General features: G+C 42.3%; 1 protein-coding gene and 1 pseudogene across 2 annotated transcripts; one reads left to right on the plus strand and one right to left on the minus strand.

Annotated features, from left to right (window-relative positions):
- Positions 1-3,719: 3,719 nt before the first annotated feature.
- LOC134358554 (zinc finger protein 609-like) lies at positions 3,720-231,026 on the plus strand. Of its 2 annotated transcripts, none has more exons than XM_063070914.1 (11): positions 3,720-4,111; positions 25,080-25,983; positions 118,179-118,401; positions 180,094-180,181; positions 182,372-184,853; positions 190,706-190,849; positions 195,953-196,334; positions 197,851-198,026; positions 210,261-210,420; positions 212,324-212,414; positions 225,786-231,026. In XM_063070914.1, exons 2-10 carry the CDS (start codon positions 25,204-25,206, stop codon positions 212,407-212,409), a joined length of 4,521 nt encoding a protein of 1,506 aa, XP_062926984.1. In that variant the 5' UTR covers positions 3,720-4,111; positions 25,080-25,203; the 3' UTR covers positions 212,410-212,414; positions 225,786-231,026. The 2 variants fall into 2 exon arrangements, with proteins under 2 accessions (XP_062926984.1, XP_062926983.1); XM_063070913.1 differs by having other exon boundaries at positions 212,324-212,405.
- A 36,780-nt stretch (positions 231,027-267,806) lies between these two features.
- On the minus strand, positions 267,807-273,341 carry LOC134358230 (sin3 histone deacetylase corepressor complex component SDS3-like; annotated as a pseudogene).
- Between the last annotated feature and the right edge of the window lie 15,017 nt (positions 273,342-288,358).

Below are 288,358 nucleotides of genomic sequence, written 5' to 3' on the forward strand. Positions count from 1 at the left end.
GCCATCTTCTCATTTCTACCATCAGAGAGGAACCTGAAGATGCACACTCATCATTTTAGGAATAGCTTCTTCTCTTCCATGAACCCAAGAACACTACCTCACCAAGTTGCTCTGTTTTGCACTGTTTATTATATATTTTGTTCTATTAGTATTTGTTCTAGTAATATTTTTCTGTATTGCACAGTACTGCTGCCACAAAACGACAAATGTCAGGGATAATACACTGATTCTGGTTCTTTTCCTTCCTCATCTACAATATGTTTCCACTGCTGACTGTTGGATCGAATTTTCTTTCTTAACTCCATTCCTGGTGCTCTCCGTCCTCTAGTTTGGAAGTCCCTCTCCTGCCTCTGTATCAGCTTGTCAGAGATGACTTTCTCCCTTCTTTATTCCCTTCTGGATTTTCATGTCGACTGTGCTCTCTGTTCCTTTCAGAAAGTGAAGTGAAATTCCGATAATCCGGCAGTCTCAGGACTGGCAGACTTCCCAAACTTTTGGATGTTATTCATATTAATGCCCCAACACATTCTCATTTTGCATTTTTGTTAGATGTAACATGGTCATATAATACATTTCTCAGTTAACCTGTTTAGATTCAGGAAATGTGGCCCTAGTGAGTTTAAAGGGAGAGTGGAATAAGGCAGCAGATTATCAGAATTTTACTGCACTAGTACACTCACCCTGTCTAAACTCATCTGTTCTGGAAATCTTTACTGACCAGCTGTTCCCTCCAGAGCTGACTATTCCTGATCAGCCTCCAATGCAAATGGCTCTGGGTGAGGCTCTTGCTTTGGTGGAAGGCTGCACTTCTGTGGGAGAATCACTAAGGGACAAACAAGGTGCTTGGCATTCCCAGTCTTCCAGAGGAGGTTCACAAGGATGATTCTGGGAATGAAGGGGTTAAAGTATGAGGAGCGTTTGGCAGCTTCAGGCCTGTACTCACTGGAACTTAGAAGAATGCAGGGGGATCTCACTGAAACCTACTGAATGTTGAAAGGACTAGATAGATGTGGAGAGGACGTTTCCTATGGAGGGGGTATTCAGAACTAGAGGGCACAGCCTCAGAATTGAGGGGCTTTCAGAATGGAGGTAAGGAGGATTTTTGTTGCTAGAGAGTAGTGAATCTGTGGAATGCTCTGCCACAGATTGTGGTGGAGGCCAAGTCCGTGGGTACATTTAAGGTGGAAGTTGATCGTTTCCTGATTGTTCAGGGCATCAAAAGATATGGCGAGAAGGCAGGTGTATGGGGTTGAGGAGGATCTGGGATCAGCCATTATGGAATGGCAGAGCAGACTCAATGGGCTGAATGGCCTAATTCATATGGTCTTATTTCACACAATTAACCTCAGCTCTTCCTGATCCACACCAAAAGCCATTCACTTTCAGCTGCATTGTTTTGACTACCCGCCTGCCAGTTCTTCACTATTTACAATCCACAACAAAGTGAGGTCAAGTGGAAGCTAAAGGACCAACACCTCATAATCCACCTGTGACATGGACAGTCAATTTTCCAATCTCAGGTAACCGGCACCCTGATCTTTCCCATCTTCTACTGAACTACCCAAGTCCTCTTTCACACAATCTTCCTCCACCCAGTTTCGACCCCTCTCCCACCAGGTTCCACTGCCGAGTGCACTACACTCAAGCCAGTAGGTTTCATATCCCCTCTCCCACCTGGTTCCACCCATCACCTTTCTTTATCGTCGGATTCTGTAATCTGCACCCTTTGTTGTCGTCCCCCAGCATCTGTCGATGTCTCCTCCCTGCCCCACCTGGACCCATCTGTCCATCATCCCTGCTCACTCATACCCACCTATCGCTTACAGCTTCTGCCACTTCCCTCTCCCATGCCTCTTTATACTGGCTGTCTCTGAGGAAGGGCTATGTCATGAAATGTTGACTGTCTCTCTGCCTGACCCACTCTGTTCCTCCAGCAACTTATTTACATTCTCATCATTGTTTTTAAACAATTCCATAATCTTACATGTTCCCATCAAGTGTTCGTCCATCGTCGTTGATGAGGACCTCGACACCATTATGATGCTGTTGAAACTAGCGCGTGATTTGGATTTAAATGAGGGAGGGTTGTGCAGTGTCAGCCTCACTCTCTCTTCCCAATTCCCATCTGGATCCAGTGGCAAAACAGAGTCGAGACGGCTGGAGATGGGACTAGGCACAGTGGATGACCAGGACGTCTTCCGTGTCTTGTCCTGCTCTACACATTCCATGATGCTTGCAGAGACCGCCTTCTTGACCGTTGGACCTTCCATTGGTCTCGTCCGCTCAATCCGCTGGAGTCTGTCTTCGCATGCTGGGATAGACATCTCTCTATCTCACCGAGGGATTGAGACCCGCCAGCTACCCTCACCTGGTTTAGGCGGCTTGTTGAAGCCGTTGCCTGGGGTGTGGCTGCTGTCGGATGCAAACAGCTACGGGGAGCCACAGGTGAGAGCTGAGTGCCGGGGGGGACCAAAGGTGGACTAACCGCCTTGAAAATGACGCGACACGTTCCCCCACCAGAGGTGCTACCCCTCCCTGACACCCCATACACCCCAAACTCTATTCCTATCAACAATCCCTGCAAACTCTGTATGCCAGACCTCTCGATGTAACCCTCTCCATGCCTCTGCTCGCTTTCAACACTCTTTTCAAGGTTTTGGTCACCTGCACTGATGTCTCCCCTAAAACCTTCATGTCAGATGTTCTCTGCCAGCCCTCCAGTAGTTGACCTGAAACTCTTTTCCATGCTAGAAGTACTTAGGTAATTTAACTTGTTATTGCAATTTCTCTGTAATCCGTCTTGCAAACGTAAACTGGCAAACTCCCTCAGCAGGTAGGGTAGGATTTGAGTAAAAGGAAACAGTGTTAACATTTTGAGTCTAGGACCATTGGTCTCACACTCACTCTACATCAGAGTCAAAGAGGTACACAACACAGAGACAGGCCTGTCGGCCCAACTCTTCTATTTTGGCCTGAGCTGGTCCCATTTTCCTGTATTACCAATATCCCTCTAAATCTATCCTTTCCATGTACCAATATTCTATTTCCCCCAGCCTGGTCACTCTCTCTTCTCCCTTCTCCCACTAAGCAGAAGATATACCCCACCAGAAATATACTCTGCTGTTATAAGACTCTTTAACAAACCTCTTATATGATAAAATGAATTCTTGGTCTTGGCATGTTCCTTTATTTGTCTCCCTGCACTGCACTTTCTATGTGACTGCATGTCCTGCATTCTGTTTTATTTTCCCTATTACGTATTTACATATGAAATGATCTGTCTGGATGGCACGCAAATGAAAGCTTCCGGATTCCCATATCATGCCTAAAGATGTGACAATCTCACAATCATTGTCATGACCTTGCACTTTATTACCTACCTGCACTGCACTTTCCCCGTCCTATTATTTCCTTTCTCTTTGAACTATCTGGATGTACTTTTGCTTCGAAACGATCGTGTAAGACCTTTCACTGTACATTGGTGCATGTGACAACAATAAACCAATTACCAATTTAGCACTTGAGACTCTGCCCTTGTTCTTCTTTGGATCTTGACAGCTAACAGCATCACTTCAGATCTTCCCAGCCTCTCCTACTTTCGTTCTGGGTTTAATCCGTTCCGGGTTTTCTTCCAGTCCAAATCCGAGTTTTCAGGATTCCAGTCCGGGTTTTACCAAGCCTTCGCTCCGTTCCCGACTCCGTGGCGGGGTTTGCGGCGCTTCGCAGTCTGCTCCCGGATTTGTGGCGCCGCTCCGGGTTTTGGCTGCTGCCTCGCCAGTGCATCGGCGCTTCGCCTCGGGGACTGCTCGGATCCGGGAGAGACGAAGCGAAGCCGGGATCGGGCCCAAGCGCGGCCCCGCAGCGGCGCAGTCTGATCCGGCCTGGGGCCGGCTTTCCTAGTGAGGGGCCTTCAGCCTGCATCTTCCACCCCCCGCCCCCTCCACCTCCAGCCGCTGTCGGAGGCGACCCTCGGTGCCGGGGGTGGTGAGATGGCCGCGATCCGGTGAAGGCGGGGGGAGCCGCTCCGCTCCGGGGCCTCAGCCCTGTCCCCGGGGCCTCCGCCGGGACCCGCGCCGTGTCGATGAGTCTGGAGCCTGGTTGCCTTCCCCGGGTAAGCGCTTCCCCTTCTTGCCCTGGGGCCTGGGCTCCAGCTGACGGAGGAATCCCTTTGTTTGAGGCCGGGGTGATGAGGATGGTATGGGGGGGGGGGTGGTGACGGGCCCGATCTCTCCCCCTTCCAGCCCCGGTCTCGATTAGCGGACTGTCCCGGGGGAGGGGGTTGATGGTGACGGTGACAGGTGGTTGGGAGTTCGGGGGTGTGAGGTGTTGGGCCGTGAGGCGCCGAGCCGGATCTTGGAAACCTGGAACCGGCACATGGTGTAAGGTACGAGCGGGCGGCAGCCGGAGGATGCTCGGGGTCAGGGACACCCGATGATCCCCAAATAAACCCCGGCTGCCCCGCCCGGCCACTGGACGACTCCCAGCTCCCAGGCCCGGATTGGCTTGGCAGGAAGCATTGAACACCAAGCGGAGGCATTGTTGTGGTGCCCGAGCCCCAGTACTGGCAGCTCAGCCAAGAGACAGAGTCCCTTCTGTTAAATTAAGTCTCATTTATTGTTGGTTTGCTTATCCCTCTCTCTTTCTATGTATCTTGGTGCCTTGGTACATTTGGCTTAGGTACAGCACTGACTGAGTCAGATGATTGTGATTCAAGCCTTACTCCAAGGGACCAGGGCAGACTGTCCAGTTCGGATTCTGTACAGAATGAACAAAGTGTTGAAGGTTTTTGTGTAGATCAATGTTTAAAGGTGAATCTTTTCCTCTTGCCAATGTAGTTTCCTTTTAAACTTGGTCTAGAAATTGATCTTTAAAAATGGGGTCAAGGTCCAGGTTAAAGATTTTGGAGTTTCTGGTCCTTGGAAATATTTAGGGACCTTCCTCAGTTTTAAATTATGATTCCGGGTGTCAGCGTTGGCGTGCTGTTAACACCTTCACCTCTATGTGAAGGCGTGTGTGCAAGTTCAAGTTCCACTTAAAGAGACCGCAGTGAATCTTAGCTGTTAACCTCAGTGCGTTGTTGATGTTGACTTTCAGGTATGATTTTAAACCAAGGCTTCGCCTTCCTGCTAAGTAGGTGTAAAACTGATCCTCCAGTGTTATTTTGAAGGCTCGGGGAATTCTACTTACCTTTGGGCAGTCTTTATCTCTGAAATTGTTGTAGGCACTTGTAAAAGTACTGTTGACAGCAGTTCTTGTGTCACTGATTCGGTCGTGCTCCATTTACAACCAAACATGAATATTTTCTAATTGAAGCTCTTTAACAAACACTCAAAGTTAATATTATGCATTAAATGTTTAGTATTTTGATAATCTATATGGAAACGGTGAGTCTCAATTGTCAGTTTCTAAGGAAAATATTTTGAAGGTCTTCATGCAGTTGATGTTAATGTTGTATTTATTGTTGGTGTTTTCTCAATGGTAAGCTTGCTTTGATTGTCAAAGTTATTAATCCACCATTACTGGTATCATCGTATATCAGATGCATGAAGGGTGTTGGCTGATTACCGCATGAAAACCTTGAACCAATTGAAGACAGTGCAGACTTGATTAAAGAAAATATTTGGCAAACATTTTGAACGGCCATTGAGTTGCACTGGGAGACCATGTGGCTGTGAGCACAATACTAGACCGTGCAGTGATTTCTCATGATGCCAAACTGCCATTTACTGTGCATTGTTACGGGTGATGGACATCTGTAGTATAGGATGGGAAAAAGTACTTCAGAGAGGAGTCAAAGGAATGGGGTGTGGTACAAAGCAAATCAAGAAAAATAATGGAAGGATCACTCTGTGGATTTAAATGATGACCCTGACTGCATTTTTGCTCAATTACTCAAGTTGTACTCCAGTAGAGGATGTCTTGTATCGCAGCTGCCTGAATGTGAAAATTGCATTTGGGCTCATAAGAGCCTAGTAGTGGATGTTGAGAAAGCAATAAAAAATAATTGCAGGTAGGAATGCACCTGCTTTTAAACAAAAACGTGCTACAGTATATTAGCAGCCTGGTCATTGTACTGATTGTGCTTGTGGGCTCAGTAATATCACTCGCCATTCACACTAAATGCACTCTCCAGTAAATCAAACAAATAAGTGCATTCGTTATCTTGAGTCTGTCCAAAATGTTGACTGTTCATTTCCCTCCGTATATGCTACCTGACCTGCTGAGTTCTTCCAGTGGTGTGTGCGTCACTGATTAACCTGCTGTCATTGCTGAGGGTTTCATTCGCACTGATTCACCCTCATCTTCCACCTGTCCCTGATAATGATATCCATCTTCCACCTGTCTCTGTAACCTTCAGTTTTACACCTTCGACTTCTGAATTACTCTTTATGGCAGGTTTAGCTGCACTGCACATTGGTTAAACTAACAATGCCAGAGGGAAACTTTGATATTGATCCCGAACAAAGTTGGTATTTGGAAAAATATGGGGAATAAATCTGTTAGCACAGATAAGACAGCAACATCTCCACTTCCTGATGAGCCTGAGGAGGATGAGGCTGTCCACATCCCCCATTCTATCCAGTTTTCACAAGAGCACCACAAGAGTGTCCTGACGAGCTGTATCACTGTCTGGTATGGGAATTACAAGGCGTTTGACCACTAGTCACCACAAAGGATTGGGGTCTCTCTTCCACCCATTAGAGATATTTATCAGGAGTGCTGCATACACAGGGCCCTTAGCATTGTCAATGATCCCTCCTATCAGTCCAACAATCTCTTTGAACCCCGACCATCAGGAAGGAGGTACTGTAGCATTAGGACAAGAATTGTTACGATGGGAAGCACCTTCTTCCCCCAGGCTGGTAGCATTTGACTGTTTACTTGTGTATTAAATGCACTTTATTATTTGTTAATTTACTAGTGGTGATATTACTTTGTGTGTGAGCTGTATGTAGAGAGTTGTGCAGCTTGGTCTGAAGGAACGTTGTTTTGATTGGTGGAATACATGTGCATGGTTGAATGACAATAAACTGAACTTGATTAAAAGATAGCAATATTTGCCGAAGTAGTTGAGAGAGTTGATGTGTATTTGGAGTTTGCAAAATAGTTTGAAGTCAGCCTAGGCTATAAAGGGGTATGGGCTGCTGTATCACAACTGGGTTGAAATAGTTGGTTTTCAGTTTTGAGGAAGACAGTGGTATTGCTTGGGAATTGATGCTAAAACAAGAAATGTGGAAATTCTCAGTGGGTCATGTCTCAGATCCCAAAGAAGTCTGTTGGAAATCAGGTCTCAAGTCTGGAAGTCTGATGGAAAGTCAACAGTGTGAAATATTGAGCAGCAAAATGCTAGAGGAGCTTGGTGGATCAGGCAGCATTTATGGAGGGAAATTGACAGTTGGTGTTTTAGGTTGAGATCCTCTCCACAGATGTTGTCTGGCCTGTTGAGTTCCTCCAGCATTTTGTATGTTTCTCCAGATTTCAGTTTCAGCCTGCACAGCTGCTGTCTTACCCATTGGATAGTAGTTTGTTTTAAATCCTGTCCCGCTTGGTGGCGCAATAATATCAGCGCTGGACTCCAGAGCGAAGGTTCCCGAGTTTGAATCCAAGTCGGGTTGAGCGTGGAGCTAACAACTCGGTCTCGTAAAAACAAGAATAGCTTGCTACGGAAACACTGTCATGACGGTGCCCCGATAACTCCACTGCTGAGTTAAGGGCTATTCTTCTTCTTCTTTGTTTTAAATCCATAATTCAATATTATATTTGTTGTGTAGATTTCCAAATTTGCAGCACTCAATTTAGATCTGCAACATGAAGTTCAGAATTCAAACACTTAAGGAGAGTAATAAACTCCAGGAGCTCATAGATTGCCTAACTGGATTAACATGTTTGAGGTACCATTTAATGCAGAGAATTATATGTGCACTTTTCCCATCTTGGTCTCTGTATTCCCTTCACTTTTACCATTGACGGAAATATTTTGGTGGAGCACATTCTCTAACTTTTTGTGTCAGGTTCTCGTTTGCTTATTTTGAAGGACATTAAAGTGCAAAACTAGTGTATAAGGATGGTTATTGAGAAAATAATTCCTTTTCTCTGGAAAAGCTAAGTTCAGTCATTTTTAATATTATGAAAAAAAATTAAGAGTGGACAGTGATGTTTCCATCTATGGGGAAAGCCAAAACTTGACGCTATAAATAGAAGCTACTTATGTGTAAATCCAATTGGTAAATCAGGAAAGACTTCAGTCCTTGATAATTGAGGCAACTTGCATGGATGCATTTAAGGATTAGTGATATAAACAGAGGAAGGAAAAAAGAATATATTCATGGAGTTAGCTGAAAGAAAGATGGGAGGAAATGTGTGTGGAGCAAAAACACTGGCAGTATTTGGATCAAATGGCTTGTTCATCGTTGCTATGTAATGCTTAGCTGTTGGGAATTAAGCAAACTGTCAGTTCTGTTGTTTTTCCTCCTGTTTTCCCTTCCTTACCCTGCCCTCTATTTCCCTCACCCAGAAGAAAATGCTTACCCTATCTATGAATGTCAGAAGGACCATTGTTTGTTACAGCAACCCATAAACCTCTGGACTGATAATAGCTCTGTTGTTAAAAGCCAAGCAGAATCAGTTTGTTTTGAAATAAAACTACTGAAGTGACTAACCATAACAAATATTTATTTCCTCTTTTATATATGGATTTGAGATCACCATTTAAATCGGCATAAACTGGTGGAGGATGGTATAATTGCGCTTTAATGACTGCCCACGTTACTGCTGTTCTAGAAGCTGGGAAAGCTGTGGTAATGGTCAAAACTATTTATTGAATTCATTGTGGGGAAACACCTGCTTTTTGATTTGGAAAATGTATCATCTGGGGAGCAGTGGCCTTGGAACATAAACATTGTGACTTGCATATGATAAAATTCATTTTCACACAATATAAGAAGTTCGAATCATAGAACTGTTATGTTGGATGAGATCATTAGATCCAATACGTCCTTGTGATTCAGTGTGGAAGAAACCATTCAGTCTCATTTCTCTTTCCTTATCATTTGCCATGTTTTCATCGAATATCCTTTGCCTCTCCAGAAGCCGTAATTCAGACTGTTTCGGAATAGATTCCATAAATTAACTTTGAAGTTGTCAGAACTAAGTTTTTAAGTTTTCACCTTTTATCTTATATGTTTAGTATCACCTACAGAATAAATACTAGACTTCCATCTTTTGTACTTACCAATGAGTTTAATGTCTCTGTCTAGCTGAGCTGTGAGGGTTTGATGAAATGAGTTTGGCAGCGTCCCTGCGTGCTTGAAATTTTTAGTGAGCTTTGATACAGGCTAATCCTAACAGCACTAAATGGGCTTGTTCATTGAGTTCCTAGTGTGATCTGAGTGGGATATTAATAAAATAATACTATTTGGTGTTTGGGCTGAATGGCACTTTGAAGGCAGAGGTGCTGGCCATTTACTGGGTGTTGGTTAACAGATGGAAAATGAAGAGTAGAAATAAATGAGCCCATTTTGAGTTGTGAGTCCTTACCCTTAACCTTCTGTCACTCTATAATTAGTGAATTGGTTGAGGGGGTTCAATATATCCAAGTTTGTTAATAATACAAAGATAAGTGGCAATGTGGATTGTGAGGATGATGCAGAGAAGTTTTGGGGGAATTTAAAAAGTCTAATTAATGGGTAAGGAAGTGGCAGATAGAATACACAATGGAGAAGTAGTCACCTTCTTGTTTTGAGTGACGAGAGTTTTGAAAGACATTACTGTTCACGAGATTTGGGTGGTCTTGTATGTAAACCACTGAAAATTATAGATACATCAAGGAATTAGGAAAGTAAAAGGTATGTTGGATTTTATGACAAGAGGAACAGGAAGGATGCTGGAGAAACTTGGAAGGTAAGGTAGTATTTGGGGAGGAAAATGGACAATTGATGTTTCAGGTCAAAGGTCAGATAAAGGTTCTCATGCAGAAATGTCAGTTGGCGATTTCCAGTCCAGATGAAGGGATGTGACTGGAAATATCAACTGTTCATTTCCATCGATAGATTCTGTCTGGCTTGCTGAGTGCCTCTATCATCTTGTTTGTTGCTTCACATCCAGCAGTTGCTATCTCTTTTTGTCTCCTTTATTGGAAGAGGACTTGAATATGAGTAGACTTATTCAAATTATGTAGGGACTTGGTGAGGTTACACCTGGAATATTTGTGCACTAGTTTCATTTCCCTACCTGAGGAAGTATATATATGTGGTAGAGCAATGTATGTTCATGAGATTGATTGGAAGGTTGGGTTATCTGATGAGAAAGTAAATAAACTTGAAAGCTGAGAGATGATCTTGTCGAAACCTACAGCCACAAGATATCTGTAACAAGTAGTGTTCCATGGTATTGATACTAAGGCCCTTGTTGTTTGAACATGATTAATAAACCTTGAGGACAACACAAAATTTGGGCCCTAGGTAGAGAAGGACACTGTTTAAGGGTGCATTGGGACATAGATCAGCTTCACATACATGAGGAGTAAAATCCTTATGTCACCTTTACGTCTGAATGTGCAATGTGCCATTTATAGTAATTTGTAATAAATAGTAAGTACAGTAAGATATACAACAGAACCGTCAATATCGCTTAGAAATACAATTGTGTCAGTGTGAATTAATCAGCCTGGCCTGGTGGAAGAAGCTGTCCCGGAGTCTGTTGGTCCTGGCTTTAATGCTGCAGTACCGTTTCCCAAATGGTGGCACCTGGAACAGTTTGTTGGTGGGTTGACTTGGGTCCCCAATGATCCTTCCGACCCTTTTTACACACCTGTCTTTGTAAATGTCCTGAATAGTGGGAAGTTCACATCTACAGATGCGCTGGGCTGTCCGCACCACTCTCTGCAGAGTCCTGCGATTAAGGGAAGTACAGTTCCCATACCAGGCAGTGATTCAGCCAGTCAGGATGCTCTCAATTGTGCCCCTGTAGAAAGTTCTTAGGATTTGGGGACTCATGCCAAACTTCTTCAACCGTCTGAGGTAAAAGAGGCACTCTTGTGCTTTTCTCACCACACAGCCGGTACGTACAGACCAAGTGAGGTCCTCGGTGATGTGTATGCCAGGGAACTTAAAGCTGTTTCACCCTCGCAACCCTAGATCTATTGTTGTCAGTAGGGATGAGTCTGCCTCCTTTCCTCCTGTAGTCTACAACCAGCTCCCTTGTTTTTGCGACATTGGGGCAGAGGTTGTTTCCTTGATAGCTGATTTGGCTGTGACCATTAGTGTAATTTGCTTTCAAGAACAACCTAAACACCCTCATCTTTGTTTTATTCAGAGTAAAGGTAATCCTGCATTCAGTCTCAGCTATTGGTGACCTTACTTGGAGTGATATTTTGGTAGTGAGTAAGTTTATTGTATAGTCACACTCCATAATATTAGTTGAAACCAGAGCACAAGAGACTCTTGCAGAATATGAACTGATTTAGTACAGTTGTGCTGAATAATGTGTGTCTCTAGAATCTAAACATGAGAAAATCTGCAGATGCTGGAAATTCAAGCAACACATACAAAATGCTGGTGGAACGCAGCAGACCAGGCAGCATCTATAGGAAGAAGTACAGTCAATGAAGTCCTGACGAAGGGTCTTGGCCTGAAAAGTCGACTGTACTTCTTCCTATAGATGCTGCCTGGCCTGCTGCATTCCACCAGCATTTTGTGTGTGTCTCTAGAATCTTTTTTTTAATTTCAAAATATACTTAATTCAAAAATAAAACTATGTACAATAAACCATTCAATGACTCTCAATCCTTTACAGATGTTTCCATTACAGGCTTTACATTTCCATACTTCTAGCCACCCACGTGGCGCTCTGTTGTTTCACCGATCCACACCACTGTTGAGGGGTATACTCCTCACCACCCAACCCTTCCCACTCCCGCGGGAGAAGAACCCTAAACTGTCGTCCTTCCCCACCGGGCCCTTGGGGTGGCTGCACCGAGTTTCAGTGCGTCCCTCAGCACGTACTCCTGCAGCCGAGAATGTGCTAGTCGGCAGCATTCTCCCACGGACATCTCCATGTGCTGGTAGATCATCAAGTTTCAGGCCGACCAAAGAGCATCTTTCACTGAGTTGATGATCTGCCAGCAGCACCGGATGTTAGTCTCCGTGTGCGTCCCTGGGAACAGCCCGTAGATTAGAGAGTCCTCTGTTACGCAGCTGCTGGGGATGAAGCGTGACGCTAGCCCGTCCATCCTCCTCCACACCTTCTCTGCGAACCCACAGTGTGCAAAAGAGGTGGGTCACAGACTCCCTCACTGTAGTCCTCCCATGGGCAGTGGGGTGTGGAGACAACGTTCTGTGGTAAAAGGAGGGATCTGACAGGGAGGGCCCCTCTCACCGCCAGCCAGGCGAGGTCCTGGTGCCTGTTGGTGAGATCTGGCGATGGGGCATTTTGCCAGATGAACTGGACGGTCTGTTCAGGGAACCACGCCACTGTGTCCATCACGTCCTTCTCCTGCAGTGCCTGCAGGACATTACGTGCCAACCACTGCCTGATGGCCCTGTGGTCAAAGGTGTTGTCCTGGAAGAACTCTTCTATGAAGGACAGGTATGACAGCAATGACCAGCTGACTGGGGCATTGCGCGGGAGTGGGGCCAGACCCATCCTTCGTAGCCAGGGCGACAGGTAGAACCTGGGAACATAGTGGTACTTGGTGCCCACATATCTGGGTTCTACACACAACCTGATGCAGCCACAGACAAAGCTGGCCATCAGGGTGAGGGCGACATTGGGAATGTTCTTGCCCCCATTGTCCAGGGACTTGTACATGACGGTCCGTCTGACCCGCTCCATCTTGGATTCCCAGACGAATCTGAAGACAGCTCGGGTGATTTCCAAGCTGTAGGAGTGGGGGACGGGCCAGACCTGTGCCAAGTACAGAGCCCTGAGAGCACCTCACACCTGATGACCAGGTTCTTGCCCATTTCCCCACAGTCCCAGTTTCTGTTTCACCTTGGCAGTCCGCTCCTGCCAGTTCTTGTTGCACGCCTCCGAACCAGATCCCCAACACCTTCACGTGACCAGGCCTGATGGTGAAGGGGACACTGGATCGGTCGTGCCAGTTGCCGAAGAGCATGGCTTCGCTCTTCGTGTGGTTGACCCTGGCCCCTGATGCTAGCTCAAACTGTTCGCAGATGCTAATCAGCCTGCGAACTGACCTTGGATCAGAGCGGAAGATGGTGATATCGTCCATGTACAGGGAGGTTTTCACTTGGGTCCCTCCACTGCCTGGCAGCGTCACCCCTCTTATGCCCTCATTCTTCCTGATGGCTTTGGCAAAGGGTTCAATGCAGCACACAAACAAGACGGGAGAGGAGACAGCCCTGCCTGACTCCAGATCTGGTGGGGAAGCTGTCTGTTTCCCACTCCTTGACCTGGATTGCACTGCAGATATCTGAGTAGAGCAGTTTGATCCAATTCAGGTTTCCCTCCACAAATCCCATTTTGGAGAGCACGTCCGCCATGTACGTGTGCGATATCCTGTGGAAGGCTTTCTCCTGGTCCAAGCTGACCAGGTAGGTGTTCACCCCCTGTCCTGAACGTAGGCGATGGTGCCCCTCAGCAGCGCGAGGCTGTCCGAGATCTTCCTGACCGGTACAGCACAGGTTTGGTCCGGGTGGATCACCTGTCCCGGAGCAGACTCGACCCTGTTGGTGATAGCCTTGGACAGGATCTGGGCCTCCAATTCCTAAAGTCCTCCCTTTCCCCTTCCGCTTGTAGATGGGGGTGATGATGCCCTTCCTCATGGACTCTGACATGCTGCTGGCCAGAAGCATAGCGTTGTACACTTCCAGCAGGTCAGGGCCCATCCAGTTTCACAGAGCCGAATACAACTCAGCCGGTAAGTCATCGCTTCTGGGAGTCTTACTCGACTCAAAGGAATGGATGGAGCCTGTCAGCTCGTCCAGGGTCAGTGGCTGATCCAGACTCTCCTGCTTGCCGTCGTCTAAGACCTGCGTGATAGACGACAGGAAGTTGCAGGAGGCTGTGGATTCTGTAGCCTTTTCATCGTACAGACCAGCATAGAAGGACCTGCAGATCCTCATGTCATTCTGTGTAATGGAGTTGTCATTTGGTATTCAGCATCTGTTGTATCTTTATAGACTGCCCTTGTCTTCTTCATTTCCTTTTTGGCAAATGTGACTGCTCCCGCTTTACATCTTTCCATCATATTTCATCTGCTGTTCTTCTGGCTGTTCTTGTATCTTGTCTGTAACTGCTGTCATTTTGCTTCTGATTCTCGTGCCACTCCTAGTTTTTGGTAAATGCAAATTTGTCCAATTTGCATTGGGATTTGGTATACAAATCCATGTGAGTAAATTAATAACCATAGTAATCCTATCACTGATTCTGGAAGTATCTAACTCGACCAGACACCTCTTTGAAAAAATTACCCACAATTTCCTTCTTTCATTCTTTTTTACCATGAAAGTTTGATTTTAAACTTTGTATCTGTAGTTGATTTTAAACTTGTGAGGAGCATTGATGTTCAGCACTGCCCAAGTCCATTTTTAGTGCTGTTTTACCATTTAGTGTTTTGTGAAATAATCTTCAAACGGATATTTCATGTATTCCATTATTTGCCGTGCGATGTTCTTTTATGTGCTCACCCCTGTAGTCTTGTCTCATACTCTGAGAATTTTGTAATCTCGATCATATTCTCTGCGGTTTTAATGCCAAACTTTCCTTTTTTACTCCTTTCCCCTCCTTTGAGATGCTCTAGTTATACCTCTGATGAAACATTTCATCAGTAACTTGCAATCTTTTTCTAACTCTTCTGTTAAACAAAACACTTTGTACATTATTGTACCTGCTAAGGGCTTGGGATGATGCACCCAGTGCACCAAACTAAGAACTTGAAGTTGTTTACTATGTAAGGAATGCGACTTATTCTTGAGATACTACACTTTTGCATTTCCAGCCTCTTAGGCATCTCTGCTGTCTACTCTGTGATTGGCAGGATTTAAGGTTGTTTAAATCCTTGACTCTGTAATTCTTTCCCTAAAATTCTTCCACCTCTCTTTTAGGTCACATTGTAAAATCCAGCTCTCACTTTCTCTGTTAGCTCTTTTAACAAAGTTATAAAAGTTTACTTACAACACGGATACACAGGGTACAAACATTCAGTATGTACAGGACAGTGAGTACACTCAAATTTGCTTACTACCGTCTACTGGACAATTAATACCCCGGGGGCCCACTGCTCCTGGAAGTCATTGCGACTCATTCCACATTTGCACCACACTCTGTGATGAAGCACTTACCTCTCGGGGTCCCCTTTAAATCTTTCCCCCTCATCTTAAACCTATAGTTGCAAGAAAAAGTTTGTGAACCTTTTGCAGTTACCTGGTTTTCTGTGTTAATTACTCATAAAATGTGACCTGATAATAGACAAGCACAATCCGCCTAAGGTAATAACATACAAACAATTGTATTTTTCATGTCTTTATTGAACACATTGTTTAATCATTCAGAGTCCAGGCTGGAAAAAATATGTGAACCCTTGTATTTAATAACTGGTAGAACCTCCTTTAGCAGCAATAACCTCCATCAAATGTTTGCTGTAGCTGCTGATCAGACTTGCACAATGGTGAAGAGGAATTTTAGACCATTCCTCCATATAAACCTGTTCCAGTTCATCAGTATTTCTGGGATACCTTGCATGAACAGCCCTCGTCAGGTCATGCCACAATATCTCAGTTGGGTTAAGGTCTGGACTCTACCTTTCCAAGACACAAATTTTCTTCTTTTTAAAGCATTCCGTTGTTGATTTACTCTTGTCATTGTCTTGTTGTATCATCCAACTTCTATTAAGCTTCAGGTGATTGACCGTGACCCTGACATTCTCCTGTAAAAAGTCTTGATACAATTTTGAATTCATTGTTCCCTCAACGATTGCAAGCTTTCCAAGCCCTGAAGTAGCAAAGCAGCCCCAAACCATGCTTCACAGTTGGGGTGAGGTTTGATGTTTGTGTGCAGTGTCCTTTTCCCTCCAAGTATAGCAGTGTGCATTTCTGCCAAAAAATTTCAACTTTTGTCTCGTCTGTCCGCAGAGCATTATCTTAGAAGTGTTGTGGACCATTCAGATGGTCTTTTGCAAACTTGAGATATGCAGCAATGTCTTTTTTTGGAGAGCAGTAGTTTTTCTATAGTGAGAACATGAACAGAGACTTCAGCAAGTTCTAGAGACTTCTGCAGGTCTTTTTCACCTCTTCAGCATTGCATGTTGTGCTCTTGGTTGATCTTTGCAGGATACCCACTCCTAGGGAGAGTAACAACAGTACTCTGAAATTCCTCCATTTATAGACAGTTTCTCTTACTATGGACTGATGAACCCCCAGGTCTTTAGAAATGCTTTCGTAACCTTTTTTCAGTTTCATGCATCTCTACAGTTCTTCTAAGCTCCTCTGAAAGTTGTTTTACTCGACGCACGGTGCACATACAGCACCTTGAAAAAGTATTCAGCCCCCACAACTATTTTCACTTTTTACTGTCTCAATTTATAAATTTAAAACTTATTAAAGTAGGATTTTTTTAGCTAATCTACAAAACATTGTGCATCATGTCAAATCAAAAGAAAAATTCCAAAATCTGTCAACGATTCCCTAATCTGATACTGAACGTCAGCCAGGTAATGTCGTCCCTATTGTAAAGTACGGTGGAGGTAGCATCATGCTTTGGGGATGCTTTTCTGCAGCAGGGACTAGAAATCTGGTCAGAATTCATGGGGGAGGGGGAATGAATGCTGCTAAATACAGAGAAATCCTGGATTAAAAACCTACTTGCCTCTGCCAGAAAGCTGAAGCTGGGGAGGAAGTTTGTCTTGCAGCAGGAAAATGACCCAAAGCACCCTGCCAGAGCAACCCTGGAGTGGTTTCAAATGAAGAAAATTGATGGCCTTGAGTGGCTCGGTCAGAGTCCTGACCTTAACCCGATCAGGTATCTCTGGCAAGATCTCAAGATCGCTGTCCACCACTGCTCTCCACCTAACCTGGCACAGCTTGAGCAATTTTGCGAAGAGGAATGGGCAAATCTTGCTTCATCATGTTATGCAATGCTAATAGAGACTTACCCAAAAAGACTACTGGGCGTAATAGCTGTGAGGGGTGGTTCAACTAAGTAATGAACAAAGGGAGAAGAACACTTTTCAACTGCTGAAATTTCAGTTTATGAGTTTTCAGTTTTTCATGCTTTAATATTTTCCCTGTTTTTTGAGGGGACTCTTCTCTTGAAAAAAGGAGTATGTGATTAAGTTGATCAGAATCCCTGGTTGTAATGCTCATTTATTTGTACAAAGACTTGGGGGCTGAATACTTTTACAAGGCTCTTTGTGATCTTGAAAAATCTTTCTTGACAGATCTGTCAGTAACCTGACTTTGTCTTTTTTTATATTGGGTAGAGCGCCTCTACAACCCAAACCTCCAATCTCATCTCATTGATTGGAATGCCTGACTCCAAATTGTTTTTGTAGAAGGCATTAGCCAAAGGTTCACATACAGGTTTCCCCTGCCATCCGAAGGTAGAGCGTTCCTGTGAAACGGTTCGTAAGCTGGAAAGTCGTAAAGTGAAGAAGCAATTACCATTTATTTATATGGGAAAACTTTGTGAGCGTTCGCAGACCCAAAAATAAACTACCGAATCATGCCAAATAACACATAAAACCTAAAATAACAGTAACATATAGTAAAAGCAGGAATGATATGATAAATACACAGCCTATATAAAGTAGAAATACTTCTCTACAATCATTTCCTCACTGTTCTCGGTAGCAAAAATCTCGCGGAAGCGCTCTGGGCAGAAACACTCTCTCCAGTAACCTTTAAACTATGAAGCTGCCAAATCATACCAAATAACACATAAAAATACATAGCCGATATAAAGTAGAAATAATGTATGTACAGTGTAGTATCACTTAGGGGAATCGGGAAGACAGCGTCAAGCACACTGATGATGGTGTCTTTGGCTGAGTCATCGGAGGCTGGGATGGTGCAGTGGCCCCCACCCTCCGGGCAGCGACCCGATACCGATCCGCGAAGCATGCAGGGGTCCAGCGGCAGCCGGAACGCACCCAGTACATCTTTAAGAAAAAAGCCGAAATAAACAAGCTAATTAATTAGGTGCCGCCGGGCTCGTAAATGTTGGCCCAGATCAGAGACGACGCAATCGGCAATTGCCTCTGATCTGGGCCGACATTTACATGCCGGGTGGCACCTAATTAATTAGCTTGTTTATTTCCACTTTTTTCTTAAAGATGTGCTGGGTGTGTCCCGGCTACCGCTGCATTCTCCGCGGCCCGGGGGTTGGGGTGGTGGGACACTGGAGTGTCATCTCATTGTCGATCAGGGCAGGCAGGTCATCTTCTTCTATGTCTGCCTGCCTCGATGTCGAAGGTCGAGGTTCGTCGTCTGCTGAAGGCTTGCTTGACTGCTAGCCTCGCGCATTTTTCTATCATACAGTTCTTTGTAAGCACTCAAACCATCTTGCAAATATGCCCTAAACCGACATACCCTTTCAAAATTAAAGTCGTACTTTATCACTGCAGCGAAAATCTCATGCAGTTGCTTCACGTTCAGTTAAGAATTTGTTCGCTACTGCATTCGGTTTCGATTGTCATCCTTTCCTCTTCCAATTGCATCAGCTCTTCATCTATCAGTTCTTGGTCATGAGATGTCAAAACCTCTTCAACATCATCTTCATCAACTTCCACAAGCCAAACTCACTTCGTCCTTACTTCATTCACCACAATCGAAACGCTTAATTATGTCTAGTTTTACGCTAAGTGTAACACCCTTACGAGCTCTTTCAGGCTTTTCCGATACCTCAGAACTCATCTTGCAAACGGCTGCTCACAGGCATGTGTTTAAGCAATGCTGGCGAGAATGCCGTTCCGAATCCGGGGGAGAGCGGCTGCTCGGGGCGCGTGCTGCTTTTTTTTTTCGTGCGCTGCCTTTTATTGCGTGCTGCTTTTTCCACGCGCTGCCTTTTTTCGTAACAGTGAAAACACCTTCTGTTAGTGAAAACAGGGAACTAATGTCGGTCTTTCGTAACAGTGAGGTTTCGTAAAGGGAACATTCGAAAAGCGGGGGACACCTGTACTTTCGTTCAATTGTGATTGTTTAAATGGAGTACTCAGTATTGATGTGAAGAATTATGACTGTTGTTAGTTTAGGCAGATTGTGTTTGTCTATTATTGTGACTTAGATGAAGACCACATTTTATGAGTAATTAATATAGAAAACTAAGTAATTGCAAAGGGTTCACAAATTTCTTTCAACTGTATGCCTTCTAGTTTTGACTTTCTTACCCTGGGAAAAAGATTGTGACCATCCACCTTGACAATGCTCCTCTGTAAGATCAACCTTCAGCCTCCTTTGCTGCAGGGAAAACTGTTCCAACCTGTCCAGTCTCATAAATCAAACCCTTCAGTCCGGGCAACATCCTTCTGTTTTTGCTGGGGCATTTATTTTTATTGTACAAACGTTCTGCAAAGTTGCATGAACCCACCCACGCATTCCTAACCAAATTAGTCCCTTCCTGATATGTGAACTGAGTAGGAGATTTCTGAAGTGAAATTATGTTTTTTTCTTTGCTTGACTTGTAAGGCAGGGCAGGGCTTACTAGATGAAAGAGTGTCCCCTGGAGTTTTAGTTCAGTTGTAGACAGATTTATTGCCTTTATCCTATATAGTTTCAGTTGAGTGAGAATTGTGGGAGACTCAACCCATCTTGCCCCTTATACCCAAAGACCCAAGGATGGCTTACTGCCGTGCTCTCTGCCCAATGTAAAGAGATGTAAATGTGTCAGAATTGTCTCTCTGTGATAAATGAGTTCTATTTTCCCAGAATCTTGTGGAGCTGTGTGTTCATTAACTTCTCTTGATAACAGTTGGTGCTCCACAGGTTGTCTTCCTGGCTTCCTTAAATATGCCAGGCTATAAACACAGGAGTTGGCCATTCCAGGAATGTTATCATCAAACTATCCTGATCCTGTAATGCTGATCCTTGGGGTTTTATATATATATAGGATTATTGGTTTAGTATTCATTAATGCAATGAGTAGAACCAGGGAAAAAATAAATGATTTATCAACAATTTTCCCATCTTTACAAATTTATTCTTGTTATTATCTGACAAATTTATAGCAGTGTAAAGAACAATGGTACCTGAGATATTGATTGGAATGAGCAAGTTGCTTACATCATGCTGAATACATTGAAGTATTGGACAGTTTCATCTAACTACTGCATAATAGAATATGTGCCGCATGTGAGTTTCCTTCTACCCTTCTTCAACCAACCTGATCGCTGTTACTTTTTAATCCTTACTTCCTTGTATATTATTTTATATTTAGCTTTCAAATTATTTGTCTTAATTATTCTTCATGTGTGACTTCCACATACTGAACGTTCCAAATTTCCCATTGGATTTATTGGTGACTCTTAAATACCAAAGTGGCAAAGACTGCAGATGCTAGAAGTCTGAAATTAAAAAGTGAAAATGCTAGAATTACTCAGGGAACTTGAGTGGGGAGAGAAACAGAAACCTAATTTCAGGGTGATATTCTGTTGTCCCCCTAAGTATTACCAGCATTCTTTGTTATGATTTTAAATTTATGATCCCTGGATTTTGTCTCCTAACAAGCAGGAAGATTTTTTTTTCACATTTATCCTTTTTCAGAATCTTTGGGGCTCCTTTCATGTTTTTTTGTGTAGAGCCTGTTCTTTTCTGGTATAATTTGTGTAATTCCTTGATTTTAGCCAATATGTTTCTAAATCTTTTATTACACAGAGACCAAAATATTCTTCAGTATTCTGTGTGGGCTTGCAAGATTCCATACACATTTAACAGATGCCTTTTTTTTCATTTCTCCACTAATGACCTCTGGTACTTTGATGTTATCTGTAAAGAATTTGTTGACCTGGCTCTGCTTTTAGTGATCTTGTCTTTTAAGATAAACCAGTTTACACTTAAACAATTAAATTAATTTGGTAGTTAGATGCGCAGCCAACAAGATTAATTAATCATATATTTTATTTAATTGTCCTCATTATTAACTATTGTAGCTGCTACTCTCACCTGGCCAGTGATTGTTTATATTTTGAAACTTATACCTCAATTCCCAAGTCTAACGAGAGGTTGCAGTGGGACATTGATAGGATGCAGAACTGAGCTGAGAAGTGGCAGATGGACTTCAACACAGACAATTGTGAAGTGCTTCATTTTGGTAGGTCAAATTTGAAGACAGAATATAATATAAATGGTAAGATTCTTGGCAGTGTGGAGGATCCGAGAGATCTTGGGGTCCGTGTCCACAGGACACTCAAAGCTGCTGCGCAGGTTGACAGTGTTGTTAAGAAAGCATATGGTGCGTTGGCATTCATCAACCATGGGATTACATTAAAGAGCCGTGAGGTAATGTTATGGCTATATAAGACCTTGGTCAGACCCCACTTGGAGTACTGTGTTCAGTTCTAGTCACCTCACTACAGGAAGGATGTGGATACTATAGAGAGAATGCAGAGGAAATTTACAAGGATGTTGCCTGGATTGGAGCGCGTGCCCTATGAGAATAGGCTGAATGAACTTAGCCTTTTCTCCTTGGAGCGACGGAGGATGAGTGGTGACCTGATAGACATTATTAGGTGAAGAGAGGCATTGATCATGTGGATAGTCAGAGGCTTTTTCCCAGGCTGAAATGGCTAACAGGAGGGGGCATAGTTTTAAGGCACTTGGAAGTGGGTATCGAGGGGATGTCAGGGGTAAGTTTTTCACACAGAGAGTGGTGGGTGTGTGAATGCACTGCCAGCGGCGGCAGTGGAAGTGGATACAATAGGGTCTTTTAAGAGCCTCTTAGATAGGTACATGGAGTTTAGAAAACTAGAGGGCTATGCACTAGGGAAATTCGAAGCAGTCTCTACAGTAGGTTATATGGTCGGCACAACATTGTGGGCCAAAGGGCCTGTAATGTGCTGTAAATTTCTATGTTCGAACTCATTGGTGGAAATGATGTACAGCAGTGGACCCAGCACCAATCTTTTTGGATATTTTCTCCCCAATTTTGGATACTGAAGTGTTCGTTCTGCTGGGAGCCTCTTGATTGCATGGCAATTGTTGTCATAGGTTTATTGTGAAATATGATATTGAAGTAATTGTGAAAACCCAAATATATTACATATAACTGATCATCTTTGACTATTCTTTCTACTTCAAAGAGTTTGTTGGGGTCGGCCTTAAAGAGCGACCTTTCTGTCTGAAATTTGCTTGAGTATTCATTATATTTTTGATTTCTAGGTTAAAGGTTAAGGCATACCACAGTAACAAAACTGAGACTGCATTTCAGTTTTTGTCAGAACTTAACCTGGAGATATCCCATCTTCCTGTGAGAAGGCTGGCACTCCAAGCTTCACTGTGGACACTTGGCTCTCATGTGAAAGGTGCTGTGTCAGTCTGGAGTTTGACCGATGATCCAGTTAAATTCCTTGCTGACCAAATTCTTTGTTTATCCCAAAACAAGATTGTGTGTGCAAAATGGCAGCTGCCATTGCTTACATAATAGAGACTACAATTCAAAAAATAATTCAGTGGCCATAAGGAATACACACATTACTGCTGGTGGTAAGGACACCCTCACAATACGTCTCTGTGAAGAAGGGCAAAAGTCCAGCATTTCTCGATCTGTTGCTGATCTTATTGAAACTGAAGGTAGTGGAGTATTATCCCAACCAGAAGCAATTTTCCTGCCTGAAATGTTGACAATTGCTCCCCACCCCCTCCCTCTACCAATGTTGCTTAACCTAGCAGATAGCTTGTTGCTCCACTATCCCAACCAGCTGCTGGCTAAGTGAACAGGTGACTGTTAAAGGTGAAAATGCAGAAACAAGATTATTTTCGATTAATTTATCTTTACACATGTCTTGTTTTCTCATCTCCTGTACTTGACAGATTTAGTGCAAATATTGTGAGGTTTCTCTTAACTTCTTTGCAAACGAGCTGCAAATGCTGGTCAGTTTGCACCTGAAGAGAAAGAAAGGCTAATGGCGTGGGTGTTGGTTTTGGTAAGAAGTGGTGGAGTCGTGCATAGAGTTTCACAGCATCGAAGCAGGCTTTTTGGCCTAACTCATCCACATTCTCATTTGCCTGCATTTGCTTATATCCCTCTAAACCTATCCATGTACCTGTGTCCAGATATCTTTTAAATGTTGTTGTTGTATCCATCTCAATCACTTCATTTGGCTACTCCTTCCATATGCCCACTAACTACCCTGTGTGGAAAAATGGCTTGTCAGTTCATTTTTAAATCTTTTCCCTCTCATGTTAAATGCATGCTTTTTAACTTTAGACTCCCCAACTTTGGGGAAAAATACTGTGACAATCCACCCTTATGGTTTTATCAACTTCTATAAGGTCACCCCTCAACCTTCTTTCCTCCAGGGAAAACATTCCCAGCCTATCCTTATAACTCGTGCATACCAATTCTGGAAGCATTCTTGTGAATCTTTTCTGCACTCAAGCTTAATCACATCCTTCCTATAGTACGTGAAGCAAACTGCACACATTACGTCAAGTGCAGTCTCACCAATGTCTCGTACAATTGTAATAACATCCCAAAACTTGTACTCGATGCTTATTTAATATAGTCAAGGATGTCTTATGCCATCACCACCTTGTGTACCTGTGATGCCGTGTCTGGGAGCTATTTTTAGTACTGCTAAGTCTGTCTCTGTTCTTCAACCATCACTAAGGCCCAGTCATTCAATGTGTTTGCTCTGATTTAACTTCCCAAAATGTTTCCCTTAACACTTGCTTGAATTAACTTCCATTGGTTGATCTGTTTCTCAGTTGACCTAGATCCCTTTGTAGCCTCAATTGATGTTCTTCACTGTCCACCACACCACCAGTTTTGGTATCATCTGTAAACTTGCTCATCGTGTCATCTTTTTTCTCAACCAACCTGACAAAGAACAGTGGCTTCATTACCAATCCCCATGGCACACCACTGGTCACAGGCCTCCAGTCTGAAACATATCCTTGCTCTATCTCCTTCTGTCTCCTTCCACTAAGCCAGTTTTGAATCCATTTGGCTAATGTTCTGTACCCACCTGCCATGTGGGACCCTGTCATTCACTTTGCTAAAGTGCACGTTGGCAACCCTGTCCTCATTAGTTCTTCTGGTCAGCTCTTCAAAAAACTCAAATCAAATTTTGAAGTGATTTCCTGCACACAGAGCACTATTGTTATTCAGTCCCTTTCTTTGCAAATGTAGATAGTTGTACTCACTGAAGACCATTTATTGCGTTAAGACAAGTCAGCACTTCACAAAACAACACGGAGGGTGTGGAAAACAACAGAGAAAGGGCAGAAGTTCAAATATTGTGTCTTTCAACAAAGAAGCAACAAATGACTTGAAATTGCCTCTGGGTGGATTTTAAATGTTAGAGTAAAGGTTAAAGTATTCTCTGTGGAATTAGTTGAGCAAAGAATCAAATGAGAAAGGTGAAGCCAAGACAATAATAAAGGAAGGTTTCAGAATTCCTGTGAGGTATATTCCTCCAGGATTATTAGGCAGACTCTTAACCTGTTCAGTTTGCTGTGGTGTTGTAAATGGTTTATATCCTTTTTAGGCTATAAATACAAATCCTGTCCCAAGGTCATGTATTTATGACAATGTTTTCTTGGCTGATTCTCTCACCTGGCATTACTAACTTGTTTTATTTGTTTGAGAATGCATTTCACTAAATTCTGTGGTATTGGCACCCTTCATGATAAACTTGCACTGAGTTAATTTGGATTTAGACTGACAAAACTTTTATGTTCAGCCTGTCTGCCAGCTTCTGAGGTAATTATTGCTTTGACAACATGTTTGTGTCCATCAGTGTTCCTTTTTATCTGCAACCTCCTTTCACCTGTCATTGCTTGGTATTCACCAGCAGCTGGTAAATTATGCCTTTTCTGTCTCTTGGTGTCTGGTAGATTGCAAACATGTGATTTTTCAGTGTTACTGGTGCTTGTTGGCTCACACAGTTTTTTTTTAACCTTTTCTAGGCAATGATGTACTCACACCGAAGGAGAAGTTGTGAGGACAGTACAGTAAGGACCTAACACACCGGCACTAGACCAGGCAACTGAGAAGAGAAAGGAATCTTTTCACAGGGAAGGTGAATCTAAGATGTCCTTAAGCAGCAGCAGTACAGCGGGGAAAGGTGTGGATTCGAATGCTGTTGATGCCTACGACAGTGGGGATGAGTGGGATATCGGAGTTGGGAATTTAATCATTGACTTGGACGCAGACTTGGAAAAAGACCAGCAGAAAATGGAGATGTCTGGATCAAAAGATGGGAGCATCCCAGTGCCAAGTGCTGTGGCAGCTCTCCCAGAGAATATCAAGTTTGTCACTCCAGTTCAAGCACCTCAGACCAAGGAGAGCAAATCTAAGGCAAAAAGGAGCAAAAATGCAAAGGAAGGGAGTAAATCTGTGTCTGCTGCTTCTCTTTACACTGTGGGAGAATCAGGAAATGGGAAGAAAGAAATGCAGGCGAGATCTGCTGATATAGCAAATCCCAGTGGACTGGGGTCATCCAACAGCACGTCCAAAGGATCAGAAAAGGGCTCAAAGACTGTTCGGAATGGAGCTGGATCGAAAAAGGAGAAAGAGGGTGGATCCAGCAAAAGTAAAAAAGATAAAGGCGAGAGCAGCGGAGGTGTGCATCCGCCTCCTGGGAGCGATCCCAGTGGTGCACAGCAACTCGGGTTGGGGTCAGGGACAAAGGGCAGCTCATTTGAATGTGCTCAGAGCACAAGCTGCCCAGATGGGGCTACCGTTCAAGTGCTGGATTTGGGAAACACACCACTAGATAGCAACAGTATTTCCAACCTTCTGGGAATTAAAACAGAAACAGAAGAGGTTGAGAGTGAGTGTCGACCGCTGAAGAAGATCAAAACGGAGAAGGTAAGGACAGTGGCAGTTTTGTGTTCCCTTGTAAATCCAGATCCAGTAATTAGATTAGTGTTTGTTAATCAGACCTTGCGAGAAGAAATTTCTTGTGTCTCATGAAGTGACAAGTCGATTGATTCATTGTGTAAAGCAAACAATCAATGCCCTGAACAATCAGGCACTCTTCAGCAGAATGGCTAGAAAGAATTATCCTTTTTATATTGTCCTTTTATAAGTCCTTTTTATGTTGGTTGTATTTTGTTGAGTTAATTTGCACATGTTTTTGTTTGACTCTTTGTGCTCATGACATCATTAAGGGAACAGGCTGAGAGATAATCATTGGGGTTGTTGGTGCATGGGAGCTGAATTATTGTCAGTTGAGAGAACTCATTAACAGGGTGGTGAGTATTTAGCTTGCTTTCATTGTATGTCAGAATGCCATTTACCTGCCCGGGTGACATCTATATTAGATTATGCTCAAGGAGAAATAATTGCAAATATTTGTGTGTGCTGATAAATCTTTTAAGAAGAAGTGGTTTTGATGCTGAATGTGTAAATGTTTAAAACGTCAGCTAGTCCAGAGAGGTTGGGTCCCACTGTTCTCGACATGGTTGACTTTAAGCCCACTAGATCTCTCCAAATGAGGATAGTATACATTGTTTGTATTAAAGCCATTGGGAGCAAGGCAGCTGGAGCTTATACACACAATCCCACACTGAAGGGCTATTACACTGGGTCTTTTGCAATTGCCAATGTGATTTCTCGAAGTGGATAGTTAGCTTTGATTTATGAAGTTAGGTGGTTGTTCAGTTTTGTGCTCCAGAAGGCTGTCGTCATATGCTTATAAATGTTCCCAAACAGTGACAGATAAGTAGACACAGGAGCTGACCATCCTGAGCTGTGGTTCTAAAAAGCTGGTGTTGAAAGGAAAGGAATTGAAAGCAAACTGACTTTGTTTTCTGTGATGTGCACGTCGTGGTGTCAGTATACAGCGCTGCATGTAACGCTGAAGCCCTATGTTCCTTTCCTAAACCAAAAACAAAAATCTGCTGAAAAGCTGAAAGCAAACAGAAAATACCATGAAGGCTTAGCAGGTCAGACAATGTCTGTTGTGAAAAGCAAGAGTTAACATTTTAGGTCAAAGGTCTTTGAATTAAATTTTACTTTTGGTAATTACCTGCAGCATTTCCACTTGGGAAGTGGTATCACAGGACCAGAATCAGGTCAAGAATTTTTGGGGTAAAAACAGAAAAATGGAGTCAATAATTCAAGGTGGTATCCTTATACCACTTTATCCAATCTCCCCTCTACTTCCTGAGTAGCTCCTAAGGGAATTTCCTTAGCCATCTTGAGCTTAGTGGAAATGATCTTGCCTCTGGGTCAAGTCTTACGCCGGGATTTTACCTGCACAAGACTTCTGCTGCCACTTCAGAGCTGACCTGGAGGAATGCTGTAGTGGGAAAATGAGACTACTTCTGGCTGAGTCCATTCTGAGTGTGAAAGATCCAGTAGTGGTTCTTCCAGTGTCCTGGATATCATTTATTTTATAACCAGTATTACTTAAAGCTATTCAGTTAATCATTTCTTCAGTGGGAGTTTCTGAGATCCAGCTATGTGCATGGGTTTGTGTTTCCATTCATTACAATGAATATTGCATTTTGAAGTGCTTCAGTGCTTGAGCAGCCTAAGGCTCTGGAGATGTTAATTCTTTTACATTACAACAAATTTGACAGCTTTCCCTCTCTAACAGTACCTCTAAATTTCATATTATTATGATGTTACATTTGCCTTCTGCAGCGTTTATTGTTCCAGATTCACTGAGTGCCTATAAACAAAAACAAAGCCTCTGTCGTCGCATATATATTTGACTTGGGACCCTGGATACAAACCCCAGGAGCCTGTAGTAATCTAGCCTCTTCCTATTGGGCAACAGTTTTATAGTTGGGCTGTTTCACACTCCTCAGAGTGGATGAAACGAATTGGGTATCTGATTGGATTTTGCATTACCTTTGACTATACAGAAGGCAAAATACCTTTATTGAACAATGAAGATTTAGAAGCTCCAATCTCTTAATCCTCTACACTGCAGTTCTATTTGCTGCTCTATATATTTACTGACAGTAGTGCATATTTTCAAAGTAGTATTTGTCCATTTAGCACAGTGAGGAGTACATGAATAATGTAGACATTTCCAAATTGGAGGCATAATGAGGAGAAACCAAATAATGCAGAGCCTGTAATGAGCGCAATATAGTGAAACACGCTTGGATAAAGCCAACTCCTTAATGTGAGGAGCGTTGTGGTGAATAATAATGTCCACGCTAGTGCCTAGACATCCATATCTAAAGAACGTCATGCGGAGTATTAGTTGGATAAAGGAGAAGAAAAGCAAAACGCTGAATTTGAATTGGTGGAATTAAGCCCACATTTGCAAGTTCTAAAGTGACATGTGGATGGATTTGGAGAGTTGCTGTTGACATGAAAAATATGGTGTCTGAGTCATGACATATTTCACTGACAGCCTCCTATGGAAAGTCAGTGAGACAAGGGGAGACTTTTTCATTCTGCTTGGTTTCCAACATTTAGACAAAGCACTTATTTAAAGAGACACAAACATGTCTACAAATGATAATTAAATAGTCCTGCTGTTGGAGTGAAAATAAATCAGCCAGTTCTCATTACTACTCACTTGACTACCCTTGTTGGATTTGAGTATTTGAAAACTGGAAGACTAGTCAGAATGAAGCTGGCTTGTTGCTGCACAATGGTGAATGCATTAAAACAAACACTCAAAGCAAGGGTTTTGCTGTTGGCAAACAATGCTAAACAAAATGATGCAGAATCAAGTCTTTTGGATCTAGCATGTTTATTACTGCCAAAAATGTTTTCATTTTCGGATAGCCAATTTTTTTGCGTATCATTCGGCTCCCCGTCTATTCAGCGTTGGTGCCAGTAAGGAATGGAGAGATTGGTCTGAAGTCAAACTAGATTCCGAAACCAGCATTGAACTGTAAACTATTTTAAAGGGCAAAGCTCTTCAGTGATTTGTAAACTTGTATTCTTCACTGAAAATGTTAGAGCAGGAATATTTGAAAAGGGTGTACAATTGCTGTGGCTGACAAGGGCAGCATTTATTACCCATTGCTAATTATCAGCATGGACGTGATGGGCTGAAAGGCTGGTTTCAGTGCTGAACAGTTCTCTGAATTTGACATACAAAAGTCACCACCTTGGAATGCTGTAATTCTTCTTGTAAAGATTAAAAATAGATAAGCAGCTTAGACCTGCTGTTGGAGTGGTATATTTGTTTGGGTCTGCTTTTGGGAGTGGTGTCATGTGCATGTCTCATTCTACTGTAGGGTGGTGTGTTGGCTGTTAGGGCCTGCTCTGGAAACAGTCTTGTGTCTGCATTAGCCTTGGGTTGCAGATGCTGTTTCTAATTCAATGTCAGAATTTTGAAACATGGCTATCCTGGTTAATTGAAATGGTTGTGAATTTATGGGAAGTCAGTGAACCCAATGTGTACAATATGCAAATTGGTTTCTATGGGAACATTTTATAAGTATTGTTTGGGGGGGGAAGGGCTGCTGAATGTTTCTTGCCTTCTCCATGACACTTTGCTCTCCTCATCACAAAACAACCAACCTTCCATTTTTGCCAGTCGTAAGAGAACTACAACTTTTTTAGTGTTCAGTTCAAATAAAGGGCAGCATACTGGTATCGTCGATGATGGCTATGTTTTATTGTGCCTGTGCTATACCTGTCAGGATATTGAACAGCTGTAGCACTGAGATTTTCAGACAGTTATTATGCTCTAATATGCAAGCTACATTCCTGTCCCTCCTGGTCCGTATTTAACCGTTTGAAATCTGACAGTGAGGAATGGCTTCAGATTTCGTCCCTACATTGGTGACTATTTTAAGATTTGTTAAGCGTTGGTCTAGTTCATGGCTTTCTGCGTTTCGAGTCTCCTGGTTTCAATCTGCTTGAGGTATTTGATTTCCAGATGGCAGAGCAGGGTGTGAACTTGTGCAAGTGTATTGCATTACCCTGTCCTTCAATATACAATGCAGAAACATCGCCTTCTCCTCAACAAGAGCTTAGTAAAACTCCTATTTGTTTTGCCTTGAGCACTGCAAACCTATTTAGTTGGCTCCAATTTTAAGAATTAATAATTTTTATGTAAATGGGGTTAAGATAACAATAATTGAGAAAAGTGGTCTTCTGTTTTTGTTTCTTAGCTGGCCTCTGAGAAGAAAAGGAGGTTTAAGCTAATCAAATTTTCTCGTGCTAAAAGTACTTTTAAGCTTCCCATGGGAAATGCTGGATAGTGGTCAGGAGCCTCTGTGGTAATCAGCTGACAAAATCTAGTTAGTTTCATTTTGTTCAGGAAAAAAAGCATGAGTACATGCCTGAGATATCCAGGGGAGGTCCTTGTGGCTGTGTAGGTGCTGACATTGCCTCCACAACTTAAATTTGAAACCTTTTCTGATGCAGCATGGCTGTATTTGCAGCTGCTAGCTGCAAGCACAAACCCACAAATGTCTGTCCAGACATTGATCCTCACATTAGCATGCCCTTTCCAATCTTATTATCTGGAGGCTGTTCCCCTTCGTGGCATGGTTGATCTGAGGAGAAGCTGCCCTTTGATCAATATGTAATGGCAACTGAGGGATATTTAGCTGAAGGGCTGTTCAAAGGCACTTGTCCTCCCATGGAAGAAAAGAGAAAGGAAGGTATCCGGGGACTGGAAGTTTCAGAACTCAGAAGTATTCTGTGGAGACTACCAGACGGTAAATCAGACACCATAAGGTCATGAACTCTGGCCTGTAAGCTGCAGGAGTTCTTGTTACTCTGGGCGTTGATGGATTGTTTCTGGCTCCCCATTGACTGCTGATTCCATTACCGGGGTTTATCTCTTTAAATAATGGTACCAAGGTTACAACTGCTTTATACTGAGATGAACACAAAGAAATGAGATGTTTTTGACATTGATCTGAATTATTTGCTCTGTCAGCGTTGAGATCGGCCATTCCAAGATCCTTGAAGCCTGGAACAGCCTGACAGACAGCCTGCGCATGGTCATTATGGAATGTGAGAATTATGCTTTATACCACTATGAATTGTAATTCAGTTAGCTTATTTCATCTGCACTGGGAGACTAGTGAGTGAGTGCATATAAATTAATCCGTATGAGTCTTATGTTTTCCAGCCGATCTTAGATTGTCACATGGTTCTTGCTGCTAGTTGAGGTAATTCATTCATTTAGCACTGCACATAATTGATCTGTTTACTTCTGGGACTCCTGCTTTATTAGTGTCTCTTGGGGCATGAAGTGAATTACATTGTCTGGGTGGCTTAAAATGTCTGCTTGGGATGATTTAATCTTTAATCAGTTAGTCCTGACTATAGTCCAGCACTGAAAATGTATAAGCTCACTCTAATCAGTTTAGGCATCTACCTGTGAATGTGGAATATGAAACTGACTACTAGTTTTCTAATCTTTTGGGACTACAAGAATTCGCTCCCAATTCTTGCATTGTAGTGGGTTTATTATATTCTGTAAATCTGGGTGTGTGATCTGTGTGACCGTGTACTTAGTTAGGGTGACGCTTTGTCTCCTGAGTGCCTCCTGAATGTTTTTTCCCCTGTGTGAGTCTATCCAGCTGCATTGTGCCTTGGGAGAAGTGTGTAACCTGCAGCCTCTTGCTTAGAAACATTACTTGGAATAATGTCAATGTGAAGACTGGATTGTGCTGCCCACCTGGAACATGTAACAAAAGGAACTGTCGTGAAGAATAATGAAAGTTGGCCAATCCATTTTTCTCTGAGAAGTGTTATTTCTGTATTAATTGTATCTGTAATTGTATGACTGGATTGCAGAGCCCTAAAATGTAACTGTAACATGGGACTAGAGGCATGTGTAGATTAGACCAAGTAGGGGTAAAAGGCACTTGGCCTTGCATGTACCAAGCTCACTCTACTTGTGCTGCAGTGCTTTTAAACCAGTCTAAAGTCCTGACCTTCGTGTAAAACATGGTCTCTGATCTCTTTCTCCATGCTGAGCAGCCAAAAGGTCTAGAATCTGAATAACCTACAATGCTGTATAATGAAGTACAGTACTTGTATACGTCATTTATTCATATCGCACCTTTGCAGTCATCTTTTTGCTGCTTCTTTCAGATTCACAATCCACACAAGTGATTGTTCTTGACAAACGGAATTTATCTTGGCAGTTAATTTCCTTTCTCTTGGATTGAAAATGTAATTGATTTATTTCTGTTAGGATTGAAATGGGTCTTAACACAGACTTCCAGAATAGGTCAGTTAGCACAACTCTTAACCTTTTAAAAAGTTTATTGTTTGTTTCACTTTTATCTTATTCCTAATCCATGATTTTCCATTGATACCATTGATGCTGAATCTTTAAACAAGTCTCTTGAAGACAATCTGAAACTAGCCAAACATTTGTAGATTAACGTTAGCCTGTAATATCAGTCCTTGTCCACAAGCACACTCATCAGCCACAGGCGTAGACTAGTTCCAGTTTGAGTACTGTACCAGATAACCCGTTCCTAATTTCATGCCTCTGAGTTAGATCTTAAGAACATCATATAATTAAAGGTGATGCTCTTGTACAGTGGCATGCAAAAGTTTGGGCACCCCTGGTCAAAATGTCTGTTACTGTGAATAGCTAAGCGAGTAAAAGATGAACTGATTTCCAAAAGGCAGAAAGTTAAAGATGACACATGTTTTCTTTAATATTTTGAGCAAGAAAACTTTTTTATTTCCATCTTTTACAGTTTCAAAATAACAAAAAAGGAGAAGGGCCTGAAGCAAAAGTTTGGGCACTCTGCATGGCAGTACTTAGTAACACCCCCTTTGGCAAGTATCACAGCTTGTAAACGCTTTTTGTAACCAACTCAGAGTCTTTCAATTCTTGTTTGGGGGATTTTCGCCTATTCTTTGCAAAAGGCTTCTAGTTCTGTGAGATTCTTGGGCCGTCTTGCATGCACTGCTCTTTTGAGGTCTATCCACAGATTTTCGATGATGTTTGGGTCAGGGGACTGTGAGGGCCATGGCAAAACCTTCAGCTTGTGCCTCTTGAGGTAGTCCATTGTGGATTTTGAGGTGTGTTTAGGTTCATTATCCTGTTGTAGAAGCCATCCTCTTTTCATCTTCAGCTTTTTTACAGATGGTGTGATGTTTGCTTCCAGAATTTGCTGGTATTTAATTGAATTGATTCTTTCTACCAGTAAATGTTCTCCATGCCACTGGCTGCAACACAAGCCCAAAGCGTGATCGATCCACCCCTGTGCTTAAGTTCTATTCAAAAGGTTCGAAGGAACATTTAAACAAACCTGATGCATTTTGGAAACAAGTCCTGTGGACTGATGAAGTTAAAATAGAACTTTTTGGCCGCAATGAGCAAAGGTATGTTTGGAGAAAAAAGGGTGCAGAATTTCATGAAAAGAACCCTTCTCCAACTGTTAAGCACGGGGGTGGATCGATCATGCTTTGGGCTTATGTTGTAGCCAGTGGCACGGGGAACATTTACTGGTTGAGGGAAGAATGAGTTCAATTAAATAACAGCAAATTCTGGAAGCAAACATCACACCGTCTGTAAAAAAGCTGAAGATGAAAAGAGGATGGCCTCTACAACAGGATAATGAACCTAAACACACCTCAAAATCCACAATGGACTACTTCAACACAAGCTGAAGGTTTTGCCATGGCCCTTACAGTTCCCCGACCTAAACATCATCGAAAATCTGTGGATAGACCTCAAAAGAGCAGTGCATGCAAGACGGCCCAAGAATCTCACAGAACTAGAAGCCTTTTGCAAGGAAGAATGGGCGTAAATCCCCCAAACAAGAATTGAAAGACTCTTAGCTGGCTACAAAAAGCGTTTACAAGCTGTGATACTTGTCGAAGGGGGTGTTAGGAAGTACTGCCATTCAGGGCGCCCATACTTTTGCTTTGGGCCTTTTTCCTTTTTTGTTATTTTGAAACTGTAAAAAATGGAAATAAAAAAGTTTTCTTGCTTAAAGTATTAAAGAAATGTGTCATCTTTAACTGTATGCCTTTTGGAAATCAGTTCATCTTTTACTCGCTTAGCTATTCGCAATAACAGAAATTTTGACCGGGGTGCCCAAACTTTTGCATGCCACTGTATATGTCAAGGTCTATCGCTGATCGATCTTCTCTAAGACAAAATATTTTCCTGGTTTTTCAGCCAATATTCTTTCTACAGCCACTATCACTAAAAAGAATCCATGTGAGAAGTAATATGTGGCCCATCATGGCAGGGGTCTTTTAATCCCTTGTCTCACCACCTGCTCTAGAATCTTCCCAAAGTTTTGTTCACATTTTTAATATAAAATTTGATGAATAAAGGATGAAGATCAAGAATGCATAGCGGTGGCCATCTGGATGTTGCAAAGATGATCTTGCCAAAGAATTACTGGCAAAACATTTCTGCTTTGTACATGTTAATATTCACTTATTTTAATAAGTCAGATTTTTGCCGTTTTTCTTTTTCTGTAATGTTCCTCCCCACTCTATACCGAGTTGCCAGGTTCCAGTTGTTCTTTGATAACGATGGGGTGAATTTACAAGCCAGTGCCATTGCCCAACATGCTTAAAAGGACTGTCATCAGGATCACTGGCTTGCAGATAGCAGTCAGAGCTTTGCTGCCCTTGGACTTTGTGCATATCTGTACTTCACAGTCACAGCCTCAATACTTTTGGGAAAGACTTATTACAGTTTTCCATTTCACCTGGTACTGTTTTCTGGTCACATCAGAAGAGTAGTTCATGGTGTAGGAGGGGAGGAGAAAGTTAATATTGAAGATGATTTTGTTACCATATTTACCTGATCAATCTTTATTTGAAGAAATTCATTACCCTTGTGTTACCCAGATGAAAGGGATGGTAGGCATATTTTTCTCTGTTCAATAGAATATATCCCTATTCCCAAGACTTGACCAATAATTGAAGAAGGATTTATTGACAGCGGTGCTTAAAGTTAGGGAACAGATCATGGAGGGAGGGACTTCAGGCATTCACAGATAGGTACTTTCTGCTATGTTCTGCTGGTTGGGGAGGTGTTCTGTTTGTATTGTTTTACTTTCTAAAGTTGGATCATAGACAGAGTAGACAGTAGATGTGATCAGTTTATGAAGTCCTGTGATGATCTGTGGAGCAGGTGCCAAGTGGCCTTTGTGTTGCAGCTAATCATTACTGACATGTACACTCCGACTTGTCTGACACTGGTGGGAGATTCAAACCAAGAGCATAAATATACTGTAAGAAGGTCATTAAAAGGAGTGGAAAAGAATATGCAGCTCACCTCCAGAGGTGCATTTAAGGGAAAGCTTAGTGGGCAAGATGATGGGAGGAAATGCACATGGAGTACAAACAACAAATTATTGCTCCCAGGATGAATGGCTTTTTTTTGATACACTTTCATTTCATCCATAAATACTCTTGTCACTGAGTTGTTCAGGAGCTTTGGAACTACAGGATACCTCCTGTTCATAATTTGCCAGTACTTGGTACTGCTGTCTCTGCACACTGACAACTCTGGGACTAATGCTTATGGTCACTGTTCCACATTCCCATGGCGTATTTTGCAGAGTAGTCCTTGAACTTTCCTGCTTTTGATGGGCTGAAGCATTTGGGTAATTGTTGTAGTAATTGTGGTATTTGATCACAGGAATAGTTAGGCACCTTTTGATTATTGCCATGGCTGCCAAGCTCTAACTCTGTTGTTTGCTGAGGGGCAGGATGCTGTGTGTTGTTCACTGGACACTGTGTGATCGCGACCTTGTGAGAACTCTTATTAGCAGGTGCCCCTAGGGGACTTTGCTTTGTTCTGTCACAAACACATTGGACTAATTGTTAAAAATGGTTGCTGGCGTTTCCTGCTATGTTGCTTTGCTCCTGATAGCATGCTTCATTACAGGTTAACTCTTTGGAGGCAGCACTGGCTTTGTGCCTGTAACTGTTAATAATCCCTTAGTGTTGGTGATGAAGCGGATGAGTGGGTCTGGCGCGACAGTTCTGCTAATGCTGTTGCATGGGTGACCAGTTCTGTCAGCAGTGTATCTGACCTTGAATTACCATCTGTGATCTAAATACTTCCGCCTGTCCCCAATGGGAAAATAATTTTCTATGGATGTACATAGACAAAATGAGAGCTGATGCTTGTATATTGCACCCATCAAACTCTCAGAACTACTGGGTACATCCTGTACCTAATAAAGTGGCCACTGAGTGTATGTTTGTGGTCTCTGGCTGCTGTAGGCAATCCACTTCAAGGTTTGACAAGGTCAGAGATGCTTTTCTGCATACTACAGTTGTTTTGCATGGTTATTTGAGTTACTGTCCCCTACTGTCAGCTTGAACTGGTCTGGCCATTCTCTTTTGTGACCTCTCATTAATAAGGCAATTTTGTCCACAGAACAACTGCTCCTGGATGATTTTGTTTTGTTATTTCACACCATTCTCTGTAAATTCTGGAGACTGTTGAGCATGAAAATCCCAGGAGTCAGTAGTTTCTGAAGTACTCAAATCTTCCCGTTTGGAACAACAATGATTCTGTGGTAAAAGTCACTTAGATCAGATTTCTTCCCCATTCTGACATTTGGACTTATCAACCACTGAACCTCTTGACCATGTCTGCATGCTTTTCTACATTGAATTGCTGCCACATGATTGGCTGATAAGATAATTGCATTAATGAGAAGGTTTACAGGTGTACCTGTTAAAGTAGCCACTGAGTGTATACCACCAGTTAGAATTGTCCATTTTTCCTCCTGCAGCCCACCTCTCAAGTGTCCGTTAACTCAGGTTTTCTACCACCTAATTATGTTAGGGACAATTTACAGTAGCCAGGTAACTGACAAGCACATTTGTAGTTGTGAAAAATTTTGTGACTTATTTTCTGCATTGTTTAGTGTGAGTATAATTTTGGTTCATACAGCTGGGCAAAGAGGTTGCCCACTGAGCATCTGGAAACTTTGACGATAATGGATCAACAGTAAGATTTAAAAGTTGTGAAAGGGGCCTGTAAAATGACTCGAGGGTGAACTAGAACCAATTTGGGTACAAAGGAGGTGGGAAGACTTCAACTGAGAGGAAAAATTGAGTTTTTAAAAGTTTAAAAACTTCTAAGAATTTGCCACATGCGGGTATGAAACCCATATGCTTTTCTCTGGTGCAGTGAGGTTGATGAATGTTAACCATTATGCTGTTGAAGATGTCATTAAGTGAAATTAATGGACAATTTCTGTGAAAATCCAGCAAATTTGTAAAAATATTAGTGTGAAGGCTGAAATTGGTACCACTTGACAGCTCTCACTTCGAGTGAGGAGTTGGGATGTTATTCAGAAATTGATACTTGTAATATGTATTTTCTCAATAATGCTGATCTTTGTTCATTTATAGGGATGAGGGGCTTTAGTTATATGAACTGGAGAAAAGTTTCTTCTTGATACACAGAAGCTTGGGGAGGGATCTGATGGAACATTTTAAAATCCTGAAGAGTTGACAAAACAGGAAGAAAAATACTGACAGATGGTGAAAGGATCAAGGACCAAGGTTCATGGAATAAAGCTGATAGGCAAAAGGAACCAAAGGAAACAAAAATAAAACTTTTTTCAGGCTTTGATTGGTTTGGGCCTGGAATGCACAGCTACAATTACAACACTCAAAGGGAGTTGGAGATGGTTTTGAAATGTTTTCGAGCAAGGGTGGTGGTTGAGACGAGTTGGATAGCTCTTATATAGAGCTGGAAGGGACTTAATGGGCTCAGTGGCCTCTTTCAGTGATGTAAGTAGTTCTGTGATTCTGTAATACTCTCTGAAAGTCTGACTTCCATCAACTTGTCCCGACCGGTAGGATACAGAGATAGCACTTGACAAACTCCAGATTAATAACATCTGACCTTTCTTCCATCCCCCAAATGAAATACAAATCAGAAACTTGAGTTTGGATTTGGATCGTGTTGTAATGGTTGAAGGGCCATCTGTGATAGTGTGTATTTGTGAACCATTCCATTGTTCCCCGAGTACTGTTCACATTGCCACTGGCAATATTGCAACTCTGTGTGATTTATACCACTCTATCTATGGAAACAGTGTGTGCTTGCAGTCCTGGTAAAACCACATTAAATTTACCGATTCTAGTTGCTTTTATAAATTGAAGGCAAGGAAGTTCAAGTTTATGGTTATTCAACTCTACACCAAGTGGACCAAGGTGCACAACACAGTATATATAATCATACACAACACATAAGGTAATATTACCACAAATAAATTAACAAATAATAAAATATATTCCATAAGATTGACATTAAGCATAAGGTGCATTTATGAGGCGTTAAAAAATAACACTATAAATCAATTCAGGGAATGGGACAAATGGATTTCCCGCTTCATTTGGCAAGGAAGGAAACCTAGAATTCGATATAACACTTTACAGATAGGGAGGGAAAGAGGAGGTATGGTTCTTCCTTGCCTGAGAAATTATTTTTATGCCTCACAGATAACCCCTCTGTTATATTGGTGTAATAGGGAATATAAGGCTAGATGGAAGGAAATAGAATTTGGATTAGTTGACAGTTTTCCTCTTCAGGCCTCAATAGCTGACAAAGGATTGATGGCCCAGTTGGAAAAATTTAATAATGCTTGGATAAATCTTACATTAAAAGTATGGCAGAAGGTGGTTAATTCATGTGGAATTAATAACATGTTAAAACTCTTTAGATGGTGTGCATATGATACCGAATTCCTTCCCAACAGAGGAGATAAAAGATTTGAGCTATGGATAAAGAAAGGTCTTACAACCTACCTCTCATTTATAGATAAAAGAGTATTACAAAGTTTCCAAATCCTGCAGGACAAACATGGCCTAGAACATAATGACTTTTTTAGGTACCTTCAAATACGAAACTATGTTAACCAGAGTTGTAGATATACAGACCTATCAACAGTAGAATTAGAATTTTTCAAGATTCTGAATTCGGCTTGCAGTTCAATACCTAGTAAATCAGTTTCTCGCCTATATAATGCACTCTCCCATGCTAAAAATGTAAATACACTGTATATTAAAGAGAAGTGGGAGAAAGAAGCGGGGTTGGTACTTTCAGAGGAGGCTTGGGGAAAAATCTGCAGCTTTCAATGGTCCTCGACTAATTCTTTGACTTGGAGAGAACATTGTTGGAAAAACATTATAAGATACTTCAAGACCCCATATCAGGAAAAATATAAAGATACAAATGTGATGTGTTGGAGAAGGTGCGGCTCCAAGGAGGCAAATCATTTTCATATTTTCTGGGATTGCCCTAAATTAAGTCTATTTTGGGAAGGTATTCATAGAACATTAGTTAAGGTACTTAGGTCCCAGATACCTCTGAACTTTGAGACGCTCTATTTGGGGCATGTATTGTTCCTTGAACAGAAGGAAGATATAAAATTGCTGCAGGCCCTCTTAGCGGCAAGTAAGAAATCAATCACTAGAAAATGGCTAAATCCAATACCACCTACATTAGAAGATTGGTACGAAATTATCTTGGAAATATTTAAAATGGAAAAGTTGACCTACTCCCTGAGAACTCAAAAAGAAACATTTTATCAAATCTGGAATAAATGGATTGAATATATAACCCCAATGCGAGCAGACTTTAGATGACTCTCCTAATGGTTTATATTGCTCTTCTCATCAACACAGTAATATTGCTAACGTAAGCACCCCTAGTCTAAATGTTTGTTGTTTTTTTTTGGAAAATAGAGAATTAACACAAGTAAAGGGAAAGATTTGGGAAAGGGATAAAAAAAATGAAAAAATTAAGTAAATAAGTACATAGGGATTGGATAATTATGTCTGCGGGCAGGAACACGCATGAACAAATTGGGATATAAACACCTACAATGGTTGGTATATAGGCTTGTATGCAACATTTTGGACCAGTGGAAATGGTCCAGAAGGGTTGTATGGAAACTATTATTACCATTTTTCTTAACAACTAATTTCATTACTTAGCCTAATAGGTTAGATTTACCACAGTACATAATTATCTATTTAAATGTTTATCTTCCTTTTATATCATCTCAATGTGTACTTAAGAATGTATAAATAATTGTAGTTTTATACATATAAAAAAATGGAAAAGGTTATATGTGTGAAAAAAGTACATGATAATTGTGAATTCCTTATCCAAATAAAAATAAAATTAAAAAAAAAATAACACTATAACACTACTGGTGATGAGATCTGGGTGGTAGCAGGGCGTTTAGTAGTCTCACGGCCTGGGGGAAGAAGCTGTTTCCCATCCCAATAACCCTTGTCCTCAGGAAGTAGAGATGCTGTTGTGTTTTCTTGACTGAAGTGGTAGTGTTGAGGACCCAGGTGAGATTGCTTGTTATGTGCACTCCCAGAAACCTGGTGCTTCTGGGTGCTTAGTGAGGGGGGAAGAGTGGTCAGTAATAGCAGATGTCTTGCCGAAGGGTTTTGGCCTGAAACATCGACTGTACTTTTTTCCATAGATGTTGCCTGGCCTACTGAGTTCCTCCAGCATTTTGAGTGTGTGCTCAGATTTCCAGCATCTGCAGATTTTCTCTTGTTTGTGATTTGATTACTACTCTCCGAAGTCTCTTCCAGGAAAGCCTACCCTAAAGAAATTTAAATCTTCCCTTCGAAGGGAGTTCAGTGAAACGCTCTCTTACTGCTCCCCTGCTGTGATCCTTGCTGCTCTCCAGCTCTTTGACTACTTGCTTACCCAGACCTGCTACTACATCCATGTATCCTTTTTGGGAACATGTCTTTGCCACCAACTTATACCACATGGTTTCCAGATTCGTTTTCAAGTTTCTTGATTTGGACCCTCTGAGGACCCCACGTATTTGCATTCCATTGATTGCTTCTGCTGCTTCTCCCACCGTGTTCTACTTGTCCTGCCGAAGGGTTTCGGCCCAAAACGTCGACTGTACTTTTTTCCATAGATGCTGCCTGGCCTGCTGAGTTCCTCCAGCGTTTTGTGTGTGTTAATAGCAGAATTTTGAAGGGTTTGTTATGAATGATAAAAATGTATCTGGTCCTGCGATTACGTATCAGAATGGAATTTGAGGGTTAATTTTTGGATTTAAAGGATAACTATCTGGTCTCTGTTAATTCGGAAAGAACTAATGGAGTGTCTCTGCTGGGGTTAGGTTTTGGAGATTGAAGGTGGTGTATTGCAGTCTACAGTTAATTTAGGGATTCAGGGGGGTTTACTGTCCCATTCTTCAGGACAAATAGATCAGAGGTGGAAAATCTCTGCCTAGTATTACATTTTGGATCAGAGATGGGTGGAGAGTTGGAGGAAATAATGTAATTGACCTTTTGGTTGTAGAGTAGTTAGAAAAAGTACTCTTTTGTTGGTCTCTGAAGCCTGCATGTTTAAAGAAAGGAGTTTGAAATACGCATGTTTGGGGAATGTTTATAGCCTATTTGTGCAAATGAGCTTTTTGGATGGAGTTTGGTTGGTGTGATGGGAAGAGAGGAAAAGTGGATAGTGATTTGCATTTTCTTATGTTTTTATTTAGATTAATATTTTGTGTGTGTTGCTTTGGATTTCCAGCATCTGCAGAATTTCTTGTGTTTATCGTTTTTATTTAGATGTCAGCTTTGTCTGAATGATGTCGCTCTCACCTCGTTAGAAGGTCATGGGTTCAAGTCCCACTGCAGAGATTTGAATATATAATCTGGGTTGACATTTCAATGTGCCACTGAGGTGTTGTACTGTTTATTGTAAGTGGTGTCTTTCAAACAAGATATAAAGCAGAGGCATTGTCTGCCCTTTTCAATGAGCATAAAAGAACTGTTGAATTAAAAGCGGAGGAGGAGAGTTGTTTTTTGGGCTAATCCCTCAAACAGATCAGATTATCTAATCATTGCTGTTGGTGTAGTGCTTTGCTGTGTATAAACAGGATGGATATTCAGAGAGGCAGAACACTACATCTCTGTCAAATGCAAGGCAATTCACAAGTAATGAAATACAATGGGGAAAATACTGAAAGTACTTAGTAGGCCAGACAGCATCTATAGTGAGAGAAATAGCTTATTTTTTTGGGTCAGTGACCTTTCTGTAGGACTGAGAAAAGTTAAAGACAGTTTAAGTTCAGCTGTGGTTGGAGAGAGCAGAAGGAAAGGTCTAGGATACAGGTGGGATATCAGGAGTGGTTATAGTATTGGCAGAAAGACTGGTAAAGGCAATTGAATAACAAAAGATCTGTCTATGGGAGGCATAGGTACGAGAAGATAAATAACGTGAAATTACCAGAAGGGGACATTCTGGTGCTAGAGCGGTGGTGCATATAGTTCAGCAGCCTCAAAGCTTCAGCAACCTGGTTCCGTTCTGACCTCTGGTTCTCTGATTGCAATTTGTATATTCTCTCTGACTGTGTTGATTTCCCCTAGATGCCCCACATTTCATTATGTGTGGGCTGGTGGGTTGAAGGAAACCTGTACATTAGCCGGAGTGTAGCACCTACTAGGCAATCAGGTGGATGCTGATGAGAGGGAGAAGTAACAGAGAGCCAGCATAGATTTGATGAGCTGAACAGTCTCTTGTTTCAGAAGGAAATCTCAGATGTGAGATCCACAAACAGTGAGAGAGAGGAAACATCAGGAATGTAGGTTAAAGCCATTTTAATACCCTGTCCCAGGTACTTGCTGCTTAAAGTAGGATCTGCATTTTTAGAGCATAACTAAATGCATACAGATCCAGTGGAAACAGCACCAGTATTTAGCAAATGCAGTTAGTGTAGACAGATAGAAATTAGAACAGTTCCAGGGAACTGAAATGGAATCTGTTGAACTGTAGAGAGTTAAAAAGAATTGGAAAATCATTTTTGATTTTCATTAGTGAGATTATTTCAGATAAGTGCTGTGCCAGAATATAATTATTTGGTATAAACCATGAATACACATTTAAGGTAATTTTGAAGAGCTAAAAGGATTGACAGCAAAAGTAAGATACTTAAATGAATTTGAGCTTGGATAGGTGAGCAAGATGTGTAAGTCTATTATTTTTGTGCAGACTAGTTGTGTAGGGAATGAGAAGGAAACATAGACACAGTTTTGTGCACTTGATATTACAGCCTGTTATCCTCCATAATTCACCATTCATCTAGCTCTAATGTTTGACTCATCATGTTCCTCTTTTGCTTCACCACTGCCTTTATCTGATATGTCTGCTTCACACTTTTTCCAAAACACTCAGTCATAAAGAGATGCAGCATGGAAACACACTTCTTTGAACAGTGTTGTGTCAAACTAATTCTACGTTAATCCCATTTTAAATTCTGCATTCTTATTAACACCCTCACCCACATGATTGGGGAAGTTTACCAATTAACTAAATAACTGTTACATCTTTGAGATGTGGGAGGAAACAAGGTCACCCAGGGGAAACCCATATGGGCACCGAGAAAGTGCAGACTTTACAGACAGCACTGAGATCAGAATTGAACCAGGTCGGGCACTGTGAGGCAGTGGCTCTGTGTTTGCACCATTGTGCCGCCTAAAACATCTCGCCTCTTTTGATTGATTGAGCTTTCAGCTACACTTGTATCTCCTTGGTCTGCTGTGTCAGTTTCCATTTGTTGAGACTCCTGTGAAGAGCCTTTGAATTTCCAGTGTATTTGAAAAATGCTATATGTGCTCAAATGTAGACATCCTGTCCTTTGACAGTGAATCTTGACAAACCGTTGAAGGTCAATGGTTCCAAAACCCATAGAAGGATTTTCTGCTTTGTAGCAATGAATCAGACTGATTTCTGGAGGATCACATTAGTTGCAAATTTTCTAATGCAAAGGTTATTGGATAAACTACTCAATAACTATCAGTGAAGATAAATCAAGCCAATGGCTTTGTTTTCATTATTTAAATAAATTAGATGAGGGAAATTGGTGACAAGGAGAAGGAATATAACTGGATGCAATAAAACATATTCTTTTGAGGGCTACGTAAAGAAAATACAGATTTCAAACCTTAAGAACTATGCCAGATTGAAAATAAATATAAACTTTCCCCAAGTAAAAGTTACTTTCCGGTAAATATGGTGCTGATGAAACACGGTGATGCTTTACAGGCAGCAAATAAAATTACTAACTATTCTATTATTTACACTTTTTCTGGACTACGATCACTGCAATGCACAGCCTGTAATTTTCCTTTGGGGGTTGTGCATTTGAACCGTGTGTATCACCTGGCGTTACCATGGTGGTGTCCTGAAGGATTCAGCAACTGCACTCTCAAGAATGCAGGCATGGTCACGATGGCCAGAGGTGACTTGGGGCCAGGTTGAAGCAGTGGGACCTGGCCTGAGAGCGAAAATCAAACCAATGTTTGGCTGATTTAAGCGCCGAGCTAGATTAAAAAGATCAAGGCGTCAAGGCTGAGGGCGAAGGATGAACTGGTTTTCAGCTCACTACTCCGCGAGGTTTACTCGCCTCAGCGCAGAACTAACTCTGCAGCTGTGAACTCACTTTCGCAGGTTCTGTGGTTTGTGTTCTGTGTTATTTGTTTACTTTCTATTTGCACAATTTGTTTTTTTTGCACATTGGGTGTTTGGTGGTCTTTGTTGTGTGGGTTTTTTTTAATGGGTTCCATTGTGTTTCTTTGTTTTATGACTGTCTACAAAATGGACGAATCTCAAGGTTGTATATGGTACAGATATTTTGATAATAAATACTTTGAACTTTGAAGTAATCACCAGGAAAACAAATTAGTACCAAGCCCTCAGTAACTGGTGAGAATTCAAATAGGATTGATGATTGATGTTAGGGAGATACCAATCTAGACAGAATAAAGAGGACTGAAAACAACTATGTCCCATGAGATGTATGATAACTATAAGGAATAAGTAGGGTCTTTGTTGGGACATTTATGCTGTTTGATGGAGTATGAAGGCTGGACAAGTCCTGGTTGTGGGGGGGGAAATATCTATCCATTTGTAAATTGTGACTGAACAGACCTTGGAAACTATGGAAAACTCTGTTTAATGGCTAAAACATTGGAACTACCTTACAGAAAAAGTTTAAGATGCTTGAGTGATTACTTATCTAGTTGCAGTCAGCTAAAATATATTTATCTACTTATTTAGTTACAGCGCAGAATAAGCCCTTCATGCTGTGCTGCCCAGAAACCCCCAATTTAACAATAGCCTAATCATGGGACAATTTACAATGACCAATGAACCTACCAGCTAGTGTGTCTTTGGACCGTAGGAGTAACTGGAGCACCCGGAAAAAAACCCCACACGGTCATGGGGAGAACATCCAAACTCCTTACAGACAGTGGCAGGAATTGAACCCGGGTCACTGGTACTGTAGAGCGTTGTGCTAATTACTACATTACCATGCTGCTCTAAAGGCAAGTCCCCACTGCCGAGATATCATTTGCAGGAAACAATGTCTCATACGGACAAGACATTTGTCCCCTATGGACAAGGTAATATCCTATATGGACAAGAAAACAGTGAACCAAGAGTGAATAAAATTCTGAATGAATGGGTTGATTGGTCAGTATATGCTTGGGGTAATATTGGATTTGGGAAGGGAAGTGAAGCTTTATTCAGTATTTAATGCTGCTAAAACGGGCACTGCAGTATTTCAAAATCATGTGGCGGGTTGCATGCCACGGCTATTCCACATCGATAAGTCAGGTACAAGTGTGAAGTTTGGACCTGGAACACAATCCCAGCAGTGATAGACGTGAATTCACTCAACTTTCATTGTCTGGTATCTCAGTATTTTAACTTTAAGATTGCTGCCATGAGAGAGATGCAATGTACAGGAGATGGGATGTTCAAAATAAACAAGGCAATACATATACCTCGATGGGCAAACTGAGGTGAAATATTCTCCTCGTAGGGTAGGTTTTGTATTTAAAATATAAATGAGCTTGTCTGATGTTTCTGCAGTTCCCCGTGGAATAGGTCAAGACGTCATAACCATCTGGCACACTCTAACACTGAACCAGCACACTGTGATCATCAGCACATGTGCTGCAACCCTGCAAGCAACAGATATAAAAGGCAAAATATTTTGGGCAGCATCAGTGTTGATGAAAGTTCATTGAATGGAAAAGTTAATTCTCTTTACTTCTCCACAGATTCTACCTGATCTGCTGAATAATTACAGCCATCTGCAATTGTTTTTACAAAATTAAATTTATATTGTTTTATTACTGCTAGCTAAGAGGGATTCTCTTCTGACTTTGAAGAAGCCCTTAACTATATCTCCAGTGAGATGTTTGAAGGGTTTCAGACTTTTGGCGAGGAGAGAATAGAACAAGATTGTTCTGCTGTCAAAATGTTTTGGCATAAGCATCACTTTGTTTTGCCAGAGAGATGCACAAGGTCTCTTGGAAATCTTTTGAGCTAGGCACTGATACCAGTTGGATCATAATCATCCCTTATGCTGTGGCTTTCATTCAATGTTGACTTATGGACTGACCACTGCCTAACCTGCTTTGTTATCTCCATGGGCCACAAAACGAGGGAAATTTTGCTGCAAGAAAACCTAGAGGTTTCAAGTACCTCACAGCTGTTTTCAGAATGTGCCTTACAGACAACCTGCTGAATCTCATCTATCAGGAACCCCAGTGTCCACAGTTTTCAGATTGTCCTGAAATAATCCATTCACTTTACATCGGTGAAGAGGCTCTTGGCTTAACCATCTGCAAGCATGAGGTCTGGTATGATAAGAATGAGCAGGAGACCGTGTTGGTATATAGACACTAACAGAAGTTGTTTCTGGATTAGAAGCTCCATCACATATCAAGAGAAAAGAAGGTCACATCTGGGAAGAGGAGGACCATGTCAGGAAACTTCATATGCAATATAATAATGATTAACTTCAAGAAATAAGACAGATCCGATCATGGTAAATTTAGAAAAGTTTTATTTCAGCCTGCCATGGAACCTAGGCCCTCCTTGACGGTCTCTTCCCAGTGGCAGAAGAGCAGAGATAAGGTATATAGCAAAGCTTTGTCTTACTGCTGATCTCAACTTAAGCAATGTACCCACTGGAGGAGAGATAATTCTCGGAACAAATATATTTAATGTATATTGCCTCCACTCCAAAATTGAGATGATTTTAACATAAGTTCTCAAGTTTCAAACTTATTTTTTATGTCTACATCGAAACATACAGTGAAATGCATTATTTGCATTGACAACCAACACACCTGAGGTATCACCACAAATCCCGATGCCAACATAGCATACCCACATTGCTCAGCAGAACAACATAGAATACAACAAATTGGAACACAGCAGCAGCAACAAAACAAGTCTTGTTTCTCCCACCCACCTACATGCGCACATACACTGTGCACAGAGCACTTAACAATGCACGCACATAGAGCCTGTATACTGTAATTACTGACTCATTCACTGAAGCTTAAGAGAGTGGGGTCCTCATTTTTGGAATTTGCAGAACAAGTATACTCTACCAGTCTTCCCCTGCTATACATCACCTCCCTCTGATAGCTAAGATCCACAATGATATTCCTGGAAAATGTGGACCATTTTCTGCTTTTCATAGTTAAACACTTTATGAAGACGAACCTTCATAAAGTGATGAAACTCACCATTGCTTTCAATGCACGGGTTTCCTCTGGTGCTTTGAAGAAAGGAGTGTTTGAAGATCCAAGACCTCAAATCAGTCACAAGGCCTTGTGGTCTACCAAGCGCCTGTGATCTCCGCCCTCCTCTTTGCTTTTATGTTGTGGTTTACGTGCATCAGGCATCCATAGAGTGGCACCCACCAATAAGTTGAAATGGCATTGAGAACTTTCAGTCCATTCACAAGGAGCATACTTCCTCCCAAGCCACTATATTCATGAACACATTTCACAAAGCAGCTTCTGTCCCACATGAGGTAGAGTCTGTAAGTCCCATGTTAGCCTCATCAATCACTTTGGAACCCACAGAACTGGTGGGAGCAAGTTATCCTTGATGCAATGGGATTGAAGAAGATAGAGAGCAGTTGCTGAATGAAATCCTCCAGAAAGGTTGGTGGCACTTCTGTGGTTTCATTGTTGACTGGATTTACGAAACTTTATAGGTGATTCCAAGCAACACACACAAAATGCTGGTGGAATGCAGCAGGCCGGGCAGCATCTATAGGAAGAGGTACAGTCTTCGGGCCGAGACCCTTCGTCAGGTTGTGTTTAGGTGATTCCAAGTTTGGTTAGAGGGTGGAGGGCAGATGCAATTCGGAGGGGAACTGGAAGGGAGTCTATAATATAAAATACCAAATATATTGGTTGGTGAGTATGCCAGATGAACTGCAGTAAAGTGATGTTGTTAAAATAGCTGTTGGAAAAGTAGAAATAATTCTAGTGATGGATTTGGTACTTGGTAATCTGTTGCAGTAAGACAGTAGTAGCCCAGGAAATAGTGTAACTAGTCAGTTGTAAGAGGGTACAGACTGGAAGAAGTTATGTGTACACCATCAGTTCAGTCTATTATTATACGTTTGTACGTAGGTGAGCTTTGGACTAATCTACTTTGCATGCCCCAGTCAGACTTTCAAAACAGACAACCTGTTTGAACTTCGTTATGCAAAGCGATTAGGTGGACAGAGGAAAAGATTCAAAGCCGTTTTGAAGAAATGCAGCATCCCCATCCATTTGTGTGGATTTGTGGCTTATGACTACTTAAAGTGGAGGAAGAATATTTGAGGTGGTGTTGTGAACCTGGAGGCTGTGTATTGGGAACAAGGGAAGCCTTTTGGAGGTAAGTGGTGACAGGAGTGGCCCTCCTCGCGAGTTACCCAGTCGCCCGTCCTTTTGGCTGCTACTTCCCCCAAATATGCAAGAGTCCAGGGTGCCCACTTTGGCTTCACTGCTATCATAGAACCCAGAAAGGGGAGTTGGAAGCAGGTTTTCCTCAATCCCAAAGGACACCAAAGAAATTGCTTTTGATTTCTGTCTTACTTTCTTGGTATGAATGTCATTGTTCCTTCAGTCTTTCCTCATATCTTGCTTCTGATATTCACATTTTTCACTCTGTACTATTTCAATACCATTCATCAGGTACAGAATAGCACTATTAGATGTAAAAGTGTAATCATTTGTAATCTCCAAACACCCCGAATGAAGTTTTTTCCTCTGGTACAATTACTATTCTAATGAAAGAAGTGAGCAAATTGGCACAAAGAACAATCACCATGCAATTTGTGGTGTTGGTTGAGAAGATAATTGCGAATCTGGACGCCATATTAGCTTTTTCTGAATGGCGTCACAGGATCTATTGATATCCATCTAAGAAGTCAGTAGGGATATTGGGTTAATGCTTCTCCTTTAAGACACACCTCTAACAATGTAATATCTCTCATTCTTGTACTGAAGGGAGTGACAGCCTAGATGGTATGCTTGTGAATCTGGGGTGGAACTTGAACTCAGTGTTATTAATTAATCAAGATGGACATTTTTATGCAATTCTTTGCATGTTTGCATTTTAACTTGTATCTCCCCAGATACTGCTCCTGGATAGTGTTCAGTCTAGAATCATGATCATGATGTTTATATAGGCCTGTTACTTAAGGACTTGGGAATTGGTCCCCACACTACCTCTTCAAAAGTCCTTTTCATTGTGGTCAGTGAAAAGATAGGTATAACTGGCTGTAACCTTTTGGCCCTGGATCTTAAGGGCGTTGTTACAGTTATCCTGTTATCAATCCAAGTGTGAAATGCTTAATTCGATAAAGAACTGCTTTATGACCACGTGCAGGAATGAGTGCGGTAGGTGTTGGAATTGAAGTTGTGTGCGGTAGCTCTAAGCACATTGAGAATAGTTTGATGACCATACTCCTCCTAGCAAATCTGAATTTTCAGTGGATGATAAATAATCCTGCATCTCATCAGACAAGAAAAAAATGTGCAGGTGCTGGAAATCCAAGCAACACACCCAAAATGCTGAAGTTCCTCCTGCATCGCAGAGTTTAATTTGAAAATTTAACAACGATGTTGTAAGCTGTTGCAAGACAATTATGAAGTTTGGCTGAAACCCTAATGTGCGATATTGTTTCCTGTTATTTGATATGAAGTTTATACATTAAGTAGGTCATTCACAAATTATTTACAATATCTCTGCAATGCTACAGATGGACTGGAAATTGGAAATGTGCATGTTGTTTCCTTACGGTAATCTCCAGTGGTCTCTCAGAGTAGTACAGTTTGAGGATGGACCATTTGGCCCATCCTGTCCACACTGACCACTGGGACCAATCCATAATTAATCTAATCTTCCAGCACTTGGCCCATAGTCTTGTATGCCTGAGGGATTCAAGTGCTCATCCAGACACTTAAATACTTCTTGCTTCAATTTATTACAAACAAGATATCTGATTCACAGAATGAATAACTGGCATTCTGGGACATAGCAGCATGAAAAACTTAATAGTTAAAATTAGATTACCAATGGCAATTTGTTTAATTGCAGTAGTCTCGTTGATATAACTAAGGTCAAATATGCTGCATTCTGTAATGAATCCACTTTTATCTTAAGTGCGATAATTTAAGACTGGGCTTATTTTCAGCTAAGTGGGGTGCAGTGAAGACACTAAATAAACTGTGGGCAAATGACTCCCATAATCTTCAAAGTTGTTTTGCATCTTTTACCAAAGTACAAAATCTGTTTCAAGACACTTTGTCTCGTAGATCAGAATCTCTCAGTCAGTTAAATCATTGAGATGCAATAAGGGAAGGAATGGAATGAGGAAGAGAGAGAGGCTGCGCATTTCCAGTGATCGAATCTGGAAATAAATCTGTGGAAACTCCCTGTAGACAGAAATAAGTGTTATGCCGAGGTTCCTGAGGAAAAAAACGTTCTTCTGCAGCTGAATAAATAACATTGTTACTTAAAATCTTTTGCATGTGTGTCCACAACAGAGCTGTTCCAATTGTCTTTCTACTTAATGTTCCCGTTTACTCAGGCCAAGAAATACTAGCTGAGTTTAGTCATTTCTTGTTTGTATGTATCTTGCCTTCTTCATGAACTTTCTGTCCAAGTGTAGTCCATTGAATAACATCTTTGTTTAAGAGCATAAATTTGTCCATGAACACTACCTCACTACTTTGCTCTGTTTTTGCACTATGTACTTATTTGTATATATTTCTTATTGTAACATGGTAATTTCTGTGTATTGTTTTGCAGAGCTGCTGCTATGGAACAACAAATTTCACAGCATGTGTCAGTGATAATAATCCTGATAAACCTAAACTTGAAACCTTAAAATTTAGCACAAAGTATAGGAGCTTCAATAATCAATTCAAGTATAAGATTATAATTTTGAATTTTTGGATTAATTTTGATATATGTAATATGTTTGAGATTATAAGCACATCTGACCATTTTTTCAGAAAATTCACTCCAGTTTTCAAATTGCCTCGGACTTTCTGTTTAACAATAACAAAAAAGGTATGCAGGTGACCTTCTCCATCCCTGAAGAATAATCTCATGTGGGTTTTCCTTTACAATGGGTTCCAAGGGAGGACTGAAATTTATAACCCCATAAGACATAGAACAAGAGTGATCCACTGAGCTCCTTGAGCTGGCTTTGCCGTTAATACGATCAATACTGATCCAGCTTTCCTCAACTCTACATTTCCTGATTCATATTCACAACACTTGATTCTCTTACTGATTTAAAATACTTTTAGCTCAGATTTGAATATATTCTGAGATACAGCATCCACAGTTTTCTGAATCACTGTCAGTCCTCTAAGGGAAGAAATTCTTCCTCATTTTAGGCTGAAATAGGTTCTTCCCCCCCCCCCCCACCCCCCACCTTTATTCTGAGACAATGTCCTCTTGTCCTCTATTCTGCCATGGGAGGAAATATACTCCCAGTGTTTATCTGTGAAACCCTTGACTATTAGTAAAAGTTTCAATAATATTGCCTCTCATTCTTCAGAACTCACTGAGCATAGACCCACCCTGTTCAATAATTCCTCCTAAGATCATCCCAATGAACCCACCCTGAACTACCTCCAAAAATCATGCATCATTCTTTAAATGAGGGAAACTAAAATGGTATGAAGTACTTTGGATTTGGTCTCGCTAGTCCCTTATAAAGTTAAGGTAAATGTCCCTACCTTTATACTCCAACACACTTGAAATAAAACCCAATTCCGGATCATCTGTTGTACCTGTTTGCAAGAATTATGTTTTGCACCCTCATGTGGTACCCTCATATTCATTTGTGGTGGAACATTTTTCCATATTATATTCTGGTTTCTATCTTTTTGTGCAATTGCTTCACCTACCAGTATTTCTGTGTAAACTGTTTGCATGTAAATGACAAGTCCTGTAATGCTTTGTAAATGGCCGATTTTGTTGTCATAAAAAATATTTCAATGTCAAACCATAAGAGCTGACTGGGAGCGTTCTCATGCAACGTGGTGCTTACGGTTTGTGTATAATTTAGAACAAAACCTGATTTACAGCTTTTAATAGGGTGGCAGATGGATATTGTTTGCATTTCAAATGTAGAAGTAAAGATTTGAAGATTGGCATTGTTTTTGAAAATTCTATGACACAGAAACAGTGCCTCATAACCTCCTTCATTTTTCTAATGTTTTCAGTTGGTGTTCTCTCTGACATTCCTTTTCTCTTCCAAATCCTCAAAAATATGTGCTCGATTTTCTTGGAAAAAGGAACACCTACAATCAGCTTTTTGTCCAGCCTCCATACCAATCGAGCCAATGACAGCTATAAATCATGTGTTATGTAAGTTGTAGGAAAGGCACACTTGTTCTCCTATACTTCTTGACCACATTTTCCTTGTGTGCCTGTCCACTATTGAACAGCTTGATGTTATAGCACTTACCTTGTTTAATTAAATAGAAACGAGAAAATCTGCAGATGCTGGAGATCTAAGCAACACATAGAAATGCTGGAGGAACTCAGCAGGTCAGGCAGGATCTATGGAAAATAGTACAGTCGACGTTTTGGGCCAAGACCCTTCAGCAAGACTGGAGAAAATAAGATGAGTAGAGTTAAAAGGTGGGGGAGGGGAGGGAGAAGCACAAAGTGATAGGTGAAACTGGGAGGGGAAGGGGTGAAGTAAGGAGCTGGGAAGTTGGGTGAAAGAGATTCAAGGCTGGAGAAGGGAGAATCTAACAGAGGACAGAAGGCCATGGAAGAAAGAAAAGAGGAGGAGATATTTTCAGAATTTTCCCACTTGTGCAGCTGGATCTTGGATTTCCTCACTTGTAGACCCCAGTCAGTTTGGATTGGCAAAAACATCTCCTCCACAATCTCCATCAGCACAGGAGCACCACAGGGATGTGTACTTAGCCCCCTGCTCTACTCGCTTTACATCTGTGACCGTGTGGCTAAGTACAGCTCCAACATCATATACAAGTTTGCTGATGACACCATTGTTGTGGGCTGCATCAAAGGGTGGTGATGAATCAGCATTCAAGAAGGAGATTGAAAATTTGGCTGGGTGGTGTAATAACAACAACCTCTCACTCAATGTCAATAAGACAAAGGAACTGATTGTAGACTTCAGGAGAGGGAAATCAGAGGTCCAGTAATCATCAGAGGATCAGAGATGGAAAGGATCAGTGACTTTAAATTCCTGGGTGTTATTATCTCGGAGGACCTGGCCTGGACCCATTATATAAATATAATTTCAAAGAAAGCACGACAAAACCTCTACTTTCTCAGGAGTCTGCGGAGATTTGGAATATCATCAAAAACCTTGGCAAACTTCTATAGATGTGTGGTGGAAGGTGTGCTGACTGGCTGTGTTATGGCCTGGTATGGGAATACCATTGCCTTTGAGCAGAAAATCCTACAAAGGTAGTGGGTTTGGCCCAGTACATCATGGTAAAACCCTCCCAACCATTGATCACATCTACATAAAACACTGCCATAGAAAAACAGCATCCATTATCGAAGACCTGCACCACCCAGGCCATGCTCTTTTCTCGCTGCTGCCACCAGGTACAAGTTACTAGTTCCTCAGGACTTACACCACCAGGTTCGAGAACAGTTACTACCCCTCAACCATCAGGCTCTTGAACAAAAGGGGATAACTATACTCATTTAAGAACTCCTTTATCATGTTGTTTCATGCTCGTTATTTATTCCTACTTACAGTATTTATACCTGCATTTGCACAGTGTGTTGTCCTTTGATTCTGTTTACAGTTTCTGTTCTATAAATTTGCTAAGTATGCTCGCAGGAAAAGAATATTGGGGTTGTATGTGGTGACATGTACTACTCTGATAATAAATTTTACTTTGAACTTTGATCTATCTGGCACCCCTGCTGCTCAGGAGCTGAATGTCTTATGAAGCACAACTGATTTTCCAAGGTACAATGCCAAACATTCGAGTGCCGTGGACTCCCTGCAGCAGAGTACAGTATTGCACATTATTTTGAGGTGGTAGTTATGTGTTGATGTGCTAGTCATATTTAGAGATGTTTATTATTTTGAGTACCCTGACCAATCCCTCTCCCATAGTTCCCATTACTAAACTCTATTATTCCATATTATATTAGAGGTTGCAACTGTTCTTACTGAATTGGTTTTAGGTAGGGCTTTACTGAATACATCCTCCACGAAGAGAATTTCTGCCATTGGGTCATCTAGGTAAAACACAAGCAATAAGCAACATTGCTTATTGCTCAGTTGGAACTGAGGACAGCTGGTAACAGTACTGAAGTGCAAAAAGGCAACAAAGGAACTGTTACCAGCTATACTCAGTTCCAACCTCTCGCGAGAGGTGCCATGTCGGCCAAGTCTATCTCCGAAACACTTCCATAAATCTTCCACTTCCTTTTGATTTCGTATTGCTTGCCTGATCTCCAGCTCAGTATGAAAAGAATTTCTTTCAAAGTATACTCCAAAGACCAAAGATCTTTCCTTTGTTCTTTTCCATGTACACTGTTCCCTCTTCACCTGAGGGAAAATAAAACCATTTATAATTGTATGAAATTTAAATCTAGGTGAGTTATCAGTATCACTAATACCACCAATTTCCAACCCCTGATAACGAACTCCTGCCTCATCATCTCCTCTAAGTGTCCACTCCACAACCATGCCTTGCCATCTTAAGACTTGACTATTCCAGTGCCCTCAGTTGGCCCCACCTTTTACCCTCTGTAAACTGGAACACACCTGAAACTTTGCCATCTGTGTCCAAGTTGCACCATGTCCTGTGCCTTTCACTCTTTTTGCCTTTTTATTTGTTTAGGCCTCTGTTCCCCAGGCCCCATTTTGGGTATTTTATTTCTTATCTTTTGTTCTGGAAAAACTCACTAAAAACAACATCATCACCAAAATCCAAATATTGGCCTCCTTGTGTAGGATTCACCCCGGAGCTCAGTGAACTGTAGAATCTCCCATTTTAACAGTATCTTAATATTAAAATTTTCATTCACATTTTCGGTTCCTCTGTAGCTTCCCTCCAAATCTCTGTAATGTGTTTCAGCCGTTTAACCCTAGAGTTAGTTATGCTGTTCTGTTCTTGGTCATCCTTAGTTTTGATCACCGCCTTAATGGTTGCTTTGCCTTTGGTTGCCCATTCCTTGAGCTCCAGAATTTTCTCTGTCAGCCTCACTATCCAGATGGTTCTCTTTTATTACCATACTTTTAAAACCCTACTCATTTGCCTGAACATGTCTATCTGTCTTTATTTGGCCGTGTGTTCAGTATTGTTAATGCTCCTGTGAGCTAGGAATTGAACATTGTGCTGCCTTCACCATTTAGTGTCTTTGGAGAGGGTGGAGATGAAGGCAAATCATGAAGAGGGAAAAAAAATAAAACAAAGGGAACTATCTTGCAAAACCATTTTGTTATGAATAATTTGATTACTGGAAATGCTGTTGGGATATTTTTATTATAAAAGCATTTTTTTAAGTTGCGTTGCCAGCTTTTTAAAATGCCAGTTGTTGAACGTCATGGAAAAGAAAAAGGTACTTAGAGTTTTCAATTAACATTTGAAGTGATTTAATGGTTCCACTTTATTACAACTTACTACACTGTCCATTTCATTGCTTTCATGTGTCTTTAGTAATTTTTTATTCTAAGTTTATCTGTATTTTGTTCTTGTATTTTGCTGTTTTGATACAAAATCTGAGCCAAATAAATGTGTCATAATGTAGGTGAAAAATAGTATGACACTTTTAAGTCTGTTGCCCTGTGTAATGGGCACAGGAGTATGTGATGATCAAGACTTGTTTCTATCTGAGTAATAAGCCTCCTATAGATATGATTCTTCTGTTTCTGTTTTTTTTTCAGTTCTTGATCTGCTACCTCATTTAACCACCAACTGATCTGATCTGCTTGCACTGGATTTTCTTTTTCTGTACATGGGGACTGTAACAATTTGATTTGATCCTTAATTTCAAAAACTCCTATAACATTACAAAACCTCTGTAGCACAGACATGAGCCTTTGGCCTGACATGTTCATGCAAGTAGTTATGGTCCTCATAAGCTTCCTTTACACCTTTTATTTGTGACCACTGGTGTATCCCTGTGCTTCTTATCTCACTTCCTCTTAGGTGCAATACAAGTATAACTAATGGATCTGACTGAAGTTCTACATACCTATCACATCTACTCATCCAAGGGAGGACACCCATTTGCTTGATGGTAGGATCTAACATAGGTGTACTAAAAATGAAGTGTTTGCAGCCATGTTCTGTCAAGTAGGTAATCTATCCCAGCTTCCTGCTAAGAAGTTAACCATCACAAAAGTCAGTTTGATCCAATAAAGTGAATTTCAGTGGGTAAGCTGAGAGTAGCTGCATTTGGCATTCAAGTGACATCTGGCAAGGTTTGATATCCAGGAGCCCTGAGAAAGTTGATGTTAATGAGCATTATGGGAAAATATTCTGATGACTGGAACCATCAGCACAGTGGAAGTTGGTTGTGGTTATTCCAGTCCTGGATAGCACTGCAGGAATTTCCTGCAGGGTAGTGTCCTAAGCCTAACCAGCATCAATGACCTTACATTATCAGAACTGGGGATGATTACATATTTTCAGTTCCATTCAGGGCTCTTCAGCAAATTAAGTAGCCCATGCTTGCATGCAGCAAGGCCCAGATGATATTAAGGTTAAAGTCTTTTCACCATTGGTTAAGCACAGGTGATAGGGCACTCGTCATTTGCATGGATGCATCTAACTCCAATCATCCTCAAATACCAGGACAAAGCATCTCCTTTTGGTACGATATCCAGCATTTATTTTCTCTACCACCACAAGTAGTATCTTTACCCATGTCATATGCTGTTGTTCTTAAACTAATTGCTCTGAAACATCCCCTAGTCCATATATCCATATACACCAAGAGGTGTTCACTTAATGGGAACATCAGCACCTTCACACATTCCCTCTAAGTCCTTCACCATCACAGCTTGGAAATTAATTGCCATTCCTTCATTGTGACAGAGTCTAGGTCCTGAAATACCCTCCCTATCAGGGCTGTAGGAAAACCTTCAGGAAGATGGCTCAAAGGCAGTTTGGGTGGGCACCAAGTTGATATCCAGATTCCAATGAACAAAGTCAGCAATGTCGTGATGGTGTCCACCAGTTTTGGTAAATCAATACTCTTGAGCCTGGATGATGCTGCAAAGTTAAAGCGAGGTGTGAGTGGTTGTGACTTTACCTCTTATAACTCTTGACCCAATTATATTCCTGAAGGATGCAACTCTCAAAGAATGCTAGATATCAGACTGAAGCTCAGACTTAGAAAGTAGCTTTCCCTTTTTATTAATTTGTATCAGATTAATTACCTTAAAATAGGTTACAGTGGTATAGAAAGTCAGAATTATTTTGTCTTGCAATATGTGCTTCGACATGCTATAAAATGCAATAATTTTATAGTCACATTTCAAGAGTATTTGCAGGGCACATTGCACGGAAATTGTTGATTATGTATTGAGAGTGAAAGTATATTAATGAGAAGTTTAGACAACCAACTGGGTAAACAGGAAAGATTATCTGCAGACGGCAGGGGTTTTGTGAAGGAGGAACCTTTGAGTCCAGGGCAGGTGTGGTCAAGAGTTTAAACCACAGTAATCTCATTTTAGACTTCTTGATGAGTTTGGGTTGTGGTATCAGTTAGTGTAAAGAATAATAGAGAACTACAGCTTCACTAAATCTTCGCCATAGAAAGCCCTTTGAAATGAATTTGACGAAAGGATGCATTTGTAGTGATGGCATCCTATGCTGGTATTCTTTGTAGAATATCATATGAAGACTCTGCTTGCTCCCACCCCACCTCAGCAAGATATGAACAATATAGTTACAGTAAAGAAATGCTGTTATCCCAGAATGGGGATCAGACATTGACTTCCCGTGTGTTTCATTTAAAATTTGTTCCAACAGCAGACCAGAAACAGCCCATGTGGTCTTTAAGCTTAACCAAAAAAAATCTTATGTGCCTGTTTTATTTATTGAGCTGATCTTGATGGGGATGAGAACTTGGCACTTAAGAGCAGCGCTGTGTAAACTTTGACATATTATTGGCCCTCTTAAAATAGGCTGCTTGATTCTTGCTTTTTTTTAACCGTAATTTCATACAGGTACTCCTGCTGTTTCCTCCCTGATTGAATGCAAGTATTTTTAAAAAGTAATTTTATGGATGACCACCACTTTGCAAAGCGCAAGTCATAATGTAATGATGAGATGTGCACAGTATGTAGCTGCAGTGTAGGCCTTCAGTGTGTAAGGTAATGCTGCTGTGGCTGCAGGTTTCTGGCTTTTTTAACCCTCCTACCCCTATTTCTCTATGTTATATGAAGGTAGCTGGATATTTCACCTCTAAATGACATCGTTTTGAGGGCCACACCACCAAGAAGCTGCAGAGGGTTGTAAATTTAGTCGACTCCATCTTGGGCACTGGCCTACAAAGTACCCAGGACATCTTCAAGGATCGGTGTCCATTACTAAGGACCTCCAGCACCCAGGACATGCCCTTTTCTCACTGTTACCATCAGGTAGGAGGTACAGAAGCCTAAAAGCACACACTCAGTGATTCAGGAACAGCTTCTTCCCTTCTGCCATTCGATTCCTAAATGGACATTGAACCCTTGAGCACTACCTCACTTTTTAAATTTATATTATTTTTGATTTTGCGTGTTTTTAATCTGTTCTATATACATATACTGTAATTGATTTGTTGTTATTATTTTTATTTTTTTCTTATATATAATGCATTGCATTGAACTGCTGCTGCTAAGTTAACAAATTTCACGACATATACCGGTGATAATAAACTTGATTCTGAATTCTGATTCTGACAACCTGATACTATGCAGATACCCTTATCATTTCATAGGAGGGCGTTGTCAAGCTGTGCGTTTTCAGACTGTTGTTTGAGCTATGGTATAGTGATTCTGTTTTGGATTTGTCGGGTAATTCAGGTATCATTGTGCAGGTGCATTCATGATCTCTCTTCTAGATTTGATAGCTGCCTTGTAACAGTTACTAGGAATTCTCGGTTGAACAGAGTGAATCACCCCTCCTACCTACTATTGAGAAGATATTTGTCAACAGTCGAACAATTGCACCCAGTGACTAGACTGCAGATATCCTCCAGTCTGACTGCAGTTTTCAATGAAGTTTTCAATGTTGTTATTGGCTTTCTGCTTTACAAACATATACTGGCTTGTTAGCTGAGTAAATAAACATCATTTATGGTAAAATACATTGATACCATCAGTACCACCCCGCCTTATCTCCAGTAATTTGGTGCAGGCAGTCTTGTCTGTGGAGAAAACTGACTAAATATGGCTGTAAAATCGGTTGTATTCTGTCCTTAGTCATAGGATTCATGTTCACTGGTATGCTGTTTGTATTTGTTCCTCTCCTCATGAATTTAGATTATCCAGTGGCTTTTTACTGTAGTTTTAGTTTTACTTCAATTGGCTTTCCATTCTGTGATTCTAAAGTCTTGAGTATAATTTCTTAACAGTAGCTTACTGAATAGGATAGAGGGAAGTAATTAGAAAATACATAGTTTGAATTTGACACAACTGGACCAAAGTTGTCTGTGTGATAACAAACTAGGTTTAGAGTCAAAGAGTAACAAAGCACAGAAATAGCCCCTTTGGCCCAGCTGGTCATTGTTGACCGCAGCATCCTTTCTGCAAGTCTCAGTTGCCCATGTTTGGCCAAACATCCTCCAAGCCCCTGCATTCCATGTACCAATCCAAATGCCTGTTAATTGCTGCAGTTGTACCTGCCTTGACCACTTCCTCTTTTTTAAAAAAAACGCTTATGGGTTACCATGACTTTATAGGCTTTTGCTGAATCCTGTATATTGTACCAACTTCCATCACCCCTTCCCCTCGACCTTAATTGTGTATATAGGGTAGAGCAGATCTACCAAATGCTGTGCTTTCAGTATAATGCGAAGCTTGGAAGCACTGGGGAAAATGCTAAAATATTTATGATTTAATACCAGTAAATGATTGAACTGGTTGATGTTCTTTTCCTTTAAAAGGGAGGTCACTTGATTAAGGTCTTCAAAATCATGGGGCAGTTTTGTAGACATATACTTCTATTTCTCAGACAGCTCAAAATCATGGACTATGAACTTATGGTTGTCACTAATAGATCTAAGAAAAACCAAGAGTGACCTCTTTATCAGAGTGTAGAATGTGTCACTAGATAAGTCATTACTGCCCTCTCTGTGTTGAGACGATTGACACTGGACCCATTTATAACCATATAACAATTACAGCATGGAAATAGGCCATCTCGGCCCTTCTAGTCTGTGCCAAACTCTTACTCTCACCTAGTCCCACCGACCTGCACTCAGCTCATAACCTCCATTCCTTTCTTGTCCATATATCTATCTAATTTAACTTTAAACGACAACACCGAACCTGCCTCAACCACTTCTGCTGGAAGCTCGTTCCACACAGCTCTCTGAGTAAAGAAGTTCCCCCTCATGTTACCCCTAAACTTTTGCCCTTTACCATTTGACAACTTTATATGTGAATTACTACCACCATTGTATTTGGTTGGATACAGTCTGGTACTTAACAAGGCATAAATGCCCAGTTATCTGTATCTCATCCAGTATTTGATGACCTGACAAAACACGGGTGTTCTTGGTCAACTGGAAGTTCAGGGACCACTGGGCTGAAAAGAATATGTGCAAGTTTGAAGCTCTGGTGGATGACTGACCATTCCTTTGTCTATTTATTCATTTTGGTGCTGAATTACAGTTAATTTGATCTTTTTCCTCTTCAGTTTGGTATGAATTTGAGCTTTTTGTCATGGTTTGATAAGGTGAGGTGGTGGTGATGGTAGAAAAACCTGGTGTTGCAGATGTCAGAAGTGGGAGAAGTAATGAAATGACAAATGAAAATTTCCTTTATTATTCAGTTCCTTCCTTCCCCATCTGTTCATCATGGAGGGGAATTTCTGAATTTCATAAGCATGTATTCAAGCATCATCATGCTTTTTGTAAGGAAATATTCTGAGATGTGTGATATTATTTCCTGATGGAACTAGATTACTGCTTTGCAGTTTGGTGCTCTATCTAAAACTCTGTTTTTCTACACTCATCTGCCATTCTACCTTTTGTGAGCCCTGCATTAAGTGAAATTGGAGGTCAAGGATGCAGAAACATATCAGCATCTACACATCTAACTTCAGGTTCTGTGCTTTATATTTATTGGCTAGTGGAGGTTAGATTTCTGGAAGCATTTGAAGTGCAGATGGATATTTTTTAAAAGTTAGGAATTAAGGGCAATGGGGAACTGACACAGTGTTGATGTCTGGGGCACAAATGCCATTATTGTGTTGAATGGCAGGCCAGGCCTAAAGAGGAAGGTAGCCTATTCCTGCTCAATATTTTTTGTGTGCTTTTGTGTTTGTAGTACAGTTTTTGAGAATTTTAAAATTTATTTTTACCTAAAGGTTTATGACACCCCCTTTCCTCTGGCCCCCTCCTGGTCACCCCTCCTCCCTCAAACCCCCCCCTTCAGCTCCCTCTCCCCTCTTGCGCTCCCCTCCCCCTCTCCCTCTCCCCCACTCCCTCTCCCCCACCTCCCCCTCTCCCTCTCCTCCTCTCCCTCTCCCCCCTCTCCCTCTCCCCCCCTCCCTCTCCCCCCCTCCCTCTCCCCCCAACCTCAAAGCAGTTTTATGTGCTTTTACAACATGCGTTTAAATTCCTGTTCAAGTTCATTGTTGTCATAGGCTACGTATACAGGGTGTAAATGCCATGAAAATTAGCAGCAGTACAGTACATGATGAGCACAAACATAAGTTAACATAAATTGTACATTATACAAAACTTGCATGTTATATACACTACTTAGCAATAAGATTTTCTAGTAGCTGGATTCTAAAGGTACTAAAAAAAACTCTGCTGGGAGTTAGGGGATAAACCACATTCAAACATAATTCTGCATTTTGTAAAGGTGCCACATTTTTTATTCTGTTCTACTTAACACCTTCAACTTTTGAAGAATAAAGTGTTAAGTAGAATAAGGTTTTGTTGTGAAACTGACAAGAACATAAGAAATAGAAGCAGGAATGGACCATATAGTTCCATATGTCTGTTCTGCCATTCAATAAAGTTGTACCTCTTTTTTTTGCCTTGCTGCTTCTTTCTTATACAAACCCGATATCCCTTGATCCAATTAATATCCAAAAATCTATCCACCTTTTCCTTGACTATACTTGGCACTGAACACTCTTGGGTGGAGAATTCCAGGTAAAGAAACTTTCTCCTGCTCTGTCATGCCCATAAATACACCAATGACATTATCTCTCATCTTTGAAAATGTAGAGAGACAGTTCAGTCTTTTAATCATCTTTCCCATGATAATTCTTCAGCTCCTCCTTCGCCCCACCCCATCCCAGGAATGAATCTGATTACCCTAAATTTCACTCACTCTGTCACAAGAATATGTTGCCTTTAGAAGACAATACCTGTATTCAATAGTCCACGTGTAGTCTCACCAGGCCCTTGTATGATTGCAGTATAGCATTTTTACTGTTATAATGAATTCCTTGCAATAAATTAAAATAAAAGAAGCTGCAGATAGAAATCTCAAGTAAAAACAGAAACAGAGGTTCCTCTAAATCTTACCAGTTTAAAAAAAATACTTTTATTTCCTATCAAAGTGTTTCTCCATAGGTTGGTAGATAGTGTGATCACTCAAGTTGAGTATGATGTTCTCTCAAGGGGTTATTCCTTCAATGGAGAGTGTCTGTGCATGACTTTGTTTAATGTGGAGAGACTGTTTCATGGACAGCCACATATGGTCCTTGACAGATTGTGGTCAGGGTCCAGTGGCATGATGTGCAAGATTACTGGGTCCTCTTTAGTGCTGCAGCCTTCCTTCACCTTCACTGCTGTTGTGATGTGTCATCGTCTTCTTCCAGCTCCATCATTGAGGTCCTGGTTGGATTGTTCTTTGATTGGAACCCTATGGGAAGCTAAGTTCCAGACAGCATTGCTCTAAGAACTTACAAGGTGACAATCCTCAGGGAATATTTTTTCCATAATGTACTTCCATCTGGTATACTTATGCCCATTTATTTACCTACCTATGTCCTCTTGAAGCCTCTCTGCATCCTCCTCTCAACTCTCATAACAGTTCAGTTTGTACCATGAGCAAAGATGGAGTATTGCATAGATATAAATAGTGAACTGATCCCTGCTGTACCCCACTTGCTCACAGACATCAAACCTCATCAAAGAGTGATTTATTATCACAGCCTGTCATAAATTCACTCCAGAATGTTTACCCCCTATCCCATGTGTTCCAAATATTTTTAATGATCTTTTGTGTGGCACTTCATCAAAGAACATCTGCAAATCCAGATGTACTGTATCTGCTGATTCACCTGTAACTATTCTGCTTGTTACGGCCTTAAAAGTTTTAACAGATTTGTCAAACACAATGTCCCTTTCATAAATATGTGTTGATTCTGTCCAGTCTACTTTTCTGAGGGCCCTGGTACCACTTCTTTAGTGACAAGTTCCAGCACTTTCAAGCTGATTGGTTCGGATTTCTACTTCTTCCTCCTCACAAATAACGAGATTATATTTGCTACCTTGCAGTGTGTGGGAGCCATGCTAGAAACTGGATTCAGCTTTCAGTCCATAAGACATGGGAGTAGAATTTTACAATCTGTTCTCATGAAATTACTGTCACATTCTAAATTCCCCTTTCTGAATGCTTGGAATGTTCATAAATCTCAGGCTTGCTGCTCTTTTTAGTGACATTGTAAGCCTTTCCTTTGATCTACTGTTATCTTTAATTTTTGTCCATAGCCATAGTTGGATCACTTCTTATGCTGGATTATTGTGCCTGTGGGGGAAATGTATTTGCTCTATGTTATTTTAGTTATTTAAATATAGTCCAATATTGACCACTGACTGACTAGTTACTATAGTTTTCTATTCTACAAATGCCAGACACTCCTCATAGCTTGGTGGTTGCATTGCTTAGATCAGTGATTCACAACCTTTTTCTGCTCGTGGTCCACTTGTGACTTTAATTTACCTCTGTGCCCTACACCCCCCCCCCCCATAGTCTGTTAGTTGCTGAAGTTTTTTTTGCTCAACTGTACTGATTATTCTAACATAGTCAATATTTATGTTTTAACCAGTTATAGGTATTATATGTTATTATATATTATAATGTTACAGGTGTATATGAAAAGTAAAACTATTTGAAAGCTCTGAATAGGATGCATTATTTATATATAATGTCATTCCAACCAGCAACGAAAAGCGCTTAGTTTTGTTAATTTGGTTATTTAGTGAGATCCTTGCAACTTGGTTAAAGATATTCTAAGATCACCTATTCACAATACAGTTACAAGCTTTTGATAGCAGGTGAAGAGTTTGACTAAAACCACATTCAACTAGATAAGAGGTGTGAATGCCAAATAAAAGCAGCTTTACTTTCTCCCAGAGCTGTGGAAATTTATTTTGAAAATCAAATCCAGAGATTTTACTTGCTGCATTTGAATTGTGTTTGAGCTGTTGTGTCACTGCAGCTCATTAAGATATTCTTGCGATGTAGTGTCAATATCATTCACATTCACCCCAAATTGATCCACCACCCAACCTGAAATGTGCATCTCCAGCAGGTCTTGGAACCAAAATTCCATATCAGTGTGCAGTTGTTTCAAATGATCAGGATATTAAATCAGATCATCATCTTGGAATTCTTTAAGAGTGGCCAGTGATGGAAATTGCATAAACTCACAATATTACTGCTGAAAAGTTTGAGTTTTCCAAGGAAAGTGGTAATGGCTTCTGTGCATGAAATGAGATAGAAACATAGAAACATAGAAAATAGGTGCAGGAGTAGGCCATTCGGCCCTTTGAGCCTGCACCGCCATTTATTATGATCATGGCTGATCATCCAACTCAGAACCCCGCCCCAGCCTTCCCTCCATACCCCCTGACCCCCGTAGCCACAAGGGCCATATCTAACTCCCTCTTAAATATAGCCAATGAACTGGCCTCAACTGTTTCCTGTGGCAGAGAATTCCACAGATTCACCACTCTCTGTGTGAAGAAGTTTTTCCTAATCTCGGTCCTAAAAGGCTTCCCCTCTATCCTCAAACTGTGGCCCCTCGTTCTGGACTTCCCCAACATCGGGAGCAATCTTCCTGCATCTAGCCTATCCAATCCCTTTAGGATCTTATACGTTTCAATCAGATCCCCCCTCAATCTTCTAAATTCCAACGAGTACAAGCCCAGTTCATCCAGTCTTTCTTCATATGAAAGTCCTGCCATCCCAGGAATCAATCTGGTGAACCTTCTTTGTACTCCCTCTATGGCAAGGATGTCTTTCCTCAGATTAGGGGACCAAAACTGCACACAATACTCCAGGTGTGGTCTCACCAAGGCCTTGTACAACTGCAGTACTACCTCCCTGCTCCTGTACTCGAATCATCTCGCTATAAATGCCAGCATACCATTCGCCTTTTTCACCGCCTGCTGTACCTGCATGCCCACTTTCAATGACTGGTGTATAATGACACCCAGGTCTTGTTGCACCTCCCCTTTTCCTAATTGGCCACCATTCAGATAATAATCTGTTTTCCTATTTTTGCCACCAAAGTGGATAACTTCACATTTATCCACATTAAATTGCATCTGCCATGAATTTGCCCACTCACCCAAGATTGCAGTGTTGTTTCTTGTTATCGTTTGTTTGATAAATTCAGGTTTTAAAAATGTTTTTGACAGGTTCAATATGTCAGACAGCCGTGACAATTTGTTCTTCAAGTTGCTTGGAGATATTTTAGTAATATTTAATTAAAACAGTAATCTTACCATGCATCATTCAGAAATTCTCGTGGCCCCCTAGTTCCTTGTATTTTACTTGTGGCTCCTATGAAATCCAGTATGGCCCACATTGATAACACTGGACAACAAAGATTTTGCTTCCTAAATACTTTTGGGTATATTTTATGGATTTTGGCTGCTGATCATGAAAATCACTGAAATTTCCCTACCCCACGCCATTTAAAAAAAGGTCTATGTTTGTTATTTCAATTCATAATTCAAGTCAATTAAAATGTTGCCCACAATGCAAACTGAAAAGTTTTCTATCTTGTCCAGATATGCCTGGGCATGCTTTGGCAGGGTCGACGCTGCAAGGGAGGACAGGTTTTAGAAAGGCTATAAAAGCATCATGCGCACGCTGTTCTATGCATTGTGTTTACAGATATATCAGTTTGCAATCATGTAGATGTCCATGCTCTACGTGCATAGCATATTGTGTGTACTCATTATAAAATAATTATATTTTCAGGAACATTTGTGATAGCGAAATGTCTTGGCAATGTTGCAACAGCCGTGGTACTTTGTTATATTTATGACGAGTATACGCTTAAATCTCAAAGACAGAACATGACTCCTCTCATTAAGAAAGCCTATGAGTTCTACTTTGGGTGTAAAATTGGCAACCAAGACAAAGACTGGACTCTTCACATTTGTTGTGCAACATGTGCTGTCGATCTTAGAGCTTCGCTCAGAGGTACTTGGAAGTCAATGCCGTTCGCTGTCCTGATGATATGGTGAGAGAAGGAACGTGTGACAGACTGCTACTTCTGTCTGACCAGTGTGTCTAGTTTCTTTGCTAAAAACAAGAAATCCACTGAGTATCCCAATCTCCCTTCTGCCATGAGATCTGTGCTGCATGATTCTAATCTTCCAGTACCGAAGCCACCAGAGACGAGGAGTCTAGAGGAGGCAGACGAAGATGCCATGATGCACGAGCCAGGAATGGAAAACGACACTGACACCGACATAAATTTTGAACCCATTATGTCCAGTGACCCTCATCTGATAACTCAGTCTGAGTTAAATTACCTGGTCAGAGACTTGGGGTTTATCAAACGCAACAGCAGAATTACTGGGTTCAAGACTGCAAGGATTTTGATATTTGAGACAGCTGTTTCCCAGAATAACTAATGCAAAGGTTAAGAAAGGCATTTTAATTGGCCTGCAAATAAGACAGGCCATCAGCGACAGGCAATTCGAAGGACTTCTGGTGGGACTGGAGAAAATCGCATGAATGGCATTCAAGGACATTGCTGAGAATTTTCTTGGCAACTACAGAGCACCAAGCTGTATGCAGCTGGTTGACAACGTGCTTCAAGCATACAGAACCATGAAATGCGACATGTCACTAAAGATTCATTTTCTGCATTCCCATTTGGACTTCCCTGCAAACCTGGCACTGTCAGTGACGAGCATGGTGAAAGGTTTCACCAGGACATTGCAGTCGTGGAGAAACGGTATCAGGGCAACTGACTGGCGGATTATTGTGACACTTAAGCGAAAAGCCTCAGACACTGAGTACCAGTGAAACCAGTGATGAAACTCATCAACAAAACATTTTTAGCTTAGTTGAACTATTGCAAAGCGTCAACACCGTTAGCCAATTAAACATATAATATTCTGTAAAAGTTAATTTCCTGTTTCTCCAAACTCCTATGTGATACAAGAAGTCTGATATATTTATGCCCAGCTTCAAGCAGTTTATCTTAACCACAAAAGATTTCTGAAGAAGCAACACTTTTTTTTTGGGGGGGGGGTGGAATTGCTGTTCAGTGTAATCGTTGGTTTACATTTAAGACCCTGATTTTGGATTGAATTGAATTAAATTACATTCATCATTTTTATATAAAATTCTATGATACTGTGATCATTTTTCCCAGAAAGTCCCAAAATTACTTGCTTAGTAATTAACCTATTCTCATTAGCTTGTTCCCTGACTGCTCCCTAAAGATAAAACGATTAAAAGACCATCTTTGTGTTTGCCCCACAAATTCAGTATGAAGTTGTTACTGTGAATTTTGTTTTCTCAAGTTATATGATGATTATTTTGTTATCTTTGATATTGTCAGACTAATTTACTGACTCAAACTGTGTCCAGCTTTACTACTGTTGGGCTTTGAGTGTACAGAATAGGTATACTCAAGAATCAGGTTAATATCACTGGCATACAGTACTGTGCAAAAATTGTAGGCACACTTAAAAAGATTCTGTAAAGCAAAGATGTTTTCAAAAGTAATGAAATGAGAGGTTTCTAAATATCAAAAAAATTACTATAAAGAGCGATAAACAAAAAAAATCTAAAATCAATATTTGGTGTGATCACTCTTTGCCTTTAAAACTGCATCAATTCTCTCAGGTACACTTGCGCATTTTTGTAAGAAACTTGGCTGGTAGGTTGTTCTAAACATCTTGGAGAACTTGCCAGTTTGTCTTCAGACTTTGACTATCTCACTTGCTTCTTTCTCCCCAGGCGGCCTCGATGATATTGAGATCGGGCCATACCATCAGTTGCAAAACACCTTGTTTTTCTTTTCACTGAAAGTGGTTCTTTATGACCTTGGTTGTGTATTTAGGGGTATTGTCCTGTTGCAGAATGAAGCTGGGACTGATCAGTTGCCGCACTGATGGTATTGCATGATGGCTGACAACCCGCTTGTACTTCTCAGCGTTGAGAACTCCAGTAATTCTGACCAGATCACTAACTCCATTTGCAGAAATGCTGCCCCAAACCTGCTGGAAACATCTGATGTGCTTCACTGTGGACTGTGGACACTCAACCATGTAGCACTCTCCATCTCTTCTATGGGCAAACTTTCCTGTTTGAGCCGCAAATTTCAAATTTTTACTTGTCAGTCCAGAGGACTTGTTGCCATTGTTCAGTATCCCAATCCTTGTGTTTTTATGTGCAGCTGAGACTTTGTTTCCACTTTGGAGGAATGGCTTTTTTGGCAGCAACTCTTCCATGAAGACCACTTCTGACAAGACTTCTCCAGACTGTAGAAGAATGTACTTAGGTTCCAGTGGTTTCTGTGAGTTCAGAGCTGATAGCAGTGCTGGACTTCTTCTGATTTAGAAGTAGTGTCAGTTTGATACATCTCTCATCTGCACTCAGTTTCCGTAGTTGACCACTGCTTTTCAGGTCCTCAACCTGAAGAGCTTGGACAACATAGGGGAGGACAGGGGAGCTTGAAGTAAGTGTTGAAAGAACTTCCAGTAGAAGTGGTAGAGGCAGGTTTGGTATTAGCATTTAAAGAAAAATTGCATAGGTATATGGACAGGAAAGGAATGGATGGTTATGGGCTGAGTGCAGGTCGGTAGGACTGCACTGACCTGCACTCGCTGACACGGATAACGCACGGTGAGAGTAAGCATTCGGCATGGACTAGAAGGGCCGGGATGGCCTGTTTCCATGCTGTAATGGTTATATGGTTATCTTGAAACTCCTGTCTGCTGTGAAATTTCTGCTTGGGAGAGACTTTCCTGATGCAGGATGACCACCTTGTGTCCTGTTGCTATGCTCACTCCTGCTATGGTGTAAGAATTGATGATCTGAAGGTTAAACTGCCTCACCCTCACCTTTTAGTTTGGTTATCCTTCCCTCAGTTTATTTCCTTCTGCACAAGCTTCTGTTTCAGTTAATCAGTGTAGTTCATTCAACTCATTATGTCATTGATCATTAGCACCTGTTTGTTATCTTTGTTTAATCATGCACTGGGCTATATACCTAAAAAGCAATCAAGTTTTAAATTGAAAAGTGGTCTGTTACATAAAATGTTACTTTTTTTAATGAAGTACAAAAAAAATCTCTAACATTAATTTTTTTTGGAAAATGGAGTTTGGAAATCCAAAATTTGCTCTTTTTTGCTGACACTAATCTGGAAGACAAAAAATAAACGTCTAAAACAAAAATTATATTAAAAAAATAGGGTGTCTAAGACTTTTGCACAGTACTGTATGTCGTGAAATTTGTTTTGTGGCAGCAGTACATTGAAATACAGAATGCAGAACTATAATTTACAGTAAGAAATATATATTTAAAAATTAGATAGGTAGTGCAAAAAGAGAAAAAATACTGAGGTAGTGTACATGAATTCATTGTCTGTTTGTAAATCTGAAGGTGCAGGAGAAGAGGCTGCCCCTAAAACGTTGAGTGTATGTCTTCAGGCTCCTGTACCGCCACCTTGATGGAAGTGGGCATTCAAAGTGTTCTGTGGTGTTAATTCAGAGATGCTGTTTGCACATCTCTGTTGTTGTGCATGTTTATTTGAGTTACTGTTGCCTTCCTGTCAGCTTGTACTATCCAGTCATTCTCTTCGGACTGCTCACTGGATGTTTTTGTTTTATCACAGCATTCTCTGTAAACTCTCAGGGACTGCTGTATGTGAAAATCTCAGGAGATCAGCAGTTTTTGAGATAATCAAACCACTCCGTCTCGCACCAACAATCATTCCACAGTCAAAGTCACTTGCGTCACTTTACTTTCCCATTCTGATGCTTGGCCTGAACACATGTGAACCTCTTAACCAAGTCTGCATGTTTTTGTGCATTGAGTCGCTGCCACGTGATTGGCTGGTTAGATATTTGCACTTACATGTGTACCTAATAAAGTACCCACTGAATGTATGTTCCAGTAAGAAGCAAGGACAAGGATACCAGGTAAGGGAACCTTGAATGTCGACAGAGGTGATGAATTTAGTCAAGAAGAGAAAGGAAACAAATGTGCGGTTTAGGAATCCTCTAAGGATTATAGAGTAGTCAGAAGAACTTAAAAAGGTAATTAAGAATGCCAGGAGGGGCTAATTGAAGGTCCTTGCCAAGTAGAATTAAAGGGAATCCCAAGACATTCTTTACATATGTCAAGAGCAAGAGGATAACTGGGGTGCAGGTAGGACCACTCAGGATAAATGAGGGAACATGTCCCTGGAGGTGGAGGATGTGGGTGAGGTCCAAAATGAGTGCTTTGCGTGACTATTTACCAAGGAGAAGGGTATGAAGAATAGAGAGATTAATGTTCAGCATGCTAATTTGCCACGGCACTTTCAGACAAATAAGGTGGTGTTGGGGTTCTTAAAGATCATTAAGATGGATATCCCTAGGGCCTCTAGGGATATACCCCAGGTATTTGAGAGAGGCAAGAGATGAGATTGTTTGGGCATTGACCATTATGTTTGTGTCATCTCTAGCTACAGGTGAGGTTTCAGAGGTAGGCTGCTGTCATTCTATTTTTCAAGAAAGGAAGAGAAGTTACGAGAAAGAGTTCTTACAGATAGGACTGATGAACATTTAGAAAACCATGCCCTTACTGGGAACATTCTGTGTACCTTTGTGCAGTGCAAGTCGTGTCTTACTAACTTGATTGAGTTTTTTGAAAAGGTGTCGAAGGGGGTTGATGAGGGTAGAGCTGTAGATGTTGTTCGTGAAGTTTAGTAAGGCATTTGACAGGGTTCCTTGTGGGAGGCTCATGTATAATATTAAGATGTATGGGATCCATAGTGAATTGGCCGTTTGAGTTCAGGATAGGTTTTCCCATAGAAGACAGAGTAGTGATCAATAGGTGATATTCTGGCTGGGAAGTCTGTGACTAGTGGTATTTGACAGAGATCTGTACTGGGACCTCTATTGTGTGTCATGTATAAAAATAAATAACTTGGATGTAAACATAGATGGCTGTGTTAGTAAGTTTGCAGACAATATGAAAGTTGGTGTGCTGTGGATATAGGAGACTAGCAAAAGACAGGATATTGATCATTTGCAGATATGGGCAAAAAACGGCATATGGAGTTTAACTCAATCTAATATGAAGAGTGCCCTTTGGGAGATGAAATATAAGGAGACAGTACACTGTTAGTAACAAAACTCTTAACAGTGTTGATGAGCAGAAGGCTGTGCACAGCTCCCTGAAACTGGCTATTCTGGTTGATAGTGTGGTAACAATGGTGTATGGCATGTTTGTCTATTAGTTGATGAATTATTGAGCTCAAGAGCTGGGAAGTTATAGCTTTTTAAAACTCTAGTTAGGCTACATCTGGAGTATTGCATTCAGTTCTGATCATCCCATTATAGGAAGTTTATGGAGAGTTTGGAGGTGGTGCAGAAGAGGTTTAGTAGAATGCTGCCTGAATTAGGGGGCATGTTGCTATAAGGAGAGGTCGGACAAACTTGGGTTGTTTTCTCTGGAGTTGCAGAGTCTGAGGGGTTATCTGATGGAGGTTGACAAGATTATGAGAGTCATAGAGTAGATGGCCATTATCTTTTTCCCCAGGGTTGAAACATCTCATACCAGAAGGCATGTGTTTAAGCTGAAAGGGGTAGGTTCAGAGATGATATGTAGGGCAAGTTTTTTTTTACAGTGGTGGGATTCCTGGGGTGGCATGGAAGCAAATACGACAGAGTCGTTCAAGAAGCTCTTAGATAGTCACATCAATGTGCAGAAAATGGAAGGGTATGGACATTGAGTAGGCAGAAAGGATTAGTTTAGTTGGGCATTTGATTAATGTCAGTAGTTGGGCACAACATTTTGGGCTGAAGGGCCCATCTTGTGCTGTACTGTTCTACATTCTATAAATTGTCTATAAATTCCCAGTCAGGAATGTTTTTTGTCTCTTAATGTTTCTTAGCTCTCATTCAGCTCTCTCTCTCTTTCTGTTTCTCTCTCTCTGTCTATCTCTCTCTGTTCTCTCACTCTCTCTCTCTCTCTCTCTTTGTTCCTCCCCTCCCTCTCCTCCCCTTTCCTGCCTTTGTCTCATCTTTTTTATGATTTTAAAAAGCACCTTACTCCTTTTCTGACTTGTGTACATTTTCTAAAATTTAAGAGTCATGAACCATGAAAATTTAAGAACCACATCTCTTTAATGTCTGTTTATTTTTTCAATCATTAATTTTGGTTCTTTGCAGGTAATCCTGCCAGTTGTTGGTTATCAGATTTGAGGAGGGAGAAGTGCTGATCAACATACTTATTGCTTGAGCTTTTGCTTCCTGCTTCTCCACAGTAGGTTGACTAAAAACAAGAATGACTTGGGGAACCTATAAACCCACATCCTTCCACTGCATTCAAAATCAAAAGAGTGCAGGCAATGGAAATCTGAACTAAGAACAGAAATCACTGGAAACTCGGGGAACCTATAAACCCACATCCTTCCACTGCATTCAAAATCTAAAAAGTGTAGGCTCTGGAAATCTGAACCAAGAACAGAAATCGCTGGAATACTCAACAGGTTATGCAGTGTCTGTGGTAAGAGAAACCAAGTTCATATTTCGGATTGATAAGCTTTCAACAGAATTAAGAAACCTTGAACATTTCACAGCTCGGTTGCAGAGAAGGGAAAGAGGTGGAGAGAACAAAGGGAATGTATAGTAAGGTGGGACCCAGGGAGACTGACAGAGGGATGATGAAAGTTTGTTAATCATAATGGATTCAGTTGGAGGACATAAAACAGAAGGAGCTGATTGAAGGCAGGAGGGAAGTAGCCACTGGAGTAGTACTGGCAGTCTTTTGAAAACTTGCTGTACAAATTGCGTTTCCAGTTTTATTTCTTCTATCTCTGTTACTCCATTTGGAGCATTCTTTCTGAAATGCAGATCTCATTGTCATCTGCTCAGCTGCAAATGGATTATTAGATTTATATATTCAGAAAATGATCCATTATTTCAGGAAAGTCTTTCAGAGGTGAAACACTTTCTGTCTGAGCAAAGTTTCAGGACCATTAACTATGGCCACTTGTAATAAAAGATCATTGACCTGTGATTCTGTCCCCACAGGTGTTAACTGACAGGCTGAGTATGTTTTTGTTAATCAGTTCCTTAAAATCCTGCCAGAAATAAGCTCAGGTATTCAGTTGCAAAGTGATGGCAGGTCTTTGCAGACTTTGAGGCCCTGAGGCATGTGTGTTAATGGAGGTGTTGTAGCCTTGAGCAATCTACTCCACTTATGGTGATAGATAATTTAGCACCATCTATCAACTGAAATGCTGGAAACTGTGGATGTTAAATTCTCCATTGAAATCGGTAAACAAATGCAGTGAATGTTGGAGATAAGTGCTCTTCCAAAGAATAACAGTTGATACCAGAAAATGATCAGAATAATGAAGTGATTTAGTCAGATGTATCAGTATTACAGTGGAATAACAGGAATTACAGAGGCATGAGAGAGGAATTGGCCAGAATTGATTGGAAAAGAACACTGGCAGAGATGATGGCAGAGGAGTAATGTCTAGAATATCTGGAAGCAATTTGGAAGGCACAGCATATGTACATACCAAAGAGGAAGAAGTATTATAAAGGAAAGATGAGACAGCCATGGCTAACAAGAGAAGTCAAAGCCAATTTAAAAGCCAAAGAGTGGGCATATAATAGAACAATGGTTGGTGGAAGTTAGAGGATTGGGAAGCTTTTAAAAACCAACAGAAGGCAGCGAAAAAGTCATTAAGAGGTAAAGATGGAATATGAAAATAAATTAACCAGTAATATTAAAGAGGATACCAAAAGTTTCTTTAGGTACATAAAGTGTAAAAGAGAGGTGAGAGTGGATATTGGACCACTGGAAAATGATGCTAGAGAGATAGTAATGGGGGACAACAAAATAGTGGATGAATTGAATAAGTATTTTGCATCAGTCTTCACTTTGGAAGACACTAGCAGTATGGTGGAAGTTTCAGGTGTCAGGGGGCATGAATTGTCTGAAGATGGCGTAACTGGAGAAAAAGGTTCTTGGGAAACTGAAAGGTCTGAAGGTAGATAAGTCAGCTGGACCAGGTGGTGTACACCCCAGAGTTATGAAAGTGGTGGCTGAAGAGATTGTGGTAGCATTAGTAATGATCTTTCAAGAATTGATGACCTTCATCTGGTCAGGGAAAGTGAGGAGGTGATAGAGAGGAGCTATAGGCAAGTAGTTACACCGAGACCTCGGGAGACAGATAAGTGGGTAATAGTCAGGAGAGGGAAAGGCAAGAATCAGATACTAGAGAGTACCCCTGTGGCTGTCTCCCATAAACAATAAGTACTCCTGTTTGAGTACTGTTGGGGAGGATGGCCTACCTTGGGGAAGCAACAGTGGCCGCGCCTCCGGCACAGAGTCTGGCCCTGTGGCTCAGAAGGGTAGAGAAAGGAAGAGGATGGCAGCAGTGATAGGGGACTCTATAGTTAGGGGGTCAGACAGGCGATTCTGTGGATGCAGGAAAGAAACACGGATGGTATTTTGCCTCCCAGGTGCCAGGGTCTGGGATGTTTCTGATCCTGTCCAGGAGATCATGAAGTAGGAAGGAGAGCAGCCAGGGGTTGTGGTATATATTGGTACCAACAACATAGGTAGGAAAAGGGAGGAGGTCCTGAATACAGACTACAGGGAGTTAGGAAAGAAGTTGAGAAGCAGGACCTCAAAGGTAGTAATCTCAGGATTACTGCCTGTGCCACGTGACAGTGAGTATAGGAATAGAATGAGGTGGAGGATAAATGCGTGGTTGAGGGATTGGAGCAGGGGGCAGGGATTCAGATTTCTGGATCATTGGGACCTCTCTTGGGGCAGGCATGACCTGTACAAAAAGGACGGGTTGCACTTGAATCTGAGGGGGACCAATATCCTGGTAGGGAGGTTTGCTAAGGCTATTGGGGTGAGTTTAACTAGAATTGCTGGGGGTGGGAACTGAACTGAAGAGATGGAGGAAGGGGTGGTTGGCTCACAAACAGAGAAAGCTTGTAGGCAGTGTGAGAGGGAGGATAGGCAGGTGATAGAGAAGGAATGTGCTGAGACCGATAGTTTGAGATGTGTCTATTTTAATGCAAGAAGCATCATGAGCAATGTGGATGAGCTTAGAATGTGGATCAGTACTTGGAGCTATGATGTTGTGGCCATTTCAGAGACTTGGATGGCTCAAGGGCAGGAAATGGTTACTTAGAGTTCCTAAGTTTAGATGTTTCAGAAAGGACAGGGAGGGAGGCAAAAAAGGTGGGGGCATGGCACTGCCGATCAGAGATAGTGTCACGGCTGCAGAAAAGGAGTAAGTAATGGAGGGACTGTCTATTGAATCTCTGTGGGTGGAAGTTAGGAACAGGAAGAGGTCAATAACTACTGGGTGTTTTTTTATAGACCACCCAATAGTAACAGGGACATCAAGGAGCAGATAGGGAGACAGATTCTGTTAAAGTGTAATAATAACAGGGTTTAAAAACGCAAACAACATTGGGTTGTTGTGCTGGGAGATTTTAATTTCCCCAGTATTGATTGGCACTTTCCTAGAGCAAAGGGTTTAGATGGGGTGGTGTTTGTTAGGTGTGTTCAGGAAGGTTTCCTGACATAATATGTAGATAAGCCTACAAAAGGAGAGGCTGTACTTGATCGGGTATTGGGAAATGAACCTGGTCAGGTGTCAGGTCTCTCAGTGGGAGAGCATTTTGGAGATAGTGATCCCAATTCTATCTCCTTTACCACAGCATTGGAGAGGCTTATTGAGAAAGTAAGGAGGCATGGGATCCAAGGGGACCTTGCTTTATGGATCCAGAATTGGCTTGCCTATAGAAGGCAAAGAGTGGTTGTAGACTGGTCATATTCTGTATGGAGGTTGGTGACAAGTGGTGTGCCTCAGAGGTCTGTTCTGGGACCCCTTCGTGATTTTTATAAATGATCTGGATGAGGAAGTGGAGGGATGGATTAGTAAGTTTGCTGATGACACAAAGGTTGGAGGTGTTGTGGAGGGTTGCCAGAGGTTGATGGAGGTGAATACGATAGAATCTTTTAAGAGAGACTCCTGAAAAATAGAGAGACTTAGAAAAATAGAGGGCTGTGGGTAACCTTAGGTAATTTCTAAGCTAAGTACATGTTCGGCACAGCATTGTGGGCTGAAGGGCCTGTATTGTGCTGTAGGTTTTCTATGTTTCTAATCAGTAGATTCTGGAATGGTTCCAGAACACAGGAAAAATACAAATATCACTCCACTGTTTCCTCAAGGGAAAATCTTGCCTGACAAATCTGTTGGAATTCTTTGAAGAAGTAACAAGCAGGATAGACAAAGGAGAATCGGTTGATGTTGGTAACTTGGATTTTCTGAAGGCCTTTGACAAAGTGCCATACGAGGCTGCTTAACAAGTTACAAGCCCATGGTTACTACACGAAACATTCAAGCATGGATAAAGCAGTGGCTGATTAGCAGGAGGCAAAGATTGGAAATAAAAGGAGCCTTTTCTGGCTGGCTGCCGATGATTAGTGGTGTTCCACAGGGGTCTGTGTTGGGACCATTCTTTTCACGTTATATGTCAATGATTTGGATGATGGAATCGATGGCTTTGTTGCAAAGTTTGCAGATGTTATGAAGGTAGATGGAGGGGCAGGCAGTTTTGAGGAGGTAGAGAGGCTACAGAAGGACTTAGACAGATTAGGAGAATTGACAAAGAAATGGCAGATGGAATACAGTGTCAGGAAGTGTATGGTCATGCACTTTGGTAGAAGAAATGAAGAGTTGATTATTTTCTAAATGGAGAGAAAATATGAAAAACTGAGGTGTAAAGGGATTTGGGCTCCTTCATTCCTAACCTCCTTCCTCTTTGGCTCTCGCCTCATTACCTGCTTTTGTCTGCTACTGCCTAAAGAAGCTGAAGTGCAACGTCTGAATTTGGAAGCAGAGACGACGTTTGACAAGAGTCCAACAATCTAATTTAGCAGAACTGGACCCAACTAACCTCATGACCAGCTTCTTGGATGAGCACAGGAACCTAGTTTTAACGTTCACACAGGGGGTTTTTAACCACATGATGGAAGAATTATGTTTCAAACGACTAGGATGTTGAAACATTTTCATGAATGAAAGGAAATGATACCAGCATACTCATAGTTCCTGGTAGCTATTTTAATGCCTCAAATCCTACAGTAGGTTATTTTCACAAACACCATTTTGATTAAGATTTTCAGCATAATTTGAGCCTATTCAGTCATCAATGTTTGAATTGGCATTGCTGTGTCAAATTTGTAATATTTTCTCCTTCTGGAACTCTTATTGTGAGTTATCATAATTGATATTATAAATGTTAGGCTATATTTTGTTAAATTCCCGTGAGTACTATTTGGAGGCATTTCTACACCTTGAGCAATTCTATACCGATCCCTTGAGTTCTGGAGTCTTACAGCTCACAAATAGGCTTGACATGTCTTTGCCACCCTTTTCTTTTGGATTCTAGGAGCACAATATTTGGTACCTGCTTCTGCATTAGTGATCTTTTTTGCTCACGCTGTTTTGCTTCGGAGTCTGATTTTAATCAGTGGATAAATATAAAAGTCCAGGAGCTAGCTCCCAGAATCTGCACCAGTAGCCAGAAGTTGTACTACTAATCCTGTATAAACACGGTTGTCAAACAAAAGCTGTGTTATGTATGTTGCCCTGGATAAACATTAAGTACTGTGATGACGTTTTACGGCATTTTGTGTGTGAGATTCTGCAGTTGTTGTATAATGAGATAAGACAGAGTTTTGCAGTCAGCTTGAAGCAACTTCCCTCTCTTTTATGGATCTGAGATATTGAAGAATATGTGAGAAGAGGATAAGCAATGTTCTAAGGTGATTCTCGGAGACTCAGGGCAACATGAACTGTAAACATAAGTGGATTTGGCATTTAATTTTGTCAATCCACTTTCATTCTTAGCTTAAGAGTTATATAGAAAAAAAGGTTTGTGATTTTACAATGACTCCTGAAGCAAAATTGTTTGGTGCTTTTAAGTCTATAGGTTTTGGCTTTAATTTATTTATTTAGTTTATTTTTCTCTATTGTTTGCATGTCATCACGATTTGTTCTGTCACTTATTCATGTTGTTCCACATAAACTGGAAAATATATCAGTCCGAGATGAAAGCTGCTTGTTGCTTTGTCAGTCATGCTGCAGCCTTCCTGTAAATGGTTGCAAATGTAACTTGCTAAAGGTGCCATTAAAAAACAATATAGTTGTAGTAGGTTTACATTGAAAGGTCCTGGAGTGACAGGAAGTGCTTCACTCCGGGAGACTTTCCAGCTCTATTTTCCCCTCTCTGTATCCTTTAGTAACCTCCTCTTCAAATATTTGTCCAGTTCCATCTGAAGCAATCTAGAGCCTGTACCCAAGGCTTTATTATTAAGTTACTGCAGGTTATGAAATCTTCTCTGTGTGGGACAAAAACACTCCAGACTTAAAATCAGATTTTGTCATCTGTTGTAGCTGAACAAGATTTTCAAAGCTGATTCCCTGTTTTAGCCAACTACCACGACAGTGTATGGCTGCAAAGTTCTATCTGTGCTTTTGGCCTCTAAAGCTGTGGAATATGACTGCAATATATGACCGAAAGTACAAAATGTAAGCACACGCATCATTCATTCTATTATATCTGTGCTGATGTATAGTCTTTACTAGTACTGTTCTAGTAGATTGCTATGCGATTTCTGTGAGTCCTTAACATCTGTTGAAAATTCTGGTGCAAGGACTTGAACAGGATACTCCAGCTTAACTGGTTTGTAAACATTTAGCAGAGCTTGCTTGTTTAGTTATGATTAATTATCCCTTTTGTTCATCATCACAAGGATTTCAGTTTTTCTTTGAGACAGCTTTCATAACTTGTCCTACTACCTTCTAATAGGCATGCTATTCTGAACACCATTACAGCAAGGAATTGTCATGAGAAAAGACCACCTTGAGAAAGCGTAATATCGTTGCCAACTCATTGTGACCATTCACAACTGAAAGAGTCTCAAGTCCATTTTAGGAAGAACACAGAGCTCAGTGAAAGTCCACCTCTCTATGTCTCAAATTACACTCGAGGGCCACCTCTTGCTTGGCTAAGTCTATCGGTCTTAGAATCAAATCAGATTGGCCTTATCACTTATTGCAGAATTCAGAACTGGATTGGAATTCTTGGGCACTGTTTAAGAGAAAAAGAGAAGTCATAAGTACACATCAGCAGCCACATCCATCTTTTTTTGCCTGTATGACTTTCACCACTGGTGTGCTATTCTTCCAGGTGTCCACTGATTTTAATTCTATTAGGGTCCTTTGTCAAATGCAGTTTTGATGGTAATGGCTGTTGGGATGATTGATCTTGAGTCCCAAGAGTCCCTCAAGGCATTGTCCTGGGCCCAACCATCAGTCGCTTCCAATCATTCCTGCCACTCTCTGTAAGGAGTTTGTACATTCTCACCATGACCATGTGGGTTTCTTCAGGTTCTCCGGTTTCCTCCCACAGTCCAAAGACGTACCAGTTGGTAGGTTAATTGGTCTTCGTAAACTGACCTGTGATTAGGCTAGGGTTAAACTGGGGGTCGCTGGGCAACGCGACTCCAAGGGTCTACTGTGCACTGCATCTCAATAAATAGGTAGATAGTTAATGTCAGAAGTGAGGATGTGTGATGACGATTGTAAAATGTTTAACTACATTCACAAGTCTTCAAAATATAAGACAGCTGTGATTTCATACAGCAGCATCCAATGTTCAGGAACAGGCTAATAAGAGGCAAGTGAGTTTCACATTAAAGGAATGTCAGGAAATGGACACCTCCAATAACCAAGAGCCTACGTAACTTTGATTTTAAAAGGCATATGAAATCACCAAATCTCTCACCATCCTCAAGTGGGAGAGGTTGCCATTGGGCAGAACTCAGCTGGATTAGGTACATTAATGCAGATTGACCTTTCAAGTCAAATGGTGGGTACTTGGCGGCATGACTCATCTCCTGACACCCATATCCTTTCCACCATCTCTTGAGCATGTCAAGAGAGTGATAAAATATGCAATAGATGAGTGCAGGTCAAACAACACTCAATCAACTCAACATCATCCAGAACGCAGCAAACTGAATGTTTATTTCCTAGACCGCTGAACACCATGATGGTGATATCATCCACAAAGTGCGCTGTAGTTACTTCTGCAGGTTACTCTGACAGCATCCCTCAACCCTGTGACTTCTGCTGCCCGGGCTTCCAATGCACAAGAAAACCAACACCTGCTGGTTCCACCACATTAACCCAGGTTTGGAAATGTATCAGCCCCCTTTATTGTCACTGCATTTAAATTCTCTTGTCCCACTTCAATTCTCCATGCAGGGTCCTTCACAAATATTGAACACAAGTCAAGCAATCAAAAGTCCCCACTGACTTTAAAAAGTTATTGCTTAAGCAACCAAAGGAGATTCTGTGGCAGATCTTGTCAGTACAGTGGGGACTAGAAATTCATATCTTGAATACAGTGTCCATGAACCTACAGGATTACTATAAAAGCTTTCAGATACTGTAGATCTACAAAGAAGGAAATTTGACATCTGCCTGGTTGAACGGATATGTAAATTGTACCTCCTGTATAGAAAGTCTGTGTGTGTTCCTAGAAAGCAATTGATGTTGCAATTTTCTATGATGCGAAAACAGTCATCTGCACAGGCATCAAGAAGAGTTGAAAAAATAATTGTGTTTTATTGATTTACATCTTTTGCATAAGTTACATGGGAGCAGGTCTTATTCTGTATCTTAATTTTTTGGGTAGAATATAAGGGTGAATTTGTGTAACCCAGACAGATATAATACTAAGGTTGTCTGTAGTTGTCTTTAATGCCCTCTCAAATGGACTAGTAAACCAGTCGGTAAAACAGAATAAGAAATAAATAAAACTTTTAGTTAATAAGAGCATCCAGTCTCTTAATTCCATGAAAGCTCACATCTGACCTATTTGACTGTTAAATACTTGTTGCATTCACTATGTTGAGCTGGTGTAGAAATGCAAATTATTACTTGCCCTTACCAAAATGATTAATGGTGATTTTAATCTCTCTTCTCTACCAGTGGATTGGTTCATGTATCTGATTCTATTGTTCTGCTGACAAATGGTTAAACCATTGTAGTAAGACTGCTGAGAAAACCATTTCAACAATTAATGCCATGGACTTGGAGGTGAGAGAGGAGACAGAAACGTGATATTACTTTTGCTCTCCCATGTTCTCCTGTTTATGTGCTGATTTGTGCACACAGGAGATTGAACTCTAGCTTTAATTACGTGAGGAGGTGAGGCGAGTTTTTGGGATTTGAATTTTAATCTCAAGTCACTAAACATCCAGACCCATACTCACTAAACTTTCCATGAACCCAACCAGCATTTGATAGACTGTGCTTGCTGATTTCACATTATTGATGTTGTATTTTGAACTTCATTCTGATCCTTCTGCTGAGTTCGACCCAGCCATATATTTTATAGTATGTATCTTCGACAAAGGCAAGAGAAGCAAACTGCATTTCTGCAATAATTATCACGCACTGGGGATGTCTCAAACATTTTTTGAATTTTAAGAACGGTAGTACTACAGCAGCCAGTCAATGTACAGAACTGTAGAAATTGCCTAGGCTCCTAAGTCTATTTGGCCCATGGAGTGTGTACTAACTCTTCATTGATGCAATCGTGAGTGACTTTATCCTGCCCTTTTCTCTCTTATTTTTGTATTGTTTTCTGTTGTTTCCCATCTTACTTGATCTGGCAGAGAGCTTTTTATTTCTAATTGGCAAGGGAGGGAGTGTGCCTTTTGCTTTGATACTCTACCACGTTGGTGTATTTTGTCCTTCTTGGAATTGGCCCTTGTCACCCTTTTGAAAGCAGATTCTTTTCTCCATCTTGGTAGTGAGAAGAGAAGCTAGAATATCTAAGTCAGGCAATAGTAACTCCTTCACATTTTTACTGCTGTTATCTTTAACTTTAGATTTGGTATCTATAGATACCATACTTGAAATATTGCTGGTAGATGTGACCTAATTTATGAAGGAAGATCATCTATTGTAGCAGTCGATTGATTGATAATAGAAAAATGAGAGAAGCATGGAACAGAAAGAAATGTTAGCACCCTGGGCAGCCTGTCAGGATGTTGTCACCTGCTGCCACATTGCAAAAGGAAGATTGAAAGAATTAATTGGAAAAAAAAACTACTGTCTTTCTACACCAAACTATGCCAATCTGAAACGGGGACTGAATTTGATTGTTAACCAATGATTTTTTCATTGTTTGAGATCTGTTGGGCCTAACCATGCAACAAGACACCAATACAGACCTTCTGCCGTCTTAAGTGAAGAAAGCACGGCTCACTTTCACTGTCGGCTGTCCAAGGGTGGTGGAGCTGAGGCAGCTTTGTGGGGAAGCCTAGTGAGTGCAGTGACGATAGATAGTACACATTGGTTGTACAGTGCAAGGTTTGGTTCTGTGGAAATGATTTCGCTGCTTCATTATAAGAAGTGAATTTGAAAATAAACTAAAAGATATAAAAGCAACATACATCAAAGTTGCTGGTGAACGCAGCAGGCCAAGCAGCATCTATAGGAAGAGGCGCAGTCGACGTTTCAGGCCGAGACGATATAAAAAGTGGGGAAAGGTCAGTAAAGGATAGAAACAGAGACCTTCCATTAATAGATGGTGAGAGATAAAAGAATAGGATCTAAAAGAGCGGATAATATTTCATATAACCTCCCCCCCCGCCACCCCCGAGTCTGGGGAAGCAAAAATTTAAGTGCCTAGCCCTACGACTTGGGAATCAGTCTGAAGGCTTTTGAAGTGTATTGACAGCAACTCAAATAAAATTACTCTTGACCCTGTGCATTGCACTCTGACAGAAGACTACACATCATGCCTCTATTAAACAAATCTCTGTGTCTGCATGAGCTATGATGAACAGAATGTGGTTTGACCTTGCATCACAGAGAGCAGGGAATTGAGCACACTCCCTAGAGAGGAATCTTTGTGAACTCTTAATAAATGCATTTTCTTGTTTGCTGATGATCAACAATAGAAAAATAAAAATCCAAGTCACATCTGCTGGGATAGGATTGTGAGGGGAAGCATTTGCTTTACTGTTTGCAGTACATTGAGCTACAGTTTGATTATAATCGTCAAGGCTTTGAGCCCAAAAAAGATCTGAGAGGTAAGTTTTTCTGAAGAAGTGTTAACGTAGATCTGTTCAGCAAATGGGACATTTGAAACAGCAGCAGATGAAGGGGTGAAGGGAAAGAACTTGTTGGGATCATAAAGGCGAGAGAGAGGATTTGAAGGAGAATATCAGAAGGTAAAAATTTAACAGTGTTACAGTATGCAAGCTCCTCAGTGCGATAGTGAGTTCTGAAGAGAGTTCCCACTTTTGACTTAGCTTGATGAATTTGTTGAAGTGGCAATGATAGGAAGTCACTTTAGGTCAGGGTCCCATTGTTGTCACTACAAAAGCTCTAATGATGAGTGTTATTGTCTAGACTGAGGTGTCCAACCTCTTCTCCTCAGCAGTGTGCACTTTGTCACACTAAATCTCATACAAAATATTAAATTCTTCTGCTCATTGATCTCTCTGAATAGCTTCCGAGGGTAGATACAGTCTTTTATTATTTCTGATGTCGGGTATATTCACTAATGGAACAATAGTCACAGTTTCAGCAGAGGTGAAACTAAATCAAGAAGTTTTAGGTTGGACAACTGGATCTGATGGCTTGAGAACTAAGCATGGAACTGGGAGCAGCTGTCTTATGAACTGTTCAAGGGTCTTCACTTTCAGGACGTTGTGATCCATGTCAGGCTCCACCTCAAAGAGGAAATTAAAGGGATACACATTGCTCAGTGGATATGACATTGGTTCACCCACAGCAGTTTCCAGTCACAGATCAGGACACACCATGAATAACTGAAGGTACATCTTTAGTTGTTCTGTTTCCCTAATTTAATCCAATATACTTCCAAGAATAACGGCTTACCTATAAGAAGTGCAAATAATTTGATTTTCAAAATGTTCCTTTAAATTTGTAGTAAACTTAAGTAATTTACTTGACACCAGAACTTCTGACCATTAATGCTTCCTTGACATTTGAAAAATCTTCGAGTTTTAAAGATAAGAACTGAGCTCTGGTGACTTTCCTTTGCTTTACCCTGTCCCAGAGCAGTGAATGTAACCAATAAAATGTTCTATTTTATGGTCTCTCAATAAGCTGTGATTTGTTTACTATTTCTGGTCTAGGCCAATGTGCTTGGAAGTAGATGTAAGGACTTCATGGATTGCAAACAGTGTACTCCATTGCAGCATTTAAGTTGGTTTTAATTGTGTTATTAATGAAGATTGCAGACATTTCACAGATGCGATATGTGGTTTATATCTGGCTTGACATCTTAAATTAAACCATGCTAAATATCACGAAGTGAAGATGAAATACTAAATTGTAGCCTAGCGGCTTTCACAAAGATTTCTGGTGAAGCTGCATACTTTGTTGCAGTCTTAAACAATCCTTTCTTTGTTCTATGCAAAGTATGTTTACTATACATGGAACATCGTACGGAGAGATGTCAAGGATTCACATGTGATTGATATTTGCTTCACTTAAAATTAAATATGACTGTGGTAAATCTGTTAGCAATCTGATGCCCTACATTGAACCTACACCATTGAATTGGGTGATTCAGCTGTACTGATCTATGTGAGTATTTATATACTGCGCATTTCTAAGAGCCTTTTCTCATTCTAATTACCTCCACCCACCCTGTCTTCCCTTCTCCCTCAAGTATTCATCAAATTTCACCTAAAAAAAAACAAATTATTTCTGCTTCACGTGGTAGTGGATTCCATGTTTTTGTCACATTGTACGTTCGTTAACCCTCAATTCTTTATTCAAGTTGTTTCTGACTGCGTTGTATTTACTCTCTTTGCACTGGACTTAGAAGAAGTGTATTGGCTCATTATAATTAGCCATTGTCTTCAAGTTTGTTAAAGAGTCAGAGCTGTACAATGCACAAAGCAGGCCTTTGGGCCCACCACATCCATACTGACCCTTTTGCCCATCTACACTGATTCTTTTTACCCATATTAGGTCTGCATCCTTCTATGCCTTCTATCATGATGCCTGTCTCAATATTTTTTAAATGTGTTTATTTGATTCCACCACCACCTCTGGCAGTACGTACCAGGCATCGACCACTCACATTCCTATAAAACTGCTTCCTCACACCTTAAACCTGTGTCCTCTACCATATCCCTACCATATGAAGAAGATTCTGACTATCTGTACTACCTGTTAAAATTATACTTAATCTGTTATAATATTTATAATCTCTTGTATGCTTTTGTCAGGTCACTCTCATTCTCTTTTGCTCCTGAGAAAAATAAACCGAACTTAGCCAATATCTCTAGGTAACTGAAATTGTCTCATCCATGCAACTTCCTGGTGAATCTCCTCTGCACACTTTCTGGCGCAACCCACACCCTACCTATAGTGTGGCAACCATAAATGCAACTAGTAGTGCTTTGTAAAGTTGCAATGTAACACTCCAACGTTTGTTTTTTATGCTTTTCTCTGAAAGTGAGCATACCATGAGCCCTCTTCATCATCCTATTCATCTGTGTTGCCACTTTCAGGGAACTTTTGACTTGAACCACATGGTCTCTCTGTTTACCCCACACAAATTCATGCTGCCATTTCTTGACAAGCTCTTGCTTTTCCAAATGTACATTAATCCTATTGTACAGAGTTTTCTCCGCTAATTTCTTTATTATGGATTTAAGGTTCACCAGCCTCTAGTTACCTGGCATATCTTTGCGGTTCTTCTTAAATAAAAGAATGAAATTATCTATCCTCCAGTCTCATGGTTTCTCACCAAAGGCCAACATAAATGCAAAAATCTCTATCTGGGCCCCAGCCTCCTTGTCCCTTGTTTTCAACTGCAACCGCCCATAGCTGTCATTCGGCCTGGGGATTCATCAACCCTGATGCGTCCTGTTATCTGCAACTTTCAATACAATCCTTCCAACTTCAGCACTTATTCAGGTGGAGAACAACATTTTTGCTCTCCCAACAACCCAACAACCTACCTTCACCAGCAACCTCCTCTCTTCCCCCCCCAATTATGTTGCATATATTTCATTTAATATTTTCCAAAACAAAACCTTTGATGTGATATTCTGTTTTGAATTACTTGAAGAAATCACAATATGTATGGTAGATGGGTGGTTGATGATGGGGAACAATAGAATCTGGGAGCTAGGGACTTCATTGCAGAAGTCTTCGAATATTTACTTGGTGAAATACGCTAAAAATTCTCCAAAGTTTTGGCAGAGTCCATGGGGAAAGAAACAGCTAATGTTTCTGTCGGGGGTTTTATGTCCATGTTATTTGAAGCTATATTTTACCTCAGGAGGTGCAGGTCATTTGATAGTATGGTTTATATTATTAACAAAATTCAGTCACATTTCTGATTGTGCATCTTGGATGCTACTTCTTTTGCCTCGTTGCTGAGTGGTCCTGCTGACTCTAAGATCTGCCGTGTTTATTTTGAACGTGGCTATAGAAGATTAAGGGCTCTGGCTAATGAGGTCATCACTTTTTCTTTGTGATTCTTACAGCCAACTCTCAAAGACATGTTATTCAAGGCTCTTCTATACTCTAAAACTGAGAAAACTGTTCCACTTTGCCTTCTGTATTCCTTCCTACCTTCCTCTACTCCACTTCTCACGGCAGAAATCAGAAGATGATTGGCTGTCTTGCAAATTTATCAAATAATCTGTCTGTATAGTTTGTTTTCCAACAGTCACTCAAATAGTTTCTGACACATTATCATTTAGGACAGGTAGAGTGTTCTAACATCCCATACCCAGCCGAGGTACGCAAATCCATCTATTTGGTTATCATTTTCGGTGCTCGGTGCTCAGTGGAATAAGCCTGGAAGAGCTGTGTATAAGAATAACTAGTGACTTAAATCTTGTGGCTAAGCCTGCTCCTTTACTTGGTGTGCTGCTGAGCATTCGGATAATGAAGGAGATATATGGCATTGTGAATCAAAGACAGCTGAGAATTACAATATGCCATTGAGAGTATTGGATATATGGATTTCGGAACTATTGTGGGAGAGAGAGGCAGAATGTGGCTTTAAACAAATGAATGCAGAGTTCCAGGATGCAACTGAGCCAATGATAAAAATGTCAGTGGGTAGGAAGTAGGGAGATGGTAAAGGGACTCTGTGAGCTAGGGTTATTATCTCAAATAACTCTGAATTGAGGGACATCCCTTGCTAGGTGTTATTGACTTAGGTAATCCCTTGGGTTCGAAGATGGATGGCGAGGTCAGTGAAGGACTTGCGAACTACTACAGTTGGGGTGGGAGTTGCTTGATATAGAGGGAGTACAGGTAGTATTGGAGGTGATTCTTTGTGCCTCCTGAGACCTTTACAAACAAGTCCCCAGCCTCCCACACATTAACGTCCTCCATCATCTGTTTTCACTGGACTTTAGTAAATTCCTGATGAAGGGACTCTGTGCTCTCAGTGCAAAGCTGTATTTGAGAGTTTTATGAGGCAGGCATTTTGATAAGTCACTGAAGGTATTACATATTAGGAGACTTTGAGGGCACTCTTCAGTTATTTCCTCTGTCCTGGTACTGGGCATTTTGCCTACCCAATGGAACTGGCAGAGTATAATTGGAACCTTAGTGCTAGAGTTCTTGACTTTAGAAAGGTGCTAATGTTTGTTTACTGAACTTGCCAGTGGATTTGAAGGACTTTGCAGAAACAAAATTGGTGGTACCTAATAAGACTCTTGAAGGGTCTGCTGTAGTTAGTCCGTAAGGTTGAGGTTTACAGAAGGTCTTCCCAGCAGATCTTGGTGCCAGGTTTGAGGTATTGATCTAGAGAAACATGTTTTCTCTATTGGCCAGTGGCTTTGCAGGTACACTGGAAGTAGTGGTGAATTTTATATTTTAGGTTTGTTTTTACCGACTTGTGAAATATGGGAAGGGCTCCAACTTTTGAAGGGTCTCATTGTAGATTTTTTTTGTTGGAGGGCAGTATTGTTCACTTGTGGTAAGTTGGCAGAGCTCTATTTTCCCATAGGTTTTCCCATAGGCTTTATTTTCCCATAGGTTCAATGAATGAATCTGTCATAGGACTTGGCCTCCAATCATGCACATTGTCCATATGAAAGAGTTCAGTGACTGAGCTTGGAGTTGCAGATAATTGAAATGATGTAGGTTGAAGAATTTTCTTTTTGCCTCATAGAATCAGCACAACAGGAGTTCACTGGAAGTGAAACACAATATCGGGTGAGAAAGATTGAGAGATCTTCTAATGATGGCGAAGTCTTGTTTGAGTGAACATGAATATCTGCAGGTAGTCAAACTTGAGAAGAGTCATGATTGATAATCTTCCATGCATTTTCTTTGAGTTCTTTTTTGTGGTGAAAATCGTTTTCATTCTGTCTCTATTTGGATGAAACCCATACAGTGCTTCAGAGAGCAGCTTTTTGGCTCTGGGAGGAGGTAGACAAAGAAGATCCTTGCAATGTCTTACCCCTCTGTAGTCACCATAGATATGCCCCGTTCCCAGATTTTGGCAGAGGAGCCTCTGAATGTGGTTATGGTTCTGTTATAGCTTGAGAGATTAAAGTGCAACTATAGGAAAATAAGGAATAAGGAGGGAGCAATAGGACTGGTGGGATCACTCTCCTGGGAACTGACACAGACCCAGTGGGTTGAATGGCCTTCAATGTTGTCACAAGATTAGGAAGTTTTGAACTTCAGGGTTTTTATTGGGCCGTTCAACTTTTTGTTGGTTGGGGTGGGATTGAGACTGCATTGGATCATGTGCTGAGAGATTAGATCATCGTTGACTGACTCTTGGTTGAAGAGTTCCCCAAAGTAAACCTTTCTGAACTGTGTTTATGGCCTGTCTTTCCTTGATAACCTCTGATCTTGATTGTTAGCAGACTGGGCCTTTGGCATTTGGGCTGTATATGGTGCTGAGTGCTAAAGAATTCACACATGTTGTAATTAAAAGTGAGTTGTTAGATCTCCTGTGTTCTTTTTGCCCACTGTGACCTTTCCGTGCCAGTCAAGTTGTTCTCTCCTCCCCCCCACCCACCCACCTTTTTAAGCATGGAAGAGTTTCCAAAGCAAACACACCTTGTATCTGTAGTTAATTGATTTCTGCATCTCTTTGATCCCATTAGGGAATAAGAATTAAGAACAGGAACAGGCCACCTGTGCCTTCAAGCTTTCTCTGCCATTCATCAAGACCATAGCTGGTTTCTAACTTGGGACTTTTTTTGTGCCATATCCCTTAATATCCGGAGACCCTTCAGTCTTTGTATTCAATTAACGTTAATAACTGAGCCTCCACAGCGCTCCAGCAAATTGCAAATAAAGACAGAAAACACTTAGAAGGTCAGGCAGCATCTGTGGAGAGGGAAAACCAGGCATAATGTTTCAGGCCCAGGACTCTGTCAGAACTGGGCAAGAGAGAACGCAAGTTGGTTTCAAATTCAGAGAAAGGCGGTGGTGGGGTAGGAGTGAGATGGGAGGTGGGTGGCAGAGAGGAAGGAATGAATAGGACGCGGGGAATCTGTCTGACAAGATGTTGATCAAAAGGATCAATGTGGCGGTTTGAGGCAAGTTATGCATCTTTGTTATGTTGCAAAAAGTGGAGCTGAGCTTCATGCCCAGCTGCTCAAGCTCTGAAGGAGCAAAAACTGTGTCAGATAGATGACTGACTGAAATAGCCAGTTCTGATGCAGATTTTCTTTGGGTCAGATTAGACATCTGCATTGGTTGGGGTACTGATTCTACACTACAATGAGCCAAAAGGCTCACTTGTTCTATTGGTGGTGTTGCTAAGGTGCCAGACTGGTTTATTCTTGATTGCAAAACCACCATGTTGTTCTTTGAGTTGGCTGCCTTCTGCTCATTTGTTTCTCACTCAGGGGGATGATGTCAATATCAGAGCATCCGAGTTTCCTTGCTATGAAAACAGTAACACACAGGTCTGTCTTCAGTTCCCATGTAGTGTTTGGCAAGAGACACGAGATTGCATTTTTATATCATGTTTATCACAATCACACAAATCTCTTGGCACTTTATCGCAAAGAAAGTAGTATTTGAAACAGTCGATTTTGAAGGTAGGATTGAACAGAGATAATCAAAGTGCTGCCAGCACACAGAAGTAAAGCACAGATAGCTTGCGTGCTTGGTGTCATAAACAGTACAAGGTGAAGGTTTAACACAGTCAAATCCATAATAAAGCTACATCCACTCTACCGCTCTGACAAAACTCCCAGGACATCACTGCCAAGTGGACCCCTGGGATTTGATCTGTTTCCTAAACTAGTTATTGTTTAGGAGTGGGACTCATGCTGAATTGGTAATTGTTATTTCTTCTGTCATTGTTGCCCTGTAGAGTCTGGGCTAACACTATCAGGATTCATTTTATAACCAGCTGAGAAAACTTCAGCCCAGCTGTCGATGTTGTGTTCAAATCTAGGTCGTGCAGTAAACAACAGTTGCCAATTTTTTTGTTATTAATCCCCCCCCCCCCCCCAGAGGTCATCATCTGCCTTAGGGACTTGCTCAAAAAAGGATCAGAGAAATTTGGGAGGCAAAAGTCACCCCTGCCACTTTGTTGTGTTACAGCTTTGCTTGTAGTTTTAATGTGCAGTAGTATCAGTGCTCATTTTTATGCAGACCTGCATGGTGTGAGAATAGTAATGAACCTGATTGCAAATGAAGGGATTTTTAAAAAAATTATTTTTTGAGATACAGCATGGTAACAGGTCCTTCTCGCCCATTGAGCCTGAGCCTCCAATTTACAGCCATGTGACAATTAACCTACTGACCCATACATCTTTGAAATGTGGGGGAAAATGGAGCACCTGGAGGAAGCCCATGCGGTGATGGGGAAACGTCCAAATTCCTTACAGGGAGCTGCAGAATTGAACTCAGGTTGCTGGTGTTTCCAAGCTTGGTATAAAACAACACCCTGATGCACAATGGAAGTTACGGATTGTTTGAGTAGTATGTAGGATGAAGTTAGATGTTGCCCACTTTGACCTAGATTCACTGTGATCGGAATGCAGCTTTCTGTTGATCAGAGGATTCGGGCATATCTAATTTTGGAGGATTTTGCCATACCTAATTTAAGAATGTGGATGAGGTAATGTAATGTTAATGTGCATAAATCTAAATAAGTGTTACATGATTGTTAAAACTGGTGCTTAAGGAACTGTACGGATTAAAGCTATTAGCAAGTACAGCTTGCGAGGGAGGAGCACTGTGTATCTGTAGAATGCTGACATGTTTGATTATGGTTTTGTGTATGTTGTGTGTGTACTTGTATGGATATTATATCCAGAAAACACTTTCCTGTGGCAATATGTAGCAGAATCAAGTTGGTGGGAATTAGTAGAGTGAAGTTGATTTTGTTTTATAAATGTTTCATTCTGCAGGAAGATTACAACTTGTGGGGGAGCTGGCTGGAGCAGGTGCCAGTTGGTACAATACGCAGGCTCTCCCTGTTAGCCGTGCGTGGCCCGATTTGATTTCCTAGGTGAATAACTCTGCTGTTTGCAAAAGAACATGCAGCCCAGCAAATTGGAGAGGGAGGAGTCTACCGTTTCTCATTTGTCTGTCCGAAGTGACAGCTGGCCCCCTTCTGTAACTGTCATGCAGGTCAGGCTGCTCTTCCAAATACTTGTACATAAAGGGTTCCTCTTATTTATGCAATTATGTATGTGGTTACTGAAATCCTGGTTTGCCAGTGACTTGCTCTAAGCTCCTGAGCTAATCTTGTTTAATACTTTGATCAATATGTCTTGAGTCCGTTTGGAAGTGGATTGGGTTTCACTGAAGGCTGAAGTTGCTCAGAAACATTATATTCCACCGTCTTCAGTTCTGAGAAATAGGTCTATTAAGTGAATCCCTGACAGGATTGAAGCTGTAATGTTGTTCCTCTCTTAGTATCTCAAGTCCTCCACAGACTTGAAAAGGAACTGTGTTTTTAGTATTCAGTTGAGAAACATCTTTGTGTTCAGCTCTTTCTTTTCAGTTAACAACAATGTCACTCCCAAATGATTTTTCCCTTTGAGAAGAATATTACAATGCAGGTTGACTGAAGGCTGTACATTGGCAGAAATTCAGACTAGGTATTGGTTTACAAGGTTGTACCAGTTCTATTATCTCTTTGGGGTGTGATGAACAAACACATCTCATTGTCTTGCTATTAATGTAAGCATGGGTAAGAAAGGAAATGGAGAATCAACATTGGAAGATGAGTCAGCACTGGACAGGTTGCAGCTAACAACTCAATTTGGCATAATCTTCTTATTAGTGTTCTGTCACTCCTCCCACCAGTACATTATCAAAACCAATACAAACTACATTCAGCTATACTAATAGATCATTTTGCAGAATTTGGCCACATTTCCAGTCAAGTTGCCCGAATTACCTTATTGCTAATCATCCAAGTATTGACATTGCAACTAGGTGGGGTTGGTAAGTTCTAAGCAGGATATCCTGCCAGTCTAATTAAAAGAAAACTACAATTGCATTGATCTACACAGGCTTCTCACCGTATGTCTTATAGACATACAACAAAGAGACAGGCTATTTGGCTCAACTCATTTATGCTGACCACGATGTTTATCTGTGCTAATCCCATTTACCTTCACTTTGCCCACATCCTTCTAAAGTTTAGAGCCTAAACCTTTCCTATCCATGTATCTGTTCAAATGTCTTTAAAGTGCAGTAATTTTACCAGTCTTTACTACCTCCTCTGGCAGATTGTTCCATATCGCCATGACAACTGATGTATCATTCCAAATCGTAGAACATAGAATAGTATAGCACAGTATGGACTCTTTGACCTACATGTTCTGTCAACCTCCATAATCCATCCTCTGGAAAGAAGGCAGCGTGCTTGGTTGCAGCAGCCTCTCCAAGTCCAACCAATGGTGTAATTGTTCATCTTTTGCATCTCTCTTATAATTGTAAGACACTGCTGGTTTTTAAGAAACCAAGTACTGCAAGTCTACCTCAGTAGTCAGCTGCTGAGGAGCTGTGCAGCATAGGCTTATTGTGTACTGTGTCGATGGCTGCTACAGCTGCCCAGGGAAGGAGGCGTCGGAAGTAGTGCACGGTCCAACGGTGCAAATATTTGTCTTAAACGTTGTCCTGTCATTGAAAGATACTGTTGGACGTTGGTAATGTAAAATATTGCAAATTCAGTTCATTGGCAGGGGAGCTGCGTAGCCTTGGTTGTTCCATGGGCCAGGCCCTTGTGCGGCATCACTTGTTATAGCAACCCAGCGAAGGAGGTGCTGGAGATGGTGTGGAGGAGAACAGAGTCATGGTGAGCACACTAGAATCCGTGTTGAGTTGGGGGACTGCCTTCTCCCATTGTGCTGCTGTCCAGTGCTTGCTTCCTGAGGACAAGCTGACGTGCTGGGTCAGCTGCAGACAAAAACAAGAGATGAAGAACTACTGAATACTTAGAGAAACGTAGTTCCAGGACAACATCCTATGCACCATCTCCAGTCTTCACACAGGGACTTGTGTCTGTATGTGCTGTGTCCTACGTGTGACTGGACTGTGTATTGCACCTTGGCCCTGGAGGAACATTGTTTTCATGTGTATGGTTGAATGACAGTTGAACTTGATAACCATACTCCATGAATAATCCAACCTTCCCTCCTATATAGACCGTAACCCTCCATGTTTTTACACCCATGTGCCTATCTAAGTCATTTAAAAATGTCTGTGTTGTATCAGCCTCTGGCACTACCCCTGGCAGTGCATTCCAGGCACCTACTACCCTCAGTTTAAAAAAAAGAACTACCTCTGGCATCTCCCTTGAACTTTCCTCCACTCACCTAACTGGATGTCCTCTGCTGTTGGTCATTACTGCTCTGGGAGCTAGTTGTCTATTCTATTTATGCCTCTCATAATCTTATATACTTCTATTAAGTCACATCTCATCGTCCCACTCCAAAGAGAAAAGCCCAAGCTCACTTGACCTTTCTCCATAAGACATGTTCTCTAATCCAGACGGCAGCCTGGTAAATTTTCTCTGTACCCTGTATAAAGCTTCCACATCCTTTCTGTAAAAAGATGACCGGAAATGAATACAATACTCCGTCTAACCAGAGTTTTATAGAGCTGCATTTTTTCACGGTTCTTGAATTCAATTTCCTGACCAATGAAGGCCACCACAGCATAATGTCTTCTTAGCCGCCCTATCAACTTGTGTGACAACTTTGATGGCTATATGGACTTGGACCCTCAAGATTCCCTTGTTCCTCAACACTGCTAAGAATTCTGTCATTAATCCTGTACTCTGCCTTCAGGTTCAATCTTCCAAAGTGAATCACTTCACACGTTTCCAGATTAAATTCCATGTGCCACTTATCCTCCCAGCTCTGCATCCTGTCTGTGTCCCATTGTAACCTATTGCAACCTTCTATACTATCCACAACAGTACCAACTTTTATATCATCTGAAGCTTACTCACCCACCCTTCCACTTTATCATTCAAGTCATTCATAAAAGTCACAAAGAGTAGAGGTCCCAGAACAGATTCCTGCAGAACACTTCAAGTCAGTGAACTCAAGAAAAATACTACCACCCTTTACCTTCTATGGGCAAGGCCATTCTGAATCTACGCAGTCAAGTTTCCCCCGTCATTGCTTTTTGGATGAGCCTAGCGTGGGGAACCTTGTAAAACACCTTACTAAAATCCACGTACACCACATCCACCATTCATTATCATGTGCCCCCAAGCATGCTTGTGATAGTTGAAAGTAGTTTTCATTCTTTCTCCACTTTCTGAATCGGCCCAGCGATTGGAAGAAGTGCAGTTCCCATACCAAGCAGTGATGCAGCCAGTCAGGATGCTCTCAATTGTGTCCCTATAGAAAGTTCTTAGGATTTGGGGACTCTTGCCAAACTTCTTCAACCGTTTGAGGTGAAAGAGGCACTGCTTTGCTTTTTCACCACACAGACATTATGAACAGACCACGTGAAATCCTCGGTGATGCATATGCTGAGGAACTGAAAACTGTTAACCCTTTCAACCCCAGACCCATTGATGTCGTTAGGGATTAGCCTGTCTCCATTCCTCCTGTAGTCCACAACCAGCTCCTTTATTTTTACGACATTTAGGGAGAGGTTGTTTTCTTGACACCACTGTGTCAGGGTGATGACTTATTCTCTGTAGGCTGCCTCGTTATTATTTGAGATTAGGCCAATCAATTTAGTGTCGTCAGCAAATTTAATTAGCGGATTGGAGCTGTGGGTGGTGGCACAGACATGGGTATACAGAGAGTAAAGGCGGGGGCTTAGGACACAGCCCTGAGGGGCACCTGTGCTGAGGATCAGAGGGGCAGAGGTGAGGGAGCCCACTCTTACCACCTGCTGGTGATCTGACAGGAAGTCCAGGATCCAGCAAGACACCACCCATCCAAGACATTGTTTCTTCTCACCCTCTCCCAATGGGCAGAAGGACGAAAGTGAATGCACGTAACACCAGGTTCAAGGACAGTTTCTAGCCTGCTGTTAAAAGACTATGGAATGGTTCCCTAGTACAATGAGATGGACTTTTGATCTCACAATCTACTTTGTTTTGACCTTGTGTCTTATTGTGTACAGGCGCTACATTTTCTCTGTAACTGTAACACTTTGTCCTTCACACTGTTATTGTTTTACCTTGTACTACCTTAATGCACTGTGATAATGAACTGATCTGCATGAATGCTATGCAAGACAAGTTTTTCACTTTAATCAGTGCATTTGGCAATAATAAACCAATTTACCAATCTTGGTTACCTGGAGTAATGATGGAAATAACTGTCTTAATGTTCCTCTGTATCTAGAGGCCAGCAGACGAATGAAAGTGATATAATGTGGGAGGCTGGAGAAGAACTGTCAGAGTGCTAAATAACTTCAAAGCTTAAGTTAGTGGGAGAGTGCCAGGAGAATTTTAATAAGGTGTTGATGCAGTACTGCACATAGGGGGAAAATGCACAAGACTGCAGATATTCAGGAAGGAGGATGAGGGATGGAAGTGGACATACTGTATATAAGCACCAGCATTTGATTAGAATATCAATGTGTAGAGTTAACTATGAGACAACTATCTGGTTTCAGGCACCTCCGTCCAAGGAGGAAAAAGTTCCTCCAGTCTTTGTTATCTTAATGTAATCACCACTGTTTGTCTGTTGCCCCTGAATGAATGGTTTCCATTTTTTCACTCTAATGGAAGGGCTTTCTGTAGTTCAAGTGTTAAAAACTGAGTATTCAATAAATTTCTATGGAAAGGCAGTCACTTTTCTGACATAAGGGCACCCCATTTTGGTGGTGGGTTTCCTGCAAGCAGAATCTTGATCATCTGTTTCTTCTCATGTGGCTAGTTGAGCAATGAACCTTAACCTGGCCATTACTCTTCTAAGTAGTTCTTAAAATCTTTTGCATGCAGCCTAAAGGGTAGACTGGGCCCTTGGTTTACATACAGTATCATCGAAAAGTAGTCTAGAGGTGACTTGAACCTGTGACTCTTTGACTAAACTGAGAGCAATACCACTCTTTCAAAGCTAAACATATATGTAATAATCAGTTGATAATGCCTGATTCTTGTATAAACATAATCTGGCACAAGAGAAATCCATGAACTCCATTGGGGATCTGCCAGCAATGCTGTCATTTGGGGTACGGTAGCAGAAACAACATATGTATAAAGCTTTAGATTTGCCAAACGTGCAAAATCTGTAAGAAACTGACAGAGTTACATACTGGAGAAAGAATTAGTGGCTTTCTTTTGTGATCTAAAAGATAGCTCACTAACAGATCTCTATTATTCACCTTTTGATCTTTTTTTTTGCAGAAATTATTTGCTCGCTTTGTTGCTTTTCCTCTTCATGGCTGTTCTCCAGCTGATGAATGCACAATGTTTCATATTAAAGGAAATCCAATTACTTCTGACAGTGCTCTTTGAATATGATCATTTATTAAAAAGCCATAAGCCTCTGAGAGCATTAATGATGATGAGCAAGCATTCAGCAGTGGGACTGTTATTTTTAATAACACTCAGGCAGCTGCCCAGCATTGAATTTACTGATAGAGACTGGGAAATGACTACAGCTTCAAAGACTGGCATCAGCAATGTTATCTTGGAAATAGTCTGCAGTTACTATGCTTGGATGGCTGAGTGAGCCTCCACAGAACACTGCTCAGGGTGATTGTCACTGTGATTCAGGCAATGTCATTTGTGTTTTCTCCATGTAAAGTATGCACTCAAATCTGAAACCCCAGGTTGTGTATTTTTTTTCTTTGGCAGCCATGAATGAGCCAATCTCCACAGCTGTCTCTTCACCACTTCCACTTGATGTTCTCGGTGTGATGTGAAGTGAGAGTACTGCTCTTTGATTTACCTTCCTTTTCTGGTAAACGTTGAAAAGAGAATTATTTTATGCCAGCAATTTGGGTTGAAGATTTGTTTCTAGCATTTTTTTTCACCTTGGTTAATTCCAAGACTTTTGTGGAGCCTGTTTAGTTAATATTAAATGCTAGAGCTCACCAGGCGAGGTGGCATCTGTGGAGGGAAAGGGATTGTCAATGTTTCAGGTTCAGATCCTGCATCAGGACTGAGAGTGTGGAGGGAAGATGGCTGGTATATAGAAGTGAGTGGGAGGTGAGATTAGGGGCTGGTGGGTGATAGCTGATACCAGATGAGGGAATGATGGGTGGGGTTGTAGTGCTGAAATAGAGCTGGCAGGTGATAGGTAGAAACATCAAAGGAATATGCAGATGCTATTATTTGGGGGGAGGGAAAGGGGAGAGACAGGCTGGTAGGTTATGGCTGGAGCCAGATAAGGGAGAGATGATGGGCAGATGGAGAGAGGTAGTGATCCTTTTTGGCGAGAGTGAGCACCTGTGGAGTGTTGAAATGTTGGAGTGAAGTTAGCTTTTGTTGAACTATAGACCATGGTCTCTCTATGGGGCAAGGATCATTGCTTTTTCTTGCATGGTGGATGGTGGGAATGCTGATGCATCATGCTAGAGTAAGTGGGGGAGGGTTGATGGGTTGATGCTTCTTGTGCGTGAGAGGGGGCAGGGGCTTTGGGGTTCTTTTTTTCTGTCATTCAATCTGTGGGGATTTTTCTTCTGTTTTGAGGATGTCTGCAGAGAACAAGAATTTCAGGTCATATATTGTATACACTCTCTGATATTAAACAGAACTATTGAAAGGTGAACAAAGGGAGAAGAATCTCACGTAGATACTGTAGATATACGTGTGAAGGGCAGATAGGAGAGGGTGATGATTCTAGAACACTAAGTGGTAGAACACCTGTCCCTCTACTACCTTCCTCACTACTGTCCAGGGACCTAAGCAGCCATTTCAGGTGAGGCAGAAATTTATGTGCATCCCTTCCAACTTGGTCTATTACATTTGGTGCTCGTGATATGTCTCTTTTACATCAGCAAGACCAAGCTTAGACTAGGCAACCATGTCCCCATAATCATCTTTGACCTTCCAATAGCATGTTTTTTCAGCTCCCCTTCTCATTCCCCCACTAACATGTCCATCTTTGGTTGTCCCCACTGCAACGAGGAAGCCAAGTACAAACTAAAGGGATAGCACCTTGTGTTAGGCATGGATAGCCTTCAGCCCAATTGCATGAATGTTTATATTTTCCCCTTCTGGTAATTTATTCCACCAGTCCACCCAAGGTCTCTGTTTATCTCTTTTATCTTCCTCTCCCCACTTACTTAGACCATCACCCTCCCCACACTGGTTCCAACTGTCTCTTACCCTATCGACCTAGACATACCTATCTGCCTGGGTTTCTTCTTCGTTGGTCCATGTTCCCTATACCCTCCCCCTCCAGGCCCCATCTGCCCATGTCTCCCCCTTGTCTGCTTCTACCTATCACCTTCTAGTTTCCATCCCTCCCCTCATTCTCATCTTTATGCAGTCCTGATGCAGAATCTTGACATGAAACATTGACAATACCTTTGCTTTCACTGATGCAGCCTGGACCATTATGTTCCTCCAGTAGTTTTTTGTGCTCTGAAATCCAGCATCAGATTATATTCAAGAATTTTATAATTTGATTAGTTTCATTTCTGTTCATTCAGCCACAGAAGAATGTCAATCTGTATTTTTGTCATGTTGGAGAGGAATTATTGTTCAGATGCATTTTTCAGAAAAAATGCAGTATTTGTATAATGAGGCTGTTCTTGGCATCCAGTGTTTGTGCATTGACCAAGAACTCATCTACAAAACAGAATAGGACCATATTGCACTGGTGTGCTGGAAAGACTATTTCTCTACTTTCCTAATGATTTTGATTGTAGCAATTGTATAATAATCTATCTTGAAGATGTTTTCATTTTTTAAAAATCCTGTTCATTGGTCCTGTAAAGCTTCTAATGCAGTGTAATAGGCTGTGTTATTATCCCTATACTGTGAGAGAAGGGGTCTTCGCCTGGCTTTGGAAGCCATATGGAAGCACAGACAACTCCCCTCTTATTTATATAGTGTCATGGGACATGTTATATCTAGTTGGAGATAGCACCTAAAACAGTGCAACCCTCTTTCAGATGATAACTGACTGTCCCTAAGTGATGAGCTCAAACCTACAAGTAAGATGAGCTTTATTTGTCACATGTACATTGAAACATACAGTGAAATGCTTGTTTGTGTCAGTGACCAACACATTTGAACATGTGTTGGGGGCACCCATAAGTGGCACCATGCTTTGTGCTAACAGAGCATGCCCGCAACTTATTAATTTGTACGTATTTGGATGTGGAAGAAACTGGAGCACATGGGAAACTCACACAGTCACAGGGAAAACATACAAAATCCTTACACACAGCAGCAGAAATTGAACCCCAGTCTTCCAATTGCTGGTTCTGTAAAGTGATCAACTACTGCTCTACTGCTTAGCAAATCAGCAAAGTATTAACATGGTAACCAGGAAAATAGCATATGAGCTTGCTTAACATTTCTTTCTTTGCAGATAATAAAGCAAGCTCATATGCTATTTTCCTGGTCATTATCCAGTGGATCATGTTGGAGATTGACCTTACGGGGACATAAAATAGTGCTTCCCTGAAATGTTACCCCTCTACACTTGAATTAACTACCTCAGTCCACTCACTATCTAATCTCATACTTGTTTGAGTTTCCGGGGAGTGGAATTGTCTCAATGCCTTGAGGGAAAATAATCAAAGAGACTTTTTTTCCCCCTTATTAATGGCAATTAATTCTGAAGAAAGGTGTATGAGCTATATAGTAGACCCTTGGCACCAAGATAACTTGGCTGATTAATTGTGGAAAAGGACAGTCACAAGGCTTGCTACATGGGGAATGAAGCAAGCGCTTGGCCAGCTAATTGAAGATTGTGAGCAGTAACCGGTTTCTCATTACTGTACCTAGAATTTTTCAGTTCTAGGCTGAATGTGCCTTTGAACCTGAAGCTCTATGGATAAATAGGGGGATCGATATTGGGGTGATTAGTCAAAAAGACTAGTGTAGTTGGAACTGTGCCAAACCATTGATATTGCGATCAGTTCTTAAGGGTGAAATAAGGACAAAAAGATCTACCAATGGATGTCATTAATAGTTCAATGGGGTTAATAATCTTCATCTGGTCACCTCTTAAATTTATGAGTGTCTCTGTAATACTGAGCACAGAGGCACTGAAGCTCACAACACCAACTTGCCCGGCTGCTTCTGTCGCATTCCTGTTGAAGCAATCCAAAGCCACTCGCATTATCTGTTCTCTCCTCATTGCCCTTTAACCACATGCCACTATCCATTTATCAATCTCTCTTGCTCTGTTTATCTTTTGTTCTCCAGATTATTTTCTTTACTGTATTTTAATTGACATTGCAAGGAACTCTTCTCAGACCACTCTATGCAGCAAAACATTCCAAGTTCTGTTAAACACTTTTTGTAAAAGTGTATATCACCATTGCTTTCCTCAGTAATTGACAAATTAAGTTTTATTTATTCCCTATTTTTTAAGACATCTTTTAAGATTTTAAAGTAATCCTGAGACTAAATTCTAACTGCCCTTTACTTCATAGTGTTGGTAATTTCAAATTGGTTGGTTGTATATAATCTATTGAAAGATTGAGATATCATGATGCATCATTTGCGACTGTAAGACTATAAAACATAAAAGCAGAATTAGACCTTTTTCCCCGTCGGGTCTGTCCTACCATTTCATCCTGGCTGATTTATTATCCCTCAACCCCATTCTCCTACCTTCTTGCAGGAACCTTTGATGTCTTGACTAATTAAGAACCTGTCAACCTTCACTTTAAATATACTCAATGACTTTTCTTCCACAGATTCACCAATCTCTGGCTGAAAAATTCCTTATGATGTCTGTTCTAAAGGGATATCCTTCTATTCCGAGGCTGTCCCCTCTGGAGGTGGGCTCCCCCCCCCCCACCACTGGAAATATCCTCTTCATTTGAACAATGTTCAGGTTGTCTGTTGACATCATGCAGACTGTGAAACCAAACCCTCCCTCCTTTTAATCTCTTTTATGATATGCTAGGGTAAAAAAGATGTTGATAGCAGTTATATACAGGCCTCCCAACAGTGGCTGGGAGGTGGACCACAGGTTACAATAGGAAATAAAAAAGGCGAGTCAAAAGGGCAATGCTATAGTAGTCATGGGAGATTTTAACATGCAGGTCGATTGGGAAAATCAGGTTGGTAATGGATTTCAAGAGAGTGAGTTTGTTGAATGCCTAAGAGATAGCTTTTTAGGGGAGTTTGTCATTGATCCTACTAGGGGATCAGCTATACTGGATTAGGTGTTATGCAGTGAACCCGAGGGGATTAGGGAGTTTAAGGTAAAAGAACCCTTAGGAACCAGTGATCAGAATATGATTGTGTTCAATTTGAAATTTGATCGGGAGAAAGTAAAGTCTGATATAGCAGTTTGTTAGTGGAGTAAGGGAAATTACAGTGGTATGAGAGAGGAGCTGGCCAAAGTTAACTGGAAGGAGCTGCTGGCAGGGATGTCAGCAGAACCACAATGGTGTGTGTTTCTGGGAAAAATGAGGATGGTGCAGGACATGTGTATTCCAAAAATGAAAAAAATACTCAAATGGAAAAATAGTACAACTGTGGCTGACAAGGGAAGTTAAGCGATTATAAAAGCAAAAGAAAGGGCATACAACAAAGCAAAAATTAGTGGGAAGATAGAGGATTGGGAAGTTTTTAAAAACCTACAGAGAGCAACAAAAAAATCATTAGAAGGTAAAAGATGAAATATGAAAGCAAGCTAGCAAATAATATCAAAGTGGATAGTAAAAGTTTTTTCAAGCATTTAAAAAAATAAAATAGAAATGAGAGTGGATATAGGACCACTAGAAAATGAGGCAGGAGAAATAATAACAGGGGACAAGGGGATGGCTGATGAACTAAATGAATATTTTGTGTCAGTCTTCACTGTGGAAGACACTAGCAGTATGCCTGATGTTGTAGTGTGTGAAGGAGGAGAAGTGGGTGCAGTTACTGTTACAAGAGAGAAGGTGCTCAAAAAGCTGAAAGACCTAAAGGTACATAAGTCACCCGGGCCAGAGGATCTGCACCCTAGGGTTCTGAAAGAGGTAGCGTTAGAGATTATGGTACCAGAGGACTGGAAAATTGCAAATGTTACTCCACTCTTTAAGAAAGGAGGAAACAGCAGCAGAAAGGAAATTATAGACCAGTTAGAATCAGTTGTTAAGGATGAGGTGATGGAGTACTTGGCGACACAGGAAAAGATAGTACAAAGTCAGCATACTTTCCTTCAAGGAAAATCCTGCCTGACGAACCTGTTGGAATTCTTTGAGGAGATTACAAGTTGGATAGATAAAGGGGATGTGGTGAATGTTGTATTTTTGGACTTTCAGAAGGCCTTTGACAAGGTGCCACACATGAAGCTGCTTACCAAGTTAAGAGCCCATGGTATTACAGGAAAGTTACTAACATGTTTAGAACATTGGCTGATTGGTAGGAGGCAGCGAGTGGGAATAACAGAATCTTTTTCTAGTTGGCTATCAGTGACTAGTGGTGTTCGCAGGGGTCAGTGTTGGGACCACTTCTTTTTATGCTGTATATAAATGATTTAGAAGATGGAATAGGTGGCTTTGTTGCCAAGTTTGCAGATGATACAAAGATTGCTGGATGGGCAGGTAGTCTTGAGGGAACAGGTAGGATGCAGAAGGACTTAGACAGATTAGGAGAATGGGCAAGAAAGTGGCAAATGAAATATAATGCTGGAAAATACATGGTCATGCATTGTGGTAGTAGAAATAAATATGCGGACAATTTTCTAAATGGGGAGAAAGTCCAGGAATCTGAGATGCAGAGGGACTTGGGAGTCCTTGTGCAGAACACCCTGAAAGTTAACTTGCTGGTTCGGTCAGTGGTGAGGAAGGCAAATGCCATGTTAGCATTCATTTCAAGAGCTCTAGAATACAAGAGCAAGGATGTGATGCTGAGGCTTTATAAGGCACTGGTGAGGCCTCACCTTGAGTATTATGAACAGTTTTGAGCCCTTCATCTTAGAAAAGATGTGCTGGCATTGGAGATGGTCCAGAGGAGGCTCACAAGGATGATTCCAGGAATGAAAGGATTATCATACGAGGAACGTTTGATGGCTCTGGGTCTGTACTTGTTGGAATTCAGAAGGATGAGGGGGGATCTCATTGAAACCTTTCAAATGTTGAAAGGCATAGATACAGCAGATGTGGGAAAGATGTTTCCCATGGTGGGAGAGTCTAGGCCAAGAGGGCACAGCCTCAGGATAGAGGGGCACCCTTTCAAAACGGATGCGGAGAAATTTCTTTAGCCGAAGGGTGGTGACTTTGTGGAATTTGTTGCCACATGCAGCTGTGGAGAACAGATCATTGGGTGTATTTAAGGCAGAGATTGATAGGTTCTTGATTGGACATGGCATCAAAAGTTATGGGGAGAAGGCTGGGAACTAGGGTTGAGGAGGAGATAGAAAAAAAGAATCAGCCATGATTGAATGGCAGAGCTAACTCGATGGGCCAGATGGCCTAATTCTGCTCCTATCTCTTATGTTCTTATGGTCTTGTGCTTCGAAGGGAAAGGTTGAAGATCCCAATCTGGAGTTTGATCAACATTATGTTCCTCTGACTCATCACTGTAACTGCTGGGTTTTATTTTAATGTATTTTAGGTATGTTTTGGAGGCTGGCAGCTTATGTTCAGATTAACAGTCTTTAACTTAGTGCCACTGTCAAAGAGATGTAACACAGGACTGACTATACACTGCTTGTAGTGAATGCCCAGAATATGAATATACTGCTGCAAATTGTTTGTAGCTTTGTATTTGATAGTGTGTGTTGGGCACAGCCAAGGTCCATCACAAAGGAGACAAAAATGACGTTTAGCAGTATGCTATGACTTTGATGAGAGTATGTAATTGATCACAAGTCCAAGAACTGTCTACCCTTTGCAGTAACTGCTATATATTGATTTTGAATAAAATTGGGTGATGGCCAGCAACCTTTGATTGGCTATGCTTCACAACAGGACATTGAATGGCTGTGTGGCTGGAGTATAATGAGATTTACCCTCATACCAATTCTGTCTTGGGACCATTTATTTTGAAAATATTGAGTTTCTGTCTGGTCGGGCTGGGCCAAAGGCTAAAAAGGGTTTTATTGTATAACTAACATAACTAAAGATTTAGTTATATATCTAAGTAGAACACCAATCTGCTAAGATTTTTTTAGTTAAATTTCATAATTTAAAAACCTCTTTTATTGACCTGTCCCAAATTAGGATCAGGTTTAATATCAACAGCATATGTTGTAAAATTTGTTGTTTGATAAACTAACTCCAAAAGCTCATTGTGGAATTGTGACTCCATGATTTTGGTTCTGATATAACATAAAATAGTGATTAATATGTTGTAGTAAATTGCTATGGGCCACATGTGATTGGTTCCTTCAGTTGAAAATTATTTTGTTGAACTGTAGGTAATGATGTGTTGCTCCTTTCTAAGGGTTGCAGTTACAGTTCACTTCACTAGTAGACAATGTGTGTGTGTCTGTCTCTCTGTCTGACTCTTTCTGTGTGTGTGTGTGTGTGTCTTTCTCTGTCTGTCTCTCTGTATCTCCCTGTCTGCCTCTGTCTCTCTGTGTCTCCCTGCCTGTCTCTGTCTCTCACTCTCTCTCCACCTCTCCATCTCTGACTCTGACTTTGACACTCTCTCACTCTCTCACTCTCACACTCTCTCTCTCTCTCTCTCTCTCTCTCTCTCTCACTCTCTCTCTCACTCTCTCTCAATGTCTGCATGTGCTGCAAATCTTAAAGTTTGGAATTCAATGTGAGGTCCTATTACCCTATCATGTCCATGTTAACCAGGTACTCATTTATCATCATCTCAAGTTAGATAGGAGCACTTGGTCTGTAGCCTTTCATACTTTGGCTGTTGAGCACCCATCAAGGTAATTGTGTTGTGAGGTTCCTGCTTCTTCAACCCTTCAGACTTACTGTAAACATTTCCTTCACACTCTAAAATGTGCATCTCTTTGACCAATTCTTGGTCTCCTCTCCTGAAGTTTTCCTGAAGGGTTTGATGATACATTTTGGTAAAGTTCTTTAAAGTGCATTGGATAAACATGAGATTTGTAGATGCTGATAATCCAGAACAAGATGCACAGAATGCTGGAGATACTTAGCAGGTCAGGCAGCAGCTATGGAAATGAATAAACTAAAAAAAGGTTCAAGGGTTCATTTTATTATCAAAGTATGCATGTATAATACAAGCAACTCTGATACTTGTTTACTCCAGATAGCCATAAAATACAGAAAAAACATGGGTATTGATGAAAGAAAAGGCAAAGAAACAAAACTTGCAGATCCCAAAATCACCCCCCTCCACAGCAAAAAAAAAACAGCCACAATAACAATCACTGACCCACTGCACATAACATTCCGCAACCCTTTCACTTGCAGAAGAGAACATTTGCACCAAACTCCCAACCCCGCCTCTTATACACAAAATGAACAGATTACCCACCCGCCAATCATCCACAAGAAAGAAAACACTGGAAAAAAAACTGAAGGAAACCAATAATCACACAGATCTCAGAATATAGGAAACATTTTTTGTATGCATACGAGGAGAGCAGCCACATGAACAGTCTTTCCGAGATGGATTCATTCATGACCTTGTGCCTCGACAATGTTTCAGACCGAGGCCATTCTTCAGGACTGGGAATGATGGGGGAAGATGCCAGTATAAAAAAAGTGGGGCAGGGGAAGGAGGACTAGCTGAAAGATGACAGATGAAGCCAAGTGGTTGGAAGAGGTAAAAGGCTGGAGAAGAAGGAAATGCTATTCCTTTTTCTCAGTTCCTTTGTCTCTGCTGCATTTGTTCCCAAGATTTCCAGGACATCAGAGAACTCCTTCAAAGAACGGAGTTTCCCTTCCTCCACCATTGATGCTACCCTCACCTGCACCTCTTCCAGTTCCCGAACATCTGTGCTCACCCCATCTTCCCACTGCCTTTTCAGGGATAGTGTGCCTCTTGTCCTCACCTACCACCCCTGAGCCTCTGCATCCAACACATTATTCTCTGCAAACTCTGTCATCTTCAAATCCCTACCATCGAACATATCTTTACCCCCACCCCCCCAAACCCTCAGTGCTTTCTGCAGGGATCGCGCTCTCCATGATTCCCTTGTCCATTATTCCCTCCCCAATAATCTCCCTCCTGTCACATATCCCTGCAAGCGACTGAAATGCTACACCTGTCCATTCACCTCCTCCTTTACCTCCATTGAGGGTCCCAACCAGTGCTTCCAGCTGAGACAACACTTCACCAGCGAATCGTTTGGAGTCATTAATTTTACCCGGTGCCTCAGGTGTGGCTTCCTCTATGTCGGTGAGACGTGACATAAATTGGGGGAACCACTTTGTTCAGCACCTCCAATCCATCCACCAAAAGCGTAATGTACTCGTGGTCAACCATTTAATTCCTATTTCCATTTCATTTTCGACAAGTTGGTCCATTGCTGCCTCTTTTACCACAATGAGGTCACACTCAGGATGGAGGAGCAACACCTTATGTTCCTTTTAAATAGTCTCTAACCTGAAAGCATTAACATCAGTTTCTCCTTCCGGTAATTCTTCCACCTGCCCCCCCCCCCCCCGTCTTCTATTCCCCACCCTGGTCTCTTACCTGCCTGTCATCTCCCTCCGGTGCCCCTCCTTCTTCCCTTTCTTCCATGTTGCACTCTCCACTCCCATCAGATTTCTTCTTCTTCTCCAGCACTTTACTATTCCCACTCACTTGACTTCACCTATCACTTTCTAGCTAGTTCTCCTTCCCCTCCCTCGACCTTTTTTATTTCAACGTCTTTCCTCTTCCTTTCCAGTCCTGATGTAGGGTCTTGGCCTGAAACATCGACTGTTTATTCATTTCCACAGTGGTTGCCAGTCCTGCTGAGTTCCTCCAGCATTTTGTGTTGAAGTGCATTAGTATGTTTTCATATTATGTTCAAAGTAAGTTTATTATCAAAGTACTTATATGTCACTGTATGCAACCCTGAGATTCATTTTCTGTGGGTATACTCAATAAATCCATATTAGAATAATAACCATAGTAGAGTCAATGAAGGACTGCACCAACTTGGGCGTTGAACCAGTGTGTAAAATAAGCAATAATTGTCGAGAAAATGAGATGAAGAGTCCTTGGAAGTGAGTCCACTGGTTGTGGGAACATTTCAAAGATGGGGCAAGAGAAGTTGAGTGATGTTATCCCTTTTGATTCAAGAGCCTAATGGTTGAAGGGTAATAACTATTCCTGAACCTGATGTGAGTCCTGAGGGTCCTGTGTCTTCTACGTGATGGCAGCAGTGAGAAGAGAGCATGGCCTGGGTGGTGGGGGTCCTTGATGACAGATACTGCTTTCCTATGACATTGGTACATTGGCCTTTATTAATCAAAGTATTGAGTATAAGAGCTGGAATGTTATGATGAGGTTGTATAAGGCATTGGTGAGGCCGAATCTGGAGTATTGTGTTCAGTTTTGGTCACCAAATTACAGGAAGGATATAAATAAGGTTGAAAGAGTGCAGAGAAGGTTTACAAGGATGTTGCCAGGACATGAGAAACTCAGTTACAGAGAAAGGTTGAATAGGTTAGGACTTTATTCCCTGGAGCGTAGAAGAATGAGGGGAGATTTGATAGAGGTATGTAAAATTATGATGGGTATAGATAGAGTGAATGCAAGCAGGCTTTTTCCACTGAGGCAAGGGGAGAAAAAAACCAGAGGACATGGGTTAAGGGTGAGGGGGGAAAAGTTTAAAGGGAACATTAGCGGGGGCTTCTTCACACAGAGAGTGGTGGGAGTATGGAATGAGCTGCCAGACGAGGTGGTAAATGCGGGTTCTTTTTTAACATTTAAGAATAAATTGGACAGATACATGGATGGGAGGTGTATGGAGGGATATGGTCCGTGTGCAGGTCAGTGGGACTAGGCAGAAAATAGTTTGGCACTGCCAAGAAGGACCAAAAGGCCTGTTTCTGTGCTGTAGTTTCTATGGTTTTCTGTGTTTTTTTTCTATGTTACATATCGATGTGCTCAATGTAAGGGAGGACTTTACCCATGATGGACTGAGCTGTATTGACTATTTTTGTAGAATTTTCTATTCAAGAGCATTGGTGTTTCTATACCAGGCTGTGATGCAGCCAGTCAGTATACATCTATCGAAGTTTGTCAAAGTTATAGATGTCATGCCGAATCATTGTAAACTCCTAAGGAAGTAGAGATGCTTCTGTGCTTTCTTTGTAATTGCATTTGTGTGCTGGCCCCAGGACAGGTCTTTGGAAATTATAAAATTGGGGAACTTAAAGTTGTTGACCCTCTCCACCTCTGATCTTCCATTGAGGACTGGCTCATAGACCTCTGGTTTCCTCCTCCTGAAGTCAATAGTCAGCTCCTTGGTCTTGCTGATGAGTAAAATGTTGTAAGAGGTTGTTGTGGCACTACACAGTTAAATTTTCAATCTCCCTCCTACATGCTTATCTGTCACCACCTTTGATTTGATCTATGATAGTAAGGTTGCTGGCAAACTTAAACATTTATGTACTTTTTAAAATAATATATATAATTGTTTGCATTTTTAATAAATAATAAAGTAATTTAAAAATTGTTGTGAGAGTAGGCTTGGCTATCCCACTTTATGTTGTTGGTGAAATTTGCATTTTATTGCAACTAAAATACTTTATTGTTGTACTGTATTTAGCATGAGATCTGGGTATCAGCTCCAATTTTCTGCTTGTTCTCCTGAACTTTTGACTGCTTCAAAATTTATATCTCAGCCTTCAGTATATTCAGTGTAATGGTTTAGGATTTCAAATGTCTTCTGTAAATTCAAATATGTTGATTATACTGGATCCCCATTATCCATATGCTTTGTTACATCCTTAAGATCTTCAAATTTGTCAAATACTATTTCTGTTTCAAGGTGTGATTTGCCTGCAGGATTGTATTATTTTCTAAATGTGGTCCATATTTGTTGGGGCTGTGTCTTTTTCTGTTTCTCATGGCCTGTGCAGATCTGTCTCACCTGTTAGTGTAACCACTGAATGTGTGCATTTCAAGGCATGCCCAGCCTGGCTATGACTGCTGTGTTATACTATTTCTGCATATAAATCCAGTATTGGACTGGGATTCAGCAAAGCAACCTTAGTTATAGATGCTGCCTGGCCTGCTGCGTTCACCAGCAACTTTGATGTATGTTGCTTTAATGTTTCGAGTTACACTTCCTGTAGCTACGAGGTTGGTTTGAGTGGTTTTGTGAAATATAGTTGGACGTTTAATGCTAATCTGTGGGCTGGTATATTTGTATGTTTCCGTTTCTGAGGTAATTATTGAAAAATTGCCTAAGGATAAGTTGCTCAAAAGTGAGCTGCTGTTGCTTAGAACCGATATCTTTGTTGACATTTCATCACTTTTAGCACAACTTTTTAAGTGATTGTACTTTTTTATCAGCGAGGTCAAAGGAGTTAAAGAGTTGTTTTTCAAAAGTGAGTTTGTGGATGACACCAAAATTGGTGGCATAGTGGACATTGAAGAAGGTTATCTCAGATTGCAACAGGGTCTAGATCAACTGGGAAAGTGGGCCAAGAAATAGAAGATGGAATTTAACCCCGATACTTGTGAAGTAATTTGGTAAATTAAACCAGGAGTCATAGTACTGTACAGAAGCAGGTCCTCTGCACACGATGTCTGTGCTAAACACAATGCCAATATTAAAGAAAATTCTGTTCAGCTTGTACGTGATCAATACCCCTTCATTCCCTGCGCCTCATAAACACCACCATTGTATCTGCTTCCACCATTACTTCTGGCAGCCTGTTCTAGTCACCTACCCACTGTGTGTATTGCCCCATCTTGCCCATCGCACCTTAAATGCATATCCTTTTAGTATTTGACATTTCTAACATGGGAAAAAGAATGTGACAATCAACCCTATCAATGCCTCTCATAATTTTATAAACTCCTGTCAGGTCTCCAGCCAGAGAAGAAAACCAAGTTTTCTAGCCTCTCCTTTTAGCTCATACCCTCTAATCCAGGCAGCAATTTGTAAACCTCTTCTGTACCCCTTCCTGCAATGGTGTGACCAGGATTACACATGACAATCCAAGTGTGACCTCACCAAAGATTTGTTTTGCTGCAACGTGACTTCCTTAGTCTTGCACCTGATCAGTGATGGTGAGCTTATCATATGCCTCCTTTCCACCCACAGTAAATGGCAAGGTCCTGGCGAGTGTTGTAGAACTGAGAGACCTTGGGGGACAAGTACATGTTTCCCCGAAAGTGGTCACACAGGTAGACAAGATTTAGTATATTTGCCTTTATTGGTCAGAGTGCTAAGTACAAAAGTTGGGATGTCAGGTTATAATTATACAAGATATTATTGAGACCACACTTGGAACATTGTATGCTATTCTGTTCACTTAGCTATAGGAAGGATGACATTAAGCTAGAAAGGGTGCAGAAAAGATTCACAAGGATGTTACTGGGACTTGGAGGTCTTGAGTTAGAAGGAGAGATGATAGGTTGGCGCTCCTTTTCCCCTAGAGTGAGGGATTCTGAGAGGCAACCTTTTAGAAGCTTATAAACTCATGGGAGGAGTATGGATGAGGTGGAAGGGGGAAGATTTAAAGGGGATCTGAAGGGCAACTTTTTTTTAAAGAGGATGGTGGGTACATGGAACAAATTGCCAGAGGAAGTGGTAGACATGGGTACAATTACAAAGTTTAAAAGACCTTAAGAGAAGTATGTTAATAGGAAAGTTTTATAGCAGGGGTTCCCAACCTGGAGTCCACAGACCTCTTGCTTAATGGTATTGGTCCATGGCATAAAAAAGGTTGGGAACCTCTGCTTTAGAGGGATATGGGCTAAGTTCATGTAATCATTGGGCAGAGATGTGTATTCTACACAATGAGCCTTCTTGCATAACATTCATCAGGCAAATCCCATGTACGAAATTTAAAAACTTTACTACAATGTCTCAAGCTCCAAATTTCTAACATTGCAGATGCTTCATCTTGGTTCTGGATCATATTTCATGACATAAGTCTGTGATTTAAAAAGTAATTTCATTCTGAATTGCTCTTTCCTGGAAAGTCCTATTGTTTCTGGTGTACTGTCATCAAAATTAGTTGTGGCCAGCCTACTCTTCAGCTGCCTTAACTATATTTGTGAAAGAAAAGAGGGTTGGGATTTTTGACTTGCCGTGAAAGTTGGTGAATACAAAACCTTGTCAAATGATTGTGTCAGCAAATTCAATAGAATTGGGAAATTGTGTAGAATGAGTCATGACCATGGAGAGGATATTTTTTTAGAAAGTAGGACAGTGGATGGCTAGTGGATGTCTCTTCAATTGATCACATTCCCTTTTTCTAAATTCAGTTAAGATATGTATATGGTTGGAATAGGGATGGCAGGCAAAAGATCAGGGATTGGAATTGGATTTTTATTTCTGTGGCAGATGAAAATTTCCTGAGAACGTTAATCATCTTTGTTAATTTGTTGAATGAAGTTTCCACATCATCACATCACAGGCAAATGGGGAACCAAGTGAATCTCATTTTCTAGTTTATATTTGAGATATAAACTATAGTTTATATTTGATATATTTGACAAAAACACTTAGTAGTTTAAAAACAAGAAAGTGCTATTATTGGTTATTTTGATAATTTAATGCACAAGAAGAATTGAAATGAAAAGCAACAATCCAGACTGAGCTGGCAGTCAGAATAGTAATCAGCCTCTTGGGAGCTTTATCCCTGTGTAGACAAAGTAATGAATTAGTGTTAAAGTGCTGGTAATGTGGGTGGTGTAATATCTGTGCAAAGCCTTATGGACAGCTCCAGCTCCTTACTTGTTACTAAATCTAACGTGGTATTTTTCTTTACATATAAGATATTTGTTGCAGAAATTATTCTGAACAGACTTGCTAACTTTCTTACTGTGTGTAGCTTCTCACAATTTATATGAAAGTTAAGATTCCATTGCAACTTCTCTGCTGCTGAATGCTGTCTGTTCTCTACACTTGTTGCTCTCTACAGCTGCTATAAGACAATTTATTTCTTTAAAATTGTGGCCACGATGTCTTCTATATACCTTGTTTGTTTGGTTTCTTCTCTCATCCGGTATTATTCCCATTGGCTTTCCCTGCATCATTAAAAAGGATGGATTTTCTTGGAAGTAAATTCCGAAGCAGAATGCATTTTGTGTGTCACTAACTACAGTATGATGTATTGACTTTGAGCATTTACTGATACCAGTGCTGTGGATACTTTATTGGTTTTGCGTTCATCTATATTTCCTTGCAACTTTTTATTTTATTCAGAGATACAGTGTGGAACAAGCCCTTCTGGTCCAATGAGCCTTACTGCAACCCACCTACTTAACACTAGCCTAATCACAGGACAATTTACAATGACCAATTAACCTACTGACCGGTATGCCTTTGGACTGTGGGAGGAAACTGGTACACCAAGGGGAAACTTTCGTGTTCACGGAAAGAACGTACAAACTTTCTTACAGAGTCGCCAGAATTGAACTGCGAGTTTCAACACCCCAAGTTGTAATAGTGTTGCACTAACCACTATGTAAACACCAACAACTAGTTGGTGCCACAAATTGAAATACTATTAAACTATTTCTTACTCTACATGCTGCCTGACCAAGTATTTTTTCTGTTACCATTATTCTACAAACGTACATTTCAGTACATTTTGTAGTTGATTGGTTCTGCTACTTCTCTTCAAGCAGAAGGTTCACAATGTTCTCAATGGTTTGTGCAGGCACCTGCAGTGTAGTTTAAAAAAGTACTTATAAAAGCAGTTCTTGATGCTCCTGACCTTGAAGCAAATGCCACAGTCAGGGTACACCTAATTTAACATGGAGGTGCAAATAAAATAATTCTTCTTCCGTTGTGATTTGTTTCTCTTACTGCCCTTGATCACCCACTCTTGACTGAGGTTGAGGCATCTGGATAGCATTTTTAATATTTAGAACGTGCTGAATTAATTAGCACAGGCAACTGAACTCTGAACTCTCTGCGACAGAACAGGTGTGTCACTGTGAAATAGATAATCATTTTCAAATTAAAATACTTTGTACAGAGCCTACAGCTGGTGCTGAGCTAGGGAAATCTTGCACTCCGTGCCTATTGTGCTCATATGCAATCACCCAGTTGCCCACACAACCTTTGAATGCAGTTTGGATTTGTTACAGTTTTGACTGCCCCATGGGACATGCTGGATTGAAAGGGCATGCCCTGTTCAGGCTCTGATACACCCATTCTAAAGAGTTCTTCAAAAAAATGTGCCTCCTGGTAAATGTGCCTATCTTCTACAAAATTTAAAAACAAATTATGTTTCATAAAACTTACAGATCTTAACTCAGTCAAGAGTGGGTGATCAAGTTGATTCCCAACTATTAATGAGCTGATCTCAATCTGAGTGAAGACTGGCAAAGACAGTTTCAGTTATGTGTTGCATTTTACAAGCACATAGTTGGACATTATCTACTTTAGCATAGCCAGTTAGATGAGTTTCTTTGGACTATTCCCAGTGAGAAGCTGAAGGGAATGAATCATGAAGATAATGATTGCTTTTGCTTCAAGATGTGATACTTTTTACAACCTGAATCTTTATTAGTTTTACTTTGTGAAATTTTATATCTATGAAGGTGAGTGGGTGTCAGATTAAATAGGATTAAATCTTTCTATTTCAAGTATCCAGTGTTGGCATGAGTGCAGACAAAGAGGAGAGACTTGTGTTCATATATTACCCTTCATTTTCCTCTTGAGAATGTCTCAAAGTGCTTTTCAGTCAGTAAGGTACTTTGAAAGTGTGACCCCTGTTGTAACGTAAGGACTGTTGTAGACAGTATGTGCAAAGCAAGCATCTATGAAGAGCAAACTGATAACTGAATAATATACTTTAGTGATGTTGAATGAGTGAATAAATACTGTTAGGAAATTGGAGGCAATTTTTAAAAATCAATGCCAGTGGACATTCAGAGTTGACAGGGTCTCAGCTTAAAGACTCCTTCAGAAGACATTGTAACATTCCCTCAGTACCGCACAGAAGTTGTATTTGTTAGGATTTATATTTGTCCCTCTGGAGTCAAAATCTGAGGGACAGATACAAGTCCTAACAAGCTTTATACACAAGGTAGATATCAAACTCTAACCCCTCATCCCACTGTTCCCATCTGCCCACCATCCCTCCCTTATTTGGTTTCACACTTCACCTGTCTTTCCAATCAGATTCCAAAATACACAGCCCTTTATTGCCTCCATTTGAGTATAAAATTGGCATTGAGTATATAAGTTTGGAGTTCATAGTACAGTTGTACAGGGTGCTGATGAAGCTGCACCTGGAGTAATGTGCTCAGTTTTGGTACCTCTGTTGTAGCAAGCATGTTATTGAATTGGAAAGAATTCAGAAAAGATTTACAGTACAAGGAAGCTGCCAGGATGTGAGGGACTGTGTAATCGGGAGAGGTTGGACAGGCTAGGACTTTATTCTTTAGAGTGTAGGAGATTGAGGGGTGATCTTATAGAAGTGTATAAAATCATGAGGGTCACAGATAGGGTGAATGCACTCAATCTTTTTTTCCCAGATTGAGTTACCAAGAACTAGTGTATAGATTTAGGGTGAGAGAGGAAAGATTTAAGGAACTTGGTTGTGTGATTTTGTGACTAATCACCTTGCTGTTGCCACCTCCACCCTTCCCCACATGATTGTATTTGCCTGTCAACCTCTTCTCACACAGATCCACCTATCACTAGCCAGTTTTTGCTCCAGCTCTCCTGCTTACCTCTTTATACTAGCTAGCTCTCCTCTACTCTTTCAGTCCCGACCCAAAACCTCAACTCTTTGTTTCCCTCCATAGATGCTGCCTGACACGTTGAGTTCCTCCAGCAGCTTTTTTTGGCTTTCTACCCCATCTTGCACATCAATGAGGCCTTCCTTAGAGTGGGTGAAATTGCACATATTTAGTACTCTGACCACAAACTTGGACACAGACTGACTTTTAAACAGAGTTCCTGATTGACTTCAGTCTTGACATTCATTGATATAAAATGTTGAGAGGGATTTGCTTGGAGGAAGAGGGTAGTGATTAATTGCAATCAGACCATCTAATGAACTGGCAGACATTTTGTAGAACTAGATGAAACATAAAGAACAGAAATGCATCATTTAATCTTACTGTTTTAGCTGTTCAGTCTTCCACATGAATCGTTTCCTCCTCCTTACCCAAACAAAACATGCCCTTCTCATTGCCTGTCATTTGAACAAGATTTGTGAGTAACTCTCTAGCTTCTTCTGACTGCCTGAGGTAGGAATGTAGTGTTCTTTTGCATTGTAAGCCTAGTACTTTACAGATTTGCTCTGATTGCCATTGAATTCAAAGAAGAGTGCTTTCCTAGAAAATGACAATTTTTCTATAATGTTAAATTGCATCATCTGTGCATGTATCAAGAAATGCGAGTTGAATAAATGGTGCATATTTATCTTTTTTTAAACATATGGCCTGTGAAGGTGCATCCCCCATTATTAGCAATACCGAAATGACTGTAACCCCGTATTGGTCTTCATTGATAACAAAGTATGAATAATAATAGTTGTATGAGTAGAACTAATTATTTTTGGAGCAGAGATTGTTACTTAGAGTTGTTTAAAACCATGAGTGGTTTTGTTAGAGTACAAGATATTCATAGTTGCAGACAATTTGATAGACAGAGAACTTGGATTGAAGGGATTGACAAAAGATCCAGTGTAACTGATCAGTGGTGCATCATCTGAATAACTGGAAGCAGATTTAAATAGGAATGGGCTTGAGTACTGGCAGGGAGGAAAATGACAAGCTAAGAATGAAGAGCAGGAGAGTGGGATTAATTAGTTGGCACAGACTTGGGAGATGCACTAAGGGCTGAAAGGCTTCCGTCATTGACATATTGTTGTATGATCCTGTGGTCTGGTAATCAAGTGCTCCTGCAGGTCTGTAATTGGGGTGCTTCCATATGAGTTAACTGCAGTCCTGCTGCTAATTCCTATGCATCCGGGGAACCTCCTTCTTTCACTTTCTGTTGGATTCTTCTCAGCAGTGCTTCGGAGCTGAATTCTCAATTCCCTAAGATTAAGAGATTCCTGGGTTTGTTCTAGAATCCTTGAAGTAACCAGCTGAGGATAGAATAGAGCAGCCTTCAAATGTCCTCCCCGTAGTGATTAATGAAGCTTTCCCATTAGGAAACCAAATATGAAACTAATGTTTATCAAGGTTAGAATTCAATAATCAGACTTCGTGTGTGTCTGTGTCTGTCTGTCTGTCTGTCTGCCCTAGGTTCTTCTCTTCCACCCTGGAGCTGTGATTCAGTGGCGGGTTTTTGATGGTTATTTCTTAGCTGGCAGCTCTTGGCATAAAGGAAAGTTATTTTATTTGCAGCTGTTGAAGCTTTGGAATTTAAGGTTCCAAATTTAATGGAATTGAAAGTTTTAAATCATGTTGCACTTTCCTTCTCTTACAGATGGACTCTCCTGCCTCCACGCCAGCCCCTCCACCCCTTCATCTCCTACCACCCGTGAACAGTGGGGTAGCCTCTCCTGTGGAGCAGATCATGGTCCGCACACGCTCGATTGCAGTCAATACCTGTGACGTTGGACTTGCGACTGAGCCTGAATGCTTAGGACCTTGTGAGCCAGGGACAAGTGTCAATCTTGAAGGGATTGTCTGGCAGGAAACAGAAGACGGTAAGAAAATAATATGCATTAGCTTTTTTGGCATATTGGTTTATTGAAGGCATCTGCAATGTCTGATCTATGGGGTGTGGAGGGAATCCATCAACGTCTGCTGCATATTTTTGGCACTTTGTGGAAGGAAAATGTTTCCAACACATTCATCTTCTCAGAAGCCAAGCATCCCAACATTTTTCAGGAAAAGAAAATATTGAAGGACCTGCACACGTGCAGGATGAAAAATAGCCACATCCCGAAGGCTATATTGTGAGGGAAGGTAGCCCAAGCTAAAAGACCACTAGAACTCCTGATTCTTTGCTTTAAGGGTGTTAGTGACAAGGATATGAATGCTTTCAATACACCTAAGACTAGCAGTAGACTGCTAAAAAGAGAAGTGAAAGGTAACATAGGCTATGGGTAAGATTGTAACACCCATCATGTTTGGTTGCAGCACTTCCACACTAGAGAGCATTATAAACAAGCCACAGAACAATAGATTGCTCAATACCATTAGCTAATGTTAACGCTTTCAGTTGTGGTACATGTGGCAGGCTCTGCCTTTCAAGAATCAGTATATTTTGTTATCTTGGGTGTGATATGGCTTTGCTGGAGTTTTGATAGCTGCCAATCTGTCGTCCTCTACATGTGGAAGGATGTCAATTAATCTGTGGCTTGAGCAGAGTTTGAATCTTGTTCCTTAGCTGCTGAAAACCTACTACTGAAGATAAAAAATTGGAATCTATTTCAGTTGCACTTCAACAGTGGATTAATGTAATATTTTTAACAACCTTTAATGAAGTGAGTTGAATATTTAGGGTCCAGGTTCTTCATCAGGACCTGATGCAGGATCTCAAACTGAAACGCTGACGCCTCTGCCTTTACAATGCTGCTTGGCCTGCTGAGTTTCTACAGTAGTTTGTTTTTTTTGTGTGAAAGGTTAGAACATCCACAGTCTCTTGTCACCATATGACAAAGGAAGATTAGAGTTTGCTGATCTGAAATCAGCAACTGTGAGCAAATGGATCTTGCATAACCTTTCCCATGTTTGCTTGTAAAAAGTGTGAAATTTGAAGAGAACATTCCCTCTCTTCCTGTCAAGATAGCAGCAAGGTGCGGTCTCCATTGAGATTGTACTTGTTTTTTTAAGTTTTTAGGGATAGCTTTGGTGACAGGGGAGTTAGGGATCAGATTAGCGTTCAAGCACAAGGACATGGAGAAGTTAGAAGACAGATCAGGGTTTTTGGGATAGGAATGTGGAGGAGTTACTTAGAGGTTAGATTTTGGCAGTCTAGGCCTCTCCTCGGTGCTCAAAGGCCAGAGACATGGATGTGTGATGAAGGGCATCCGTAGATGGGCTGGCAAGCATTGTGGGCAAGGATGAGAGCTGGTGGCCCACCAGATCAGCAAGTTCCCCTCAGTTCAGTGAGTCCCGGAACTGGATGGCTGTACGAGCAGGAGGCAGGAGGGCTAGTGACCCCCTAGGTATGTGAGTTGGCAAATCTGGAGTTCATTGCCCCATCATCAGCTAGTCCTATGAAATATTGAAGCCTGCAGGTCAATTGGAAGGCCAGAAGACAAACACCAGTGGCTGAAGCACTGGGTCTACGATTCTGAAGTCCACTAGGGAAGTTGGTGGTCTGGAAGGCCTGTCCCAGTGTTGTAGGACTGTCTGTGTGGGTGGGTGGGAGAGAGGAAAGGGGTTTGTTTTGCAGTTCGTTTGTTGTTGCTTGTTGTATTCTGTGTTGTTCTGCGGAGCATTTTGGGCATGCCATATTGGCGCCGGAATGTTCAGTGATGCCTGCGGACTGCCCTCAGTACATCCTTGGGTTGTGTTGCTTGTTAATGCATATGACAAATCCGCACTTTACTATATACTTCAATGTACATGTGATAAATATATTAATCTGGAATCTGAATCCCTCTGAGCTGTGGTTTCAGCAGAATACTCCCATGAGAATTTGTTACTGCGGCAGCTACAGTGTTAGAGTGTAAGAAGCCCTAACCTGAGCGGTGATATGCTTTTATTGTAATGTTTGTATACTTATTTCTACAACCATATGTTAGTTTACTTATTTTAGTTATGTATGTTGATGTTAAAAGTACAAGATGCAATTTGAGGGGAACTGGTGTGAAGAACTTTAGGCATTATGAATGATAAAAACGGACACAGCTCTGGTCCCTTTCACTGTCTTGGACCTACGTAACTTTACATTGAACCATGAAATCACAGAACCCTTCTATTAAAATGTCTAGCTGGACAATTGAATGAATATAAAACATGGGATGACTAGGAGATGGTATTAAGTGCAGATATCGTCCTCTGAAATATTCAGGGTGCAGCCTAGCGACAGGACACACATGCTCAACAAGGGAGATGCACCTTAAGGTTCAGTTGTTATTTGTTATTTGATGGAGAATATTAATTTTTGGCATACAAATGCTGATTTTAACTCGGGTTTGGTCCTACTGGAGTTGTTCTTTAGTGGACTCAAGCTCTTCTAAGGATTTAAAAGCTTAAGCGTGCTGAAGAAATGTATCAAAATACTGTAATATCAGGGCTGAGAAACTACTTTCATGCAGAGAGGTGAAGGGTGAAATTGTTTACTACAGAGCAGTGAGTGTTAACAAAAGGTTTCATATGGTGACTGATGTTGATAGATTTAGTAGTGTTCAATATTGATTGTTTTTCCCCTGTACTATTCAAAGTACGAATGTGATGAAATGATCTGGGTTGATAGCATGTAAAAATTTTCATTGTACCTTGGTACACGTGACAATAATAAAACAATTAAGTAAATAATTTTCTCAAATAAGGACAGGCTTTTTCTACTTGTGGTCCTAGGTTTAAGTTTATTGGCAAACATATCAGTGAAGAAATGGCATACCTGTTCATTGTGCCAAGTTGTGTTCCGGAATGCCAGGCCTGAACAGACTGGTGGAAGGGGATTCAAGAATAACTTTCCTAAAACCCAGCTAAGTAAAAGTGAAATATTTGCAGACTTGTGGAAAAAATGTAGGGGGATGCTAACTAGGTTGGAAAAGCCTCTACAGACAAGATGGTTTGAATTCTCATTCTGCACTGATAGCTTCTGTGAGCAGACTGCTCCCCACTTTGGAGTGGGTGGAAACCAAATGTGACTTATTTTGTATGAGGCACTTCAGAGATCTAATGAATGTTTGGAGGGGTTAGGGTCTGTCACTCTGAACAGGAATGCGGCATTGTCTTGCAAGGTATAATGCCCTGCAAGTAAATAGATGCGGAAAATGGAGCAAGCATTATATTTCATGCCTTTGATATTTTTGGCCAGTACTTGACGTTGGTGCAGTCTTTCTTGATAGATATGATTTGGCTACTGTAATGGGTCGTTTCTCTTTGAGACTGAGTAAGAATCAGTGGAGTTTCAGGAGAGAGCCAATGGAGATTAACGAGTGGGCTGAACTAGATCTGTGTTTTGGTTTTCATAATGATAATTTACATTTGTTTGCAGTATCTGGAATGTTGTTCCCTCACTGGTTGGGCTGCTCAGATTCAGACTTGTTCCAGGATTTCCTTAAAAAATGTCCTTAAATGGTAATAGGCATCAGACAGTCTCTTGATTCAGTGGCAAATAGAAGCTTTGAACCACACACAGTTTACAGAAGACAATGACCAGACAGGATGAGGTTCTTCTCACAGAATAACAACTTAAAATTACTCTGAATTAGCATGTTTTTGATTAAGTAAAATGGGGATGAGAAATCTGTCCAATAGTAGATAACAATTTTAAATCATTGAGAGAATTGTTCTTAAAAAGTCAGAAGATAGATTTTTCCAGTTAATAGAGGCCATATCTACAGTATATGTGTTTGAAGGCAAATGGATCAGGATTTCAACAGGCAGAATTTGGTAGTGTGAGGATGGGCGGGGGGATGCAACTGAAGGACAACTCGTTCAGTATGATAGACTTATTGTAAGTGTCATAAGTTACCTGCTGATGGAAAGCTGCTCCTCTGTGGGAGGTGGGGACTGGCCCGTGGAAGGAGCATTGCAGCCCCTCCCACGAGCTTGATGTCGTCAAGTTAATGACGTCATGGTGCTGGTAGGGTTTAAATCTAATGCACGGTAACCATGCGGTCTTGTTTTTGCTCTCGAGTTGCCGTGGACCAGTAGACAGGGGTGATGAAGTAACGGTAAGCAGTGAGGAGGTGTGCTGCAGTACGGAAGGTCCGTGCACACACTCTGCCTAAGTGTTTGCCACTGTGAACGTTTACTATCTGTTTTGCCACTTCCGGCACTCAGTTTAGTTAAGAATCTATCACTGAGTTCATCTTGAAGGGTTATTGAATGTTTAGTGTCGTGGTCTTGTAGTTTAGGGGGCTTAGATAAGTACTTGTTTGACTTGAATGTTTGGTTGAGTGTTTCACTATTTGTCTTGCAAATAAGTAGTTAACGCGCTTACTCATAAGTAAGTGTCTTCTCTTCCACTCACTGAACCTGCAAGTCCGCTTCCCCATAACAAGACCACATGGCCACCACGTAAGTTGTGAAGTACTAGACTATGAAAGGCTAGAAAGAGCTGTCAGACTCTTCTGATGTGGGAAGGGCTGGTGGTGGAGGGAGATCTTGTAGAGAGAAACACAAACAAAATGCTGGAGGAACTCAGCAGACTAGGCAGCATCTATGGAAAAAAGTACAGTCGACGTTTTGGGTCGAAACCCTTGTAGGATGTTCTACGAGTCTGTGGTGGCCAGTGCTATCATGTTTGCTGTTGTGTGCTGGGGCAGCAGGCTGAGGGTAGCAGACACCAACAGAATCAATAAACTCATTCATAAGGCCAGTGATGTTGTGGGGATGGAACTGGACTCTCTCATGGTGGTGTCTGAAAAGTGGATGCTGTCTAAGTTGCATGCCATCTTGGTCAATGTCTCCCATCCACTACATATTGTACTGGGTGGGCACAGGAGTACATTCAGCCAGAGACTCATTCCTCCGAGATGCAGCACAGAGCGTCATAGGAAGTCATTCCTGCCTGTGGCCATCAAACTTTACAACTCCTCCCTTGGAGGGTCAGACACCCTGAGCCAATAGGCTGGTCCTGGATTTATTTCATAATTTACTGGCATAATTTACATATTACTATTTAACTATTTATGGTTCTATTACTATTTATTATTTATGGTGCAACTGTAACAAAAACCAATTTCCCCCGGGATCAATAAAGTATGATTATGAAACTATGAGACTAGAAAGAAAGTACTTTGAAGGCATCTTATTATCACTGGCATGTGAAGTGAAATCTGTTAACTTAGCAGCAACAGTTCAATGCAATACATAATAGAGAAGAAAAAACCCAAAATATAATAATAAATAAATCAATTACATTATATGTATATTGAATAGATTAAAAATCATGCAAAAATCAGAAATATTATATATTTTTAAAAAGTGAGGTAGCGTCCAAGGGTTCAATGTCCATTTAGGAATCGGATGGCAGAAGGTAAGAAGCTGTTCCTGAGTTGCTGAGTGTGTGCCTTCCGGCTTATGTATTTTCTACCTGATGGTAACAGTGAGAAAAGGGCATGCCCTGGGTGCTGGAGGTCCTTAATAATGGATGCTGCTCCTTGAGACACCACTCCTTGAAGATGTCCTGGGTACTTTGTAGGCTAGTACCCAAGATCAAGCTGACTAAATTTATAACCCTCTGCATCTTCTTTCAGTCTTGTGCAGTAGCCCACCCCTCCCCATACCAGACAGTGATGCAGCCTGTCAGAATGCTCTCCACGGTACATCTATAGAAGTTTTTGAGTGTATTTGTTGACATACCAAATTTCTTCAAACTCCTAATGAAGTATATCCGCTGTCTTGTCTTCTTTATAACTGCATCAATATGTTGTGACCAGGTTAGATCCTTAGAGATCTTGACACCCAGGAACTTGAAACTGCTCACTCTCTCCACTTCTGATCCCTCAGTGAGGATTGGTATGTGTTCCTTCGTCTTACCCTTCCAGAAGTTCACAATCAGCTCTTTCGTCTTACTGACGCTGAGTGCCAGGTTGTTGCTGTGACATCACTCCACTAGTTGGCATATCTCACTCCTGTACGCCCTCTTGTCTCCATCTGAGATTCTACCAACAATGGTTGTATTTTCAGCAAATTTATAGATGGTATTTGAGCTATGCCTAGCCACACAGTCATGTGTATGTAGAGAGTAGAGCAGTGGGCTAAGCACATACCCCTGAGGTGCACCAGTGTTGATTGTCAGTGAGGAGGAGATGTTATCACCAATCCGCACAGATTGTGGTCTTCCAGTTATTGCAGAGGGAGGTACAGAGGCCCAGGTTCTCAATCAGGATTGTGGGAATGATGGTATTAAATGCTGAGCTGTAGTAGTCAATGAACAGCAACACATCAAAGTTGCTGGTGAACGCAGCAGGCCGGGCAGCATCTGTAGGAAGAGGTGCAGTTGACGTTTCAGGCCGAGACCCTTCGTCAGGACTAACTGAAGGAAGAGTGAGTAAGGGATTTGAAAGTTGGAGGGGGAGGGAGAGATCCAAAATGATAGGAGAAGACAGGAGGGGGAGGGATGGAGCCAAGAGCTGGACAGGTGATAGGCAAAAGGGGATACAAGAGGATCATGGGACAGGAGGTCCGGGACTGTAGGAAGAGGTGTAGTTGACGTTTCAGGCCGAGACCCTTCGTCAGGACAGATGCTGCCTGGCCTGCTGCGTTCACCAGCAACTTTGATGTGTGTTGCTTGAATTTCCAGCATCTGCAGAATTCCTATTGTTGTCAATGAACATCATCCTGACATAGGTGTTTGTGTTGTCCAGGTGGTATCAGGCCACATGAAGAGCCATTGAGATTGCATCTGCTGTTTACCTATTGTGGTGATAGGCAAATTGCGATGGGTCCAGGTCCTTGCTGAGGCAGGAGGTCATTCATCATCAAGGAAATCAAAAGATTTCTTAAAAATTAATTTATGGTTTCTGTTTTTTGTTTATAAACTATTGTTAGCCTGTCGTTTTGTTTAAGAATGTGGTAAAAAGCTTTGGTTTTGAACTGCTTGTGGAAATCGTGAGCTTTTGTGCCCATGGAAAGTATAGAATTGCACGGTCAACAATTGGAAGGAATGAGTTCCATGGCCCGTACCAAACGGGGAACATGATAAAACTTTGCATTGACAAAACAGAGCATTAGCTTTACACAGTCCTCCACTATGTAAAAGATTGTTCCCCAACCTGCATCTGGTGTCCAAGACTTGCAGCTTCACTTACTTGTAGTACAAGTATTTCCAGTTCTTTATTTATAATACAGCACAGGGTCGGCCCTTCAAGCCATACCGCCCCAGCAACCCCACAACCCTGTGATTAACCCTAACCTAATCATGGGACAATTTACAATGACCAGTTAACCTGGTCATTAACAGGAGAAAACAGGAACAGTAGGGAAAACCCATACATTCCACGGGGAGAACATAGGGTCTCCAAACAGAATGGTGCCGGAACTGATCTCTGTACTCCAGAATGCACCGAGCCTTAACACGGCATCAAAGGTTATGGGGTGAAGGCTGGGGAATAGGGTTGAGGAGGGGGGAAAAAGGAACAGCCATGATTGAATGACGGAGAAGACTCAATGGGCCAAATGGCCTAATTCTGCTTTTTTGTCTTATGCTACGTGTAGCTGCACATTGTGATGCTTGGTTGATGGGTATTTTCAGATCCATGCTAAGCGAATCAAAAGTGCTAGGGCTCAGTCTATCATTCTTGTGTAATTTATGTTTGTCTGTTGTCTGTATCTGCATGCCTGTGATGCTGCTGCAAGCATAATTTTCCATTGTTACTGTACTTCGCCGTGCTTGTTCACATACTAATTCTCAACTTGACACAGTGGCACATCAGTAGCACCACTCTCTGGAATTTATCCCGAATTCCAGTGCTGTCTGTGAGGAGCTTGCATGTCCTCCTTGTGATGGTCTGTGTTTCCATCAGGTGCTTCATTTTCCTCTCCCGTGTCAAAGATGTACATGTTGGTAGGTTATTTGGCTACTGTCGATTGTCAGTATAGCTGAGGGGCTGGCGAATTGTGTGGGAAGGAATGAGCACGATGATTGATAGAAATGCAAAAGGAAAAGTGGAATTAGAGCAGGATTTCTGGAGATGGGTCTTTGACTTTGGAGTGGACAAAGTTGTCTCATGGGTATATTTCCATATTGTATGACTCATAACACATTTCTGGAGAGGAAAGATTTATTTTACGCATTGGGTATCCTGTGCATTAAAAGTGAAAGAGCTCCAATTTGTATATTTCCTGATTTTGTTGCTTGAGTGTCGGAAATTTGGAGCAGCAGTATAATGCTGGCTGCAACGCCAGTGGGATTAAATCAGGGGATTTCCTGGGATTCAATTTCCAGGTCACATTGGACCTGAAAATCCAAACCTTGGGGGTGGGAATTGTGCGCAAGTCGTCCCCAGGTCACGGTAGGGTAACCTGAACTATTTGCAAGTCAGGAATGTGCTCGCTGACCAAGTTCCAAACCTCGCAACAGCTAGGAAATCCATCATGTTGATCTCCCAAATGCTTCTCAAATGTATGGACTGTACATAATTCGGGCTGCGTAAGTTGAAGAGGACCTGTATTAGTGGTCAGTAAATTATTGGTGTACAACCTCTTAGATTTGTGGAGTCAGTCATTTTGTCTCTTTTAAAAAGTAGTAAAGGGAAATGACATGTTTGGAAAACCCTCTAAAATCTAAATGTTTCTGAGTGAGTGATGTGGAATTGCGAGGCTGAAGTACTTATTGCATGAAAGTTGCTTATTGCATTTGTGAGCATTATTTCATTTGGGTTTTGAGGACACTATTTCCATGAGCTGGAGTGGTGGAGGATTTGACCTTCATTGCCTTGAGAGTGGAATGGAGAAAATGAAAGTTGATTCCTTGAGGCAAGCAGGTCTCTTTGTTGACCTGAAACTTGGAGCCATGATGTGTGAAAGTATCTAGAATGTGATGATGATGACTGCAGCTTTATGATCTCCCAGACATGACTTTCATCGTACACTCAACAGCCACTAGATACACCTATACACCTGCTGGTTAATGTAAATAATCAGCCAATTGTGTGGCAGCAACTCATTGCATAAAGGTATTCAGTCATGGTCAAGATGTTCAGTTGTTCAGACTAAGCACAATGGGGAAGAAATGTTGGTGCTTGACACCATGGTTCGTATCTCAGAAACTGCTCTCTGGGATTTTCACACACAACACTCTCATGGAGTTGACAGAGACTAGTATGAAAAACAAAAACATCCAATCTGTGGGCAAAAATGCTTTGTTAATGAGAGAGCTCAGAAGAGAATGGCCAGACTGATTCAAGCTGACAGGAAGATGAAGTAACTCAAGTAACCACCTGTAACAACAGGGGTACAGAAGAACATTTATGAATGCTCGTGTTAAATTTTGAGCTGCATGGGCTACAGCAGCAGAAGACCAAGAACATACACTCACTATAGCAGGTACTTGAGTGTATATTGCAATTGCAGCATTTTAAAACTAGTAACACACATCAAAGTTGCTGGTGAACGCAGCAGGCCAGGCAGCATCTGTAGGAAGAGGTGCAGTCGACGTTTCAGGCCGAGACCCTTCGTCAGGACTAACTGAAGGAAGAGTGAGTAAGGGATTTGAAAGTAGGAGGGGGAGGGGGAGATCCAAAATGATAGGAGAAGACAGGAGGGGGAGGGATAGAGCCAAGAGCTGGACAGGTGATAGGCAAAAGGGGATACGAGAGGATCATGGGTCAGGAGGTCCGGGAAGAAACACAAGGGGGGGGACCCAGAGGATGGGCAAGAGGAATATTCAGAGGGAGAAAAAGGAGAGTGAGAGGAAGAATGTGTGCATAAAAATAAGTAACAGATGGGGTACGAGGGGGAGGTGGGGCCTTAGCGCAAGTTAGAGAAGTTGATGTTCATGCCATCAGGTTGGAGGCTACCCAGACGGAATATAAGGTGTTGTTCCTCCAACCTGAGTGTGGCTTCATCTTTACAGTAGAGGAGGCCGTGGATAGACATGTCAGAATGGGAATGGGATGTGGAATTAAAATGTGTGGCCACTGGGAGATCCTGCTTTCTCTGGCGGACAGAGCGTAGATGTTCAGCAAAGCGGTCTCCCAGTCTGCGTCGGGTCTCGCCAATGTATAAAAGGCCACATCGGGAGCACCGGATGCAGTATATCACCCCAGTCGACTCACAGGTGAAGTGTTGCCTCACCTGGAAGGACTGTTTGGGGCCCTGAATGGTGGTAAGGGAGGAAGTGTAAGGGTATGTGTAGCACTTGTTCCGCTTACACGGATAAGTGCCAGGAGGGAGATCAGTGGGGAGGGATGGGGGGGACGAATGGACAAGGGAGCGATCCCTGCGGAATGCAGAGAGAGGGGGGGAGGGAAAGATGTGCTTAGTGGTGGGATCCCGTTGGAGGTGGTGGAAGTTACGGAGAATAATATGTTGGACCCGGAGGCTGGTGGGGTGGTAGGTGAGGACCTGGGGAACCCTATTCCTAGTGGGGTGGCGGGAGGATGGAGTGAGAGCAGATGTATGTGAAATGGGGGAGATGCGTTTAAGAGCAGAGTTGATAGTGGAGGAAGGGAAGCCCCTTTCTTTAAAAAAGGAAGACATCTCCCTCGTCCTAGAATGAAAAGCCTCATCCTGAGAGCAGATGCGGCGGAGACGGAGGAATTGCGAGAAGGGGATGGCGTTTTTGCAAGAGACAGGGTGAGAAGAGGAATAGTCAAGATAGCTGTGAGAGTCAGTAGGCTTATAGTAGACATCAGTGGATAAGCTGTCTCCAGAGACAGAGACAGAAAGATCTAGAAAGGGGAGGGAGGTGTTGGAAATGTACCAGGTAAACTTGAGGGCAGGGTGAAAGTTGGAGGCAAAGTTAGTAAAGTCAACGAGTTCTGCATGCGTGCAGGAAGCAGCGCCAATGCAGTCGTCGATGTAGCGAAGGAAAAGTGGGGGACAGATACCAGAATAGGCACGGAACATAGATTGTTCCACAAACCCAACAAAAAGGCAGGCATAGCTAGGACCCATACGGGTGCCCATAGCTACACCTTTAGTTTGGAGGAAGTGGGAAGAGCCAAAGGAGAAATTATTAAGAGTAAAGACTAATTCCACTGGACGGAGCAGAGTGGTGGTAGAGGGGAACCGTGTAAGTGGAACAAGTGCTACACATGCCCTTACACTTCCTCCCTTACCACCATTCAGTGCCCCAAACAGTCCTTCCAGGTGAGGCAACACTTCACCTGTGAGTCGACTGGGGTGATATACTGCGTCCGGTGCTCCCGATGTGGCCTTTTTTCTATTGGCAAGACCCGACGCAGACTGGGAGACCGCTTTGCTGAACATCTACGCTCTGTCCGCCAGAGAAAGCAGGATCTCCCAGTGGCCACACATTTTAATTCCACATCCCATTCCCATTCTGACATGTCTATCCACGGCCTCCTCTACTGTAAAGATGAAGCCACACTCAGGTTGGAGGAACAACACCTTATATTCCGTCTGGGTAGCCTCCAACCTGATGGCATGAACATCGACTTTAACTTGCGCTAAGGCCCCACCTCCCCCTCGTACCCCATCTGTTACTTATTTTTATGCACACATTCTTCCTCTCACTCTCCTTTTTCTCCCTCTGAATATACCTGTTGCCCATCCTCTGGGTCCCCCCCCACTTGTCTTTCTTCTCGGACCTCCTGTCCCATGATCCTCTCGTATCCCCTTTTGCCTATCACCTGTCCAGCTCTTAGCTCTATCCCTCCCCCTCTTGTCTTCTCCTATCATTTTGGATCTCCCCCTCCCCCTCCAACTTTCAAATCCCTTACTCATTCTTCCTTCAGTTAGTCCTGACGAAGGGTCTCGGCCTGAAACGTCGACTGCACCTCTTCCTAGAGATGCTGCCTGGCCTGCTGCGTTCACCAGCAACTTTGATGTGTGTTGCTTGAATTTCCAGCATCTGCAGAATTCCTGTTGTTTGATTTTGAAACTAGTGCCTGTTCATTGGAGTGTGGTTCTCAACTGCTTGTGACCTTTGACAGTTGAATTTTGTTCTCTGATCTCCCATAAAGGTTTGTACATAAGAGTATCTTTGTCACATTTCCCCTTTTCCCTTCTCATTGCTTAATCTCTTCCTCTTCTTTTGAAATTATTAATACTTCATTTGGAATTGATTTTTCTATGATTAGAATTCCTTTAAGTGGAGGGATAAATATTTTTTAACTGTAAAAATTATGTTAAAAAACTGTATACTGTTGGGCTTGGTGCAGCCAGAAATTGTCGCTGAACTTTCAACATATCAAGGCCACTAAGTAACAGACCACGATGTGCAGTTTGCTCACTGGGGAAGTGAAATTAATGCACAGTGCTTCAAATATCAGGGCACGCTGACAGCCAGGACGAGTGTTAGTAATTTGAGCACTTGTACGAAGATAAGATTACCACATTCACAGCAAGCTCCAACCATTGCACTCAGACTTGGAAAACCTTAGTCATCCACTTGAGCCTGTGTTTTGTTTCCAACTGTGGTGTGAGTTGTGAGTGCATGTGGTAACACTCATCTCAGAGCCCTGGAATGGCTTTCACCAATAATTGGAGAATTTTCACATGGACTTCATTTGCGTAAATTGGACTTGGGTAGATTTAAACAGCTGGGTTTGCTTATGCCTTTCTGCAGTGTTTGCTTTTCAAATCGTACAGAATGTGTCAAGATGATCTCTCCTCTCAATTCGTTCCTTCCGCTGTTTAATTACCTCACCCAGTTCAAAGACAAATATACTGAAATAGGACAAACACATTATATTTGTCACTTTATTCTTTGGCCTTGGTTTAATGCTACTGGTTGTCTGCTAAGACAAAAAAACTACAACATATCATAATACGGACACTTCCAAAGTTCAAAGTAAATTTATTATTAAAGTACATGTATGTCACCATATACCACCCCAAAATTCATTTTCTTGTGAGCATTCGCAGTAAAAACAAGAAACACAATAGAATCAATGAAACTGAACAGAACAAACAACCAATGTGCAAAAAACCCACAAACTGCGCACATATGAAAGGAAATAATACTACTAACAGTAAGTAAACAATTAAATAAATAAGCAGTAACTATAGAGGACAGAAGATGAAGAGTTGGTGAAAATTAGTCCATTGGTTGTGGGAACGGTATTGGGGCGAATGAAGTTATCCCTTCTGGTTCAAGATCCTGTTAGATGAGGGGTAATAACGGTTCCTGAGCCTAGTGGTATTGGTCTTGAGGCTCTTTTACCTCCTCTCTGATCGCAGTAGCGGAAAAAGAGCATGCCCTGGATGATGGGAGTCCTTGATAATGGATGCTTCTTTCCTGTGACAGTGGTTTTTGTAGATGTGCGCAATGGTGGGGAGGGTTTTACCTGTGATCATTGGGCCGTACCGATTACATTTTATAGGCTTTTCTGTTCAAGACCATTAGTGTTTCCACACCAGACTGTAATGCAGCCAGTCAATATGTTCTCCATCACACAGCTATAGAAGTTCGACAGAGTTTTAGCTGACAAGTCAAATCTTCACAAACATCTAAGAAAGTAGAGATGCCGCTGTGCCTTCTTCATAATGGCACTTACGTGCTGGACCCAGGATGGATCCTCTGAAATGATAACACTAAGGAATTTAAAGTTCTGATTCTCCTGCTGAGGACAGGCGCATGGACCTCCGGTTTCTTCCTCCTGAAGTCAATAATTAGCTCCTTGGTCTTGCTGACATTGAACGAGAGGTTATTGTTGTGGCTCCATTCAGTCAGATTTTCAATCTCCCTCCTATATGTGGATTCCTGATCACCTTTGATCTGGCCAACAACACTGGTGTCGTCAGCAAACTTAAGTCATAAGTATAAAGCGAGTAAAACAGGGGGCTAAGCATTCAGCCTTGTGGTGCACCTGTGCTGATGGAGATTGTGGAGATGTTGTTGCCAATCTAAACTGAATGGGTTCTGCAAGTGAGGAAATTGAGGACCATGTTGCATAAGGAGGTATTGAGGTCAGGGTCTTGAAGCTTATTAATTCGTTTTGAGGCGATGATAGTATTGAATGCCAAGCTGTAGTCAATGAAGAGCATCCTGATGTATGCATCTTCACTGTCCAGGTGTTCCAGGGTTGAGTGAAGAGCCAATAAAGTGGCATCTGCTGTTGACCTGTTGTGACGGTAGGCAAATTGGAGCAGATTCAAGATGGATCTCAGGCAGGAATTGATATGTTTCATCACCAAGCTCTCAAAGCACTTAATTACATTGGATGCAAGTGCTTCTGGATGATAGACTTTGAGGCAGGTTACCACGTTCTTCTCAGACACTGGTATAATTGAAACCCGTTTGAAGCAGATGGGTACCTCAGACTGCCAAAGCAAGAGGTTAGAGATATCGGTGAACACTCCAACCAGTTAATCAACATAGGTCTTTAGTACTCAGCTGGGTACCTGTCTAGGCCTGATGCTTTCTGTGGATTCACCCTCCTGAAGGATGCTTTCATGTTGGCCTCAAAGACTGAAATCACAGGGTAATTTGGGAGCTTGTGAAGGTTCTTCCATGTTTTGATGGTCAAAGCGAGCACTAAAGACATTGAGTTTATCTGGGAGCGAAGTTTTGTTGTAACCTATGTCACCAAGTTTCACTTTATAGGAGGTGATGGCATTCAAGCCCTGCAACAGATGTCAAGCATCCTTCAGTGATTGAAGTTTGGTCCAGAATTGCCACTAAGCACATGAGATTGCTTTTTGGAGATTGTACTTGAATGTGTTGTATTTTACTTGGTCACCAGACCTGAATGCCACTGATCTGGCCCTCAGCAGACTGTGGATCTCATGGTTAAATCAGAGCTTCTGGTTGTGGATCACTCTGATATTGTGAGGACATTCTCGTCTATGACTTTTTTTATAATGTCCATATTTGTTCAGGTACTCTTATGAGTCATTGAACACATCCTAGTACACTGACTTGAAGCAATTCCATCACGGCTCCTCTGCCTGTATGCAGGTAGGTTGAGGATCAGATTTCACAAAATGCGGCCTAGACATGGAACATTAAGCATTCCTAATTGAAGTATAGTAGTGATCAAGTGTGGTAGGATCCCTGGTGAAACAGGTAATATGTTGCTGATAATTGGGCAGAGATCTCTCCAAACAAGGCCGATTGAAGTCTCTGACAATGATTTGAGAGTTGTTGGAATAGGCTGTTTCTTGTTTGCTGATGGTGGCACTCAGTACCTCAAACGCCTGCTTAACAGCAGCCTTTGGTGGTAAGTAAACAGCAATCATCATTGCAGAGGAGAACTCTCTTGGTAAGTAAAATGGTTGGGACTTAATCATTAGATGTTCTAGGCTGGGAAAACAAGAGTGTGGAAAGACTGCTGTGTCCAAGCACCACAAAGAGTTTATCATGAAGCATAGACCCCACCTTTGCCTTCGCTGAATTAACGGTCTGGTCCATACGGTGATTTGAGAAGTCCTTGGGTTTTACCAGCATATCTGGTGTGTCCAGAGTTAGCCATGTCTCCGTAAAACAGAGAATGCAACAATTCCTCACTTCTTGCACTTAGGTCCTCAGTCTTGTTCTCCAGTGACTATTTGCTAACAAGTTTCATACCCTGGCATTTTAGCCTGGCTTGATGTCCTTTTTTGGCCATGGCGCAATACCGTTGTCTGCTTAAAGGTGCCTTACCTGCATGCATGCTTGAGAGTCTGCCGAATCCTTCAGGAGATCGTAAAATTGCTGCTTTGTTGAGATGGTTCAAAAATATGTTACTTAAAGGGAAATTGCAAGCTGCAGAATGCAATGACGGTAGTTCAGAAAAAGTATAATTAGAAGTTTTGTAAGCTGTCTGCAACACATCATCATGGTCCACCATTCACACAGAGCATCATCTAGTCTCCCTTCCTTGAGGAGGATCCACCAAGTATGTTCCTTTGCAGAACCATCCAATTCTCCCTCATTAGAGATTATTTAAAAGTTCAAGTTCAAGTTTATTGTCAATCAACTGTACACATGTATACAGCTAAGCGAAACAACATTCCTCTGAGACCAAGGTATAAAACACAGAAAACTGTGCAAAAGTCTTAGGCACCTGAATTTTGCTATTACATGTATTGTGGCTTAGATGTTTATATTTTGTTTTCAGCATTAGTGTGTCAGTAGAAAAGAACAAATTTTACATTTCTAAACATTCTTTTCCCAAAAAAATTAAATGTCTAAGAGAAATCTTTGTATTTCATTAAAGAAAGTAACATATTAAATAATCGACCACTTTTCAAACAAAAACCTGATTACTTTGTAGTGATATAGCCCAGTGCATGATTAAACAAAGATAAACAGGATGCAAATGATCAATGACATGATGAGTTGAATTAACTGAACTGATTAACTGAAACAGATGTAGAATGAATTAAACTGGATGAAGAACAACCAGACTAAAAGGTAAGGGTGTGGCAGATGTGATAGTTTAACCTTTAGATAAACAATTCTTACACCATGGCTAGAATGAGCATTGCAATGAGACACAAGGTGGTCATTCTGCATCAGCAAGGTCTCTCCCAAGCAGAAATTTCATGCAGGCAGGTTTTTCTAGATGTGTTGTCCAAGCTCTTTGAAGAAACATAAAGAAATGGGCAAGGTTGAGGACCAGAAACACAGTGGTTGGCGACAAAAACTGAGTACAGCAGATGAGAGATACATCAAACTTACACCCCTTCTATATTGGAAGAAGTCCGGCACAGCTATTCGCTCTGAATTTACAGAAACCACTGGAACCCATGAATAACCCTATACAGTTCAATAAGTCTTATCAGAAGTGGTCTTCATGGAAGAGCTGCTGCCAGAAGAAACATTCCTTCGAAATGGAAACAGAGCCAAGTGACTCACCTACGCACAAAAACACAAGGACTGGGGTGCTGAACAATGGCAGCGAGTGCTCTGGACTGACGAGTCAAAATTTGAAATTTGTGGCCCAGACAGGAGGCATTTTGTCTGTAGAAGAGCTGAAGAGCACCACATGGATGAGCACATGGTCAAGGTCAAAAAAACTACCTCAGTGAAAAAATGAACAAGCAGTTCTACAACAGTTAATATGTCCTCCACATAGCCCTGACCTCAACATCGTGAAGGCTGTCTGGGATTACCTGGAGAGACAGAAGCAAGCGAGACAGCCAAAGTCTGCAGCACATTCTCCAAGATGCTTGGAACAACCTTCAAGCCAATTTTCTTATAAAACTGCACAATTGAGATGCAGTTTTAAAGGCAAAGGGTGATTTGATTTAGTTTTTTACTGTATACTGGTCTTTATAGTGGTAAATGTTTTGATGTTTAAAGCTTTTCATTTTGTTATTTTGAACTAATTTTTTTACATGTGCCTAAGACTAAGACCTCTGCACAGTGCTGTATTACCGACAGCACATGTAATAATATTAACAGATAATAAAAATATATTCTGTAGATATAGAAGTTGATATAAAGTGTATATAGGTAAATATGCAACATTATAATGCTATTGACACTGTCATAAATAATATTTACTGGGTGGTAACAGGGCGTTCACAACTCTCTCAGCCTGGGGAGAAAAAGACAGCACTACCTGCCTTTTACAAAAAGTCTGGCACGCAAAGTCAAAAACTGCAAGTTAGTCATAGCTAACAGCTACACCTTTATTTCATTAGTACAGCCTCACCTTTTATAGATTTACATTATTGTGTTTACACAAGGTGCTCAGGCATTGTCTTGTACATGACACACACCAAATGTAAAGCGTCATTTATTCACCACAGAATGTCCTCGGAGATGTGACAACTGTTAACAATAAGTATTATTGCCATTGATGTAATTCCAGTCTGCAATCTTGAAGCTATTATTAATCTTAACAGATCTTTGTTGCTGCTTTCTTTTGATGGAATGTTACGACCTTTGCTGTAAGTGCTAAAATTAATTGCAGATTATTTCCTTGAAACTAGTTTATGGTTCTGTTTTTTATTTAATGATAATGTTGCTGGCTTTATTTCTCAGCTCACCTCTATAATTGGATCCTAATTATTCATCAGATGCTTGTCTCGTCCCAGATCTTTGTCATTGCTATTCCATTACAATCAAAGGAGGCATGCAAGCTTGGCATTATCTATCATCATCACTCCTATTTAGAAAAATAAATCTTTTCTCTCTGCTCTGAACTTAAATGGTGATTGTTCTTACTTCCCACTGACCCACAGGAACAATAGAAAGGCACGAAGACATGGGAGTAGGGCATGTTATAACTCAAAGGTTCAGGCATATGTTGTGAAATTTGTTAACATTGTGACAGTACTACAATGCGAGACATGGTAATATAGAAAAATGGATTAGTGTAAGTATATATAGTGTATGTATATTAAATAGTTAGATTAAAATATATTGTGCAAAAACAGAAAGAAAAATAGTAATGAGGTAGTGTTCATGGGTCCAATATCCATTTACAAACGTTTGTAGAAATTGGATGACTGAGGGGAAGAAGCTGTTCTTGAATCGCTGAGTGTGTGCCTTCAGGCTTCAGATCTATAATTTTTAATTAATCTACCTTTTGTGAAAGCGAGTTTTAATCTGTATTAACATTTGTATATTCAGGAATTTCCAAATATTTCTCCTGAATTACCTGGCTTCAAATTTTAGATAGCTGAACTGTTTTGGATTTTCTACACATCAGAATAGTTTCTCTCTATAATTTACTCTATAAGTAATCTATCAATAGTTTGCAAACCAGTTACTCCTTAACCCTCCAGATTCTAAGGAATATATCTCAAATTTCTGTAATCCCTTGATGTTTAATTTTGGAATTAAAGAATCATTCAGGCAAATCAATGTTCTCTACAATACAGAGACCACAACTGCTCATGGTATTCCCAGTCCACGTTATCCTAAACTTGTTATAGCTGTTCACTTGTGTTCCATTCCTATCATTATAAAGGCCAACAATCCATTAGCTTGTTTGGTATTTTCTTCGCTTGTCCATGACAGTGTAATGAATTCCAGAGGGTCTTCTCACTTTTTACCACTCTGATTATCCAGTCCCCTTGTTACTTTGTGCCAGACAGGTAAATTTTCTGGCCTATTGGTTGCTATTTGCGTACCCTTTTTTTCCCTTCACTTGTTTACGGTGAACTCAGTATGTTTAAGGATAGAAGGAAATAGAATCCATGATTTCCAGCTTGTCATAATACCTGTAAGCTGAAATATAGAAGTGCTCCTGACCCTTAGTTTGTCTGCAAACCTACCCATGTCCTGCTGTTCTCATTCTGAACCCCTACCCTGGCTCCAGCCACACGCCTGGCTCACACTGCCAAACCATCAGGATTTTCAAACGAATCAGATTGACAGTTTTACTTTTTTGTTAATATCCAAACCTCACATTTGTCAACACTGAATTTCTTTTGCCACACTTCTGTCTGCTCATTTTATCTGTTAGTAATTTATTGTGGGTACAACTGTGGAGCAGTAGTGTAGTACATTTAAATCAGTGGATTAAATAATCACACATTTTAATGAATGCTACTTTTAAATTATGGTCACTGTGAAACTACCAGATTATGGTAAAAACCTATCTAATTCACTGTTCTTCAGAGGAAATTTATTGTCCTCACTCAGCCTAGTGTCTTTATTCCAGGTCCAAAACAATAAACTAGTTTAATGGCAGATAGTGTGCAAACGACCTCCCCAGCTGACCTGTACACGTGTTCATTGCAGTATTGGTGGGGGTGACCTTTCTGTTGTCATCATAGAGACTGCATCTTGCCCTCATACTGCCAAGATCTTATGTGGTAATGTCAGCAAGCTAAATGGGATAGACTTGGAGCAGAACTGCCAGCTCCAGACAAGGACGGCAGGTCCTTGGAATAAATCATTGACTGTTCATTTCCATTCATAGATGCTGCCTGACCCACTGAGTTCCTCCAGCATTTTGTGTGTGTAGCAGCAGCAATGTATTGTTACAACATAATCTGTAACCTCATTTGCGTAGCATATTCCATTATCATTACAATCAAGCCAGGTTAACAGACCTTGTGGTCAGTGCAGCTCCAACCCCATAAATAAGTTTTCTGACAACACCACTGTTAGCCAAATCAAAGATGGTGATGTATCGGCATAAAGGAGGGAGAGAGAAAATCTGGTTGAACAACGACAACCTGTTACACAGTTTCAGCAAAACCAAAGAGCTGATTATTGACTGCAGTAAGAAGAATTAACATGAGCTAATACTCTTGAGAGAGTTGGTAGCTTTAAATTTCTTGGTGTTATCATATCAGAGGATCTGTCCAAAGACCAGCACATAAGTACCATCACAAAGAAGGCACAATAACCCTCTTCTGTCTTAGAAGTTTGCATAGTTTTGGCATGTCATTTAAAATTTTGACAAGCTTCTTATAGATGCAGGTGCAGGATATCCTGACTGGTTGCATCATGGTCTGGTATAGAAATGCTAATGGAATGGAAAAACCTCCTAAAAGTTGTAAACAGTGCATCACAGGCAAAACCCTTCCTACGTTTGAGCACAAGAAAGGGGTGTTTCCACAAGAAGGCAGCATCCATCATCAAAGATTCCAACCATCTGGGCCATGCTCCCTTCTCGCTGCTGCCGTTGGGAACTTTGAGGTATAGGAGCTTTGGGTTCCACCCTACCAGATTCAGGAATAGTTAGTACCCTTCAAGGATCAGGCTCCTGAACCAGCATGAATAACTTCATTCACTCACCTCAATTCTGAATTGATTTCACAACCTATGTACTCACTTTCGAGGATTCTACAACTCATGTTCTCTGTAATACTTAATTATTTATTTTCTTATTTGCACCGTTTGCTGTCTTTCACACATTCGTTGTTTGTCAGTCTTTGTGTGTAGTTTTTCATTGATTCTATTGTATTTCTTTGTTGTCTGTGAACGCCTGCAAGAAAACTCATCTCTGGGTAGTATATGCTGACATATATGTACTTTGATAATATACTTACTTTGAAATGTATATTTGCTTTGAAATTTCAACTTGTTCAAAGAGCAATGCAGAAGATCTTGCTGGGGCAGCACTAGAAGTATCAAAAATTCAGCTGCTTTCCTGGTAACTGGTATAAGCTGCTCTTTACAAATCCCTACTGACCTTGATTGAAAATTTTGATGTATTCAGTCCCTCCTTTGTTGACTTAAATAATTTCCCAATGATGAATTTTGGGTTGACCTCAATTTCACTAACCAGTAATGTTACATAACTTTTCTAGAATTGCCTGAATTTCATTTAAGCCCCGACGAGAGTGATTGATTACTTTGCACCAGTATTTGAATAAAGGGCAAGGACTCATCAAAATTAGTGCACAGAAAACAACAGTAAATTAAAGAAAGAAGTTTATTTTAATCCAAAGATGAAAACTATCAAACGTGCGAGTTTGTCACCCTTTAGTATCATAGACTTTTTTGTGTTTCCTCCTTTTGAAATGCTAAATGAACTTAATGATGTAATGTTTAGTATTTGGGTAAATAATTGTGCATTGTTCAGCTAGTGACTAAATTAAGATTCATTATTCATCCCAAAATTCAACATGGCCCACTCCTTTGATTGTAAGGTGCTGAAGGCTGCTCTGAACTAGCCAAAGAAATCATTGAGCTCGTCTTCTTATCCTAACGTGCATGAAAGTTAATATCCCTTATCCTGACTTGTGCTCCATGTTCCTCTGCTTATTAAATTTATATACTCTGCCCCTTCACAGCAGTTCCTCAACGATCTACATCAATTCCCATGAAAGTTTCAAGTCTTCTTTCCAATTCCTAATTTTTTGTATGTTTATTTTATCATTTGTCATGAATGTTATCCTTTTATCCATAATTATTTACCAAGTTCATTTATCATTGTTCTTGTCTTTGCTGAACGTCACTTCAGTTTTAGTTATCAGTCTTAATGTTATTCCAATTGTGTCTCAGTAATGCCTCCATATTATACTTTCCAAATTTTGGAGTTCGCTGTCTGTAATTCGTTAAATGTTTGTCCTTGTATTCCATTTGTATAAAGGGCTCATTAAATTGGGCCACGCATTCTAGCTTGTGTATTTTTCTCTTAAGTTTTTTATTGGCTACAACTGTGCATTGGTTAAAGTGTCTCTGCAAGCAATCTGAAGAACTGGAGATGTGAATTTAAGAAGTGCACCAAGTGTGGGGAACTAAAATACTGTATTTTAAGCTAGCAGTTTATCCAGTGCTGATGATGTGGTTGCTGGATTTTCATTGCATTCCATCTGGATCATTAATGTAATTTAGGGAAGAGAATGCCATCCCTACCTGGTCTGGATGCTTCTAGCTCCAAATACACAACAGTGTGGTTGAAATGGCTAGCAAACCATTAAAGGCAATTTGATTTGGGCAATTAATGTTGGTCATGCTAATAACACCCATATCATGTGAAATAAAATGTGTTTTACAATACCTTTCTTATTTCCTCCTTTGGATTTAATTTGTTCTCTTCAGTTTTCCCTTTTCCTGCCGTGCCTGAAACACAGTATTAATCTAATATCTCTGTTTTCATTTGACTTAGTTATCATCCTTGGATTTTAAATCTCTTTAAAAGCAAATTTCTCCCCAACTCTCCAGCTCTTACAGATCTCTGAGGGTGCAATACTATATTCTACGTTCTGTTTTTCTTTTCACTACATTGACATACTAGCGTATGGCACAATTTGACTGGATGGTACACAAACAAAAGCTTTTCACTGTATCTCGATACATGTGACAATAATACCACCAATGCCAACACTACACTGCTGGTTTTTGGTGTAACTGCATCTGACCATTTGACACCGGCTTATTTCCATGATATCATCTACTGTTAGATACCCAGTTATGTTTTAGCTATCTGTGTGGTTGATAGCAGTCCTTGACCTATACTTCCTCTAGTAAAGGCCTTGCAGGCAGTTGTTGAATCTGCTGCCTGATTGCATTGATGTGTCTGCTGACTGCTTTTGGGTTACTTCCTCCTTGTGGTTCTGATAGCTATCTCACTTCCAGAGAAAAGAGGCATAGGTTTGAAGATAAGCCAGTGGCTGTTAACACTATGAGAACCAAGCCTTTTCAGTTAAGAAAGGTGGGGAGGGCAGAATGTCATCAACTCATAGTTTTGTTAACTTGTTTACACATTTTCTTGTCATTTTCCTTGCTGACCATCCATCTGAATGTGATTGTGAGTGAGTGCCTTTTGTTCTTCCCATAGTCTCACAAATAGTCTTACCCTTCTCCAACAGCCTCAGGAGAATGTTATGCTGCTCCAATTCCCACTTATTTCATACCCTGATTTCCTTTGTTGTACTGTTACTGACCTTGCCACCAGCTACCTTGTCCTTCAGCTGTTCCCTGAATCTTTCTGGCCCTCTAGCTCCTCCTCTAAATCACAGCTTAAAGTAAACCTCTTTGACCAAAAGCTTAGGTGACCAGGTCTAGCATCTCCATATGTGGTGCAGTATCACATTCCATCTGAATACATTGTTAAGGGTAGCATATTCAAGGGTAGCTTGCTTGAGTCCTGATTAGTTAAGAATCAGAATCAGGTTTAATATCGCTGGCATATGTCATGAAGTTTGTTGAAATTAGTTTTGGCGTTGGTTTATTTTTGTCACATGTACCAAGACTGGTTTGACCATCAAAACGTGAAGGAACCATCATGAACTCTCAGATCCCTTGATGATGCTATGATTTCACTCTCTGAAGCCGACATGCACTCAGTAGCACTTATATCCACAGTGATGAAGTGTTTTGAGAGGTTGGTGATGAAACATCAACTCCTGCCTGAGAAGCAACTTAAATCCGCTCCAATTTGCTTACCAGAGCAACAGGTCCACAGCATATACCGTCTCACTGGCTCTTCACTCAATCCTGGATAATCTGGACAACAAAGATGCATACATTAGGATGCTTTTTATCAACTACAGCTTAGTATTCAATATAGACATCCCTTCAAAACTAATTTTTAAAAAAAGCTCCTTGGCCTCATTATCTCTGTGCAATTGAATCCTGGATTTCCCCACTTGCAGACCCCTGTCAGTTTGGATTGGCATCAACATCTCCTCCACCATCTCTGTCAGCACAGATGCACCACAAGGCTATGTGCTTAGTTTCCTGCTCTACTTGTTTTACACTTAAAACGTATAGCTAAGCACAGCTCCAATGCCGTATTCAAGTTTGCTGATGACACCACTGTCATAGGCAGAATTAAAGGCGGTGATGAATCAGCATGTTGGAAGGGGATTGAAAAATTTGGCTGAGTGGTATCACAACAACCTCTTACTCAAGGTCAGCAAGACCAAGGAGCTGATTTTGACTTCAGGAGAAGGAAAGCAGAGGTCCATGAGCCAGTCCTCATTGGAGGATCAGAAGTGGAGAGGGTTAGCAACCTTAAATACATAGGTGTTATTATTTCGGAGGCTCTGTCCTGGGCGCAGCACATTAAGTGCAATTACAAAGTGCCTCTACTTTCTTAGCAGTTTGTAGAGATTTGGCACGACATCTAAAACTTTGACAAACTTCTATAGATGTTTGGTGCATCACAGCCTGGTATGGAAACATCAATGCTCTTGAATAGAAAATCCTACAAAAAGTAGTGGATACGCACTAGTCCTTCACAGGTGAAGCCCTCCCAACCATTGAGCACATCTACATGAAACAGTGTTGCAGAAAAGCAGTATCCATCATCAGGGACCTCCAGTCATCTTGGGCATGCTTTTCTCTCGCTGCTGCCATCAGGAAGAAGGTACAGAAGCCTCAGGATTCAGGAACAGTTACTACCCCTCAACCATAAGGCTATTGACCTAAGGGGATAACTTCACTTGCCCCATCGTTGAAATGTTCCCACAGCCAATGGACTCATTGTCCATTTCCGGCTTTTGTATCTTCTGCCTGATGGGAGAGGGGTGAACAAAGAATGCCTCGGGTATGTGGATTTTTGATTATGCTGCTTGTTTTACTGAGGCAGCAATAATTGTAGACAGAGTCTTTAGCGGGGAAGCCGGTTTCCGTAATGTGCTGAGTTGTGTCCATAGCTCTGCAGTTTCCTGCAGTTGCCATACTGAGCCAATATGCATCCAGGCAGAATACTTTCTATGACGATTTGATAAACATTGGTAAGGGTCGACAGGTACATACCACATTACTTTAGCTACCTGAAGAAGTAGAGGGTTGGTGACCTTTCTTAACCATAACATCAATGTAGTTGGACCAGGGCAGGCTTTGGGTGATCTTCACACAGAAGAACTAGGGATGCAGGGTCTTGACTAAAATGTTGACAGTTCCTTCACCACCACACAACTCTCCCCTGGAAATGCCGCTTGTTCCAACTTGCTTTTGTTGTTTCTGGTACTTGTGATCATTTTTGGAAATTAAAGTGCTGAGGGAATCAATGTGACCTCACTGAATTATGGAGCTGATATGAGGCTGTATGGCAGGCAGGCTCATGTTCTTAAATTAGCAACATTTTGCGACATTATTTCAGATGTAGCCTTTGCACAGCTTTGAATTGCAGATAGCGAGTATAAAGCTGACTCTTAATCGAATAGAAAATTTGCAGTTCTCAGAGCATTCTGAATAAGTTTTAGGTCCTAAAGCAAGGGGATCAAAGCCTTTGCTCTGCTTACGGTACTACATATCTATAATTATAATTAGCATTTATCCACCAACGAGCAGACAGCTCTGAGTATCTGAATCCTCAAAATTTCAAGGACAAATCAATGTAAAAAGTAGTTCAAACTGGACTGAAATAGTTGGAGACAAGAGACTGCAAATGCTGGAAATCTGGAGTTTTGATAAAGGGTTTCAACCCCAAAATGTCGACTATCCATTTCCCTCCTCCAATGCTGCCTGATCTACTGTGTTCTGCCAAAACACTTGGATTTCCCCTGGTAGTTTTGCTTTCCCTTTTAATTATTCCCACAAGACTGGTTGAAATCACAATACATTTCCTCCAGTCCTAGTGCAGGCTTTCTGTTTGGTTGGCGAAAAGGCTCTAGCAGAAAATTCAGAAGATTTATACTCCCTAAATAAAGCAGTTTCTTCATCACTGTCTTAAAAGTTTTGTTGTGGTCCTTTGATCTGGACTGTGGCTAAGGAAAAAAGCATTGCTGCATCTATCATGTTATGCCCTCTCAGAATCTAGAATGTTACAATGAAATCATCTCTCATTCATCTATAGTGCAGTGAAATGACCTAATTTCTTATCATAGAATAGCATTCTCATCTCTGGGACTATTTAATGCAGCCTTTCTATGGCCTTCAAGGCATGTTCTTATTCCCTAAGCACACTGAAACAGCACATAGTACTCCAGGTGTTGACATGCCAAACTTCTGTACAATTGATATCAAGACTTGTACTATAAACACAAAAGATTCTGCAGTTGCTGGAAATCTAGGGTAACACACAAAAATTCCGAAGGAACTCAGCAGGTCAGGCAACATCTATGGAGAGGAATAAAGGGACGATGTTTCAGGCTGAGACCCTTCACATCAGGACTGAAAAGGGCAGAAGCCAGAATAAGAAGGTGGAGGGGAAGGAGTACAAGTTGGAAGATGATAGGTGAAACCAAGTGAGAGGGAAGGAAGGTGGGTGGGGGAGGGGAATGAAGTGAGAAGCTGGGAGGTGATAGGTAGAAAAGGTAAAGGGTTGAAGAAAAAAGTATCTAGAGAGTGGACCATGAGAGACTTGTACTATATTTAAAATAAAAGCTTATATACCATTTGCTCTATCTGTATGCTGACTTGCATTCCATGTGTGAGGATACCCAAGTTCCTGTGAACATAAGCATCTTGCAGTTTGAAAATTGTTTTTTTTTCTGTACACAATTCTTTACATTATATTCTGTTGGCCACTTTCTTCTCAGTTATTTAATCTGTCTATCTCTTCGCAGATTTCCTTCACAGCTTACACTCTCACCTAGCCGAGATATTTAGAGATACAGCACAGAATAGACCCATCCAGCCCTTTGAGCTACATAAGCAATTTAATCCTAGTCTAATCATGGGACAATTGACAATGACCAATTAACCTACTAACCAGCTTGTCTTTCAACAATAGGAGGAAACCTGAGCACCTAGAGGAAACCCATGCATTCAGTGCGAGAATGTATAAACTCCTTATAAGTTATGTTGGAATTGAACTATAAATTGTGTAAATAGCTCCAGCACCATTACGACTAGAATAAAAAGTCTAAAAACCCAAAAGTAAGCTTTTTATTCAAACAACAGGAATTCTGCAGTTGCTGGAAATTCAAGCAACATAAATCAAAGTTACTGGTGAACGCAGTCCTGACGAAGGGTCTCGGCCTGAAACGTCGACTGCGCCTCTTCCTATAGATGCTGCTTGGCCTGCTGCGTTCACCAGCAACTTTGATGTATGTTGCTTTTTATTCAAGTTCTTTTCCTTTCTATAGTAATCTACTCCTTGAACGTGTAACTCCTTGTTTTGTATTTCAATCTTTGTGTGATGCTATTTCAATAATAATCTAATTAACACTTGAAGAGAGTGTATCCATACCCCACTGAATTTATTTCTTCCCAGCTTGATTCCATGCTTTCTCCTTAGTCCAGATCCTTCTTATCTATATTTGTAATAGCTCTGCTCTGTCCTCCAATAGTCCTAGACACCCTGATCCCAACTAGTACATCGTTGCCATGAATATGCAATCTCTTTACACCTAAGTTCTCATCAAAAGGTTAATAGATCTCTTCTTGGTAATAGCTTCAAATAGTTCCCGTGCTCATTTGAACCTGAGTGAACTCATCCTTGCGTTGAATAATGATTCCTTCAGCTCTTTTCATTTTCTCTAGATCAAAGGTGTGACTATGGGAATTGCACATGATTATGCCTGACCTTTGATGGCATATGTACAACAGTCTTTGGTTCAATCCTACTTGGGATCCCTTCCCTGAACTTTCTTTACTATACTCAGTGATACTGCTTCTTGTACGCCGATAAAACTCAATAATTTCAATATTTCTGTTGCCAGTTTTCACCTGGTTCTCACTTTCACATTGTCCATTCCCAATTTGCCCTTTGCCTGTTTTGGATCTCTCTGTCTCCATCTTCAAGGGTTTGTTATGTGCCATGTCATATGACGTAGGCGATCATGGTTTTTCCATGACCACGATTGTTCTTTGCAAATTTTTCGACAGAAGTAGTTTGCCATTGCCTTCTTCTGGGCAGAGTCTTTACAGGGCGGGTGACACCAGCCAACCAATACTCTCCAGAATTGTCTGCCTGGCCTCAGTGATCGCATAACCAGGACTTGTGATGTGCACCAGCTACTCATACGACCATCCACCACCTGCTCCCATGGCTTCCTGACCCTGATCAGGGCTAAGCAGGTGCTACACCTTGCCCAGTGGTGACCTGCAGCCTAGTGGAGAGAAGAAGCACCTTATACCTCCGTTGGGTAGAGACATATCTCCAGCCTGCCACCCAGTGATAACAGCCACTAAAAGCCCATACGTAGACTCTGTCAGTTTTCTGGACCATACTACTTTGTTTCTTCTTCAACTGTGGCATCTCCTCTACCACAGCTGATAAAGCTCTTGGCCGTACCCTTTTTCATTTCCACATCTTGCTGTCACTCCCACTTCCTGGTTAGAGCCAGGATAGGGTTCCCCTGACCTTGCATTCCATCCCACCAACATTCATATTCAACAAATCTTTCATGATTTTGGCCCAGTGTAGAGTGCCCTCCTGTTTCAAAACATCCATCATTGCCCTTGTACCTAAAAAGACCAAGGTAATATGTCTGAACGACTGCCGTTCTGTCACACTCACCTCAATAATAGGCAAATGCTTTGAGAGGCTGGTCAAAGATTACATCTGCAGCTTGCTACACCCACACTGGACCCCCTACAATTTGCCTACTGACACAGCCGATTGACAGATGGCGTGATAGTCACAGCTCTACATATAGTCCTTACATATCTTATGTGAGAATGCTGTTCTTGGACTACAATTCAGCATTCAACACCATAATTCCCTCCATTTAGATGGAGACGTAACGTAAAGATTTTTACTCCTCATGTGTGTGAAGGATATAAGAAATCAAGTCAATTCTAATTCTAATTTATTTTCAGTGAGACTCCCTTACCTTCACCAGCCACCTCTCAAATCATTTCATTTTCCAGTGTAGCTGCAGGATATACAGCATCTGCCTTTATACCTCACTCATTCCATTGTCCTGGGATCCAGGTAATCATTCCTTTCGGGTGGAGCAACATTTTTCTTGCACATCTTCCCATCTACTGTCCTGATCAGTCCTCACGCTGTGTTGGAGGTAGACATTGAGCTTCCTCCTGTCTGCCACTTTAATTTTTCCATCCCATTGACTTTCTCTTACACAGTTATAGCAGGGTCCAACATAAATTTGAACAACATCTCTTCTCCCATCTGGACACAGCAGCCTCTGGAGTCAATTTTAAAATCAAAAGCTTTGCCTAACTCACTTTGGTTGTAGCAGAATTGGAGTATTGTAGGTCATCACATGTTATTTTAACTTGACATTTCATTCTTCACTAACACTGCAGGATCTTTTAGGCATTCTCTATAATTTGTAATTTTAAAGTTCCTTCATTTTTGTTTTCTCACCTTAACTGCCAGAAACCAGATTAATTTATCCACTGTTTATTGCTACAGTAATCTTGGTTCTTCTCCATCAATTAACTGTAATCTCTTTCTCCCAGTTCTGAGGAAGGCTTGTTAAATTGAAATGTTAATTTTATCTCCTTTTTCACATGTGCTGCCTGATCTTCTAAGTATTTTCAGCATTTTCTGTTTTATTTCAGATTTTCAGCATCTGTAGGTGTTTGATTTTCAAAGGTTTCAGAGGTACATTTAAAGTCAGAGAAATGTATACAATATATATCCTGAAATTATTTGTCTTCACAACCACCCACGAAAACAGAGGAGTGCCCCAAAGAATGATTGACAGTTAAATGTTAGAACCCCAAAGCACCTCTAGCTTCCCCCTCCCTCATGTAAGCAGCAGCAAAGTGACAGTTCCTCCCTCCCCCACCAGCAAAAAAACATCGGCGGCCCCCGCCAAGCACTCAAGCTTGCAGCAAAGCGTCAATAAAGACACAGACTTGCAGTACCACAAAGACTACTCGTTCACCCAGTAATTCGACATACCACGGGCTCTCTCTCTCTCTCCCTGATAAGGGAAAAAAAAGGTGTCTCCGTTTCACAACAAGAGGGGAGACATAACAAACAACTCGCTGATTTACAATGTTAAAAATCTGTTGCATCGCTTTTTCCAAGCTCTGTGCCCAAAGAACTTTGGTCTCTGGGCACACAGCCAGCAGCCAACTTGCTGCTTTCGATCTTCTGTGCACTCCCACAACACACCGATTTCCTGCAGAGGCACCGACCTCGAGTCTGCCTGCCTCCAGATCCATGAAATCCCAAAACTCCGAAGGTGAGCTAATCTTCTGGGCCACGTCCTTAGTATAGTAAGTAATGGCAAGTCGTGAGACCCCGAAAGCGGGTCCCATTCCCACAAAGAACCGAAGTCAGCGTGTAACTCCAGGTCAGGGTCTTCAAAAGAACCCTGAAAGGGAAAAATAGAGATATTAACGATAGAAATAGAGCTTTTTCCGAAGATGCAAGTGAAGGAGTGGCCGCTAGGCGCCATTCTCTCCTTAGCTCCGCCTTCATTATATAGTTAGAAGAAAAAGGTGTGAACCCTTTGCATTTACCTGGTTTTCTGCATTAATTACTCATAAAACATGGTCTGATCGTCTAAGACACAATAATAGTCAGACACAATTTGCCTAAACTAATAACACACAATCAATTGTATTTTTCATGTCTTTATTGAGCACATTTTTTAATCATTCACAGTACAGGCCTGGAAAAGTATGTGAGCCCTTGTATTTAATAACTGGTAGAACCTCCTTTAGCAGCAGTGGCCTCCACCAAAAGTTTCCTGTAGATCAGACTAGATCAGACTTGCACAATGGTGAGGAGGAATTTTAGACCTTTCCTCCATACAGGACTGTTTCAGATCATCAATATTTCTGGGATAGCTGCATGAACAGCTCTCTTCAGGTCATGCCACAGCATCTCAAACGGGTTAAGGTCTGGACTCTACCATTCCAAAACACGCATTTTCTTCTTTTTAAACCGTTCTGTTGTTGTTTTACTCATGTGTTTTGGATCATCATCTTGTTGCATCATCCACCTTCTATTAAGCTTCAGGTGACGGACCATTACCCTGACATTCTCCTGTAAAATGTCTTGATACAATTTTGAATTCATTGTTCCCTCAACAATTGCAAACTGTTCCAAAGCAGCCCCAAACCATGATGCCCCTTCCACCATGCTTCACAGTTGTAATGAGGTTTTGGTTTTGGTGCGCAGTGCCCTTTTCCTCCAAACAGCAGTGTGCATTTCTGCCAAAAAGTTCACCTTTTGTCTCATCTGTCAACAGGACTTTATCCCAGAATCATTGTGGAATATCCAGGTGGTCTTTTGCAAATTTGAGACTTCAGCAATGTTGTATTTTTGGAAAGCAGTGGTTCCCTACATGATGTCCTTCCACAAACACCATTCTTGTTCAATGTTTTCCTTATTGTGGACACATGAACAGAGACTTTAGCGAGATCTAAGAGATGTCTCCAAGTCTTTTGCTGTTACCCTTGGGTTCTTTTTCACCTTCTTCAGCTCTTGGTGTGATCTTTGCTGGATGCTCACTCCTAGGCAGAGTAACAACAGTACTAAATTTCCTTCATTTGTAGACAATTTCTCTCACTGTGGACTGAACATGCTGATCTTTAGAAATGCTTTTGTAGTCTTTTCCAGCTTCATCATCTCTATAACTGCTTCTCTTAAGGTCCTCTGAAAGTTGTTTTGATCAAGGCATGGTGCACATCAACCGATCTTTCTTGAGAAGAGCAGGCTCTGTCAGTAACCTGACTTTGTGTGTCTTTTTTAGGGCAGAGCATTTCGACAATCCAAATTTCCAATCTCATCTCATTGATTGGAACACCTGACTCCAAATAGCTTTTGTAGAAGGCATTACCTCAGAGGTTTGAACCTCGACTCTGACTTTAAATGATTTACTCCGTATTGATGAGAAGAAGTCTGTGTTTTATTAATTTAGGCAGATTGTGTTTGTCTATAATTGTGACGTACATGAAGATCAGACCACATTTTATGAGTAACTAATGCAGAAAACCAGGTAATTGCAAAGGGTTCACAAACTTTTTCTTGCAACTGTATATCTATTGATTCCAGTTTACCCTTCTAATCTATCCAACCTTCAAAAAGATTAATTGAATCTGGACTAATCATGCTTTATTTTTTTCATTAAACCACACTGTCTGTGACTCTGTTTTCCAAGAAACACGTTACCACTTCCTTATTAACAGATTCGAGCATTTTAACAGTAGCAGATTCAGGCTAATGATTACTAGTCCCTTTTTTAACACCCTTCACACCTTTCTTAATTGTGATGTACATTTTTTTCCTTCTACTCCACAGGCCTATTGCCGAATCTAGGGAATTTCAGTTAATTACAAGTATCCCTACAAGTAGGTCTTTTTGAACTTGAGGTACTTACCTCCTTTCAGTTCGAATAAACTCTTGATATTAAACCTTCCTTGGATTCCCACTGTTCCTGATGTATTATTTGCATCCTCTGCTGTAAAGAAATAAAACCTTTAACTTCACATTTTTTTCTGTTTGTAGGCTGTCAGCTTTTCAGATAAAACCAGCATTCTCTGTCTATTACTAATTGCCCTTGAGGAGATGGTAGTGGGTTTGGGCACAGCAGCCTGTGTTGTGACCGAACTTCCAGAGTGTGTTTGGGTGTTGTTTCTCTGGTGATTTGATGCAATGTTGTGGTATGCCATCTCAGAAGACCATTTAGGATCAAATCACAGTCTGAAGTCACACAGGCCAACTCAAACTCTGAGGAGGTTAATTATTGCATTTGATTATTATCACCATTTCCAATACTGTTTCTTTAAATAAATTTGTTTAATTAAATTTACCAAGCTGCGGTGAAGGGTTTAAAATTCATGTCTCCGGTACATTGGTCCCTGCTTCAGGATTACTAGTCAAATGTCTTAACTACTAAATTACTGCAGCACTGTTTATAGGTTGCCTTTTATGTTACCCACTAATCTTACGTTCATACATTCTTCTTATCCTTATTTTCTTTCTCAATCCTATCCTATATTTTTTGCATACCTATGTGCCCACTTATTCTCCACATAATTACTCCTGTCTCAGCCATTCTCCCAAGCCAACACTCTTCATTTCTATCATTGGCTTTTGTGTTTTTTTAAAAGTTTATTCATTCTATTTTCTCTCTTTGAAGTTTGGTTCACCTTTGCCAACCCTCCCAAAAGTTTTGGAAATTTGTTGGCCTCTTCTAATTTATAAACGTGAGAAAATCTGCAGATGCTGGAAATCCAAAGCGACGCACAAAATGCTGGAAGATCTCAGCAGGCCAGGCAGCATCTATGGAATGATGGTTCCATGACTGAGAAGGAAGTGGGGAAGGGGCCAGAATAAAAATGGGGGAGGGGAGGAAGGAAGACTAGCTAGAAGATGATATGATAGGTGAAGTTAGGTGTGTGGGAAAGGTAAAGGGCTGGAGAAGAAGGAAACTGATAGGAGAGGAAAGTGGACCATAGGAGAAAGGGAAGGAGGAGGGGACCCAGGGGGGAAGTAGTAGGCAGGAGAGGAGAGGTAAAAGTTCAAACTGGCGAATACAGGAAAAGGGAGTGATTTTTTTTATGAGAAAGACAAATCGATGTTCATGCCATCAGTGTGGAGGCTACCCAGACAGAATATAAGGTGTTGCTCCTCCACCCTAAGGGTGGCCCCATCTTGGCACAAGATGTTGGAACGGGAATTAGAATGCTTGGCTACCAGGAAGTTCTGCTCGTGGCAGATGGACCAGAGTTGCTCAACGAAGCAGTCCCCCAATTTACAATGGGTCTTACCAATGTAGAGGAGGCCGCATTGGGAGCGTTGGGCATAATAGACAGCCCTGGTAGGTGAAGTGTTGCCGGACCTGGAAGGATTGTTTGGGGTTCTGAATGGAGGTGTATGGGCAGGTGTAACACTTAGGCCACTTGCAAGGATAATTGTCGGGAGAAAGATTAGTGGGGAGGGATGAAGGGACAAAAGAATCACAGAGAGAGCAATCCTGAGGAAAGCTGGGGGGGGGTGGGGCGGGCAGTGGGGAAGGTCAAATATGTTCAGTGCTAGTATCCCTCTGGAGATGGCAGAAGTTGTAGAGGATGATATGTTGGATGTGGAGGCTGATGGGGTGGTAGGTAAGGACAAGAGGAACTGTCAGTATTAAGGTGGTGGGAAGATGGAGTGAGCATGGATGTACAGAAAGTAAGGTGATGTGGGTGAGGACAGCATCAATAATGGACGGAGGGAAACCCCATTCTTTGAAGGAGGAGACATCTCTGATGTCCTGGAATGGAAAGCTGTGTCCTGGGAATTTAGCCCCAAGTTGGCTACTTTCCCTCTAAACATTTTTTGGAATATTAACTTTAAAATTTAGAGTTCTGAAATATTTCTTTGAGTCTTAGATTGTTAATTTATAATAAACTTTTTAACCAACTTTAGCACACTTTGAATATGTTTGGACAGGTTCTTGGATAGGAAGGGGTTTGAGGAATATGGGTCAAATACAGGCAATTGGGACTAATTCATGAAAGCATCGTGGTCAATATGGATGAGTTAGACCAAAGGACTGCTTTCCATGGTGTGTGAGTCTGATGAATGGATTTATTTAAGTTTGATTCTAGTTTTGTACTTGAATAAATCATTCTGTGTACTCTATCATTCCATCGTATTCTGACTACTTCTACCCAGAGAGTGCCTCTTGGCAGGGATATTGAAGTTACTTTACACAAAAAGTTCTGAAATAATAATCTGTCCTGTGGTGAATTTCATAAATTAAATCATAGAAAAAACTTTTACCTATGCACTTGATGAGCTGGAATATCTACTTCATTGAATAGAAGTAAACCCCCCTTTTGATTATTGCTTTAACTTTATTTCAAATTCCTCCAGATACACATGCCATTTTCAATCACCAGGATAATAATCCTTGTGTTCCTTTCTGTCTCCTGTTTGTTGTCACTCTTGTATTCATCCCACCTTGTCCCTTTTGTCATTCATGGGATTTAGTTGTGGTAAAACAAGCACACGTTATTATAAGACAACTGCTTGCATTTACAAACAAGCCTTGAATATGGGTAAATTCCAATGTGCTTCACATTGTCAAAAATTGGGAGCGATATTAGGTTGGAATGACTGATTGTTATTGAAAAATGTGGTTAAAGAGGGCATAAAGAGATGGAGCAGCTTGTGAAGGCTGTTGGAGAATGATGAATAATTTGAGTTGCTTGTGTGAAACAAAAGCACTTTATAACAATCTGAGAGCTATCGTTGGGATAATCTAATGAGTTGATTTAAGTTTTAAGGTCTATTGTTATCTTCTGGTTAGTCACTCAACAAAGTTCCACTGTGGATGTGCTGTTTGAGCCCCATATGGCACATGACATCCTGTCTCTTGGCAGAAGGGCAGGAAATGTTGGCATGGAGTGTTCTTTCTGCAGTACAGAATGTACTGCCCTAGGAGTGCCTGTATGCTTCAGTAAGTAAATCCTGGCCTGGTCCTGACCGATGTAAACCCTGATGACGGTTAACAATGGAGCAAGGAAGCAGGAATACTGCTCGTGAATTACTTCTGTGTTTCTGTTGTTTGACTCTGAATTCCCAAGTCTTGTAAAGTGATCAGCAAAATGATTTCTGACTTAGATAAACTCAAATACTGGGAACTGTTTACATTCCTTTGAATTTTCCTCCAGGAATACTGAATGTGTTTTAACTGGAATTGCCACTTGTGTATAGAACAAGTCGGCCTGATCTGTTCAGCTTGCACTCTGAATTCTAATCAGTTCATCTGTTCCTATTTTTGATTTTTAAATCTTGCTCTTTATTGCTTTTTTTTTTGCTCAGATTATAGGGTTGAATGGAGACTGGAAGTGTACTTAAGATGAATTGCAGAGGGGGGCTGGCGTGAGTGATCTTTCAAACTGAACTGGTCCTGATTAATTTTGACATAGACGTAATGGGCCTGTTTTCAGACAGTGTTGGTGTTCTATATGGTTTACAGTGAGCATTCTAATATTTGACAGTGAGCCCTGCGACTGAACCTCAAATTGCAAACCTGCGTTTTCCCGCTACTCCCAGATGGGGTTCTGCAACAATCTGACAGCTTCCTAGTCAGTTTCCAGCTCTTGATTCCAGGTAGTTCACTCCTTTACATTCTCAAACAGACATTGTAGGAGTTAAACTGATTTTTTTCTTTGGATTATTTGATTAGTATTTTATTTCTGTCCAGAAATCTCAACAGTGCACTTGTCTCTCCTTCTTGTGATGGGCACTTGTCGAATAAGCACTAAATGTAGGAGGCAGTTTCAGAATAAGGCAGTGATTTTGTTGACTTTTTACAGCTAACCCTGTGGCTGGATCATTTTCCCACAAAAATCCATCTCTTTTCAATTTTGAAACTTGTACAGACCCACACCAGGCAAAAGTTTATTGAGTTGGTGATGAATCTTGTTGGGTATTCGCTTCTCTGTCTCTATTACATCAGGAGTGTTACAGAAATCTGTGTGGTTGTGAATAATGTACTGGGTTTCAGGGAATAGTGCTGAGTCCCTGCTGCAACCATTTTAAATTACAGTAAATCAAGGAAGTAGTGGGTGCTAGAAATCTAAAATAAAATAAAAACAGAAAATGCTGAACAGAGAAGGTCACATCTGTGGGGAGACAAATGAAGTTAATGTTCCAAGTCGAAACCGTGTCTCAGTTTGCAGACTGTTTTAGTGCATATCAAAACCAACAGAGTTTTCTACTTGAAATGCTAACTCTTTCTCTTTCTGCAGATACTGCCTGACCTACTGAATATTTGCAGCAATTTTTTTGTAAATTATAGAAACACTTTGAACATGGAACAGTATAGCACAAGAACAGCCCCCTTGGTCCTTGTTGTCTATGCTGACCAGGATGCCAAATGAAACTAATCTCGTTTGATGGCACTTGACTCTGACCACTGCTTAATCCCACATGGTCTGATTATAGTTGCAACTTGAACTGAAATCTTTCTACCAGTTTGTTAGCAACTCCTGTCGTGATGATTGCAGGAAATTTCAGCAGCTGCTGACTCCTAGAATTTCCCCTGCTGTTTCTCTTATCTTGAGGGCAGAAACTGTCAAACCACTGACCTGTAACTGTTGCTGAAATCAGTAAACTGGATTTAGTCATTTTTGGGAACTGGTTGTGTGAAGTACATATATAGACTCTGAATCTCTGAAGCTTTTGCCATTCTGAAGCTTTTGCTAGTGTGTACTCTCCTCTGCTGGTCATCAGTTCCATTGAGAACAATGATTGCTGGCAGTGCTTACTAATATTTCAAGTGCTTTGAGGCATTCTGGTTAATTGTACCACTTTTTGATCACCTCCAATGAACAAACTGGGAAATGCTGCTGCAGGGAGAATTTTTTCACCCTTTTCTTCACCTTCAATCTTTTCCCTTGATCCTACTTCCCCCCCCCCCACCCTCCATCTTCCTCTGTCTCCCCCATCCCTCCTCCCATGCACCATTATCCCTTTCCTCCCATGTACCCTCTCCTGTCCCCTCCCTTGATACCCTGTCCCCTTGGTCAACACCTATAATCCCTCACACTGTCTGATTCCTTTACTCAGGCCCAACCAGCCCCATCTTTCTGGTCACCAACACCTCCACCCAAACTTTCCATTCACCTTCCCATCATTGAATATTCCCATCTCCTAATCTGCCCCCTCTTCCACCGAACCCTTTATTGCCCCCAGTGCCCCTTTACTACCCTGAGTCTCAGAAGCCTGTCGGCTAACAACATGGAAAAGTTCCGGTCACGCACCTCTGAAAAGTTAATAAATATCTCAGTAAGGAAGGTGACTGTGTAATCTTCACAAATTAGATTCTTGACTATTCCCCCATGCCTTTAGTTCTTGGACATTGGATAAACATCTGAAGTAAACTAAGGACACAGTGCCCTTGAGGACATGACAGCAATAACCAGTCCATCCAGCTCTTCAGAGAGTAGTCTGGGGAGCTATAAGCTCACCATTTGCTAAGAGGTGTAAATCAGGTTGAAGCAAAGCTAAATTTTATTATTGAAATCATGAGACCTCATCAGGACATCCTCACTGGCAAGTTTTATGCTGCTGAGATTGGATTGCACATGATGTTAATGTGTTGAAATTAATTTAAACATTCTTACCTGCTTTGGAAAAGCACACCTTTGTTACTAACACAGGAGATTCTGCAGGTACTGGAAACCTTAAGCATCATACACAAAATGAAGAAGGAGGAACCTAATAGAGGAGATGCCTTCTTCCTTTCCAGTCCTGATGAAGGGTCTCAGTCTGAAACATTGATTGTCTGTTCCCTCCATAGATGCTGCCTGATCTGCTGAGTTGTTCCAGCATTTTGTGTATGTTGCTCACCTCTGTTATTAGATTTCAAGGAGGTTGACAGATATCACGCAGTTAAGTTCCAAATGTAATCCCAAACATCTGGCAGCTGCATCTGGAATTCAATTTGGGTTGAAATTCTGAATTAATTTCCTCTTGATACTTTTTGATGGCCTCAATGTGCAGTTCTTTGAAAATCCTCACTGAGGAAATGCTTTCCCAACACATGGCAATGTCACTCGGTAAATATTAGCAAGCAATGTCTTCAAATATTGTTTTCTTTTGCTGTTCTCCTTTGCCTTATGTATCAAGTATGTGAGCTTTCCTGTTCATAGCCACAGAGGAACAGAGAATTAATCTCGTAATTATATGAATGTTTTGGTAATTTATTTAATTGACATTTTGTGTGCGTGTTTTTACGCACTGAACAGTTCAAGAGTGAGGAGCACAGAGGTTAGTGGGAAACTATTGACAGAGGTTAAATTCTAATGTGTTTGCTTTTGGGGAAAAGCTAAATTATCTGTTGCAACTAGAGTTGGTTGCAATTATTTTTTTCTTGAGTCAGCAGCATAGTTTTGGCTGTAGCAAAATAGCGATTTAAAACTGAACAATGAGATTTATTGTCACCATTAGTAAAGTTGAATGGAAGTGAAGTTTTCCTTGAGAATTTGGCCTGGATGTATCTGTCATCTGTCACCACAGGATTTATAGATTTATATCATTAAAATCCCCAGGGCAATCTCCCCCTCGAATCACATTTTACGACCATTCTTTGGTGTCAGACCCGAAAACTGAAAATAATACTTAAAATGTTTTTCCTCCCCCACTCTCCACCCTTATCCCCCCAAAAAAAGCATTTAAGTACAACAAATACATAGAAGAGTGAGATGCTGTAAAAAAAATACAGAATATATCGCTCAGTAAAAATCTTAGATACAATGGCTGGTGTTACAGCCTTTTGAACCATGTTGTTGAGATAATGCCATTACGGTTGCTTTAAATTTGGATATTGTTTGTGTGGGATCCCAAGTGTGGAGCTGATAAATGAGCTTGGGTTGGGAAAGTTAACGTGACTGACTCAGGGCTTATTGAAGTATATGGATGATAATTGTGCTGTGGGCACTTGTTCTGTTTGTTTTCTCCATGGGATGTTCACAGTCTACAATGTAACATTATGCAAGCCTTTGAGAAGCACTTCTGTAAACTGAGAATAGAGATCTTTAATTACCAAGCTTGGGTAGATAACACAACAACAATAAAATATCCCAAGATTCTAAACAGGAGCTTTATCAAAAAAGATTTTCACACCAAGTATCCTGCATAGATGAGGTAAGTTCTAAAAAACGTTGAGGAAAGAGTAGTCGGGAATTGGTGTAGAGAAGGTTTTCTACTTGGGTATGTCTAAGTCTACGGCCAAATATAAATCTTATCATGATGATGGTGAGCCTGTGGAAGTCTCAACCACAGAAGTCAGTGGAGGCCAAGTAGATTAAATGTATTCAAGAAGGAGGTAGATATGTTTCTTAATTTCTAAAGAGATGAAGAGACATGGGAAAGTCAGGAGCACAATATTGAAGAGGATCAGACATGATAAGTTGAATGGTGGAGCAGGCTATAAAAAAGGCTGAGTGGCTTACTACTATTTTGTGTTTCTTTGAAGGAATTCCGGAGAACCTTTAGACAGAAAGTGATATAAAAATGGAAGTCATATTGCTGAGGAACATCTGAGGTATTAGACAGATTTGGGAGGCTCATAGCTAAGTAATGGAGAATGACCAGGGATAGGAGACAGTTTGGTATTTGAAGGACTTTCAAATACAGTAGATACATGAGTATGAAAGGAAAGGAGAAATATGGATGATACACAGGAGGACATATAGTAGAAACTGGCATCAAGAACGGCACAATGTCTGGGCTGAATGGTCTATTCTGTGTTTGCTATTTGATGTTTAAGAAAATAAGCATAGGTTAATGGGTATGAGAGGAGACACCGGTATGGACATATTGAGCCCAGTGATCTGTTTTCTATGCTGTAAAATTTATGCAATTACTTTGAGCTTTCTGCAATAAATGATCAAGAACAGCTAATAACAGCACCAGTGGCAAATCCTTTGTTGAGGAAACACTTTCAGTTAGCAGATGGACCCTTTGTTTGCATGCATATACACTGATTTGTGGAAGTTGTTCTGGGTTTCATCAAATGGCATCAACAGGAGCGGGAACATTTGCTGAGATTTCCCCACTAACACCCTCTCTGCACTACAGTGTGACTCACACATCCATGGCTGTGGCTAAAAGTAGTGGAGCTCAGCTTGTGACAATGCATCTATAGTGAAGGCACCTGACTGCAGAGGCAGAGAAAGCTGGCAAGAACATGCTCATGCCAGCTGTGTTTAAGCATCTCATAAGATCTAGGACAAGTTCTAAAATAGAAGTTATTGAGTCAACAAGGGAGAAAGCATTGAAGTTCGCAGTGACGAACACCCATTTACACTAATCCAACCTTAATCCCTTTATCCTATTATTTATTTTCCCTACATCCTCATCAATACATTCCCCTCCCCCACCTCCAATATCTATTGCTCACCTTCTCTCTCTCTCTCTCTCTCTCTCTCTCACTCACTCACTCACTCACTCACTCACACACACACACACACACACACACACACCCATTAACAGTGGACAATTAATCTATCAATGTGCTGGTATTTGGGATATTTACAGGGGGAATGGGCAAACTCCCCATACCTGGCTGTCTGGCACTGAGAGGCAGCGGTTCTATCAGCTGTGCCACCCAAGTCAGTCAATCAGTTGTCTAACACAATTATTTTTACAATTTGCTGGAAGCCTCAGCATAGAATTGTAAAGCAAAGAAACAGGGCCTTCAGCACACTTGGTCCATGGTAACCATCAAGAATCCATCTGTAGCAGGGCTTCCCAACCTCTTTTAGGCCTTGGAGTCCTACCATGAGCCAAGGGGTCCATAGACCCCAGGTTACGAACCCCTTATCTACCCCCCTTATCTATAGTAATCCTATTTACCTGCACAATGCCCGTGCCCTTTTATGCCTTAGCAGCTCAGGTGCTTGTCCAGATCTATATTCTGGGGATACTCTACTCCACCCATACCAGCAGTGTGGTCCAAATTCCAACCATCCTCTAGGTGACAAAATTCTTCCTCAGGTTCTTTCTGACTCTCTTGCCCTCATCCTGAAGTTATGCCCTCTAGTTTTAGGTGCTTTCCTGGGAAATTTCTTAGCATATCCATGCCCCGAATAATTTTGTATACCTCTGTGAGTACCCCTCTCAGCCTCCTGCAGTTGTGAGAAAAACAAATCCGGCCCCTCCACTATTTCCTTGTAAGTGCATTGCTCCAACCCAGACAACATCCTGATGAATCTCAAACAAGAGAAAAGCTGCAGATGCTGGAAATCCAAGCAACACATACAAAATGCTGGAGGAACTGGCCTGCTGAGTTCCTCCAGCATATTGTGTGCCCTGATGTATTTGCTTTACACTCACTCCAGGGCAATTGTGTGCCCATGTCGTATGGCCCCCGAAACTGGCAGTGACAAGCCAATGTTTTGTTGACCTGCTCTTGTATATTGTGTCCTGTTTAATGAAGGCAATTATCCCATAGGTCTTTTCCCACATCCTGTCTACCTGCACTGCTAGCTTCGTGGATCTTTGCACTTGTACACCAAGGTTTCTCTGTTCCTTTCTGCTCAGATTCCGTCTGCCATTGCTCTGCCTATCTTACTGGCCCGTAGTCTATGGATATCTTCACTAACAACATGCTGTTCAATAGACAGGATAAACCCACCAGAGGTTGCAGTGCAAGGTGTACATTGAACCGTGGAATTACAGTCAATGTTGTGACTGTTTGATTCTCAGTGTACATTCCTGGTAGAGTGACACTGCACCATTGTTCCTGTAGGAAGGGTCAGACTGATAATCCATGCCACTTGAACAAGCCACTTATAGGGCAAGTACATAACCAGATACTTGTGGTTGGTCACTTATTGCAAGACACAAATTCTTAGAAGTAATTTGCTGCCCAGATTGTGTTCATATTGCTGCTGGACAACAAACTGATAACTGTTTTATTTAAATGCAATCTCATTATGGAATTGAAAGCATAATTTGCATCATATAATTTTCAAAGGCTTTGTTAGCAGTTGATACCTAATAACAAGTCTGAGTTCTTGATCCCACTGGCACGTCTCATGGAATTTAATATGTCTGCTTTTTTAACGATTAAACAATCAGGAGTATACCAGGAAAGATTATATTGATTATTTCCGTTTTTAAACTACTTTCAGTTTTCTCCCTTTCCTCTTGTATTAAGGCACTTGCATCTAAATTTATTCTTTATAAATTCTCATCTAACTCTTTCATCTGAGCTAGGATTAACTTCCTGTTTTGGGAACTCTGTTCTGTACATTTGCATTTACAAATTTACATAATGAACAGTTAACTTGCTCTTCTATTTCTACTGTCAGAACTTGTATCCCTGTGCTGCGAACATGTGTAGAGGTACAATGTCTAATTTTCATGAAACAAAAGGTTATAAGTTAAAGTGAATCAAGTTTCAGATGTTCTGATCAGTAATTCGGAGGCTGAATTGAAATCAATGCTCTGAAAGAAGATACAGACAGTCCTCAGTGTCTGCGGCTTCCGCGTCTGCGGATTCAACCAACTGCGGATCGAAAATACTATTTAACTATCCCCTGCTATCAGAAAGTAGAGTGTTCCTATGAAACCTTTCGTAAGCTGAACCCAAAAAATAACCTACCAAATCATACCAAATAACACTAACATACAGTAAAGGCAGGAATGATATGCTACTAGCAGAACCAGTCGTAACATCGGCAGCTTTCAAGATTCTTTCTCTCTGCGTGTAAATAGGACGAATGGTGGACGCAGGCAAGTTCAACGCACGCACAATGCCTTTATTTCGTTCACCACGATCGAAATGCTTAATTACGTCCAGTTTTACGCTAAGCGTAACATGCTTACAAGCTCTCTCAGGCTTTTCTGATACCTTAGGACAACATCTTGTTAACGGATGCACAAAATAAATCGAGATAAAGCACTCTTGCTGCTCAGGGTGTGCGCTGCCTCTATAACAGCTCACTGCAAAACAAACGCTGAACACTATTTTTACTTTTCATAACACCCTTACGAGCTCTCTTAGACTTTTATATAAGGGACTTGAGCATCCGTGAATTTTGGTATCCGCGGGGGTTCCTGGAACCAATCCCCTGCAGATACGGAGGGCCGACTGTACTGCATGAAAGAGTGCTTGAACTACTAACCTTCCCCATTCCTGATGCCATTAATTTAAAACAGAGAATGTTACAGCACACATGATGTTGTGATAATCTTTTAATCTACTCTAGGATGAATCTAACCCTTCCTCCATATAGTCCTCCATTTTTCTATCATCCTTTTGCCTATCAATGAGACTCTTATATGTGCCTAATGTACAGTGGTATGCAGAAGTTTGGACACCCCGATCGAAATTTCTGTTGCTGTGAATAGTTAAGTGAGTAGAAGATGAACTGATCTCCAAAAGTTATAAAGTTAAAGATGAAACATTCTTTTCAACATTTTAAGCAAGATTAGTGTATTATTTTTGTTTTGTACAATCTTAGGGTGAAAGAAAAGGAAAGGAGCACCATGCAGGAGTTTGGGCACTCCAAGAGATTTGAGCGCTCAGATAACTTTTACCAAGGTCTCAGACCTTAATTAGCTTGTTAGGGCTACGGCTTGTTCACAGTCATCATTAGGAAAGGCCAGGTGATGCAAATTTCAAAGCTTTATAAATACCCTGACTCCTCAAACGTTGTCCCAACAATTAGTAGCCATGGGCTCCTCTAAGCAGCTGCCTAGCACTCTGAAAATTAAAATAAATGATGCCCACAAAGCAGGAGAAGGCTGTAAAAAGAAAGCAAAGCATTTTCAGGTAGCCGTTTCCTCAGTTCATAATGTAATTAAGAAATGGCAGTCAACAGGAACGGTGGCGGTCAAGTTAAGGTCTGGAAGACCAAGAAAACTTTCTGAGAGAACTGCTCGTAGGATTGCTAGAAAGACAAATCAAAACCCCCGTTTGACTGCAAAAGATCTTCAGGGAGATTTAGCAGACTCTGGAGTGGTGGTGCACTGTTCTACTGTGCAGCGACACCTGCACAAATATGACCTTCATGGAAGAATCATCAGAAGAAAACCTTTCCTGTGTCCTCACCATAAAATTCAGTGTCAGAAGTTTGCAAAGGAACATCTAAACAAGCCTGATGCATTTTGGAAATAAGTCCTGTGGACTAATGAAGTTAAAATAGAACTTTTTGGCCGCAATGAGCAAGGGTATATTTGGACAAAAAAGGGTGCAGAATTTCATGAAGAGAAAACCTATCCAACTGTTAAGCACAGGGGTGGATCAATCCTGCTTTGGGCTTGTGTTGCAGCCAGTGGCACGGGGAACATTTCACTGGTAGAGGGAAGACTGAATCCAATTAAATACCAACAAATTCTGGAAGCAAGCATCACACCGTCTGTAAAAAAGCTGAGGATGAAAAGGGGATGGCTTCTACAACAGGATAATGATCCTAAACACACCTCAAAATCCACAATGGACTACCTCAAGAGGCACAAGCTGAAGGTTTTGCCATGGCCCTCACAGTCCCCCGACCTAAACATCATCGAAAATCTGTGGATAGACCTCAAAAGAGCAGTGCATGCAAGACGGCTCAAGAATCTCACAGAACTAGAAGTCTTTTGCAAGAAAGAATGGGCGAAAATCCCCCAAACAAAAATTAAAAGACTCTTAGGTGGCTACAGAAAGCATTTACAAGCTGTGATACTTGCCAAAGGGGGTGTTACTAAGTACTGACCATGCAGGGTGCCCAAACTTTTGCTTCGGGCCTTTTTCCTTTTTTGTTATCTCGAAACTGTAAAAGATGGGGGGAAAAAGTAATCTTGCTTAAAATATTAAAGAAATGTGTCATCTTTAACTTTATGCCTTTTGGAAATCAGGTCATCTTTCACTCGCTTAGCTATTCACAGTAACAGAAATTTTGACCAGGGGTGCCCAAACTTTTGCATGCCACTGTATCTGCCTCTACCACCACCCCTCACAGTATATTTCATGCACCCACCACTCTCTGTGTTTTAAAAAAAGGATTGCTTTGACATCTCCCCCACACTTTTCTCCAATCACCTTAAAATTATGCAAACGAATATTAGCAATTGAAAAAGTCTTTGGCTGTCCATTTGATTTGACCCCTCATCCTCCTTTTCTCCAAAGAGAAAAGCTCTAGCTTGCTCAGCCTTGCCTCATAAGACATGCTCTCGAATCCAGACAGCATCCTGGTAAGCCTGCTCTGCACCCTTTCTAAAGCTTCCTATAATGAGGCAACCAGAACTGAACGTAATCCTCCCAAGGGTGATCTAATCAGAGTATTATAGAACTGCAACAATACCTCACAGCTCTTGAACTCAGCCCCCCAAACACCATTTGCTTTCTTAACAACACTTTCAACTTGCACGGCAACTTTGAAGGACCATGGATCCCAAGGTTCCTTCCTTCCTCCACACTGCTAAGAATCCTGTCGTTAACCCTGTATTCTGCCTTCAAATTTGACTTCCAAAGTGGACCACTTCACACTTTTCTGGGTTGAACTCCATCTCCATCAAAATAATTTGTTAAACTTTTTTTGGCAGTTCACTCTGATAGCAAAGGGACCGTCATCTATATGAATTTCTAATTCAGGTTGTGAAATGTCTTGTATATTGTACACACCGTCTCTCCACAAGACTTGAGCTACTGTGACACTGTATTTTCCTTTGGAAATCAATAAAGTAAATACCTATAGTTTGATATTCAATCACCAGATCAGTGTAGGATTCCCACTGGCAAATTTCACCTGTGGAGACTACTACCTACCTGTATCTTGTTACCATGTTAGAGATTACAGGGGAAATCAGAAGAAACATCTGATGGGCCAGATGTGGCTTGGTTGGCCATAATCTGAAATAGGGCCAATATCACCATCCCCATTCCAACACTCTTTCCCCACAGCTCCACAAGTTATTCTCTCTCCAGCGTTTATCCAGTTTGAAAGGATTGATTGACTTTGTTACCACCATCCCTCGGAACTCCAGATCATAATTATAACTCCCCTCTCTCACATCACCCCCATCTTCCTTGTATCTTTTGTCTAGTGTTTTAAATCTGAGCCTTCATCAGCGGAATCAGAGCTGTCTGACCTGCTGAGAATTTGCAGCATTCTCCTGTTTTATACAGTGTGGTCACTGAGCTTGATTGACAGGAATTATCCAGTCATCTTCTCTTTGCCTCACTACATCCTGGCATTATCACTGAATGCAATTTTTTGTTCGTACGTTATATGTCCCAGATCACTTTGAAAAACTGCTCTCACAGAACCTATCAAAGTGCCCCACAAGTTACCGCATGGTACTTGCCCTTCCCCAGTTTATAACAGTAGCTATATTTGTACAGTGCTTCACTGACTCTGACATGCCTTGGGATCTCCTCAAGTCCTGAAAAGCATGTCATTAAAGCAAATTTTTTTTGCTTCCTTGGGTGCTGTTTGACAGCTGTTGGACGCTGTCCCTTTATAACATTAAGCTTTAAGTGAACAATCTGTTGTTTGTTGAATCTCTGGATTGCAAACATGTTTAAATTGAGCAACATCGTCCACCTGGAATCTGCACTGGAACAAAACTGCAGCTCTAGTGGGATGGCAGTCAGGTGAGCATACTTAGTCTCAAAAAGCAGACCCTCGGTGGAACCAGCAGGGGCTACGGTGCCCCCCTTTGCCAGCTCCATGAAATGGAAGACTGCCCATTATTGGTACGTGTCTCCAATGCAACTGGCGTACTGTCAGCTGCTTCGTGCTGACAGGGGTATGGGGTCAGAGCTTTAACTGTGCTGTAAATCTCTTTGATGCCACGAGCTGCAAGTTGAGGGACCATTTTACTTGTCTGTTAGAAACCTTGAACAGTCTCACCCCGGCAGGCTGCACTGTGCTGTGCTAAACTGCTTCTGATGGTGTTATTGCAAGGGCTTGCCACCTCTGCAAGAGGAATGAGTTCATTCCTAGCATCCGTTGTAATGAAACATTTATGAGGACGTAGGGCAATTGTGCTGGGGCCATGCTGTGCAAACACAGCCTGCCAGAGCAGAGTTTTGTTAGAGCTCAGCAGATTGTGGCTGGGTTCCCATCTTTGCACAGGCATGGCTTTGTGTGGAAGGAGTCCGACTACACCCTCACATTCCACCCTTTATTCTTCTCATTCGTTCAGACATGAATCTGATTACTGGAATTGCTGGGTAGCTTCGCCTGTGTCAGGTCGTTTCAGCTGCAGAAACTCCCTGCCTTCCGTGGGAGAGTGGAACAAAGGAAGGTGTTAGTCTGGAATTTTGGGAATGTCATTCCGCTTGATTTATCTGCTTGCAGTTCTCACTGGCTATTTACATTCTTTCCTTGAACTGCACAATGTTATGATTTATAGCCAGGATGCATTCTTCCCTTCCCCTTATGTCTTTCATCTTTGTGCTTCATTTTCTTCTCTTCCTGAGGTCCCTGGGTGCTCCTACCCCTTGACCAAGCGACTAGACAGCTAAAAGCTCAGCCGTTGACCCTTCTAAGAGATTGACACTGAGATCTTTTAAATCTTTTTCTTGGCCATGCTTTGAAAAAGCACCCCTCTCACCTCTGTCACTCCATCAGGCACTGTGAAACTAGTGGCTGCCAGTCGAGACCAGTTCTCGGTTGTACATTTGGCAAATTTATTGATCAAGGGAGTTAAAACTAACTTACAGTGCTTATAAAAAGTATCCCCCCCCCCACAGGAGTTTTCATTTTTTATTGTTTTATGTCATTGAATCACAATGGATTTAATTTTGCTTTTTTGACAGTGATCAACAGAATTATTTCTTCGTGTCTAAGTGAGAACAGATTTCTACAAAGTGATCTAAATTAATTACAAATATAAAACACAAAATAAATGGTTGCTTAAGTATTCACCCCCCACCCTTATGACACACCAAATCATCACTGGTGCCATCAATTGGTTTTAGAAGTCACAGAATTAAATGGAGATCTTTTTTTGGAAACCTGTGTGCAGTCAAGGTGTTTCAATTGATTGTAGCAAAAATACAAACAACAGGAATTCTGCAGATGCTGGAAATTCAAGCAACATACATCAAAGTTGCTGGTGAACGCAGCAGGCCAAGCAGCATCTATAGGAAGAGGCGCAGTCGACGTTTCAGGCCAAGACCCTTCGTCAGGACTAACTGAAGGAAGAGAGTTAGTCCTTCCTTCAGTTAGTCCTGACGAAGGGTCTCAGCCTGAAACGTCGACTGCGCCTCTTCCTATAGATGCTGCTTGGCCTGCTGCGTTCACCAGCAACTTTGATGTATGTAGCAAAAATACACCTGTATCTGGAAGGTGCAACTGCTGGGGAGTCAGTGTCCTGGCAAAAACTACACCATGAAGACAAAAGACTCCAAGCTGCTCCACAAAAAGGTTATTGAAAAGCACAAGTCAGGAGATGGATACAAGAAAATTTCCAAGTCACTGGATACCCTCAAGAAATGGAAAGAATATGGCACGGCTGTAATCTGCCTAAAGCAGGATATTCTCAAAAACAGAAGAACTGTGCAAGAAGGGGTCTAGTGAGGGGGGTCACTAAGAGATCTAGGACACCTCTGGAGGAGTTACAAGCTTCAGTGACTGAGTGGGAGAGACTGCATACAACAACTGTTGCCTGGGTGCTTCACTGTTGAAAAAACTTGCATGAAATCATGGCTAGAGTTTGCCAGAAGGCATGTGGGAGACTCTGAAGTCAGCCAGAAGAAGGTTCTATGGACCGATGAAACCAAAATTGAGTTTTTTGGTCATCAGACTAAATGCTATGTTTGGCGTAAACCAAACATCACTAGGCATCAAAAACACACCATCCCTGCTGTGAAGCATGGTGGTGGCTGCATCATGCTGTGGGGATGCTTCACTGCCGCGTGCCCTGGAAGGCTTGTGAAGGTAAAGGGTAAAATGAATGCAGCAAAATACAGGGAAATCCTGGAGGAAAACCTGATACAGTCTGCAAGAGAACTGCAACTTGGGGGAAGATTTGTTTTCCAGCAAGTCAATGACCTCAAGCATAAAGCCAAAGCTACACAGGAATGGCTTAACAACAGTAAAGTTAATGCCCTGGAGTGGCCAAATCAGAGTCCAGACCTCAATCCAATTGAAAATTTGTGGCTGGACTTGAAAAGAGTTGTTGACTCACAATCTCCATGCAAAATGACAGAGCTTGATCAGTTTTGTAAAGAAGAATGGGGAAAAATTGCTGTGTCCAGATGCGCAAAGCTGATAGAGACCTATCCACACAGACTCAAGCTGTAATTGCTGCCAAAGGTGCATCTACTAAATACTGACTCTAAGGGGGTGAATACTTGTGGAATCAATTATTTTGTGTTTTATATTTGTAATTAATTTAGATCACTTTGAAGAGATCTTTTTTCACTTTGACACGAAAGAGTTTTTCTGTTGATCAGTGTCAAAAAGACAAATTAAATCCACTGTGATTTAATGTTGTAAAACAAAACATGAAAACTTCTTGGGGGGGGGGAGTGAATACTTTTTATAGGCACTGTATGTTCTTTCCTCTCTAATGCTCTGCAAGAGCTATTACAGCAGGATTAAACTGGTTAATATTCTTGAGACACATCTTGGTTAATCCAGGCCAATTGTAGCATCCCAATGTGACTGAAAAACCAAATTACTGCGGGTGCTGAAAATCTGGAACAAAAATATAAAGTCCTGGACGCACTCAGCAGTTCTGTCTACCTAAAACTATTCAGTAAAGTTGGTAAACTTCCCATGCAACAAAGGGCAATAAAGTCTTACGTTTTGCGGTCACTTTGTTCTAGATCTTGGTTAACTTAATGGGCTGCAGATTTGGAAGTAAAAGTACATTATTTGTCAATATTTCTCTGTGTGCTGTTAGAATAATGTAATATTGATTTAATTTGGGTGATTTAATTTTATCGGACATAAGCAAGGATAAGATGTTACACATGTACATAGCTGAATCCTAACTGTTGTTGAATGTACTGATCACCTCTACTGGGAGAATATTTTTAAAAATCTGCTACAGAGATGGTGCGTAGATTTAATCTGTGGTTCATAAGCAGTAGGAATAAGCCTTTCTGTAGATCAAGACTGATATTTTAACTCAGCACCATTTTCTTGTATTAACCTTATGCCTTGATTTCCCAGTTCAGTTTTCAGAGTTTTACACAATGTGTGAGCTTGCATCGAGCTTAATTATTGTAGTTGGATTTGTATATTTCTGAGCCTAGTTGATTTCCTTGTGTTACAGGTTTTGATTGTTGCCTGCAGGATATAAGACCACACAACACATGCCAAATAATAGATGAGCATGGCTCAGAACTGAATGAGCCCTTGTGCTTGTACAGTTTGAAAACTTCGTGTGTTGTGAAATCAATCTGAAAGTGGAATTGCTGGATAATATATTGGTGTTTTGTTAACTAGATCAAATAAATTCTAAATCTAAAATTGCACCCTCGCCATCACTGAGTGCATCTCAAGTGGATTGTTAGTGAAATCAAGGTGTAGTCTGGTCCTTGGAAAGCATTCAGACCATATGTCTGTACAAAATGCTGATGTTATTTCTGATAATGATATAATTGGCTTTCATTATCTGTGTATTTTTCTTGTACTTTCTTCGAAATTACATACCTATCCTCACCTTCCAACTAGGAGTTTAGACCATCCTTGGTTTAATCTACTGCTGTGAAGTAAAATGAGACTATCCTGGTCATTGTGGCTTTTAAGTAGAATGAGTATAAAATCCAATTTTAAGGAGGGAATGAAAACTAATGTTCCTCTCTCTTACCCCCACCTCCAATCCCCTGTCCCCACCCAATCTTTTATGTACAAGTACATGTGGGATAATGGGAGAGGGCAGGATTGGAGTTGGCTGTTAGGAGCAGGTCAACTAACCTGCTGATGCACATGAAGAGTAACTACTGTGGACATGCCAGTGGACGAGGGCCTTTAGAAGGATACCGTACTTAGTGGAACTGAGTCTATTGCAAAGCCATTAAAAGAGAAATTTGAAGCAGCATGTTTCAAAATGTCAACAGTATTATCTGGAGAAGAGAAAATTGGGCTGGACTCTCACAGGTTGCAGTAATGCTGAAATTGACACCATTTGCTAAAGTCAATTTTGCTCACAGGAGTTCCACCAGAATACTAAACAAAGGATGCACATATAGTCTGTGGCTGTTGCCATGACATTTTGCTCTGGCTTGAGCATCTGCTTTTCCACTTACTATTGCAGGGTATGGGTATGCTTGGGGAAAATCCGTTTTTGATGGTCAGTCATGAGAGGGGGAAGAGCAGGAGACTGAGTACTGCAGGTTTGGTCAAGCTGTGTTCTGAGATGGCAGTACATTGGTGAGACACTGCAGCCCTCACTAAGAGAAAATGGAGAATATTCCTGACATTTCAGCACTCCATTGGAATTTAGAAGAATGAGGGGTTATCTCATTGAAATCTACTGAATATTGAAAGGCCTAAGTAGAGTGGATGTTCAGAGTATGTTTCCAATTATAGGAAAGTCTAGGACCAGAGGGCACAGGCTCGGAATATAAGGATGACCCTTTAGAACAGAAATGAGGAGGAATTTCTTATGAGGAGGATGAGGAATATGTGGAATTCATTGCCACAGGTGGCTCTGGAGGCCAAGTCATTAGATACATTTAAAGTGGAGGATGATAGGTTCTTGAATAGTAAGGATGTCAGCTGAATGGCCTAATACCAGACATCCCACCTCTCCCGGGAGATCCGGGAGTCTCCCGCATATCGATAGTGGCTCCCTGACGCCCGGAAATTATATACAATATCCCAGAAATAGATTTTTTTGAGAGGGAGAGGGAGAGCGAGCATCCTGATTGATCTCCCTTCGTTCTAAGAGTGGTCCCCAACCACCGGGCCGTGAGGAAACAATATGATTTGGCGATATGAAATGATATGAGTCATTTGCACCTTTCCTCATTCCCTGTCACGCACTGTTGAACTTGAAGGCACGCGAGGTCATGGCCCGTGCGTCATCCATGTCAGCGTGGGAAGGAGATCAACTCCTCGAGCTTGTAAATGACGGCGGGCTGAAAAGTTCGTTTGACGTGACATCTCTGCCGGCATTCTGGATCAAAATCAAGGCTGAATATCCTGCGATAGCCACGAAAGCACTGAAAACGTTGCTTCCATTTCCAACATCATATCGCTGCGAAGTGGGATTTTCTGCAATGAATGCAACGAAAACTAAATTGCGGAATAGACTGGACATAAGGAACCCCCTTCGAGTATCGCTGTCTCCCCTCACCCCTCGATAGGACCGTCTTGTTGCAGGAAAACAAGCCCAGGACTCCCACTGATTCAGCGATATTGGTGTGTTGCAATGATTTTATATGTTCATACGGGGAAAATATGCGCTGGTGTGTTTAATATCCAAATGTTACTTAAAATGTTATGATGCTATTGACTTATCACCTATATTCCGGTCATGGTTAACACCCCCCCCCCACCCCACCCCCGGTCGGCCGGTCCGCAAGAATATTCTCAATATTAAACTGGTCTGCGGTGCAAAAAATGTTGGGGACCCCTGCTAAGTAGACCTATCAGTTTTCTCTGTGGGCGGGCTTTACAGTCGACCTCAAAAATAATGACAGTGTTGCTCACTGCACTGTTTGTAGCAGTGACTTTTCTATTGCCCATGGTGGGTTAAAATGTAAAAGACATGTTGAGGTGAGTTTAACAGGTGTCACTACAGCACAGCTAACGTTACTTAAACTAGCTGGCTGGCTGCTAAGGAGCTACGCTATTGATGTCCTACGTGATGAGGCCAAACTCCCTGTAGACTTGCTTAAAGTTGTAATAGAATAAACATGATATAATATAATATAATATAGCACATATTTTAATGTCACATTTGCAGCATATACCCAACTTGGTTTACAGATTAGACAAAATCACTGAACAAAGTATTACATACATCCTTGGAGGTCGACGGGCGGGTGGGGTGGGGGGGTGCTACTCCCTGAAATGGTGGTGATACCTCCCTGAAATGAGTTTTTTCAGGGTGGGATGTCTGTAATACTGCTTTTATGTCTTGTGGTCCACAATTCAGCAGAGTCATTTGGCTCAGGGGTGAGCTCTGGCTAAATTTTGGGGCACGAATGTCTTGCAGTATGTCATGGGCAGAAATGTAGCAATCTCACACAAGCAGAAATCTTCCACAGGGTGGCTGTGATCATGAGTTCCTTTGGATAGTGGAAACCTGAAAGCTTTAAGAAACGTAAAGATACTCAGCAGTACCTGTAGGGAGTTTATCATAGACGGCTATTACAAATGGAGTATCTGTATTTTATTGCATTATATAAAATGAGTGGCAGTTTGTCTGGATAATATAGAATAGATAACTAGCAGACTTTTACTGATTGTATCTTAAAAAGATAATCAATTTGAAAATCCTTGTGCATGGATTTGATTCAAAAACACTGCATAACTTCACTGTTGTGTAATAGGAGGCTGGTCTATAAAACTGACCCTGAGCAAGGCCTTATCTACAAGGAAGGAAAGGGAAGTAATCTGCTTTTTAAGTGCAGGTTCTGCTCAAACACTCAACTGCTGCTAAACTACTCCTGCATGACCTCTGGCAGCCAGCCATGTCACTGTGTGTAAATGCTGGGGGAGGAGAAGGAGGTCCGGTTGCAGGAAACCCTGATGCTTCTCATTCCTAATGAAAAGCGAACTTGGAGCGCAGATTGCTAGCTAACATTCCATTCCAATTAGACACACATTACCTCAACATGGATTGGATTACTGTGTGTGTGTGTGTGTGTGTGTGTGTGTGTGTGTGTGTGTGTGTGTGTACGTGCCTCTTTGCTCACATGTTCAAACACAAGTACACGCTCGTACACATGCATGCTCTGGAACATTTGTCTTTGGTTGACCCAGAGAAGCATTAGAATTGCAGCATCTAGCTAGACCTGTACATAGCTGCAACTTCAAGGAAACGTTCACATCGCTTTGAGTGGAAAAGACTGAAGCTTAGTCTTCCCAGGCATTGGTGCATGTACAGATGGACCCAGGGTTCTACTGATAATTCAGATGGAAGTTTATTTATCACATGTACATTGAAAAATTCAGTGGAAATGCGTCATTTGCATTAAAATACAGCCCACCTGGGGATACACTGGCAGTAGCCCACAAGTGTTGCCATGCTTTCCAGCACCAACATAGCATGCCCGCAATGCTCAGCAGAACAGCATAGGACACAACAAAACAGCAAGACAAGCTCCAATCACCCTCCCCCCACCCATCCATGCACATACGCAGTCCTCTAAGCCCAGGAAGTAATGAAGTATTTTCTTGCTGGAGAAAATTTCTTCAATAAAAACAGTATAACTAAGCCAGTTATAAAATCTGCAGGCACATTATCGCAAGCTCCATGTTGTCAACATCATCCACATCAGAAACTGGAAAAGGAAATGTGATTGTCTATGATCGTGAAATATACTTAATGTGCCAACGAGGTAGAGGGTGACAACCTTTTGTACGCAGTTTAAATTCCTTTGTACACTAGTAGCAAAAGATGTGTGCTCGCGCACACGTTGGGGGCGGGGGGGCGGGGGGCGTTGCAGCAGAATCTGTTGGTGGACCTGGGAGCAGGTGAAGGGAAGGGCGATTTAAGATGGAGGTAGCTAGGACTGTGATAAGGAGCAACACAAAGGGCTACCAGTGGTGTTATCTGATAAATAAGGAAGGTAGCAATAGGAACCATTAGGGAGGAAGTAAAGATGGAAACTTGAGTTTTTTAAAAGGTGGAAAGCTATTGGGTGAACAAGAACTACAACTTCCTCCATCCCCTTCATTTGGGCAGCAACCAGCTGCTCCCACAATGCCTAAGCATTTCTTTGCCAATTATTTTTTCTGTCTCAAACAGCAGCAGTTGATTGGTAGTTCTCATTCACCAACAGGAGAGGGTTTCATTTCCTGCAAATCCATTTGTGTGTCTTACCCAGGCACAGTATCTTATCGAAATTGTCCCGGGGATGTTTGCCATTCTGCAGTGACCCAGAGATCTGCAAACACTGGAGCTTCAACAACGTGCAAAAGTTACCAAGACTGGTTGAAATTTGCAGTTCCTACTCAAAGCACTGTTAATTGGCAGGGTTTTGAGGAATAAGACCAACTAGACTGCTGGGCAAAGAACTGGTGCACACTCTGGGCCAACTGAGGCCTCCTGCAATATAACATGTTTCTTGTCTTGTCCATACTGCACCACCGGCCGCCGCTGGTCTATAAACGTGCAGTCCCTCATGCATGCAGTTGTAATTTAAATTGCGGTGTTTAAGAGCAGGGACTTGAAAGTTTTACTGTCAGTGGTGGATTTAATGTGTGGCGGTAGGGAGTTCCAAACTGGAATGGTGCTAGGGTACAGTGAGTAGCGGTAGCAGTCCTTGTTCGTCTGAATGGTCTTGTAGTTCAGGGATTGGTTTTGTCGGGTTTCGTTACCAGGGGTGTCAAGTACGAACAGAGAGAAAAAGGTAGATACACAATGAGAAAATTATGTTCTACTAGAATTAGCACTGGGATCATTCCTGTTCTAAGCATCTGTAAGCATTTGAACTTACTAATCAGAAGGACAATATCAACGTTTATGAATAATTATAAAGCAAAATTTCAGAATATGATGTAAAAGACTGACGGAATGGAGGAAGTTCCTGATTTGTAGAAATAGTGTGCAAATACAGATGAATTTCACCATGGGTAATTGTAGTGAGGTAAATTTTGATACCGTGAATAAGGAAGCCACTTGCTTCTTGGAATTTTCTTTTGGTTTACTTGGAGCATCACAATAGCAAAACGTTGCATGTCATTGGCCACTAACAGTCTCCCCTACTACTTCCACACTGCCAGGGCAACCAAGAGACTCGATAATAACTTTCCAAAAATCTTGTGGTTTCCATATTGCTCTTCATTGTTCTGATTATTCTGTGGTATTTTTGTTAATAGTCTTAGTTTGATATCACTGTAAAGCAGGTGCATTGCATTTTCATGTTTAACTTCATTCCTTTCCTTAATGCAAATGTATCTGTGGCTTTTGTTGTCAGCAATTAAAGGTTGATTCATACTTTGCTGCCAACTAAAGTAAAGTGTGTCGGGTCCTCTGGGAAATGTGGTAACTGTCTGCTGGAGAAGATTTGATGTCTGGGTCAGCACTACTTTCCCAAGGTTTATTCATCTGGATCCAGTCCAGATCAACAGCCAATTTCAATGATGTAATCAACCATAAAAGGCACCAATTAATTGTCTATTCAGGAGTGCAGATGTTGAGAAGAAATTTCCCAGTCAAGAGAACAGCTTGAGATGCCAGCTGTGCCTGACCATCATGCTGGTTTGGAGATTAGTGCTGCCAGTAGAGCAGGCGACTGAAGTTAAGCCATTTTTATTCTCCACATATTTCCAACAAACTCTCTGCTCTCCCTTCCCAAGTTCTGTACTCATTTGCACCCTAAGGGCAAATAGTCAATTAACCTAGCAACTGGCATGTTTTTGGGATTTGGTTGGAAATCCACTGGGAGAACATGCAAACGCCACACCCAAGCACCGAGGGTTGAGACTGACTCCCTGTCGCAGGCACTATGAGGCAGTGGCACTGTTAGCTGTACCATAACGCTGACTATGTGCAGTTTCTTTCTTTCTGTCAGGGTGATGTCAATGACCCGCTGAGTACTGAGTGGATTAAATGAATTTCTTGATTGTTCTGTGAAGATTTGAATCCTAGTTTCAATCTATGTTGATGTAGTCTCGTCTTTCTGTCCCTGACAACATAGGTTAGCTTGTTTTTGCATTGCACTTCCAACGGATACATTAATATGGCAAGCATTAGACACTGAGCCAAAATCAGTGGCTACTTGTGGCAAGGATTAATCTCTGTGAAATGGAGACAATCACTTTGGAACTGGCCAAGAGCAGCCTTTTCATTGTCAAAGTTCAATGTTTTATGTCTAAAACTCTGGAGTTTTTCAGAATTATGAATGTTGAGCAGCAGGTGAGAATATATTCATTGAGAGACAAGTAGAGAATTCAGAGTGATATTAGCGGGGATAGGGAGCCTTGCATGTGTCTTTTTAAACTATCTATGTATTGGCAGGGAGGAGGAAGAGATGGAGAGTGTCCTATTTTAGCCTTTGTCCATGTGTGAGAGAGCAGGGCTACGGTGCTGATCTAATAGAATTACTCCAGCCAGGATTTGTATGCCCTCTACAGGCTAGTTGAAGTATTATGGATGCTGGCTGAGACATTGGCACTTACTGTTGGCTTCTATTGGATCAACAGTCCACAGTAATTTTTAGGAGATAGTGGATGATGTCGAACCTAGTTTGATGATTATCATGTAAAATATATGTTTACTTAACCATAAGTTTTTTTGTAAAATAAGCTCAATCAGCTAGAGCTGGCTGTCACTGGTAATTCTGTTCACCTTTGAGAACAACTTTCAGAACCTTGGAGGGTGGCTAGTGATGTTGCATTCTTCAAGAAGAATAGCAGGGACAGGCTGGTGAGCTTGACTTTGGTTGTAGTGATGTTACTGGAGGAAATTCTGAAGGATGGGATCTAGCATCACTTGGATAATCAGGGCCTGATCAGGAATAGTTAGTGCGGTTTTGCACATGGGAGGTCATGTCTGATGAACCTTTTGATAATTTTTTCGAGGAAGTAACTAAGGGGCTTGATGAGGATAAGGCTGTGGATGTTGTCTATATAGACTTTAATAATAAGGTCCTTGACATGGAACCACATGGCAGGCTGATGTGGAAGGTTAGTTCACGTTGGATTCTCTGGCTGGTGGTTTCTGGCCAAGTGAAGTGCCCAAGGGGGGTAAGTGTTACTCGTTATTTATGTAAATGACTTGTATCATGGTGCAATTAGCAAGTTTGCTGGTGGTACTAAATTAGTGGGCCTTGGTGATAGCAAAAGAGGTTCAATGATTTGCAAAGATCTTTATCGGTTAATGGATTTCAATCATGATAAGTGTGAGATGATGCATTTTAGACATTAAAACCAGGGTAGGACTTGACAGTGTGCTAAAATTCACTGAGTGTTGTGAATCAGAGGGACCTGGGGGTACAAGTGTACAGTTTGCTGAAAGTGGCTGTGCAGGTAGACAGAGTGGTAAACAAGATGTTTAGCATTCTGGTCTTCATCAGCCAGGACAATGAGTTTAGGAGTAGGGCCATTATGTTGCAGTTGTATTAATCATTGTTTGAAGCGATTATTTGGAGTATTGTGCATTGTTTTGGTCACCCTGTTAAAGGAAAGCGATTATCAAGTTGGAAAGGGTGCAGAAAAGATTTACTAGGTTGCTCCTGGTCCAGAATGCCTGAGTTATAGGAAGTGGTTGACCACAGTGGAACAATTTTATACCTTGGAGTATAAGGGGTGACTTCACAAAAATTTATAATGTTATGAGGGGTATGGATAAAGTAGACAGTCATAGTCTTTTCCCCATGGGGAGTTCAAAATTAAAATGCACAGATAAAAGATAATAGGGGAGAGAGTTAAAAGAGACCTGAGAGGTAATTACTCAGAGTATAGTGAGTACCTGGACTGAGTTGCCTGAAGGAAGTGGTTGAGGCGGATTCAATTGCAACATTTAAGAGGCATTTGGAAAGGTATATGAGGAGAAGGCTTAGTGTATTATGGACTGTTGCGGGCAACTGATGCTCGCAGGGATGATGCCGTGGTCAGCATGGAGCAGTAGGGCCGAAGCGCCCCTTTCCCATGCTGTATTACTCTACGACTATCAGAAAGCTCTGTAAGGATCAAAAAATTCTACTCCTGCATCTTGTATTATTTGTACTGCTGGCCAACAAATAGAAAACGATCGCTTGGTATCTTGATTCATGTGTTTCTCAAGAGACAAATCAGGTGTCCAAATACTATTCTTTGGTTGTGGAATTGACAGGAACACATGGTATGAAGTCATCTATAATTTCACTGGATACTGGATGGTTGTTCAAGTGAAGGGTTCATGCTGAGATGTATTTGGCCCCTCACCAGAGATGAAGGCCTTCGTCGGTCAGAGTTGACTATAGATATTGTGTCCTAGTTGTCCAGATATGCAAGCCTGGGCAGTATGATATGGAGAGCAAGCTGTTGCCCATAAAGCAACCTCTCACTCTCCACACATCTGATGAACCCAAAGGAATGGCAGAGACTGATACAGTTTTGTACCAGCAGCATTGCAGGAGTTGTCAGTCAACATTGAAATCAATGCAAGACTGCTTTAGGGACTCCAGCTCCTGATATTTCCCCTTGCGGTTTACTCCCGAAGCCTTCTCAATAAGTGGGTACAGCCTCAAGGCAACGGAGGTTTGAGATCAGTTTTCCTTCTAGATGATCTGCCAACCACAGCCTACAAGCCCCATCTGCCCGAAGTGACTGGTTTTAAGGTGCCAGTAACCCACCTTTGCCCCTTCTCCTGTCAGTAGGAACAGTTCTGCCGAGCTTAGTAGCTAATCCACATGTGAAGGCCAGGAGCTGGACTTGGCTGTCAGAGACTATTCGAGGCACATACCATTGGGAGCATTTAATAGGTAGTGGGCGCTTGTCCTCAATACCACCTCTGGCTATAACAACCTTCAGGAACCTTCACCAGAAGAAGAATGGAATTCGGGGCTTTGGTTTCTGGCAACTTCCATTAGAATTAAGCAGAAACCTGACACTTTTACAGGGATAAATCAAGTCACTTTTACAAATGGATTAAAGATTAGCTTTATTTGTCACTTGTACACCAAAAATACAATGAAATACATCATTTGCGGCAATGACCAACAGAGTCCAAGGATGTGCTGGGGACAGCTCACAAATATTGCCTTGCTTTCTGCTCCAGCATAGCTAACCCTAATCAATATGTGTTGTGTGTGTTAGCCCTAAATCAATATGTCTTTGGAATATGGTGGAAGCCAGTGCTTCCAGAGGAAAATCATACGGTCATACGGAATACATACAAATTCTTTAAAGAAGGTGGGAATTAAACCGTAAACACTGGTGCAGTAAAACATTGCAATAACTGCTACACTCCTGTGCAGCCTCTACTGTGAGATTAAATGTGTTCCAGAGAACAGCCAGTTGAGCTCTAGGGTGGCCTGACCAAATTCCTAGCATTGCAAGGTACATGGTGTGTTTAATTACCTTATCTATAACCTGCTCTGTAAGAGTCAGGTGGAGGTTATTGCAATAACAATACAAACGCTGGGAAATATTCTGGCCATTGCTTTATTAGTTGGGCTGCTGCCATGTTCCAAGGGTTGGTTTGAAAGGACTGGCATCATTGTGTTTCTCTGTTTCATGTGATGCCATTGATCCTGCTTAAGTTACAGTGCAGCTCAAATTCTGTGTTATTTTTCATTTACAAAGAGAAATTTGCCACGTCCTCTTGTAAAAAGTGTTTTCACAAAAGAACTCCATGGAACAGTGGCAGCATTGTGCGTGGATCAGTGTGATGCCTCTTTTGTTTACCTAGACTGGCAGCGAGTCCAGTCTGTTCCCTGAAGTGCTGCCAAACATTGCTGCTCTCAACAAAGTCATCTTTGGCTTCAGATTTGTGTCCGGTAAATTACCTCTTTTACCAGTATTCTCTGACCGCAGCATTCTGCAGGTGTCTGCCTGCTATCGTTTTGCTTTGTGTTAGTCATTTCCCGATTCAAATATGAACCTAGTGATCAGCTGTGGTTAACTGTACCTGTCAGTACTGATGTACCCTTGAGAGTTAGATGCAAAACATTCAGGGCCTCCAGGGCACAGGACTCTTAAACAAGAATGCATTGCGATATTCATTCCAACAGAATCTGACCTGAAGTAATTCAACTGCTTAGTTAATTTTAACTTTTAATCCTGTCCTATATACTGACAGTATGCCATGTGACCAACAGAGGCACATGATTTGCTTGGGGTGGCTTATTAATTAATGTGGAGGTTGTCCAGTGATTTGTATATTTCAATGTCTACTTATTTGTCCTCCCTCTGGCAGGTGTCCTGGTGGTTAATGTGACTTGGCGAAACAAGACCTATGTTGGAACCCTTTTGGACTGCACAAGACATGATTGGGCACCGCCAAGGTGAGCAAAAGATTTAAAGGAAGAGCTGTTCTGTAGTGATACCACTGGTTATACGGATTTACGTTAGCTTGTGCCTTTTTGTACCTCATCAAAGAATTTTAAAAATCTGTTCTAGTATAACAATCCACTTTTAAAATGTCCATCATCTTCTCGCCATTGCATCCAAGTGTTCCTTTACATCTCACTGGTTTGCCTTCGTATCCTGAGCCATTGTATGTGTTGGCCTCTGGGTGAAGGAAGTTATAAGTCATGGCCTTCACTCCACAATTTCAAAGCTGATCTGTGACCTAACCACTTCTATCCATACTTACCCTAGATTTCCTTGGATGACATGCAAGGCAAAGCCTTTTGTTGTATCTCGGTACATGAGACAATAACAAACCTATACCATGCATTATTTTCAATTAACAATTATCCCAGCATCAACTTTGGTTTTACAAAAGAACAAATCTACCCCTCCTACAAATGTTTTTCAACTTCCTCCTGAAAGGACTGGCTCTAATTTCTAGTTATGCTCTCTAGTCCTAGACATCCAAAAAGTGGGAAAAGCTTCCTTCAACCTTTTCAATTCTCCATACTAGCTTGAAATGTTCTATCAGATTCTAGGACATGCAACCCCAGTGCCCATTTTTCCTGGTAATTTTACTCTTTTGTGTTGAATTGTATTTCAACATAACATGTATTGCTCAAAACTGAACATAGTATATTAATCACGAGCGTTGTAGAGTTTTGTACTAGTAAAGCATAATTTGAATCACAACCCACAAAAGGCTAGCATTCAACTGCATATTTGAATATTTTTGGTCTTTTATTTATGACGTTCTAATGATCTGCATGTCTAGCCCACCGAATTTCACTGTGTATTGGGCTTTGCTTCTTTCTGAATTATCCACTAATTTGAACTAAACAACATAAATTATAAGACAAAATTTAGTAACGGTGTTTTTTTGAGTTACATGATATCTGAAGTAATGCACTTTTAATTAAGAGTAGAAGGTCAATGAATAATTCTTCTACACATTATTAGAGTGGAGACCCAGGCCACTGCAATGCAGTTCAAGAGCAGAGAATGTTAGTATGCTTATTCTTTTAAATTGCTTATTTAAGCTGGTGTGAAATTAATTTTGAAGGGATAAAGATTAAAGATTTTTTAAAGATACTGATTAGCTTCTTCTGTCATGTGTACATTGAAACATACGGTGAAATGCATATTTGTGCCAAAGACCAACACAGTCTGAATATGTGCTGGGGGTAGCCTGAAAGTGTCACTGTGCCAACAAGGCATGTCTACAACTTACTAACCCTAACCTGTAAGTCTTTGGAATTTGGGAAGTAAACCAGAGCACCCGGAAGAAATTCATGCAGTCTTGTGGAGAACGTATAAACTCCTTACAGGCAGTGGTAGGAATTGAACCCCAGTCATTAGTGCTATAAAGCGTTATGCTACTGTGTCATCCCCAACTGATTAACTTTGAAACTATCTTGACATTGATGAGTCGAAATTAGCACAAGAACATGACACCAGTAGACAGTACAAAAAAGTGACAGGTCATGACAAGGCATCAGTGAACCTTGTTCTGATCTTTTTAGCGCGACACCTTTATTGTGGGACAGTGCCTTGCAGGCATCAAATGATGCTGGGTAGGAAGATGTGTGTGCTGCTGTTGTATTATTTGATTGGGTGTGTGAAATCTGGAAACAGGTCATTGCTACAATTGGTGAATGAGCCAAAGTATCATAGTTAAAAAAATAAGAGAAATATCTTAAAAGACAAAAGTATATTTCTTTCTTTATTCTTCAAGGGCACAGGCCTGCTCTAAATCATGCATTAGAGCCTCCCTTCTACTGTGAGAAGACAAGTACTCCCATCAATTATTTCTTCAGGGGCTGTGCTTGAGATCTGTAAATTACCAGTGAGAATAGCAACTGCATATCATATCTATCCACACCATTGCATAACTCAGCATGGTCCATTCTAGTGTCCATGTGTTTGATATTCTGGAATCTCTTTTGAACTTAATATATATTTATTTCCTGTGTACACTGGAATATGTGTTTGTTGGTGTCCTTATGCTTATGCAAGGTATGTGATTATCTGTTAAAGTCAGGTGAAAATGTCCTTTTAATGAGACACCTTATAGATTTCTCTTCATTTGCCCACAGTAGATGACGTTTATTTCCATTTCCCAGGTTTTGTGAATCACCAACAAGTGACCTTGAGATGAAAGGAAACAACCGAGGGAGGGGGAAACGAGTACGGCCCAGTACAAATGCTCCAGTGACCGAGGCCACTGTGGTTCCGGATACCAAGGTGATCAACAAGACTCGGGCATGTACAAGCAGCAAGGGACGTCGGGGCAGCCAGAACTCCTCTGACAGGCGTACCCCCACAAATACTGTTGAAGATGTCAAGGCAAGTCCTTCAGCAGGAAACAAGCGGAAAAATAAGCCTGCTCCAGATTTGGATTTGACCTCGAGCTCTGAGGATTCAAAGGGAGGGAAAAGGATGCGTTCGAATTCACGTGGAGCTGTCACCCCAACCCCTGTCATGGTGGTGAAGCCTGAGGCGTCAGTGCCTGAGCACAACTGTCCATCACCTGTCCTTATTGACTGCCCCCACCCTAACTGCAACAAGAAATACAAACACATCAATGGGCTTCGGTACCACCAGGCTCATGCACATACAGATAGTGACGGTAAGATCGAGGGTGACATTGACAGTGAGGAAAAGAACTCCGATGGCGAGGATTGCACCCAACACCCGTCACTGAGCCAGGATTCCAGTAGCTGTAATGGTTCTTCCAGCTCTCACACGTTTTGCCAGTCAAAGGGCTCCATGTCACCAGCTCAGTCTGTCACGCCAAAAAGCAGGAGGGAAGGCAGCATGGAGGCCCACAGCCCTTCCCCCACTGTGAAGCTTGGAATCACAAAGAGCTCCAGTAAAAAGAAAGCCCCTTCAGAGGCTGATGCTGAATCCGGTGGGTTGTACAATGTCGACTGTCCGGAAGAAGGACTTCCGGTTGCCAGCCCGAGTGATGACACAGGAAACGATGGAGATGACTCCACTGGAAAAAAATCAGCCTTGGAAAAGGATAAAGCCAAGAAATCGAGTGGTTCCAAATCGGAAAAGCTCCCTCTGAAAACAAAGTCAGCCAGGCCTATTGTCCCTGCCATGACACCAGCGCAGATGTACAGTTTCTCTACTGCCACGTTTACTGCATCAGGCTCGGGACCCACTCCCGGTTTGGCTCCCACTGTTGTGCAGGCAATGTCCAAGAGCCCGCCCCTCAAACCCATTCAACCCAAGCCCACTGTCATGGGCGAGCCATCTACGGTAAACCCAGCACTCACACCCTTGAAGGAGAAGAAGAAAAAGGAGAAGAAGAAGAAGGATGCCAAGGAGGCAGTGAGCCCCAAGCCACTGGGCAAAGTGGGAAAGCCAGAAGATGGTAAAAGCCCTTTTCGAGATTCCGCTGCTGATTCCACGCCCAAAAGTGAGGGGCTCTTGAATGGGTCTTCCGAGTCGCATGAAAGCCGCTTGGCGAGTATCAAAGCCGAGGCGGACAAAATCTACAGTTTCACTGACAATGCGCCGAGTCCATCCATTGGAACGGCCAGCAGGTTGGAAGGCACTGGCCTGGTCACGCCTATAACACCCTTGCACGTGGTGACACAGAATGGAGCCGACAGCTCCTCAGTGAAAACCAACAGTCCAGCATATTCTGATATCTCTGATGCAGGAGAAGATGGAGAAGGAAAAGGAGATGGAACAAAAGTTAAAGCATCATCTCCAGACCAGGTGGCCAAGGAAAGTGCCAAGAAAGCTTTATTTTCTTCTTCCTCCTCTTCCTCCTCCTCCTCATCCTCATCCTCATCCTCCTCCTCCTCGACGTCAAGAACTCAACCTCCCTTAAATAAAGAAACTCACTCCCCTTACTATCAAGGTTATGAATCGTACTATTCTCCCAACTATGCCCACTCTAGCCCTGGGGGTGCCAGTGGAGGCTCAGCGACTGTAGGTCATTCCATCAAAGTCAAGAAAGAGGTGGATGAGGAAGGAGTGGAGGTGAGGGTCAAAGTTGAAGGTTCAGATGATAAGAAGACTGAAATAAGCAGTGCCGGCCACCATCCTTCAGTGATACAGCAGCGGTCCCAAATGTACATGCAGCCTCTATATTACGGCCAATACGCCTACATGCCGCAGTATGGGTACAGTGATCAGGGATACCACAGTCACATGATGAGTACAAATCCAGGGTATAGGCAGCAGTATGAAAAAATGTGTGAGGAGCAACATAAACAGAGGCAAGAGCAGAACCGGGGCAAACATACCAGCAGCGATCCTGACAAAAAGCAAGAGCACAGCGTGAAAGATCGAGAACGGGAGGAGTGGAAGCAGAAGGCTCCTGCCTCTGCCACCCTCTCTAAAGCACCCAGCTTGACAGACCTTGCAAAACCTGTGCCTAATAAGCCCAAGGACTCAACGGACTCCATAAAATATGGCATGATGGCAAAAACGGATGATGCCTCCAAGTTGCAGTCACAGCAGGCAGAAGGATTAAAGATGAAATTAACTGAGGGGAGTCACCTTGGGAGGGAGTTGGGTGAAACAAAATCTGGACTAGAGTCCAGCAAACACTCCGGAATGGATCCAGGACTATGGTATAGACAGGTAAGATCTAAACTTAATCCTGAAGTCAGTTCAGGTTTTTTTCATTACCAAGCTGCATCTTTTAACCAAGGATATTAATTTAGCTATGTGTTGACCTAGTCTGATTATAGTGTGGTGATATCACCCCATACTTGACTGAAGGGCATTTAATCATGATGGGTGCTGGAAACAGTACGACATTAACAAAGACTGAACTGACACACAGTAGGAAAGCAATTTGCTTTAACAGTATTTGTCACATTTGAAGATGGCTCAAAGTGCTTTGCAACCAGACAATTACATTGTGAAATAAAGTAACTGCTAGGCAGAACTGATAGCAATTTGGACAGGAAGATTTAGCTTTTGTTGATCTTGGCGAGAAGTTAAATGTTGACCATGAATCGACAAACTTCCTTGCTTTTGGATGAACGCACATACAAAGTGTCTGAGGAACTCAGCAGATCAGGCAGTATCTTTGGAAGGGGATAGACAGTCCCTGCAAGTTGTTGGAGTCACCCACTGTACCTGGTGCTCCCAGTATGGCCTTCTCTACAGTGATTGATTCAACCTGATGTTGATTGAGGGAACGGCTTTGTTGAGCGTCTTCACTCCATCCGCAACAAACAGGATCTCCGGGTGACCAACCATTTAAATTTCAATCCCAATCCCTATTTTGACATGTTAGTCATGATGGAGCCACTCTCAGGTTGGAGGAGCAACTCCTCATATTCCGTCTGGGTAGCCTCCAGCCTGATGACATGAACATCGATTTCTCTAACTTCTGGTAATGTTTCCCCCTCTCCCTTCCCTTTTCTTCCATTCTCCACTGTCTCCCCTCTTTCTACTTCTCTTTGCCTCATCTGCCTATCACCTCCCCCTGCTGCCCCTCCTCCTTCTGATTTTTACCATTCCCACCTATCAACTCCTAGTTTATCACTTCATCCTCCCTTCCCTCCCTCACCCACCTATCTTGGCCCCTCACCTTCTTGCTTGTGCATCTTCTCCTTGCCCCACCACTTTATTCTAGTTTCTTGACCCTTCCATTTCAGTTCTGGGTTAGTCCGAAACATCAATTGTCCATAGATGTTGCCTGATCTGCTGAGTCCCTCCAGCATTTTGAATGTGTTATTCCGGATTCCCAGCATCTGCAGAATCTCATGTTTTGGATGAATGCTGTTGTTTATTTTATATCCACCTGGATGAGGGGGAGAAGCTTTAGTTTACACTCTTTTCGGAAAATAGCACACTTGACAATGTGGTATTCCTTCAGTCCTACTCTGAACTTAATGCCACAGCTACTAACTGAGGGATAAAGGGCTCCCTACAAAGTTATGACATCAATAAAATAAAATTAATTTGTTCCATTTAAGTCCTAAAGATTGGTGTTGTGAAAGGGAGAAGAGCCATATAAATAAGTAGTTATAATCTGTCGGTTATTTATCATCATGATACTGAATAATCAGCTGCAAATTTGAAAACTTCAGCCCATCAACAATCCTAGTCTATTAGAAGTCAGTGCAAATGTGATTTGAAAATCACATTCTCATTTTAATTGCTTTGGTTGGGAAAGTTGTTTTCCTGTCATGCAACGTCTGCACATCATTAGATGTTGGAGACCATGTATAATGTTTGAAGAAAGCTTTCTTAAAAACAAAAGCCCTATTAAAATAACTAATTTGTAAATCTGGACTTTGATTGACTGAGGTGCAAACTCCTATTCCTTGAATTGCACAGCTTTGAATGGTTCTCATTCCAGTGCTCCATCTGTGCAAAGCCCAGGCATCATTAAAGCCACTGCATTGTGGTGAGCAGATTTTTGTTCAGTTAATGACATACTGTAACTGGTTTTACAACATTGAAGTTACTTCCAAACAAATGTTATTTTTTAAAAAGCAATTTCCTTATGGCTTTAGCTTAACATTTTTAAAGCATTTGCGAAAGCACACAGCTTCAGATTGTCTCAACTCTCCAAGGGGAAAGTGCAAGACACCAGATGTTTACACAATCCTAAGTGCCAACACAACCATCACTTTCTTAGCAGCAATGTACTATTATAAGATCATAAGACATCGGAGCAGAATTTGGCCATTCAGCCCATTGAGTCTCCTCCACCATTCCATAATTGCTAATTTATTATTCCTCTCAATTGTATTCTCCTGCCTTCTCTCCGTAACCTTTGATACCCTTACTAATCAAGAACCTATCAACCTCCGTTTTAAATATGCAACCCACTGGCTGAAGAAATTCCTCTGTTATTACTTTGACCAGCTCCTTCAAATTTTATTGACAATCAGGCTTGAACTACAGAGGCATCTATACAGATTTTTGATATTTAACGGATTATCTGATCAAATTGTTTATTGTGGTCTTTGTGTACGGTTCATCTGTTTGCCCCATTCTGCAACCTGAGCAATACCACGACCTGTTTATGTTTGGCATTCCAATTCTCATATTAAAACACTATCAAAATTAGGAACAATTGAGTAAAAAATACAAACGTTTGTATTTGCATACACAATAAAATATCTAATATAGGCATTTTTCATATCTGACTGAGCATCTCGGATAATTTGACAAATTAGAAGACACAACAGAAACGTCTAACTTTAAAAAATCATTTTGTGATACTGGGAAATATAGAGAAGGCTAATTGCTTTATTAACTAATCCTGCATGTGGAAGGATGGAGCTTCTTTATTGGGAGGGGGGGGAAACTCACCAAAGATCATGAATTTGGAGAGATTAGATGAAGGTGGGATTCATTGCTGCTTTGATGCTCCATTATATCAGCTGTGAGTGTCAGATCCACACCATAGCTGGAGCTCAGGTACACAAAGTGATGAATGAGGCAGGGTAGTAGTTGAAGGCCCTCTTGTCACATCAAGCTGTGAAGTGATGCCAGTTGTCAGGATTGCAAAAGGGGGAAGGGTAAAATGTTGTTACCTCAACCTTCGACTGCTAATATTTTTATTTCATACTTACTTATATCACCTTATCTTAGCTTTATTTCACTTGTGACATGACGCCTGTAACTTGTTTGAATTAGTATTTGAGTGTGATCTTATGCTCTTTACAGTGATGGTGAAAGTTTCTCAAAAACTTTAATCTTTTTTGGGTGATATTAGAATTCACGATACAGTATTTCCAGTCTATTCTCAACCCAGGTTTTAGTTGTAATGTAGCCAGAGATGATAAAAAGAACTTTGTGAATTATGATGGCCATGACTTCGACAACTGATAGAGGGAGACACGAAAGCAGCAGAATCAGGAATCCCTTAGTATGCAAATCGTTCCATCTGCATCTCTTCCTATTTTCATTAGCATTTCTGAGGTACATTCGTGTTTAAGTGAAAGTAATGACTGTTGACAAGGGAAAACACAGACGTTGCTTTGGTCGTCATTGAGTAATAAGGAGGCTGCCAGTTATTCCTCTGATTAGAATTACGGAGTGGCTAAAATATTTTTGTGTAAGATTAAACCAAAGAGGCAGATAGTGATGTAGAGTAGGCTGCAGTTTAATATTGGTAAAACCAAATCACATCTTTTCCATTTAACTGAAATATCTAGGACTTTGGACGGTTTAATAAAGGCTGCCTTTCCCTTACTTAGTCTGCCATGAACTGGATTTGAGACTGCTGTTAATGCAAATATCTAATCGGAAAATTGTGGCAGCAACTCGATGCAAAAAAGCATGCAAATGCCTAGCACTTTGGATGGTTTGATAAAGGCTGCCTTTCCCTTACTAAGTCTGCCATGGACTTGATGTAAGGCTGCTGTTAATGCAAATATCTAATCAGAAAAATGTGGCAGCAACTTGATGCATAAAAACATGCAAATGTGGTCAAGAGAATCAATTATTGTTCAGGCCAAGCATTAGAATGGGGAAGAAATGTAATCTAAGTGACTTTGACCATGGAATGATTGTTGGTGCCAGACAGAGTGGTTTGAGAATCTCAGAAGCTGCTGTTCTGGGGTTTTCACGCACCTCAATCTCTAGAATTTACCAAAAAAAATGGTGCAAAAAAACCCCCAAAAATCCAGTGATCGTCAGTTCTGTGGGCGAAAACACCTTGTTAATGAGAGAGTTCAGATGAGAATGATCAGATTGGTTCAAACTGACAGGAAGGTTACAGTATCTCAAATAACCATTATTACAACAGTGGTGTGCAGAAGAGCATCTCTGAACGCACAATACTTCGAAGAGGATGGGTTACAGCAGCAAAAGATCATACTGTGTTCACCTGGTGTACCCAAATAAGTGGCCACTGAGTGTATAATCAAAGATTTTATCAGATGCTTGTTCTTTAGATTTGATCCTAAATGAACACCACCTCTTTAGGACTAAATTATGTGCTGTAGTCTGAGGTGGAAAATAGAAAGAAAGGGAAGAAAGAGGAAATTATTTTTATATCCTGATAGTCTTACCCAAGGAGTTTAAATGGAACTGAAATCTTGATCAGCTACAATTTTGTTGAAAGATAAAACAAGATAGTTACTAAGTGTCCTATGTTTCTAGGTTGTATAAGCATCTAAATTTACAGGGAAGATTTGTCACTTAGTAATTACCTTGGCAATCTACCAGTGCAAAGATTAAGTTCTGATCTTGAATTTCCTTTTTGCTCCCATTTGCTCTTGCATCTTGTTTTCTGCCTCATAAGGAGTGCTCATTAAATAGATGAGGTTTCTCGGATTTTTAGCTTCCCTGTAGTATCTCTCATTGCCTTAAGGTGTGTCAGATCACTTTATATTTGTATAGTCCCTGTTGTAGTGCTGGGCATGGTAATTGTTAACCTGCACATACTAATGGCTCACAAACAGCCCTTTGATAATGTCCAAATTCTTCCAGTGCTTTCAACTGAAGGATAAATATCGGTAAAGGCATTGAGGGAGATCTATAGTTTTGTTCAAAATAGTGAATATGGGATTTCATGTACTTAGCTGAGAAGGGACACAAAGCCTTGATTTATCAGCTGACCTGGAAGATGACACCCCATAAGTCACAGCTTTCCTTCAGCACTGTACTGGAATATCAACCTATAGTAAAGACTTGCGTCTTTGGTGTGGAACCTGAATGCTTCTGATAGAGATAGAAGTGTTGCCACTGAACTGTGTTCAAATGCAGTTCCTTCCACCAGGCCCTGTGACACAAATATAATTAGAATCTCTAACTGAATGATCAATTTTGTTTCCCAACTGATGGAAGAATTCAGTGATGAGGAAGAAAGAGGAATAATCAGGGTTTTAGCTGCACATGGAATTGATTGGCTGTAGTCATAGTTAACTAGTGCTTTGTCTGTTTCATCCCTGACAAGTGTGCCTTGGTGTCTCATTGAGCTTGCTTGCTTCAGGCAGTTATTGTGCCAAACACACTCTTGGCAGATCAAATGCATGTGAATTACTGTGAGGTTTTTCTCTTATCTTTGTGGTTAAGTTGAAGTTCCCTTGTAGTATTTACTTGATAACCCATATAACAGTAAACACCATCTAATCACTATTATGATGCAGCTTGCTGTGGACAAATTGGATGACCATTCCTATATTGCAGTAATGATTAGTTTGATCTTTATTGGAGTCTAACTGCATGACACTTTACACTGACACATCTCATAAGACTCGGCATAAAAAATCTCTTATTTTTCCCCTTCCTCAATCGAATACGATCCTTTTCAGGTCTATGGAAAGTAAGCATTTCTGTGTATATATAATACAGAGGAAAGTGTGTTGGTATGCCCTTAAATGGAAAATCCCTCAAAATCAAAACTTCAAGTTAAATAAAGGCTAAAGAATGCCCGTACTGTATACAGATGATCTCGGTTTGCAGACTCCTGGCTGCTCCACCTGTGGCGTGTAATCTATCTTTTTTTGTATTTATAGCAAACTACAGAGATAGAACCTGATCCTAACTCACTTACTCAGTACTGCACTTCATTACATCTTATGCCGAGACACGGCAGTGACTTTAATTCTTCATCACTAAGGGGATTATCAAGATGCCAGCTAATTCATTCCTGGAGAGAGGTGAGAGGCCGCTCTCTGCAGCCCATACGGGAAATCATAAAGCATTTTGTGTTAGTTGCTTATAATGTTCTGTGTGGTGAGAAGTGCCCTTTTCAGCACACACATAGAGCTATGTGTGTCTTGGTGTTGGGAATTCTGCATAATTGAACTTTCACTTTATTCTTGTCTTCATTGTGGCATGGAAGTGATTGCACAAAAGAAACATTAATTGGCCATTTCAGGCAGTAACTGACAATCTGCCCACACTGGAATCAAATGTACACTTTTTATGTGATTTTAAAGATTGCATAGTAGGAGACCGTTAAATGAAGCTTAATGGTACAGCCAGTTGGAGAGCTGTAAACAGGACACCTGGAAATGCTCAAAGACGCGGGCGGACCATTCAGAAGCCAAAGGCATTTGAGACATGTTTATGTAACTGGGGAAGAGTGGAAAATGGAATTCATTCTGTTGGAGAAGAGGAATTTTAATAAATTCTTCATTTTTGGTTCTGTGTAAGGTTTCTCTATCCTGAACTCAAATGATGTACCTTTTATAGAGAATGGTGACACTCTGGATATCTTCTGGAAACTCAAGTTAAGGTTGATAGTTTTAGAAGCAAATTTCAATTTAATACACCATTGTACATGTCAATCGATAACACACAAATAAACTGATCCTACATCTTCCAAATCCTCTCCTCTTCTACTGCATAGAATGCCAGTGTGATTTAATACACAGTTCATGCTTCATGTAAGAAATAGAGCACTGCTGTTCCCAGTAATTGACATATTTACCTGTAATTGTAACAAATAGAACAGTATTAGAATTGTAAATCCCTTTGCATGTTTAATTCCAATAACTGTGCATTATTTCTGCTTTAAATTCTATTCTATATCTCAATTCAAAAGCAATGGAATGAATTTCAGACAAGTAGTTTCTGAGACGCACAATAATAGACAATAGCTTTTTTTACTGAAATATTTCTAATAACTATATGTATTTTAAAATGGAAACCCTATAAGAATGATTTGCTTTTGTTTAAATAATAGTTTTGAAAAACATTCTTTTACTCTTCATTTCCTTGTATGTCACAGTGGGAGCTCAGTCAAGCTCTGATCAAGAACAGATTGGTCACAGTTTTTGAGCTCCAGACTCAGCTCATTACAGCTGGGACAGTGGTATGAGTGGCTAGTGATAGATTTCACTAAGCCTGTCAGGAAAGCACCTGAGCTCTCTGCCCTTTAATCATCACCCACGATACTGGCTGGAAAAGGGAGGCTGCTGTTTAAGGACAGGCTTGGTTAATAGTTAACAGGCGAATAGTCAAACAATCACATTATAAATAACAAGGTTGTGTGCCCAGTTGGTGTGAAGCCGCATGTTGGCTAGGTTTATCTCTTCAGAGCAGAAAACAATAAAACAGACAGGCAGAGAGGGAAAAAAATCATATACCATTGCTAATTACCCCATATCTTTAAATAAGTGAGCTCTTGACCTCACAATTGATCTCAGAATGACCCTTGCCCCTTATTGTCTACCTGCACTGTACTTTCTCTATAAATGTAACACTATATTCTGCATTCTGTTATGTTTTTTTCCCTTGTACTAACTTTTGAAATGATCTGTTTGAATGGCTTGCAAAACTAAGTTTTTCCACTGTCTCTCAGTACAAGTGAAAATGATAAACCAATTCCAATTAGTTTAAAAGGTGATGGCTAATTCCAAGAAAGGGGAAGCAAAAGGGAGGTACACTAACTGCACAGTGATACTGCAGTAACTACAGATTCAGATGCTGCCTGTGTGGAGTTTTCATGTTCTCTCTGTCATTGCCCAGGTTTCACTTTGGGTCCTCTAGTTTCCTCTCAAATTCTAAAGACCAGTAGCCCACTGTAAATTCCCCTAGTATAGGTCAATGGCAGAAAGAATCAGAAGGGTGTGATCGACATGTGAACAGGAAAATAAGTTGTGGGGGTACAAGGAACCAGGCTAATAGGATCGCTGGGAACTGGCATGGATTTGATGGGCAGATAGATCCCCTTTCTGTCCTTACAAATGAAGTATCTAGTTTAGAGAGAGGAAGGAAACATTGGCTAGTTTTTGCCTTGTGTTCTGATTGAAACAATATCAAAGCCTGGAAACAGGCTGTCATTCTGACTCCTTAATGGGAACAATTGGTGGGAGTGGACGGGTTAATGAGTAGAGGGAAATACTGCAAGAATAGGAAATGGCCATTTCTTCTAAACATGAAAGTCTGTTTGGAAATTGACATAATCCATCTTTAATTCTCTGCTAAGAATAAGAATTGGTTTTCACTGACACCATAATGACTAGTATCAGGGTCATTACAATCCCATGCATAGCTCCCGGGAGTAAAATTATCAGTTGAGCTGCATTCAGAATTTAGATCAATTGTATCAATCTCATAAAATTGACTGTTAGCTCAGTGACTGATATATTACACAATTTCCTTTTCCTCTCCCTTTATGAATAACTGGTGAAAGTGGTTTAGCTTCCTGCAGGGCCTTCAGAAGATGGCTTCCCAACCCCTTGCCTCAGGTCTTGGGAAGACCGGAGTCAGTAAACACCTTTCCAAAGTGAGTCAGGCCCTTCAAGATGCATCTCGCCAACTGAGCGCAGTCTGAGAGGGCAGCGTATCTTGCACAGGAAGCAGCCTTGGAAGCCATGATACTTAGCGATTCATTTCAGTGCTTCTGTAACATTTGAGCTTGGCTTGTTGTGGACAGCACACAGCAACAGATGGGAGCAGCTGTTCTCCATCACGCTCAATTATAGCTGCCTCTGCAGCCATTTCCAGCATAAATTAGACTACCTTATGGAGTGACTGCTCCACAGAACAAGATTGTTTCAATCCTTCCTTAAAGTGCTGCTTTCAAAGTGAAATCCGAGCTGCATATAGTTTCCCTGAAATTTCAGCAATGTTACATTAATACTCTGAGCCTGATTTTACTTCCCTCACAGCCACTCCACCTACAGGACCAGTAGAACTTTTCATTTCTTCTCTTCACCCCCTTCTTCCACCCAACACCACCTCTCTGCTGTCTGAGTTTGGAGTGATGCATGGTTTTCTCATCTTTGGAATGCACAGGCATGATCCTAACTATGATCCAGAAAGGAGTATGTTCTGTGAAGGTAGGGGGTGTCAGAAGGATGGCACTTTGTACCGAATGGTTGCCTGTACCACTTGATAAGTATAGGTTAGGGTGCCCATCTACTGTCTAGCATCAGAAACATACCTCTAAAAGCAGTCAGAATTGGATGGAGCTGTCGCAATATCTCTCTTCTTGTCCAGGTCAGAATAGTCCTCGTTTGCTCTTGTTGTCTTTGCACTTAATCAGACTGGAAAATTTTGGTGGGACCATCCTGCTTTCAGGCTCCACCCTCACTGCTTTGCCAGCCCATTAAAGGGTGTCATGGAAACAGAGTTTTGATCAGATAGTCCAAAGCTGGAATGTGAAACCCTCCCTCCCCTGCCTTTACCTGCTTGGTAGAGGTGAGGTGCAGAGAATTACAGGGAATGAGTAAAGATTTGATACTGAGGTAATTTAATTAGAAAGTTTATAAAAATTGTAAATTGTATGTACTCAGCACGTTATTTGCTCCATGAGTTGTAGAGAAAACCCCAGGTACTTAAAAGGAGCATCCACAACATTGGGTATTTTACTGGACATGCACTTCCATAGTCACAGAGTCACACAGCACAGGAACCACATCCCAGTTAACTGTTTTTACCTGCTACACTAATCTCATTTCCCTGCATGGTCTGTATTCTTCTGTACCTTGCCTAATTAAGTGCTTGTCTAACTGGCTCCTAAATATAGTGATTCTATGTAATTTCACCGCCACCTCTGTATTATGTTGCAGATATCAATGACGTGGGAAAAAACTTCATCCTCTCACCCTAAATCTATGCCCTTTAGTTTTTGATACCCTCACAATGGGAAAAAGATTTGACTGTCTACTCTATATATACCTCTTAAATTTTATATTCCTCTGTTGCGTCACCTTTTAACTTCCTTCATTCCAGTGTACCCGTTCTCTCCACATAACTATTAAAGTCCTCCAATCCAGACAGCATTCTAGTGAGCCTCCTCTGCACTGTGCAGTCATATCTTCCTATATTGTGGCAACCAGACCAATGCACAAGTGCGATCTGACAAGTATGCTCCAATTTTTATATTCTGATTTCTGATCTCAATTTAGGAAGGCAAGCGTATCACAACCCAAATTGTATGTGTTGCCACTTTCAGGGAACTATGGCCTTGAACCACAGGGTCCGTCTGTTTATTGATATTCCTGAGTGTCCTACCATTTTCTCTGGGTATCCTATCACTACTTGATTTCCGAAAATGCATCATAACCGCTTGTTCATTCAGAAATGTTGGTAAACGCTGCTTTAGTGGGAGAAATTCCTACATTACAGCAGTAATGGACTGATTGAAACATTTACTTCATTGACTGGAAAGCTCTTGGGATTTACTGGTTTGCCCAGCCTTTCTCCATACCATTTGGCCAGACTGCAATCAGCCCCAGTCAGGATGTTCCCCTAGAAAAATTCTGGCTTAAGAACTTCAGCCCTCGCTTGTCACTACTGCAAACTCACCAGTCATGTGTCTCACATAGCTTTTCTTTGCTCAGGAGTTCCCTAAGTGACATCATTAAGGGCCCTCAATTTGTGAAAGATCATTGTGTGTTGCACAGTTTAAATAAAACAGACCAACTTTGTCAAATTTATTAATTTTAAAAGTTTCATCTGGTTGGGTTGAAGTAAACAAACTGTTCCATTTTAATGTCAGCTGAAAGGCGCAGGTGCTTATCTATGGACTTAAGTTAACACATTAGCAGTTCCGTAAGCTGTTGCTAATGTTGTCATATATGTCTTGCATTTTGACTAAGAGGATGTTATAATAGATTCTTATCTTATCAATGCGTGCTACAAATGCCAATATGCTTCATAAATCCCTGGAGATTTTTTACTTGTGTTAGCTTCTCTTGGCTTAATTTGGTCTTGAATGGTGTAGAACATGCCCTTGGCATTTATGTCTGAGTGCAGACTTTGGTATTTTTTTAATAGAAGTGTTGACCCAGGACTGTACTTTGCAGGAATCTGAAAGCAGATTGTGGTCTTACGTGTATCCTAACAAATACTCCGAGCAGCAAAAGGCAGAGGAGGAAAGGTGGAAAGAAGCAGAACGAGACCGGAAATTTAAAGATGAAAACTCATCTCGAATAAGAAGCAAAGAGATAGCAGTGAAAGAAGAAGGTAAAGACAGCATGTGCCTAGAGTCCCGTTCAGCTTCATTGGAAGAATGTCGATCTGTTGGAAAAGATCCCAGATCAGGACTTCACATTCCTGTGTCCTCCTCAATGGTTCAGCACCCATCCTACATGTCGTATGTTCATGGCTATCCTTATGGAAAGCCATATGAAGCTCCTCACCCGGGATTCCGAGGGGTGACGCCAGTGATGATGCAGAATTATCCAGGTAAGACCATTTGTCATATTGGGTATTTGTGTGAACCGCCAAGTCAGTAGCATTAAAATAGATCCACGTATCGCCACTTACCCAATAGTGACATGATTCCATGAACAATCTGCTGGTGGAACTCAATGGGTTGCGCTGCATCTGTGGGAGGAAAGAAATTGTTGACATCTCAGATTGAAACCCTACAGTAGGACTGAGAGGGGAGATGGCCAGTGCAGAAAGATGAGGGGGAGCAGTGAGCAGGAGAACTGGATGATTGGTGCACTGAAGGTGGGTGAAAGGTAGTGGACAGTTTCAGCCAGGTAATTAGTATATTTGATAATATTTTAGTGTCTGAGCAACAAATGCTATTTCATGAATATATGTGGCTTAATGAGATTAAACGAGAAACTTATCCAGGAAGTAAGCATATAGATGTGCATTGGGTTTTTTTTGGCTAGGTTGTTCTCCATAGGCTTTAGATCAATACAGGAACCTAGATGCAGTTTGTGGTATTGCGTAAGACCAAAAGAAGGAAACTCAGTTAAAATTGTTCGTGTGTGTGTGTGTGTTTGTTTTCCTTTCCTCTCCAAGAAGTGAAAATACAGTACAGTAGGTTCCAGTTAATTGGGACCAGTACATTTTGGCCCAATTAAGCAGTTGTCCCAATTAACAGAAATAGTTAAAAGGTATAAGAAGACAAATTACCATTTAACTGAGTCACAATTTATGTTTTTAAATGAAATACAGAACAAATTACTGTATAACACTACAGTACGTATATTAGTTCCTGATAGTTATCAAGAGGAATATATCTGTCATGTTCTTTTGATTGACTGTAAATGAACAAAATCAGTGCAGACTCCTAGTAAAGATAATAGACTGCCTTCACACAATGCTTCAGACGATTGCATCCTCCAAATCTTCATTTTATTGTAACATTCAAGATGATTATCGATACCTTTGTAATTCCTATCTTGTTGAATTCGTGAAATTAGTTTAATTTTCACTCCGGACCATTTCTGGCACCTCCAAGCCTGAATACTTGAAACCTTAGTGAGTAAAACAATTCCGAATTGTCTTACTGCTTTATTTCTCACCAACTATCAGTGACACAAATCACTGCTTTTTGAACACAACCTCAAACAATTGACACTATTTAAAACTGATCGCTCTGAGCATGCTGTATTGTGTAATGGCCACACATGTGCACATGGTTGACGCTAGTTAGGAACTGTTCACAATAGTCTCCTGCCCCAATAAGTGGCATACTTTCCCAAATGAAACAAAGGGAATCCCAACCATTTTCTCAATTTAGTTTTTGTTCTTTAAGGATTGTCCCAAATAAACAGCTGTCCCTATAACAAATGACCCAATTAACCAGAATCCACCGTATAATGGTCTGTGACTGCTGGTCGCTCTGAACACTGAAATTGTCCAGGTTGGCTGTATCGATGGAGAATTTTAATGCTCTACTCTTTTTAGATCCTAACTGTGCTTTATTTGTGATTGATTTGGGTCAACATTTGTTCTTCAGGATCATACTTGTCTTCTGGATTCTCTTTCTCGCCATATGCAAACAAGGTTCCAGGACACGATGACGGCGATCGGGCTCACGGGAGTCCTGGTGTGGGCAGCAAGTCAACCTCTGAATCAATGGCCCTGGATATCTTGCAGCAACATGCCAGTCAGTACAAGAGCAGGTCACCAACAGTAAGTTGCCACAGCTAAGATCACCTCAGTTTGTGGACAGTACAGTATTAGTAAGCACTGTCCATCATTCAGTTCCACTTTCTGAAGTGGATGCTTTCCAGACCTTTGACAGGAAAGGAAGGGTTGGCACAATTACAGGTGTCCCCTGCTTTACGAAAGTTCGCTTTACGCCACTGCTTTTACGAAAGACCTACATTAGTATCTGCTTTCGCTAACCGAAAGACGATTTTCACTTTTACGAAAAAAGACGCCTGCTTTAAACTTGTGTTTACCCCGAGAAAGACTACCATGACCGTGAAGCCTTGTGCAGGCAGGTGTGTGTGCACGCATGTACATGCCATATTTCTTGCTACAAATCGGTTCTGCCTAAATCTTCCCGATTCTGTTAAGTGAAACTACACTGTACATACATTATTCCTACTTTATATAGGCTGTGTATTTATCATATTCCTGCTTTTACTCTATGTTAGTGTTATTTTAGGTTTTATGTGCTATTTGGTAGGTTATTTTTTGGGTCTGTGTCAAAAATTTTTCCCATATAAATGAATAATAATTGCTTCTTCGCTTTACGCCATTTCGGCTTACGAATGGTTTCATAGGAACGCTCTACTTTCTGATAGCGGGGGATACCTGTACTTCTGTTGTTGAGTATAATTCATGGCTCATCACAGAATAATTTTCCATTAACTCTGTTGCTTGGATGTTAGTCAATGACCTTTGGTCACACAGTCCAATCAACTCCTTTGCTGTAGATTCTGCCAAGCGTTCATCAAACTCTTATCAATGCTTTCATAGCTCTTTACCAGCAGTTTCTTTGTTATTCGTTGTCTGTCATCTCTTACCTTTGAACACCTCAACATGAATCCATGTTCAGCAGTTAATCTCAACCACTCCCACAGCTCCTTCATTTCTAAAACTACTCAGCAGAAGGTTAATGTCCTGTGGTGCCTTATACCTTACCAATCAGCAACTCTCAATCTCTATGAAGCTCAAAATTGTCTGACAATTCTCTTAAAACTGTTCTAACATCTCTTTCATGCTTAAGACAAAATGTGAGAATGAGCCTGTCATCTGATTCCTTTCCTACCTCTAAATCATACCAATTGCTTTGTCATCTTTTGTACCTCCCTATTTCATTAACAATTATCTAACTGTTTCCCCCTTGCTTCCTCTCACCCTCCCACCCCACTGCTGTCCTCACAGCTTGAATGTTCTCCTTCCATAATAACTAAAGTTATTGTGTGATCTTTAGCTTATATATTTTAACGTCAGTATAACTCGTCACCCCTCTTTCACTCTTCCTGCAGCCCACACCCTCAGGAAGCTTAATATCAGGGGGCACAGCCTCAGAATAAAGGTATATTAAAGGGACAACTGAGACGAGGAGGAACTTCAACAGCCTGTAGGTGGTGAATTGATGGAATTCATTGCTGCAGGGGACTGTGGAAGTCAAGTCATTGAGTGTATTGAAGGCATAGATTGATGAATTCTTCATTGATAATGGGGTTAAGGGTTACGGGGGAAGGCAGGAGAATGGGGTTTAAGATATTAGCCATGATTGAATGATGGAGCAGGTACCATGGGTCGAACGGTCTGATTCTGCTCCTGTATCTTATGTTCTTATCCAGTGCAAATTAATAATTATTTCTTTCTATCTCACAAATTCTGCTGATTTTTTTCTTTCACCCATGTATTGGTTAAAAATGTTCTGTGTGCGCACTGAAGTCTGGAAATGTAATCTTTGCCCAATTTATTTACTAATGTGATGGTGGCATCTTGCTCCAAGCTCTGAGAGGAAGCCCATCTGTCTCACAGCCTCGGAAACACAGACTTTTTGGTGAAAAGGTGTTGTTGACTCAAGTTCAAATCAACAACCTCCAAAACGTTAGCAGTGATAAAGAGTAGGATGTGTTATCTCTCTCTGTGTAAAATCCACACAGCCTTTTATTTGTCAGACAATTTGTTTTTTCTTAGCCTGAATTTTCAAATGTACAGTTAATTTTTTTAAAAAAGCCAAAATCTCATCCTTGCTGTTACACTCAGCCTGTCATTAGTTCAGACTAGGGGTTCCCAATCTTTCTTATGCCATGGACCCCTACCATTACCGCCCAGGTTGAGAACCCCTGGTTTAGACCTCACTATGAAACTACAAGGTAGCTGGTTAGGGTGAGATCATTATAGCAGGTCTAAGTAAAGTGGCTAGTTAATGCTGAGGCTGTGGCGTGAAAAGATGTTGTATATAATGGGATGTTGTGTTCCTGTTAAAATGGGAGGAATACAAAACACAGCAGCAACTACTTTAGAAGCCCACCTTACCCAAGCTCCAGCAGTGCGTGGACTGTTGCATGATCATAACCTCTTCTGAGTGGTAATATTGTTAATTCAAGATTGTTTAATGTAATTTCCAATACATGAGTGTAAAGGAGAACGAAATAAGACTTACTCTGGATCTGATGCAGCACAAAAAAAAAACACAATAAGATAAAGATAGAAATATAGAAAACCTACAGCACAATACAGGACCTTCAGCCCACAAAGCTGTGCCGAACATGTCCTTACTTTAGAAATTACCTAGGGTTACCCATAGCCCTCTATTTTTCTGAGCTCCATGTACCTGTCCAGGAGTCTCTTAAGAGACCCTCTCGTATCCGCCTTCACCCCCGTCGCCAGCAGCCCATTCCACACACCCACCACTCTCTGCATAAAAAAAAACTTACCCCTGACATTTCCTTTGTACCTTCTTCCAAGCACCTTAAAACTGTGCCGTCTCGTACTAGCCTTTTCAGCCCTGGGAAAAAGCCTCTGACTATCCACACGATTAATGCCTCTCATCGTCTTGTACACCTCTATCAGGTCACCTCTCATCCTTCGTCGCTCCAAGGAAAAAAGGCGGAGTTCACTCAACCTATTCTCATAAGGCATGCTCCCCAATCCAGGCAACATCCTTGTAAATCTCCTCTGCACCCTTTCTATGGCTTCCACATCCTTCCTGCAGTGAGGCGACCAGAACTGAGGACAGTACGCCAAGTGGGGTCTGACCAGGGTCCTATATAGCTGCAACATTACCTCTTGGTCATAAACGCAATCCCACGATTGATGAAGGGCAATGCACCGTATGCCTTCTTAACCATAGTGTCAACCTGCATAGCAGCTTTGAGTGTACTATGGACTCAGACCCCAAGATCCCTCTGATCCTCCACACTGCCAAGAGCCTTACCATTAATACTGTATTCTGCCATTATATTTGACCACCAAAATGAACCACTTCACACTAATCTGGGTTGAACTCCATCTGCCACTTCTCAGCCCAGTTTTGCATCCTATCAATGTCCTGCTGTAACCTCTGACAGCCCTTCACACTATCCACCATACCTCTGTAGCCCTCCAGTAGGCCTCGGGCTCGCTCAACTCGCTTTCGTCTAGGGGAAGCAGCCTTCGGCCCTGCAAACTGGGCGATCAAGTTTGTGTGGATGCTGTGTGATGTACCCCACCCTGCCAAATAACAGACAATACACCATATATGATTAAATGATTACAATTTATAGATATTACTGGAACTATATAATTAATAGAGATAAAATATAAAAGGAAAGTGAAAGGTGCCAAACTTATGAAAGTTCAACCTCTTGGTGCACAGTTGGAGCTCTAGTAATGGTCCTTTTTTCACCATTTGATCCCCTCTGACCACCTCGACCCGCCGCCTGGGACCAACCACAGTGGTCAACCAGACGCTCCACACGAGTCTGTCTTCGTCTCCTCTCCTCGCCGAAGACCCTGGGCGTCGGACTCCCGCTCGGGGTCCATCCCGTTGGCCAGCTCACAGCATCGCATTCTCTCTCTCTCTCCCCATCGCGCCTTCTGCCCAAAAACCCATGCATCACAATAGCTTACAGACACACAAGAAAGAATAACATCTATCCCAGTTGGTTCTTTCCTTCTCTTATCAATAATATAACCCAAACAAGCTGCTAGCGAGAGAACTTTCTCAGCAGTTAACATAACAAAGAAGCCATTTTAATTAGCCTACACAGTAACATAAAAGAAGAAATCCCTTGCACCTCCAACCTTTGTGTCATCAGCAAATTTACTAACTCACCCCTCCACTTATTCATCCAGGTCATTTATAAAAATCACAAAGAGTAGGGGTCCCAGAACAGATCCCTGAGGCACACCACTGGTCACCGACCTCCACGCAGAGTATGACCCGTCTACAACCAGTCTTTGCTTTCTGTGGGCAAGCCAGTTCTGGATCCACAAAGCAATGTCCCCTTGGATCCCATGCCTCCTTACTTTCTCAATAATCCTTGCATGGGGTACTTTGTCAAATGCCTTGCTGAAATCCATATACACTACATCTACTGCTCTACCTTCATCAGTGTGGTTAGTCACATCCTCAAGAAATTCAGTCAGGCTCGTAAGGCACGACTTGCCTTTCACAAAGCCATGCTGACTATTTCTAATCATATTATGCCTCTCCAAACGTTTATAAATGCTGCCTCTCAGGATCTTCTCCATCAACTTACCAACCACTGAAGTAAGACTCACTGGTCTATAATTTCCTGGGCTATCTCTACTCCCTTTCTTGAATAAGGGAACAACATCCGTAACCCTCCAAAACACCTCCCGTCCCAATTGATGATGCAAAGATCATCACCAGATACTCAGCGATCTCCTCCCTCACCTCCCACAGTAGCCTGGGGTACATCTCGTCCGGTCCCGGTGACTTATCCAACTTGATGCTTTCCAAAAGCTCCAGCACATCCTCTTTTTTAACATCTACATGCTCAAGCTTTTCAGTCTGCTGTAAGTCATCCCTACAATCTCCAAGACCCTTTTCCATATGAATACTGAAGCAAAATACTCATTAAGTACCTCTGCTATCTCCTCCAGTTCCATACACACTTTTCCATTGTCACACTTGATTGGTCCTATTCTCTCACGTCTTATCCTCTTGCTCTTCACATCCTTGTAGAATGCCTTGGAGTTTTCCTTAATCCTGTCCGCCAAGGCCCTTTCTAAGCTCCTTCCTGCTAGCCTTATAATCTTCTAGATCTCTATCATTACCTAGTTTTTTTGAACCTTTCGTAAGCTCTTCTTTTCTTCTTGACTATAATTACAAGAGGTACACCACAGTTCCTGTGCCCTACCCTGTCTCATTGGAACGTACTTATGCAGAAATCTACACAAATATCCCCAGAACATTTACCACATTTCTTCCGTACATTTCCTTGAGAACATCTGTTCCTAATTTATGCTTCTAAGTTCCTGCCGGATAGCCTCATATTTTCCCTTACTCCAATTAAGTGCTTTCCTAACTTGTCTGTTCCTATCCCTCTCCAATGCAATGGTAAAGGAGATAGAATTGTGATCACTATCTCCAAAATATTCTCCCACTGAGAGATCTGACACCTTACCAGGTTAATTTCCCAATACCAGATCAAGTACAGCCTCTCCTCTTGTAGGCTCATCTACATATTGTGTCAAGAAACTTCCTTGAACACACCTAACTAAGTCCACCCCATCTAAACACCTTGCTGTCAGGACATGCCAATCGATATTTGGGAAATTAAAATCTCCCACCACGACGACCCTGTTATTATTACATCTTTCCAGAATCTGTGTCCCTATCTGCTCCTCGCTGTCCCCGTTACTATTGGGTGGTCTATGAAAAAACACCCAGTAGAGTTATTGATCCTTTCCTGTTTCTAACTTCCACCCACAGAGACTCCATAGACAATCCCTCCATGTCTTCCTCCTTTTCTGCAGTCATGACACTATCTCTAATCAACAGTGCCATGCCCCCACCTCTTTTGCCTCCCTCCCTGTCCTTTCTGAAACATCTAAAGCCTGGCACTTCCTTCCCCTGAGCCATCCAAGTCTCTGTAATGGCCACAACATCATAGCTCCAAGAACTGATCCATGCTCTAAGCTCATCCGCTTTATTCATAATACTCCTTGCATTAAAATAGACACATCTCAAACCATCAGTCTGAGCGCATTCCTTCTCTATCACCTGCCTATCCTTCCTCTCGCACTGTCCCCAAGCTTTCTCTATTTGTGAGCCAACCGCCTCTTCCTCTGTCTCTTTAGTTTGGTTCCCACCCCCCAGCAATCCTAGTTTAAACTCTCCCCAATATCCTTAGCAACCACCATCCACCCCCCCAGCCAGGATATTGGTCCCCCTGGGATTCAAGTGCAACCCGTTCCTTTTTGTGCAGGTCACTCCTGCCCCAAAAGAGATCCCAATGATCTAGAAACCTGAATCCAGTCCCTCAGCTCCAGTCCCTTAGCCACGCATTTATCCTCCACCTCACTCTATTCCTATACCCAGTGTCACGTGGCACAGGCAGTAATCCTGAGATGACCACCTTTGTGGTCCTGCTTCTCAACTTCCTTCCTAACTCCCTGTAGTTTGCTTCCAGGACCTCCTCCCTTTTCCTGCCTATGTTGTTGGTACCAATATGTACCACGGCCTCTGGCTGTTCTCCCTCCCACTTCAGGATATCGTGGACACAGTCAGAAACATCCCATACCCTGGCACCTGGGAGGCAAACTAACATCCGTGCTTCTTTCCTGCCTCCACAGAATCATCTATCTGACTCACTAACTATAGAGTCCCCTGTCACTGCTATCCTCTTCCTTTCCCTAACTTCCTGAGCCACAGGGCCAGACTCTGTGCCAGAGGCGCGGTGACTGTTGCTTCCCCCAGGTAGGCCGTCCCCCGCCCCAACAGTACTCAAGCAGGAGTTCTTATTGTCAAGGGGTACAGCCACAGGGGTGCTCTCTAGCCTCTGACTCCTGCCCTTCCCTCTCCTGACTGTTACCCACTTATCTGTCTCCCCAGGCTCTCCCAGTGTGACTACCTGCCTATAGCTCCTCTCTATCAGCTCCTCACTCTCCCTGACCAGACGAAGGTCATCGAACTGCATCTCCAGTTCCCTAAGAAGCTACATCTCCAGTTCCCTAAGGAGCTGCAGTCCCTAAGTCTCTCGGACTTCCCACATCTGACACCGAGCACAGAACTGGCCTCACACACATACTTTCTGTCTGTATTCTACACAGGCAACTTACCTCGCCTCGACCCTTATCGTCGAAGCCCCATTGAGCCAAAGCCTTCCTACTCTGTCTCCTTCTACTCTGTTGCCTGTTACTCTATAAAACTGCCTCCTTTTAAACTCTTCTTGCTGTTCTCACTGGCTGACCATGCGCTTGTGCAGTCGCGCCCCGATCAAACCACTGAAGAAATAACCGCAAACAACAGGAATTCTGCAGATGCTGGAAATTCAAGCAACATACATCAAAGTTGCTGGTGAACGCAGCAGGCCAAGCAGCATCTGTAGGAAGAGGTGCAGTCGACGTTTCAGGCCGAGACCCTTCGTCAGGACTAACTGAAGGAAGAGTGAGTAAGGAATTTGAAAGTGGGAGGGGGAGGGGGAGATCCAAAATGATAGGAGAAGACAGGAGGGGGAGGGATAGAGCCGAGAGCTGGACAGGTGATAGGCAAAAGGGGATACGAGAGGATCATGGGACAGGAGGTCTGAGAAGAAAGACAAGGGGGGGGTGACCCAGAGGATGGGCAAGAGGTATATTCAGAGGGACAGAGGGAGAAAAAGGAGAGTGAGAGAAAGAATGTGCATAAAAATGAGTAACAGATGGGGTACGAGGGGGAGGTGGGGCCTTAGCGGAAGTTAGAGAAGTCAATGTTCATGCCATCAGGTTGGAGGCTACCCAGACGGAATATAAGGTGTTGTTCCTCCAACCTGAGTGTGGCTTCATCTTTACAGTAGAGGAGGCCGTGGATAGACATGTCAGAATGGGAATGGGATGTGGAATTAAAATGTGTGGCCACTGGGAGATCCTGCTTTCTCTGGCGGACAGAGCGTAGATGTTCAGCAAAGCAGTCTCCCAGTCTGCGTCGGGTCTCGCCAATATATAAAAGGCCACATTGGGAGCACCGGACGCAGTATATCACCCCAGTCGACTCACAGGTGAAGTGATGCCTCACCTGGAAGGACTGTTTGGGGCCCTGAATGGTGGTAAGGGAGGAAGTGTAAGGGCATGTGTAGCGCTTACATGGATAAGTGCCAGGAGGGCGATCAGTGGGGAGGGATGGGCGGGACGAATGGACAAGGGAGTTGCGTAGGGAGCAATCCCTGCGGAATGCAGAGAGAGGGGGGGAGGGAAAGATGTGCTTAGTGGTGGGATCCCGTTGGAGGTGGTGGACGTTACGGAGAATAATATGTTGGACCCGGAGGCTGGTGGGGTGGTAGGTGAGGACCAGGGGAACCCTACTCCTAGTGGGGTGGTGGGAGGATGGAGTGAGAGCAGATGTACGTGAAATGGGGGAGATGAGTTTAAAAGCAGAGTTGATAGTGGAGGAAGGGAAGCCCCTTTCTTTCAAAAAGGAAGACATCTCCCTCGTCCTAGAATGAAAAGCCTCATCCTGAGAGCAGATGCGGTGGAGACGGAGGAATTGCGAGAAGGGGATGGCGTTTTTGCAAGAGACAGGGTGAGAAGAGGAATAGTCAAGATAGCTGTGAGAGTCAGTAGGCTTATAGTAGACATCAGTGGATAAGCTGTCTCCAGAGACAGAGACAGAAAGATCTAGAAAGGGGAGGGAGGTGTCGGAAATGGACCAGGTAAACTTGAGGGCAGGTGAAAGTTGGAGGCAAAGTTAATAAAGTCAACGAGTCCTGCATGCGTGCAGGAAGCAGCGCCAATGCAGTCGTCGATGTAGTGAAGGAAAAGTGGGGGACAGATACCAGAATAGGCACGGAACATAGATTGTTCCACAAACCCAACAAAAAGGCAGGCATAGCTAGGACCCATACGGGTGCCCATAGCTACACCTTTAGTTTGGAGGAAGTGGGAGGAGCCAAAGGAGAAATTATTAAGAGTAAGGACTAATTCCGCTAGACGGAGCAGAGTGGTGGTAGAGGGGAACACATTTTAATTCCACATCCCATTCCCATTCTGACATGTCTATCCACGGCCGCCTCTACTGTAAAGATGAAGCCACACTCAGGTTGGAAGAACAACACCTTATATTCCGTCTGGGTAGCCTCCAACCTGATGGCATGAACATCGACTTCTCTAACTTCCGCTAAGGCCCCACCTCCTCCTCGTACCCCATCTGTTACTCATTTTTATGCACACATTCTTTCTCTCACTCTCCTTTTTCTCCCTCTGTCCCTCTGAATATACCTCTTGCCATCCTCTGGGTCACCCCCCCCCACCCCGTCTTTCTTCCCGGACCTCCTGTCCCATGATCCTCTCGTATCCCTTTTGCCTATCACCTGTCCAGCTCTCGGCTCTATCCCTCCCCCTCCTGTCTTCTCCTATCATTTTGCATCTCCCCCTCCCCCTCCAGCTTTCAAATCCCTCACTCACTCTTCCTTCAGTTAGTCCTGACGAAGGGTTTCGGCCTGAAACATCGACTGCACCTCTTCCTACAGATGCTGCTTGGCCTGCTGCGTTCACCTGCAACTTTGATGTATGTTGGTTGAAGAAATAACCGTCCCCTTTTAAACTCTTCTTGCTTTTAAGCTCTTCTCAAGAGCACAATAACAAAAAAACACAATAAATATAAATACATAAGATGGCTTATATGATTGATTGTATGTGTATAAGTGACCATACTGAGCCATACTAAATCATAAATTTTATGATATGATAAAAATATTCTACTACTTTATTTGGGTATCTTTTATGTAAACTTTCAGATCTGAGAGTCAGAGAGATTTACAGCACTTAACCAGGGCCTTGGCCCATTGTCCGCCCCAGCTCATAACCTTCCATTTAAGCCAAACCTACTTTGCTCCCTTTTTCGTACACACCCCTCACTTACCGCTCACCCATACAGCAGGGCAAATTAAGGTTGTCAGTTAACCTCTTTGGGATGTGGTAGAAAGCAGATCCCCTGAAGGAAACCCGAGGGAGAAGATGTGAACTCCACAGGGACAGCACCAGAGGTGGTGATCAAGCCCAAGCTGCTCGCACTGTGAGACAACAGCTCTGCTGTTTGCTGCCCAGCTTAGGATCAGAGGTTTGAATGCAGCTGTTAATTGATCCAGTACTGTACGAACACTATCATATTCAAAACTATCCAGGCTGTATTCACTGACAACAGCGTTATTGACAATTAAGAAAGCACTTATGAAATTTTAGAATTTCAGTATTTTTAAACCATCATCTTTTGAAGAAAAATGCTGTACAGTTTCAAAATACAGGGGCCTTCGCTGTCAGCTACATTGATTCAAGAGGGAATTCATATGTCAACCTGTTCTATAGCACCATAATACCAAATGTTGTTATAATAAAAACATAAAAAGTTGCAAATGTTCAGCAGATGAAGCAGTATCTATGGAAAGTGAAATGGCAATCAGTAGTTTCAATAGTACATTTAATGTCAGAGAAATGTATACAATATATATCCTAAAATTCTTTTTCTTCACTAACATCCATGCAAACAGAGAGTGCCCCAAAGAACGAATGAGAGTTAAACGTTAGAACTCCAAAGCCCCCCCAGCTCCCCCCGACACACAAGCAGCAGTAAGGCAACACCTCCTCCGAGTACCCCAGCATGCAGCAAAGCATCAATAAAGGCACAGACTTGCAATACCCCAAAGACTACTTACTCACCCCGTATTCCGACATACCACAGGCTCTCTCCCTAATAAAGGGAAAAAGAAATGTCCCCACTTCACAGAAAGAGGGGAGACATAACAAACAACTTGCTGATTTATGATGTTAGAAGTCTGTTGCATCACGTTTTTTGAGCTCTGTGCCCAGAGAGTCGGCCCCAAGGCTCAGGTCTCTGGACACACAGCCTGCTGCTCCCGATGTTCCGTGTTCTCCCGCAGCGCCCCAGTCAGGGGTACCAGCCATGAATCAGTCCGTCTCCAGAGCTTTGAAAATCCGACACCCTGAAGATGCGCTAATCTTTCAGGCCGTGTTCTTGGGATATCAAAAAGCCACCAGTCATGAGGCCTTGAGAGCAGGTCCCATTCTCGTAAAGAATCAAATTTAAAGTGTAACTCCAGATCAGAGTCTTTAAAAGAATCTTGAAAAGGAAAAAAAAAGAGATATCAAAGATAGAAATATTTCAGAATGATGTTCTATCAAGCTCATCAACATTAAACAGTAAATCCAATTCCCCTTCTCCAATTGCTGTCAGGCCCAATGATTATTACCAGTATTTGTTTTATTTCAGGATCACAGCATCTGCAGTATTTTGCTTTTGGGTGGTCCACTATCAGAATGGTCACACAGCTGCCCAGTAAAAGGAAGCATTGTATTGCTTGCTCTCATGAAGCTGAGGTTAAAGTTTGTTATTAGCTGATCATACTACACCAGGACTGGGAGGGTTCTGATAAATGAAAATCATCTGAAAAATATTCCTGTAAATACAAATTAGAAAAGAATCAGTGCTGGTCAATTGTGAGGTGCACTGATTTCTGTTCTTTCATGTTTGGTGAGAGCTGTTGTGTAACCTTGCCTAGTGTGCAGTCTGTGGGTAGTTGGTAATATGCAATGAAGGAACTACATGATTTCAGTGCCTTCAAACATCCTTGGGTCAACACAGTGGCTTTCCCAACTAATTAATTGTGAAGCGTGCTCTCTGTTTGCAACTTGACAAGCATGGCTGCCTATTTGTAAACAGCAGGAATTCAAAAGCAGCAGCTCGGATGATTGATGAGTCGGCCTGTTTATTCAGCAGGATAGAAAGCAAACCCCCTGCTCTACTTCACATGGCTTCAAAAGTTCTTTTGTGCCCACTTTGAGAGGTGGTTCAACCTTCATTCAAACGGCAGCTCCTCTGATGGTGCAGCCCTCCCTCAATACTGCACTGGATTGTTCAGAGTAGAGCGTAACTCTGGGCTGTTCAGCCTGAGTTATGAGTGCTGAATCTTCGCTAAGTTTATTCATTTATTGAGATACAGCGAAGAGTGGGCCCTTCCAGCCCATCAAGCCATGCCACCTAGCAATCCTTCAGTTAAATTCCTGCCTAATCACAGGACAGTTTACAGTGATTAATTAACCTACCAACCGGTATGTCTTGTGGACTGTGGGAGGAAACCAGAGCACCCAGAGGAAACCCACACAGTCACAGGGAGAATGTACGAATTCCTTAAAGGCAGCGGCGGGAAATGAACCCAGGTCACCTGTACTGTGCTACCATGCCACTGTTTCTGTGTGTGATATTAAGGAGTACCATTCCTCTTTCAAATATAGACAAGCGAGAAGCCGCCTCATGAAAGGGAACGAGGAGAGCGAGATATCGATAAGGACCGGCCCCGTTCTTCCCCATCCCAGCGACAGATTGCCTCACATCACCATCTTGGAATGGGATACCCATTGCTTCCTGGGCAATATGACCTCCCGTATGCAACAGGTAGGACCAAGAAGGAGACACGATGGCCTTTAATGTGAAATCAATGGTTTTAGTGACTCTCAGACTTGTGTTCATGTGAAGTGTGGTACACACAGCTGAAAATCAATGGAGTGAGCAACTTTGCTGCATCTCCCACTTCACGTCTGCCAGGATAGAGTCCTGTACCGTGCAGTACTTCGAGGTGAAGTTCCTGAAGTAAGGATGGTGTGGGAAGAAAAGCCTTCTCATGGCACATTTATATTGTATATATTGTCAGAGAGCATAGAACATCACAGAGCAGTACAGGCCCTTCGGCCCACAATGTTGTGCTGACCTTTTCACCTATTCTTAAGATCAATCTACCCTTCCCTCTTACATAAGCTTCCATTTTTCTATCATCCATGTACCTATTAAGAGTTTCTTAACTGCCCCTAATGTATTTGCCTCTACCACCTCCCCTGGCAGGGTGTTCCACACACCCACTACTCTCTATGTAAAGAACTTAGCTCTGACATTTCCTTCCCCCATGTACTTTCCTCCAATCACCTTAAAATTATGCCCCCTTGTCATAGTTTGCTGTAATGCTATGCATTGGAATAATTTCTGTTTGTGGATTTTTGTACAATTCAAGACAAATGTGAACTGCTTTAAAATTTTATTAAAGAAAGTCAGCAGTTATGCATTTGCAAAAACTTATCCCAGTCATTTCCACAGAGAAGACAAACCTAAATAAATACAGTATTATAATCCATGACAAACTAAAGGTAGAACCAGTATCCAGTGTACACATTTCAGTGCCTGGACACCTGGGTAGAATGTGTGGCTTGGGTAATGTTCATTTCAGGATAGAAGTGAATTGATGGTGTTAAACATCTGCATTTAGCATTCTGTGTTCTTAAAGCAATGTACTGAGATATTGTCACTGGGTGAGTTGTGAACTTATTTCACTAGAATTCAGAGCTGGCAACCTGTGGCATGCACAAAACTTTTGTTGGGATGCGGGATGCAGTGCCACTGCTCAATTCTTTAAACCACACTGATAATAAAAAGATACATAATGATTATCTTTACTGCCAAATGAAGCAGCAAATGATTTTTTACAACCTGAGAACAGACATGTTTCCACAGGAAATGTCTCACACCAGTCTGGTGCCAGCTAGATGGTTACAACAACACATGACATTGGATGATGCGTCTTGAAATCCTCGCAGACCTGGTGTACATATCAGTATTTGGATAGTAAATGGTTGGGCCAGTTGGCATTGTCTTTGCTCTGCTTATGTTTTTTTTTCTTCTGTCATTTGTGAGGTAACTTATAGTAATTTTTTTGTGCCTTGCTGCCACAAAGAAGAAACAAATTTTACAATATATGTAAGTGATAATCTGATTCTGGTTCTTATTCAGAGGTAACAGAGGTAAGTATATGGTGCCTTCATTTATTTGATAATCTCTGCTCAATATTACCATGGCACACAAAAGAATTTTTAGATTATTGCCAATTTGGGCACACACTTGCAAAAATATTTGCTACTCGGGCACTAGATCCTTTCTGACACTGGTCTTTGTGAAATTCTGTTCAGGAGATCAAAAAGTTTTCGGAGAGAAATACACTGAGCTAAATTCTTTAACAACAGGAATTCTGCAGATGCTGGAAATTCAAGCAACACACATCAAAGTTGCTGGTGAAGGGTCTCGGCCTGAAATGTCGACTGTATCTCTTCCTAGAGATGCTGCCTGGCCTGCTGCGTTCACCAGCAACTTTGATGTGTGGAGCTAAATTCTTTGTTTTGTTGGACTTAGATTTTTCCTCTTACTAGCTGTTGGATGATAGTTGGGTGGTTAGTTGCTGGAGTGCTTGGGTACAGGGAGGAAATGCTCATGTCAGCCATACATTGTTCTAATCCCATGACTTTTCACTTTGCAGGCCTCTCCTCCCCAGCCATTGTTGCAAGCCAACAGGCTGCAGCACAAGCCTCAGTGTCCACACTGTTCCCACCAACCAGAAGGTGAGAATGGTAAGGGAAATATTGTATGTTTACTGAATGCATGTTGGAAAACACACTGTTGGTGAATGAGGTTGGATACTGAAAAAAACAATAGCTGAGTGGAACTATGACATGGTGGTCATAGTCATATTTGAAACGTACCTTATTAAAAAGGATTGGGTCATTGGAACTTGAGTGCAACAGTGGCATAGTTAGTAAAGCCACTGCCCCACAGTGCCAGAGACCTGGGCTCGGTACTGACCTCCAGTGCTGTCTGTGTGGAGTTTGCATGTTCTCCTTGTGACCATATGGGTTTCCTCCAGATGCTTCAGTTTCCTTCTAGATCTCAAAGTTGTGCAGGTTACTAGGTTAATTGATCATGGGAAATTGTCCTTTGTGTGTAGGTGAGTGGAAAAATCTGGGAGAAATTGATGAGAATGTGGGAAGAATAAATGGGATTAATGTATGGTTTGGTATACATTGGTGGTTGATGGTCAGTATGGATTTGGTGGGCCGAATGGCCTGTTTCAGTGCTGTGTGACTTTGTGTCTTAAAGTGTTTACAAATGGCAGGAAGGAAATATGAGAGAAGAGGTGGTGCTCTTGTCTTAAGGTAGCTTTTGTGGTTCTGGATGGAGTTGATGTCCATGAGGAGACAGTGGTTAGTTGGAATTTAGGGAACTCTCCTGCCACTTGGTGTATTCTAAAGACCACCAGGTAGGATAAGGAGATGGTAATTTCAGTTCAGATTTATTCCTCTGAGATGTGTAAGCATTGTAAAGTGGTGAAATTGGGGAACTCCAGTTACCCTAATATTTAGTGGGATTATATTAAGATAGTTTAGTATTAAGGTAAAGAAAGGGAGGGATTTTTGCGAACAAGCAATTTCCTGCATAAGTGTATTAAAGCCAATGAATAAAGAAGCATTGCTGTGTCTGGTTCTGGGCATGAGTAAGGCCAAGTGTCAAGGGGAGAGCATTGAGGCAACGGTAAAAATTATTTCATAACTGTAGGATGGAGAAAGGAACGGCCTGGAATAGAACTTGGGCATGAAAGGTGGAATGAGAGCAAATTAGGTCTGAATAAAATGGAACCAGGAGAAGACTGGCAGGTCAAATTGTATCAGTAACTTTGAGGAGTTGTAGGTACAGGCTGAGTGAGAGGGAACAAGGGCCAAGACAAAGCCAGGATTCTGTATGTGACTGAGGAGATGGAAACTGTGATGAACTAAGGAGGAAAATATGAAGCATTTTGGAGGAATAATTCAAGTGAGGCAGGGGCTGAATACAATGAACTGAGAGGTAAAAGCAAATATAAGAAAGGTACAAATATATGTCCAATGTAGCTTCCTGGTTTTGTATTCTCAGAAGCAAATATAAGAATATGAGAAGAGAAAGGAATCGGTCAATACTTTTGAGGGATGTAGGTAATAAGCTGATGGTCAGGTAGGGCCAAAAGCTGGTCTGGAGTATAATGGTTGCTTGTTTTTTTGTAACCAAGAGAGAGGATGCTGCCTAAGCCTAAGAAGTGGAGGTGGTGCAGTGATGCGTGGGGTGAAGCATTAGAGAGCCACACTTAAAACAAACGTCGCCTAACTTAGACTGATGGGAGTGGTGCTGGAGCTTGTCAGTGGACTTGTTGGACTTCAATCCTCCCTTGATGAAAGGGAGGTGCCAGAACTGTGACACTCATGGTTCAGAAGAAGTGTAAGGACATGCTCAGTAACTCTCATCCAACATGGTTTGTATCGAACATAGAACATTACATCAGAGGAACAGACCCTTCAGCCCATGATGTTATGCAAAACTAATTAAAATTAATGATCAAATGCTAATTAAATGCTAAGCTAATCCCTTCCGACACAATATCCAAAACCTTCCATTTCCTGTTGGGAAATGTGGAGATGAGTATGTGGAGAAAGTTGAGTTAATAAAAGCAGGCCAGTGAAAGAGAAGTTGTCCTTGAATTTTAGTTGGAAGTTTGAGGTAAGGATGTTGTTTATATGGACTTTTAGATGATGTTTGACAAAGTTCCACACAAAAGGCGAACAACAAAATTAAGATCCATGGAACTAAGGTAATCACAGCAAGAAAGAAAGTTAGAAGACAGTAAATAGGAAAGGAGCAGATGGACCTTTTTCTGTGTTGTATGATTCTGAGTTGGCCACTCGGCCCCTCAATCCTAGCATGCCATTCATTGTTACCATTGGGTGAAGGACAGAACACAGAGTTATAGTAAACACTTTCTTCCCCAGGCAGATGGATGGCAGTCTGTGAGTTTTCTCTGGGGCAATGCTGGAATCACTGCTTTCTAATATACCTTAATGACTCTGTAAACTAATATTTCCAGATTTGCAAATGCCACCAGATTCGGAATAGCAAGATAGTAAAAGGTTTAAGAAGGCAGAAATACATTTTCAGAAGGGCAAGCAACCAACAGATGGATTTTAATAGATGTGAAGTGATGCATTTTGGCAGAGAGGAGGAGGTGAGGCAGTATTTACTGAGTGACACAGTTCTAAAGAGTGAGGAAGCTAACTATATGAGCACGAACCTGAAAGAAGCAAAATCTGCAATGTGTAGGAGTAAGTGGGCTCAGGTGACTTAACCTAAGGTGTAGAATACAAAACCAGGAAGTTATGTTGTACATATATTTTAAAAAGGTCCTAGTTGGTTCACAACTGAGAAGTGTGTCTAGTTTTAGTCACCATGCTAAAAAAAAAAGTGACGGTTAACAGATTGCAAAAGAGTGGGTCTGTGCTGCATTAGACTAGAGAAGCTATTTACACTGGAGCAAAGGTTGGAGAATATTTGATAGAGATGTCATATTAATGTTTTTGTGGATTGCAGCCTTATTTGTGTTGTGCCAGAACCAAAGTGCAATGTCATCTGGAGACCTATACTCCTGGCAGGATTACTCTTAGAGTAAGGCCAAAGAGAAGGTACCAGACAAGATAGCATTCCAACTCTTAGTAACTCCTGGATGAAGAGAACCCGCTTCTCAATGACTACAACAGCAGAAGGGGGCTTCAACACAGGGTGATTCTCCAGTAACCATGGTGTACCCCAGCTTTCAGAGCCGGATTCATCTTTCACCAAGTCTCATAGGGTTGCTAATGTGCACTGGCCTTGCCATCAGTCTCTTTCCAAATTGCCAAGCTCTCCCCCAAAACAACAGACAAATGACTGGGTGATCTTTGGCAGTATCCAGGCACAAGTTCACACACGTGGTCTTCATAAAATGGTCAACTTGCTGTAGGAAGTGAGATAGTATAAGCACAAGATCCTGAAGATGCTGGAAATCTAGAACAACACATACAAAATGCTGGAGGAACTCTGTAGCTTAGTCAGCACCTATGGTGTGAATAAACAGTTGACGTTTCAGGGAAAGACTTTTCTTCAAGACTGAAAAGGAAGGGGGAAGACGTCAGAATAAAAAGGTGGGGGGAGGGGAAAGAGGACTAGCTAGAAAGTGATAGGTGAAGTAAGGTGGGTGTGGGAAAGGTAAAGGTCTGGAGAAGAGCGAGTCTGAAAGGAGAGGAGAGTGGATCGTAAGAGAAAGGGAAGGAGGAGGGGAAGTGATAGGTGAGGAGAAATGTTAAGAGGCCCGAGTGGGGAATAGGAGAGGAGAGAAGGGAGAGGAAAAAAAATACTGGAAGGAGAAATTGATGTTCATGCCATCAGGTTGGAGGCTACCTTGATGAAATACAAAGTGTTGCTCCTCCACCCTGAGAGTGGCCTCATCATGGCAAAAGAGGAGGCTATGGACCGACATGTTGGAATTAAAATGGTTGACTATCGGGAAATTTTGCCTTTGGCGGTTGGAGTGCACCCAAGCATTCCCCCAATTTACATTAGGTCTCACCAGTGTAGAGGAGGTCACATCGGGAGCACCGGATACAATAGACAACCTCAACGGATTCGCAAGTGAGGTGTTGCCTCACTTGGAAAGAGTGTTTGGGGCCCTGGTAGGAGGTCAATGGGCAGGTGTGGCATTTCTATCACTTGTGGGGATATAAAGGGAGATTAGCGGGGAGGGACTAACAAACAAGGGAACCATAGAGGGAGCAATTCCTGTGGAAAGTGACAAGCATGGAGTATGGCGGCTGCAGGTGTGTGTATGGGAATCCTTCTGAGGATGTCCTCCACTCTGTGTGGGGAAGTGATGAGGGAAAGTGTCCCACTCCTCCTTGGCTGGTTACCTGTCTGGGTCAGCCAGGTCACACCCAAACAACAGCCTGAAGCAAAACATCACCTTCACAAACTGGAACATTGAACTCTTGTTAAAAGTCTATGGAGATTGGATTTTCTGACCTGAGGGAGAAACATCAATCAGTGTATCAGTACATGGATACTGTTGCTTTCCGTGATGCGAGATATGCTTGGACAGCTGACTGAAAGGGCAGAGGATACACCAACTGGGGAAGAAAATCTTCACGAGGAGCATGCTCACAGCGTTGGTTTTGCCATTGAGGACACTCACTCTCCGCAGCAAGAAGTTGGGATTCTCAACTGAGTTAATAAACGTTTCTGACTCTTACATTCAAGCAAACCAAGCAACGGTCCACACTGGTACTGGTACTTTTAGTGCAACATTTGACTCAGTGGGAAACGAAAAGAATGGCTGTGTGCCAGTCTCGATCAAGTTTTCATTCCTGTTCCTGAAGAAAACAAACCTCATTCTTCTTGGATACTACAATGCAAGAATCAGGAAGGACACAGAGCTCTGGATCAGTACTGCTGGCAACATGACAAAGACACAGACAAGTTGCGTACAAACTGTTTCAAACCACCAGTACCTGCCAGTCTATGTCATCCTGAGGACCTGGGATAGTCATGGAGAGATGCAGCACAGAAACAGGCCATCAGGCCCATTGAGTCCACACTGACCATCAACCTCTCCACATTTTAACACTCACCTCCACATCTGAAAGACCTTTGCCTCACCAGATATCTGAGCTGGTGATTGCTGCACTAGTTATTGCTTCTGACAGTTCATCAAGCTCTTCTGGATGGCACCTATGCAAAGCAAAAAAAATCAAAGGACCCCACAGGTAATACGGGTTGAGCGCCCCTTATCTGAAATGCTTGGGGCTGGAATTGTTTTGAATTTCAAATTTTGGAATATCTGTATCTATATAATGAGATGCCCAAGTCCTAACACAAAATCCATATATACACAACAAAATACCTGAAGATAATTTTATATATTTTTAAATAATTTTGTGCATGAAACAATAATGTGCATATTGAACCATTAGACAGGTAAGCTATCACTGCTTCAGCCACCCAGGTGGCTGTTTGGCACTGACATCATTCCTGATTCTGATTTTATGTGCTGCCGGTAAACAGTCTTTATCTTAAATTTGTTCATCACATGTGTACTGATGCAGTTGTTCAGTGTGTTCGATTTTCATCAGCAACGATCTTGTCAAACTCATCAATGAATTTCTTTGCTTCCTGATCAGCAGATGCTTTATCATCACAATCTTTAAAAAATTAATGCAGTGTCTTTTCTTAAATTTCTGCAACCAGCCTGCTAAATATTCACAATTACCTATTTTCAGTTTTTCATGATAGCTCTTTCAATACAAAATTGAGATCTTCATTTTACATTTTTTTAAAAAACATTTTTCTATTTTTCATTAACTGCTGTTCATTAATATTTGAGGTCACTCCTCAGAACTGTTTCTGTGTTTATCACCTAGGAACCTTCAGTGAAACCTTGTGGAATTTTCCATTTGTGATGACATGTCAGTGCTCAAAAAAATTTCTGATTTCAGAGGTTTTTGGATTTTGACTTCAGATAAGGAATGCTCAGCCTGTATAACACACTGTGCTGCAGGTTCCCTGGAAATGCAAAGAACCAACGAAGTGCAGCCAAAGAAAACATTCTCTCCAGCTGATTGATATCAAAGGTGTAACACTGAGGGCGAGGGCCAGGCCCTGAGAACCACCATTCATCTTCATTCCCAAATGTCGAGGTTGAGCTGACAGAAATGTAGAGCAGTTTAAAAACAAAAGGAAAGTTGCTGTGATCAAGAAGACAACCATAAATATACCAAGCTCACCAAGTCAGGGTACAGACGTAAAAGGAGATTTGAAAAATCACTAACACTGGAGGAGTCAAAAGATGAGGGGAATCCAACAGCTTGTGAACAATTAATGAATACAGATACTCTTCAGTGTTACCAAGGCCACATATTGTTCATGTCTTATAGACGAACCCCTGGTAACCCAGGATGGCACAAGACTCTTCAAGGATAGGTTAGTCAAAGCCCAATGAAAGAGCGGGGGGGGGGGGGGGAACGTCGACTCAGACCATGAGAGCTGAGAGGTCTGCATCGGGGATTTTCATGCCTTACAAGGTGCAGATTGGAAGTCTGTGTGGGGCACCACTCCTCGCACAGACACTAGAGCAATGTGTGGTTAAGTGCCTTGCTCAAGGACACAAACACGCTGCCACAGCTGAGGCTCGAACTAGCGACCTTCAGATCACTAGACAAATGCCTTAACCACTTGGCCACGTGCCCAACACGAATGCCCAATGAAAGAACAGTTCTAATAACTCCTAGATCGTCTGCCACTGTAATGGACAGCATGAATTATCCCACAACACCCAACAAAATATTCCATCCACACATTCCCCCACTACACGCTCCCAACTTAACCTACCATATCTGTGGCAGGTCGGGCAGCATTGAGGGAGGGAAATGAACAGGTAACGTTTCGGGCTGAGACTCTTCATAGGTTGGATTTGCTGTGCCATCAGAGAGCTTAAATAAATGACAAAGCTGTGGTCTGGAGTTCTGGCAGAGATCCTTGACCCAAGAAGAGACTCTGACCAACAGGCTCCATCGCCTCAATTATAATCTGGAACCAAAAGAAATTCCTGCTGATGGAGAAATACTGGACTAAGTGTTTTGAAAAGGGAAGTCAGTGGAAGCCACTATGGCTTCTCTCTGCCCCGCTGCTGGGAAATCCCTTGTCTGAATTCTCCTGAACACAAACCTTCCCCTTTTTGAAGAAATCTTATCTCCATCACTGTGGGTTCAAGCCAGTGAGGGAAATTACCCCTGCCAGGCATATACTTGGGTGATGTTTGGGGCTTCCACTGATCACTTATGACCTATGTCCATTACCACAAGGCTTACTTTCGTCCACCAGAAGTTTGTCCACATTACACAGCTTCAGGCTAATCACATCATTTCACGGCACAAGGAGGCGAGCAAGGTATCTCCACAACCTTGGTTTTCCACTTCTCCCCATTCCACGTCAGACACCATCTCCTGTATTGAGCACAAGAGTTATCAGTCAGGCAGGTCCGTGAATGCCTGCCAAAAGTAAATGGACATCATTCATTCACTTTAAGTGAGCTGATATCCATTTTGGAACATAGGAATATGTCGAATGTTCACCGGCCTCTGGCTTCAGTTGTTGTTGTTCCTCTTCCTGCCTTGTGGCACACCACTGTTTCCATAGCGTTTGGCTTTTTTTGTTTTGCGAGGCCAAATTGCTCACTCAACACTCAACCCAGGACAGATGGAAACTATGCAAGGAGCTGGTCGGATTCGAACTGGGGACCATTCACCTTGAAATCCAGTGCTAATGCCACTACACCACTGGCTGACTATTGGCTTCAGTGCCGAGAGGTTGTGCATCAGCCAGTCCCCGGCACCCCTCACCTCACTTCACCATGTGTCACACGGAATCGGAATCTACATGTCATAGTTGATGGTTGATACTGAAACACTAGAAAACATAGAATAGTTTACACCCTGGGTGGGTTCCCCCCCACTCCCAGTAGCCAATACTGACCCAGCTGAGATCCAGTGTGTTTTCAGCATTGTGTCATCTGTGGTTCACCCTCACCGTGTGCAGTGGATGCGGTTAGCAAGGGAAGCAGCATCCATGGGGAGAGAGTTTAAGGCCACATCTTATATGTACAGTGCTGTGGGCAAAAGAAGCTTTCTCTTAAGTTAAGCTAGACAACCTCTCCTCCTCTTCTCTCACCCTGAACACCGGCGTGCCTCAAGGCTGTGTGCTGAGCCCTCTTCTGTACTCCCTTTTCACCTACGACTGCATTCCTGTACGTGGTTCTAACTCCATAATCAGGTTCGCAGACGACACCATGATGGCTGGTCTGATCAGAGGGGATGACGAGGCGGCCTACGGGGACGAGGTTCAGCACCTGGCTGCGTGGTGTGCCAACAATAATCTGGCCCTTAACACCCAGAAGACCTAGGAGATCATTGTGGACTTCAGGTATGCCGGAAGTGACACTCACGTCCCCATCTACGTAATCGGAGCTGTAGTGGAGTGTGTATCAAACTTCAAATTCCTCGGTGTGCACATTTCCAAGGATCTCACCTGGTCCCTGACCTCCTCCATCCTGATCAAAAAGGTTCAACAGCGCCTTTATTTCCTGTGGAGCATGAAGAAAGCTCACCTCTGTCCCAGGATACTGACGGAATTTTACCGCTGTACCATTGAGAGCATACTCACCAAATGCATCTCAGTGTGGTATGGCAATTGTCCTATATCGGACCGCAAAGCACTCCATCGTGTGGTGAAAACTGCCCAGCGGATTATCGGCACCCAATTGCCCACCATTGAGAACATCTACCATAAACGCTGCCTGGGCAGGGTGAAAAGCATTATCAGGGATGCATCTCAACCTAACCATGGACTTTTTACTCTCCTCCCATCCGGTAGGTGCTATAGGAGCCTCCGCTCCCGCACCAGCAGGCACAGGAAGAGCTTCTTCCCTGAGGCTGTGACGCTGCTGAACCTGTCATCACAGCGCTAAGCAGTATTGCATCAGTATTGTACTGTCTCAGTACTTTTGTATTTGCGTGCTGTAGCACTTTTTATTTGCGGTTATTTTGTAAATAACAGTATTCTTTGCATTTCTGGTCAGATGCTAACTGCATTTCATTGGCTTTGTATCTGTACTCGGCACAGTGACAATAAAGTTGAATCTTCATCTTTTTATCTTACAGCTAGGATACTTTGTATCAAAATCATTGAAAGATTTTGGAACAGGATCCTTAGTTATGCATTTGGATCCTCACATTCAAATAAGAATTACTGTCACTGCTGAGTCCATGGTTAATAAGTGCCTCCCCAACAAGTTCTCCTTTCTGCGTTCATTCAAGGCCAAAGACCCAGAGAGTTGAGAGGAAAGTGATATCGAAACGATCAAAATAACTCTGAAGAAGGTGGACTATACAATGAAAGTGGGAAGTCCAAGAATGAAGAAATCACTCTGGGGCCAACGCTTGTCTGAGAGACCGTCTTCAAAGAACTTCTTCCCTGCTAGGTAACCCAACCAAGCAGAATGAGAAACCAAATGGAAAAAGAACAACAGTGAACCTGACAAAGACTCATAGGCTACCACAGGGCACACAAGCATCCCCTTTCTAGTCAATATGGATGAGAACCGTGTTCGTTTCTTGTGTGTTTTTCTAGCTGACAAGATGAGTTTATATAGGACAGGTACAGGTAGAGGGAAGCTGCTCCTTTTATGGTACCAGTCACACAGACCAAAAATGAAGAGCAAAAGGCTCAGAATGGAGAAGAAAAGAATATCCCCATTCTCGTTGGCTGGTGAAGGCAGAGTTGGCTAGAGTTTTTTTCCTGAGGGAGGAGAGTTAATGGAGCTATAATGGGTTGAGCAGAGAAATGGGAATGACTGCTGTCGTACAAAGGGTCAGTGAAGATGCAATAGGCTAAATACCTTCCTCCTAAGGTATAACAGCTCTACAATCGCTTTATCGTGAAGTCTTGTTGAATTTACTTCATCACCAGGAGTAACAGAGAGCTGGAAAATGAGAACCAATTTAAATTCCTATGTGTCTGTTTTATTTTAAACTTTCTCACAAAAGGAGATGTCATTTCACATGAAGTGTGAGGATGTGGAGAGAGTGGTTGGTGTAGTTACACTTACCCTTGACACAGCATTACAATAAAGGAAAGGGATGTGAATTTGTGTCGTCACAAACTGTAAAGTGCTGAGGGATGAATGAGGGACTATTTCTGCTGTGTGGTTGATGCTGTAATGAACGTAGTGCACAGATCAAAATCCCTGAAAGAGCAAGAATGGCCAGATGGTCCCTTTGTATTACAGGGAGTTGAAGTACTATTGTTGACCATGACATCACTGAGAGCATTCTGATTGAACAGCACCATGGAATCACTTACAGCTCAACTCTGATTGCCTATCCTAGTTTCTCCAGGACTATTGTATATTGTCCTTGTTCCTTGCAATACAGGAGGAAGCTTTTCAATCTGTCAAGTCCCTGCCTGCTTGCAGAACCACCCCACTCTCCCACCAATTTTCCATGTGACCTTTTCTCTTCATAGTTCCAATGCAATCTCCACCCCCCCCCCACCCCCCCATATTCTAAGAAGAACCCACACTGGGGTCAATTTAGAAGAGCCCATTATTTACTACCTTGAGTGTCTTTGAGTTGTGGGAAGAGAGCCCAGCACTGTAATGTCACCAAAAGTGGCATCACAATAGATAGAGTGATGAAGAAGCACACTGAACTTCATCAGTCAGGAAGCTGAGTATTGGAGTTGGGATGTTATGTTATGTTGCAATTTTACAAGTTGCTGTTGAGGCTACACTTGATGTAATGTGATAGGAAAGACATAATTTAAACTGGAAGGAGTACAGAGAAGATTTGCAAGGGTATTGCCGGAACTCAAAGGGCCAAGTTATAAAGAGAGATTGGGTAGGTTAAAACTTCATTCCTTAGAGCATAGGAAATTGAGAGGTAACTTCATATAGGTGTCTAAAATCATGAAGAGTATGGTTAAGGTGGATAGTCTTTTTCCCAGAGAAAGGGATCTGAAAACACTGGACAATAAACTTCTTCAAAAATGTTCCTTCCAACAAAACATTTTGTTTATGATAGACCACTTGAAGCTGAACACAAATATGATTTCAGACTACTACTATTCACATTGGGATTTGGAGAAACACAAAGTTAACTTTTAATGAATATAATGAATTTAATTACATAACGGTACTGACACTTTATAATAGTTCAACTAAGCTATTATAAATAGTTTTGTTAATGATTTTCATTTCTGCTCAGTGTCTGAGGCTTCCCACTTATGTGTCCAACGATAATCAGCCTGCATTGATGGACTCCAGTTGCCCTGATATCGTTTCTCCATGACTGCAATGTCCTGGTGAAACCTGTCACCATGCTCATCACTGATAGTGCCAAGATTTACAGGGACGAAGTCTAAATGGGAATGCAGAAAATGAATGTTTTGTGACATATTGCATCATGAAGCCTGTTGTCAACCAGCTGCATGTGGTCTGGTGCTCTGTAGGTGCCAAGAAAATTTTCAACATCTTTGAATGTCTTCTCCGATTTTCTCCAGTCTCACTTTAAGTTCTTCGAATTGCCTGTCATTGATGATCTGTTTGATTTCTAGACCAACAAAAATGCCTTTCTTAATCTTGGGATCAGTTATTCTGAGAAACATCTGTCTCAAATATCAAAATCTTTCATGGAAATTTATAGCCTTTCTAAAACCCATCCTGCCATGCAGCATCTACCCTACCTAAGCCTGCCCAGGCATGCCTAGACAAGATAGAAAACTTTTCAGCTTACATTTTGGGCAACATTTTAATTGACAAATTATGAATTGAAATAACAAATACAGGCGATTTTTAAAAATAGTACATGATAGGGAAATTTTGTGGTGATTTTCATGAACAGCAGCTCAAAATCCATAAGATACACCCAAAACTATATAGGAAGCCATTCCCATTCTGATATGTCTATCCACGGCCGCCTCTACTGTAAAAATGAAGCCACATTCGGGTTGGAGGAACAACACCTTATATTCCGTCTGGGTAGCCTCCAACCTGATGGCATTTTGAACATTGACTTCTCTAACTTCCGCTAATGCGCCACCTCCCCCTCGTACCCCATCCGTTATTTATTTATATACACACATTCTTTCTCTCTCTCTCTCCTTTTTCTCCCTCTGTCCCTCTGACTATACCCCTCGCCCATCCTCTGGGTTTTCTCCCCCCGCCCTCTTTTCCTTCTCCCTGGGCCTCCTGTCCCATGATCCTGTCATATCCCTTTTGCCAATCACCTGTCCAGCTCTTGGCTCCATCCCTCCCCCTCCTGTCTTCTCCTATCATTTTGGATCTCCCCCTCCCCCTCCCACTTTCAAATCTCTTACTAGCTCTTCCTTCAGTTAGTCCTGACGAAGGGTCTCGGCCCAAAATGTCGACTGTACCTCTTGCTAGAGATGCTGCCTGGCCTGCTGCATTCACCAGCAAATTTGATGTGTGTTGCTTGAATTTCCAGCATCTGCAGAATTCCTCGTGTTTGGGAAGCAAAATCTTTGTGGTCCAGTAAAATTAGAGGAGATAAGTTTAAGTTGAGAGGGGAAGGTTTTAAAAGAGACTCTTTTATTCATGTAGAGGTATGTGTATATATGGAACGAGCTGCCAGAGGAAGTGATTGAGGTAGGTTTTGGATTCTGATGGTTTAATCTAAGGTTCCTTCAGAAGTCACTGTCACTGTTGATCCCCTGAACCAAGTGAGCAAGTTGTTTTTCAAAAGTCAGGAAAGAGGCACAAAATTTGTTGCTTCACGTCGTTATATCAAGTGCTATAGAACAAAGGAAATAGGAGCAGAAACTAGTAGCAGAAAGCTTAAAGAAAAAACTTAGATGTTAAGAAGATTAAGATGGTGCTGCTTTGTGTTTAGCTATTTTATACCATAGAAATAAAGAAAAAACTATCCAGATTTATAGATAAGAATTAACCAAGTAGAAAATTATTATTTAAATACAGTAGTACCAAGTTAAGCTATGAGAAAGCAATTATTCAAGTAATGCAGAATAAAAATGCTTCTAGAACTTTGCAGAATTATACTTTGTTTACCCACTAGAGGCATATTAAACTGTTATATGCATATAAGAACTACTTAAAATACAAGCAGTTAATTAATAAACTGCAAAGAAAATAATTAAACAGTCTAAGAATTAAACAGCCAGACCCAACATAAGTATATTAACGACATTCAAAAGACACTTGGACAGATACATGGAGAGGAGATGAGGGCCAGTGGGACTAGCTCAGGTAGACACCATGTTTAGCATGGACAAATTGGGCTGAAGGGCCTGTAACCATACTGTGTTACTCTGATTCTGACCCTCGAAGTAAGTCCATGCAATTGCAGGAAGAATGTACAAACTCCACCGGAGGTCACGATCAAACCTGTGTCACCGGCACTGTGAGGCAGCATTGCCACGCATTGTAAGATGCTTTGTAGATGGATGCACTGCAAGGGGACATTATTTTTTCAAACTGAAACCCACAGAGCTTGCTGGCTTCTTACACGGTCCATTTTCTGTTACAGGGTTTGAGAGGGTGCGATCGATCTCTTTGTTCGAAGTCATGTGACTGGATCACGTGAGGATGCTCAGCATTTTTTTTAGACATCAGTTCAATGGTGTTCCTGGTTCCTGCCATGAAGTCAGGCAGACTATTGTAATGTTTCTCCTGCAGACTCGGATGTTTGTATTGGAGACCTGATGCCTATTATGTATGTGTCTCGGAGGCAATGAGCAGAAACAGCCTGCCTTTCTTAGTGTAAATATCTTGTAGAATATGTCCCACCCCTAAATGAAAGAAGTTTCCAATATTGACTGTACATTACTATTGTTAAGTTCACTGCATTATAAGGATGGAAGGGCACTGTAAAACTGGTCCCTACTTGATAATTCTCTCTTGCATGCTGTCCAGTGGCCCAGCCTGGAATGGACGTGGCTAACTTATGTGACTGTCATTGTTGATACCCTGAACCAAGTGAGCAAGTTGTTTTTAAGTGAATGGAGGGAGTCATTGGGCAACATTGGTGCTTTTAATCTGCCTTCTCACCCCCTAGTACACGTTCTGACTGGGAGCCACCAGTGTGTCAAATGAAAGTTTACGCTGTAACTCACATTAGCAGCTGGCTCACTCCGAGTGGGGGCATAGACTTTTCATGTTAGTTTGACATCGCAATAGATTTAACACTTCCTGAGCAGACCTTTGGACCTATTGCATAATGCTACTGTCTGCCCAGAAGTTGACTTAAATATATAGATAGTGCAGACAAAGCTGGCCTCTCAGAATGAAGGGTGATAGTGCTGGGGAGTATACCTTCCTTCAGGTACCCGGTGTTAGCACTAGGTCCAATGGAGCAGAGTGGTTCCTACTCAATCAGAAGGATCCAGATTTTCCATTGTTCACAGCAGCATTCCACACACCTTTTCCTTTCCAGCTTGTCTAGGATTATGGTCAGCTGCAACTCCAAACTCGAGCCAGACCTTCATTCAGCCGAAGGGAAGTTTTGGATCATCATTGTGGGCCCAGGTGCATCCAAATCCCTGACGTGAATGGCCAATGAACACGATGCACCAGCCAGTCCTACTCGAAATGTACCTCTACCCAACTGCGAATGGTCTATTCATTAGACAAGGGGGTGGCGGTGGGGCTGGGGAATTGTTGGATCCAGACTGTGCACAGTGCTGAAAGGAGAAAAAAATGGATCCCATTATGCCCCTTCCCCTCCCTACACCCTCCCCCGTGCACCCACTTCCTGTGCACACACACTCTGAACACAGATCACTGTCTCAAGCTCCAGGCACCATGGGTGTTCCTAGCACTGAGGATCTAAAAACCTGGCTCCTGAAGGCACTTAAGGGTATACTTTCTTCCTTTGGAAACTTTTTATTAAGTTAGTGCAATAGCACCCAGATCTTGCCTCAGTCAGTGATAGATGTATCCCAGCTGTCAGGAACCATTCACTCCCTTGTAAACATATTGCATATGAGGACATGCTTACTGCACACAGAGGCAGAATCAGTGTCCCGTGTCCTTAAGAAATGTAAATAGGATATTTTATAAGTCGAGCACAGGACCAGAAAATGACGTCAAGACTGTTCTTCTGCACTTAGGATTAAAATCAACAGCTCCAACTTGAGCCAGGTTCCCTAAAAACAAGGTGGGAGGTTTCTGGTCATCGATTTGGGCTGAGTTGGATTCATATCCTAGAAGTGAATGGCCAATGAAACATACCTGTAAACTACTTTGCTTCCCATTCCCATTTCCTGCCAAACTTGTCCACTCAGCAGAGCTGGCAACACCCTGTTGATTCTGCAAGCGGAAAGTTTGAAGCTGGTGATAAGGTTTTAGCCTTTAACTCACTCCCTTGTGTTCTGTCCCTGGACAGTTATAAGTCCTGACAGATATTGGATCTGATTGAACTGGCTGACTCATAATGTCCTCCCCTCTCTGGTGAGAATATGAATCGATTCTAACCCTTGTGGATGGCCAGCAGCCCTGTTAGTAAAGTGGTCCAACCCAGACTGTTCTTCTCTGTAACATATTGATGAATTCTGTCACCAAGTGTCATCTTTTTGGTAAGTGAATTGACCTGTGTTCTCAGAGAAAGGGAGGGACACCTGAGGCCAGCTCATTATAACTGCAGGATTGTCTCCACTTCAGTTGTCTTTTACCCAGTTTGGGAATATTGTATATTCGTGCCTGAATGGGCTTCTTTCCAAATTCTCCAGCGTACAGTTACTGTGCAACAACCAGGTTAAATCAATTTTCCTTCTGCACTATTCCAAGAGCAACACTGATGGACAGGTGAGACTCCAGTGATGACTTTGAATCACCATGTGCACCTGTCCAAGCAGCGGCCTTGTGTCAGTGTTGCATACGCATGACAGACAGCACAATCCACGTGCACTTCACCCGGGGCGCCAGCTTCGCAGGCCATTTGGAGGGGTCTGACCTTTGGCCATAGATTCCTAACAAAAAGTTTGGGGTGGAGGTAAGCTGTGTGGAAGTGCTGCCCAGCATTTAAGGTTTTCCCAGAGTGTTGTCCTGAGATTGGCCTCAGATGTGCCCAGCCCAGTTCAGGCATGGCTGTGGAAATGAGGGAGTATTCAAAGTTGCCTGGGCTGTGTTACACAGCATATAAAAAGGACATGACAACTCAGTTTGTGTCATCACTTGGTAACAGAGAGTTAAATGTTCCACAAAGGTTAACAAACTGCATTCGTGTTTTTAAAAAAACTGTGTTTTTACCCATTATTGGATGGGTTCTTGGTGGTTCCACTCACTATAACCCTTTCCTCAGCCTTGGCTTTCCTACCACCTTCATTTACTGACTCTGAGGCACCCGCCCAGCTCTCTCCCAAGACCCCCCCCCTTCCCTCCAACAGTACACATTCCCCCACTCCTCGTTCTGAACCTCTTTACTGTTGCTAGGTGCTGTTTGCTGTAAATACTGTACAGAGAAACTACTGTAAAATGTTTAGTTTTTTTTAAATGAAAGATGTCTGAGATTCTAGTTTCTAGAGTTTTTTTTGTTTGTGGGTGAATTTGTTTCCAAAATCCTAATGATGTGATACTTACTTTTCTTGAACACTGCTGTTAGGTACTGGTGAATCCAACAGTCCCCCCTTGGAATGACTCGCTTCAGTGCTGTATTGGGATTAAAGACCTGATCATTTGAGAGTGCCTGATTGTGACCTCGTCACACCTCTTGTACAAAACACGTGTGTGTGTGTTTGTGTGTGTGTGTGTGCGCGCGCGCGTGCCCCCCACTCTACCTTCCCCCCTCCACCTCCCCTCCCCTCCCCTCCCCCTTCCTCCCCCTCCCCTCCCCCCTTCCTCCCCCTCCCTCAGAGTTAAATTCCCAATCATTCCAAGGAGAACACTCTGTTGTATCTATTGACTTACTTCCTGGGTTATTTCTGGAAATCATAGCACCAGAACTTGGCTCCATATCCCACCCCTTTGGGCAATCAGTGTGCTGTCTCTCACAGCTGAACAAATCAGCGATCGAGCCCTGCACTATGGTTACATCTCTCCACTGACTTGTTAACTAATAAACAGTGGGAGAAACTGAGAGTGCCACTTCAATTGGTCCCTCCTGATCGTTGATGTCTGCACCTTATATCTGTTTCCCCTCCTCAATCAGTGACTTCTCCATCTTAAGTTTGTCCCCAACTTTAATCAGTGACCTCTCCACTTCTATCTGCTCCCTCTCTAAACAGTGACCTCTTTGTCTTAAACCTGTCTCTATTAACCTCTTGATTTGTAACTTCACCTTAAATCTATTTCTCCTCCCCCTGTTCTCTCCCCCCCCCCCCATCGGGGACCTCTCCACCTTAAGTAGGTTTTCTGATTCATGACCTCTTCACCTTAAACCTATCCTGTCCTTCAGATCAGTGATCTCTCCACTTTAAATCTGTCCCCAATCAGTGATCTCTCCATTTTAAATCTGTCCCAGATCATGACCTCTCCACCTTAAATCTCTCTTCCCAATCAGTGACCTCTCAACCTTAAACCCGCACCCCCACCCACCCCCAATCAGTGACCTCTCCACCTTAACTCTGCCTCACCCCTGTAGCGGACCTTGGCTGTTAGGTGCCGTTGCTTTCCCAGGGCAGTGGACTGTTGCTGAAACACTCGGGGCGGGTAGACGCGGGCTGGGTGTGTGGCACCCCTCAGACTTGGAGCTTTGTGTTACAGGATGAATGCAGAGGGTGTGATAGGTACAAGACCGCCAATTACCCAGCACCTTTGTGCACTCTTGAGAATTGGGTCACTTGGATGGAGCATTCCTGTCTAGTCAGCACCTTTCTGTGGGTGGGAGAGCACACGTTTCACTTTCCAGCAGGCCTACCTGTCCCTAGGATTCACAGGGCAGGCAGTTGGACCCCTCTGGTCCACCACACAATGGCACAAGTCTCCCATCCAGCATTTAGTAACATTTTCAATAGAAAAGAGAACCCTGGCAAGCAGCTGGATTCAGACTCTCTGAATAATCTGAGCTTTAAAGAAATTTTACTGAAAGCCCTTCAGCATTCCCTGCCACAAAGCAACACAGACTGGGACCCCAGAGATGGCCAACGGCTGACATCTGAATCTCACTGTATGCCTTTTAAATGTGTAATGGGCCATTTGCTCTCTGCCCAGTGTGCATAGGAACTGAGTCTGTTGGCAATTACCAAGCCTGGCCTGTTGGTGACCCGATGGCATTAAAGAGCAGACTGATCGCCCAGCCTATTGTGGAGCAGGTCCATCGATAATGTTCTGACTTCATCGCTCACTTTGCCAATCAGTCAGTTCCTTCAGGTACAGGACCTCGGCTGTTTCTCGCTGGGGGTCTGGGTCCTAGCAGAGAGGCAGCACCTGCTCCTGCTGGTGTTTCTTGCCTCCCTACCTGCTCTGTCTCCATCCTTCACAGGTCGCCAAGGCACCCTGACCTACTCAGTCACCGCAGACAGGAAGGCTGGCTGTTTGTATTCTCTCACTTGTCCCGGAGAGATGTATAGTTTCCAGAACCCATTCCCTTCCTGCCCCCCCCCCCCGTGAATGTAGCTGTGCGTCAGACTGACGAAGCCTCACGGTACTTGAAGTGTAGACGTTTACAACATATTATTTTTGTTGCTGCGTTGGATTGGTTTCTTGATAAGTGAAATGGAAGCTCTTACTGGTGTATCTCATGTAAAGTGTATATTAAGGAGTTCTTTTTTTATACAGTACTGTACCTTGCCTTGTGCATTTAGGCAAAAAAAAAGTAATAAATCTTTTTATGAGACAATCACAACCCTTGTTTGGTCTCTTTCCTCTAAGGATCAGTGGATACTTACAGAGGTTGCGTGACATTGGGCCTGCTGGATCTTGGAGGGGGCCACCTGCCTCTCACTGCCCAAGGAAGGTTATGGAGAACCTCTGTTAAACTCTGGCTGTTGGTAGTTTCACCCCTTCTGGCTCGGCCGCATTAAATCAGTCATACAGTAAGGCTCAAACATTCAACGCCAGAAAGGTAATCAAAGTTCTCTCACCAAAGAAACCTGCGGAAAGTATGACGGTAGGAATTGTAGAGGTGCCTCGACAAGAAGCAGGTACTGAAATCCCATTATCATTAACACATCCATAGGCAAGGTGGTGAAGGAGGCAACTGGCTGGCTGGCCTTCAGTCAGGGCACTGAGAATAGGAGTCAGGATGTTATGTTACAGTTGTACGTAGATGAGGCTGCAGTTGGTCACCCTGTCAGAGGAAAGACGTTATTCAAACTGGAAAGAGTGTAAAGATTTACAGGGATGTTGCCAAGTCTCAAGGGACTGTGTTGGATAAACTAGAATTTTATTCCTTGGAGCGTAGGAGGCTGGGGGGTAATCTTACAAAGTGCATAAAATGATGAGGGAATAGGTAAGGTGAATGCACAACTATTTATTTTCCCCTAGGGAAAGGAAATGGGAAAAAGTCTAGAGAACATAGGTTTAAGATGAGAAGGACAGATTTGAAAGGAATCTAAGGGGCAACTTCACATACAGAGTGGTGGGTATATGGAACAAAATGCCAGAAGAGATGATAGAGGTGGTACAATGACAGTGTTTAAAATATACTTGGACGGATAAGTAAATTGGAAATGTTGACTCTATAAAGGGGTTCCCAGCCTAGGGTCCACAGAATGGTATTGGTCCATGACATAAAAAGGTTGGGAATCCCTGGGAGAGGGATGTGGGGCAAATGTGGGTAAATGGGACTAATTTAGATGGGCATCTTGGTCAGCATGGACCATATAGGCTGAAGAGCCTATTCCTGTGCTATCCCATTGTGGGCAATCTCTCATTATCCAGCAATTAATCATTTAAAGTAAATGAGGGAGTTGGGATTCGTACAGAGAGGTTGGCCAAATGGCCTGTTTCCATGCTGTATGATCAATGACTCCGAATTCCTTAAGAACGATCATTGCTATCATTGGAAGGGCTTTGCAAACTGTATTTGAAGGGATTGGGAAAATCAAAACAAATGACTGATTACAATGGAAGTCCCGAAAACCTGAGAGTTGGGACATTGAACTGTACAGCACAGGAATGGGGCCACTGGCCCATTGTGTCTATAATCGAACTCATCCCTGCTGCCCGCCTGCACACGATCCATGGCCTTCTGTTCCCAGCACGTTCATGAACACCACTATCATTGCTGCTTCCACCACAGCAACTCGTTCCAGGCACCTACCTCTCTCAGTTTAAAACAAAAACTTTTCAAACGTTTCCCCTCACCTTAGAAGAGTTAGTAATGTGAGACGTGAGACCTAGCTGAGTGTCCTTCTGCCAGCTGGCTGGAGTCTACCTGCTCAGCTGGCCTTGATGGTCACAGACTGTTCCCCTGCCTGGCCAGAAACTAATGGAGCAGCAAGCCTCAATTCAACAAGCACTATCCCACAACGACACAGCACCGAGTGAGGGGCCATCCATTCTCCAAAATAACAACCCAATCCCTGGCATTTCTCTGCCTTGGCGAATTTTATCTGGTTTTGTTGAAGGTTGTTGCTGAACCAGCAGTGACAATCCCACTGGCTTGTGGAAACAATTCTCGCTTCCCCTGTGAGAGCTTTCTCCAGTTTGTGGTTACTGACACCTCTGCAAGTGGAAATGTGAAATCAGTGGTAAAAATAAGACCCGAGTCATTATTTATAAATGTTATGTTTCAAAACCAAGACAGTGATCGTCAATCTCATTGCTTCTGTTACAGAGTGTAACTGCAGGACTAGTCAATGAGATGAAGCCATCTATTTTGTCATGATCTTGGAGCTGTCCCCATTTACACCAGGGGTTCCCGACCTTTTTCATGCCATGGACTAATGTCATGAAGCACGGGGTCCATGGACCCAGGTTGGGAACCCCTGCATTACACAGTGGCTGATATTGAGGCTTCAGTTAGAGCCACAACACAGATGCTTCTTTTCAAAATCACCCCAAGCCACACATAACTGCGTCTGAATGCAGCATACTTCTGTAAGTCCTTACACCCCTCTCCACGCCCTCATTTTGAGCTTTCAAAATAAACTTGGTATATTATTGTCACATATACTAAGGTACAGTGGAAAGCTTTTGTTTTGCAGCCCATCCATGCAGATCATTTCATTACACCAGTGTACTGAGATAGTACAAGGGAAAATAAATTACAATGTAGAATAAAGTGTCACCAGACAATAAGGTGCAAAGTCATAACAAGGTAGATTGTGAGGTCAAGTGTCCATCTTATTGTAACAGAGGGCAGTTTTTATAACAGCTGATTAGACCCAGGCTGTAAAAATAGGGGACAAACTCTCCTCCACAATCACTCTGAGCACTGGTGCTCCACAAGGCTATGTACTCAGCCCCCTGCTGTACTCACTGTACACCCATGATTGTGTAGCCAAGTTTCCATCAAACTCAATATATAAGTTTGCTGATGACACAACAGTTGTAGGCCATATCTTGGGTAATGATGAGTTTGAGTACAGAGAGGAAATTAAGAACCTGGTGGCATGGTGTGAAGGCAATAACCTATCCCTCAACGTCAGCAAGACGAAGGAATTGGTTGTTGACTTCAGAAGGAGTAGCAGACCGCACAACCCCATTTACATTGGTGGTGCGCAAGTGGAACAGGTCAAAAGCTTTAAGTTCCTGGGGTCAATATCACAAATGACCTGACTTGATCCAACCAAGCAGAGTCCACTGCCAAGAAGGCCCACCAGCGCCTTTACTTCCTGAGAAAACTAAAGAAATTTGGCCTGTCCCCTAAAACCCTCACTAATTTTTATAGATGCACCGTAGAAAGCATTCTTCTAGGGTGCATCACAACCTGGTATGGAAGTTGTCCTGTCCAAGACCGAAAGAAGCTGCAGAAGATCGTGAACACGGCGCAGCACATCACACAAACCAATCTTCTGTCCTTGGACTGACTTTACACCGCACGCTGTGGGAGCAGTGCTGCCAGGATAATCAAGGACACGACCCATCCAGCCAACGCACCTTTTGTCCCTCTTCCCTCCGGGAGAAGGCTCAGGAGCTTGAAGACTGGTACGGCCAGATTTGGGAACAGCTTCTTTCCAACTGTGAACGGATCCTGACCCGGATCTGGGCTGTACCCTCCAAATATCCGATCTGCCTCTCAGTTTTTATTTGCACTACCTTACTTTCACTTTTCTATTTTCTATTTATAATTTATAATTTAAATTTTTACTATTTACTATCGATTTGTACTCTAGGGAGCGCGAAGCGCAGAATCAAATATCGCTGTGATGATTGTACGCTCTAGTATCAATTGTTTGACAATGAAGTATAAAGTATAGATGTCCTTGAGCCTGGTGGTACAGGCTTTTGTAACTTCTGCCTGATGGGAGGGGGGATGGAGAGAGAACGTCCAGGGTATGTGTGGCCTTTGATTATGTTGGCTGCCTAACTGAAGCAGCGAGAAGTGCAGACAGTCCACAGAGGGAAGGTTGGTTTCCATGATGTGCTGAGCTGCGTCCACAACTCTAGAGTTTCTTGTGGTCTCAGGTGCTGCCATCCCAAGCTTTCGTACATCTGGATAGGATGCTTTCTAAGGTGCCTCAATAAAAGTGATCATCAAGGAAGGACCCTATCATGAATTACCTTGGGGAGCAGCTGCACAGATCGCAGTTCACCCACCGCTATTGAAGCTGAGGAATGCTGCCATGAATGGCTTTGTTCTTGTCTGAGAAATCCTCTTGTTGGCCAGATTGTAAGCTCCATCTTGTTAAACCATTCCGTATCATTAAAAAAAAATTGTATTACATGAAGATCTTGGAATCATCAGGAGGAAAGCCATTTGGCCCATCAAGTTCCTGGGGATAGTATGCCACAAGGACAAGCAACTTCAGATGGAGAAACTCTAAAGCGTAAAAACGTAGATGTGTATAATGTGTGTACAAAATAGCCCATGGGCTTAAGTTCCTGCATGCAATTCCTGGTCAATGAGATTTTTTTTAATGTGCAAAATCCTAAATAAAAACAGAACATACTGGAAGTGCTGAGCAGATTGGGCAGCATTCTGACCTCCTGGCATCAGGCAGAAGGTACCACAGTATACAAACAAGGACTCAATAGCCTGCATAACAACTTCTGTCACTGGCCTCTGCAGGGAGACCAGTCCTACTGGGAGACCGCAGAACCGGAATTAGGATGGGATGCCAAGTCACTTCACTGGGGAGTTTTGAAAGCTGAGGAATGTGTTTTTCTACATTATTTTTAAATGCACAGTATGTTTCTATTCATTTACCAGAATTAATGTTTTAAATTATTTTTTATTTGTTAGTTGTGCTGTATTTTTGTTAACTATTTACAAATATCTGACTAACAGAGACATTTTAAAAACAGAAAAGGCTTCGATATTGCAAAGCTCAAGCCCCCCCACCCCCCATCTGTCAAAGGTTATTGGGTCATTCAAGGATGAACTTAGCAAAGGATCAGTCTCACTGCCCAACTCCTGCGGCATCTGCCCTGGTTAGTACAGGAGGGTGGGAACCTGGACCAGGTTGAACACCACTTGGCCTGACAACTCTCTCCACAGATGCTGCCTGACCCTCACGGTCTACTTCATTATGCTCTTGCATCCTACTGTTAACCTGCATTGCACTTTCTCTGCACTTGCACCGTACTGAATTCTGTTATTGTTTTACCTTGTACTATCTCAGTGCCCTATGTAATGAGCAGAATGCAACCTTTTCACTGTATCTCAGCACATGAGACAATAACAAAGCAGTTCCAATTCCAGTTCCAACATGGGGCGGGAGGACGTAACTGATGGTGGTTTTCATGACTCTTCCACATGGAATGATCCTCATCCATCATTAAGGACCTGCACCGTCCAGCCTAGCCTCTCTTCTCACTACTACCATAAGGCAGGAGGTACAAGAGTCTTAAGTCCCACACCACCAGCAAAGGAACAACCGGCAGGCTCCTGACCAGAGTAGAGAACTTTCCTCATCTCAACACTGAACTCACGCCAACTTATAGACTTTCAAGGACTCCACAACTCATGTTCTCGGTACTTTTTTCGATTATTTGCACAATTTGTCTTTTGCACATTGGTTGTTTGCAGGTCTTTGTTAATGTATAGTTTTTTAAAAAATAAATTCTATGTATTTCTTTATTTTCCTGTAAAAACCTGCAGGGAAAATAATCTGAAGGTAGAATATGGTGGCATGTACATACTTTGACAATAAATTTATTTCAACTTTGACACCTTTCCAAGGTGCTCTGGCCCCATCTGCTGGCTGATTCAGTGATACAATTCAATGTCACCCTGACTGAAACGTACTCTAAACCAGGTCATCAGATAGGATGTTTCAGGAGGCTTTGGATGGATGTTTTTGACATCCTAAATATCGGAAACTGTTAAAACTGCAAGCATTGTATTCAATGCCAATATTATCAGCTCTTTTGTTTTCTGCATGAGATTCTTACTGAAAGAAATTATTCAGAATGTTATGTTTCAAACCACAAGAGTCCAATACAAAGTCACAGCAAAAATAAATGTAGTTATTTTTCAACTGGCTACTGTGTAATATAAATTAATAAACTGCAGATGTTGGACATTAGGAGTAAAAACAAAATGTCAGAAACACTCAGCATCAGGCAGCATCTGTGGGGAGAGAAACAACTAGTTTCCATCGAACTCAATATATAAGTTTGCTGATGACACAACAACTGTAGGCCATATCTCGGGTAATGATGAGTTTGAGTACAGAGAGGATATGAAGAACCTGGTGGCATGGTGCAAAGACAATAACCTATCCCTCAACGTCAGCAAGACGAAGGAATTGGTTGTTGACTTCAGAAGGAGTAGCGGACCGCACAACCCCATTTACATTGGTGGTGCGCAAGTGGAACAGGTCAAAAGATTTAAGTTCCTCGGGGTCAATATCACAAATGACCTGACTTGGTCCAACCAAGCACAGTCCACTGTCAAGAAGGCCCACCAGCGCCTTTACTTCATGAGAAAGCTAAGGAAATTTGGCCTGTCCCCTAAAACTCTCACTAATTTTTATAGATGCACCGTAGACAGCATTCTTCTAGGGTGCATCACAACCTGGTATGAAAGTTGTCCTGTCCAAGACCAGAAGAAGCTGCAGAAGATCGTGAACACAGCACAGCACATCAGACAAACCAATCTTCCATCCTTGGACTCACTTTACACCGCACGCTGTCGGAGCAGTGCTGCCAGGATAATCAAGGACACGACCCACCCAGCCAACACACTTTTCGTCCCTCTTCCCAACGGGTGAAGGTGCTGGAGCTTGAAGACTCGTACGGCCAGATTTGGGAACAGCTTCTTTCCAACTGTGATAAGACTGCTGAACGGATCCTGACCCGGATCTGGGCCGTACCCTCCAAATATCCAGACCTGCCTCACGGTTTTTTTGCACTACCTAACTTTCCATTTTTCTATTTTCTATTTATGATTTATAATTTAAATTTTTACTACTTACTATCGATTTGTACTCCAGGGAGCGCAAAGCACAGAATCAAATATAGCTGTGATGATTGTACGCTCTAGTATCAATTGTTTGGCGACAATAAAGTAAAAAGTAAATTAGTGCTTTAGATTCCAAAACCTTCAATCTGCAACATTAATCCTGTTTCTCTTTCGAAATGTCACCACAGACTCTTGCGAATGTCTGTACATGAGTGGTGGAGAGCATCCAGACTGGCCTGGAGGCTGCAAACCACAGGACCACAAGAGGCTTTGGCCATCTCCATCACAAACACAGACCTCCATACTATCAAGGACATCTTCTAAAGCCACTGCCTCAAGAAGGCGACATCCATCAGGAAGGACCTTCAGAATCTGGGACATGCCCTCTTCTTGTTACTGCCACTAGGGAGCAGGGACAGGAACCTGAAGATCCACACTTAACAATTCAGAAACTGCTTCTTCTCCTCCACCATCAGATTTCTGAACGAATACTACCTTGCTATTTCTTTCTCCTTTTTACACTATTTCCACAAAACTACACAACTCACATCATATAAGCCTAATCCTGATTCTTTCCACAGATGTTACCTAACCTGCTGAATGTTTCCATCAATTTCTGGTTTTATTGTTGCAATTTCTTCATTTTTATTAACTGTTCTTGTCTTGGTTTATTATTGTTACATGTACCGAGATACGGTGAAAAACCTTAGATTGTGTGCCATCTCAGCAGATTGTTAGGGATCATTATTTGGAGGGTGAACCCTGTTGTATAGCATAATTATGGATTAACTAAAACAAGAGCCAAATAAAACCTGTACACAATTTAACTTCCAACTAAAAGCTTATGAAAGGAAAAAGACCAAATATTCTGAACTGGCAACTGTAGCTGCCCAGAATGGCTGGAAGACCAAGATTTTCCCTGTAGAAGTGGGATGCAAGGGATTCGTTGCTACATCTACGGCCAGTCTACTGAAGAAGATGGGGGTGAGGTGTCACTCCCTGCAACAAGCAATCAAGTCCTTGTCAAATGCGGCAGAAGAAAGCAGCAATTAGATTTGGATTAAAAGGAAAGACAACAACTGGTCTGCAAGATGAAGACAGGAGGGTATGGAACTGAGCGGGGTGTATTTGGGACGCCAGGTAGCACCGTTGAGCCCTCTGGAGACATTGTGGGCTTATCAACGAAACGTCACAGAAGGAGGGTACCCACCTGATGATCCCGATGACGTACCTACCCTCCCTCCTTGTCACCACTTCAAACCCACTGCCAGCATCGAGAGTGCCTACTAGGGATTGAAACATCAAGTCCTAGTAGCTCTACTCTACTGTGGCTAGTGAAACCAATCATTCTGATTTCCCGTTGAAACTACCTAGGAGCAGACAATAAATGAATGTTCCTGCTATTAACATGCTGTTAAAGGTTTATCACTGTGATTTAATGCACAATTCAGAACCAGTCTGTTTTGTCACTTAACCTGGTTAGTTATATATTCATAGAACCATCCTTCAACACGATAACACAAAGAGTATATTTTGAGTGTCTGGAGTCTGTACTGAGGCTTTTGGAACAAAGACCAGTATTGGATATTAAAAGCGGTTCTGCTAGTTGGGATATTAGAATCAGAATCAGGTTTAACATCACCGGCATATATTGTGGAATTTGTTAACTTTACAGTAGCAGTACAATGCAATACATGATAAATACAGAAAACAACTGAGTTACAGTAATTATATATATATATGCAGATTAAATAGTTAACTAAGTAGTACAAAAACAGAAATTTTAAGAAGTGTTGAGGTAGTGTTCATGGTTTGAATGTCCATTTAGAAACCAGATGGCAGAGGGAAAGAAGCTCCTTCTTGAATCACTGAGTGTGTGCCTTCAGGCTCCAGTACCTCCTTCCTGATGGTAACAATGAGAAGGAGGCATGTCCTGGGTGGTGGGGTTCGTTCCTGAGGCACCACTCCTTGAAGATATCTTGGATACTATGGAGGCCGGTACCCATGAAGGAACTGACTAATTTTACAACTTTCTGCAACTTACTTCAATCCTGTGCAGTAGCCGCGCGCCCCCCCCCCATACCAGACGGTAATGCAGCCTGTCAGAATGCTCTCCACGGTACATCTATAGAAGTTTTCAAGTGTTTTAGGTGGCAAACCAAATTTCTTCAAACTCTTAATGAAATGTGGCCACTGTCTTGCCTTCTTTATAAATGCATCGATATGTTGCAATTAGGTTAGATCCTCGGAGGTATTTGCACCCAGGAACTTGAAACTCCTCACTCTCTCCACTTCTGATCCCTGTACGAGTATTGGTTTTGTGTTCCTTCATTTTACCCTTTCTGAAGTCCACAATCAGCTCTTTGGTGTTACTAACATCGAGTACTACGACACCGCTTAACTAGCTGGTGTACCTCCCTCCTGTAGGCCCTCTTGTCACCATCTGAGACCAGCATTCTTATAGATGGCCTTTGAGCTGTGCCTCACCACACACTCGCGGGTGTAGAGACAGTAGAGCAGTGGGCTAAGCACACCCCCCTGTGGTGCACCAGAGCTGACCATCAGCGAGGTGGAGATGTTATTTCCAATCTGCACTGATTGTGGTCTTCTAGTTAGGAAGTTGGGGATCCAGGTTCTGTAGGTTTTTGATCAGAACTGTAGGAATAATAGTGTTAAGTGCTGAGCTGTAGTCTATAAACAGCATCCTGACATAGGTATTTGCATTGTCCAGGTGATCCAAGGTTGTGAGGAGAGCCAGTGAGATCTCACCTGCCGTAGACCTATTGTGGCGATAGGCAAATTGCAGTGAGTCCAAGTCATTACTGAGACAGGTGTTAATTCTAGCCATGACCAACCCCTCAAAGCATTTCATCACCGTAGATGTGAGTGCTACTGGACGATAGTCATTAAGGCAGCTCACACTGCTCTTGAACACTGGTATAATTGTTGCCCTTTTGAAGCAGGTGGGCACTTCCAACCATGGCAATGAGAGATTGAAAATTTCTTTGAATACCCCTGCCAGTTGGTTGGCACAAGTTTTCAGAGCCTTACCAGGTACTCCATCCGGGCCTGCCACCTTGTGAGGGTTCACCCTCCTGAAAGACAGCCCGACATTGGCGTCTGAGACAGAGGTCACAGGGTCACCGGGTGCAGCAGGGATCCTCGTCACCTGTAGTTTGATTCTCCTTTTCAAAGCAAAAGGCATTGTACTCATCTGGTAATGAAACATCACAACCATTCATGATGTTAGGTTTTGCTTTGTAGGAAGTAATGTCCTGCAAACCCTGGCAAAGTTGATGTGCATCTGCTGTCACCTCCAATCTTGCTCGGAATTGTTTCTTCGTTTTGAAATAGCCCTCCACAAGTCATACTGGTTTTCTTATACAGACCTGGATTGCCAGACTAAATGCCACAGATCTAGCAGATTACAAACCTCCTCGTTCATCCATGGTTTTTGGTTTGGGAATGTACAGTAAGTTTTCGTAGGCACACACTCTTCCGCATCGGGTTTAATGAAGTCAGTGCTAATTACGGCATACTCATCCAGATGTGTTCCCATCGCCTGTTCTACTCAAAATGTTAAAGTTTAGTGGATGATTATAGCAATTGAAAATGTAGTTAATCATTTATTGTTAATCTTTGTGTTGAAGAAGTATAAAATGTCGTGTCAGGAGAGCGAGATTCTTTTAGATTCCCAGTTACAGCTGTGTGGCTCCATTTTTGTCGGTCACAACACAGACCATGTCATACACAAGCACATTAAAGTAGCAAAAAGGAAACTAGAATGCAGAATATAATGTAGCAAGTGCAGTGCAGGCAGACATATAAAGTGTAAGGACCACATTGAAGCAGATTGGGAAGTGAAAGATGCTATCCTGTCATGCCATGTCATAATTTCATCCACCTTGGTTAAATCTCCCTTCAGTCTCCCTTGTTTCAAAGTTGAGGTGCTTCTCGATACCGTTATTTTTCATTCCTCACTGATCTCTCACTGCTACGGGCAGAAGTTCCCATTTGCTTCAAAGAGGCAACAATTATATCAGTGCTTCAGAAGAATAATGTGAGCTGCCTTAATGACTATCGTCCAGTAGCACTCCCATCTACAGTGATGAAATGCTTTGAGAGGTTGGTCATGACTAGACTGAACTCCTGCCTCAGCAAGGACCTGGACCCATTGCAATTTGCCTATCGCCTCAATGGGTCAACGGCAGACACAATCTCAATGGCTCTTCGTACAGCCTTAGACCAACTGGACAACACAAACACCTATGTCAGGATGCCGTTCGTCAACTATAGCTCAGCATTTAATACTATCATTCCCACAATCCTGATCGAGAAATACAGAACCTAGACCACTGTACCTCCCTCTGCAATTGGATCCTCGACTGCCTAACCAGAAGACCACAATCTGTGCAGATTGGTGATAATATCTCCTCCTCACTGACAATATACAACCATTATTGGTAGAATCTCAGATGCAAACGAGAGGACATAACAGGAGTGAGATGCATCAACTAGTGGAGTGGTGTCGCAGCAACAACCTGGCACTCAATGTCAGTAAAACAAAAGAGCTGATTGTGGACTTCAGGAAGGATAAGATGAAGAAACACATACCAATCCTCATAGAGGGACCTGAAGTGGAGAGAGTGAGCAGTTTCAAGTTCTTGGGTGTCAAGGTCTCTGAGGGTCTAACCTGGTCCCAACATATCGATGTAGTTATAAAGAAAGCAAGACAGTGACTATACTTCATTAGGAGTTTGAAGAGATTTGGTTTGTCAACAAAAACACTCAAAAATTTCTATAGATGTACCATGGAGAGCATTCTGACAGGTTGCATCACTGTGTGGTATGGGGTGGGGGGTGGGCTACTGCACAGGACCGAAAGAAGCTACAGAGGGGGGTAAATTTAGTCAGCTCCATCTTGGGTACCAGCCTACAAACTACCCAGGATATCTTCAAGGAGCAGTGTTTCAGAAAGGCAACGTCCATTATTAAGGACCTCTAGCACCCAGGGACACAAGCCAGTGATAATAAACCTGATTCTGATTCTGATCTCCTTTGGCCCTTCCGTTGTTTTCCCCAATGACCCCGTGTGTGCTGACCAGACTGACAGGTGGTGCTCTTCCAGCAGAGGTGAGATTATTGTACAGAATTGTCCCTAACGGACAATTAGCTGTATGTGGATGGGGTTGGTTTAATCCCACCAGCCCACCATGCGCAGGTTGTGGAGGACTTGCTGATGCACAGGAAACCTGACTGGGAGACCGCCAGGATCGGCAAAAGTGGATGAACAGGGGAGAGGGCAAAGTGTGGATGGCAGGGATCCCAGGAGGGCAGTAGCTACGATGGGCTGAATGGTCTCGGGTTAGGGAATGGACCCAGTGTCTTTGCTCAGCAAGGAAGAACTTCCAGAGATGACGATGTTCACGGGCAAGGGTAGGGCTGCTGGGCGGGGGATACTGATTGGGAGCTGCTGGGAGCCGCTCCTGATAAGCCGACCTCTGTACAGCAAGTTACACTGGGGAGAGGTACAGTGAGCCCAAGACATACTAACTGATGGAAATGCGCACAGGTAGAGCGAACAGTCAGGTGGAACTGCCTGAAACCGGATACCATGGAAACCCCACAGGCCAGGCCCAGGGCAGTTGTAGATGTGGCTGGTGAGTCCAGCTGGGGCAGCTTCTTGCCCGACACCCCACACGACCCACTGATTCCCTGCAGAATCACTCACCACACACCAGAGGTCGGAGACCCTCTCGACACCCATTACACCGGGTCTCATCGGCACCTGCGGGCTTTGTTACCAGCCCAGTCAGACGGCCCCAGAATGCCAGAATCGGAATCAGGGTTACCATCACCGACTTATGTCAGGAAATCTGTCGTTACGTGGTAGAAGTACCGTGCAAAATATTAACAAAAACGGCGATAACTTACAACAATAAACAAATGAGTAGTGCGAAAGAGAAATAATGAGGTCGTGTTCATGGACTCGCAGAGATTGGATGGTGAAGGTGAAGACCTTGAGGGTGGGTCTTCAGGCTCCTGTACCTCCTCCCTGATGGTAGGAGTGAAATAAGGGCACGGCCCAGGTGCTGCACATCCTGAATGGTGGAAGCTGCTTTTTTTCTGGCATTGCCTTTTGAAGATGTTCTCAGTGGTGGGGAGATTAGTGCTTCTGGTTAAACTAGAAAAAACTGAGAGAACATTGCAAACACTTGGCAGATCAGTCAGTATCTGTGGGGAGCGACACCATGCACGTTTCAGGTGAGAATCTATTTGACAGAACTGGGACAGAGATGTCATTGACTAAACAGTGTCGCATGATCCTCAAGGCCACATGATGGCTAGGGAGGTTGGTGAATCCTGTGCTGTTCCTTGATCCTCCCGTACTGGGATGGATGGACATGACTCTAGACTGGGCTTCTTGTCCTTGACTGTCGCCCTCTATGTTCACCTCCCAAACCCCAACCCTTATACCAAATCCTTCCCACAACTCTCAAAATCTCCCACCCCTCACAAAGCACATCCAAACCCTACCCTCACCTCACAAACCACACCCTCACCACACAATCCCCACCCAAACCTCACAAACCCCACCCACACCTCACAAACCCCATCCACACCTCACAATCCCCACCCTCACCTCACAAACCCCACCCAAACCTCACAATCCCCACCCTCACCTCACAAACCCCACCCAAACCTCACAATCCCTTCCCTCACCTCACAATCCCCACCCTCACCTCACAAACTCCACTCACACCTCCCAATCCCCACCCATACCTTACAAACCCCACCCAAACCTCACCCATACCTCACAATCCCCACCCTCACCTCACAAACCCCACCCAAACCTCACAATCCCTTCCCTCACCTCACAATCCCCACCCACACCTCACAAACCCCACCCAAACCTCACAATCCCCTCCCTCACCTCACAATCCCCACCCTCACCTCACAAACTCCACTCACACCTCCCAATCCCCACCCATACCTTACAAACCCCACCCAAACCTCACCCATACCTCACAAACCCTACCCACACCTCACAAACCCTACCTACACCTCCAAATCCCCACCCACAGCTCACAATCCTCACCCTCACCTCACAAACCCCACCCTCACCTTACAATTCCCACCCAAACCTCACAATCCCCACCCACACCTCACAAACCCCACCCTCACCTTACAATCCCCACCCAAACCTCACAAAGCACACCCACACCTTACAATCCCCACCCAAGCCTCACCCACACCTCACAATCCCCACCCACACCACCCAAACCCCACCCACACCCCACCCAAACTTCACAAACCCCACCCTCACCTCACAAACCCCACCCAAACCTCACAATCCCCACCCACACCTCACAAACCCCACCCAGACCTCACAAACCCCACCCAAACCTCACAATCCCCACCTACACCTCACAAACCCCACCCTCACCTCACAATCCCCACCAGACCTCACAAACCCCACCCTCACCTCACACACCCCACCCACACCTCACAAACCCCACCCTCACCTCACAATCCCCACCCACACCTCACAATCCCCACCCTCACCTCACCATCCCCACCCAAAGTCCACACACCCCACCCACACCTCACAATCCCCACCCTCACCACCCAAGACTTGTCTTCCTCTCAAACCCTACTGTAATGCCCCGGTTAAGATTTCTACTGCTAATGCTGTGGGGTGTTTCAATGAGCAGTTTTCTGTAAAAGCAGTGTGTCCTGCTGGTAGAACGTTTAGGTTTCAGTTAAGGTTGTTCCACTTAGGAATGTTGTATCAGCCAATCAGGATGGTGGAATTTGGAGAAGGTTCTCGAGGGAGCTGAGCGGAGGGAAATCTGTGATGGATACTAGTCTTTTTGGTGAGAGATGTGGGAGTGTGCAGGACAGGAAAACCTTCGGAAAGTAACCCAACGGTTACTTAAACAGAAACGGAAGTCGGGAAATTTCAGGGAGGCTCAGTAAGGGGGAATGGCCTGGCATCTCAGGCAGAACACGTTCCAATCAATGTATCTAGGAAAACACTAATGTGCAAAACCCTATTCCTGAAGGCTCAGTTGGGCAGCTCGAGTGTATCTATACAGATTAAGGGCGTTTATGCAAGAGCCATGTTGGACACAGCATTCTCAGGTTACCCCTTTCAGTGAAAGGCTGACTGTCAGCACCAGCAGAGGCTGAAGATGTGCGACAGCATCTGCTGAAACTGGAATTATCACTGAGTCAAGGAGTCCCTGTGCGTCACCCATAGTGGCAGTGAGGAAGAAGAATGGGAAGGTATGAATGTGTCTTGACTATCAGACACTGAACAGATGTACGGTCCCTGACCAATATACTGTTCTACAGATCGAAGATGCTTTGGCCTGCCTGAGGAGAACAAAATGGTTCAGTGTGTTGGACCTAAGGAGTGTGTATTATCAGATCCTCATGAGAGAACCTGATGTAAGAGAAGACAACATTTATATGTCCACTGGGATTCTTTCATTTTGAAAAAGAGCCCCAGAGCATATCAGGAGCACCGGCTACTTTCTAACGTGTCATGGAGAAGACTGTTGGGGATATGAAGCTGAGATAGTGGTGTACTTGGATAATCTCATAGTGTTTAGGTCCACACTGGAGGACCATGAGACAAGGCTACTAAAAGTGCTAGACTGCCTGAAAGCTGAAGAGTAAAACAGTCACTGGACAAGTGCCAGTTCTGTAAGACATCAGTCAACTACGTCAGGCACATAATCTCACAGGATGGAGTAGCTATGGATCTATCCAAGACAGAGGTGATGACCACGTGGCCAAGACCCAAGAATGTGAATGCCCTACGCTCATTCCTTGGATTCTGCAGATACTATTGGATATTTGTGAAGGACTACTCCAAAGTCTCCACCCTTTGAATCAGCTTCTGCATGGTTACACCCCTTTGGGGAAGAAAGAGAGGAGACCAAAAGGAGAAAAAAGTTTATTTTAGCCCTTCGGAGCCTTTCAGGGAAAGATGAATTGCAAAAGCTGAAGAGGGCTTTCAGCTGCTGAAAGAGCTGCTGACTAAAGCATCTGTGTTGACCTTTGCAAACCCCCAGTTGCCGCATGTACTGCATACTGACGCTAACTGTGAGGGTTCAGGTGGTGTTCTATATCAGGACTAGGGCAAAGGGTTGAGACCTGTTGCTTTTGTCAGCCAGAATCTGTCACCCTCCGAGCAAAACTACCCTACACACAAATTGGAGTTTCTGGCATTGAAGTGGGCCATGTTGGATAAGTTAAGTGACAATATATGTGATACCAAGTTTGAGATGAGGACTGACAACAATCCACCGACATATATGCAGTGGGGAAATCAAAGGCAGAGCTGTGGCATGATAGAGCTGTGGATCATTTGGAAGCTTTTAGTCAAGCCATTCCACAAGCATATTGCAAATTGACTGCTCTGGATACAAAGCAGTTGCATGCCTTGAGTTCTGGGGAATTGGCAGCAGCGAGACGACCCTCGTATTGATACCGTTTGGTCATCTGTTGCAAAAGGGATATGGCCAAAGTTGAAAAGACGAAACACTCTACCATACTCCTACTGATGAGAGAATGGAACAAACTGGAGTTGAGAAACCAGATTCTATACAGGGTCACATCTCCTCCAGACAAGCCTTGGCATTCCCGGATGGCTTTGCCTGAGAAGCATAGGAGGATTGTGTTGAAGTCACTTCATGATGATTCAGGTCATGTGGGGTTTGACGAGACCTGCAGATTGGTTCTATTGGCCCCAAATAAAACCTGAGGTTGAAGAGAACTGTAAGTTGTATATCCAATGCATTCAGAGGAAGATGTTGCCTATCAGAGTTGCTCCATTATTTACAGAGTGTGGGGCCACTTGATTTAGTGTGCATGGATTTCTTTTCCATACAGCCTGATTACAGATATGCTCAAGCCTTTCCCACAAAGGATCAGAGGGCATCCACAGTTGCCAAACTGTTATGGGAGAAGTATTTCGTTCATTATGGCCTCCCAAGAAGGATACACTGTGATCAGGGAAGGGACTGCGAGAGTTGCCTCATACATGAGTTACCAAGCATGCTTGGAGTTGAGAAGTTAAGGACCATGCCTTATCACTGTCAGGGTGATCACCAGCCTGAAAGGTTCAATCAGACATTGTTAGACATGCTTGGAACCCTGGATATCAGTAAAAAAAACAAATGGAGTCAGCATATCGGACCTTTGGTGGACTGCCACAACTGTACACAGGATAAAGCTACCGGATACTTCCCATACTATTTGATGTTTGGGTGCAATCTCGCCTGTAAATCTTGGTTTTGGGACTGGTGGTGAAGACTTGCTGCCGAAAACGTATCTCAAGTATGTGTCTGACATGAGCAAAGAACTTATGAGTTAGCAGTGATTTCTGCTGCCAAGCAAAATCAAGGAATCGAGGAGGTATAATCAAAAGATTAGGTTCTCTCAGCTGATGCCTGGAGACAGAGTTTTAATAAGAAATTTGGGGCTACCAGGGATGCATAAGTTGGCTGACTGCTGAGTGTCTTTGCCTTACGTAGTGGAGAACCAGATGACAAATGTGCCAATTTTCCGGGTGAAGCCAGAAGATGGTCCTAAAAAAATTCTCCATCAGAGTCACCTCTTGCCCCTAGTGCAGGAGGTACCCTGTTGACCCAGAGCCTGACAAGATCCTACACTTTGTAAGAGGACTCTGCACAGAAGGTGAAGAACAGAAAGGCAATCAGCGGAAAGACCTGAATAGGACCCAACCTCTGAATGCTGTAAAGACTTGGAGGACAGAGAGATGGGAGTGTGGTGTATGGTACCTTGTGCAACCTTCCCAATAACTCCTGAATCTCCCAACCTTGACTCAGATATAGCGGGGAAGACTAGCAATGGACAGGCAGACACGATGCTAGACAGTGAAGGGAAGAGGGGCTCCAATGTAATTGGAGATGAAGCTGAGCTCAGACACGTGACAGGGAGACCTGAGTTGCTGAAAGCATGAGTAATTGACAGTGGGAGGCAACCCCAAGTGGACGGGAAAGGTCACAAGGTATACCTGAGGCTGAAGAAGAGATAGGAAGGTCTCAGAGAGTCAGGAATTCCCCCCAGCTAGATAGGCTGGCCTATGATGCAACTATCCCCGTAGTAAGGTATCTTACTGCCATTTACTAATAGGTTGGGGGTCCTGAAATCATGAAATATATTTGAATACTGTGTTACTAATAATGGTTTGATAAGTTTTAAAGTCATGGAGTCATTACTATTTTCGGTGTAATGCCCTGGTTAAGATTTCTACTGCTATGCTGTGGGGTGTTTCATTTAGTAGCTTTCTGTAAAAGTGTGTGTCCTGTTGGTAGGATGTTTTGGTTTCAGCTAAAGATTAAGGGCCTATGATGTTCAACTTGGAAATGTGTCAGCCAGTCAGGATGGTGGAATTCGGAGAAAGTTCCGGAGAGAGATTTGTGATGGACACTGGTGTGGGAGATGCGGAGAAGAGAAGAGCAGGAGAGACAGCTGTAGCATTCGATCTGACAGGAAGACATGATTACAAGGAGTGCTTCGTGAGATGAAGGAGTCCAAAGGGGCTGGGGTATCAAGGGATATGGTGAGAAGGCAGGTGTATGGGTTGAATGGGATCCGGGATCAGCCATACTAAAATGGTCCTACCCAGCTTTTGAAGATGCAATCTCCAACACCATGTGCACATTTAGACTGATTTAGCTCTAATGGGCCCCTTTCTCTTAGTAACTGTTTGATAAAGCTGACATTAATAAATATGATTTCTTTATAATTTTATGTGGTGTACAATCTGTTATTTCTTGCAAACTGATAATTGTGGGCAGTATTTACACATCATTCGCTCAAATCGAGGTTTCTTCAATAGGAACACCATGACGTTCCTGTTTGGTTGAACCCAAATCATATCGACCCTAGACATTTAATGTTTATGAAAGGTGCCCTTCTCACCACTGATTCACGTGTCTATTAGCAGAGCCGGCTAATGAGCTGAGTTTGCTTACGAGCCCAGTGAGGGAGCTACGTACCCATGCAGGGCCTGATTAAGCTAGTGCGGGGCCTGTAGCACATGTTATAAAGGGGCCCTAAATTTTAAAAATGCACGTAAGTATTAAAACATAAATTATTTATTTGCATAGTAAAGTAATTCAATTTTTTCATTTGCTATACAACTAGATAATATGACAAATGTCTAATGCTTCCTTCAGTAATAGTATTATTTACATGTAAGTATCAATTTCAAATGTCATAAGTAACAAAATTACAATTTACATGTTACATTTTCTAGATTTAGTGTGAGCAAATTTGTTGATGATACTGGAAGTGTCTATTTCACGCAGAAGTTCATGTTCAGTGAGATTGTTCAATCTGTTTTGACCCATGGTGCTCTTTAGTTCATTTTTAATCCTTTTCAGTTTTGAAAATGAGTGTTCACCACTGCAGTTGGTAACCATGAGTGACAAATAGATGCGCAAGGCATTTTCTACTTTTGGAAAACATGACTCCAAAGTATTATCAGTTATCAAACGGTACAACTGTAACTCTACAAGGTCTTGTTTGGCGCCAATATGAGAAGCAAGATCAGTTTTCAACAGTTCAGTAAACTGCACAAATTCTTCATTAAGACTTTCTTCCAGATCTTTCAGATATAATTTAATAAGATTTGATGACCTCTTTACGATCTCTTCAGGTGTAAATGACTGTAACTGATGAAGGAATCCAAAAACACCATTCACCTTTCTCTGTCCGCCAGAGAAAGCAGGATCTCCCAGTGGCCACACATTTGAATTCCACATCCCATTCCCATTCTGATACGTCTATCCATGGCCTCCTCTGTTGTCAAGATGAAGCCACACTCAGGTTGGAGGAGCAACACCTTACATTCCATCTGGGTAGACTCCAACCTGATGGCATGAACATTGACTTCTCTAACTTCCGTTAATGCTTCTCCTCCCCTTCTTACCCCCTCCCTTATTTATTTATTTATCCCTTTTTTTCTCTCTGTCCCTCTCACAATAACTCCTTGCCTGCTCTCCACCTTCCTCTGGTGCTCCCCTCCCCCTTTCTTTCTCCCTAGGCCTCCCATCCCATGATCCTCTCCTTTCTCCAGTCTTGTATCCCTTTTGCCAATCAACTTTCCAGCTCTTAGCTCTATCCCTCTCCCTCCTGTCTTCTATCATTTCGGATCTCCCCCTCCCCCTCCCACTTTCAAATCTCTTATTATCTCTTCTTTCAGTTAGTCCTGACGAAGAGTCTCGGCCTGAAACGTCGACTGTGCTTATTCCTATGGATGCTGTCTGGCCTGCTGCTTTCCACCAGCATTTTGTGTGTGTTGCTTGAATTTCCAGCACCCGCAGATTTCCTTGTGTTCACCTTCAGATAAGCGTTCTGCCTTTTTAACAGAGCAGAAAGCAAGCTGTCAATAATGGCAAGAAATGTCCGGCTTTTAAACTTCTGAGAAGGCGTTTGAGATTCAACAAGTGGATCAAATGTGCTGGAACCACTGAAGTCATCATATGTGCGATTTTGCTTGTGTTTTCTTCGAGTTTGCTGTTGATAATCTTCACACTTAGTCAGATCCTTGGCTTTTTGCTCAGTCTGAAAAAGTAGACCGCATAGCTTGGATATATCCATGCAAGGATTCATAGAGTGCACAAGCTGTATTCAAGTCTTGGCCAGAAGATTGCAAAGAAGCACTGGTCATTTGAAAACGCTCTAATACTTGATCCCACAATATGACCATTATTCCTGTTTCCAACTTCATCATGGTTGAAAGTAGTCCACGAGCCTGTTGTCGACACTCTGCCTTCTGATCATTGTTATTTAAAATGTCATCCAAGACTTGTTTTATTGCAGAAAAGCTGTGTAAAAGTGCTTTTGTTGCATCTGCAGGAGCTGACCACCTGGTATCTGACATTCTTTTCACAATGGGCAAAAGAGCAGCACCATCAGATAATGCAGCAGAAAGGAGATTCCACCAATAAGTAGAAGCAGAAAAAAATGTGTACAGGCTTTCTACAAATTGAAAGAAAATTAATGCTTCTCGACAACATTCAGCAGCACATTTTCCAACCAAATTTAGTGAATATGCAAAACATGGAATGTAATCCACAAACTCATTCAGCTCTTTAATTTGTGCTTGTAAGCCACTATACTTGCCACTCATGTTGCTGGCATTGTCATAACTTTGACCACGGCAGTCTTTTATATCAATGTCATTTTCCTTTAAAAAGTCAAGTAAATGTTGAGCGAGCTGTTCAGCACTATGACTTTCCATATCCAAAATCTTCACAAATCTTTCAACTGGTCCAGACGGCAAAACATAGCACACAGTCAAAGTCATCTGGTCCACATTATATATGTCTGGAGTAGAATCCAATGGAACAGAATAATACTTGTATTTCTTCACTTCACCAATAATGTGATCCAGTATGGTGGATCCAATCAGATTGATGAGTTCCTCACATGTTGTTTTAGATAGGTATGATTTATGTCCCCTTCCTTGGTTTGCATGAGCATTTATACCATGACACAGCAAGGAGCCAACACACGCCTGCACACACATACTGTACCATGCAGCATGCAGCTCCCCCGACATGAAAACAACAGCGTTGCCAGATCATCGTTATTGTGGCATGGATGAAATCACAGAGCGTTGCGTTACTGGTAGGTACAAGGCAGTTTCTTTATTCAACAAAACAAGGTTACGGCAGGCAGAGACCCCTGGCAGAACAGGTCTAACCGCCTTGTGATTGAGGCTCAATATTTATTTGCTAAACACAAAGAACAATTCATAGTTACAAGTATAGACAATTCTTTGAAGTTTTCACATCTTTTGATTAAATTCATTCCACCAGCACCAGTATGCCTAAGCTGGCATTCATGGCCTTTAGGAATGCAAGTTAAAATCCATAATACGTTATTTGGTATGTTACGTGCTAACATAGAGGACAATTCATATTCAAAAAGCATAGATATGGTGTCTTCACAACTACCTGTAAGCTTAGCATTCTTGTCTCAGAGGCACCAGAGATGCATTGTTACAAATGAAACTGGGTTCACAGCTTTTAGGAAATGCATTGTTATGAACTCAATCCACAGTACTTTGTCAAAGAACAGAAGACTGATGGTTGAAGTAATTTATTTAAGTGTAAACGAATCGTCTACCCAAAACTCACTCTAACAGTCGTGAGAATACAGCTTGCAAGCATTTAATGCAGGCAGGACCCTCGAAAATGCAGGGCCCATAGCATATGCTACTTTTGCCACTAGGTTAATCCGGCCCTGCACCCATGGCTCCTAAAACCCCCCTTCCCTCCTTTCAAACCCCATCCACATCACCCAAACCCTGCCCACACCCCAAAACCCCACTCACACACCAAATTCCACCCATACCTTCCCAACACCTCCCCTCCGCCAAAGCCACATGAACATCCAACCCTGTCTCTCTAACCAAACCTCTCCCTTCTTCTCAAAACCCTGCCCACATTCAAACCCCAACCACACACCAGAAATCCTGTCCCACTACCCACTCACCCTTAACACTTACTGATCAGCCTTCCCAGACTCTCTGGCAATGCATCTCCCATCTTAAATATTTACCCCTTCCAGCCCTTCCCTGTTCTAACCAAATGCAGGAGTCCTTCACGGTCAGGCGTGGAGTGAGATGTGAGCTTGTTTCTGCTCCTCACCTGAAAATCTGATAAACTCGTGGTTTTGTAAGACGGAACTTTTCTTGTGACCTGGTTTTGAGATATGACTCAGACCCATTCTTTCATTCTGCTTCGGATGTGGGACCATGGCTTCTGTATGAGAGGTCTCATCATTTGTCTCTGCCATCACCGGGGGACAGAAGAGGGTGATGGTTAAACAATCCAAAGCCCATGCGTGAGGGATCTCCGTCCCAGCCACTCCACAGAGCTGGATGAAACACGCAATCTGAAGGAACTCATATCTTCTTTGTGGATTATTGCAGTTGCTCAGATCCTTCCCTCTCTGTCTCTAGCCCCAGGGTTCCAACAAATCAAAGCCCAACCGCGGACCTGTCCCGTCAGGACCTAGCTTTGTAACAGGGCATGTCCAAACCACCCAGATTCATGGCGTTGAAAGTCAGGCTGGGTTCCCTTTCTCAGCTCCACCGGACCCTTCCAGAGGATAGAACATGTGCTAACTCCCAATTCTGATGCTCTTCTCCTGCCAACCGTACTTTGTGTGGAAAAGGTCCTTCCCAAGTTCATGTGATTGGAGCAGTGTTCATGGTAGAATTGGAGGAACATAGAACATAGAACACTACAGACCCCTTGGCCATGTTGTGCTGACCTTTTAACTTTTTCCAAGCTCAATCTCACCCTTCCCTCCCACAGAGTCACCACTTTGTTTCATCCATGTGCCTATCTTAAGAGGTTCTAGTATGTCCCTAATGTATCTGCCTTTACCATCACCCCAGGCAGTGCATTCCATATACCCACCACTCCCTGTGCAAAAAGCCTACCTCGGACATCCCAACTATATTTTCTTCCAATCACCTTAAAAGAGTGGCCCCTCACACTAGCTCATTCCACCCTGGGTGACAAGGTGCTGGCACTCTACGAATACCTCTCACCATCTTATGTACACACAGTGGACACTTTATTAGGTATCTCCTGTATCTAAGAAAGTGGCCACTGAGTCTATGTTTCTTGGTCATCTGCTGCTATAGCCCACCCACTTCAAGGTTCGATGCATTGTGCATTCAGAGATGCTCTTCTGCACACCACTGTTGTCGTGCGTGGTTATTTGAGTTACTCTTGATTTCTTGTCAGCTTGAACCAGTCTGGCCATTCTCCATAAGACATAAGAGCAGAATGAGGCCATCTGGCCCATCGAGTCTGCTCCACCATTCAATCATGGCTGATGATTTTTTTTTCTCCTCCTCAACCCCAGTTCCTGGCCTTCTCCCTGTAACCTTTGCTGCCATGTCCAATCAAGAACCTATCAATCTCTGCCTTAAGTACACCCAACGACCTGGCCTCCACAGCTGCATGTGGCAGCAAATTCCACAAATTCACCACTCTTTGGCTAAAGAAATTTCTCCGCATCTGTTTTGAAAGGGTGCCCCTCTATCCTGAGGCTGTGCCCTCTTGTCCTAGACTCTCCCACCATGGGAAACGTCTTTTCCACACCTATTCTGTCTAGGTCTTTCAACATTCGAAAGGTTTCAATGAGATCTTTCTTCATCCTTCTGAATTCCAGTGAGTACTTGTGCGGCAACTCTCCATGTTCGGTGGACGTGGAGCCCAAATCCCTCAACACTGCTAACCTTGGACTCCGCCTTCAAGATCGACCTTCCAAAGTGCATCACTTGACACTTTTCTGGATTGAACTCCACCTGCCACTCCTCAGCCCAGCTCTGCATCCCATCACTGTCTCATTTTAATCTATGACAACCTTTTACACGGCCCACAACAGCACCAAGAGTCTGCCAAAGTCGTGACATCCTAGCTTCGGGGTCTCGCAGCGTAGAGGCCCCTTCCGACACTTCCCTTTCTCGATCTCATTGTCCCTATCTCTGGAGACAGCTTATCCACCGACGTCTATTACAAACCCATGGACTCTCACAGCTACCTGGACTATACCTTGTCCCACCCCGCTAATTCTTCCATGGCCTTCTGTCTCTTCCACCAATCAACTTCCTCGCTCCTTGCTTCATCCCGCCCCCTCCAGATTTCACCTATCGCCTGGCGCTCCTCTCTCCCCTCCTGCCACCTTTCAAACCTACTCCTCAGCATTTTTCCTCCAGTCCTGCTGAAGGGTTTCAGCCGGAAACATCAACTGTGCTTTTTTCCCATAGAAGCTGCCTGGCCTGCTGAGTTCCTCCAGCATTTTGTGTGTGTTGCCCATATCCCTCTAAATCTTTCCTTTCCATATACTGTCCAAAATGTGTTTAAATTCTGTTATTGTACTCGCCTCAGCTCGTTCCATATACTCAACAGCCTCTGTGTGAAGCTGCTGCTCAGATCCCTTTTAAACTGTTCCCCCGTCACATTTAACCCGCGGCCCCAAGTATTTTTTCAGTCTCTGCCGATCATGTTAACGATGTGTGTAACACACAGGTTCAATGTCTCTCTCCCCAGCAGAGGGAAGAGTTTCTTTGCCTGACCCTCGCGTTCACCGCGCTCCACACTCCACCCACATCAGCAGTAAACTGCAAGGCTGGGTCCTACATTCCTGACCTCCATCTCTGCCCTCTGGAAATTCTCAGATCCTGAGCCGATGATGTGGATTGCAGCTCGTTATTGAAGCTCAATATTCCTATTGCACCTCATTAACTCGGAGCAAGTGCTTTTATCTTCAGAACAAGTAAACAAGAAGCCAGCAATGTGAACACAGGGTGAAGCCTGCCACCAATCTGCACTTAAACTGTCTGTTAGCGTTCCTACTTGCTATGTTCTTTTGATCAGATTTTATGATTGTGGGAACTACAATTTCCATGTGACTTATTTGGGACTGGGAATGAGGGAGCCAGTTGTTTCATGTACGTCAGCGATGCATGTTCTTGGATCTAAGCCATGCTTGAAGCTTAGATGAGCCTGAACTGGGCCCTGTGCAGACAAGCAAAGAACAGAGAGAGTGAGTGATTAGTCCACCAGCCAGGGCTTGTGGGCTTGTGAATGGGACCACTGCAGTACGGTACAGACCCATTGATCCTCAATGTTGTGTCGATCTTTTAACCTGCTCCAAGATCAATCTAATTCTTTCCTCTTACATGGCCCTCCAATTAATTCTCTATCATCAAGGAGATGGAGTAGGGTTGGATTACTTCTGAACTGGGAGGGAAATCCTGCAAGAACAAGTTACGAAAGCCTAGTTAGAGTACGGAGGGTGATAAAAAGGCTGATGCCATCGATCGATAGGGGCATGAAGTATAAAGTTGGCAAGTCATGTTGCTAGGGTACCTGTGCAGTTCTAGTCACCCCATTTCAGGAAGGATGTGGAGACTTTGGAGAGGGTGCAGAGGAGTTTTATCAGGATGCTGCCTGGATTTGAGTGAATGCTACAAGGAGAGGCTGGACAAACATGGGTTATTTACTCTGGAGCATTGGAGATCTGAGAGTGGTATCGTTCAAATAGTTCTGTTTATTGTCTGAGAATGTATACAGTATACAACCTGAAATACTTGTCCCAGGCATCCACAAACAACAGAAGAGCCCCAAAAGAATGAACGACAGAAAAATGTCGGAACCCTAAAGCTCCCTCTCTCACGCACAAGCTGCAGCAAAGCTTCAACCCCCCCCCCCCAACACTGTTTGTTTCATCAAAAAGCGTCCGCGCCCATCACCCGCCAAGCAACAGTAAAGCACCCAAGGGAAACCATGATGTGCAGCTAACGGGAATTATTGTTTACCCGACAGTTTGACATGTCACTCTCTCTCCCTCACTCAAAGGCACAGAGAGATAGCACCCATTTTCACGGCAAAAGGGAGGACTGACCGTCACTGTAATGATATTACAGTCTGCCGCGTTGCTTTTCCGGACAGCTGCTGTAACGAAATCCTGACGGTGTATTGGTATTGTTAAGACAGTGCTACTGAAACTGCGCTCCCTGATACTTCAGAAGGCAAGAAATACAACTTAAACATTACTCGTAACATCTTTTCTCAGCTGAATCGTGGTCAACTATCACTGCAAATAATGACGAGGCAAGTGGAGGTGAGGCCAGTTTAAAGGATGAGCTGAGCTGGAGGATCGTAAAGCCAAAGGGCAACGTGTTCAGGACGGGGCGCAGACGGAGTCCGTAACGCTTCGCTGTTGGAGTGAACGACTTGGAGAGGAGTTGATGCGGCAGAGTTTTGATGCCCGCCTGCCTGGTTGGATTGCTCCAACCACCGAGCCGATTTGGTGAGACGGAGAATGGCTTTGCTGTGCCGGGATCCGGGTCCTAGAGCAAAGCACTACCTGGTGCTTGGGCAATTAAAACACAGGTCCGGATAGACTGGAAAACCCGAGTTTTGGGACCGGAGGTGAGGGTCGGGTTGATTTTGCCTGCTCTCCTTCTATGTTCATTCCTCTCTCTGGGTCCGAGTCCGTGAACTGCTCCGGTGGCTGTCGTTCCGGAGTTCCGCAGCACTTTGGCCTCGCTGAACTTGAGATCAAGGCTTGTAGCTACTCTGGCTGTTCCAGGGAGTGGATCCAAGCACTCGGTTTGGTTCGGAGTGCGTGCATTTTCCCCCCTCTTTCTCAGTGCAGTGGTTATGGTCTTTTTTTTTTGAATTGGGTTATTCAGGTTCCTTGCTTTGTGGCTAACTGTAAGCAAACAAATTTCAAGGTGTATAATTTATTCATTCTTTGATAATAAATGTACTTTGAATCTTTAAATCTGTCAGGACGCTGGAGCGGGGATCCAATCGCAGACCCAGTACTGTGCACACGGTGATATTAATTGAGTAACAAATCCTGAGGTGCAAACAAAGTCAGCGTCAAAGTTCAGGCAGAGATCAAAACATCCCAGAGAAATCCAAAAACCAGAATCAGGAAACACTCACTGGCACATTCTGGCAACAAACAAGTGAAAGCAGAGGACTGAAATACACTGAGCAATAACCAGAGAGGCAGATGATAGGTGGAGCACAATGAGACACAGGTGGCAGCAATACAGGTAATAATGGGAAACAGGTGAGAGGCGGAGTACTCAGTAATACAGGGGCCGGAGTAGAGCAGGAGCGGGGACAGGAGCACATGGGGCATGAAAACAAGCAAGAGCACATGGTGATACAAAACCACAGACTGGCAGCTGGGGGGAAAGTACACAAACAGACAGTTCAGCTGGAGGTACTGACAGTACCCCACCCCCCACCACCACAGACGCCTCCTGGCGTCACAGAAGATAGAGCTGGGTGCTGGCGATGAGAGTCCCTGATGAGAGGAGGGTCCAGGATGTTACGGATGAGGACCCAGCACCTCCCTCAGGACTGTAGCCCTCCCAGTCCACAAGGTGCTGGAGGCCCTGGTGACGAACGTCCAGCAGTCAACGTACCGTGAAGGCCTCTGACCCATTGATGAGCTGTGGGGGAGGGGGAATCCAGGGACGAGCACAGGGGGTGGCTCATGAAAGGCTTGACGCAGGACACATGGAAGGTGGGATGAATGCGGCGGAGAGTGGAGGGGAACTTGAGATGGTCGGCAGCATGGCTGATAACCTTAGCAATGGGAAAGGGGCCGATGAAGCAGGGGGCAAGCTTGCAGGAATCCACCTTGAGGGGCAGGTCTCGGGTTGCAAGTCACACACACTGTCCTTGGCGGTAATATGGGGCCTTGGAGCGACAGCAGTCAGTTTGATGTTTGATCCTAGCAGAGGCACGGAAAAGGGCAGAGCGAGTGTGCCTCCACGTCCGCTGACAACGGCGGATGAATGCCTCGGCAGGTGGAACACCTACCTCCTCCTGGGCAGGAAACAGTGGAGGTTAGTGGCCAAGGCAGCACTCGAAAGGGGAACAGACCGGTGGATGAGGACGGATGAGAGTTTATGTCGTACTCGGCCCAGGGTAGCTGCTGACTCCATGCAGAGGGGTTCTGGGAGACCAGATATTTCAATACTGTCTCTAGTTGTTGGGTGGCCCGCTCAGTCTGGCCATTGGTCTGTGGGTGGAATCCTGAAGACAAGCTCAGAGGCACCCAGAAGATTACAGAATGCCCTCCAGATGTTGGCTGTGAATTGAGGGCCCCTGTCTGACACAACATCTACAGGTAAACCGTGTAATTTAAAAACATGCAATACTAGTAATTTAGCTATTTCTTTGGCCGAGGGGAGTTTAGGTAAGGAATGAAGTGTGCAGAATTTGAGAAACGATCAACTACTGTGAGAATGGTGGTGTTACCATCTGATGGGGAAGACCGGTGACAAAATCCAGGGAAATGTGGGACCAGGGTCTCTCGGGGATAGGCAGGGGTTGTAACAGACCAGCAGGTGATCGGTTAGAGTTCTTGCCTTGAGCACAGACCGAGCAGGCTGAGACAAAGTTACAGATGTCATCTCCCACGGAGAACGACCAGAACTGCCAACAGATGAAAGCCTGAGTACGCTTGGTTCCACGGTGACAGGATAACCGGGAAGAATGACCCCACTGCAATACCTGTGAGCGGACAGAGCTGGGAATATAAACACGGTTAGTGGGGTTTTGACTAGGGGCTGCCTCTCTGTTGAGCAGCTTACACAATGGCTTCAATGTCCCATTGCGCTGCACCCGTGAGACAGTGAGCAGGGAGGATGATATCGGGTACCTCAGGGGTCTCAGAGGAAGGAAATCTTCGGGAGAGTGCATCAGGTTTTCCATTCTCAGAACCGAGGCAGAAGGACAGAGTAAAATTGAATCTTGAGAAAAACAGGGACCAACGAGCTTGATGGGAGTTGAGACGCTTGGCAGTACAGATATATTCCAGATTCTTGTGATCACTCCAGACCAAGAATGGCACCTTGGCTCCCTCCAGCCAATGCCTCCACTCCTCCAGAGTTAGCTTTACAGCCAGCAGCTCCTGGTTTCCAACATTGTAATTCCACTCAGTGGGAGTGAGGCGGTGAGAGAAGGCAGCGCAGGGGTGTACCTTCTCATCCTTGGCCGAGCGCTGAGAGAGAACATCTGCTACACCAGTGTCAGACACATCCACCTCCACAATGAACTGCCGGTCGGTGTCGGGCTGAATCAGGATGGGGGCAGAGATGAAACATTCCTTCAGGTCAGAGAATGCTTTTTCAGCAGCAGGGGACCAGGAGAATCTGACAGCAGATGAGGCAAAAGCAGTGAGTGGTGCAGCCAGTGTACTGTAACTTATGATGAAGCGACGATAGAAGTTAGCAAAGCCCAAGAAGTGTTGCAACTCCTGACAAGTTGAAGGTTGGGGCCATTCGACCACCGGCTTGACCTTCTGTTGGTCCATCTGAATGGAACCACCTGAAATTACATACCCTAGGAATGAGATGGTATTGCGATGAAACTCACACTTCTCAGCCTTCACAAAGAGCTAGTTCTCCAGAAGGCACTGGAGAACTCTGCGGACGTGACTTGTGTGTTCAGCAAGGGGCTTAGAAAAAAAAAATCAAAATGTCGTCGAGATACACAAAAACAAATTGGTTCAGCATGTCACTGAGAACAATTTACCAGGGCTTGGAAGACAGAGAGGGCATTGGTGAGACCCAGTGGCATGACCAGATACTCGTAATGGCCTGAGGTGGTGTTGAAGGCCGTCTTCCACTTGTCCCCTTCGCGGATGTGGACAAGATGGTAGGTGTTACGGAGATCAAGCTTGGTGAAAACTGAGCTCCTTGTAATAGTTCAAATGCCGAGGTCATGAGCGGAAGAGGATAACAGTTCTTAACAGTGACTTCATTCAGTCCCCAGTAATCAATGCATGGACACAAGGAGCCGTCTTTCTTTTCAACAAAGAAAAAACTGGCACCAGCAGGGGAGGAAGATGACCGGATGATGCCTACAGCCAGAGACTCTTGAATGTACTTATTCATGGTTCTGTTTCAGGTACGGACAGGGAATACAGGTGGCCCCTTGGGGGAGATGTGCCATGCAAGAGGTCAATGGCACAATCATATGGACGATGAGGCGGCAGGGAAGTGGCCCGGAACTTGCTGAACACAGCCTTGAGGTCCATGTATTCAGGAGGGATGGCACTAAGGTCCAGAAATTCCTCGGGGGATCTGGGCTTGGAGACAAGGGGATCTGAGCATGGCGGAGGAAGTGGGAGTGACAGAATGGGCTCCAGCCTACAATCTTGCGACTGAGCCAGTCAATGTGGGGGTTGTGTGACTAACCAGGGATGGCCCAGGACAATGGGAGCTTGAGGAGAGTCAATAACATAAAGGGTTAACTGATCATGATGGTTGCCGGATAAACTGAAACTCACCAGGGCCGTGACATGGGTGATGTTAGCCAGTCTCTGACCGTTCAAGGCATTGGCCATCAGTGGTGACTGGAGAGCAGACATGGGTAACCCCCACTGGGAAGCCAAGCTGGAATCGATAGAACACCCCCCCACACCAGAATCGACCAAGATGGAGACTGCTCGGCGTTGGACCCCCCACTCCAGAGGAGCAGGTATGAGAGTGAGTGGTGTTGAGGAGGGCTGGACAGGGGTCACGCTCACCAGTACTCCTCATCCTACTGGTGAGTGCTTGGCTTTTTACTGGGCAGGTGGAGATGAAGTGGCCTGGTTGGCCACAGTACAGACAGGAGCGGGTGCTGATTCTCCTTTGTCTTTCAGTCGGCGTCAGGCCGGTACAGTCAACCTGCATAGCCTTGGGCTCAGTGAAAATTCACTGGCACAATCTGGCATCAAACAGGTGAAAACACAGGACTGAAATAGACTGAGCAATAACCAGAGAGGCAGATGATAGGTGGAGCACAATGAGACACAGGTGGCAGCAAAACAGGTAATAATGGGAAACAGGTGAGAGGTGGAGTACTCAGTAATACAGGGGCCGGAGTAGAGCAGGAGCGGGGACAGGAGCACATGGGGCATGAAAACAAGCAAGAGCACATGGCAATACAAAAACACAGAACGATGGCTAGGGGAAAAACACACAAAAAGACAGTTCAGCTGGAGGTACTGACAGAATCTTTATTGGTAGTGGTTTATTATTGTCACATGGACCAAGACAGAGTGAAAAGCCTGACTTGTATACTGTCCACACAGATCGAATCTTTGCACAGTGATTTGAACTAGAATAAGGAAAAATAATAACAATACCTAAAAGTATAAAAGCTACTGAAAATGTGCAGTGTAGGTAAACGATAAAGTGCAAGAATGTTAACAAGGTAGATTGTGAGGTCAAAGGGTCCATTTTATTGCACAAGAGGCCCACTCAGGAGACTGATAACAATGAGGTAGACTGTCCTTGAGTCTGGTGGTATGTGCTTTCTGGGTTTTGTATCTTCTGCCCGATGGGAGAGGGAAGAACAGACAATGTCCTGGATGGAACGGTGCCTTTGATTACGTTGATTGTTTTACTGAGGCAGCGAGAATTGTAGACTGAGTTCATTGAGGAGGAGACTGGCTCCTGTGATGTGTTTGTAAGAGGCATAGATAGAGAATACAGCCAGTGTCTTTTCCCCAGGGCTGAACTTGTTAGCAACATTTACAAGAGACATTGAAGAGGTAACAATGTGATATGTACTGCTTATTGGAAGATGTGCAGTGTAAATTGCCATCGTGGTTGGTGTGGATATTGTGGGCCAAAGGGGGGACTGTCCAGTCCAGTACTGTTCCAGAGCTCTGTGTTTTACGAAAGACCTTATCTTTCTGTCTCACCTTCCATAATCTCTGGGCATCCAGACAATGACATAGTGCACTCATCCTCATAATGGAGGGAACATGGTAGCCGATGTGTGGACAATAAACACCCACAAATACGACCTAATCAGTCTGTGTCCAATGATATTGATGAACAATATGTAGGGATATCTTCCTTGCTTTTACACAGAACAGTCATACAGCACAGAAACAGTCCCACAAACTGCTCACAATGCTCCAAGTGAGGCCTCACCAGTGCTTTATAAACTCTCAACATTACATCCTTGCTTTTATACTCTAGTCCTCTTGAAATGAATACCAATATTGCATTTGCCTTCCTCACCACCAACTTAACCTGCAAATTAACCTTTAGGGAATCCTGCACAAGGACTCCCAAGTCCTTTTGCACCTCAGTTTTTTGTAGAATCGGTTCCAACACAGACCCTGTGAACAACACTAGTCACTGGCAGCCAACCAAAAAGACTCCCTTTATTCCCACTCTTTGCCTCCTGCCAGTCAGCCTCTATTTTATCCATGCTAGAATCTTTCCTGTCATACCATGGGCTCGTAGCTTGTTAAGCAGCCTCATGCTTAACAAATGAAGTTAACAAATTTCACAACACGTACTGGTGATAATGAACATTCTGATTCTGATGTGTGGCACCCTGTCAAAGGCTATCTGAAAATCCAAGTACACAATGTCAACCAAATACTTCCCACCATGCAGTATTAACGAACCTGCCCACTACGATACTAGTCCCCCTTCAGCTCAGGTACAAGCCATCCCTTCTGTACAGGTCCTTCTTCCCTAGAAGAGAGCCCAATGATCCAAAAGTCTTATACCCTCCCTCCTACACCAACTCCTTAGTCACTTATTAAACTGTATAATCGTCCTAGTTTTAGCCTCACGAGCACTTGACATGTGTAGCAATCGTGCGATCACAACCCTGGAGGTTCTGCCCTATAACTTAGCACCTAACTCCCTGAGCTCCCTATGCAGAACCTACATGTCATTGGTACCTACATGGACCACGACTTCTGGCTGTTCACTCTCCCACTTAAGAATGCTAAGGACTTGATCCAAGATATCCCGGACCCTGGCACCCAGGAGGAAACATATCATCCAGGATCTTGTTCTCACCCACAGTACCCCTTGTCCCTTCCCCTAAGAAATCCCCTACCATCACAGCCTACCTCTTCTATCCCCTTCCCTTCTGAGTCACAGAGTGAGACTCAGTGCCAGAGACTTTATCACTGTGACTTACCTCTGTTAGGTCATTCCGCCAACGATACCCAAAGTACCCGAACCTGGTATTAAGGGGGGATGGTCACAGGGGCACTCTGCAGTGGCTTCTTATCCCCTTTCCCCTTCCTGATTGTCACCCAGTTTCCTGTGTCCTGCACCTTGGGTGTAACTGCCTCTCCATATATCCTATCCCTCAACCCCTCAGCCTCCCGAATGATCCAGAGTTCATCCAGTTCCTGCTCCAACCCCTTGACGCGGTTTGTTAGAAGCTGCAGTTGGGTACACTTCTTGCAGTCGTAGTCATCAGGGACACTGGAGGTCTCCCTGCCTCCCCACTTCCTGCATGAGGAGCATTCACTAACGTGCCTGGCATCTCTACTGTCCTAACTGAGCAGATATAAAGAGGAGAATGAAAAAACTTGAACTGTTCTGCTTTCTCTGACTGAAGCTTCTCTTCGCACACGCCCCGAAGAGCTAAAACCTCAAGATCACCACTCTGACTGTCCACTCAGACGATGGCCGCTTTGTTCGCCAAGCCTTCCTTTAACGTGCTCTTGCTAATCAATCACAAGCACCGAATGGTCGCAGGTCAAAGCCCTTTCTCGCTCTTCCCACCCGCTGCTGCCTTTTAGCCACAGGCAGCAAAACTTATTGAAGTCCCCTCCTCTCAAAACTTCCAATGTCCAGTTTGGGGTACTGGTCAAAACTCATAGATAAATAAACAAATAAATACAACAGAACTCCGAGCATGAGTTGTAGAGTCCATGAAAGTGAGTCCAAAGTTTGTGGAATCAGCTGAGCGTTCTGTTGGTTGAAGTTATTCATGCTGGTTCAGAAGCCTGATGTAACTACTGTTCCTGGTGATACTGGACCTAAGGCTTCTGAACCTCCTACCTGATGATAATAGGAGAGCATGTCTTGGATGGTGACTGTCTTTGATGAAGGCCGTTGATCACGGTGGTAGTTTAGAGAGTAACATTCAATGGGAATGGATTTCTGAATTCCATTCCTTTCTCCCATTGAGTAGATGTGTTCTGCAGAGAGCTGGGATGATGAGGTTGCTGAGTAACCAGTTCCAGCTGGAACCTGGAAAACGTCTCAGCAACAACAAGTAAACAGGCAACTGGAAATTTTGTTGCTCATTCCATTTCTCCCTCGTTTAGCCCAAGGGCACCGATGGAGCTTCCATCCCTTGTGGAGTGATCAGGGGTCGGGAAGTGAAGCAACCAAGAGCCCAGGGACAACCCAACCTACGATTTATCATCGGAGCTCAACAAATCATTCACAGCACAACAGCCATTATCCCTTCCAAAAATAATGTTCTCTCTTGAGATGAGTCTGTCACTGTCACCTCTAGACCCCTGATGTTTATGAATAGCTTTCAGCTCTGACTTCCAACAGGAGTGGAATATTGATAGGCTTTGTTAGTAATTACAACACAGATTGAAGCCTTTCTGCCCACTGGCGTCCTGCTAGCACACCATGCCCATCTGCCTTTTCCCTTCCTTGTACCCTTACATTTACCCTCTCTCTGCTGCCGACTGATTATCATTCGATTCTGTGCACCATTAGCCCACACTGTGTTGGCGCATGGCCAAGTGGTTAAGGCGTCGGTCTAGTGATCTGAAGGTCGCTAGTTCGAGCCTCAGCTGAGGCAACATGTTGTGTCCTTGAGCAAGGCACTTAACCACATATTGCTCTGCGACGACACTGGTGCCAAGCTGTATCAGCCCTAGTGCCCTTCCCTTGGACAACATCGGTGGTGTGAAGAGGGGAGACTTGCAGCATGGGCAACTGCCGGTCTTCCATACAACCTTGGCCAGGCCTGTGCCCTTCCAAGGTGCAAATCCATGGTCTCACGAGACTAACGGATGCCTATTAGCTCACACTGGAGGTGACCGACAGAACACACATCTTCAGGATGTGGGAGGAAACCAAAGTATCTGAGGGAAACATCATACAACCACAGGAAGAGCGTGCAAACTCTAGACAGACAGCACACCAGGTCAGGATTGTACCCAGATCACTGGGACTATGATAAAGTTGCTGTAATCACCACATTGCTGTTATCTCACCCCCATGTTTCTCTGAGGGAGATGGGGCCACTGTGTCCCACCTTCCCTCACAGTCCAACTCCTCAGAATCGCTGGGAGATCACTCGAGCAACCATGCATGTCGACCATACCTTCAACTCCCTGAAGCAGCATCTAGGACTACAATGCATCACCCACATGCACATGCAGGTACACACATAATAAGCTGCTATTGAAGCTGTCTGGCTGATGCAGGAATGAGGGTGGTTCAAAACAAAGACACAAGAGATTCTGCAGGTGCTGGAAATCTTGAGCAACACAAGAGTCCAGATGAAGGGTCTCGGTCTGAAATGTCAACTTCCTATTTCCCTCTGTAAAGGATTCCTTTGTCCTTTCTTCCCTCCCTACTGATCTCCCTCCTGGTATTTACCTTTTTAAGTGGAACAAGAGCCACACCTGCCCCTACACCTCCTCCCTCACTACCATGCAGAGACCCAAACAGTCCTTCCAGGTGAGGCAACACTTCAGCTGTGAGTCTGTCGGGGTCACATACTGTGTCCAGTGCTCTGGGTGTGGCCTCCCGTATGCCGGAGAGACCTGATGTAGATCGGAAGACCACTTTGCTGAGCACCTACGCTGTGTTCGCTAGAAAAAGCGGGGTCTCCCGGTGGCCACCACTTTCAATTCTACTTCCCATTCCCATTCCGACGTGTCAGTCCATGGCCCCTTCTACTGCTGGATGAAGCCACACTCAGGGTGGAGGAGCAACACCTTAAATTTTGTCTGGGGAGCCTCCAACCTGATGGCACGAACATCAATTTCTCAAACTTCCAGTAATTGCCCCCTCCCCCCTCACTATTCCCCCATTCCTATTTCCCTCTCTTACCTTATCTCCTTACCTGCCCTTCATCTTCCTCTGGTGCTCCTCCCCCTTCTCTTTCTTCCATGGTGTTCTGTATGTGGCCTGGTTACACAACAACGCTATTAATAAAAATGCTGGCGACAGGAGCTGAGGTTCATGGTTCTTTACTGGCAGAAACCGATCTCGGCACATACATACAGAATCAATACACACCTAATAGTGCATGCTCAATATGTGCCTAATAGCGCATTCAACGACGTGTTACTAAAACATAAAGTAGTCCCTTATTATACTGTGGGCTGTATGGTACACTCCTCCCCCTTTATTTTAATAGTGTTATCAACTGATTTTTTTTACTGGGGCACTATGTTAAACAAATATGTTTACCCTTAACATACAAACACCTACCATTTATTTACTTGGTAACTTAATAATATCAAATTATAACAAAGTAACGTAATAATATCAAATTATAACAAGCCTTTTCTTTTACTTTTGGTCTAAGACCCATTTATAACTCAAATCTTGTGGGGGGGGGGTCTTCTCTGCCTCTCCGGGTACGTTTGTCAATAAACTTATTTGCTTTAATACAGGTTTCAATATAAAAGTCATGAAATGTTGACCTCTGAGCACAGGGAGTTAAGAAGATGTGTGCCTCCAACTTGCTAAGAGTTCTAGGCAGCAGATCGCCTCCGTATAATGAAGACTCCTCTGTGCGGCTGTCATAGATATATACGCATCTTTGTGCTATCACTTGTCTTCCTTACCCATATCTCATTTGTTCCAACTGAGCTAATTACACAGCCAATCTTCGTATTCTCCTTAGATTCCAAATAGATAGCCTGACCTTTATGATACCATCTCTTATCGTAATATAACTTTCCATCTTCTATTCATGCTTCATATCTTTGTGCTGGTGATTCAACAGGAGTGCTGGGAAGATGTTCAGGAGAAGACGGAGATGCTGGTCTTTTCGGAGATTTAAGCTTATTGAGAGTTTGCAGATCTTCCATTATCTGTTAACAAGTAATTTAACTGTGCAGGTGCAGGTTTTCGTCTTTTGTCTGTAATTGGAACAGGGTCATTAGGTCTCCTCTTTAGTTTCCTAATCATTATTGGCTTTAGCTCCCTAGAATCTCCTGTGAGTTCCATTGCTGGCCTCTCATTCTCAATCATCTTTTTCTTTTCTTCTAACTCAACCTTTTTAACTTCAGATTCCTTCACTGCTACTTTCTTCTCTTTAATATAATTCCTTTCCACTTGTTCTGTCTCCAGTTGCAGAAAAAGCTCTGCATTTCATATTTTTTCCTTGTATTGTTGATCTAGTTTCTTCATCCTTTTCTTTCTCTTTTAATCTTTTTATTAATTTTCAAATTCATAAACATAGCAACAGTACTAATACAAAGAGATTGGGATAACATTATTGGTAATTGACATATGCAAGTTAAAAACTACAGATAATACAAGTATATTAGACCTCCCAAACTCTTAATATAATTAAACATGATAAAAAGAAAAATGAAAAAACATCAAGAAAAAAAACCCAAAATAAAAAAAACTAAACTGAACTGAACCAAAACTGAACTAAACAAAACTAAACAAAGCTGGGCTATTATATTACATCGAATACAATCATTAATGTAGTTAACTCCGCTCCTCTGTCCATATATTTTAGGTTAATAAAAGGGATTTGGAAAAAGTCAAGCTACATCATATGAAAGTGTTAAATAAATGGCCTCCAAGTCTCTTCAAGTTTAACCGAAGGATCAAAAGTGACACTTCTGATTTTTTCTAAATTTAAACATGATATCGTTTGGGAAAACCATTGAAATGTAGTAGGGGGATTGATCTCTTTCCAATTCAATAAAATGGATATTCTAGCCATTAATGTAACAAATGCAATCATCCGAGGAGCTGAAGAGGATAAATAACTATGTTCCATCATCGGTAAACCAAAAATTGCAGTAATAGGATGAGGTTGTAAATCAATATGCAAAAGTATTGAAATAATATCAAAAATGTCTTCCCAAAATTTTATCAAATGGGGGAGCCAAAATAACTTCTCGACTAGCAACAAACTGTTTCCTAGAACCAGAGAACTGATTTTCCATCCTTAATTTCTTCATCTCTAGCCAAATTTCCTCTGGTTATCAGCTTCTCTTTCTTTCAATTCCCTTAGTTTATTTGCCTCTCTCTCTTCAAATTCCCTTATTTTATTTGCCTCTCTTTCAGCCATTTCCACTTTAAATTGTTCAAATTTTATCTGTTCAATATGTAACTGCATTTCCAGTGTACTTATTGGAAACCTCCCTAACACTTCATCATCAAACTTTCTCAAACTTATATAATGTTCTGCTATTTTCCTCTGAATTACTGGTTTTTTTGTAACCTTCGTAATTCCCTTAAGGTCCAACCTTCTAGCAATCTCAGACACCTCACCCTTTTTTGTCTTCGCTAATATTTCCCGGTCTGGCGAATCCATAAACTCGTCAATATTCATTGCTGCTGAATGCCACCCACAGATCAATCAAACAAAAGAATCGGGTATTTCCCTTTTCCAAATCAGATCGATAAATAAACAAGCACTTAAGCTCAAAATTGGAACAATCCCGGATGAGCCCCAATTAATGCCATATGATTGGCAACAATGAATTGTCAATTGAGACAGGTTTCGTAAAAACAAACAAACATTTATTAAACTCTGCTCAGCAATAGCGAAAAGTATTCAAAGGACTAACTTAACCAGAAGTTAACTGCTATACAGCAACTCCGGAACAGTTCTTAAAAGGGTAAATGTGAAAACAGTTCTTAAAGTGGTAAATTCGAACACAGTCTTAAAGTGGTAAATTCGAAAGTCCAAGTGATTTACACAATCAGTAAGGAGAGACTTCTCTGGAAACGGATTTCTTCGAAGACATGACGATACTACTGATTCTCCAAAGGAGTCACGACGAAGGAAATAAAACGGAACTGACATTTTCCTGGTGAGGGGACACTACACAAACTTCCCTGCTCTTGCAGGAGTTATCTCAGATACAGGTCACCACTTCTGAATGAATGCTTGATAAGGTCGATCCTCCATAAAACCGCCGAACGACTCCAACTTTATTCCGATCCTTCAGGTTCCCGTCCTTTAATAAGGTCTTCACTCTCCGATACTACTGTAAAGGTAAATCAAAGATACACCAACAAAGCTGGCAGCGACTGGTGAAACTGCTGGCACAATGATTTTACCTTACAATAGAAAGTAAAACTCCGTTTTAAAACAAAACTGCGTCAAGAGACAAATACGCAGCATAACGGAGTAACTAACGAAGCAAACAACAACTCAACTGAAACTAACTGCGTCACACCAGGGGTCTCCTTTATACCTGTTGAGTACAGGTCATCATGTGACCTCACACTGGCAGGAAAATTACATCATGTGACCTCCACAAGACCATTACATCATGCTCATAAGACAGTCACAAGATACCCACGGGGTATGTAACAAGTTGTTCCCTTTCCTGTTCATTCTTAATTTTATCAGATATACCTGGCTGTATTTTCATAATCATATCATAAATAGTTGCTATTAAACCCTTCTGATAGGGATCTAAACCTAAAATTTTTTCCGTGATATCATTTGGATATGAAGTCGGAAAGGCAAGTAGCGTAGTATTTAAAACATTTCTAATTTGTAAATATCTAAAAAAAATGGGATCTGGCAAATTATATTTATTAGACAACTATTCAAAAGACGTGAAACAGTTATCCAAGAATAAATCACGAAAACATATTATACCCTTCATCTTCCATATCAAAAAGGGTTGATCCATAACAGAGGGAGAAGGGAGGGGAGGGAACGTCAACTCAGACCCTGCGAGGCCTGCGTCGGGCATTTTCATGCCTTACAAGGCGCAGATTGGATCATAACAGACGGTTGGAAGAAAAAATTAGATATAATAGGGCTTGATTAAATAAATTTGTTCAAACCAAAAAAATTTACGAAATTGAAACCATATTTGTAATATGTATTTAATTATTGGATTAACCATTTGTTTATTCAATTTAGAGAGAACAAAGGGAAGCAAAGTCCCTAAATAGAAACCAATGAGAACCCTTGTACAGAATTACATTCAAGGTTTACCCATTGTGGACTTGGAATTATATCCATATCTTTGGCCCAAAATATTAAATATCAAATATTAATTGCCCAGTAATAAAATCTTAAATTCGGCAATGCCAAACCACCGTCTCTTTTGGACTTCTGTAAGTATTTTTTACTTAGTCTAGGAGTTTTATTCTGCCATATATATGAGGAAATTTTAGAATCAACGGTATCAAAAAAGGATTTAGGAATAAAAATTGGTAGTGCTTGAAATAGATATAAAAATTTAGGTAGAATAATCATCTTAATAGCATTGATTCGACCAATCAGTGATAATGACAATGTGGACCATTTAGTAAACAATTGTTTAACCTGATTAATTAACAGTAAAAAATTGAACTTAAATAAGTCCTAATGCTTCTTAGTAATTTTAACACCCAGATAAGTAAAATAGTCAGTAATCAATCTGAATGGTGAATGTCTATAAATTGGAACCTGCATATTTAATGGGAAGAGTTCACTCTTAGTAAGATTCAATTTGTAGCCAGAGAAGTTACTAAACTGAGCAAGCAGGGATATTACTGCCGGAATGGATTTCCCAGGGTTAGAGATATATAGTAATAAATCATCTGCATATAGTGATAACTTGTGTATCTCATTCCCGTGGGTAATGCCAAATATATTAGGTGAGTCACGAATAGCAATAGCTAAAGGTTCCAAGGCAATTTTGAATAATAATGGACTAAGAGGACAACACTGCCTAGTACCATGAAACTGAAAAAAGGGAGATCTTTGATTATTGGTAAATACCAAAGTCGAAGGGGTAAGGTATATCAATTTAATCCAAGATATAAATATCGGACTAAAATTGAATTTCTCAAGCATATTAAATAAATATGTCCATTCGACTCTGTCAAACGCTTTCTCAGCGCCCAGTGAATTGACACATTCTGCAGTTCTAGATGAAGAAGTATAAACAATATTCATTAATTTCCTAATATTAAAGAAAGAATAGTGATTTTTAATAACTCCAGTCTGGTCGACAGAGATAATTTGAGGCAATGCATTCTCCAGTCTAGTTGCCAGTATGTTAGAAAAGATCTTGGAATCCACACTCAGCAAGGATATAGGCCTATATGATGCACAATCAGCAGGATCCTTATCTTTTTTAAGAATTAGGGAAATAGCTCGATTAAAAAATTGCGATAATTTACCTATAGATAATGCATCCCTAAAGATTCTACATAACCAAGGAGAAAGTATAGTAGAAAAGGATTTAAATATTCTACTGTATAGCCGTCCGGACCAGGTGCTTTACCTGAATTCATCGAAGAAATAGCATCCTTTATTTCTTCTTCCGTAATAGGTGCATCTAATTTTAAACGTTCATTGGGTGGTAATTTTGGAATATTCAATTTCGCTAAAAATTCGTGCATTATAATGGGGTCATCAGGAAATTCTGATTGATATAAAGAAGTATAAAACTCTTGAAAGGATTTGTTTATCTCATCATGATCAACTGTCAGAGTACCATCTCTTTTACGAATCTTAATGATCTGGTGTTTAACCGAAGCAGTTTTCAATTGGTTAGCCAGTAATTTACCAGATTTATAAAACTGACTCCTAGTTTTAAAGAACTGAATTTCAATCGAGGATGTTAGTAATAGACTATGCTCCATCTGAAGTTTGACCCTCTCTTTATAAAGCTCCTTACTGTGAGCAATAGAATATTTCTTGTCAATTTCTTTAATCTTGTCAACCAGCATAAGTATTTCATTATTAATTCATTTTTTCAGTCCAGCAGAATATGAAATAATTTGACCATGGATATATGCTTTAAAAGTATCCCATAACACCTCGCTGGAATCTTCATCCTTTTCTGATACTCCTGCAAAGTGCCTTCCTGTAACTGCTGTAGCTGTCTACTGAGAGATGTCAATTTCTCCTGGTACATCTGCTCTTTTACTTCCAGGTAGTCTTCATCATCCTGCTTATTGGCAATATCTGACTCCCTTGCGTCCTCTGTATCTTCATCCAAGTCACAGCCACAGATACTGCTCTCGTCCTCACTGTCAAAGCTGTCTAGCTCCTCCTCGTTGTTGTAATAGTCGACAATGGGTGAGAGGAGAGCTGCGGACATCTTCCCCGCCGAGCTGCCCTCCTTTGTTGACACACCTAGTGCCTTGATGGTGTGCCAATCCAACTGGATTTTACTGAGCCATTCACGTTCCAGCAACTGTGGTCCTCCATTTCTCAGTACATAGAGGGTCAGCTGCTGTGTTTTGTCTCCGTAGGCCACTGTCACTTTAATTTTACCTTTGGGATGCACTTTCTGTCCTGTGTAAGTCTTTAGCAGTAGTTTAGTTCGTTTCAGAGTTATGTGAGCAAATAGTTGTTTGTAGTAGTGTACAGAGATCACTGTCAAAGCTGAGCCTGTGTCCAACTCCATTTTCAGTCTCACGCCTGCCACTTGTGGAGAGATCCTTATTACTCTTCGATCATCTGTCTCTTTCACGCTGTGAAGTTGCAGACAAGACAATTTACTTTTGTCTGAGTCGTTTTCATCAAACTGCTTTCTTCCATTTTGTGTGTATTGTTGTATTTTCCTTTCTGGGGTTTCTTGTTTCTCTGTATTTTGTCCTTTTTCTGCTGTTGACTAACTTTACATACTCTGCCAATGCGGCCCTGTTTGCCACAGTTTCTGCATTCTTTGTCTTTAAACCAACAGCCCTCAGGGTCATGTGACCTGTTCCCACAACAGTAACATTTTTCCTTCATTTCTGCTCAGTGACATTTTATTTGTGGCATATTCCAGAGATTTTTGTTGTATCTCAGAAGCACCCCGTGCCACTGTTTCCGTTGATATTGCAATGTTCAGAGCCTTCTCAAATGTAAGGTCTTTTTCACCCAGGAGCTCCTTCTGTGTGGTTTCACAGTGCATGCCACACACTAACCTGTCCCTCAATGCATCCGATAAAGCAGCTTCAAATTGACAATGTTCTGATAATTTGCGCAATTCAGCACAATATTCAGAAATGCTTTCATTTGTGCTCTGATTCCGATTGTGAAATTTAAATCTTTCAGCAATGACCAGTGGTTTGGGGTTAACTGCTGTTGGAGAGTGTCTACTATTTGCTTGAACGTTTTGTCAGCTAGCTTTTCAGGGGTTAACAAGCTCCGTAGCAGCCCGTATGTTTTTGCTCCCATAATACTGAGTAAGACGCTGGCTTTCTTTTCATCCTTAACACCGTTAGCCTCACAATATAACTCCACTCTCTCAATGTAAGTTGCCCAGTCTTCAATACCACTATCAAAAGCTGTAATGGTTCCAATCATCGCCATCTTTGTTATGTTAATTAAGCCCCGTTCTCCCCTTATTTTCCTTTTTGACTCAAGTGTCCTTTTTGCTAGCACCACGAGCGCACTCCGTCTAGATGTGTGTGTGTGTCACTTCTTTTTATCTCCCTTCTGGGGCAGGCAGACCCTCAGCCCCTGGGGGTCAGCGCCGGCTGTGGTCTCGGCTGGACGTGCTGCGGCTCTGACTGTCTCTTGGTCTCCCAACGTTCCCGACCCCGGCTGTGCTCCCTCTTCCTTTCAGACTCGCGGCCTCGCTCTGCCTCCTTCTCCCGCTCCTTGGCTCGTTCCTTGCGCTCTTCTTCCAAGTGTCATTATCAATTAAAACACGGCATTCCGATATGATGCAGGTTCATTAATCTTGTCACCAAGTTGTTGCATATGTGGCCTGGTTACACTACAAAGCTATTAATAAAAACGTTAGAGACGGGAGCTAAGGTTCATGGTTCTTTACTGGCAGAAACTGAACTCAGCGCACACACGTACAGAATCAATATGCGCTTTATAGCACATTTAACGATGTGTTACTAAAGCATAAAGTAGTCCCTTATTATACTGTAGGCTGTATGGTACACATGCTCTTCTACCCGCTCCAATCAGGTTATTCCTTCTCCTGTCCTTTATCTCTTTCACCAATCAACTTCCTAGTCTTTTACTTCACCCATCCCCATCTCCCAGTTTCACCTATCACCTGCCACCTTGTACTTCTTCCACCGTTCCTCCACCTTATTGCTCTGACTTCTCATCTTTTTTTTCCAGTCCTGATAAAAGGTCTCAGTCCTTGTTCATCAGTCACTGAAAGTGAGCATGCAAGTACAGCAGGCAGTGAAGAAAGCTAATGGCATGCTGGCCTTCATAACAAGGGGAATTGAGTATAAGAGCAAAGAGGTCCTTCTGCAGCTGTACAGGGCCCTGGTGAGACCACACCTGGACTACTGTGTGCAGTTTTGGTCTCCAAATTTGAGGAAGGACATTCTAGCTATTGAGGGAGTGCAGCGTAGGTTCAGGAGGTTAATTCCCAAGATGGTGGGACTGTCATATGTTGAAACATTGGAGCGACTAGGGTTGTATACACTGGAATTTAGAAGGATGAGAGGGGATCTGATTGAAACATATAAGATTATTAAGGGATTGGATATGCTAGAGGCAGGAAACATGTTCCCGATGTTGGGGGAGTCCAGAACCAGAGGCCACAGTTTAAGAATAAGGGGTAGACAATTTAGAACGGAGTTGAGGAAAAACTTCTTCACACGGGGGTTGTGGTTCTGTGGAATGCTCTGTCTCAGAAGGCAGTGGAGGCCAATTCTCTGGATTCTTTCAAGAAAGAGTTAGATAGAGCTCTTAAAGATAGCGGAGTGAAGGGATATGGGGAGAAGGCAGGAAAAGGGTACTGATTGTGGATGATCAGCCATGATCACAGTGAATGGCGGTGCTGGCTCGAAGGGCCTAATGGCCTACTCCTGCACCTATTGTCTATTGTCTATTGAAATGTTGACAGTTTACTCTTTTCCGTAGATGCTGCTTGACCTGCTGAGTTCATCCAGCATTTGTGTGTGTTAGGAAATGCCCAGGGGACAGATTTAGTGAGGAGCCAACAGATAGCCCGGGACTGAACTTGTCTCAATGTGTGCTAGCAACATTGGGACCCAAGTGCAAAGGAAAGACAGACTCTGATATAGAGACAATGACAGTGAAAAAAATTCCAGCAAACATCAGTGGCTCGGCCATAGTAATCAGTGGTTACTATGAGATGTAACATCTTCAAAACTAGGGCTCTGCAATTAGTGCCAATCAGGTGTCTCCTTAAATAATACAGTTAACACAGAATCCCTGAGCCTATCAAAATAAACGTAACAAACTTAAGCAGAAAGCCCCAGGACACCGTATTACAAAGAGTGAGACAATTGAGAAAAAACACAAGGAAATCTAAATGATTAATGCTCTCATTAAACAACAATTAACCAATTTATATGCTCTAAAAACCTCAGCGTCCAACGGTCTCTGGCTCCCCGGACAGGCCCAAAGAGCTAATTACAGAACTAGTACAACTGGAGGAAGTGCCTGGGCCTGCGTCCTGACAGCAAGGGGAATCTCCAGGAGGGAATGTCGGTGTTAATGACACCTGGTGATCCCTATGGATCCTAAACGTTGGTGTACGGAAGCAGATCCTTTGCCCCTTTGTGCTGTCGATTAGGCGCCTGTCAGTGCCTGACAACCGGCGACCTCGTCTCACAGCTCCAGCTGAGGCAGGGTGAGGGGAGGCTTGAAGCACCCTCTTCCTCAAAACAAAGCAGCTCGATGGGTAACTGAAAACCCCGAGTGGTGGTGAGAAGCAGGGTTAGGGCAGGTGAAGGGAGTGAGGAAGGGCAACAGGCTTGAGCTCAGGAAGGTAGAGCAGCTGTTAGGTAACCTGTATCTGAGTAAACCTTCCTTACAGCTGAATGTCACCAACGCTCCAGCACCCTCCCCGTGCAGATGGAAGCTGTGGGCGGATTTTGTGCCAGTGTCAAAAGAGCCTGCACCATCACCCCAATACCGATTTGTAATCTTCCACCTAATCCCCAACAAGGTGCCTGCTGGAATGGGAACTGGTTCTACCTCTGTCACCTCCCCGTCTCAAACCAGGGTCACCCCCACCTCACAGTACAAAAGTGACACTTAGGTAGGTTCAAAGTAAATTTATTATCAAAGTACATATATGTTACCATATACTACCTTGAGATGCATTTTCTTGCTGGCATTTACAGGAAGGTGAAGAAATACAATAGAATTTGCAAAAAATCTATACATAAACAAAGATAGACAAACAACCAATGTGCAAAAGAAGAGAACTTTTGCAAATAAAAATATAATATTGATAACGCGAGTTGTAAAGAGTCCTTGAAAGTACTATTTTCTCTCAGCTGCTTGGGCGTGCAACCACACAGTAACTAAACGCTCCTGCGCTCATAGCCTTTGTTGTCACGCAGCTGGAATTTTCTTTATATAATGTTAATGTCATTGTGAAATACCCTGTAATTAATGTGAAAGATCTGACATCGATACTACGCCTTTTATTCAATTTATTCAACAAGTGAGTAATCACTTGGATAATAGATTTCCTGACATCGAGTTAGGAAAATTGCAAGCTTTTGACCCTGTTGCTATTGCAGATGCAACCAATTCTGAATCTGAGAAAGAGAATATTGTAAAACTGACAAAAATGCTCAGCTACCATTATGAGCTATAATGAAAGTGTTGCCTGAAAAATATTGCACCAATACTACGTATTCAAACATGTCATTTCGGATTATGTTAAGATTGATTCAATTAAGATGCTCACTGATATGTTGAACTATGTGCTTAGGAGGAATTTGAAGAACTGTCAATTCTTTGGAACATTTTAAGCTTCTAGCGCTGACTCAGAATGTGGATTCAGTCTTATGAATCCCATCAAACATAAATTCATAAACAGAGTAGAAGTGGAACATTTGGATGATCTAATGAGGAAATAAGATGTATCTTTCATCTGGGTGTGAAATTAATCTGGACAGTGTTTATAGACAATAGATTGTAATAAAGGCAGATAAGAAAAAGTTTACGAAACATGAAAGGTTTTCTTTGTTGTACTGTATTTCATTATACCCTACAATTAATAAACAAGTATGTGATTTTTAAATTTTCATTCCAAGTATTCATAGTGTGCATATTACAAAGAAAACAGTCCCACACTGTTTTCAGGCCGCGTAAAAATTTCCTGCCCAGAGCAATGGTTGGTCCACATGGCTGTAAAACAAATTAGAGGGAACGTTGCTTGAAAGTGAGTCCATAGGTTATAGAATAGTGGTGAGTTCAATTATCCACGTCAGTGAGTGAAGTTATCCTGAACCTGGTGGTGTGGGGCCTAAGGCTTCTTTCGCTCCTGCCTGCTGGTGGTAGTAAGCAGAGAGCATGGCTGGATGGTGGGAGTCTTTGATAAAGAACGTGGATTTCTTGTAGAAACGCTCCATGTAGATGTGCTCAATGGTGGGGAGGGTTTTGCCTGTGATGGACTGGGCTGTATCCACCACCTTCTGCAGAGTTTCCCGTTTCTGAGCATTAGTGTTTCCATATCAGGCCATTTTGCAACCATTTAGGATTCTCTCCACGTCTACAGCAGTTTTTGTGAAATGCCGACTCTGCACAAACTTCTAAGAAAGTAGGAGCACTGTTAGGCCTTCTTTGCTATGGCACTTCTGTGAGGATCCCAGGACATATCCTCCGATACGTCAGAGCCAAGGAATTTAAAGTAACTGACCCTCTCCACCTCTGATCCCTTAATGAAGACTGACTCATGGATCTCTGGCTTCTTCCTACTGTAGTCCATAATCCGCTCTTTGGTTTTGCTGATGGTAAGAACGTAAGAGTTGTGTGGTACCACATTTACAATCGGTCTCCTAAAGGCCAAGCTCCCGGGCACCACAGGCTCCTTCACTGAAGCACATGAGGGGAAAGAGTCTTACACCCAGCAAAGTGCCCAAGACCAGGCTGCTGGCATAGACAGAGGAGACACAGGACTGCAGATGCCGAATCTGTGCAATGAGCAACTTGCTGGAGGAACTCAGCAGGTGTATCAGCACTGTAGGCGGGGCAGGGGGGCAACAGAAAGGACTTGTTGATGTTTCGGGTCCTGTTGCAGGGTTTTATTCCAAAACATTGATAATTCTCTCCCCCGCACCCCTGCACCCACAGATGCTAGGCTTGCTGAGTTCCTCCAGCTAACATTACAGAAAATTAAGTCTACCTTAGTCAGGCTGTTTAAATTCCACAAGTAGAGCAAAAGGCACCTGTGACAGAAACTGCAGCATCGTCTCTCGTTGACCATTTCTCCGGTGGAGAAGGGAGCTGCTGGTCTGCCAGTTACACACAGGAAACTGCAGTTGTTGTGACTGTGAGCCGAGGGACCGGAGAGACATTGAAGCTGGTGATAAGAAGGTCTGTATTTATCACCACAAGCAGACATACTGGAGAACCCTCTCTGTCTCCTAAGCTCAAAATACTTCACATTTTCATTCTCTTAAAATCAAAGGTAACAGCAGGTGATTCAATACAATTTAATTTACTTCAATAATTTTTGTCTGACAATGCTGCCAGATGCCTCCATATGTTCACACACCTTTGCTGGAACAAACTAATTCACATGCACTGTATAAAAGCTTCTGAGCACAGAGAACCCAGATACTCAAAAAATAAAGTTGTTAGTTACACAAATACATAAATATCCCAGCAACTGATAAAGCAAATATACCTGTGACCACATTGGATGTGCGAAGTGACATCTGTTACGTACCCCGTAACTGGGTTGCCAAACCAGCAGAAATGGATCACTCAGTTGGAGTCTGGATTACTAGAACTAAGAAAGTTTTATTAAAGAAACAAGCAATACAGTACTCTAATCAAAAGGATAATGAATGCAACAGTTCAGCAATGATAAACACACATGTACACAGAATTAAGATAACAGGATCAATCAAGCTCTATCGTTGTCTAGGGGTAAATGACCAGTTTCAAAGTGACGCAAAGTTCAGTTCAATTTAGTTCAGTTCAGTTCGCAGTAATCGCTGCCGTGGCGATGGACAGTGGGGGGAAGGAGAGAGAGAGCAAAACGAATGAATATTCAAACGGCTTCCACACAGACCTTTGCAGTCAGTTTTCGAGCGAGTCCTTTGTGATGTCATCTGAGGTCACCGACCATGACCCCTCCGTTTCCAGATACGATCGTTTCCCTGCACTGAACCCAGCACCCAGGCAAGGGTGGACACACACCAGGTTCCCGCCGATCGTGCCATTCCACCCTGTGCGTCTATGGCCCGGTCCCGTAACCAGCCTTCCAAAACTTCCCACCGACTTGTGAGAGACGCACCGCTTCCAGGGTCTCGTTACCTCGGGTGTCGTGTGTGTCCTGCCTTAGCGAACCTGTCCCTTTTTATCTCCCTGCTGGGGTATCGCCTGTCCATCACTTCAAACAGTTCAGGGTTCAAAGGGGGAGCCGATCTTGACAGCTCTCCTTCGCTGCTCCATTGTTTTCCTTATCTCTCTCTCTCCTGAAGACAGGTGGCAGACCAACTGCTGATCCCACTGGTGCCAGCCCAAGACAGCTAACATCTTTATCTATGTGTATTCTTCTCACACATCAATCTGGTCTGCAAGCTTTCTTGAACTCGGTCGCAATGCTGCAATCACTTAGCCGATGTTGCCTGATTTGCTGTGGCCAATGAATGTAACCCCATTGCCTTCCATTTGGTTGATAAGAATGTCTCATGATCATTTTATAAAGCATATCTCTTGGCATCCAGCCCCCTAATGTGGGCCAGCAGCCAGTGCTCTGTGTACAAAGCTGTTCTTTTAACTTCAAACTGATTGCTGCTTGCTATTTACATTAGGAACTGAAGACTGGTTCCCATTTGAATTTGCTTCATCAGGCTCTTTTGTCCAAATCCTTTTCTTGATGCTGCCATCAGGCAGGAAATACAGGATCCTGAAGACCCAGACCTTAAAGTTCTTCCCCACTGCCATCAGGTTCTTGAACCAGCCTAAAAAGTTCTGACACGACCTTGGACTACATTTCTTTTCTCTCTCAATATGCACTAATTTTATTATGTTGATTTTATTTATTTTCTCATTTAAGTTATATATCAAACATGTTAATATCAGTTTATGTTTGTCATGTTTCTAATGTACTGTGCTGCTGCCGCAAAAAGATCATTTTCAAGGTGTTTATACTCAGGGCGTGTGTCTGCCTGTGACATTAAACTTGACTTTCCTTGACTTAAAGGCCCCAAAACATCTGTCTCTCTGTGGAAATATGAACAGAAATTGCTACTTGTCTCCCTATGATTTTTTTTCTGTTTAATTGAACACTCTGTTGGGCTAAATTGCCTATCATCTAAGAGAGAGAGAAAGAGATACACACCCTCTTCTCGTTACTACTATGGGGAGAAGGTAGAGGAGCCTGAAGATTGACACACAATCCCTCTTCCCCTCTGCATTCAGATCTCTGAATGGTCCATGAACCCATGAACACTTCCTCACTATTCCTCATTTGTATTTATTTATTTTTCAATTGTAACTTCTGTTACTTTTATGCCTTGCACTCTACAAACAACAAATTTCACGATGTGCGTCAGTGATAATACAGCTGATTGTGATTCTGAGATGCTGTTTCGATGTTGAGTCTGAACCACTGGGTGTGATCTTTCCCAGTCACAATTATATGTGGCCATTGACTAGTGTGTTTCAACCAGGAGAGTCCATGGTCTGAGAAATAACGGTGCTGGAGTCTGGGTGATTAACCGGTCACTGGAGGGAAGAGGCTATGCTGGTCATTGTGCTTTGGCATATCAATCAGAACAAATAAGCTGGTGCCGTTATCTCCCACGGGTCACAGTGGAAGCATTGTACCAGATCCCAGAGATTCCAGTTCGTCTGTTACAATCAGGTTGCAACTTGTCCACGGAGAATCCTTTGATGTTTCCTTGAGGAAGATCACAAGACAAAGGAGCAGAAGTAGGCCATACGGCCCATCGAGTCTGCTCCACAGCTCCCCCATGAGCTAAACTATTCATCCATCTAGTTCCAATTTCCGGCTTTTTCCCCATATCCCTTGATACCCTGACTAATTAGATACCTGTCAATCTCCTCCTTAAACACCCTTAATGATCGGGCCTCCACAGCTGTATGTGGCAACGAATTCAGCAAATCCACGACCCTCTGGCTAAAAAAATTTCTCCTCATCTCTGTTTTAACTGGGTACCCTCTAATTCTAAGACTATGGCCTCTTGTCCTGGACTCACCCACCAAGGGAAACAACCTTTCCACATCTACTCTGTCCAACCCTTTCAACATTCGAAATATTTCTATGAGATCCCCTCTCATTCTTCTATACTCCAATGAATACAATCCAAGAGCTGACAAATGTTCCTCATATGTTAGCCCCTGCATTCCAGGAATCATCCTCGTAAATCTTCTCTGAACTCTCTCCAACATCAGTACATCCTTTCTAAGATAGGGGGCCCAAAACTGCACACAGTATTCCAAATGAGGTCTCACTAATGCCCCATACAGCCTCATCAACACCTCCTTACTCTTATACGCTATTCCTCTTGAAATGAATGCCAACGTAGCATTTGCTTTCCTTACCACCAATCCAATTTGGTGGTTAACCTTTAGGGTATCCTGCATGAGGACCCCCAAGTCCCTTTGCACTTCCAATATTTGAATTTTCTCCCCATCTAAATAATAATCTGCCCGATTATTTCTTCTTCTGAAATGTACAACCGTTCATTTGTCAATGTTGTATCTCATCTGCCATTTCTTTGCCCACTCTCCTAAACTGACTAAGTCTCTCTGCAACCTTTCCGTTTCTTCAACATTTCCTGCTCCTCCACCTATCTTGGTGTCATCCGCAAATTTAGCCGCAAAACCATTTAATCCATAATCCAAATCATCGATATACATTGTAAAAAGAAGCAACTCCAACACCGACCCCTGCGGAACACCACTAGTAACCGGCAACCAATCAGAATAGGATCCCTTTATTCCCACCCTTTGCTTTCTGCCTATCTGCCAATGCTCCACCCATTTCAATATCTTTCCTATAATTCCATGGGCTCTCATCTTACTAAGCAGCCTCATATACGGCACCTTATCGAAGACCTTTTGAAAATCCAAATACACAACATCCACAGCCTCTCCCTTGTCAATCTTATTCGAGATTACCTCAAAAAATTCCAATAGGTTGGTGAGACAGGATCTTCCCTTCATGAAACCATGCTGGCTTCGGCCTATCTTGTCATGCACCTTGAGGTATTTCATAACCTCGTCCTTGAAGATTGACTCCAATATCTTTCCAACTACCGATGTCAGACTAATAGGTCTGTAATTTTCTTTTTGCTGCCTCTTTCCTTTCTTAAATAGCGGAACTACATTTGCGACCTTCCAGTCCTCCGGAACCATGCCAGAGTCTATTGATTCCTGGAAGATCATTTCCAATGCTTCCACAATCTCCAAAGCCACCTCCTTCAGAACCCTTGGGTGCACCTCATCTGGATCGGGAGACTTATCTATTCTTAGTCCACTTAGCTTCCCAAGCACTTCCTCTCTAGTAATCTTGACTGTACCTAATTCTATTCCCTGATACCTCTGGCTATCAGGTATATTGCTCATGTCTTCCACTGTGAAGACTGATGCAAAATACTCATTCAGTTCCTCCGCCATCTCTTTGTTATCCATTATAATTTCTCCAGCATCATTTTCAATCGGTCCCGTATCTACCCTTGTCACTCTTTTAGTCTTCATATATTTAAAAAAACTCTTAGTATCCTTTTTTATGTTAATCGCCAACTTCCTTTCATAATTCATCTTTTCTTTCCTAATGACTTTCTTAGTTTCTTTCTGTAAGTTTTTAAGTCTTCCAGTCTTCATTTTTCCCACTAATTTTTGCTTCCTTGTGCGCCGTTTCTTTTGCTTTTATTTTTGCCTTAACCTCTCTCGTTAGCCACATTTGTGCCATTTTTCCATTCATGATTTTCTTTTTTCTTGGAATATATTTTTCCTGCATTTTCCTTATTTCTTGTAGGAATTTCATCCAATTCTGCTCTGCCATCCCTCCATTTAGCTTACTTTTCCAATCGACTTGGGCCAGTTCCTCTCTCATACCACTGTAATTTCCCCTGTTCCACTGAAATATCGATACACCTGATACCAGCTTCTCCTTTTCAAATTTGAAACTGAACTCGATCATATTATGATCACTACTTCCAAGGGGTTCCTTTACCTCCAGCTCCCTAATTGCCTCAGGTTCGTTACACAGCACCCAATCCGAAACAGCCGGTCTCCTGGCTGTTACCCAAAGATACCCATTAAGTTTTGCAGGATTAGCGGAGTCGCTGGTCAGATTGATTGGGGGATATCAGAGGTAGTTTTTTTTGTGCCCAGGAGTGGGATAGGTGCATGGAACCTGCTGCCATGAGTGGTAGAGGGTCATACATTAGGGAGACTGAAGAGATTAGATAGGCAGATGGATGAAAGAAAAATGTAAGTGTATGAGGGAGGGAAGGGTTAGGTTGATCTCAGAGTAGGTTAAAACATTATGGGCCGAAGGGCCTGTACTGTCCTACGTTCTATATATGGGAGATACAGCGACCCAGCCTGAGATACAGGTACTGCATGAGGCAGGAACAAGGTGTACCTGGACAGACAGAGCTGTGCAACTGGGCAAAGGTGGAGTGGAAGTATTGCGGTACGAGAGGTGAAAGGTGAGAACAGGAAAAGTACCGTTGAAGCAGCCAGGTGTTACAGGTATTAGCGATGGCTGTGAGCAGGGTTGAGAAGGAAATATCTCGTGTGGGAATGTGGGATTGGAAGATCATCCCTACAGACTGCACAATGAAGGAAAGAGCAAAGGTCCACAGAGCAGCTGAAATGGGACAGGCAGCGTCTCAAGTACAGACATTACGTGAAGACAGCATTCCTGGTGCCAGTCAAGAACAACTGAGGAAGGAACACTCAATATCGTCACCAACCAGTGACATTTCAGCCTGTCTCGGGAGCCACAGGTAACGCCCTCCTGAGGCAAGTCATCTGTCGAACCCAATGAGCCTGAGCCAAGATCTGGTGGACAAGATTGCACTGAGAGAGGCTAGGGATATCTCTAAAGGCAGAGAACGCATCGATTCAGGAGAGTCAGCACTAGGACCAGAAAAATCTCATATCCACATTGGGAAGTAGTGCAGTCTTACATCACGACCAGATAGATCACCAGAATCACAATCAGGTTTATTGTCACTGTCTTACGTGACGTGACGTCAGTCCTGACGAAGGGTCTCGGCCTGAAACGTCGACTGCACCTCTTCCTATAGATGCTGCCTGGCCTGCTGCGTTCACCAGCAACTTTGATGTGTGTTGCTTGAATTTCCAGCATCTGCAGAATTCCAGTTGTTGGCGTGAAATTTGTTGTTTTGCGATAACAGTATGCTGCAAAGATAAGAAATTACTACAAATTACAAAATAAGTAGTGTCTCAGATACCCGTGAGGAGTGAGAGAAATTGGCTGGTTGAGTGGTGTGGAACCACAACAACACTCTTGCACTCAATGTTAGTAAAATCAGAGAATTGACTGTGGACTTCCTCATCAAAGAGTCAGCAGAGGAAAGGGGAAGCAGCATTAGGGCATTTTTAGGGTTAACCCATATAGTATATAACTTCATCACCAATCACCAAATCTGAATATAGACTGTAGATTAGATTTAACATGCAGCTCTGAACAATGGGTTCCTAAAAGCTGTGAGTCACAATTAATAGGAAGACCAGACAATGCTAACTAAAATCTGTGGTGTGGGTGCAAAGTGGGAGCTGCAAAGCTTGTGTGTAGTTCGAAGGAAGCATTGTGATGCATTGTAAATACTGAACTGTCCTTTGATCTTTAACACATAAAATGTTGTGCAGCGTAGGGTCAAGCAGACCTCTTCCTTCGGAAGGGTCTCCATATAATACCTGCTGTGTCTCATTTTATCAAATAAAGTCATTACTTCATATCCACCAGCTAAGTCATAAGAACATAAGAAATAGGAGCAGGAGTAGGCCATCCAGCCCATCGAGCCTGCCCCGCCATTCAATAAGATCATGGCTGATCTGTCCGTAAACTCAGCTCCATCTACCTGCCTTTTCCCCATAACCCTTAATTCCCCTACTATGTAAAAATCTATCTGACTGTCTCTTAAGTATATTTAGTGAAGAAGCCTCAACTGCTTTCCTGGGCAGAGAATTCCACAGATTCACCACTCTCTGGGAAAAACAGTTTCTCCTCATCTCCGTCTGAAATCTTCTCCCCTGAATCTTGAGGCAATATCTCCTAGTTCTAGTCTCACCTACCAATGGAAACAACTTTCCTACTTCTATCATATCTATCCCTTTCAAAATTTTGTATGTTTCTGTAAGATCCCCTCTCATTCTTCTGAACTCCAGAGAGTATAGTCCCAGGCGACTCAATCTCTCCTCATAGGTTAACCCCTTCATCCCCGGAACCAACCTGGTGAACCTCCTCTGCACTGCCTCCAAAGCCAGTATATCCTTCCTCAAGTATGGAGACCAGAACTGCGCGCAGTACTCCAGGTGCGGCCTCACCATTACCCTGTATAGTTGCAGCATGATCTCCCAGATCTTGGTTTCAATCCTTCAAGCAATGAAGGCCAACATTCCGTTTGCCTTCTTAATAACCTGTTGTATCTGCAAGCCAACTTTTTGCGATTCATGAACAAACACTCCCAAGTCCCTCTGCACAACAGCGTGATGCAATCTTTCACCATTTAAATAATAATCTGCTGTTCTATTATTCCTTCCAAAGTGGATGACCTCGCATTTACCAATGTTGTATTCCATCTGCCAGACCTTGGCCCACTCACTTAACCTATTATATCCCTCTGCAGACTCTCCGCATCCTCTGTACAATTTGCTTTTCCACTCGGTTTAATGTCATCAGCAAATTTTGCTACACTACAGTCAGTCCTCTCTTCCAATTCATCAATGTAAATGGTAAACAGCTGCGGGCCCAGCACCAACCCCTGCGGCACCCCACTTACCACAGACTGCCAACTGGAGAAACACCCATTTATACAACTCTCTTGCCTTCTATTGGTTAACCAATCCACTATCCATGCCAATATACTTCCTCCGACTCCACGCATCTGTATCTTATTTATAAGTCTCTTGTGCGACATCTTATCGAATGCCTTCTGGAAATCCAACTATACGACATCCACCTGTTCCCCTCTATCCACTGCACTCATTATGTGCTCGAAGAACTCCAGTAAGCTTGTCAAACAGGACCTGCCCTTTCTGAATCCATGCTGCGTCTGTCTAATGGAACCACTCCTTTCTAAAAGTCTCTCCAGTGACTGTTCACGTGACATTTAGTGTCAATTTTGTGGCCATTGGCCTCAGCAGTCTGAGTGGGTGAGTATTTTTAAAATTAGCACTACTCATACTTGGACCTGTTTGGGTCGGTGGCTACAGGCTTGTTAGATATCACGAACACAGAGGAGAACTGAACTGGTAGGTGTAAAAGTAGTGTGGTGTGTGTGCGTGCATGTGTGAGCATGTAAGAGACTAAACTTGGTGTGTTAATTTGATGAGACAGGGCCTCTAGTTGTGGTGGTTATTGAAGGTTTGGGACACTAGTGGGTGTGTATACTCATTCCGGGAACAGTATTTCAGCATATGTGTTTGCGAGTGTGTATGTGTTTTACTGATACACCTGTAATCTTGGTGTAACAGTTAGATGCAAGGGAATACAACAGGCATCATGAGTTCAGAAGCACAAAAGTGGCAGATTGCAGAGCACATATCCTGAAGTTTTAAGTATGCACTGTTTAACAGGTATCTGTTTCCTATATTTTGCATAGAGTGGTGATTAGTTTAGAGATATTTCAGGGAGAGGTTTTACCTAGATATATCTGTCAGGATGGCACCTATTGAGGTCAAGCAACATCGGGTCGAGAACCCTGAAGACCCAAGCCAGCCCGTGACCCTGATTACGATCATTCATAAGCCCTTCACCCCCGGGGAGAAACAGAGCATTTTGTCAGAATTGCCCTCACTTAAAGATGCATGTGGAAATTCAGAATTCTGCTGCAAGCTCAAGGAAATGTTTGAAATTCACCAGTTGCACCATAAAGATATACGCATATTGGTAAAAGCCAAGTGCCCAAGGAAGATGTGGGACAGTACGGTCCTGGGGGTGCAGGGTGGTACATGGGCAACTACCGG

This window comes from Mobula hypostoma, chromosome 18 (assembly GCF_963921235.1).
Source record: "Mobula hypostoma chromosome 18, sMobHyp1.1, whole genome shotgun sequence".
Taxonomy (NCBI): domain Eukaryota; kingdom Metazoa; phylum Chordata; class Chondrichthyes; order Myliobatiformes; family Myliobatidae; genus Mobula; species Mobula hypostoma.

What these genes read in the sequence shown, in the direction of transcription:
- LOC134358554 (XM_063070913.1), top strand. Translation starts at nt 25,204, where the DNA reads ATGTCCTTAAGCAGCAGCAGTACAGCGGGGAAAGGTGTGGATTCGAAT. An exon ending in AGAAGATCAAAACGGAGAAG is followed by an intron (nt 25,984 to 118,178) that starts GTAAGGACAGTG and finishes CTTCTCTTACAG; the next exon opens with ATGGACTCTCCTGCCTCCAC. An exon ending in ACAAGAGCAGGTCACCAACA is followed by an intron (nt 198,027 to 210,260) that starts GTAAGTTGCCAC and finishes TTTCAAATATAG; the next exon opens with ACAAGCGAGAAGCCGCCTCA.